The sequence below is a fragment of the Typopeltis vanoorti genome, chromosome 24 (genome assembly GCF_054136105.1).
Source record: "Typopeltis vanoorti isolate ZY-2024b chromosome 24, IOZ_Tvanoo_1.0, whole genome shotgun sequence".
NCBI classification, from domain to species: domain Eukaryota; kingdom Metazoa; phylum Arthropoda; class Arachnida; order Uropygi; family Thelyphonidae; genus Typopeltis; species Typopeltis vanoorti.
The window spans coordinates 18,229,441-18,499,326 of NC_143572.1; the positions used below are offsets into that span (position 1 = coordinate 18,229,441).

The window sequence follows — 269,886 nt, forward strand, 5'->3', positions numbered from 1 at the left end:
TACCACAGGTGATGAATCATTTTTATTTATTTATTTATTTTTATGGATAAATTTAATAAATTTCCAAAGTCAACATATACCATAATAGTATTTAAACCCAATCTACCAGAGTTACACTCAGTTACTAAGCCCAGCATTATTATTAAAATTGCTCTATAAGAATGTTTTCCACATAAGAATCTTATGTGGAAAACACGTATCAATTATTTTTTGAATAAATAGCAGCAAATGCTTTTATTGATGGTGTTTGTAAATTATTTACATATATATACAAATTGGCAAGTCAACGATGTCGATGTACTTTATATTATTTAACAGAGAACAAAGATTCAATTACACTCGAAGCATCTGATTCCCATAATCTCTGAAACTGCTGTCTTTGCATCCTTAAAAGAAAAAATTGCATCATTTTATTACTAATTTTTTTTAAAAAAATTTTTAATTATTACAGTATACTGTTCACAAATTACAACAGTAGGTACAAAAAAAAAAAAAAAATAAAATAAATAAATATTAGTAAATCATAAAATAAAATAAAACCTTCCTGGCTCACCCACAATACAAATGTGCTATAGGTTTACAAAAACGTTTTGTGACGACACACAAAATATGTATAGTGATATCTGTGCTATATCATAACTTTGTTATAATATACAATACTTTAGTAAACATATTAAAATAAAAGTTTATCATACTACAAAGTTGACTACAGTGAATTTTAGGATAAAAGTATTACCAACTAGTGACAATGGCATAGGAAATATCTGATCACTACAAGCCATTGAACTACACATCACAAGTGCTAGATGTACCAGGCATCCAAGTTTTCTATCAGCTCTGAATTAATATTATTATTTTATTTTATTTTTAAGCAAAACTTCTGTGATTTTTACGTTTTCTATTTATTCATTTTGATGATACTGCTGCCAGAATTGCAGTATCTTAGTAGTTTATCATATTAACAACTGTACATTTCAAGAACATTGAAAAACTATTACTGAGTTGAACAACAAGGTAAGAACAAATTGCCAAAAAAGTATTACTAGTTATGCTATGAGCAAGGGCTAGAAAGAAAAGCAAACAGTCTAGAATAGAAATTTTATGCTGTTTACAATTAGAACAGTTTTATCTGAATTGCAGCCAACTCTTACTATAATAAACACCACTATAATGAACTCACTGACTATATAAAACACTATAAAAGGGAGAGTTTATCTCCTGTTGGAACCTGATTTTTCATCTCACAAAAATAAGCAACCAGCGAGAACAACACTTGCAATTTGCAAACTTATTGGCTCATAGCTTTAGTGACTTTGGCGGAAATTCCAAAACCAACCAAACTGAAAACTCCTGCCCAAACATCTTTAAATTAATTTATTCTAGCAATTTTGCACTCTAACAAACTATTTTCCATGGTTCCTATGAGCTTGCTATAGTAAGAGTGAATTGTAGACATGCATAAGTCAGAGCAAATGGGATTGAACATGATGAGATGCATAGATAAGAGGGTGGCTAGTGGACAGATATCAGAGAATAGCATAGTGAGGAGCTGATAAAGAGACAACAGGTGACCATTGGGCTCTGTACTAAGACCACTGAGTTCAATTTGTATATCAATGACACTGAGAATGATTTGAAGAAAATATCCAGTTGTCTGCCAATGATACTCAAAAACCAGGAAGAGTAATATGAGGTCCGACACAAAAAAATCTCTTTTTATTTAACAAATTGAGAAAATCAACTATGATCTTCAAAATAGTTCCCTTCTGAGTTGACACACAGCTGCATACGATGTTGCCAGTGTTCAAAGCAATTCTGCAGATCATTTTCTGAAAGGCTGTTGAGGATCTCCATCGTTTTTGCTTTCACATCTTCTACCGACAAAAAATGGGTTCCTTTGAGTATTGACTTGATCTTTGGGAAGAGGAAGAAGTCAGAGGGAGCCTGGTCTGGCAAATAGGGTGGGTTCTCGAGCACAGTGATGCTGTGATTAGCTAAAAACTATTTCACGCACAAAGCATTGTGGGCTGGTGCATTGTCTTGGTGCAAAATCCAACTGTTTCTCCACAATTCTGGTTGTTTCCTTCTCACATGTTTGCGCACTTTCGTGAAGACTTCAAGGTAATACTGCTAATTTACTGTCTGACCATTGGGAATCCACTGTGCCATTACAATACCCTGGATGTTGAAGAAAAAGAAAACAAGCAACATGGTCTTGAACTTCAAATGACTCATGTGGGTTTTTTTGGTCTTGGAGATGTTGCTGACTTCCACTGCATTGATTGTCTATTGGTTTTCAGATCATATGCAAATATCCAAGTTTCATCACAAGTAATTGCTGAATTCAACAAATCTGGTTCATCCTTAATGCACTGCAAAAGAATCAAACAGTTCCTTGCAATGTTCTTTTTGTTCATCTGACTTCGAAACCATTTTTGCAGAAACCTTTTTCATGTTCAATTCTTCTGTTAAAATGCATCTAACACTTTCCCTGTCCAAATGAACTTTCTCAGCTACAGCTCGAACACCCAACCTTTTGTCTTTTCGAATCACATCTCACCCTTTTTTTAATGTTGTCATCAGTAACTGCTGTGCGTGGGCAGTCTGTGAGATCAACATCTTTCATACTTTCTCTGCCTTCCGAAAATCATTTCTGTCATTCAAAAATGCATGCACGAGACATGCACTCTTCACCGTAAGCCTCAGTCGATAATTGAAAAGTTTCCATCGCGGATTTCTTCAGTTTCACAAGAAACTTGATGTTAACTTGCTGTTCACTCTTGCACTCCAACATTTTCTGCCCAAGGGTAAGAAAACATCTATATTTGAATGTGAGTCCACTTGCACTGAGTAAAGCAATGGTGTTGAGCCTTGTCTCACAGAAAATGCTCTATAACAGCGTTTCTCAACCCTTCTAAGTCCAAGGACCAGTAAAATGCCTAAAACAATTCTACGGACCACTAAGTTACAGAGGCGTGGGGGGTGGGGGGGATAAGCCCCAGGTGACACTTTTTCAGCAGTTAAGAAATCTTGCCATACTGTCTATAAAACAGCAACTGAGTGATGAAATAGACTTCGACAATGTCATCGACGATTTTGCAAACAGAAAAGCAAGAAAAATAACATTTTAGAATGTTGGAATTAAAGTTTTACTTCAAAAATAAACATAGTGTTTTTAATTTATTTCTCTATAAGTCGTTTTGACTTTTTGTAGTTGTTTTTAAAAACCAATGGTAATTACCAACATTTCAGAAAAATTGTGCCATTTATAGCATAATAAATCTAAATGCATATTTTGAATACATATGGGAACATAATTAATTAAATCCAAGTAAACAATTAAAAGTGCATCAAATAAATAATATAATATAATTATGTTACTACTTACTTTTAACTGCTACAGTCGAGTTAACTCGAGCCCAGAAAAAAATGGCGCCCTCAAGTGGACACTCCTTGCAGATTATGCAAATTTTATAAAACACTATTATTGCCATTTTTGTGAGTGAACAAGTGTATATCAAGAATGTATGATGCTGTCCGGACTTCTTACTTGTAAGAATTTTAATTGATTTTGTTTATAAATTTTTTGCAATATTAATTCAGCACATGGGACAATGTCAGTAGAATATAAAATCAGCAGTTAAAGGGTTAATGAGATGGTTGAGCTTGTCGGCCCTTGCAGAGCTGCTGGATATCTGACTCAATATTGGTCAACTTCAGTCGAAGATAGGCACACACTAAGACGAAGTCTGTATTTTGTTTTTATTTGAAGGAGCGATGAAAATCCTTTCTCACAAAGATAAGCTGTAGAAAACTGCATGACAATTTTCAATGCCTCTTCAGATAATTCTGGATATTCACTTTTCACTGAAGGCGAGATCCAAAATTGAGCCAAATCAGGTTCACGGAATTGCATTTTAAGTCCACTGTCACTTGAAAGCTCAATTAACTGTTCTTTTTTTTGATAACGAAAGGTTGTTCTCTTGCCTGCAAGCCTGAAATGGATCGGAACCCACAGAAATTTATTATAAAAGTTATTCGGAAAATATGTTTCAAAATTCCGTTTCAGATTTTTGAGGTGTCACAAACCCTTTCAAGAAACTCAGAATCAATAAAATTATCATTTTCCACTAAAAAAAGATTCCAATGTTGGAAAAGGTGCAAATTGTCTGTCTTTCACATATTTAATCTATAAAACCAGTTTTTTTTCTCTAATGCTTTTATTTTGTTGTATGCATCAAGAACAGTTAAAGAATTTCCCTGAAGGGAGAGATTTAGTTCATTTAATTTAAAAAAAATGTCGGAAAGATAGGATAGTGTTGATAACCATGTTTTGTCAAGAAGGAGTGATGCAAAATCAGAATTACGTTCATTTACAAACAATAAAACTTCGTGCCTTAATTGAAATAGCCTTGTTAGTACTTTACCCCTGGAAAGCCTGCGAATTTCAGAATGAAGCAAAAGTTGTATATATTCACTGCCCATTTCATCACAGAGTACTGAAAATAACCTGTTATTTAACGGTCGAGCTTTAATAAAATTAACTAGCTTTACAGCATTGTATAGCTAGTTAATTGCATTTTTTCACTTTTCACTTTTATAGCATAGTTTTAAATTTTGGTGGCATTCCTTTGGAGGCTAATGCTTCCCTATGTATGGTACCCAATTCATATCCGGACCATAGAAACAACTCCACTATGGCTGCCTGTGAGGCCGCGAGCTCCATCCTAACAGAAGCCTATGCATTTTTCCCACTGGATCCATTTGTGTATTACGTAATTATTGAGAATGTGAAATATTTCTTCTCCAGTTGTTCGGGATGGCAAAGTTCTACAAAACAGAATATCATCATGAATGTTGTTATCATGCACATATCTTATGTAGCATATTAACTGCGCATCATTTGTAACATCTTGTCTATTTTTAACACAAAATAAGGGTTCTTTTTTAACTCTTTTGATTAATTGAAATTCTACGTCAACGTCATTAATTCTGCGACCGACAGTGTCATTATTATTATTATTATTACCCCAAGACCTCATGGAGTCAAAGACTCATCTGGGAGGTCCTTTTTATCACACACACACAGATCATACCGTGCCTTGAACACATTCAAACTCCTTACAGACACCACACTCTCAGGCATTCCAATCATTTACAACTCTGCACAAAAAAAACCTGCCTCTCACTCCCCTACTCACACCCTCTTTATACAGTTTCCAGGGATGACCTCTGGTTCTCTCCCGATCTCCCACTATTTTCTGTAGAACTTCTCCAGCACTGATCCAACTTGTAGGTCTCTATCATATCTCCCTTCTTCCTCCTGTCCACCAGACTCTGCAAATTACATCTTCTCAATCTTTCCTCATACTCGACATTCCAGAGGTCAGAAACTACCTTAGTCAATCGCCTTTGGACCCTTTCCAACATCTCTTCATCCTTCTGAAAACCAGGTGACCAAATCTGGGCACAATAGTCCATGTTTAATGGACTATTGTGCCCAAAAAATAAGTCAATTTCCAAGGAACAAGATTCTCCCTACTTCTACACATGAATGTCCAATCTCCAATGTTATTTGAAAGAGGAATCAAGTCAACATCTTTTAGTAACTTGTTGTTAAACATCGTTTTTACCACATCTTTTATAGCTGGAAGTAGCAAATTTTCCCTGATAGAATGAGCTTTACTTGTTTTTGCTATGCGCAAACTTAAGAGATAGGATGCTTCCAGTGCCTTGCTATTAATGGACCCCATGGCCAAAACTATATCTTTTCCATGATTTAATGTCCCTAAGCATTGCTGAAAAAATTCAGTTGGCTTATTTTTCACATCACAATGTTTAGTTTCTAAATGTCATCGGAGTTTCGCAGGTTTCATGCACTCGTTCAACAACACTTCATAACACAAAACACATTGAGATTTCTGTTCAATTTCATCTCCACACCAAGTAAACCAGAATTCCAAATATGAACTGTTATATTTCCTACTGTATTTTTTCTTTGAACTGCTTGTTTCTTCTACTTTAATAGTAGCAGATTTACTCGCTGTTACAACACGTGTATCAAAATTAAGGTTAGCATCACCTGTTTCATTTGCTCTTTTTTTCAAAGTCCTAGTTTTAAGCCACTTTTCCATTATTAAAAAAATTTCTGAAAATTATATAAATATATAAATACTGGATTAACTCAGGACACACTTTGTCCAAGTATCCCTTAGCACTTCTGAAGATATACTGAGCCTTGGATGAAGGAAGGAAACCTTCAGTAATAAAAATCAATAAACAACAAGCAATTGGTTGAAATGTGGATAACATTTCAACCAATTGTTTCCTTCAAATCTGACAAAACAGCAGAAGGCAGAAGCAATAAAACTATATTGTTGTTCACTTCACCCCTCTTATTATTCTTCATTCTGCTGCTAAATTTGTAGCGGCAGAATGACAAATAATAAAAGAGAGGTGAAGTGAACAACAATATAGTTTTACTGCTTCTGCCTTTGAACATTCTAAGGCTATTTGTTTTTTTTTAAGTCTCCATTTGATTTCAATAATTTTTACTTACTTATTCAATTTTAATTAGTTCTGTTTGGATAATTAAAAAATATATATTTATTTAATTAATTGAAGTCTGCCTGTAAACCATCTGTCTCACCGTCCCGGACCACAGGTTGAGAAACACTGCTCTATAACCATCTCTTTGTCTCTCCCCTTCCACTGTCCAAGCTATACGGTTAGTCTCATTTTTTTTGTGTGTCAAACCTCATAGTTAATAAAGATGATACTGTAGAAAGATCTAAACCAGCGTTTCAAAAGGTATGCCATGAGATTTTGAAAACAAATTAATGGAAAGAAATAATGTAACTTGCGGATTTATTTATTAGTGTCTGGTCTTCCATCCATACCTGAAGCTACCTGATTTATATTTTATGAAACTTACGGTTGGTGAATCGGTTTAAAATTGTATGTTAATTAGCTTTAATCTTTTGATAAGTGCATTCACAAATAACTTCATTTAATTCTCTTATTTCTAAGGTAACTGGTAAGAGTTCATTTATTTATTTATTTTTCATTCAATTAATTTTATTCAATAGTATTCCTTTAACATGGATAAATTTGTAATAAAAAAACAAAAACTTGAAGACAATGAAGAAAGTGAAGTTAGTACGTTAAAAGAAAAGAAAAAAAAAGAAAAGAAAGAAGAAAACGAAGCTAGTTCAGCAGCTGGGGCCATATCTAGTACTGGTTCTTCTAAAACTAAATTAAAAACTAACGTTCGCCATTACGACGAAAATTATTTGTCATTTGACTTTATTTCCAGTCAAGAAGATCTGCCATGTCCTACATGCATAGTTTGTGGCAAAAAATTAGCAAACAACGCTATGGTTCCAAGTAAATTAAAAAGACATTTACAATCTAAACATTCTCACTTGAGCGAAAAACTGGCTGAATATTTTAAAAGACTTAAAAAACTATTCAAACAAAAAGATGGACTAAATTTGTAACTGTCTGAAAAAGCCCAAGAAGCCAGTTACGCAATCGCAGAAATTGTTGCTAAAAAAATGAAATCTCACACAATTGCAGAATCTGTAATTCAGCATACTGTAAAATTGTTAATATCGTGTTTGGAGAGGATTATGAAAAGGAGATTTTAAAAATTCCTATCTCAGATAACACCATTTATCGATGTATTCAGGATTTGGCCAAAGATGTTGAGTTGCAAGTGGTATTATCTCACATTAAAGAAGCAGATGTGTTTGCTATTCAGTTGGACGAATGAACTGACGTAACTGGTAAAGCTCAACTTCTAGCCTTCAGTAGATTTATTTATAAGGAAGATATTATAGAACAGTTTTTATTTTGCCGACCACTCCTGAAACAACGAAAGGCCAAGATATTTTTGATGTTGTTGATAATTATTTTAATTGCCATGACATGTCTTGGGATTCTTGCATCAGTATTTGCACGGATGGTGCCTGCTCAATGTCAGGAAATGTAAAAGAATTTGTTACACTGGCTCAAAATAAGAAACCTAGAATTATTTTTATAGATTGTTTTCTCCACAGAGAAGTACTAGTGTCAAAACCATTGGTACCTGAGCTTAGAAAAGTACAAGACAAGACTATCAAAGTTGTCGATTATATAAAAGCCATGCCATTACAATCGAGATTGTTTGCAGCATTATGCTCCTCAATGGAAGCTTCTTACATGCAGTTGTTAATACATATAGAAGTGAGATGGTTATCTCGTGGATGAGTTTTATCAAGATTTTATGAACTAAAAGAGAAAATTCTAATTTTTTTGACAACTCAACAATCTGAGTTATCATATTTTCTTAGTGATGAGCATTGGTGCAATAAGGTTGCATTTCTTGCTGATTTATTTCAATCTTTAAATACACTTAATAAAAGTATGTAGGGAGACTGTGAAAACATTCTTACTTCCACCAACAAAATTAACGCAGTCAAGGAAAAAACTAATGCTTTGGGAAGAAAGAATCAGAAAAGAAAATGCAGTAAACATGTTTGAACTAACGAAAAAGTGCAAACTGAATGAAAATCTAATAGATCTAATTTTACAAACCTTAAGATTACTAAATACAAATATTATTATTATTATTATTATTCAGGCCTCCAAGGATCAAAAGACTCATCGAGGGAGGTCCTTCCTAAGACAAAGTCTGTCAAGACTCATCGAGGGGAGGTCCCCTCCTGAGAAACACAAAGTCTATCATACCACTCTTTAAACTCACTGACCGTTCTCGCTCCCACCACTCCATCAGGCAATGCATTCTATGGCTCAACCACCCTCCACACAAAGAAACCACTCCTCACCCTCTTGCTCACAATTCCTTTTGTAACTTCCAGGGATGGCCTCTTGTCATCACTCCTTCCCGCTGTTCAACCAAGCGAAAGAACTCCCCAGTGTCAACCCTGTAACCACCTCTCAACAGTTTAAAAGTCTCAATCATATCACCTCTCCTTCTTCTATCCACCAAACTCTGCAGTCCACATTCTCTCAGCTGATCTCATAACTATCCTTGTACAGTCCTGAAACCATCTTTGTCATCCGTCTTTGTATCCTTTCCACAGTTAATTTATCCCCTTCAAATCCTGGGGACCAAATCTGAGAACAATAGTCCAAGTGTGGTCTGATCAGAGACTTAACAACGGAATGATAACCCTCTTATCTCTGCAGGTCAGTGTCCTTCTCATAATAGCAGCAATCCTCTGTGTTACCTTCACCACCTTTGCAATATGTCCCCTAAACTTCAGGTTTCTATCAATCATCAACCCCAGATCTCTTGTCTTCCCTACTTCCTCCAGTATAACTCCTCCCATAGAGTATGCAGCAACCCATCGATGTTTCCCAAACCTCAAGACCTTACATTTTGCTGCATTAAACTGACACCCCCATTCATTTGCCCATCGATCTAGCTTATTTAAATCCTCTTGCAGGGCTACCACATCTGCACTATTACTAATAATCCTTCCCAGCTTCGCATCATCCGCAAACAACTGAATATCCCCCTGCAATCCACTGGCTATGCCATTGATATAAAGGTTAAACAATATAGGTCCTAGTACTGAGCCCTGTGGGACCCCACTTGTAACCCTCTGCCTCGTGGAAACTGCTCCACCATACACAACTCTCTGATACCTATCAGACAGCCAATCCTGAATCCAGTTGACCAATCTGACATCCAGACCCATGTGCTGCAACTTAAATATCAGCTTATCATGTGGCACCCTGTCAAATGCCTTCGCCAAGTCTAAGAAAATTGCAGTATATGCCTTTCCCTCATCTAATGTTCTTGTAACTTTATTATAAAAGGCTAGCATATTGCTAAAACAAGAGCGTCCTTTCACAAATCCATGTTGATTCTCACAGATAACATTACCCTCATCTGCCCAATGCTGTATACGGTCCCTCAGTACTTTCTCCAAGATCTTAACAACTACTGATGACACACAGACTGGCCTATAATTAGACACTTCCAGTCTGTTACCACCCTTATGCAATGGCACTATCTTACCTTCCTTCCATTCCCTGGGCACCTTTGCCAAAGCCAGACTTTCATTGAAAAGCCACGTTAAAGGCACTGTCAATTCCCTAGCACATTCTCTCAAAACTCGTGGTGAAATACCATCCAGTCCCACAGCTTTACTGAAATCCAGAGTACTCAGTATCTGAAACACACTCTCCTCCTGTACCTCCAGACCTCGTACCAGTCCTATCCCTCTAGCATTAAAACTGACTCCTCTAGGATGAAATACTCCAATAAAGTGTTCATTGAACAATTCCACTATGTCCTCTGCATCAGTCACTCTATTCCCATTTTTATCCCACAATATCATTCTTCCACAGTCATTTCTCCTCCTACTGGCCACATAGCTAAAAAATTCCCTAGGATTTTCTTTGGATCTTAGGGCCAATCTCCTCTCATATTCCAGTTTCGCTTTCCTTACCACACTAGTCACTCTTCTGGCCTGTCTTATATTCCTCATGCATCTCTTCACCTGTCTCCTTATATCTCTTCCATAGCCTCTTTTTCACATGCAATTCCTGTTTAATATTGTTTGTCATCCACTTTACTCCAAATTGCGTCCTCTTCTTCACTTGTGGTATGCAACTCACCATTGCTGATAACAAATATTCTTTCACAATTTCCCACGCACTAGTGATATCCCGGCCTTCCAATTCCTCCCTCCATGAAACTTCCCGAAGTTGACGTCTAAGACTATTATAATCACCTGCCTTATAATTCCACATAAGTTCCCGTCTCTTTGATACTCCACACGCTCTCAAAATCATTTGTCTCACTTCCTTCCAAATTCTCCACTCTTAGAGGACATAGGTCATCACTTATCATAAGCAGTACCCCACCACCACACTTTCTCCTCCTATCCTGACAAAAAATGCTATCAGCGACTTCTATTCCTGTTGTTATATCCCCTTCTGTCAACCACGTCTCAGTGATCGCAATAATTTTTGGCCAGGCTGATGCTATCTGTGCCACCAATTCCTCTCCCTTATTCCAGATACTCCTGGCATTAGTATAAAGCATATAAATGCCATTGTTTCTATACCCAGCATTATCCCTTCTAGACTCCACTGGGCTCAGTGTTACCTGACATTGTCTCCCTTCTCCCAAGTATCCATTCCCACAAGAGGCCACCCCTGCTATCATCCTCCCTGGGACACACTGACTCGTTCAGAACAGCAATCTCTCCAGATGCCTACGCCCTTTCTCATTCAAATGTAAACGGTCTCTCGCATACAATTCCTCTCTTTCCTCAAATGCACTCCAAGCATCCACATATACCAGTCCTCTCTTGTCACACATTCTCACTATTATGCCATTCAATATCAAAGCTCTTCTGCTCAGCTCATCATTATCATACCTAGGCAACATGCACACTATTTTTCCTCTCTCTGTCTTCTTCCGTACAGTCTCAAGCAAAAATCTCATATCTCTCGCTGCCCGACTTACATTACCACTGAAGTCATTCGTTCCTACCATCACAATCATCTCATCCACCCTTTCACCTCTCTTAATTACCATAGCCACCCTTTCTATTGTTCCTCCTGGCAAACACTCCTCACGCATCCTATCTTGAACACCACGGATCATTGAGTCACCATACATTATACCTCTTACCATTCCCTCACTCCTATTGTTTCCATTCTCTCCTCTTCTTTCATTCCCATACCTCTCTCTTCTACTGTTTCCATTCTCTCCTCTTCTAGCACTCCCATACATCTCTCTCATTCCCTCTCTCCTACTGTTTCCATTTTCTCCACTTCTAGCACTTCCATATCCCTCTCTCATTCTGTCTCTCCTACTACTGTTTCCGTCCTCTCATCTTCTAGCATTCCCATACCTCTCTCTCGTTCCATCTCTCCTACCGTTTCCATTCTCTTCTCTTCTAGCACTTCCATATCTCTCTCTCATTCCGTCTCTCCTACTGTTTCCATCCTCTCGTCTGCTAGCATTCCCATACCTCTCTCTCATTCCCTCTCTTCTACTGTTTCCATTCTCTCCTCTTCTAGCACCCCCATACCTCTCACTCATACTCCCTAAATTCTCTCTCTCTCTCCTACTCTGATTCGCCTTGCATTTATCTCTTCCATTCTCCTAATCTTATCTTTCATACTTCTGCTCTCATTCACAAGACATTCCACCTCCTCTTTCAACTCATCTATCTCCCTCTGCAGGTCAGTCACTCTTAATCTAAATTCACTCTCCCAAACAAAACCATCTCCTAAACTTTCACAGTCACTCACACCTTCCACACTATCAACTATTATTTTCTCATTCTCTCCTATCACACTACTTGTCTTCCTACATTCATTCCCCGTTCCTGGAGCAACAAAGTCGGATATCGATATATCTAATGTACTTATTTCCTCCAATTGCCTGCTTTTTGCGCACATACTCTCTCCACTCTCTTTAACAAGCCACATATGTAATTCCCGAGACGCATACATGCCGCAAGTACTGCATGCCACAAAGTCCCTTATGATATTGCTAATAATTGAGTTCTTAAATGGCGGAGGACTTGGCATTACGCCACTTGCGACTGCTGCTGAATCCACCATCATTCCTTACTGCCGAGTAGCGTAATCTTTAATAATTATTCAATTAATAAATAAGAGTAAAAAAAAAAAAAGTACAAACATCAGAACATTTAAGTACTAAATATCATCATCATCAAATTCCTGCCATGTACCCTCAAGGGGTGTACAGGATATGATATAGTACTACATGAAAAAAAAATTACATCATTATTAATTTCCTATCTACAATTTTCCTCCAAATCAGTCTGTTACTTGTCAAGACTCCAACATTATCAGATCTTATATTTCTATTGTCTAAAGCATTTTGTACCGTATCAATCCACCTATATCTTGGTCTTCCTCTGGGTCGTTTTGCTGCCAACCTGGCAGAGAACACTTGTTTTGCTAATTATAATTAAATAAAATGAAATATAACTAAATACAGTAACTTAGCTTCGTTTTGTCTTCCACCGTTACGCGTTCGATTCCTACGGTACCAAAATATATTATATCGCGACAGCAACTAACTTCCAAAAAACAACCACTGAAGTACACTCGTATTCAGAGAAACAATTTAGCACTCAAAAACATAGAAAAACGGGGAAAAAAACGGACTATTCACCGATTAAAAATCACTTTCTTCTGCACAGCTCAAATTCCAAATATTGAAAAATATTTTCCTTCACTTGACATATCATCCTTCGATTGGATAAGAGATGCATTTGTCTTAGGCATGTGCAAATTGAGAAATTCAAAGATTAGAGAAGAGGATGAATTAACAGATATAAGAAATGACGGAGGTTTAAAACTAAAACATTCGACAATAGATACCACTTCGTTTTGGTTATCTCTAAGAAGTGAATTTCCCAATATTACCAAAAATGCAATAGAAGTACTTCTTCCATTCTCCACGTCATATTTGTGTGAATCAAGCTTTTCCGCAATGAAGATTATTAAGAACAAAAATAGACTGCAGCTGGAAGCCTTGGAAGATGATTTAAAAGTATGCCTATCTAAAATTTGACCTCATACAAGAGACATTCTGAAACAACATCAAGCTCAGATATTGCATTAAAATTAACTGCAAGTATGTATATTATTTAATACATTTAATATTCATTTGAAAAAATTAATAAAAATTTAAAAAAATAATTTTGAGTATTGTTTTTCTTACTCAAAATGTCAAAAATATAGTTTAAATTTTTTTGGAGCAAAAAGGATAAGTAATTACTATTATTAATAGATTATTAATATCTTGTGTGTGTAAATCAATAAAAATTATGCCTATTTTTTGCCAGATCATCAAAAAAATTAAAAGAATATATTTTTAGTGTGCCACAGAATTTTAATAATTAGTCTAGGTGTGCCATATTATGAAAAAGGTTGAAAATCACCGATCTAAACAGATTGGTGGTTTAGGCAAAGAATAATGGCTGCCAATACAATGTGTCAAAGTAATAAAGTTAATCACTTTAGGATGAAAAAATTACATACTTAGTGCATAGATAGAACTCCACTACAAAAAAAATTGATGAGACTAGGGATTTAGGGATAATGGTGAATGGAGGAATTGAAATTCAAATGACATGTTACAAAATGGACAAAATATCTAAAAGGGACACTTGGATGTTAAGAAACACATCAAAAAAGAAGGAATATGAAAATTATTGGTAGTGGTGCAGAGGATTAGAGACTCCTTTAAAGACAGACTGAAGGTATGTAGGTTACAAAATTAGGCAAAAAGCAGAAAAAAGGCAATTAGTATTGTAAAATCTCAAGTGATAAATTAATATAAATTTATCGAGCTCAATTTTACAGGGGTTTTAGACCTAAATAATGTAAAAAAAAATAATGTAAGATTCCTTTTGTCTGAATAGAAATTTTACTGTATTGAAAATTGTGTTAAATAATTCCTATTAAAATACTGTTACTGTACTTAAAATTAGAGAAAATGGATTAAGTGATATTAACATTGTAAGTAAGCTATAAGAATAGTGTATCAGAAAGTTCGCAACAACTTGCAAACAAATTGATCCCCTAAGGCAATTTCAAAGGCTGGGAGCAAAGAGCATATATAGGGGCAGAAGGGAGAAAGAAAAATATAGGAAGGAGTTTTTTAGGAGCAGATTACGACGACTACTCCCACTGCAACTGCTGGTATGTTGGTTGCCCTTATCGGCTGAGTGGAAGAGAGGAAATAAGGTAATGATGCAGAGTATGTAACTGGAGGCCTGGCACCCACTGTCAGAGCTACGTTGTCGGCGATTCATCTAGAATGTTCCAGAAGGTTTCCAAGGAGCATCTGACAACAGTTGTCCCACTGTATAGCTGACCGCAATTCCCATGAAAGGTTTGATGTCTGGCCAACAAATAAGCCATCAGCAGAGCAAGAGAGATAGAGACATAAATGTCCACGACAAAAACACATCCTGTGTAAAGGAAAGGACACAAGATATCCCGACTGAGGTATAATTCATGAAAGATGACTGTGCATTTACAGAAAGAACTATGAGTAAACAAGTGATATTGTTATTATTTTCCCTGTAACTTAGATAAGTAAGAAAGTATGTAAGTGTTACAAAAGGTTGGTGGTAAAGCTTAGTAATGTGTTGTATAGTAACAGGGTAGAACAAATGTATAAGTTATGCTGGTGTGAGGAGAATTCCTGATGATAGTTATATAAGAAGGAATAGTTATTCTATACTTATAGTAAGGTATGTGTCTTATAATGCTAAGTAAATTGTAAATGTTGAGTGTACGTAAAATGTATATATTTCAATGATTTAGTAGTTTTGTTGAAGTTAGATATGTTGGGAAAGTTAGTTATTCCCCACTGTGTTGTAATATCAACTACTGAGTTAAAATAAAATGTTTTGTTTGAGCAACAATTGATCTCATCATTTGCCAATGCACTATCTCAAATAAATTTCGTACCTGTGTGTGTGTATGTGCTGATTTAGAATAGCCACAAACTTGTTGTATGGTTAGAAGGATTTTAGCCGAGACCTTACCTTTGTTCGTACCCTTATTATTCTTAGATTATATTAATTCTTCCAGGCTTGCACAGTCATTAATAAAAATAAATTTGTCTGGTAGAAGAGGCTGAGAGAATAAGTATACTGCAATCGTTTAGCTAGCGATAGTTAAATATAGAGGCAGCTTAACGTGCGGCAGGAGCAAAGGGCAAGAAAGAAAGGGGGGACAAAACTTTTAGGCAGAAGGGTTTAGAGAACAAAGAAAGTAAGGAAGGTTACAGATTAACGAGAATAGACAAAACTTGGTAGATAGCAAAAGTTTTTACAATGGTGCAGCCCTACAAGAAAGTAGATTTGCAACAAGATTGCAAGTTAGTAAAAAGGAGTAAATGATTAAGTAAAAACCATACATACGAATAACATCAAGATTTTACAATATTACTTCCAAGCCTCCATGGAGTATAATGGCTCATCGCAAGAGAACAAACAATGACTAAAATAACTATCATATTTTGCACTGAATACATTTAATGCTGGGTACGCTCACTTGACCCAGAGGAAGAGTAAGGAAAACAATGCTAGATGACGTGCTGAATGGAGACAGGTACACAACCTTGAGAGAGAAGGCTCAGAACAGAAGAGAGCGGAAGGAAAGTTTTTGCTACTAAGAGAAGAACCTACTCACCAAGCAAAAGAAAACCATTTCACTTCCTTAATTGCTGCTTACAATTTCCATGGATGACCTCTCATTTTCATATCACCGATTATTCTTCTAGGTAACAGTGGCAAAAGTTCCATAGGCATAAAGAATTATGCCTATGGAACTTTAGTTGGGACTTTCTGGGCTTGCTATAGTGAGCAAGTTTGTTATATTGGTGTTTGCTATGGTGAAAATTGACAGTATCATAGTAGTTTTGGCTCCAGTTAGAAATGTTAACAGCATGAGGATAATTGCATGCATACTTTGCTTGCTTACACTTAGATCCAGATTAAAACAAGATTATAATTTCTGGTCAAGTATAATGTACTTAACAGACAAGTGAAAAAACTTCCTATAAATTTCTCTGATTTGGGGTACCTTAATAATATGGTGATACACTATTTTAATATTTGCCTATGGAATATATATGAATCTATTACATTGATTTCAACCTTAGCATCTTCCTGGATCTGACTCCTACTGATAAGACCTCAATAAAATCCAAAACCAGTCTGGATAGCAGTTCTTCCAATAATGTGCAGAATGTGTCAATCCTTGTTGTAAAGATTAAAACAAGAATTCATTGTCAAGTACAGGGTGTCCACAATGGACCTCCCTAGTTTCAATGTCTTGGTGAAATTTTACTACTACTTAAGTATATGGACCATGGTGTCAAAATTGTAAAATGAGAAGGAACACTCACCAAGTTTTTGTCAAAAAAAAAAAAAAAAAAAATCACACACTTCCATGTATGTTCATTTAGTAGTACGCACAATGTCAAGTTGATAGTCTATCTCTAACCAGGTTCTCTGAAGCATGTCAGGGATGATGACATGCAACAGAAATGTGATGTTTCATGTTCTCTAGGATGTCCACTTTAGTTCCACAGACTGTATCCTTCACATATCCCCACAAGAAAAAATCAAGTGGGGCAAGATCCAGCAATTGTCGTGGCCAGGGAATCGGTCCTCCATGTCCGATCCACTACTGAGGGAAGAACCTGTCAAGAGTTGCATGGACCTCCAAATAGAAGTGTAGTGTGGGCACGATCCTGTTGAAAGAGGATGTGCAGTTGCAAGTCTTTGAGTAGTTGAAAGATGAAATTTTCCAGCATGTCAAGGTAAATCATTCCATCTATGTCCGTGTGGTTAGCCTAGTGGCTTTGCACTTCGCAACCATATGCCTGGGGAAGAAGTGTCCTAGGTTCGATTCCCGTCAACGATGTGAGGAGCTCAAGGATCTTCCTCAGCCATAGCCAAGTTAGCCGATCTTGGGCGTGGACAGCAGGGTTTTTCCTGCCAGTTTATCTGGTGTTTTTCATCCCACAAGCAGGCAAACTGGTCCGAGGACACACACAGATTACAGTCTGGAATATTCACCCAGCCATAGGTCTGATTCGTCAGCCTATGCCAGTTCCGGAGCCCGGATAAAATTTGGAGGGGACTAGAACTCCCGTATAAAGGTGGAACGCTGTATCATCACATGGAATTTATTTATTTTATTCCATCTATTGCTTTCCATGAAAAAAAAATGGACCAATGATAGCGTTTCGCATTACACCACACCAGCCCTTAGGACACACAAAGGTCTCTTGAATCCAATCTACCCTCTCTTCCAATATTGGCTGCTTCCCTTCTCCATGTGTTTTGAAATGCTTCCTCTCATTAGGAAATTTTCTTTCCACAAATGGATACTCTTAGGGTTGGGTGTACACCTTTTTGTACACCTGATGAAACTTACACTGCACTGCTTTGATTTCAACTCAACTAAACACCACACAACTTGCACTTTCTCTGCCCCTGACAGCATGTTTAAAACTATGACAGTCCTGTCCAGCAGTGCCAATGATGCAGGAAAAAATTCTGGATGAAACTCGTAGAATCTCTGGAACGTTTGAGCAACCCAAATCTTACATATTTCTGCATTTTGATTTTTTTACCATTCTTTGAAACTAGGGAGGTCTAACGTGGACACCCTGCATAATATAAATGCATTAGGATATTATGCACTCCATTCACTCAATGTAATGAAATAGAGAAAGGGCATAACACTGCATCCTAACCATGCTGGCCTGGTTAACCAAATGGTTAGCATACCCACTCCTCTACAACCAACAGGCTGCAGGTTCAAATCCTGCCATGAGCATGGAAATTTGTGATTGCCTTTATGTGGAAGATGAATTTCATTGCCTAGTGTGACCACCCTGCTTATTGGAGGCATGAATTGGCTTGAAAAAAGTTCAATGTTTGGTCTCCAGGGCAGGGTTTCTGGACTGTGTAAAATTTTTTTAAAAATACAAATATACATAAAAATAGAAAAAAAATCCTTAGCCCACTCAAGGTACAAAATGTACTATAGGTTAGCATATAACCTTCCATTATTATTATTATTATTGTTCCGGGGAACTCCAAGGAGTCGACAGACTCATTGAGGGAGGCCCTAACATCATGTCTGGAACAACTATTCAACATTCACACAGTATCTCTATCATATCTTGCCTTGAACTCATTCACGGTCGTAGCACCCACAACAGACTCTGGAAGCTTATTCCACTCATTCACCACTCTCCAAGTAAAAAACCTAGCTCTAACACATTTGTCAACCACGCTCTTGACCAACTTCCATGCATGGCCCCTAGTCCTCCCACCACCAGTCATATTTTCAAAAATATCTTCTGGATCAATCTTATAAAAATCCTTCAGTAATTTGAATGTCCCAATCATATCACCCCTCCTTCGCCTATCGTCGAATTTCTGCAACCCACAAATCCTCAACCTATTCTCATAAGGTTCATTCCACAGATCTGATATCATCTTGGTCACTCGTCTCTGGACCCTCTCCACTTCCTCCCCATCACGAATAAACCCTGGTGCCCATAACTGGGCACAGAAGTCCAGATGGGTTCTTATCAAGGCTCGATACAGAGGAACAACAACTTGTTTGTCTCTGCATGTTAAAGTATTTTTCATAAGCCAAGTGATTTGGTGAGCTGTTTTAGTCACTTTTGCAATGTGCCCCCTAAACTTCAACTCCCTATCCACCAGCACTCCCAAATCCCTGGCCTCATCAATCTCCTGGAGTACGGTTCCACCAATGCGATATACTGGCGCTATTCTTTTCACCCCAAAGTGCATAACCTTACACTTTGCCACATTAAACTGACATCCATTTTTCCTAGCCCAGTCCTCCAAACTATCCAAATCATCCTGTAAAATTCTAACATCCTGTGCACTCACAATTGCTCTACCCAAATCTGCATCATCAGCAAACAAGTGAACACTTCCTCTCAAATCCTTTCCAATATCATTGATGAACAAATTGAAAAGCAGTGCTCCAAGAACAGAGCCCTGCGGCACTCCACTAGTCACAAGACGTCTTTTTGACTCCACTCCTGAATAAACCACTCTCTGGTATCTCTCCTTCAACCACCCTCCTATCCATCTTACCAACCCTATATCTATCCCCATCTGCTCCAGTTTACTGATTAGGGTTCTATGTGGTATCCTGTCAAAGGCCTTGGCAAGGTCCAGTAGTATCACTGTAAACCCATTACCGCTATCCAGTTCAGCCGTCACTGTGTTATAAAATGTGAGCAAGTTACTGAGGCATGATCTACCCTTCACAAAACCATGTTGTCCCCCCATACAATATCCCATTTTCATCTATCCAATCCTGTATTCTTTTCTTGACCAATTTCTCCAAGACCTTGACAATGATTCCTGATATGCTAATCGGTCGGTAATTCACAACAGCAGTCTTGGAACCACCTTTATGCAGTGGAACTATTTTCCCCTCTTTCCACCTCCTCGGGACTAGCCCAGATCCGAGACTCAAATTAAACAAAATGGTCAATACTGACAATTCTTTAGCTTCTTCTTGTGCACACGAGCTGGTATACCATCCAATCCCACAGATGTATTGACATTTTGGTTATGCAATAGACTACTCACCTCCACTTCATTCACCACAAAATCCCGTATAATCTACTGGTTTGTTCATTTCTGCAATGTCACCACCTGAATGATATATTCTTGCAAAGTGCTCACTCAGTAATCAGCTATCTCAACTGATTCAGTTACCTCCCTACCATCGGCATTCTTTAAAATCATTCTGCCATGTACATTTTTCCTTTTACTTGCTATATATCTAAAAAACTGTTTAGGATTCTCTTTAGCCTGCATGGCCAATGTTCTTTCGTAATCCTTTTTTGCTTTTCTTACCACACTCGTCACCCTTCTGGCCTGCGCTTTATACAGTTCATGTGCCTGCCGGTCACCTTTCTCCTTAAATTCCCTCCATAGTTGTTTCTTTTTTTGCAGCTCAAGCTTAATGGTGTTATTCATCCATTTAACCCCTACTTGATTTATTATTCGGACTCTAGGTATACAGTCAGCCATTGCTTCATGCAAGTACTTCTTAACTACCTCCCATGCACTATCAACTTCTAGTCCTTGCAGTTGTACATGCCATGGCACTGAGCCAATCAAACTCCTAAGCTTGTCATACTTTCCAGCCCGATAATTCCACACATACCCTATCTTAATTGAAAATTCTACACCTTTAGCCACCTCCCAAGTCAAGACCCTATGATCACTCTCACCGATTGGTGGCAATGTGGTCATATTTGTTACAGCCAAATCCTCGGATGTAATTACTAGGTCAAGCACTCTCTGACCCCTAGTATTTTCCATTACATGCTGTCGCAGATAGTTATCCCTTAATAACCGCATAAAATCCAATTCCTTCCTCCCAGTGTCCTCTCCTCACTCCAATCAATGCGACCATAGTTGAAATCTCCCATAATAATCACCCTCCTTCCACTCATTTCTTGTATTTGCTTGTGCATACTGTCACCACCATCTTTTCCATCACCTGGTCTATAGCAGCACCCAATTGTATATTTAGTTCTGCTAGCCACAATATCACACCAAATGGCCTCAAATGTGCTCTTTTCTCTATCTTGCAATTCAACTTCTATTCTCCTTGGCTGTAGCTCATCAGCTATCATCAACAATACTCCTCCCCCCATTTTATTCTCTCTGTCATTCCTGAACACACTATACCCATCACATTCAATCCCACTGGCTATATCATCTACAGTCAGCCATGTTTCACTAATACCAATAACCTGTGGTCTGGAAGTGCCAACCGTGGCCAAAAACTCTTCCTTCTTGTTCCTAATACTCCTAGCATTAGTGTACATGAATTTAAGACCCCCATTAGCCCCAACCCTACCTTGATGCCTTATATTAACTATCCCACTCTGGTTTGTTGTCCTTATTTGCTCTAGCATATTATATTCATTCTTACATTCAACTGCCTCCCTAAGGACTGTATATCTACTCCCCCCCCCCCTTAACAAATCTATTTTCCCTGAATTTGCACATCCACTACATTCAGCAACACTTTCTCAAGTCTTCTTACACCATAACCATTCAAATGCAAGCCATCCATCTTATATAGATCCTTTCGCCCATCAAACTCACTCCACACGTCCACAAATTCCACACCACTCGTCATACATAACCCACGCATAAAGTCATTCGCAATTATGGCCCTCCTTTTAAACATTTCACTGTCATACCGTGGCAAAAGACTAATCATTCTAACTTTCTCACTCTTTTCTTTTGCTACCTCAAACAATTCATTCAGGTCTTCTATCATTTCCATTTTATCTCCTTTCAAATCATTCGTACCTGCCACAACAATCATTTCTTTCACCCTTTCCTTTTGCTCTCTAATGGACTCAGTTACATCCTTTATGGTCGCACCAGGTTGGTACGATTTTGTCAAATCCTCTACTAACACACCTAGTACTAACGAGTCTCCATACAGCACTCTATCCTTCATTTTGTTCATGTTCACATTCATATGCCTATTTTTCCTGTCATACCTTTTATTATTGGTTGGTTCATTCAGTCGACTTTTGTTCATGCACTCTAGCTGCTGTTTTGCCCTTTCTATCGCACCATTCAACAACGCGATCTCACTCAATGCATCTATCTCATCTTTTTTATTCTCTGAGAAACCATTAATACTACCATTCACACTCTCATAATTCTCATGTACAACCTTGCCGTTTCTTGTCATATTGCTATTTTCATCATTCTGAAGTTTGACAAAAATATCACACTCACGATCCAAAATACACTTCAATTCCTCATTCTCCCTACATTTTCTACACACATTCAATCCTTTATTATCATCTATCCACACTCCGACTGCACTCCACAAAGAGTACATTTCACAGCTAGTACACTGGCTCATTTCTTTTATACTGCCGTTTTTTGATAACGATGGCGAACCATCATTACTGGCTGCCATTTTCCTTCGTACAGGTGCCATAATTATTGCAACGTGTTTTATCAAATAATAAGTTATAACACACCAAAAATTCCATTAGGTAGGAACAATATTAAAAAAATGTATGGCATAGGCAATTTTCCACTGCTGCAGGTTACAACAAAACAAGTTTGACTAAGCATTGTTTATGTTACTCAATATCCAGTATGTCTGCCTATACTGAGTTAGTAGTGAGTTTTTTTGAATGGTTAGAAAATAAATTATACTTGACACGGAGGAATTATATCTTGTTTTTATCCAAGCAAATAAGTGCTAACCTAACCTAAACAAAAGCTTGAGCTTGCACATGAAGATAGTAACTTCATAAATAGGCTACTTGTATAAAGAAGCATATAACATCCCACCAGGTTCCTATGTAATCCTGTGGGAAATGCTTTGCATTCATAGCACTAGACTGCAGTAAAAGAAAGACCATATAATTTCTTTAAGAGAAGAGTATTTCTAAGCATTTTATTGACTGGTTCCTGAGTTAGTCACCTTCTGACATGGGCAAGAAGGGCTCCCCTTCCAGAAACTAGGGTTTTTAACCTAACATCTCAAGAAAAATCAACAGTAGAACCCATATTATTATTACAGACAATAATAGAAGTGTTAGAATTTAGAGCCATGAGATGGGTGGCAGAAGTTGCATGCTGTTCTCTCCTGAAAAGTTTTGATTTATTGATGGTTTGAGCTTGCTATCAGAAAATGCATGAAGGATGGAGACTGGATTTTTTTTATTTATTTTTAATTCATAACTTTCCATCAAATTTCCCTAGTATACTAGAATGCAAAATACACTTCCTTTTGGACATCTGCACTATCATGCATTATGGGAAAGATTACTACCAAACTGATTTTAACCTTTATCAGGTCTCATCAGTGGAAACTATGCCTGTGGAGATCATGATAACTAAATCAATGGTAGAAGTCATATTTCCATATACAAGGAAAATTGTGTATTACCATATTATTAAAATGACAGATGAGAGATAGATGTAACAGGTTTGTTCACTCTTAATCAGAGAGTAAATTACAGTTGAAAAGAAATTATATTGTTGTTTTTTTTCTAGCTTGTCCAGCTCTTGTTTACGAGACCTAAACAAAAGTCAAAAGTTTGGGTAGTGACTTTATCCATAATGTATGGCAATATATATGTTCAAAAGGAAGTTTTGTGCATTATACTAGGACAATTTGAAATCAATCTGAAATCAATTTATGGCATATATCAGCTGTGAACTGATAGTGATTTTTCTTCGCAAAATGAAGATAAATTCTGGGTGATTCATTTAAGGATTTGCAGTCATCTGCTTTCTTATACAAGTAGCCTGGTGATAACTTCCCATGTAAAGTAACTTCTTCATGAAGTTACTTCACATGCAAATTTTTGTTTGTTGATGCTTGGGAAAATAACAAAAATAATTTAATTTCTTGTGAAGTATAATTTATTTTGTTGAATTAGACTGTACAACCTAAAATTAATCACCACGAATTTGCCTTTGCTTTGTGAAGAGAAATCAATTCAGGGCTCATTTTATGTTGATTTATCTAAGATTCTCTAATATTACTCTCTTGTGATTAAAATATCCTTTTCACTTTGAAGTGACTTCAAGCTATTTTAGTAGACAATTAGTGTCTACTAGAATGGAATATTCTTGAAAATTTCTTTACAGAAATATGTTTAATAAGTTTATAAAGAAAATATAATATATTAAGCAATTAACATATAATCAAATTATTAGAAAAAAACATTCACTTCTTTTGTTACAGTTATATTTCATTTCAATGAAACAGTATTATTACCTGTTATCTTGGATGCAATTTTCTAGTTCACCTGACTTAAGTTGAGCTTTAATCAACAGATGATTGGCTATACCTGCTAATAGTGCTACATTAATTCCATAACTACTGTCAGCCACTCCCTCTCCCAGTTGATAAAGAAAAGTCAGTGTTTTAGTAGCAAGTGGCCTTTTTGCTTTACTATCTGCATCATCATCATCTGTATAAAAAAAATATACTGAAATATATTATATATATCTATATATATATGTAATTATTTTATTAAACGTGCCTCACTTTTTTAGCCTTTTGTCCAGTAGAGCATATGCATATGAACTAATGAATTTCTTATTTCTTTACATATAATAACTTTTTATTATTAATAATTTATTTGAAATTTCATATTTTATACTACATAAGGAAAAAAGATGCAGAAAGTTTTTCCACTTGTTTACAAAGTATGTTAAACTGACAAGAAATTATATTCTTGTTTTAATCCTTTATCCAAGCAAACATCATTCTCAAACTCTGCATATGTTTGGGTAAAGGAATAAAACAAACATATAATTTGTTCAAGTTTAGTTTACTTGAACTTCCAGATAAACAATAAAGCACTCACTGTGCTATAAAGAAAACAATTACTGTATTTGCCGGAGTATAAAACGCACCCCTTTTTTTGTGCATCTTTTTTAGGAAAAAAAAGATTTTTTTTTAGATCCTCTTCCTGATTCCACCAAGTTATTATCATTTTCTCAGTTGGGACTGGCCCGAAATGCCTCTCTGCAGCCCTGTTTCCATGTTCTTGTATGCAATATTGTAGCAATGTTGTTTTTTCAGCCATAATTTGCCAAGAAATTTAGAGAAAATTTAATGGCAGAAATTTATCACCATTCACAACAACAATTGGAAAGTTTAAACGAACAAGAACATAGCTGTGATCTTCGATGACAGCGCATGCACATCCACTGAACTCTATGTAACTGGAATGCTCTCACACACCGCAAGTAAGCAAGTAAGAAATCGCATAACTTGGAACAGAGAAAATTTCCAGAAATGAAAGTAATAAGAAACTGAGTATCGGTGTATAAGACGCACCCTATTTTTCAGACCTATTTTCAAAGAAAAAAAGTGCATCTTACATGCAGGCAAATATGGTACCTAAAATTGCCAAGGTAAAATCTGCAATGATAGACTACAAGAGAAAGAAAGCTCTGGAAACAGTGAAATGGGATATCTTATGAATAAAGAGAAATCCAGAGCAGATAATTGACTTGAAGAATGGACTCTTTTTCTACCATATTGGAGGAACCCAGGGTCAATATGAAGTAGGATTCTTGATCAAAAATAAATGGAAACCAAACATAATAGAAGGCAAACTCTGAACATGTAGCCACTTTTCCTTCCTTTCATAATTACATGCTGATCAGCATTCATTATAGTAGTGTATGGAGACAACATCATGTTAGAGTAATAACTTTAACTTAATATAAACCAAGATAATTATCCCTGTTTGAAACATGTATTCACAAGAATAATAATTTTATTAGTGCAAATATTTTAGCCTGAAATTAACAAGCGTCATTGGTACATCAGCATGATCAAAGGGTGAAGCTAGAACAAAGGAATATTATTATTTTTTAAAGAGTTTAGCCACACGCTTCATTGATTAAAATAAATTAACTATTAAATAAAAAAAAATTATTTTGGCATATCCATGCCAACATATCACTGATTTGGTCAGCTGTTAAGCACTACTAACATGACCTCTGATGGAAGAAAAAAAAACAGTATATCAGAGTCCTGTTATAGCTACAGCTCACTATCAATTAATTAAATAATTAACTAAAAAAGGCATTAGCGATGGCCAAATTAGAAAGAAATAACTGAAATTATTGTATTTGAAATAATTACCTAGAGTCCTGGAGTAGGGGATTACAGGAGTTTTCTTTTTTCCCACCCAAAAAGGTAGCCCATCCATAGTACTAATATACCTATAGTATATTAGTACTGTGGATGGGCTTTCTATTTATTTATTCGTTTTCTATTTATATTAATTTTTTGTATTTTTTAAATTTATTTTTTACCCAATCTGGAAATCCTGCTCTAGAGACTAAACATGGAAGTTTTTTTTCAAGCCATTCAGGTCTCCAATAAGCAGGATCTCTCACACCAGGCGATGAAATTCAATCTCCCAATCATAAACATTCATGGTATGGATCTCCCAGTCATATTCATGGTATGGATATGACTGGGAGATCAAATTCAAATCCACAGCTTGCACCAACCAGGGTGGCAAAAAACAGAAAATATTTGAAACAGAAGTTACATGGGTTGTGTTATACCCTGATAAGTTGGAACATAAAATATTTCATCTTATCTTTCTATAACAGAGCGAAAACACAATAAGAAACATTATACCATGCTTGCCTCTGAGTATTAAAATAATGCATTGTAAATATATCCAATATTTCATACTATGAGAAACAAATAAGTATGCATTTTGTACCACTCACAAATTAGTTAAATAATAATGGAAGCATATACCTGTAGCAAAGTTTAATAGAGCATTGTGTACTAAAAGATATAGAATGTTAGCACAAGTTCAAGAATGGGAGGGGGGGGGGTGAAGTTCAAAGGTCACAGAGCAGCAACGTGAAGGAGCGGTTCGCCCCAAGCAATCGCGTGCCGTCAGCACGTAGGATACAGTGGAGAGAGCTGGATGCCATGTCGTGAGCCCACGTGAGTGCGTTGGGTGGACATCCCGGAATGCGAGAATCGCCAAGAAAGAAAGGGTGAAAATATAAGGGTCTAGCACACCCCTGAAAAAAAAAAAAGGGTTTTTGTTCCTGTATCTCCTGGTGTTCGTCTCGCAGTGTTGTGAGCAGGTGAAGGATGACACTGCCTCCATTCCGGAGGATTTCGATAGTGGCAGCGGCGGAACTAAACGTAGTATCTCCGTGGAAGGAATAAGCCTGGCCGTCCATAGAAAACCAGATTGGAGCACATGGACATTTCGTCTAAGGAGAGGCAGATTCCAGTAGACCTTTGACGCGACGCAGAACCAAGGATAGATAAATAAATTTTATTTGTATTTTGCTGATTGTGAATGAAAGATTTGTGCCATGTTGTAAAAGCAGAGGAAGGAACATTAATGAAATTAATTAAGACTGAACTGCAGTGATTTAGAGACTGTTACCTTAAAGTTTATTGTCACCTATTGTGATAGAGTTACATAATATGTTCTAGAAGGTTAAGAATATGTTTAAAGTAAGGAATTGCTTTCAATGAAGGGATTGTAAAAGATATAAATACTATCTTGTGTGGTTTGATTGAGCTACTAAAGAAGTTAGAGAGATATTGTGATAATCATGCATGATTAAGGTATTTAAGGGTAAAAATAAGAAATCTTACTTCAGAGATTTACAGTTAATCAGTTTGAGTATACTTATATTATTGTAATGTTCTAGTTCTATCCTGACTGTCAGGAACTCCCTTAAGGTGGGAATTAAGCTTATTGTATTGTGTGTACATATTTATGATATCTAATAAACCTTGCTTTTATACCCAACTAAGACCATCTGTGATTTCTGGAATTCGATGAACCGCTTATAAAAACGTACTACGAACCTAGGCAGAGACTAGAATGAGAATAGATTTTGGCTACATCTGCAAAATTACAAGGTATCGCTTAAGTACTGTCTTGGGATCACCTCTTGATTAATAATATTGTTTAATCTAAAAAAGGCTAAGTGGCGTAGCAAAAAATAAATTTCTTAGTTTTACGAGGGGTCGATCTCAGACAATCTGATACTCTGGTATTGGCTCGATCTTGAGGCAATTCCTTTGTCCCCCAGAGGTACCACATGATACCCGAATGAGAGTTTAATGGGGATTTGACCCAAAGACTAAAGAATAGATATATGAGTAGAAAGTAAGACACAACAGTTCAATGTGTGCCAACCCATATTCTTGAAAGTTTTAGGCCATCATTATTGTTGAGATTTTGGTGTTGATTAGAATTGATTCTTCAAATTTGCATATTTCAGCTTTTTAGTTCTTATTTGGTCACTACTAATGTTATTTTTTTTAATTTAATTTAATTAATTGACAGCTTTTTTTTTTTGTAGCCCTATAAATAATAGGACTCTACCTTTGATGTAGATGTTTTTTGACCCACCAGAGATTAGGCTAGGAGTGTAGTAGTTGCCTAAATTAGTGATACTTTGGCATACTATGTGGATTGTAATGTAGTGTCTTTTCATATGTATATCTACCTCAGATGATGACCTTAATATATAAAAGTTGAAATATTGGGAAATGATTTATATCCTTGATTTATATTATATTAAATTGATTTAATATAAAACCTTGATTTAATTTAATTTAATATTAAATTAAATTAAATATTAAATTAAGACACTTGCTTAATTTAATATTAAAGATATCATATTATAAAATAATAATTGTCTCCATAATTTACCATAATGAGTGTTGCCCTTTGAAAATTAAAATACACAAGGTGAATAGAGATTCAATGACACATTCTCATACAAAACTGAAGTTTATAACGTCTACAAATATAATAGGAACTCCAATAAATGAAGGCATTAATATTCAACAGTGGTTATGGGAGATTTCAATGCCTCGATACATAAGAGGCTTCCGTTTGATGAGGCATCAATTAGACAACATGGCTTTGGACCTTGAAATCTGAAAAGAGAAAAGTTAGTTCAGTTTACGCTAAGTAAATCTATAACAGTGACATATTCTTTCAAGAAGAAAACTAAAAAATAGCATCGATGTGGTGTGCTGCATGACTGAAATAGATTACATACTAGTTAAAAATGCAAAAACTGTCCAGAAGACAGAGATAATAAATAAATTTAATACAGATCACAGATTTGTTAGATGCATCAGTCAAACAAATGGTTCAGGAAAAAAAATTATATCCAAAAGTAACTCGGAAAAATGTTAATGCATATAAAACTAATTTCAACAATGTATACAGAATATATCAGAGGAAAGAGACACCTGCTTACTCTGCAGCCATTTAAAGCCTCAATAAAAATCAATCAATTAAAAGTAAACTAATCATTAACAAGTACTCAAGGATAAAAGACAAGGTTCTCACCAAAAATGCTGAACTATTAAGAACACAAGAATTATTGTTGAAGAGCTGAAATAAAACTCCAAAGAAAGAAAATTGAATATATTGAATTCAACACACTTGTAAAAAGAGATCAAAAAAGGATGTGGAATGCTAACACTACATTAATAAGAGATGCCTTAGGAAATAAAACTAGCTTACAAATAGCAAAAGAGGGGACGTCTACTGGAAAGAGATGAACTAAAAAATGAAAAAAAAAATCCAAAAATAAGAGGGAAAAATCTTAAAAACAGCACATTATTTCCATACAAAGCCGTTTTCTTCAATATTCTGAAGGCACTGAGAATTCCATATGTAAAATGAAAAATGGAGACTCTCCTGTGAAGATGAGATAATTGTCAAACTGCTAAAATCTGGACTAGAAGAACTGTTACCTATTCTGGCAAAACTACAGCAATGATATGATCAGTGAATCCATCTGAGACCAGTGACTAACATCCAAGATATTACACAAGAAAATTGTAAATCAGATATAAACAAATATAGACCAATCAGTCTTATTTCTCATCACTAAAAGTTGTTCATCAAAATTATTCAAAACAGAATTTCAGGCCAACTAGAAGCAATCCAACCATATGAGCAAGCACAATTTAGGGAAAAGTTTTCTACAAAACAGATCACTTGCATACAATAAACCAAATTATTGAAAAATATGATGAAAAGAATATAACAAACTTTTGTACATCACTTTTATCAACTATAATAAAGAATTTGAATCCATAGCCCATGCTCTTTCAGATGATCTAGTGGAACAAGGTATAAATGATAAATATATCAAATTAATCCAAGATATCTATAGCAAAAGTCAAGCAGCTATTTGCCTAGAAAAAAAGGGCAGGTACTTTCCATTGTGTTAAAGAAGGTGACCCAATAGCCCTATACTTGTTAGTATAGGGAAAAAACTAAGGAAAGAAACTAAGCAATCTTTGACTTGCTCATGATATTGCCATCTTCTCATAAGATCCTAGTGAAATGATGGAGATGATAAACGAACTAAACAACACAAGCAAACAGATGGTGGAACTTAAAATGAATTTTACAAAAATAAAAATCATAATAGTTCAAAATTCTTATCTTACTAGATTACATCAGCATTGAATATGTGCCTGGGACAAATAATATCCTTCAACAATAGATAAGACCTAGAAATACAGACCAAAGTAACCAAAGCGTGGAACAATTATAGCCAGTGGATGAAGGGATATTAGAACATCTCTCTTAAAAGGAAGCCACTGGATTTTGTATCGCCTACATTTGAAATGTGGAACTCTGCCATAGCAAAATGAAACATTTGGTTAAATATCATTCCGAGAATTGTCAAGTGTGACAATTCTTGAAAATAAATTGTGAAGACACACAATGAATATACTAAATGAGAGAGTTATGATATGGAACTCCAGCATGTCATCAAAATGATGCAGTGTTAGTATAAAAATTACACTGGGAAAATTACTAGAAAGTAGACTAAAGAGGCTAAATATATTAATCTTCAATGATTAGCACTGACAGAATAAAGAAAAAAAGATTCTAATGCTTAAACTTACCCAGTTTGTTAATGAGAAATGTCATATGATTGTTGATAACATGATTAGGATACAGCTTCTGAAGCTCTGTTATTGGTGGATAGTGGGTAACAAATAATACCAAGCATTTCACCTAAAGCAAAGTAATCAAAGCAGATTATAAATATGAATTTTCATCAATGATCTAGTTCTATTAAACATATGTTTATTAGTATATTAAAAATACATAGTATATTATTATTATTATCTCAGACCTTCAGGGAGTCAAGGACTCATCGAGGGAAGCTGTAAATTACCCAAACCAGCTATCATACCTTCCCTTAAATTCTACACTAGATGCACTCACTACCTGTAAGGGCAAATTATTCCACTCACTCACTGCTCTCTGAGAGAAAAACCTAGCTCTTAATCCTTTCTTAACTGAGAACAACCTTAACTTCCATGGATGCTCCCGTGTTCTCTCCCCGCCTTCCACATAACGAAAAATTTCATCATTTGAAATGCTATAACACCCATTCACAAGTTTATAGACCTCTATCATATCACCCCTCTTTCTCCTTTAACCAGAGTTTGTAATCTAAATACTCATAATCTAAATCCCATAATCCAGATATAATCTTTGTAATTCTTCTTTGCACCCTTTCCACAGCTTTTTTATCCCCTTGGAACCTGGGAGACAAATCTGCACACAGTAATCCAAGTGTGGTCTTATCAAAGCCTTATAAAGAGGCAAAATTACTTCATTATCCTTACATTCAAGGTTCGCTTCAACATAGCAATTATTCTCTGAGTTGTATTTGCAACTTTTGCTATATCACCTTTGAACTTTAAATTCTTATCCACCAATACACCAAGATCCCTTGCCTCTTCAGTTTCTTGTAGCATAACCCTACTAATATAATATGCTGCTGGAACTGTAATCATGCCAAAGTGCATAACTTTACACTTACTAACATTAAACTGACAGCCATTTTCGTTTGCCCAGATTTCCAGTCTATTCAAATCATTTTGTAATTGCTGAATATCAGTAGCATCCCTGATTGCCCTGAATATCTTCACATCATCAGCAAACAATTGCAAATCTGATGATAGACCCTGCTTGATGTCATTAATGTATAGATTGAACAAAAATGGCCCAAGGACTGAACCCCGAGGTACACCATCGGTTACCTTAAATATTACTGTACAGCACTTTTAAAAAAATAATAAATAAATAAATTCTGGTATCTAAGAAAAGTCAACTCTAGATTCTCAATACATCTGTTCATAAAAATCATGTAATATAAAATTAATAAATCCATATAAAATTACCAATTCTGTTTCTTTCTTTAGTGCTCCATTTCTCAACCATTGCCAGGTCAAGTTGCTGTCAGCACTGTCCTCTATGCCATGAAAGTATTTTCCATGCAATGCCTTATTTTTCCATCTTTCAGTTATCACTTTTACTTGGTTGGTTTTGTATTCCAATTTTGTTTCCATGGGTTTAAATAAACCCTCTTTCCTTACATCAATTAGAAATTTTTCCGTTGTTTGCTGCAGATAATCATTCCAATTTCGTTTTTCCTCTTCAATAACTTGCTTTACTTGTAATAATCCTCTACCTCCTTTTTTGCGTGATAGATACAGCCTATCAATGTCATTGCGAGGGTTGAGGGGTATGGTGCAGTGTCATTAATTTTTGAGTTTTTCGGTCTAAATCTTCCACCTCTAGCTGGGTCCATTCAACAATGCCTGCTGAATATCTCAGAATAGGTATATGGTCCAGGTGTTAATTGCTTTTATCAAATTTCCAGCATTAAGAATTGACTTAAGGAGTTTTCTTAGTCATCTTATGTATTCTGCTCTCGTTCTTTCTTTGATCTTATTGTGCAGAATTTCTGATGCTTCTAAGATTCCCAAATATTTGTATCTATCTTCGAATTTTATTGCCTTGATTATTTCACCACTGAGTAGCTCGATTTCGTTCAGATCATCAAACTTTCCTCTTGTTATTCCAGCAATTAAACATTTGTCTAAGCCAAAATCCATCGATATATCTTGACTGAATATGTGCACAGTATTAAGCAATGATCCGAGTTCGTTCTCTATTTTTGCATACAACTTCAGATCGTCCATGTATAAAAGTGAGATATCTTTGCACTTTTTTGAGCAGTTTGATAACCGTGAGCAGTTTTATTTAAAATTCTAGTTAAGGGGATCAATGACAAGATAAACAATAGAGGATATAATGAGTCTCCTTGAAAAATACCCCTTTTTATGTTTACCTCTCCAATTTCTTCTCTATTCAGAACCAATGTTGTTTATCAGTTTTTCATGATGGATTGCAAAAATTTTTGTATGCTTTCGCTAATACCGAATAGTTCTGCGCATTTTAAAATCCAACTATGAGGCACCGAATCAAATGCTTTTTTATAATCTATCCAAGCCGTATGAAAGTTGGTTTTTCTACGTTTGCAATTCTTCAGAAGGGGTTTGAACTGTAGAAGCACTGCATGACTTGTCGATTTTCAGCCATGCTCCACTTTTTCCTAGTAATTACTTTCGAGCTCTGTGGATTTTGCTCCTTTAGCCCATTTGTCACTCGATGTCCAGGAAGCCTAACATCCAGTATAGTCCTTGGTAACCTGGTGACGACCGATGCGATATAGAGTTCTGATTTGTCTTCACCATTTTTAACTGGGGGTGGGCAGGTGCATGAGATGGAAAAATAGGAAAGAATCACCCCTAACCCTCGAATACTCTAATAGCATTGGGGGGAAATAGCAAGATGAAAATAAATACAGAGGGAAAGAAGAGTAGGGACTAGTCTACAGATAATATAACAGAGGTATATTACATGAAGTAAGGCATGGTCCAGCTTCAGATGCCTCGGGTTTGCCGTGCCCATACTCACTAGAGTGAGCCCTTGAGGTATATATCCGGGAGAGGAAAATGCATTATTTTACTACCTCTTGATTTTATTCTATTACAATGATCAGTTTTTCAAATGTGGCAATCACCAGTAAAGTAATGCCCAACCAATAAAAGGTTGTAATCCTTTAGAACATCAGTACTATAGGAGGGCTATATATATATATATATATATATAATCCAATATTTAACTCTTCATCCAATGAAACTGATCTCCAATCTATATATATATATATATATTTAGGTTGGAGATAAATTTCATTTCTTAGTATGAGACCCCCCCCACCTCTAACTGGAGGCCTCAAGTAGTTTGAAACAGTTTGGTTTCTAGAGCAGGGTTTTTGGATTATTAAAAAAAATAAAAAATAAAAAATAAAAAATAAATAAATAAAAAATTATAAACATCCATCCCCTCAGCAGGATATGAATTCAAAGTCTGCTGGTTGGAGAGATCATACACCAACCATTCGCCCAACCAGGTCAGCCATTGCATATGGTTTCTGTTATCAAAAATGATTTCCTTATCACAAAATAACTGAAAATTTCATTTTTATTTTCTCAAATATTTATCTCATTAATATGTTCATGATAGTCTGTGTTTCAGGTGCTTTAAATTTGCTTTACATAAATTGATTAGTTTCTGCACCCAATGACTGCATATGAACAGGTGCACAATTTCTGCAACTAAGAATTTGAAATAGGTTGTTAAGACATTGCTTTAGTTAGCTAATTACAGTAGTTAGTTCATCATCATCAAATTCCTGGCATGTACCATCAAAGGGGGGGGGGGTGTACAAGATATGATAGTACTACATAAAAAATTTACATCATTACTAACTTCCGATCAACGATTTTCCTCCAAATCAGTCTGTTACTTGTCAAGACTCCAACATTATCAGATCTTATATTTCTATCGTCTAAGGCACTTTGTATTGTATCAATCCACCTATATCTTGGTCTTCCTCTGGGTTGTTTTCCTGCCAACCTGGCAGAGAACACTTGTTTTGCTAATCTTTTCTCTCCCATTCTGTTTAAGTGACTATATCACCTGAGATTAGCTCTGCTAACGCATTCCTGGATGCTGGCAATGTCAAGTTCTTTCCTAATTTCCTAATATTAATATGATATTGCCATTGATGCCATCTGTTCACGCCTCTAATCTTTCTCAGGACTCTCATATCTGCGGTCTCTAGTCTTTGGTCAAGTGTTTTACTTCTGACCCAGCTCTCAGTTCCATAAGTTAAAACTGGTTTGAACACCATCTTGTATATGGCTAATTTAGTGTTCCCACTAATTTCTCTCTTATTCCATATGAATTTATTCAATTGACTTCCTACCATACCAACTTTGTTGATTCTGTTGTCTATTTCCATATTTAACTTACCATCATCACTAAAAACCATGCCTAAGTAGCTGAAATGTTTTACTTTTTCCACAGGTTCTCTGTTCACAATGCAGTTGATATTTTCAACAATTCTGCCTATTTTCATTGTCTTTGTTTTGTTATTGCTGACCTTCATACCATATCTATTATAACAATTATTCAATTCAGTCAGGGAATCTTGAAGACTTGTAGTGGATTTATTTAGAAGTATAATATTGTCCGCATAAAGCTGACATTAACATCTCTAATTTTGATATCAGGTTTAATACCACTTTCCTTCATAATGTGATCCATATAGATAATGAATAATAGAGAGGATAATGTACCTTGTTGTCTCACACCAGATTTAACATTAAACCATCTTCCTGTACTTCCTTCAATTCTAACTGCTGACTTAGAACTCCAATAAAGACTAAGTGTTGCTTGATATAATGCCCCATCGACACCAAATATCTGTAGAGTATTGAATAGCTTCTCTCTTGGCACCTTATCATATGCCTTTTCCAGATCGACAAAACTTGAATACACATCTTTGTTATATTCCCATGATTTCTCCACTATTTGTCATAAAATGAAGATCTGATCCTGACAGCCTCTATTTGGCCTGAATCCAGCTTGTTCTTCACCAAGCTTTTCTTTCACAACGTTTCTCAAGTATACTGGCATAAATCTTACCAGGAATACACAGTAGGGAAATACCTCTGTAATTCTCACATTCAGTTTTATTTCCCTTTTTATATATAGGTACTACGAGCTCTACTCCAATCATTGGGAATTCGACCCTCTGTCCAGGCTTTCTGAACTATGCAGTGCAACCAATGCAAGACATTTATATCACCATACTTCAGCATTTCTGGTCGAATATCATCTAATCCTGCTGCCTTTCCACATTTCAAGTCTTTGATGGGCTTTTTCTACTTCAAGTATGGATATGTATTCCTGACTGTATGCCTGTTGAGTGTTTTTTACCACTGTGCTATCACTGCTTGTTTCATTTAGCAATTTTTCGAAGTAATTACTCCATACTTCAAGGATATCTTTTTCCCCCATTTTCATGTCACCTTTATCTTCTCTCTCCTTTTACAGAACTTTTTCCTCCATTCCTAAGCTTTTTCAACAACCTCCACAATATTTTGCTACCTTCTTGATATTTAATTTCTATGTTCTTGCCAAAGTCCACCCATGACTTTTGCTTAGCTAGATTTACAAAGTGTTTAGCTTTTTTACATTTGTCTCTGTATTCTCTAAGAGCACAAGCTGACTTATTTGTCAGGAACTTTTGATATGCTTTCTTCTTTTCCTTCACTGCCTCTTTAACTTTTTGTGTCCACCATGGAGTTCTGATTTTTCTATCCTTGCAGACAACCTCACCACATGCCTCTCTGACTAAATCAATCAGGGTTTTCTTCAAGGCTTGCCACTAAATCTCCAAGGTTTGGTTTCTGTTCTCAAACTCTTTCATTTTTTCTTCAATAATCTTTGTGTATTTTTGTCTGCAGTTCACATCTGACAGCTGCTCAACTTTTATTCACTTTAAAACTTTCTTACATGTCATTCTTTTCAATATGAAATTCAATTTTATCCTGCTCAAGACTAAATAGTGATCACTTCCAATTTGAAATCCTCTGTACACTCTGGTGTCTTGCACCAGGGAGAAAACATCACTATCAACAATAACATAGTCAACGAGACTTTTCTTATTCCTTGCCTCTTCTCTCCATGTGAATTTGTGCACATTTTTATGTTGGAACATGGTGTTAGTAATAAGTAGTCCATGGTCTGAGCAGAAATCCAACAGGTGTTTGCCATTATTATTAGCTTTGCTCTTTTCTCCAAATTTTCCCAAAATATTTTTGTATGTCTAACAATCATTTCCTACTCTGCTATTTAGATCCCCAACAAGAACCAATAGTTAGTTTGATACTGTATTTAGCAGTACAATAAAACTTCCACTTTGTTCTGCTTGTCTATGCAATATATAGTGTCTGTGGGAGGGGAAGGTGTTTTTCACTATACAAGGTCATTTTCATTCTAGTTGCTTCTAATTACACTAATTGCTTTATTTATTTATTTTTTTTTATGATTAAAGGTTATAGGCGTATAGTGCATTAGTACCATGAACACGTTACGGATTTTTTCTATTTTATTAATTTTATAATTTTTTTGTATTTTTTTATTTATTGCTAACCTGTTTTGCTGACAATATTTTTTTATTGACCTGATTGGCCAATTAGTTTGCATATTTGTTCTCCAACTGATAAGTCATAGGTTTGAATCCCACCATGGGCACAGATGTTTGTGACTGTCTTTAGGTGGAAGATGGATTTCGTTACCTGGTGTGAGACCCCTGCCTCACTTATTGGAGGCCTGAAGTGGTGTGAAAAATTTTAAATGTTTGGTCTCTAGAGCAGGACTTCCAGACTATGTAAAAAATAAAATAAAAAAAATATATAAAAAATTCACTATACTGTATTTAGTGATACAATAAAATCTTTACTTTGTTTCATTTGTGTTACAGTATGGTTTCTGTGTTAACAAAGTTCTGGTTTTGGAAAGAATATTCTTAGCAAGTAAAAATCCATTTATTCCTGTAAATTAAAAATGAATCCTTCTATGTTTTACAAGAAAAGCACTGTGTCTGGTGATCTCCAATGAAATATTAGCATATCCACAATTTATTACTATGTAAAAAAAAAGTGTAAACTGATTATAACAATTATTACTGAATAAAAGAAAATTCTTCTCAGAAAACAAAAGAGTAAAATATAAATTAAAAAAAATAGAAATAAATCATATAACAAGCACAACAAATTGTGCAGGATGATTTGCTTTCTTAGCACTCCATCAATGTAAATGTAATTCATGCCATGCCTAGGTGAATCATCAGTAGATATGCTCCCTCCTTATAGTCATTTACTAAGCTAATAATGTATACATGCTCTGTTTGCTATTGACTGATTATTTATATTTCACAAACAGATCTGGTTACCTCTCCTCGTAGTTTTTTTTTTTTACTATGCTATCATAAATGTCCAGAGATTATAAGCTTGTAATTCATTCTGCCATACAAATTAAAATTATTAATTATTTATTTGCTTCTAATGAATTATCTCTGTCCCACACATATTTTTCCCTCCTTTATATGTACCAATCATTCGTGCACGGATTTTGCCTCATTAATGTTCTAATATTTACAACTTTTAGTAATTTAAATACACCAACTATAGGATTCCCCTTAATTACTGGTTTCTAATATATATTATTTGCATGGTTGTATCGCTGGTCCAGTTTTCAAATTTTAATGTGGTTCAAACTCCTGTTGTTAATTTAAAAGTGTCACAAAGTAATTCTTCTTGTCACACTGAAGACAGTGATATATAATTCATCAAAATCGGGCAAGTGAAACCCAAATTTTGAGTGTGCTGAAAATTAAGCAGAGGTCACCATGGTCACTACGAGCATAGAACAAAGGACGTCACCATCTTTACAGTTGTTCAAGGGAAGAAAGGTGAGCCATGAAGTGCAACAAGTGCTTGAAGGAATTATCGTCTGATGGAAGTCATATAACCAGCAGGAAATGCCTTTGGAATCTTCACTTTACATGTTCTGGAATCTCAGAAACAACATGGCAATGCAAATCCAATGCCAAGCGAGAGAAATGGAAATGCCTATACTGCAGAGAGAACAAAGAAACGCCACTACCCGCAATGCAACTGATTATGCCAGAGGCAGAATTGGACGATAAACTTAACAGCCAAAAAAAATACTGGTGTCTCTTATAATTTGAGTTCCATAAATTTATTACTAGAAAAAGGTTTAGAAAATATAAAAGCCAGCTTGGTAGATCTTGTCCAAGAACTATTTGATAAACAGAATAAACAAATAATAAAAAAAAATTAGCAAATATGAAGAGTTTATTAAATTTAATAATTCAAAAGTCGAAGAAGTCTTACAAACGGAAAAAGACATTAAAACCAGCATTAACTGACAGGCAGCACAAATTGATAAAAGACATATCAGAAGTCCGTCAAGAATTTAATTCCCTGATACTACAATAAAAAGTTTTAAACCAACAACAACATAAAGAAGACCTTGTCATAAACTTGTTTATGACAAGTTTATGTCAATTAGGCCATGTAATTGACATCCCCCTACAGCATAATGATATTCAGACCATAAGTCGGATTCCTAGGAAGAACAAAAAACAAGGCTTGCCACGACCCGCACCAGTAATAATCCGTCTGACAAGCAAGGCTACAAGAGACAATCTCATTTTTTTCAGTCTGCTGGCTTTTATGTTAAGGATTTAAATGCATCGCAAGACAATATGCCAATCTTTCTATCTGAGTATTTAACACCTTTCAATCAGAATCTTTTGAACCAAGCAAGAAAAGAAAAAACAGAAAAAAGTATCAATTTTTATGGATCAAAGACAGCAAAATATTCTTGAGAAAGTCACAGACTTCAAAGTCTATACAAATAAAAAGCTCAGAAGATATAGATAGGTTGCCAGAGTGAAACAAAAGACTCCAACTTAGTTCAATATGATCTCAACACAACAAAAATGAATGGGAACCATCAGATAGATGTGATTACACCAGAATACATCAGTAATTGTACTTTCGAATCGCTTTATGCATGGAAACAACACATAGTACAAGCGAGAGGTTTCTCAATCTTGCATATTAACATCAGAAGCATCCAAAAACATTGGTTATTGTTACAGGCTTATCTGAGGAATTCCACTGATATTATGGATATATTGATTCTAACAGAAGTATCCACAACTAACGACAAAGCGAATGCTTTCCAAATTCCAGGCTTTCAACAACATAGATCACGCCGCCAAACAAAAAGAGGGGGTGGAATATTAAAATTTATCAAACAAAAATTAATAGCAAAAGAAATGGCCTATAGGTTTGAGCATGCTGAAACCCTTTGCCTCGAAATCACTAATACCACCAATAGACAGCATCCCATAATATGAAATGCTATTTACAGGCCACCGAACCTAAACATGATAAAATTCTTGCACGAATTTTATCATGTTTAAGTTTGGTGGTATTCATGCCAAGAAATATGCTCAACCAAATACCTAATGATAATTGGCGACATAAACATAAATATTGCAAACGAAAACCAGAACAACACTTTACAATACCTAGACATGCTATCCATGTATAATCTAATATCAACAATAACATCATGTACTAGAGAAGAAATATTCGGAAATACTATCACTGCCTCCTATCTAGATCATATAAACGTCCAAGCACCACCAAACAGTTACACTGCATCAGTCATAAAGTGCAAAGTAGCAGACCATTACTTCACCGCTCTAAACCTGCACACCAAGACAATATCCATGCAATGTCCCACAGAAGTAAAGCGACAGAAAACAATAATAGATGAAGAAATAGTCAACCATGAAATAAGAAACAGACTGGAAACACCTGGCATCAGTTCAGCAGATATCTTATACAACAACATTAAACTCACACTGGAGGAAATATACAAGAAAGCTACAAAGAAATTCAGAATTCATTCAAAAACAACACAAAACCCTTGGATAACACAAAACTTAATCCTAGAAATACATAGAAAGGACGCTTTATGGAAAGAATTAAAGTGATATCCAAATAACACAGCTTTAAAAACTGAATATAAGATAACAAGGAATCGCTTTACAACACAAATCAGAAATACAAAAAGAAGCAACTACAGAGACAAACTAACTTCTGCCCAAAACAACATGAAACAAACCTGGCATCTGATCAATGAGATGTTAGATTGTATTCCCAACACCACCGCCTCCGAAACCATAAAACATAGCTTCATGAAAGACGCAAATCCTATCCAACAACTAGTAAACGACTTTAACCAATACTTTGCAGACTCCATCCAAGAACTGCACAGAAATATTCCCCCAATCACAAAATGTGACCCTCCAAAATGTGACTCTTGGACCACAATCAAAACAGACATTATGGTTCCCAACCATAAAAGAAGCAGAACTTCTCTCTGCAATACATCAAATCAAACCAAACAAAGGCCCAGGAATTGATGGTATAAGCACCTAAAGATATAAAGCAACATGCAACTAGTTTAAGTCCTATCCTACTAAAATTAATAAATAAAATATTTAAAACAGGACAGATACCAAGTATGCTAAAGACCGCCATAATAACACCCATATACAAACATTGAAAAAGAAATTTAATCAGCAATTACAGACCCATAGCAACATTACCAATTATCAATCAAATTATGGAGCGGATCATACTGAAGAAACTCACAGCATACACAGAGACTTTTCACATTATCCCCAAAACACAATATGGTTTTCAGAAAAATAAGGGAACAACATCTCTCTTGGAAGACTTTACAGACGTAATTAATAGCGCCTTAGAAAAAAACAAAATTGCCATGGTAGTCTTTATTGATCTAACTAAAGCATTCGATACACTCACACATCAAACCTTGTTAGAAAAGCCGAGGCATGTTGGAATAGATGGGTCTCTTCACAGGTTGTTTACAAACTACCTTCAAAATAAAAAGCATATTACACGTATCAGGTCAAATCGAAGCAGAGAGCTTCCAGTAACCTGTGGAGTACCACAGGGAGCTGTACTCTACCCAACTCTATTCAACATTTACATGCACAATATCATTCAGCTACCACTCAAAGGTAAGATATTCCAATATGCAGACGATACAGCAATAATATCCATCCATAATAACGCAAGCATAGTCCAAACAAATATGCAACATGACATAAATCTGATCATAGACTGGCTCACGAAAAACTCCATATAACTAAACTCAGAAAAGACAAAATTAATGATATTCAGAAATTCACTGACTCAAACAGTTGATAACAAATATATAACCATCCAACATCCACTTTCCAACATAAAAAACACACAGAACAAAAACCACTACAATCACTCAGGTTGAAACAATACGATCCCTTGGGATTTACTTCGATGCAGATATGAACTGGAATAACCACATAAACCATGTACACAACAAACTCCGAACAATAAGTGGCAAACTCTACAGGTTAAAAAACATAGTTCCCATATGCCTAATGCCAAAATATACTAAGATACGCTATAATGTTTGGACTATGCTTGCGTTATTATGGATGGATATTATTGTTATTATTATTATTATTATGGAGTGCCTCAGGGGTCTGTTTTAGGGCCATTACTATTTAACTTGTATATTAATGATATTGGCGAAGATTTGGATGGAGATATTCAGTTGTTTGCATATGATGCAAAGTTGGGACGAACCATAAAGAGTAGTGAAGATGTTGTGGCCTTGCAAGAAGACTTGAATAAATTGAGTGATTGGGCAAGCAAATGGGGATGTGAGTTCAATGTTGCAAAATGTAAGGTTTTAAAATTTGGAAAACAAAGATGGGATGCAGAATTTATGCTTGGTGAAAATATATTGTTGGAAGTAGAGGAAATAAGAGATCTGGGGGTGATAGTGGATAAGGATCTAAAATTTAGGGGACACATCGCCAAAATTGTGAAGACAACACAAAGACTTCTGGGAATGATGCGGAAGACACTGACATGTAGAAGTAGGGAGATTCTTGTTCCATTGTATAAGGCTTTGATTAGGCCACACATGGATTATTGTGCCCAGATTTGGTCACCTGGTTTTCAGAAGGATGAAGAGAAGTCCTAAAGGGACTAAGGTAGTTTCTGACCTCTGGAATGTCGAGTTTGAGGAAAGACTGAAAAGATGTAATTTGCAGAGTCTAGTGGAGAGAAGGAAGAGGAAAAATATGATAGAGGCCTACAAGTTGGTAAGGGGTTGTTATAGGATCAATGGTGGAGAAGTTCTACAGAGAATAGTGGGAGATCAGGGGAGAACCAGAGGTCATCTCTGGAAACTGTATAAAGAGGGTGTGAGTAGGGGAGTGAGAGGCAGGTTTTTTTTGTGCAGAGTTGTGAGTGATTGGAATGCCTTGCCTGAGAGTGTGGTGTCTGCAAGGAGTTTGAATGTGTTTAAGACACGGTATGATGAGATGTGTGTGAGATAAAAGGACCTCCTAGATGAGTCTTTGACTCCATGAGGTCTTGTTTAATAATAATAATAACAACAACGTATGCTTTCTGTGCACCCTACAAATTAAACAGATTAACGTTGCTACAGTACAAAATGATAAAACTGATCTTTTGGGAACAAAGAGAAAATAACGACCTTATATACATTGCAATGTCAGAACACAAAATACTGACAGCAAAACATTTATGTCACTATGCAGCTTTGCTAAAACATTATTTCGATGCCAACTACAGGACAGTCAGAAATACATACCGTATAACAAGACCTCAGACAACTAATTATATCATATATAAATACAATAATAACTATGGAAAGCACGAAACTTCTATATCCCAGACATGATAAACAAATTACCTTTTGAATACAGAAACCTTACAAACTACAATAGCCTGAAAAGAGCTCTAAGGACATACCATGAACAAGAAACATGCACCCAAAATACCATACAAACTTAACGAAACACAATATATTCGTTCAGGCTTTCAGTTCAGCGACGCATCAATACATTCGAAGTTATTGTGTGTGTGTGTGCACGCGAATTTCTCAATCATAGATTTCGTAGCTTCCCAACACAGCAAAAAAAAACAATAAATAATCTGGTGTCATCTTCAGATAAGCTTACATATAAGCTTTGAGGATGAAAGCAAAGAAATTAGTTCTCATCCAAGATGTATCATATGTAACCAAATGCACATAATGTACGTATCATATGTAAACCAATGTATGTAATGTATATATTATATGTAAACAAATGTATGTAATGTATCATATGTAATGAAATGTATGTAACGTATGTAATAACTGTAACAAAAATATGCAATATAGAGTGATTATATCCATTGATATTGTATATATAGAGTGTAAAATTGCAAAGAAATATCTATAATAATCATCATTATGAATATTATAATAATATACGTTGTAAACAGTTATTGTTATTATTATTATTTAAAAAACTTTACAATTTTGGAGGTTAAATCATTTTCAATCTCTTCTTCGATATCCTCTTTAGCAGAGCAAGTCTTCATGTTCTTGACTTTGATATTTTTGTTAGTGTTTTCGTTTCTTATGCAATTTTTGGGATCATTTTATAGTTGTATTTGATATTGATATATCAGTAATAATATGCAATGAAAATATTAAATACTATAAAAACAAGAAAACCTACATGAACATAGTATAAAAACATGAAAATCTACATTATTATACCATAAAACACTAATTTTCTAAGGATTAAAAAACACAATAAAAACAGACATAAGCACTAAATAACCACTCACAATATAGCCTCAAAATATGGAGATAACAGGATTTTTTTTTTGTTCCAGAAACAAAGTTTTTCATCCTGCGTAAAAGCACGCCAACTAGAAGAACACCACACACACACATACACAATTTAAAGCATAATACACTGATAAAGCTGAAAGCATATGGTAAAACTTCAGTTGCCCTGTATTCATAACAATATTATGTATTAATGCGCACTTTATCCATTCATTATATCTCACTAATGAAAACAATTCATATGCAAATTACTTTGGTAAAATTCACAAGTTTCAATGGGACACCTAGGTGTAGAGGTTGTCAACAGGCTTTCCTCTAACATTTATGGAACCCGGGGCAAGAGTACAAATGGAGGCCTGGATGTCTATATATTTAAAAGTTATAAATCAAACTAGCAAACTATAAAATCAAATTTCTATTATCCTACCTTGACAAATATACTTTTATAATGACAAAAATCAAAACATATGTGCGTGCGTGTGTGCGCACACGTGTGTATTTTTTTTTATGTTGCTCCCACCCATGAAAGTTATTTGCAAACCTATCATGCATTTTTTACCATGAGTGGTCTAAGGATTTTTTTCCCCTATTTTTATCAATTTTATGCATTTTTTTCACATTTTTAATTAATTTTTTACATAGTTTGGAAACCTTGCTTTAGAGACCAAACATGAAACTTTTTCAAGCCACTTAAGGATGCCTCCAATAAGTGGAGTCATGGTCTCACACCAGGTGATGAAATTCATCTCCCACCTAAAGACAATCACAAACATCTATGCCCAAGGCGGGATGCAAACTTGCAGCTTACTGGTTGGAGAGTGGATATGCTAACCTCAGCCAACCAGGTTGACATATGACTGAAAGTCAGCAAAATATCAAAGATAACAGTTTAATTATCATTGTGGATGTCTAGATGTTCTGTTGAAGGGTTGGTAATGTTTGGATGAGTGATAAAATAAAAACATACATAATTTATAAATGATTTATATATATTCGTTCCATAAAATTTATTTTTCCATAAGACTGATAGTGAATATTTCATTTTTTACCTCTTATTTAATAAGTTTTTTTTTGTGTTTGTGATATGCAGACAGTTTAAAGTACGGGGCCTGTGGTAGGTGCCCTTTTTGCCTAGGTCTAAATATGGCACTAGTTGTCAACCATGTGATAATATAATGTTATACACCAAATTGAGTGGTACTAGCTCTTACAATTTAAGAGAAATCTACAGGACAGAATACCAGAAGCATAAGTGGTCCAAACCAAATACTTACGTCTCTTATCATGATAAAGATCCTCCCAAATAAACTATTATGTCAAATTATGAAAAGAGAAAACCGCATACAAAATTTAATGATCTTAGCTCTTTCAGGAGTTCTTAATCAGATAAAGATTTTTACTTTTACTCCATTAAGAAGGTTAAAAGTTTAAAATCCTGTATGACTGAAGCTGAGCTGTTATTGCACCAATTTATAAAAGTGAAAATAAAACTAAATGTGAGAATTATCAAATTTCACTACTGAGTTTTTCAGGTAAGACTAAGAAAAAATGCCAAGGCCAGATTTATTGCTTTACAATAAATAACTGACAAGTGATAGAAATGTAATAAGGATCTCTATTTAAGTATAATAAATTTAGTTTAATCCTTTATCCAAGTGTGAGCAAACAAAGTTTGTGCCTGAAAATATCTTCAGGACTAGGGTAAGGTGGTACAACACTGGGAAACTCATAGCAAAGGTGGACCAAGCTAACATCACTCCTATTTCAGTATCTCCAATAATGCAAAACACATCTCCTTGCGGATATGTATAATGTTATGCATTAAGGGAAGGGCCATTCTCCAGACTAGTTTCGAATGGCTCCCACTGAAGAGACCTTTATTGAGGTCTCTTCAGTGGGAGCCAGGCCCAAAAGTGGAGGCTCCCACTGAAGAAACCCAATAAAGGTCGAAACTAGTCTGGGTAGTGGCCCCTCCCTTAATGCATAACATTATACATATCTGCAAGGAGATGTGTTTTGCATTATGGGTAGGGTTCATATACATCCCATATTTTACGGGATTGTCCCTTATTACGAGTTTGTGTCCTGGCGTCCCAATAAAACTCTTCGGGACGCAGAATTGTCCCGTAATTTGTGGAATTGTGTTTAACATTCTCATTCTTAAACATAAAACATGTAATTGCCAAGAAATCGATATTAGTTATTGATCATAAAATTGTCTTATCAATTGACAATACTGACATGTTGTGAGAATAGTGCAACTAGCGGACGTTGTAATAACTAAGAATGGCTTATTTGATTTGGCATATGACACAGATCTGTTATGAAACGTAATTAGTTTTATTATTTTATATGCCTTTAAAATGCCGAAGAGAAAGTGTGTTCTCACAGAAAAGCTAAGGACTGAATACCCTTTTATTATACCATGTAATTGTGATGGCAAGGTCGACGAGAAAGTGAAATGTACACAATGTAATGCAATACTCAGCATACAACACGGCAGTCGGTCAGACATCATGCAGCACATCGCTACGAAGAGACACAAATTAGCAGAAAATGCAAGTGTAAGTAGTAAAGTGTCAGATTATTTTTCTAAAAAAACAATGAGTGAAATGGAAAGAAATCTTGCAGCTGATGAAGCTACATTTGCATATCATGTATGCATGCACAACCAGAGTTTCAGTTCGATGGACTGCACGTCGAAAATAATCCGGAAACTATATGACAAAAAGTTCACTTGCGGTCACAATCAAGCTATAATTGTGAGTGTATTAGCACCTTATGCAATGGCTGTTTTCAGAACTGAACTTGAGAAAGCTAATTATGTGTCAATAATGATAGACAGTTCTATGGTGCTTTGAAAATAGTTCCAGTTCTAGTTCGATACTTCATACCAGAAGAGGCCATCAAAACTATAGTTCTAGAGTTTTTAGATTTAACATATGAAACTGCAGACCAACTTACAGAATATGTATGGCAACTAGTGACAAAATGGAATATTGAAAAGAAAGTTGTTGCCTTGTCAGCAGATAATACTAATACAAATTTTGGTGGAAGTTCCAGAAGAGGAAAGAACAATGTTTATAAATTGAAATCAAAATTGAATCGTACATTGATAGGAGTTGGTTGTTCATCCCATATCATAAATAATGCTATACAATGTGCAGCTGATACATTGCCCATTGACATTCAAGCTGTCATTGAAAAATTATATCAGCATTTTTATATCTATACTGTTAGAGTGCATACGCACAAAGGTTTTTGTGACTTTTTAAATACTCAGTACAAGACAGTGTTAGGGCACTCAAAAATGCAATGGTTGTCTCTGTACCCTGCTCTCAAAAGGATGAATGAGATGTATGAAGTTCTCAAATCATATGTTCTTTCACTTGATAAACCACCATTGCTTCTAAAAAATTTCTTTAGTAATCCAGTTTCAGAGGTAATAGTCACATTTCTAGAATACCGATCTGAAATGTTTCATGCAAACATTTGTGCAATTGAAGGTGAGAAAGTCACTTTTGCTGAAGCAAAATCCGTTATTGAAAGCCTCTTAGAGAAACTTCAGCAGAGACGAGATAATGATTTTGCAACAAGGAAAGAACAGTCCTTACTGAAGGCATTAGCTGAAGATGGACTCATCACTGAGAAGAATTACAGTAATTATAAAAATTAAAAGTTTTAAAACAATGTGGGATTTAATATCCCCTTAATTTAAATAATGTTTATATCACCGAAATGAAGCTTAATAGCTCTTTATATTTAAGTAACTTAATGGTTGCACCTGTTTGGAAACTCGTATAGCAGAGTATATAAGTTCTTTTCGCTATACACTTTGGTATTAATTTGGTCTAGCTACTCACTGATGAAGCCTCAAAAAAGGCTGAAACCGGTCTGGGTAGTGACCTCCCACCATAATGTAATAACAGCATACATTTCCTAGGAAATGTGTTTTTACATTATGGAAAATACCTAATAATAGTGATCAGAACTTTACTGCCTTTGCTGCGAGTTGTCTGGTATTGTACTACGTACTAGGGTCACTTGCACTAGTGATCGCCGATACTTTATAGTTTACTATATTCGGCATGAAACTCTCTGATTCCAATCTTTACCGTATGGTTTCTTATTCGGTTTTAAAACAATGTGGGATTTAATATCCCCTTAATTTAAATAATATAAAAATTAATTTTATAACACATGTATACAATACATCCAAGAATGGTCTTCTGACACTCTTACTTTTGAAAGTTTGTCTTGAATTTTATTGAAGAATCCAGAAGCCAGTCTCAGTTGGAAAAGTGCAACAACTATTGAAGAGGTCTGCCTAAACACAAAAATCAATGAAACTGAACTGTTTGATGAGGTGATGATCTTGAAAAAGGCAATTACAGAGAAGAAAGAAGAAATTAAAGCAAAAGGAGTAAATGAATTAATAAATTCTAAGAAGATTGTTGAGTACTTCTGCTGCATTCCTGGCACAAATGCTAGTATTGAAAGACTGTTTTCCTGGATGAATTCCTTATGGACAAATGAAAAGAATAGGTTATCTGTAGAAATTGTGAAAGCTATGCTCGTTGTTAAAGTGTTTTTCAATAAGGACTGTGTGGAATTTCATAACTTGGTAAAACATAATCATTCTTTACTTAAGAAAATACACACAGTTAGTATTGTTTAAAGTTCAATTTTAAGATTGCTATAATTAATTAAATTCTTTTCATTTGTCCATAAGGAGTTCATCCAGTATTGAAACTTACTTTTTACTTATTTCTTACTTATTTTCATAAGTAAGAAAAGCAAAAAAATTTTGTTGGTTTATTCAAACCGAAAGTGTCCCGTTTTTTTTTTTCAAAAATATATGAACCCTAATTATGAGAGATACTGAGATAGGAGTGATATTAGCTTGGTCCACCTCTGCTACGAGTTGCCCAGTGTTGTACTATCTTACCCGAGTAATGAAGATATTTTCAGGTGCAAACTTTGTTTGCTCACACTTGGATAAAGGATTAAACTAAATTTATTATAGTCTAACCAAAGTGAAAAATAAACTTTCAACATCTTTCTCTAAATCCAGAGTAATTTAATAAAAAGATGGCACACCTTTTGGCAACTCCTATAGATAAAGATGACCTCGCTATTGCTTCTGCCTGGTATCTCCACTTCTGGGCCTGGCTCTCACTGAAGAGACCTCAATAAAGGTCGAAACTAGTCTGGGTACCCTTCCCTTAATGCATAACATTATACATATCCACAAGGATATGTGTTTTGCATTACGGGAGATACTGAGATAGGAGTGATGTTAGCTTGGTCCACCTTTACTACGAGTTGCCCGGTGTTGTACTACCTTATCCCAGTCCTGAAGATATTTTCAGGCGCAAACTTTGTTTGCTCACACTTGGATAAAGGATTAAACTAAATTTATTATGGTCTAACCAAGTGAAAAATAAACTTCCAAGATCTCTATTTAAGCTTTGCTAGTATTGAAAAAGCATGACATGAAACTGTAAGGGGGGGGGGAAAGGTAATCCAAAACAGATATACTAGATCAGGGGTGTTCAACCTGTCGATCTCTTGTGTATTCCTCTTTACTTACAAATTTAATTAAAACTGAAAACATAATATTTTATTTATCATTATTTTGTATTATTTTTAATTTGCTTTAAGTGTATTGCTATTGTTTATTTATTTTTCGTTAAAATTGTCAAATCAGTAATTTTCTTATAAGTCCAGGTAAATGATTTAATTTGGATCAGTGGAAGTCAAACAGTGAGCCGAGTGAATACGATTATAAACAAAGTGTAAAAACTTGATTGTAGCTTAAATATTCCAAAGCACATTACATGGATTTTTTACTTAGGTTAAGTCCCATGTGAATATTGTAAAAAATAAACTTTGTTTGTCTCGGTATAGTTTGTATTAGAGATGTTTTTGTAAATAATTCTTTTGAAGCTAACTATATATACTGCTTTAATTAGAATATGTTAGAGTGTTAAAAACAAAGGCAATGCTTTTGTCACTGAAGCTGTACATGGCAGCATCAGAAAGATTGTTATTGAAACTTGCATGTATGAGGAAGGCTTGCAGGCTCTAAGTGTAAACATTGCCGAAGTCAGTCAGAAAGAGTTCAAACAACTTTCCGATGGCTGGCAACTTACAATCAAAAGAAAGCGGAGGAGAACAAAAGGCGTGCCAAATTTGAAACTTAAGATGAAAGACTCATACTGATTCTTTGGGGGTTGCCAAACTTCATGCGAGGTCTCAGAAGAGGCCTAATAAAAAGGGACTGAAGCAAGCAGAAAGGGTCCTGGTTCCAGAATTGCTGTCAGAGAGGAGGCCGCCCGGTCCAGAGTCGCCATTAGAGAAACTGCCCGGATCCACGTTGCTTGAGAGAGGAGTTTCCTGCTTCCAGAAAGGAGCTTCTCGGTTCGAGACGTAGCTAGAAAGAGACTACTTCTAGGCTGCAGACAAGGTTTCAAATTGCCGAAAGGAAGAGTTCCAATTGCCGGAGTAAAGTTTCCAGGCCAGGTTAATGTCAGACATTCACCAGTGTTGCATTTTCATTACAATTTGATGAATCAAACGACTTCACTGATATTGCTCAGTTAATGGTATTATTTGCATGTTATTTTATTCGAGTAAAGAAGAACTTTTGAAAATTATACCATTATTGGGAAGGACTAGGGGAAAAGACATTTTTTCGGTATTTGATGAATTTGTGAAACAACACAAACTTCCACTATTTAAACTTGTGTCTATTACTACTGATGGTGCTCCTGCAATGATAAGTAATAAATCAGGCTTCATTTCATTATGTAAAAATGATGACAAATATCCAGATTTTTTTAACGTGCCACTGTATTATTCACCAACAAGTACTGTGTAGTAAAAGATTAAACACAAAAGATGTTTTGGATATTACATTTAAAATTGTAAATTCTGTTCAAGGAAAAGCCTGCAAAGGCGGTTATTTAAATTACAGGCAGATGATAATAGGGAACTTCTGTTGTACAATAATGTTCGCTGGCTCAGCAGAAGTCAATTTTTAGAAAGATTTCTTGTATTAATTAACGATACAAAAATTTTTCTTGATGAAAAAGGAGATATTTATCCACAATTGAGTGATAAAAGATGGTTGTTACACTTATCATTTTTAGTAGATTTCTGTACGAAATTAAGCAATTTAAATTTAGAGTATTTAATAATTTAATATTTAAGTATTTAATAAAAATTTAATTTACATGTTAAGTTCAATAAAAAGTTTCCAACAATACTTACTTTTATTACAGAAAAATATAAATGACTGCGAATTTAGACATCTCCCATATTTATTAAAATTTTTTCAACAAAATCAAGAAATGCTTCGCTATGATTTAAAAGAATTTATTCGTGAAATAGAATTAGTTGAGGAAATTCAAGGTTTAAAGATTTTAATAAAACTGAAATGATTGCATCTTTTATTAATGATCCATTTCAAGAAAACTTGAATATTACAGAAATTTCAAATAAAATTAGTGGGCTGGTTGATATAAACCAAGCTGAAGTAGAACTTGAGATAATAAACATTCAGAATAGTTTACATTTAAAATCAATAAACAATGAAGTCATTTGGAAGTATGCACATGAAAAATTCCCAATATTAACTGACATTGCGCGAAAAATTCTGTCATCTTTCGGATCAACATACTTGTCAGAATCTACTTTTTCAAATATGATCGTCATAAAAAATCAATCAAGAAACCAAATTACAAATGATCATTTGGATAATTGTCTGCGATTGGCCACTTCTTCATATCAACTTGACTATGAAAATATTGCAAGGTCCAAACAATGCCAAATTTCACATTAACTTTTTTTTTTTTTTTTTTTTAATCAACAAACATTTCCTGTAACTTGTGAGTTTGTAATCAATCTGTTGTTTTTTTTCTAACTTTGGTTTTCCAAAATAGAGAAATATTTTATTCCAATATATATATATGTTTTTTTTTTTGTTGTATTAAAATAATTAAAAGTGATAAATAAATTTTTTAAATATACAAATAAAATTTTTAGTTGTGTATTTGTGCGTAATCAGATATCAGGATGGGGGAACGTAATCAATATAAGAGAATAGATCGCCGAATAACTTTTTATAGAAAAGTAGCTTGCATAGTAAAAAAAAGGTTGAACACCACTGTACTATATAATATAGTGGTAAATCAAAGCAACATATAGCCTATAGTTTGTTGGACAGCAGTTAGAACTAAAAGATATTAATATGTTCGCTGCCAACTACGAGTATACTTGTAGTGGGTATATGAGCCACACAAGCCAGCTACGAGTATACTCATATGACGCTTATTGCCGGCAACGAGATTACCCGTTCTGACCTTGAAGAAGTGAAATTGCTTGATGTACGGGAACAAACTATGCCAAAGTAGCGTGGCAGCGAACGTGTTAAATTATATGTAATATAATGGGAAACAGTTGCTCTTCAAACTAGCCAATTTCCACATGATTCAATTTGAAAAGTAACTGTTACCACTATACTTATAGCTTTAGGGATGACTATCACCCCCCAACCCCCCCTCACAAGGTAAACAGTATCTATTCAGCCATACATCAAACTAACATGGTGGAAAACAGAAAATGACAACTGTTTATCCTTTGCGGACTGTTTCATACATCATCTTCCTGAATGTATGTCCTTCTGTTTATATCAAACTTACTTTTATGGGAAAATATATCTTGACTCCTATCCCAGACAAAAATTTGGATTTATTAAAATGTTTGCCTATTGAGCCCACATCATTTGCTCTAATAAAGAACTGTTAATGTATGAATATGATAAAATATGGCCCAAACTCCGTTTAAATGCTTACAATATATCTATTATTAAAAGACTTTTTGTCAAAATGACTCTCCAATGGAAATGAAAATTAGATAACTATTTCTTATATCAAAAGTATTTCTGAGAGTTTGACAAAAATTTAATTTTTCCATTTCTTTCTTTCTTTCCAGATTCAAAAATTTGCTTCCTTTTCACTCCTACTCAACATACAGTGCACTGTGTCTCTTCTTGGTATACAGAGAATTCCATGCTCATGTGGTTCCCAATTACTATGATCATTGTCATTGTAAAGAACATATGGATTGCATATATTTCTGAAAACATGGAATTATGGCTGAAGAAACTTATCATGTCTGTTAACTGTATGTCTTTCTGGCTGGTTTGCCTGTCATACAGATTACATCCATTTCTAAAAGCATGGTAAAATTATGGCTGAAGCAGTCAAGGCAACATGACCAGTGTATTAAATCTATTAACTGATTGTTCCTCTGGCTAGTATTCTTGTTTTATGGTAAGAAAATTCCTGCCACCTCCATGTGAAACCAGCTAACTCACCTCATTAAAAGCCTTATAAAGGTTCTTTACATCTTAAACAGGACTCGGACCTAGTTCTTTCCAACCAAAGGACTTCCTGAAAAATGATAGGTCAGGATTAGGAAACCATGGCATAAACACAAACTGTACATCAAATAGCAAAAAATGGTCCTTCTTTACTGCAGTTTCTTTAGGTCTGCAAGATTATTCAAGGAATCTTGTGAAGATTCCATATGACAGCAGAGAGTGTTCTGATGTATGGAGAAGAATGGACACTGAATGCCAAGCAGAAGAGTCGGTAAAAGCTGTAGAAATGGATGGTCTATGACAAAGTACCGTATTTGCAGGCGTATAGGACACACACCCCTTTTTTGTACACATTTTTAGGAAAAAACTTTATCACTTAATATTATAATGAATTTACAGTATTTAATATAAAGTAATAAGTAGGTCTACTTTCGACAAATACCTAATCTAACTAGGAAAGAGTATCCACCTTTTAATTGTCAAAATCCAGAAATTCATCTCTAGAGCTAAATGAAGAGACACTTGAAACCTCTTCTAAATCAGAATCTGAGTCCTCATACAACAAATTGTCCTCTGTACCATCCAGTGCATTACTAATTCCACATTTTTTAAATGATTTAACCACTGTCTCAGTTTTCACAGCATCCCATGAAGCTTTGATCCACTCACAAACTTGCAAAATGCTAGGCCTCTTCCTTCTTCCTATGGCATAATCTCAAAATCTGAAGACTGCATCCAGCTGTTCCACTTCTCCTTCATAAATCCCTTAAATGGTTTATTAATGTAGACATCTAAAGGCTGAAGCTGACTAATTAGACCTTCTGGAATTACAGCTAACTGAGTTTTCAATTCCTTGAGTTTATTTGTAACATCGTCTGTTCTGTGAGAACGAAACTGATCCCATACTAGCATGGCAGGCTTCTTCAACAGTCCATCAGGGTGCCTAGACCAACTTTTATCTATCCATAACTTCATTCCTCCTCCATCCATCCAGCCTTTTGTGTGAATATGTACAGACACTCCTTTAAGTAGTTTTTCTTTGGGTACCATCTTCCTTTTAAAAATCAATAGTGGTGGCCATTTTGTCCCATCAGCACAGCAGGATAAAACAACTGTGTAGTGAGTTTTTCTGTGCCCCGAAGTTTTAAAAGTAATACTTTTAGTGCCCTTGGAATCTACAGTTTTGTTTGAGGGCACATCAAAAGTCAGCGGAACCTCATCCATGTTTCCTATTTGCGCAAGTTCAAAATTTTTTCATTTCCTTGCATTAATGAAGATTCAACGATGAAATTCAATAATTTTTTCTTCATATTCAGCTGGCATCTTTTGTGATATTTTTGTTTTAGTCTGCATACATAGCTGGTTTCTCTTCATGAATCTTGAACACCATGATATTGATTCAGTAAAGTTGGCAATCCCTCTGTTAGTAGCTATCGCTTTCGCTTGATGAATAATCATTTTTGTAGACACTGAAAGTCCCGCTTTTCTGTGGTCTAAAATCCAAGTATTCAGTTCTGCCTCAAGTTCTGGCCATTTTGCAGTTCTACTTCGTAGGTTATGTTTACTGCGAGTTGCTTTTTTTAAATCCTCTTCCTGATTCTGCCAAGTTCCTATCATTTTCTCAGTTGGGGGTGGTCCAAAATGCCTCTCTACAGCCCTGTTTCCATGTTCTTTAGCATACGCAATCACATGTAGCTTGTATGCAATATTGTAACAATGCCGACGTTTTTCAGCCATAATTTGCCAAGAAATTTAGAGAAAATTTAAAGGCAGAAATTTATCATCGTTCACAACTGTGACAACAATTGGAAAGTTTAAACAAACAGGACACAGCTGTGATCGTCGATGACAGCGCATACGCATTCACTGAACTCTATGTCAGTGTTTCTCAAAGTGTGGTATGCGTACCCCTGGGGATACGTGAAAGGCCTTCAGGGGGTCCGTGGCAATTTTCGGCTATGCATCATTAACGCATAGAATAAAATTCAATGTGTCTGTGAAGTTCGAGATCGTAAAATGTTCCTATTGTATCATTGAATAAAGTACAGAGACATCTGCAGGTTGTGCAATATGTTTCTCAACAAACAATGCAATTAGAGACAACTGGGATAAAAACGGCACTAACTAATGAATCGCATGTCCCCCCCCACCCCCACAGAAAGCGCTGTATGACTCAAGCAAAACCATATGTTGCCAGTGCAATGGTTTTGTTTGAGTGAACGTGTTAAAACGAAGAAATATATAGTGAACGTGTTTCCGATATTATATAAGGAATTCGGTTGAAGAGAATTAGCATTTCAACTCAGCTGTCGGCTTGTCTTTGTCATTTAGTAGCATGATCTTTTGTTAATACCGCACCAATCATATGAACACGGATGTCTGAAGTTTGAGAAACACTGCTATACGTAACTGGAATGCTCTCACACACACACACATCGCAAGGAAGGAATAAAGAAATCGCATAACTCGGAACAGAGACAATTTCCAGAAATGAAAATAATAAAAAGCTGAGTATTGGCATATAACATGCCCTGTTTTTCAGATCTATTTTCAAAGAGTGCGTCTTATATGCTGGCAAATATGGTATGTGTATCTTGCCTTCAGAGAGCTCAGAATGAGACCATCATGGAAAGATGGTCTCATTCTGAGACCATCTTTCCATGATGGTCTCATTTATTGGCTATTTAGACCATTGATGGCCAATGATCTAAATAGCCAATTACCACAAGAAAACTGGCAAAATGCTATGATCGTTCTCATCTTCAAAAAAAGGAAATATCAATGAATTTATTATTATTATTATTATTATTTCGGGCAACTCCAAGGAGTCGAAAGACTCATCGAGGGAAGCTCTAACATCATGTCAAGAACAACTATTCGACATTCACACACTAGCTATCATACCCCGTCTTGAACTCATCCACGGTCATAGCACCCACAACAGACTCTGGCAGCTTATTTCACTCATTCACCACTCACCAAGTAAAAAAACCCAGCTCTAACACCCCTGCTAGCCACATTCTTGCACAGCTTCCATGTATGGCCCTAAGTCTTCCCACCACCAGTTCTATTCTCAAAAATATCTTCTGGATTAATCCTATTGAAACCATTCAATAATTTGAATGTCTCAATCATATCACCCCCTTTTCCACCTATCAACCAATTTTTGCAACCCACAAATCTTCAACCTGTTCTCATAAGGTTCATTCCACAGACCTGCTATCATCTTGGTCACTTGTCTCTGGATCCTCTCCACCTCCTCCCCATCATGAAAAAACCCTGGCACCCATACCTGGGCACAGTAGTTTAGATGGGGTCTTATCAAGGCTCGATAGAGGGGAACAATAACCTGTTTGTCTCTGCCCGTTAAAGTGTTTTTCAGCAACCAAGTGATTTGATGAGCTGATTTAGCCACTTTTGCAATGTGCCCCCCTAAACTTCAACTCCCTATCCACCAACACTTCCAAATCCCTGGTCTCATCAATCTCCTGGAGTACGGTTCCACCAATGTGATATACTGCTGCTAATCTTTTTACTCCAAAATGCATAACCTTACACTTTGCCACATTAAATTGACATCCATTCTCCTTAGCCCAGTCCTCCAAACTATCCAAATCATCCTGCAAAATTTTGACATCCTGTGCAATCACAATAGTTGTACCCAACTTTGCATCATCAGCAAACAAGTGAACACTTCCTCTCAGATCCTTTCCTAAATCGTTAATGGAGAAATTGAAAAGTAGTGGTCCAAGAACCGAACCCTGCGGCACACCACTGGTCACAAGCCGTCGTTTGGACTCCACTCCTGAATAAACCACTCTCTGGTATTTCTCCATCAACGACACTCTTATCCATCTCACCAACCCTATATCCATCCCCATCTGCTCCAGTTTACTGATTAGAGTTCCATGTGGTATCCTGTCAAAGGCCTTGGCAAGGTCCAGTAGAATCACTCTAAACCCATTACTCTTATCCAGTTCAGCCGTCACTGTGTTATAGAACGTGAGCAAGTTACTGAGGCATGATCTACCCTTCACAAAACCATGTTGTCCCCCATTTTCATCTATCCAATCCTGTATTCTTCTCTTGACTAATTTCTCCAAGACCTTGACAATGATTCCTGATATGCTAATTGGTCGGTAATTTACAACAGCAGTCTTGGAACCTCCATTATGCAGTGGAACTATTTTCCCCTCTTTCCACCCTCTCGAGACTAACCCAACCCCTATACTCAAATTAAACAAAATGGTCAAGGGTACTGACAATTCTTTAGCCGCTTCACATACGACATGAGCTGGTATACCATCCAATCCCGCAGATGTATTGACGTTGAGGTTTTGCAATAGACTATTCACCTCCACTTCATTCACCACAATTCCCGTATAATCTATTGGTTCATTCATTTCTGCAATGTCACCACCTGGAAGATATATTCTTGCAAAGTGCTCGCTCAGTAATTCAACTATATCAACTGATACGGTTACCTCCCTACCATCGTCATTCTTTAAAATCATTCTGCTATATACATTTTTTCTTTTACTTGCAACATATCGAAAAAACTGTTTAGAATTCTCTTTAGCCTGCATGGCCAATGTTCTTTCGTAATCTATTTTGCTTTTCTTGCCACACTCGTTACCCTTCTGGCCTGCGCTTTATACCGTTCATGTGCCTGCAAGGTCACCTTTCTCCTTAAATTCCCTCCATAGTTGTTTCTTTTTTTGCAGCTAAAGCTTAATGGTGTTATTCATCCATTTAACCCCTACTTGATTTATTATTCGAACTCTAAGTATGCAGTCAGCCATTGCTTCATGCAAACACTTCTTAACCGCCTCCCATGCACTATCAACTTCTAGCCTTTGCAGTTGTACATGCCATGGCAATGAACCAATCAATTTCCTAAGCTTGTCATACTTACCAGCCCGATAATTCCATATATACCCTGTCTTAATTGTAAATTCCATACCTTTAGTCACCTCCCAAGTCAAGACCCTATGATCACTCTCACCGATTGGTGGCAACGTGGTCATATTCGTTACAGCCAAATTCTCAGATGCAATTACCAGGTCAAGCACTCTCTGACCCCTAGTATTTTCCATTACATGCTGTTGCAGATAGTTATCCCTTAATAACCCATAAATTCCTTCCTCCCATGTGTCCTCTCCTCCTTCCAATCAATGTTACTATAGTTGAAATCTCCCATAATAATTACCCTCCTTCTGCTCATTTCTTCTATTTGCTTATGCATACACTTTCCACCATCTATTCCATCACCTGGTCTATAGCAGCCCCCAACTGTATATTTAGTTCTGCTAGTTTCAATCTCACATCAAATAGCCTCAAATCTCTATCCTGCAGTTCCACTTCTATTCTTCTTGGCTGTAGCTCATCAGTTATCATCAAAAATACTCCTTCCCCCATTTTATTTTTCCTGTCACTCCTGAACACACCATACCCCTCACATTCAATCCCACTAGCTGTGTCATCTTCTGTCAGCCATGTTTCACTAATGCCAATAACCTGTGGTCTGGAAGTGCCAACCAAGGCCAAAAATTCTTCCTTCTTGTTCCTAATACTTCTGCCATTTGTATACATGAATTGCAGAAGCCGATTTGTCCCATTCCTATTTGAATGTCAAAACTATAGAGGCATAAGCCTTTTAAATACCAGATATAAAACATATTAAAGTCTCGTAAAGACTAAATTAAACAAATATTATGAAAATATTTTTTGAAAAGAACAAAACGGTTTCTGTAAAGGCAGATCCGGCACTAATGCCTTTTTCACTCTAAAGCTTCTAATAGAAAAAAAGAAGAGAATTCAATTTAGAGACCCATATATTATTCATGAATTATAAAATGGCTTTTGATAAAGTCAATCATAATAAGCTACTGGAAATTTTAAGAGATGACAACATTCCTAACCAGTTAATTAAAGCAATTTTCAATATATATACAGTTTACTGATTAGAGTTGTGTGTGTGTGTGTGTGTGTGTGTGTGTGTGTGTGTGTGTAACAATAACCAAATTAAAATAAAGACAGGTGCACAAAAATCTGAATCACAGAACATAAATGCAGGTGTCCAACAAGGATGTAGTTCATTGCCACTCCTCTTTAATATTTATATTAATAATATTATAAGAGAGAGGAGGGAAAAACCAGTTTTGACATTCAGATAAATGGATGCACCAACATCAATACAATTTTATTTGCCGATGAACAGGTTCTAACTGAAGATAACAAAGATTCACTACATCGAGCAGCCTTTTCATTAAATGAAATAGCAAAAACATACAACATGGAAATTTCCACTTCCAAAACCAAAGTTCATGGCATTTAAAGGCCGAGGCCCATTTAGATGCAAAATTTGCATCAACAATGATATTATAAAACAGGTTAATGCATTCAAATATCTAGACTAGTACTTATCTTATGAAAGAGAGAAAGACAACATAAAATAACCAATTATATAGGAATAACAAAAACCATTAATCAGATATTCAATTCAAATTTAATAAGAAAACAAGAATAAGAATCCATAACTCAATAGCAAGACCTATCCTAACATATGGTTCAGAAGCCTAGACACTCAAGCAGACAGAAAAAGGACTGATAAGCTCTGAAATGAGATTTCTGTGCAAAACAGCTGGATACAGTAGACTACAATTCAAAAGAAATAGTGATTTCTTAAAGGAACTTGAGGTGATATTTGCCTTAGACTACATCGATCTTTATAGAGAGATTGAGACAACATACAGAAAGAATGAGTGAAGAAAGACTCTCCAGAGAGAATACAGAGATATCAACCTCTAGGGGAAGGAATAGACGATGGTCTTTGAAAAGATGGGAAGAGACTGTAACTGGCCATTAGGCCTATTACTGGAAAGCAAGAATATGTGATGAGTCACCTAGAACGTTGATCTTTACAGTGGTATGGATATGTTCAATGAATGTCACAGGAGAGATGGCCCAGGCGAGCAAAAAACTGGTCACCACCAGGAAGATGGAAGAGAGGACAGCCTTGACTTACATGGCGAGGAGTTGTAGAGGCAATGCATATAAGAGGGTTGCAAGAAGGTTCATGGAATGACTGTTCACAGTGAAAATGCCTTTAAAAGTAAATAACTTGAAGACTTTCTACATTGGCCAAACCTCAACAAGGCTGATTCTATAGCATTTACAGAATGATTTGAATACGTGTGTAGAGGCTTAAGTGCTGTGAGAACATCATGTTGGAGGCTTAATGGATTGTATATAGCACTCAGAAAGGATTAAAAAAAACAGAATTTAATTCTTCTTATATTTCGTCTCAGTCAATGAGACATCTTCAGGGATTACAAAAAAACGAATGTAACATAAAAATAAATAACAAACAATAGTAAGCTCAACCACGTGGGAGACAATAAAGCCCTATCCAGGTGGAGCGCCCTCTAAGGACGGTTGTAGGTGGCCTGGAATGTAAAGTGGGACATCTGGTGATAAGCGTTTCCCAAATCTTAGGAGGCTTAATGCAACCATATTTGTTAAGATTTGGTTGATTCCTTAGAGCTGCTGCTGATTCTAAGAATAGTCTTTCTCTTTTGAATTTACTGTGGTTAAGCATGGTGGTTTTTTTTCCATGAGATCCTGTGGGTTGTATCCAAGACATGGTCAGCCACGCCTAACTGACCATAGTTGTGCTTGTAAATGTATGACTTATGTTCCTCCAGGTGGATAGTAGCCGATTATTTCTGTTAAGAATTAAATTCTGTTTCTAAAACTTTCTGAGTGCTGTATACAATCCATTAAGCTCCAACATAATGATTTGAATAGGCTGGAAATGTGGGCAAATGATGACTGCCATTTCAATGTCAATGAATATAAAGTTATGCACTTTGACATGATGAGATATTTAATGGCATATTATGTTAACTGATTATGACTGCAATGTCAAATTGCAATTTCTTGCAATTACAATGTCAAAACATAATTGCAATGTCAAAATGAACATTGACATGTAAGGATAAGGAAGTCGTTTTGGCTTTTTACAAGACCTTGATATGACTGCACCTAGACTACTGTGTACAGATTTGGTCTCATGGATTAGGAGGGGATAAAAGACCTATCAAAAAGGTGCAGAGAGTTACAAAAATTATATCAGAATTATGGAATGTAGATTGTGAGGATAGATTGAGAGCTTGTGGAATGCAGACCCTGGTAACTAGGAGAAAGAAGGGTGACAGAGGTGTATAAACTTCTGAAAGAGTGTTATAGGCAGTGGTGAGCTATGGAAATTTTAACAAAGGGCTCGCATTGTGGAGGAAAAAAAAAAAAAAGCTGTATTTCACACCAAAACCTTTATTAATACAGCTTGTGTACAAATTCAAATCAAAAAGTATAAGAGGACAATCAACCTCTAAAGGCTATTATTTTTAAACAAATATTTCATGATCTAAACATGAAATATTTGCACACAATTAACCGTGTTAATTTATCTTACATAAGAAAAACATTTTTTAACTATCAAAATATAATAAGAATGAAATCTTTTATAATCTTTTATAAAACATTTGATTGGCTATTGGTTTTACCATCCGATTGGCTACCAGAAGGGAGAAGGTTAATGATAGCACATGCACTTATTTTATTTTCAAACTTGAGCACATTCGTTATAGAGGAGTTGAAACGATAATTCCAAATAATCTATATCAGGCATGGCCAACTTCATTCTATACGAGGGCCAATATATGTTGAGTGGTAGCATCACAGGCCGCACACTTTTAGACAGAACTTACCGGAAATAAAAATAAACTCTGCATTTTTATCAAGGCAATAGTTATATGTATTGAATTACTATATTTGTTAAATCATTTTACTACTGGGAGAACAATATAAAATACTTGATTGATTTAAATATAAGTTGTTAAATCAAATTTAATTATATATTTCTTGTTTTTTTATATGTAACACAACTTAATGAGAACACTGTGGATGTTCATATGCAGCAACAAGTTCATCAAAGTCGATTTTCAATGATGACTAATAGCTAAATAGCTCGAAACTAATAGCTAAATTAATAATACATATAATTTAATATAGTTTTTATCCTGCCGGGGGCCGCACAAAATCACGTTACGGGCAACATGTGGCCTGTGGGCCGGCTTTTGGCCATCATGATCTATACATTAGGCTATACATTAGGCTGATCTATACATTAGGCTGAATAGACTAATTTTTGTTAGGTTACTGTATGAGTTTGTCACTTAACTACTGGCCAAGACATCTATAGACATCAAGGTACGAGTGCATAGATACGAGTGCATATTAAAATTTTAATACCAGTGATATTACATTAAAATATATGATGGATACGAAGCGTATGAGGATGCGTATTTGATCCATAATGGCCGGTAAGGTGGTTTTTAATATGTTTCAAAAAAGAATTTTTTTTTGAAAAAATAAAAAAGTAAACAAGAAGAATAAGGAGCTCACAAATTTAAGAAAAATTTAAGCCCCCATGAGCCCCTTATAACTCACCACTGGTTATAGGATATTGTCAGATGAAATTTTTTTACATGGAAAGTTGGAAGAGAACATGGGGGCATCCATGGAAGTTAAGTTTATGCACAATTAAGAAAGGAGTAACTAGATTTTCTCTCACAGAACAATGAGTGAGTGGAACAGTGTGCTTGTTGAAGTGGTAAGTGAATCTAGTATGAATGAGTTTAAGGGAAGGTATGAGAGCTGGTGTGGGTGATGCATGGCCTCTTTCAGTGAGTCCTTGACTCCCTGGAGATCCAAGATAACAATAATAATAATAATATGTTGGAGGTTGTGCTTTGCATTATGGGATATTAAGGTAAGTATAGTGAAGTCATTAGCCTCTATATATGAGTTGCCCAGTCCTGAAATTACTTCAGGTACAAATATTGTTTGCTTACACTTGGATAAAGGATTAAACATTAAACCAAGAATATAATTTCTTGGCATCTTTAATTTATAATAATAATAATAATAATATTATTATTATTATTATAAATTATAATATTATTATATTATAATAATAATATTATTATTATCATCATCATCATTAAATTTATATTATTAAATAATATCAATTTTTTACATTTGAGAGATGGACAAGATGAAGATGAACAATTTGTTTTTAAAATCTCCTCTTTTTGATTTCTTTGGTTAAAAATCTCTCTACTCCAGTCTATCAAGTTCATTTGCTGTCTCTATTGCTTTCCTGATGCAATCCACAATTTTACATTTCATGTTTTTTTGTATTTCTCCAGTTTAATGTTCCTGATAATTAAGTTAGCTTCATTAGAGAGTATAATATTCAAAACTCCAACTGGCTGTGCTCTTCCCACCACTAATCCAGCAGGAAGAAGATATATCAAGGCATTTGTTAACACCAGTGATCTTTTCATTGTTCACATGCTTACTAGAATAACAGATAACTCTACTCATTCACTAAGCACTCACTCTTGGTCTTGTCCTCTTACATGTACTGTGGTTACTGTTTGTCCTCTAAGCAGTTCAGATCACTATTTACCAGATGCACAGTTCATTAGAAGAGACTAAAGTGCTATATAAAAAAAAGTCATTTTTTATTAGAAAGATTGTATTAAGAGAGAGAACTGAAGTTCTGATTGATCAGCCTAATCTAAATAAGACCGGCTGTATCAGCGTGAGTGTGAGTGTGTAAGGGCTGATGTTACTGAAGTGTCAAATCTTAACTCGCAGGAGACCATTACATAGCCATAGTCTTTTAGGAATGTGGAGAACCAAAAAGGCTTCTGACTTAATGCCCAATCCTCACTTTCTCATGGTGCACCCTATTAATAGAAGCAAAGGGTGTGTCCAGCTTGTGACTCTATGGGGTGAAAATAAAGGGAGATGGAATAGTTTAAGGTTAATGGGTTGCATTTCAATGGTTTGATGTTGGATATTTGGAGAAACTGTTGTTTGCGTAGAGAGTGCAGAGCCAGATAAGGTCAATGTAATTTATAATTCCTGTTTATATTCTAGTCTTTTCTTGAATAAATTATTACTATACTAATTTTTAAACCAGACTAGAGCCATAAAACCCCCAGTCACCCTTATAACAATAATCCCTATAGAGTCTGGTTGGTCAAGTGGTTAGCATATCTACTCTACAACCACCAGACTGTAATTTGAATCCTTTGCCATGATCATGGATGTTCATGATTGTCTTTAAGTGGAAGATGAATTTCAATGTTTGGTGTGAGATCACTGCTCTGCTTATTGGAGACCTGAAGTTCCATGTTTGGTTTCTAGAGCAAGGTTTTCCTGACCGTGTAAACAATAGAATAAAAAATATATATAATTAATAAAAATATAAAATGAATACTTAGCCTACCCATTGTACAAATGTACTATAGGTTTACAAAAATCTTTTGTGGATGGGAGCCACATAAAAAAAAATGACAATATTATTTTATCATTTTAGTTAATTATCCAAATGCTATTCTTTCTCTTAAATATTAAATGAAAGAGTGAACTATAAAAAAAGAAATTAAATTACATTACAGGTTTCTCTGATTAATATGTTTGATATTTGTTTGATACTCTATGTATCTGTATATAAATGTTATTTTTTTTCTTTTTAAGCATTCATATTCACTCATTTATTTTTTACTCTCCCATTTGCTATTGCCACATGGCATACTATTCATGATTCAAAAAAATTTTTTGGATGTACTATTATGCTAAAAGATGCACTAAGCAGATTACACTTAATTTTCAAAAGGCAAAATTACCCCTGATGTAGGTAAAGTTATGGTGTGTGTGTAATCTGGTTGGGGTTGGGTGTTCTTTTTAAGGAGCTGGTAAGGGTTTTTCTGTTGTATCCATTTTATTGGAGTAAAGTGAGTAGAGACTGCTGCTCCAAGTAAGGTAGTGATAGTCTTAATGTCTTAGGTAGCCCCCCCACCCCTAAGCAAGCCTGTACATAAATCATATCTTTACCCTACATTTATCCACACACACATGCCTAGACTGAGCAGGCCACCTAAGATTCACAAACCTAGAGTTCCATAGCATCCCATCATGGATGCCATGAATTGTCCCAAACTGAACTGGCTAACTTGTCCCAAACTATGAACTGGGTAGTGGTAGTCTTAATGTCTTAGGTAGCCCCCCACCTCCTAAGCAAGCCTGTACATAAATCATATCTTTACCCTACATTTATCCACACACACATGCCTAGACTGAGCAGGCCACCTAAAATTCACAAACCTAGAGTTCCATAGCATCCCATCATGGATGCCATAAATTGTCCCAAACTATGAACTGGCCAACTCTTAGCATCCAGACACAACAATATAAAAAAAAAATACTCCACACACTTTAAAGCCACTATATGGAACCTTCAATTAGAGAAGAACGATCACTTAGTGAGCTTCGATGTTCCATTAGACAATAACACTTGGAGGAAGCTAATTTCATTAAATGGTACTTCACAAATCCCAGTTTAAATCAGAGAGAGAACGTTCCTCGAAGCTACAAAAATTCTAAAGAACTTGGTAATTGCATCAGAACTGATGGTATGATCTTGCACAGTTTTTGGTGCACCATCCTATCTACTCTTCAGCATTAATAACAAATTACCACAAAGCAGACCACCATTGCCCTCCATGCACATGACTCTCTTTGTTCTTGAGGTCATTTCATTGTGTCTTCACTGACTGTGTATTGTTAAAGTGCCTCTGCTAATAGTAGTTTGAGCTAGAATAACATAGGTTTATAAATAATTAAATTTTAATCAGTAAATTATTTATTTGCATTCCAGTTTCTATATAATTTTTGTTCTAGAAACTTCAATGTGAATCGCAGTTTATCTCAAAAGACAAATGAGATATCAAAAAATACACATCTTAAGCATTAAATTGGATTGTAGTAAAAAATCGGAAATTGGACAATCTGGAAATAAGCTGTGATTAATCTTATTAATTAATTGTATGTGATTAATTGTAAAACCTTTCACAAGTAAACATTTTATGAATCCACTGAATCAAAATTGCTGCCATAATTAATAGGATGCTATGAAAAATCTAAAAAAAATATTTTCTTTCATTTAAAGGAAAACGTAACCAAATAACTCACTTTCATCAAAATGCAAAATTAACGGGCTTCAATTTAATTTTTAGCTTGATGATTTTATATGGAATAACCTAGTAATTTGCAATGGGCCTTCGGATAAAATGAATAGACCAATAAAAAAAAATGTAACAAAAGGGGGAGTTTTCCCGCCATTTCCTTTTCTACCATCATATTCTAATTCCCTCCCATTCTCTCTCTCTCTCTCTCTCTCTCTGGGTTTCTGATAATTCTCAACATCTTTCTATGCACCTCAACAATGCATGATATTATACATGACTGAAAAAAAAAAAAAGAGGTGTGTACTGTGCATTATGCAAAGAACAACTTGATGTGAAGTCATCTGCTTTCTATACCATAAGCCTGGTCATTATGCTATGTTACATGCAAATTATTGTTCTCATATACATGGATAAAACAAAAATATTATTATTATTATTTCGGGCAGCTCCAAGGAGTTCTTAGACTCATCAAGGGAGGCCTAACATCATGTCAAGAACAACTATTCAACATTCACACAGTATCTATCATACCTCACCTTGAACTCATTTACAGACATGGCACCCACAACAGACTCTGGTAGCTTATTCCACTCATTTACCACACTCCAAGTAAAAAACCTAGCTCTAATGCCCTTGCTAACCACGCTCTTACCAAACTTCCTTTCCTATTCTCAAAAATATCTTCTGAATTAATCTTATAGAAACCATTCTTTAATTTGAATGTCTTCAATCATATCACCCCCTTTTCTGCCTATCAACCAATTTCTGCAGCCCACAAATCTTCAACCTGTTCTCATAAGGTTCATTCCATAGTCCTGCTATTATCTTGGTCACTTGTCTCTGGATCCTCTCCACCTCCTCCCCATTGAGAAGAAACCCTGGTGCCCATATCTGGGCACAGTAGTCTAGATGGGGTCTTATCAAGGCTTGATACAGAGGAACAATAACCTGTTTGTCTCTGCTCGTTAAAGTGTTTTTCAGCAACCAAGTGATTTGATGAGCTGATTTAGCCACTTTTGCAATGTTCCCCCCTAAAATTCAACTTCCTATCCACCAACACTCCCAAATCCCTGGCCTCATCAATCTCCTGGAGTACGGTTCCACCAATGTGATATACTGCTGCTAATCGTTTCACCCCAAAATGCAAAACCTTACATTTTTCCACATTAAATTGACATCCATTCTCTTTAGCCCAGTCCTCCAAAATCATCCTGCAAAATTTTGACATCCTGAGCATTCACTATTGCTCTACCTAACTTTGCATCATCTGCAAACAGATGCACGGTTCCTCTCAGATCCTTTCCTATGTCGTTAATGAACAAATTAAACAGTAATGGTCCAAGAACAGAGCCCTGCGGCACACCACTAGTCACAGGCCATCTTTTAGACTCTACTCCTGAATAAACCACTCTCTGATATCTCTCCATCAACCACCCTCCTATGCATCTCACCAACCCTATATCCATTCTTATATGCTGCAGTTTACTGATTAGAATTCCATGTGGTATCCTATCAAAGACTTTAGCAAGGTCCAGTAGAATCACTGTAAACCCATTACCCTTATTTACTTCAGCCATCACAGTGTTATAGAATGTGAGCAAGTTACTGAGGCATGATCTACCCTTCACAAAACCATGCTGTCCCCCATACAGTATCCCATTTTCATCTATCCAATCTAGTATTTTCCTCTTGACTATTTTCTCTAAGACCTTGACAACAATTCCTGATATACTGATCGGCTAGTAATTTTCAACAGCAGTCTTGGAACCTTCTTTAGGCAGTGGAACTATTTGAAAGATTGATTGGTTCATTGCCATGGCATGTATAACTGTAAGGTACCGATATGTTGATGACATCTTTATCATTTGGAATCACACAAAAGAAGAACTAATGGATTATCTCAACCAAATCAATAGTTTCCACCATACCATCAAATTCACATTAGAAATTGAAAAAGATGAAAAACTTCCATTCCTAGGCATCCTAATAAAGAAACAAACCAATAACAGTATCAACCTGTCTGTGTATAGAAAACATACAAATACTGGACGTTACCTCCATTTCAACTCGTCACATTATATCCCGGAAACTTAGCGTTATCCATATGCTTAAGAAAAGAGCTATACATCACACAACAGACCAAGATGACTTACAAAAAGAATTAACTACAATATCCAGAGAGCTATCCTTAAATGGTTATCCAAAAAGACTCTGCAACAAGATTCTCTTTTCGGATATACCACAAAGACAACGTGATGACACCCAATACATCAGTACTATAACTGTTCCATTTGTCAGCAGCATTTCCAAAAAATTGGCTATCCTTCTAAAACCACACGATATTAGAGTAGCATTCAAGCCGGTCAATACTATTTGGAAATTTTTAAGATCACCGAAAGACCCTCATCCATTCTACAAGTACTCAGGAGTATATAACATACCTTGCTCCTGTGGTGTCTGTTACATTGGTCAGACCTCTAGAAGCTTCAAAACGAGACAGAAAGAACATGTAGGATATGTCAGAAACAACAGACAAGATATTTCAGGCCTTTTTTGCCATTTTGCCTCTACCAACCATCTCATTGAGTGGGACAAGAGTCATATGCCTTATATAGAAGGGAACTACCATTCCAGAACCTTCAAGGAGGCTGCTACGGTCGCCTGTTTAACAAGAAACCTAAATAAGAATCAAGGTCTAATCCTAACGGAAATTTGGAAAGCTTTAATCAGATCACTAAACATCAAAAAAAATGAACTTTCACACCAATTACATTATGTCTCGCAACAAATAAATCATGTTCCCAAGACACGTGCATTGTCTCGCACAATACTAATTTTGTATGAATTAGAACTGTCAGTTAAAAACCTAATCTGTTACCTTCATGTAGCTTACCAATTGTATTCCCTGAAGATGCCGATAGCAAAAATCGGCAAAACATGTAGGAAGATAAATTAAAACTCACTTGACTAACCTTCAAAAAAAAGTGTTATAGTTATTAGAGTAGATGAGGTTGAATATTAGACTAGTGCATTGGATTAGAGAGTGGCTATCTGAGAGGTATCAGCAAATTGTGTATGGGGGAGTAATATCCCGGAAGTCACTAGTGGTGTACCACAGGGGATCTGTTTTAGGACCACTGCAGTTTAACCTGTATGCTAATGCTATTGTGGAGGATTTAAATGGAGATATTCAGTGTTTTACAGATGATGCAAAGTTGAGAAGAACAATGAGGAGTAGAGTAGCTGTTGTAGCCTTACAAGATTTGAATAGACTGAGTGAATGGGCACAGGAGTGGGGATGCTAGTTCAACACTGCAAAATGTAAGGTTTTAAAATTTGGAAAACAAAATTGGGATGCAGAATTTACTCTTGGTGGAGATATATTGTTGGAGGTGGAGGAAATAAGAGATCTCGGAGTGATGTTGGATATGGATCTGAAATTTAGTGGACATATTATCAAGATTGGAGGACAACACAACAAAATTTGGGAATGATGCAGAGGACACTGATTTGTAGAAGTATGGTTCCATTGTATAAGGTTCTGATTAGGCCACATATGGACTACTGTACACAGATTTGGTCACCGGTTTTCAAAAGGATGAAGAGATGCTGGAAAGGATCCAGAGGCAATTGACCAAAATAGTTTCTGATCTATGGAATGTTGAATATGAAGAAAGGTTGAGATGATGCAATTTGCAGTCGTGGATTGGAGGATAAGAAGGATGATATCATAGACATAAAGTTAGTAAGGGATTGTTATAGGATTAACATTGAAGAGGTTTTTCATAAAATGGTAGGAGATTGGGGAAGAACAAGAGGTCATCCCTGGAAGCTGTATGAAGAAGATGGGAGCAAGGGAGTGAGAATCAGATTTTTTGCATGGAGAGTTGTGAATGATTGGAATGCACTGGCTGAGAATCTGCAGAGAATTTGAATGTTTTTAAGGCTCTGAATATGATGATGATGAGCTATGTGCATGACAAAGCCTCCTGCAATGAGGCTTCGACTTCAGGGGGTCTTGGGTATAATAATAATAATAAATGCAGCAATTATAAACAAAATAACATTACCATTATGATTTGGATATGATGAAATACCCTGCATTCACATAACCGACAAATCATATTTTTCTTAATAAAGTATCCCAGAGGGGAATAAAAAGTATTCAAATCTTAATAAAAATTCTCCTTTAAAGTTATGAACATATTCTTGTGTATGATTTCAACATATCATTAGACTGTTTCCTTACCTTTGTAATTAAGTGATCCAAAGAAGCATAAGCAATTCCCATGCCATCATATGTACTTGTACCCCTTCCAAGTTCATCAAGAATTACAAGAGAATTCTGAGTAGCAAGATTCAGGATCTCTGCAGTTTCTTGCATTTCCACTAAGAAAGTACTTCTTTTATGTTGGATGTCATCTGCTGCTCCCATCCTACAAAAGAAAGCAACAAAATATTTTGTTTTTCATGTGCCTGAATTACTAAAACAGATAAGTGAATTAGATTGTGCTAAGTTTATTAAATTCATTTTGAGATTGGCAATTTTCACCTAACTTCAATAACTCCATTGATAATATTCCAATTTCTAAACCAGATAATATTTCTCTTCTTAAACTAACTCTAATCTTTTTTATTTTTTGGCATAATGATATCGACAGTGTCTTCAGAATCTCCCAAAACAAAATAAGACACAGTATTATTATAATTATTACTTGCAGGGAGCTGATAAATACTAATGAAAATAAACATTTAAAATTTCAAACATCAGAGAATTATATACTGACTCACCTAATGTATACTGCATCACATATAGAAATAAATGCAGATTCTGCAGGAACATATGATCCAACATGTGCCAGCACAACTATTAGTGCAACCTGACGAATATAAGAACTTTTGCCTCCCATATTTGGACCAGTTATTATCATACATCGCTTACTAGACTGAAAATTATTAATATTTAGAAGTTTATTTACAGCACACATATGTAAAAATTTTAATCAATGCAAAATTTTAAAATACATTTATTTATTTATTTTTTTGTTTGTATTTGATTAAAAGTTAAAATATCAGCATAACAAATTTCATCATGTTTCTCATCTTCAGATTACTTGTCACCATTAACATATCTTTTTTTATTTGGAAAAAAAAGTGCCATGCTCATGGAAGTCATTGCTGAACCTTGTATATTTTACTACACATGTAAACTGCTTAAAATAAATATAATGTGAGAAAAATTAGAGCATCAGAATGCAGAGCACTTTAAAATATTACTCACAATAAGTTACATGACATCCAACCCTTTCTAGGTTTTGGGAGAGAGTTTTGGAATAACCAGATGCTAAGATATGGGTGGGGTTAACATTTGAATGATCAATATGCAGTAAAACTTAAGTTAACAGACATTGTGCTTATAGGATTTTATTTGATGTTAAATGATGCAGTCTTGACTGGGAGATTGTAAAAAATGAGGAATATTCTGTCAAGAAGTTATATATGTGGAACTACAAAGCAGGATTATGGCAGGCTTAGGAGGAAGCACAAAGCTGTGTCATGGAATAAACCCTGCAAGGGAAGGATATTAGTAGTGTGTGGGAAATAGTATCTGAATATTACACCTTAACCTAAGGTGTAATATTCAGATGATCAGTTTAGTTGATTATCTGAACTCAAACATAAGTGTTGTGGATTTTTTGAGGACAGTGCAATGTCAGGACTGGATGTGTGCTTTGGGAAATGTTGTAAATGTGCATATTGAGAGTGAGTTTGTAGAAAGATCGATAACTTAGAGATTCATAGAAACTAATGTTTCTATGAATAAGAACAATGAACCATAGGTAAGAAAAAAAAATAATGGAAAGAGAATGAAGAGAAGGAGGTTCTGGGTGGCAGAATGGTGAGCAAGAAAGTCCAAGTGGATGTTCTCTCTAAGCAAGGGAGTATGAGTACCAATATGCAAGAGATTGTGAGTGAGGATAAGCAAGTGAGAATAAGCAAATGAATCAATACATAGTTTGTGCAAAAGGAATGATGTAGGATTTGTGGATCTGTGGTCTGTGTTTGATGGAAAGAAGGATTTCTATAATGCTGACAGACTGCATCTAAATGGTTAGATGTCAAGAGAGAGCTTTGTTCACCAAGCATGCTGAAATGCATATTCAGGAAAATTTAAACAATTAGGGTGAATACAGGTGAATATGTGTGAAGGCATCCAAAGAGGCAAGTGAGTGTGAGAATGACCAAAATGCAGAAACTAGTCTCTCAAGCAAAAATATTGAATAGGGTAGTCAATTCGGGAAATAAAGGTGATTGGAGTCTTAAAGGGATGCTGCAATTTATATATATACTAATGCCAGAAGTATCAGGAACAAGGAGAGGGGAAGTTTTTGGCATTGGTTAATGCAACCTCAGCAAAAGTTATGGACATTAGTGAGACTTGGCTAACATTAGATGATGTAGTTACGGGGATAGAATTTGAAGAGTTTAGTATTTTTAGAGGAAGATAGTGAAGATAGGATGGGGGGGGAGGATACTGCTGATAATAGTGGATGAATTGTAGCTAAAAAGAATAGCAGATAGGCAGGAGGGTCTCTGTTCATTTGAAGCAGTCTGATGTGAGATAAAAGCCAGTAAGACAAAATATACAGTTGGTTGTTATTATAGGCCTGGAAGGTTCCAGAGAGAGTTGGAAGATATGCATTTGCAAATTAGTATGAGTGCAGGTCGAGTGACTATTATAGGAGACTTCAACTATGGAGATAAAGACTGGAAGAAAGGAAGAAAGATCATATTGCAGGAAAGAAATGGAATTTATACATTTACTAAGAGATAATTAGAGGCAGCATGTAATGGAGAATACTTTGAGTGAGAGTATTGTGCCTGGTCACAGGATCAGTTACCACATTGCCTCTGATTGAGGAAAATGACCATGCGGTCTTGACTGGGAGATTGTAAAAAATGAGGAATATTCTGTCAAGAAGTTACATATGTGTGGAACTACAAAGCAGCATTATGGCAGGCTTAGGAGGAAGCTCAAAGCTGTGTCATGGAATAAAACCCTGCAAGGGAAGGATATTAGTAGTGTGTGGGAAATAGTTAAGGGACATCTAGAGGAAGCAATATTAAATTGCATACCTAAGGTAAGGAGAGTTAATTAAGTAGGAGTTAGATAGATGAGTAATATCATTAAGCATGAGCTGCAGAAGAAGAAAATGCTGTGGAGGGTATATAAGGAGAAAGGTGACCAGCATGGTAAGGAAGGAAAAATCAGATTACAAGAAAAATCCAGCTAAGCAGGCGGCCTAAGGAAATTCACAAGAGTTCTTTTGTTATGTGACAACTAAGAAGAAGAAGAATGACTATGGAAGAATAACTTTGATGAGTGCTGATGATCATGAGGTGATGGAAGAAGATAAGATAATTGAGTTACAGAGACTGATGTGGGATCAGAGAGGGGATGAATTGGAGGATCTTATGATATTGTAGAATTTCAATGTAAATACAGCTGTGGGATTAGACAGAATATCAGCTTGGGTATTGCAATAATGTGCAAGGGAACTGGCAATGACTTTAACTAGGCTTTTTAATTTGAGGGCAAAATAATTCCCTTGCATAAGGAGATTCTAAGACTGAAATAGCAAATTACAGATCAATCAGTATCTCAGGAGTTGTAAAAGTACTGGAAAATTGGTCAAATGGATGGATAAGAATATGATACTGTATGAGGGACAATATGGTTTTGTTAAGGGTCGGTCATGCCTTAGTAACTAACTTTTTATAATAGTGACAGCTGAGTTGATAAAGTGAATAAAGGAAATAGTTAAACAAAGATTTTACTGGATTTTGAAAAAGGCATTTGACAGAATACTACATGAAACTTCGTTATGCAAATTGGAACAAATGAGGATGGATATGACACTGGCTATGTGGATAAGAGAGTGGTTGCTGGACAGATATCAAAAAGTAGTATACAGAGGAGCAGAATCAAGGTGAAAACTGGTGACTAGTGGTGTGTTGCAGGGTTTAGTGCTAGGACCACCACTGTTTAATTTGTACATAAATGATATAAGAAATAACCTGAAAGGAAATATTCAGTTGTTTGCTGATGATGATGATATTGGTTACTTACCTCTGAATCCTCTCCATCACTTCTTCATCTCCAAGCCCCCTAGGAGAGCTTGCAGGACGATTTAAATAAGATGTCAGTATAGGCAAAAGATAATGGGATTCAATTTGATGTGGAGAAATGTCAAGTTATGCATTTTGGGATTAATACAAGCTGTGTATCACATTAATGGAACTATATTCCAAGAAACAGATGAAGCTAGGGATATAGGGGTGGTGGTGGTACACAGAGAGTTGAAGTTTAGAGGATATACTGGTAAGGTAGCTAATAAGATTACTTGGCTATTGAAGAACCCACAAGAAGATAAGGAAGTTGCTATTCCTCTTTATAAGACCTTAATACATTGCATCCATATCTGGATTCCTGTGCTCCTAGGGATCTTGGAGATGAAGTGGTGGAGAGGATTCAGAGGCAAGTAACCAAGATGATGAGTGGTATGTGGAATGTTCCCTATGAGGACTGATTGAGGATGTATGGACTGGAAGTATGTTGATAGGCAAAAAAGAGGGGATATGATAAAAACATTTAATTTACTTATAGAGTTTTATAGGATTGATGCAGGGGGAAATGTTTCACTTGGCTAGATGGGGCAGAACAAGAAAAGTCATCCCTAGAAGTTGAGTAAAAGTGTGGTTAGTTAGGTTACATGAGGACTAGATTTTTCACTTGGTGAGTTGTTAATGAATGGAATGGATTGCCAGAGTCAGTTGTTAGTGCTGTCTATTAATGGGTTCAAGGAGAGGTACGACAGATTATGAGGATAAATTGGGTCTCCCATGATGAGGCTTTGGACCCCATGGCAGTGCACATAAAATAATAATAATAATTTTATTTTATTATAATTTTTTATTTAACTTTTTGTTTTTAAATTTAAATTTTACTCTTGTACTCTTTCTTTTCCTCAAGTCAGATTTGTGTAAATGGTTAACAAAGCAGTTATGCTATAGCTCATGTGTATTGTGATATAGCTTGTGTTTTAGTTTATATTTGTATTTCTGAAGATCTTGATATAGAGATTGAATGTCAAGGATTATTTTTCTTAATTTTAAGTAAAGCAATTACTCTAACATGTGTTTTTGTCTCCATAATTTATAACAATGTTCGCTGAATACCACTACAATCCTACAACAAATTGAACATGATGTTATTGCCTTCACAGCATATTATTTAAGAAATGTTTTTGCTAGGATGATTGCTGCTGAGGGTGAGAAAACTATCAAGACTTTTGGAAGGATATAAATATCTTGCAGATGTAGCATGGAAATAAAATGGCAGCAATTTGACAAATATGAAGCCTTAAGATTGGGGACAAGATAGTGCTAATAGCCAAAGTGTTAAAGTTGGAGGTTGACAACAAAGATGTTGAGCATTTGTTGAAAGCTGTGGAAGAAGAAGAGCTCTCAAATGAAGACCATTTGGTGTTAAGAGTACAGAAAGTTGCAGAAGCAGAAGAGACGAAAAAGGAAGAAGAGGAAGAAGAAGGTGAGTCAACAAAAAAAGTTTACAGAGAAAAAAACTGGTAAATGCCATTGGTAGATGCCTCTGTTAATAAGGCAGTTCAGTTGTCTGAGGAAATGAATTCCAACATGGAGAGATTTAGCAAAATAGACAGATGATGCAAGCTGTAACTGCTTAATGCAGAGAAATTTTTGCAGAAAAAGAAAGGAAACCTGCAGAGACTAAGTTGGATGCAATGCACAAATTTATAAAGTTCACTCCTACTCTCACTTTGCCCATGAAGATGAGCTTAGATTTTCCACAAGTTATGTATCTGGTGAAATCATCCTCAGAATGCTTTGCAGTTCCTGAATTTGAAGAATTTGTTGTTGATTACTAGTTTTCCCCTCTGCACCTGTCTCTTTTGATGAACTGTCCAATTAATAAGAATCAGCATTGAAGAATTACTTTCACTCCATGTATTTCCAGCTGATCATTTTACCACAGAAGTACTGAACACTCATGTTTCTTTATTTATTATGGTACAGTACTGTACAATAATTTCACTTTCATAATTTGTATATTTCTTTCACTATAAACAAAGGGTAAAATTAGTTAAAATATGTAACCAAGACGTACATATTTTAAAAGTCAGACATGTTACTGTTAAATATCCTTATGGTTCATATAGTGAACCATAAGGTTCAATTATGACTTTTTTAACTTACAATGAGGTCATTAGCATGGTAACCTGTTGTAAGTTGAGAACTGACTGTAAAGCAATTAAGAGAGAATAAGATTCAATTAATTACTATTTGCAGATGATTAATTCAAAAATTCTGACAATTGGAATGTAAAACTACAATGTTTGTAGTTAAACCCATAATAAATTTGTATATTCTCATTAGAAATAATAAAAAGAAGTCATGCAACTGAACCTGCCCTTACATCTAAAGCTGTGTCATTGGAGACATACTGTCCATGATTAGCAATCAATTTTTCTATTACTGGATGTCGGCCATGCTTAATGCAGAGTCTTTGATGTGTACTCTCCATAACTGTAGGCCTGAAATATAAAATGTAAATGCCAAACTATCATCTTTTAATTTTATAAGATGCCAACATATATTAATATTTAAATCATTGAAACAAAAAAAAGTCAATTGTCGCTTTAAAAAAAAATTCTTCAACAAAGATACCAATGATTAAACACAGAATGTTATCCAATAACACATGTGGATAAGGAAGCATAATTTTATTATTATTACTATATAGGCATCTCCATGGAATCCAAACACTGATCGCGGGATGCTCATACTCACCATTATTCACCCAATGTCTACCATACCTTTCCTTAAAATAAGTCACAGACTCATGAATGCCTCTAGCAACCCACTCCATTCATTCTCGTTCGCTCAGAAAAAAATCTAATGGTTACACCTTTGCTAAACACACTCTTGCACAACTTCCATGGATGCCCCCCCCCCTCCAAGCACACACATGTCCTGTACTGAAAAGTTTACTCTGCATCAAATTTATTTGAAATTCCTTTAGTATTTCTATCATATTCTTTTTTTATATCACCTATGAAGCAAATTTTATAATCCTCATTCTTCAACATCTAAGTGTTATTTGAGTAATTTGCTCAATTATGAAATATACCCTCTGAACTTTGTCACCACCACCAACCTCTCAATTTCTTGTAGTCTAGTTCTGCACTGCTTTTTATCCTAAAATACATAAATTAAAATTCTGCTACACCGAAATGACAACCATTATCCTTTCTCAGCACTATCCTTGTGTCCTGCAGGATCTCTATATTGCCTTTATTAACTTCAATCCTCCACAATTTTAAGTTATAACAAATATAAATATTTCCTCTCAAATCACTACCTGTATCATTACTGAACAAAATAAATGGCAGTGCTCTAAGTACAGAGGTTCTTTCTTTTTATTTTTCTGTGTTCTAAGTTTTCTAAGTTCTTTCTTTTTATTTTTCTGTGTAATAACAGAACACAATTTTTAACTAACACAATCCAAAATGACACCTGAGAATTAACCCCCAGATTAATTCGCAGGTGGTGTTTCCAGGTTACAAAATTCCCATTTTGTACTAACAACTACAGATATTTATTTTAATTAATTAATATATATTTATGTAAATAAATACTTGAATATAAAATACAATATTTTGTATTATTCAAGTAACAGATATTAATATATATTTAAAGTGATTTGAAATAAAGATATATTGTTAAATTACATATGTAAATATTATAATAAACATTCAGTAAAACATTATGGAACATACCTGCAATAATTAGCTTGCTTTGCAGTAAGAGAAAGAGAGAAATAACAATCCAGTGTTGCCAGGAGAGATATTGCTTTTTTATACTGGTAGAAATTCTGGTTAAATTCCCTGTTTCAAAAAATGACTGATATATCCACAATTTTTTTTTTCTTGATTTATTCAATTTATTAATTTTACAATCTCTTAGGTCTATTTCATCAAGAATGGAATAACAAAAAAAAAAAAAAAAAACCAGACTTTAGAAACTGTTATTATTATTATTACAAGATTCCCCAATGGAGTCCAAGGACTCATCATGAGATGGCACTCCACACCACCAACTGCACACTACACAATTCACCATCAATACTATCCCATCTACTGCTTACTAATAGTATTGTATGTTAATTGTGTGCACTGTCAGCCAATTTGCTCATATGTGGAAGGAAAAACTTGAGTTTCCAGAATAAAAACTCTGCTACTTGGTATGAGATGAAACTCATCTTAAACTGAAAAAAGTCAATATAAAGATTCCTACATGACAGCAATCGAACTCATGTCTTTTCCAATTTGAAGGGTGCATTGTCCAACTGTTCTTTCTACTACATTACAGACACACACATAAAACTGTTAAATATAAAGAGCACCTTAAAAGCGATGGCTGTCAGAAAAATATTATGATATGACAACAATTAGTTTTTATTCTGAGACTGACAAATCTGAGCATAACTGTTGACCTTGGTGGCCTATTGCCCTTCATATGTCATCTGTGTAAAGTTGAATTACTTGGTTTTTATTGTACTATATCAGCATATAAATCATTTCAGATGTTCCTTTGAAACTTTCTAATATAGCTGTCTTTACGAGATGTAAGACATATTGTCTCCCCTTTATTTTATGGGAGATGAAACCTGAATTATCAAGATCAAACCTGAATTTGGATAGGTGGACATATTATTATTTGTCTATCTATCCAAATTTCTCCCAAATGGTCCACATTACCCAGAACAAAGTCCCAACAGAAACATACAAGGTTCACCACTTAGAACTCACTTCAAATTACTGAATGACAATTAGCAATGAACAGTTTATCTATGATTATACCTGGCAAGAAATTATTAGTAAATTTATCTACAATAATAGATTAGTGTTATATGTAATTAAATATAACTTAACATTTCATTTGCTTACTTTAGAAATGTCAACCACGCATCACTGCAATCTTGACTAAGCTTTTCTCGATGTTGCTGCAATTCTGAAAATAACTTTTCAACTTCTGGTGAACGAAATCGAGAGACCTGTTTTGTTCTAAAAAGTTATATAAAACAAACTTCATATGTTGAATAATCCAATATAAAAGTCACTCCTAGTTTTCTTTAATTATAGGCAATTTATAATGACTTTCTAGCAATTTCAAATTTCTTTCCTATACCCCTACATATTGTTGTTCTAAAATAAAATAATTTATTTTTTTGAGATGCAATTACTAGGTATTGCTTTATTTAATGATATGCATGTGTATTTGGACCTATCACTCTACATTAATATAAAGACACAAATTATAAAATAATACAAACCTGTTCAAATATGTTTTATGGAAATGCAGCACATTTACATTTCGCTGTATCTTCCATAATGCAAATATGCTTTTGTGAATGGTTAAAATTATAGGCAAGGCAACTATGACCAAAAAATCCATACATTATTCTATTATTGTTCCTGGAGGGAAAACATACTGTCACTCCAGTATGTTCAACTCACCTTTAGTTGATATAATTTGATTTGCAATGCAAATACAGGCATACCCTGACTTACAGCACTTCACACTTAAGGACATTTTTGAATTGCCACTTACTCTGAAGTTACATCATTTGCTTCAGCGTTATGGCTCTTTAGTGCCAAGAGGCTACTAAATGATATGTGTTGTCGCTATCATAAGCATGCCATAAGACATGCCTCGTATCACGCGACTTCGTGCTGCTATGTTGCACTTTGTGATTGTGTGAATATTAAACTGTTTTTAGCTGTGATTAAACTTAATATAATGGCAGATAAAAGTGAAAAGAAAAGTTGTAAGGCAATTAAATTAGATTCAAAGATTGAAATGATTAAACTTAGTGATGAAGGTGTATCACAATCTGAGATAGGCTGAAGACTAGACTTTCCTCGTACTACTCAGCCAGCAAAGGTTAGTCGATTGGTAGAGCCTATGCAACTAATGGCTCACACAAAAAAGTTAAGCAAGTTTGAGAGTGGTTAGTAGTTGGAAGGGACTCAATCATTCGATGTTGTTGGCACACTCTCCCTCAATGAGTCTTTGGACTCCCTGGAGGTGTAAAATAATAATAATTACAGAATAATTACTGTTAACACAGTGATTAAAACAAACAAAAAATTCTTGTTGAAGTTAAAAGTGTTACCTCTATGAATAACCTCTATCATTAACCGAATCTCATCAAATCAAAGCATTGTAGCCCACAAATTCATACATTAAGTTTTCATACCATTTCAAACCAGTTCTAGACCTAATTTCCTATATCACATAAGATATAGGAGATTAGGTTTAGAACTGGTTTAAATTATGGCTGTTGCAACTAAGACCATGAGGCCAGTGTATATTGTCTATTAACCACCCAGCAAGATGTTTGTTATACAGAATTAAAAACTGAGTTTTCAGAAGAAAAAAATTTTTCCAGCTCTGTGTAAGGCTAACTCATCTTCAGATTTAAAAGATCTTATAAAGGTTTCTTATTTCATATAGGAATATGAGGAGAAACATGAAGACAGAGTTACTGCAAATTGTCTAAAGTGATACTGTAAATTTCCTATGCAATATCTAGTAACAACAAAACCATGTAAGATAACAAACTGATGCTATATGCAGATATGGTGATCACAAATGTATGGATTTAGGAGCTGCAATAGATATACAGTGAACTATACATAGAGCAGAGAAAAGGTCAGGTTCTTCGATAACAACAACCAACCAATCGGAAAGCTGATGTATACTATACTCTATAGTTTCTGCTTTTAATATATCATGAGATGTTACTGTTTAGTGGCCCCATCTTCTCTGCTCTTAGAGGGTGCCACTGTGCTTACTCTTAGCAGTATATGTTCTTTATCTTTTCTTTCTTTTTTTATGCTTTTATGATTTATCTCATTTATTTTAATTCATTTCTTTTTATGTCATTTAAAATTGTAACAAGTGCATAAATAATAATATATGGAATATACTGAAGTTATGAATGTATGGATGGCAGCAGCATTATGTGAAATTGCAAATGTTGTAAGATATTTAACTGATCATGACACAGTATTATGTAACTATATCTTTAACATTATAAGATATAGATATGAAGTCTTTAGAATGTATATCCTTGAAGTAACACAGATATGAAGTAGTGAATAATCATGTGTATTAATAATCCGTTACCTGGATTAATGTTGGTATCCCCCAAAGTCATGTTCTTTGTAAGCTTCCAAGAAATGCCTCTCATATTAAAATGAAATTAAAAACTGTATTGTACTTATATAAATATATATATATATATATATATATATATATATATATAAGTACAATACACACACATACATATATATATTATGTCACTCCCATTCATAAAAGGTTGTAAACATATAGTACATTAGCATCTTGAGTGGACTAAGGTTCACTCCTCCCATTTTTATGAATTATATATATATATAATTCATAATATATATATATATCCAGAATTCAGTTGGAATATTATGAAAAAGGTATCAGTCATTAAAGCTTTTTCATATATATATTCATTTTTAATATTAACTGACTTAAAACCCGAGAATTATAACAAAATGAGATTTATTTGAAAACACAACATGTTTCATCGAGATTGACTTCATCAGGCGTTAAGAACATAGAAAGATATTAAAAGACACTGAAAATAACATTGAGACACTCTAAAGCTACACAATTATAAAGTTATAATATTCGACTGTGAATTACAGTTATTATGAACTTGAGCTATAGTCCGTGTTAAAGTTCTATTGTTGTACACTTGTGCGTGTGTGGAACCACACGATCTCCAGTATCTGTGGTCTCTCAGCTATAATTTGCCTGAAAGAGTCAGGCAAATTATAGCTGAGATTATTGTTCATATGAAGCGGGTCCAAGGTGATTTCTTTTGACTCCACAATGCGGCGTTCCACCTCATCATGGCAAACGTGTAGGTTTGAAGTTATTGTCCAATTTACTTCATGTTGGCGGCTTTCGTTGTTCGTGTTTATTGAAAACAGGCCATGGCCCAACAGAGCAGTTGCTCTGGTTCTCTTATAAGTAATGTCTCTCTGGTGCTCCTCGAGTAGTAGTAGGATAGATTTCTCCGTTTGCCCATAGTAAGGCTTTCCGCACTCACATGTGACCTTGTATACACCTGGGAATTGTAGAAGGTCGTGAGATTGTTTATAGTTGTTGAAACGTGATCTTATTTTTGGCAGAGTCGAGAAGCACGTTTGTATGTTAAACTTCTTTAGGATTCCACTCAGTTTTTTGGATAGTGTGCTGATATATGGCAAGACGATATGACCTTTGGAGTCGTCCTGTGTCTCTACATTGCTACGTTGATGGTGGGATAATTGGTTGTTAATACTTTTTAAAGAGTAGCCATTGTTTTTAAAGGTCCATTTAAGATGTATCTTAAATGGACCTTGGTGAGTTTAGCATCTAGGAAACAGATGGAACTATTTTCTTCAATCTCCATGGTCAATTTTATAGCCTGATAGAGGCTGTTTAAGTGGTTGAGAAACCTGTGAAGATTCTCAATACCATGCTCCCATATGAGGAATATATCGTCCACATATCTAAGCCAAATTCTTGGTTTTAAACTAAAAGAGGAGATTGCCTTTTGTTCAAAATCCTCGAAAAAAAAGTTGGCTAATACAGGAGAGAGTGGGCTTCCCATAGCTAATCCTTTGACCTGTTTATATAGTTTACCTTCGAATTCAAAATAGCCAGAGTTTACACAGTGAGATAGCAGAGAGAACATTTTATTTGAAATCTTGTTCTTTAAAATATGGAGAACGTCCTGTGTCGGAATGTTGGTAAAGAGTGCTACCACATCAAAGTAATTGTTCACTTATGAAAGCATATCAGAAGACACTCAGGAGCATTGGGATTAATATCAACAAACTTATCTTCTTGAAGAGAAAGTTTTCCTCAATTATTCCAAAGTTCCTACAATTTAAAGAAATCATTACTACAGAAAGAGCGCACCGAATTTACACTAAAGCTAAACTAGATCTTTTAACGGAGAGGATCTGCGATATAAAACGCAATCTATCTTTGCTTTTCATAGAAAAAACATCATCAGAAAACCAATTAGCAGCCTGCTTAGACCTGGATTCTTGGAATTACGTTAAAGATTCAAGTACACACCGTGCATTACGATATCAAAACTTAAACAAACACAAGCTAATCAGAAAGTTCAACTTACTCAAGTCAAAACAAGAAAGATCTACTCTAAATAATTGTCATAGTAGACTTAAAAATTTGGTGATTAACAAATCATCATATGTGCTAAGTCCCGATGAAGAGAAAATTCTCAAAAAAGGTCTAAATTTTGTGTTGGCACCAAAATACATTCCTAAAGAACTACTTTTAACTAAGATGGAGAAAGCAGCTTCGCTACTTCCTACTGCAGACGCGAGTTTACTTCGCATAGAAGCAATTCTTGCAATCAACAACGCAAAACCTCCTTCTGATAATATATCCCCTGGTGAGAGACTTGCAATTAAAAATCTATGGATTAACAAAGATGTCGTCATCTTAAAAGCTGATAAGGGGAATGCAACTGTAGTTCTAGATAAAATAGACTACCGAGAAAAAATCTTAACATTGTTAGAGTCAGATAGTTATTCGGAAATTGAGAGAGATCCAACAAGAGAAATACTCAATAGAACCAATAATCTCCTACAAAAGACCACAGAAATCCCATGAAATACACAGCTTTCCATCCGTTTTTTACACCCACTCATTCCAAGGTTATATGGTCTCCCTAAGGTACACAAAGAAAACTATCCACTGAGACCTATAGTAGACAGCATTGACTCACCCACATACAGGTTATCCAAATATCTGGCATCATCGTTAAAAGCTTATGCGGGAAAATCTTCTTATATTAAAAACTCAACAGATTTTGTCTCTAAAATAAAGGACTTAAAACTAAAATCTTCTGACATCGTGGTGAGCTTTGACGTGGCAGCACTCTTTACCAACATTCCGACACAGGATGTTCTCCATATTTTAAAGAACAAGATTTCAAATAAAATGTTCTCTCTGCTATCTCACTGTGTAAACACTGGCTATTTTGAATTCGAAGGTAAACTATATAAACAGGTCAAAGGATTAGCTATGGGACGCCCACTCTCTCCTGTATTAGCCAACATTTTTTTCAAGGATTTTGAACAAAAGGCAATCTCCTCTTTTAGTTTAAAACCAAGAATTTTGCTTAGATATGTGGACAATATATTTCTCATATGGGAGCATGGTATTGAGAATCTTCACAGGTTTCTCAACCACTTAAACAACCTCCATCAGGATATAAAATTGACCATGGAGAATGAAGAAAATAGTTCCATCTGTTTCCTAGATGTTGAACTCACTAAGACGCCTGAATCAATAAAAGTCTCTATATTTAGAAAGCCAACACACACGGACAGATATCTGCATACGTCCTCACATCACCATCCAGCGCAAAAGTTGGGTATTATATCAACTCTTGCGAATCATGCAAGTTCTGTAGTGTCAGATGAAGAAGAACTAAAAAAAGAACTACAATATCTTAAATGGACCTTTAAAAACAATGGCTACTCTTTAAAAAGTATTAACAACCAATTATCCCACCATCAACGTAGCAATGTAGAGACACAGGACGACTCCAAAGGTCATATCGTCTTGCCATATATCAGCACACTATCCAAAAAGCTGAGTAGAATCCTAAAGAAGTTTAACATACAAACGTGCTTCACGACTCTGCCAAAAATAAGATCATGTTTCAACAACTATAAACAACCTCACAACCTTCTACAATTCCCAGGTGTATACAAGGTCACATGTGAGTGTGGAAAGCCTTACTATGGGCAAACGGAGAAATCTATCCTACTACGTCTCGAGGAGCACCAGAGAGACACTGCTTATAAGAGAACCAGAGCAACTGCTCTGTCAGGCCATGTCCTGTTTTCAATAAACACGAACAACGAAAGCCGCCAACATGAAGTAAATTGGACAATAACTTCAAACCTACACGTTTGCCATGATGAGGTGGAACGCCGCATTGTGGAGTCAAAAGAAATCACCTTGGACCCGCTTCATATGAACAATAATCTCAGATATAATTTGCCTGACTCTTTCAGCTCTACTATCAGATACTGGATATCGAGTGGTTCCACACACGCACAAGTGTACAACAATAGAACTTTAACACGGACTATAGCTCAAGTTCATAATAACTGTAATTCACAGTCGAATATTATAACTTTATAATTGTATAGCTTTAGAGTGTCTCAATGTTATTTTCAGTGTCTTTTAATATCTTTCTATGTTCTTGACACCTGATGAAGTCAATCACGACGAAACATGTTGCATTTTCAAATAAATCTCATTTTGTTATAATTCTCGGGTTTTAAGTCAGTTAATATTAAAAATGAACATATCCTAACCCCAAGTTAATAGTAGTAGTAATATATATATATATATATATATATATATATATTAAACTGTTTTTAGCTTTTACTCTACTATTTTTGTTGTGATTAAACTTAATATAATGGCAGATAAAAGTGAAAAGAAAAGTTGTAAGGCTATTAAATTAGATTCAAAGATTGAAATGATTAAACTTAGTCATGAAGGTGTATCACAATCTGAGATGGGCTGAAGACTAGACTTTCCCCGTTCATACTCACTTGATATCCTTATTTATATTATTATTATGAAATGTAAAGACATTCACTACAGTTTTTAATTTTTAAAATTTTCAGATTTATAATAAATAAATAAAATTAAATTAAAATAAATAAAAAATACAAATATAGATATATAGATATATAAAACACACCCCAACTCACCATTGCCAGAGTTAAAGATCGGTACTATCAACATAAGAAGCCTGAATGGCAAAGAAATGGAGCTAGAATTAGATAAGTACAAGATCCACATAACACGGGTGACTGAAACAAAATAGACAAAAACTGTGGAGATCTTTCTGAGCAATAAATACAAAATGTTATATTCAGGCAATGACAATCAAGGAAAAGAAGGAGTAGCCATCGTATTCAACACAAAATACGAGGCTAATCTTCTTGAATGGCAGGCAGTCTCAAGTAGAGTGATGTGGGGAAATATGAGAATGGGGAACTGGACAATGAGACTTATTTGTGCCTATGGTCCCACAGAAGGTTCTACTAAGGTAGAAATGGAGGAATTTTTTGATGCTTTAGAAAAAGCAATTGACACAATGAAAAAGGAAAAGTTGGTCCTTGTTGGGGATCTGAATAGCATAGTAGGAAATGATTCTCAGACATACAAAAATATTTGGGGAAAATTTGGAGAAAAGAGCAAAGCTAATAATAATGGCAAATACCTGTTGGATTTCTGCACAGGACATGGACTGGTTATTACTAACACCATGTTCCAACATTAAAATGTGCACAAATTCACATGGAGAGACGAGGCAAGAAATAAGAAAAGTCTCATTGACTATGTTATTGTTGATAGTGATGTTTTCTCCCTGGTGCAGGACACCAGAGTGTACAGAGGATTTGAAATTGGAAGTGATCACTATTTAGTCTTGAGCAAGATAAAATTGAATTTCATATTGAAAAGAATAACATGTAAGAAAGTTTTAAAGTGAATAAAAGTTGAGCAACTCTCAGATGCGAACTGTAGACTAAAATACACAAAGTTTATTGAAGAAAAAATTAAAGAGTTTGAGAACAAGAACCAAACCTTGGAGATTCAGTGGCAAGCCTTGAAGAAAACCCTGATTGATTCAGCCAGAGAGTAATGTGGTGAGGTTGTCTGCAAGGATAGAAAAATCAGAACTCCATCGTGGACACAGGAAGTTAAAGAGGCAGTGAAGGAAAAGAAGAAATCATATCAAAAGTTCCTCGCAAATAAGTCAGCTTTTGCTCTTAGAGAATAAAGAGACAAATGTAAGAAAGTGAAACACTGTGTAAAACTAGCTAAACAAAAGTCATGGGAGAACTTTGGCAAGAACATAGAAAATAAATATCAAGAAGGTGGTAAGATATTCTGGAGGTTGTTGAAGAAGTTTAGAAATGGAGGAAAGAGTGCTGTAGAATGAGTTAGAAATGATAAAGGTGACATAAAAACAGGAGAAAAAGATATCCTTGAAGTATGGAGTAATTACTTCGAAAAATTGCTAAATGAAACAAGCAGTGATAGCCCAGCGGTAAAAAACACTCAGCAAGCATACAGTCAGGAATATAAATCCAAACTTGAAGTAGAAAAAGCCATCAAAGGCTTGAAATGTAGAAAGGCAGCAGGAGTCGATGATATTCGACCAGAAATGCTGAAGTATAGTGGTATAAAACTCTTGCAGTGGCTGCACTGCATAGTTCAGGAAGCCTGGACAGAGGGACGAATTCCAGATGATTGGAGTAGAGCTCTAATAGTACTCATATATAAAAAGGAAAATAAAACTGAATGTGAGAATGACAGAGGTATTTTCCTACTGAGTGTTCCTGGCAAGATCTATGCAAGTATATTTGAGAAACGGTTGAGAAGAATTGTGGAAGAAAAGCTTGGTAAAGAACAAGCTGGATTCAGGACAAATAGAGGCTGTCAGGATCAGATCTTCACTTTACGACAAATAGTCAAGAAATCATGGGAATATAACAAAGATCTGTATTTAAGTTTTGTCGATTTGGAAAAGGCATATGACAATGTGCCAAGAGAGAGAAGCTATTCAATACTCTACAGTTATATGGTGTCAATAGGGCATTATATCAAGCAACACTTAGTCTTTATTGGAGTTGTATGTCAGCAGTTAGAATCGAAGGAAATAGAGGAAGATGGTTTAATATTAAATCTGGTGTGAGACAGGGATGTACATTATCCCCTCTGTTAATCATTATTTATATGGATCACGTTATGAAGGAAAGTGGTATTAAACATGATATCAAACTTGGAGATGTTAATGTCAGCTCTTGGCTTTATGAGGACGATATTATACTTCTAAATAAATCCACCACAAGTTTGCAAGATTCGCTGACTAAATTGAATAACTGTTGTAATAGATATGGTATGAAGTTCAGCAATACAAAGACAATGAAAATAGGCAGAATCATTGAAAATATCAACTGCACTGTGAACAGAGAACTTGTGGAACATGTAAAACATTTCAGCTACTTAGTCATGATTTTTAGTGAAGATGGTAAATTAAATATAGAAATAGACAACAGAATCAACAAAGCTGGTATGGTAGGAAGTCAATTGAATAAATTCATATGGAATAAGAGAGAAATTAGTCAGAACACTAAATTAGCTGTATACAAGACAGTGTTCAAACCAGTTTTAACTTATGGATCTGAGAGTAGGGTCAGAAGTAAAACACTTAACCAAAGACTAGAGACCGCAGATATTAGAGTCCTGAGAAAGATTAGAGGCATGAACAGATGGCATCAATGGCAGTATCGTATTAAAAACGAGGATATTAGAAAGAACTTGACATTGTCAGCATCCAGGAATGCGTTAGCAGAGCTAATCTCAGGTGGTATGGTCACTTAAACAGAATGGGTGAGGAAAGATTAGCAAAACAGGTGTTCTTTGCCAGGTTGGCAGGAAAATGACCCAATGGAAGACCAAGATATAGGTGGATTGATATGGTACAAAGTGCCTTAGACGATAGAAATATAAGATCTGATAATGTTGGAGTCTTGACAAGTAACAGACTGATTTGGAGGAAAATTGTAGATAGGAAGTTAGTAATGATGTAATTTTTTTCATGTAGTACTATCATATCCTGTACATCCCTTGAGGGTACATGTCAGGAATTTGATGATGATGATATATATATATATATATATATATACATTTGTATTTTTTATTTATTTTTTCATAATCCAGAAACCCTCCTCTAAAAACCAAATATGAAACGATTTCAAGCAACTTCAGGCCTCCAATAAGAAGATCAGTGGTCTCACACTGGGCAATAAAATTCATCTCCCACATAAAAGCAATTACAAACATTCATGCCCATGACAGATTCAAACGCAGTCTATTGGTTGGAGAGCAAATATGTTAACCATTCAGCCAACCATACCAACAAACAAACATACTAATAATTTTTGTTTACCTAACTGGAATAAGCAAGAAGCTCTTATTCTCACTGCTATAATCAAATTTTATTTACATTTCATAAGAAAATCGAAGAGAAAAGTAAAATGAGAAACAAAATTTTCTGTGGTCTGTATGTGTGCACATGAATGAGACTGAAATACTCTAAATATAGAAATATTGCATTGCCTGTTTTATATGAGATTTTTCATATTCACTTGATATCCTTATTTATATTAATATGAAATGTAAAGACATTCACTATAGTTTTTAGTTTTTTAAATTTTCAGATTTATAATTTTGACTTTTGCATTATTATTATTATTATTATTTGAACTGCCTTCTAAGAAAGAACAATTTTCTTTGTCAGTGAGATCTCAAGTTTGAAATATTTTGATATTTCCAAGGCATTTGATAGCATCTGGCTTCTCAGAAAAATGCAGTGCTACAGTGTGCTTTCCACCCTTCATTACTAGATCACTGGTTTTTTCTTGTGATGATATCCTGTGTGGGTATTATGGTGAATGGTGCTCTCTCTCTCTCTCTTCAGGTTTCTCAACTAATGCAAATATTCCTGGTTCTCTTATGTCACACTTCCTCTTTCTCATATACATAAATGAACCCCCCCTCTCTCTCTCTCTCTCTGACATTAAACCCTACCCATGGTTCTGTCAATAATAGCATTCACCATTCCTCCTACTCAAACAACAAACATCATGATGCTCAAACTTCCCATGTTTCAAAATTTTTACAACCATTGCCCTGAACTCAGATCTCTGTGTCATTCTTTAATGGGATGATGACAGCCTAGTCACTTTCAGTGCCTCCAAAATGCAACCCCACCCCTCACAAAAAGACTTTAGTTCTCCCCACGTTTGATAACACTCAGCTCAAAAGCAGATGTTTCTCTTCGTGGACTGACACTTACCTCTAGCCTATCCTGTCCTAAACATCACTTCTGTTGCATCTTCAGTTTCCAAAAAATTTGGCATTCTTTTTCAAGACATTACTTTTAACCTGTCCAGCTACTAATTCTGTACAAATTTCAAATCTTCCTAACTTTAGATACCTAATTCATGATGCCACATACACTCTCTCTCTCAGAGGCTCCAGTCACTGTCTTACAGACAGATTCCATCTTTTGTCTCTTCTGCAGATGGACATTATTCAGCAGAACTGGCATTCAACATTCCCACCATTTCTGCTAAACCAACAGCAGAAATCAGTGGATCAGCTGCTAGTGAAAATGAAATGCTTCATCACAATAAACCTAATGGACACTAAATGATTAATCATCATGGGTGACTTTAATTATTTGAACATTGATTAGATAGCAGTAAAAGTTCACAAAAAGAATGAAGCCAAATTTAATGAGTTATTGCAAACTTCATTAAGCAGCATATAAGCATATAACAAAAAGAGCTTAAGATCAAAAAGTATTAGAGCTGATTAAAGTGTGAGGGGGGGGGTTTCAGTAAAAAAAAAAGTGACTGTTCTGTCTCTGGTTGGTGACAGTGATCATGCTGTACTAACTTAGAAAGTGGATAAGTTTCTGAACAGAACATTCAGAAAGGACAGTATTTTAACAGAGTAGATCTTGTGGCCTTGCAGAAGAATCTCAACAGACTATGTGAGTGAAACTACAGTTTAATGTTACAAAATGCAAGGTCTTGAAATTTGATAGGCAAGGTTGGAATGCAGATTATACAATTAATGTGGAAATTTTGAAGAAGGTGTAAGAGATGAGAGATCTGGTGTGATGGTGGACAGAGACTTCTAAAAACATCACAACAGATTATGGCAATAATGAGAAGGGCACTGACATGTAGAAGCAAAGAGATTATTGAATAAGGCTTTGATCAGGTACATATGGACCACAGTGTACAGATTTGATCACCTGGTTTTCAAGGAGATGAGAATGTATTAGAGGGTCCAGAGGAGGTTAACTATGCCAGATATGAGAAGAGATTGAAGGAATACAACTTGCAGAGCACTGTGAATGGAAGAAGGATATGATTGAGATGTACAAGTTGATGAGGGATTGTGACCAAATTTATGCAGAAGATATTTTTCATAGGAGAAGGTGACAAGGATAAAGCAAGAAGAAAACTCTTCTATTCCTGAAAGCATTATGAGGAGGATGTGAGCAGAAGAGCAAGAAGAAAGTTCTTTTCGTGGAGAGTAACTTGTGAGTGAAATGCATTGCCTGGAAGAAGTGTAGTGAGTGTGGAAACTGTGAATGGGTTTAAGGTAGAGTTAGATGTTTTTTTTTTTTTTTTTTTTTTTTTTTTTTTTTTTTTTTTTTTTGCATGGGAGAGTTTGGAGTTCCAGCAATGAATCTGCTGACTATGTGGAGGTTAATAATAATAATAATAATAAAAGCAGGATCACATGTCTGAAATTTCAATACAATGTAATATTAAACATCACACTGCCTATATCATAGTGCTTTGCTGCTAATTTGGAGTACATATCATCTATCATAGTCTAACTCCATTAAATTACAATGTTTTATGAAGAAGGACCATAACCTGTTCATGATTAGGCCTTCATTTAATGGATATAGCTGTTGAACTTGATATCTAGCATCTTTCTTTGTTAGTTGCCAGTATATTTGTGTATACACCTGATTTATTTCTTTGGGGATAAACAAAGTTGTTTTGGTAATCTTAGGATTTTGATCAAGAATTTTCTTTTGCCAGGGTTGTGGATGTGACTTTTGTACTTTTACTTTTTGAATTTACATTTTATTAACATTTCAGATATTTTTAAGACTAATTTTGTGTTCAGCTTGTTGCATCTCCATACACCACAAGAATCATACCAAAGTGTGTGAGAGACTAATCAAATCAATAAAAAAATTTTGTTGTAATAATACTGGAATTCAGTTTAATAATGGAGTTTTCTTCTTCCACCATGCCAAAAGAGATGTCTAAAATATTATAAGTTATTGTTGAATATTAGCATTATTATTCCCTCACTAGTAAATAAAACAAAATCTGACACATTTGTACATTGGAAAACAAATTATAATTTCCAATAAAAAAATAAGGTGCATATTCACAAGAAAGATACAACAAATAAAAAAGTTAAAGAAAAATGACTTACGCACTTATCTTCATCCAATTATTAGGTACAACAGTGAGATAATCATTGCGAACTTCAATCAGATACTGAAATAACATTTTTAATATTACTCTGTGAATAAACAAGTATCTATCTAATCAAAAGTCAACTGTCACATGCCATGAATCTCTAATTAATATATAATACTTCACAAGATATTCTACTTTTATCCCGCTATATATATTATATATAGGAAGTTTCTTGATAGGTTGATCTTAGTATTGTATAATCTAAAACACACACACACACATGCACAATCCATAATTTCAATTTCAATATAATATATAATACATGTTTATATATTATATTGAAATCATTAGTGGGAAGCAAGCCCACAAAGACATTGTGCACTTAAAATAAAGGATGATGGAAGTCAATTCTTTTTCCTATATAGCAGTGGTGTTCAACCTTTTTTACTACGCGAGCTACTTTTCTATAAAAAGTTATTTGGCGATCTACTCTCTTATATAGATCACGTTCCCCCAACCTGATATCTGATTAAGCACAAATAAACAACTAAAAATAAACAACTAAAAACTTTATTTGTGTATTTAAAAATGTATTTATCACTTTTAATTATTTTAATACAACAACAAAAAAAAAAAAACATATATATATTGGAATAAAATATTTCTCTATTTAAAACCAAAGTTAGAAAAAACAATATATTGATTACAAACTCACAAGTTACAGGAAATGTTTGTTGATTAAAAAAAAAAAAAGTTCATGTGAAATTTGGCATTGTTTGGCCCTCCCAATATTTTCATAGTCAAGTTGATATGAAGAAGTGGCCAATCGCAGACAATCATCAGAATGATCATTTGTAATTTGGTTTCTTAATTGATTTTTCATGACTGTCATATTTGAAAAAGCGGATTCTGACAAGTATGTCGATCCAAAACACAACAGAATTTTTCGCACAATGTCAGTTAGTATTGGGAATTTTTCATGTGCATACTTCCAAATGACTTCATTGTTTATTGATTTTAAATGTAAACTATTCTGAATATTTATTATCTCAAGTTCTACTTCAGCTTGGTTTATATCAACCAGCCCACTAATTTTATTTGAAATTTCTGTGATGTTCAAGTTTTCTTGAAATGGATTATTGATAAAAGATACAATCATTTCAGTTTTATTAAAATTTTTAAATCTTGAATTTATTTCATCCTCAACTAATTCTATTTCCCAAATAAATTCTTTTAAATCATAGTGAAGCATTTCTTGATTTTATTCAAAAAATTTTAATAAATATGGGAGATGTTTAAATTCGCGGCCATTTATATTTTTCTGTAATAAAAATAAGTATTGCTGAAAAGATTTTATTGAACTTAACATGACAATTAAATTTTTATCTCTACCTTGTAACTCTAAATTTAAATTGCTTAATTTCGTACAGAAATCTACTAAAATTTGTGTCGTGTCACAAATTCATCAAATGCCGAAAAAATGACTTCTCCACTAGTCCTTTCCAATAATGGTATAATTTTCAAAAGTTCTTCTTTACTTGAATAATCTTGAAATATCATGCGAATAAATACCATTAACTGAGCAATATCAGTGAAGTTCTTTGATTCATCAAATTGTAATGAAAACATAACACTGGTGAATGTCTGACATTAATCTGGCCTGGAAACTTTTCTCCGGCAATGGAACTCTTCCTTTCGGCAATTTGAAACCTTATCTGTGGCCTAGAAATAGTCTCTTTCTCTAGTGACGTCTCGAACCGAGAAGCTCCTTTCTGGAAGCGGGAAACTCCTCTCTCAAGCAACGTGGATCCGGGGCAGTCTCTCTCTGATGGCGACTCTGGACTGGGGGGGGGGGGCCTCCTCTCTGACAGCAATCCTGGAACCGGGACCCTTTCTGCTTGCTTCAGTCCCTTTCAGGCTTAAGTTGCTGGCCATCGGAAAGTTGTTTGAACTCTTTTTGACTGACTTCGGAGATGTTTACACTTAGAGCTTGCAAGCCTTTCTCATACATACAAGTTTCAATAACAATCTTTCTGATGCCGACATGCACAGCTTCGTCGACAAAAGCATTGCCCTTTGTTTTTAACACTCTAACATATTCTTATTAAAGCAGTATATATAGTTAGCTTCAAAAGAATTATTTACAAAAACATCTCTAATACAAACTATACTGAGACAAACAAAGTTTATTTTTTTACAATATTCACATGGGACTTAACCTAAGTAAAAAATCGATGTAATGTGCTTTGGAATATTTAATATTTAAGCTACAATTGAGTTTTTACACTTTGCTTATAATCGTATTCACTCGGCTCGCTGTTTGACTTCCACTGATCAAAATTAATTCATTTACCCGGACTTATAAGAAAATTACTGATTTGACAATTTTAGCGAAAAATAAATAAACAATAGCAATACACTTAAAGCAAATTAAAATAATATAAAAAAATGATAAATTAAATATTATGTTTTCAGTTTTAATTAAATTTGTAACTAAGGAGGAATACACAAGAGATCGACCAAAAATCGCTCCGCGATCAACCGTGATCGATGGGTTGAACACCCCTGCTATATAGGAAACAAAATGGTGTTTATAACAATATTTTGTTTGCGTTCTGTGTCTGAAATATAGAAAGATCATGAGTAATGTATTAGACTTGATAAAAATTATAATCTTATTTTTATTTACATTTTATACTAATATAATCAATAACACTAATGTAAACAATAAAAGTGTAATATCAATGCAGACAATAAAAGGTTGCTGTCAGGCTCCTTATAACACAGTTTTTTTTATTTTTATTTTTTTAAGAGCAGTAAGTGTTGCTCTTAGTACCTCCTCATCATCACATTCCTGACATGTACCCTCAAGTGGTGTAGAGGATATGATAGTAATACATGAAAAATTTACATCATTACTAACTTCCTATTTACAATTTCCCTCCAAATCAGTCTGTTACTTATCAAGACTCCAACATTATCAGATCTTATATTTCTATCGTCTAAGGCACTTTGTACCGTATCAATCCACCTATAGCTTGGTCTTTTTCTGGGTCGTTTTCCTGCCAATCTGGCAGAGAACACTTGTTTTGCTATTCTTTCATCACCCATTCTGTTTAAGTGACCATACCACCTGAGATTAGCTCTGCTAACGCATTCTTGGATGCTGACAATGTCAAGTTCTTTCCTAATATCCTCATTTTTAATATGATATTGCCACTGATGCCATCTATTCACACCTCTAATCTTTCTCAAGACTCTCATATCTGCGCTCTCTAGTCTTTGGTCAAATGTTTTATTTCTAACCCAGCTCTCAGATCCATAGGTTAAAACTGGTTTGAACACTGTCTTGTATACAGCTAATTTAGTGTTCCGACTAATTTCTCTCTTATTCCATATGAATTTATTCAATTGACTGCCTACCATACCAGCTTTGTTGATTCTGTTGTCTATTTCCATATTTAATTTACCATCTTCACTAAAAATCATGCCTAAGTAGCGGAAATGTTTTACTTGTTCCACAGGTTCCCCGTTCACAACACAGTTGACATTTTCAAAAATTCTATCTATTTTCATTGTGTTTGTCTTTTTAATGCTGACCTTCATACCATATCTATTACAACAGTTATTCAATTTAGTCAGGGAATCTTGCAAACTTGTAGCGGATTTATTTAGAAGCATAACATCGTCCGCATAAAGCAAAGAGCAGACATTAACATTTCCAATTCTCATATCATGTTTAATACCACTTTCCTTCATAATGTGATCCATATAGATAATGAATAACAGAAAGGATAATGTACATCCTTCTCTGGTGTGAGAGAAGGATAATGTACATCCTTCTCTCACACCAGATTTAACATTAAGCCATCTTTCTGTACTTTCTTCAATTCTAACTGCTGACTTACAACTCAAATAAAGACTAAGTATTGCTTGATATAATGCCCCATTGACATCATATAACTGTAGTGTATTGAATAGCTTCTCTCTCTTGGCACCTTTGTCATATGCTTTTTCCAGATCGACAAAACTTAAATACAGATCTTTGTTATATTCCCATGCTTTCTCGACTATTTGTCATAAAGTGAAGATCTGATCCTGACAGCCTCTATTTGGCCTGAATCCAGCTTGTTCTTCACCAAGCTTTTCTTCCACAATTCTTCTCAACCGTTTCTCAAGTATACTTGCATAGATCTTGCCAGGAACAATCAGTAGGAAAATACCTCTGTAATTCTCACATTCAGTTTTATTTCCCTTTTTATATATGAGTACTATTAGAGCTCTACTCCAATCATCGGGAATTCGTCCCTCTGTCCAGGCTCTCTGAACTATGCAGTGCAGCAAAGTAAGACTTTTATACCACCATACTTTAGCATTTCTGATTGAATATCATCTACTCCTGCTGCTTTTCCACATTTCAAGCCTTTGATGGCTTTTTCTACTTCAAGTATGGATATGTATTCCTGACTGTATGCCTGCTGAGTGTTTTTTACTGCTGGTCTATCACTGCTTGTTTCATTTAGCAATTTTTCAAAGTAATTACTCCGTACTTCAAGGATATCTTTTTCTCCTGTTTTTATGTCACCTTTATCATCGCTAATTCATTCTACAGCACTCTTTCCTCCATTTCTAAGCTTCTTCAACAACCTCTAGAATATCTTATCTTGATATTTATTTTCCATGTTCTTACCAAAGTCCTCCCATGACTTTTGTTTAGCTAGTTGTACACAGTGTTTCACTTTCTTACATTTGTCTCTGTATTCTCAAAGAGCAAAAGCTGACTTATTTGCCAGGAACTTTTGATATGTTCTCTTCTCTTCCTTCAGCGCCTCTTTAACTTCCTGTGTCCACTATGGAGTTCTGATTTTTCTATCCTTGCAGACAACCTCACCACATGCCTCTCTGGCTGAATCAATCAGGGTTTTCTTCAAGGCTTGCCACTGAATCTCCAAGGTTTGGTTCCTGTTCTCAAACTCTTTCATTTTTCCATCAATAATCTTTGTGTATTTTAGTCTACAGTTCCCATCTGAGAGCTGCTCAACTTTTATTCGCTTTAAAACTTTATTACATGTTATTCTTTTCAATATGAAATTCAATTTTATCCTGCTCAAGACTAAATAGTGATCACTTCCAATTTCAAATCCTCTGTACACTCTGGTGTCCTGCACCAGGGAGAAAACATTACCATCAACAGTAACATAGTCAATGAGACATTTCTTATTCCTTGCCTCTTCTCTCCATGTGAATTTGTGCACATTTTTATGTTAGATCGTAAAACACATTTTCTTGAGAGTATATGTTATGCATTATATTGAGAACCACTTCTCAGAGGGGTTTTAAATTTCAATGAAGTCATTTACTGAGCACGTGGATATAGACCTTTTCACTTTTGTGTGCAAAAAATTATTTTTGATAATAAGTTTGTTGACAACACCTCCTCAGGTGTAGCTTCTAATTAATAAGACAAAAATAAAGGATGTTAGTGTTGTTTAGAGTCACATCAAAACAATTAAAGATATGGAATGAGTATTCTATCTGATAATCATGTGTGATTTTGGGTTGTCTATTCTGTGAGGGATTTGAGTTTCTAGAATGAAAAAACCCTGTCATACTGAAGGTTGAAACTGGTCCAAAATGTGGAGTAAGTTAATATATAGTGCATCAGAAGTGCTTTAAATTACAGGATACCTAGATACAGCTTATAAAGTCAATTGTCTCGAGATATCAAAAAGCCTTCATTTATTGTGAGAGTAAACCATGGAAAAAAAATATTATATTCTTATTTATTGTCAAATACAATATTCTGCTCAGTCCAGTTTAGAAAAAAAAACTGCTACTCTAATTAACATGTTTATTTATTTTTTTTTTAATATCTATCCTTGCAAGTGAGATGTCACAAAAAAAATATAATACAACAGTGGCATATTCAGGATTTTCCCAAATCTCATGTGTGGACAAGTGATTTGTGAAAAGAAGGAATCTGCTAATGGGTTTCTTGAATTGATAGTAATCATTGGATTGATAGTCACTGAACAAAATGTTAACAGAAAGGCTATTTTAAAAAACATAAGTAGACAGACTGAAGAAGGAGGATGAACAGTTGATTTAATAAGACTGAAGATGAACTGAGAATGGATGTTGATCAAATGTCACTCAACCCCTTATCCATGCACCTACTTCATATTGATTTCCAGTATCATATTCCTATCAACATAAACCTGAATTCTACCTTTAACCAACTTTTCCAATATGTTAATCAGTTAATCATTCCTGAATAGTGTATGTAATTTGCTACTTCTATCTTGAAGCCTCCTTTATGTAATGAAACCATTTTACCCTTTCCACTTCTGAGACTGAGACTTAAACAACTTAGTCAGAGGCAATGTTAGTTATCTTGCAAATTCTCGTAACATATGTGCCAAAACGACATCCACTCATGCAGTGGATGTCATTTTGTCACTTTTTTTCAATATGCTGAGCACCTTCAGTTCATCTACCTGAATTCTCATATCAGTCTCCATCACATCAGCAACTTCAGTATCACCACCTAGATGAAATGTGGTGATACTGCACTAGATGATATACCCTTGCAAAGTGACTGCTTAGTAACTCAATCAGTTCTTCTGCTTCTAGCAGAAGAACTGATCACTTTCCTATCACTATCATTCTTCCTCTCTAATAGCAAAAAAAACTCTTTAGGATTTTCTTTGGAATGTTTAGTTACTTTTCTCTCATAATACGATTTATTCCTTGTTACTATACTGGTGACCCTTCTCACCAGTATAGTAACAAGCTTTATACTGCTCATGAATATGCTGATCACCTTTTCTTTATATTCCCTCCATTTCCTTGCCACCCCCCCCAGCTCCTTCATTATTTTGCTATTTATCCATTTTACTCATCCATCCATTCATCTGTCATACATTTAGCCTCATCCATTTAACTCCCACTTGGTTCATCTTCCTGACCCTAGGTGTGCAGCCTAATACTGCTTCTATTAAAAAGTCCCTGACCATTTACCATGCACCACCTTTCACCCCGTGTAGTTTCTAATGCCATGGCACTGCTTCAAAACTGCCACCTAAGTTTCTCATAATCACCACCAGCTTGTAGTTCCACATATATCCCTTCCTGACTGAAAATTTCAAATGTTTATCAACTTCCCAGAATACTGCATGGTTATTTTTCCCGATTTACAGCAGAGTGGCTACCTTGGTTATGAATACATCTTCTTATACTAGTGATTTTCAACCGGTGTGCCAAGAGGTCTTTGGGTATGCCGCGAGATTTGTGAAAATAAATTAATTAAAAGAAATAATGTCATAATTTGTGCATTTATTAGTGTCTGGTCTTCCATCTGCACCTGGAGCTCCCTTATTTATTAAATATAAAACTTAAACTTATTAAATATATATATATATATTTTACAAAACTTACAGTTGGTGAATTGGTTTAAAATTGTGTGTTAATTAGCTTTAATCTTTTGATAGCTGTGTTCACAAATAACTTCATTTAATTATCTTATTTTTAAGGTAACTGGTAAGAGTTCTTTTATTTATTTATTTTTTCATTCAGTTAATTTTATTCAATAGTATTCCTTTAACATGGATAAATTTTTAATAAAAAAATGAAAATTTGAAGACAATGAAGTAAGTGAAGCTAGTCGAAAGAAAAAAAAAAAAAAAAGAGAAACAAGAAAGTAAAGCTCATTTTGGCCAGCACATCAGCAGCTGATACCATATCTAGTACTGGTTCTTCTAAAAGTAAATTAAAAACTAACTATTTAAGTCAAGGGATATACATCCCATATTGTTTCATAGTCAAATATGAAACTCAAAGAGTTTCATGCCAAATATAGAAATTATATAAAGTTTGGCGAGTCCAAGTGTAAGCAAATACCTGGATAGTGCAACACCTAACCCATTTGGTAGTGCAACACTGAAGCAACTCATAGTAAGGGTGGAGCAAGCTCCGTTCACTATTCTTGGTATTTACCCATAATGTGAAGCCTTTGGCTCTTCATATAATTAGTAATTAAAAACTAACGTTCGCCATTACAATGAAAATTATTTGTCATTTGGTTTTATTTCCAGTCAAGAAGATCTGCCAAGTCCCACATGCATAGTATGTGGCGAAAAATTAGCAAACAAAGCTATGGTTTCAAGTAAATTAAAAAGATATTTATAATCTAAACATTCTTGAGTGAAAAACAGGCTAAATATTTTAAAAGACTTGTACTGGATAAAACTATTCAAGCAAAAAGATGGACTAAATTTGTAACTGTGTCCGAAAAATCCCAAGAAGCCAGTTATGCAATCGTAGAAATTGTTAATATCATGTTTGGCGAGGAATATTAAAAGGAGATTTTAAAAATTCCTATGTGATAACACCATTTATCGGCATATTCAGGATTTGGCCAAAGATGTTGAGTTGCAAGTGGTGTTTCACATTAAAGAAGCAGATATGTCTACTATTCAGTTGGACAAATCAACTGATGTAACTGGTAAAGCTCAACTTCTAGTCTTCAGTAATTTATTTATAAGGAAGATATTATAGAACAGTTTTTATTTTGTTGACCACTACCTGAAACGACGAAGGGCCAATATATTTTTGATGTTGTTCATAATTACTTTAATTGCCATAACTTGTCTTGGGATTCTTGCATCAGTATTTGCATGCACGGATGGGTGCCTGCTCAATGTCAGGAAATGTAAAATGATTTGTTATGTAAACTCGATGTAGCTTGGAAATACTAAAGCTCTTTACATAGATTTTTACAGAGGTCAAGTCCCATGAGAATGTTACAAAAATAACCTTATTTGTCTATATATATATTTTATGCTAAATATTAATGTAAATAACCCTATGGGAATTGACTGTATTTACTGCTTTAACTAAAATTTCTAGAATGTCAAAAACAAAGGCAATGCTTTGCCATTGGAACTTTTTTTAATAGCTCTATGTAAGGGCATAAGAAAGTTGTTTACGATTTAAGTGTATGGGAAAGTTGTTTATGAGCTCTGCGCATAAACACCATCAAAGTCAGTGTCTAAGAGATCGGCAAAATTTAGACTAGTTTCTGCTGCCCGACAAGATAAGAAAAAGGAGTGCAAGGAGGAGAAGAAAGAACGGGTCAGTCTTCACAGAAGATCAAGAGTCGTGCCGAATTCTTCGGGGGGGGTTACAATCCTTCGTGCAAGGACCCAGAGAAAGTGAAATAAAAAGGGACTGAGCCGGACACCGAGAGCAGGAGTTTTCGTCATCGGCAGTTATCGGAGTCGGCAGTTAGAGGCAGAAATACCTGGAGTAGGATGAAGAGGACCAGAAGTTACGGCGAGCCCATGCCAGAGGAGAAAAATGGGAATGACGAGAGAACAGCCGATATAAATACCCGAGCCAAGTGTCGGTTGATTGTCTTTTTGCTGTGGGAGATCAACCGAAGCCAGTAGCCTCAGAAGCGAACTTCAAGCGCCAAAGAAGTTGCCTGTATGCTGAAATCTTTTTGCCAGAGCTATTCGAGCATTGCAGATTGCAGTCCAAAAGCCTGCCAAAATCCCAACAAAGCAAGACACTCCAGAAGGAAGTCTAAAACCTGAGATGAAAAAAAAAAGGCATGGTGACTTTAGTGCAAGACCTTTGATTGACATTGCGACACAGAGCCTCTGTAAGTTTGTTCCATCCTTTTTTTTTGTACATTTCCTTTTTTAGTCTAGGAGATATGTTATAGATGGACTGATAAGAATTAAGTTAATAGTAATAAGAAGTATCCATAAGAGAGTCATTTGGCATGTTAATAATTGCCTTAAGATTTGTGAAATAACTTGGCATAGTTTGCTAACCTATTTGTGAGTAAATTACAGTTTCAATAATTTGATTTAATAAGCAGAAAAGTAATTGAGTGATGCCTATGAACACTGGAAAATTTAGTTAAGACTGCACCACCAGTATTTCTATATTGGCACAAGACTTAGTAATACGTCTGGTAGATCTCTCTCTCTCTCTCTCTTACTAGCATAAATTCCTTCACTAAGGTTAGCATAAACAGTCGTGGTTCTCAAGTATTTAAACTACACTTTTAATGTAGTTTAAATACCTGAAGGTAGTTTGAATACTGGAGGGGATAAAACTATGGCTTTGAATAATAGACCAATTTGTGTGTCTGGAGTTGTGATTAAAGTGTTAGAAAGGTTAGTGAGAGTAAGATTCAGAGGTGGATTTACAACAAGAGCATTCTCTTTGATGGACAGCATGAGTTTGCCAAAGGAAGATGTTTCAGCAATGAAGATATTTATTATAACAAGGTGACAAATGCATTTGACAAGAGAAAAGTATACATAGTGGTATATTTGATTTTGCAAAGGACTTTGATAGATTGCTACATGATAAGTTAGTGATTAAATTGGACCAGATGGATAGTAGATTAATATGCTAGACTGGTGGCTTCTATAACAGATCCAAATGCCTCTGAGAATGTCGTGTGACTACACGTTTTTCCACACCTTTTTGTGGTTGTCCAGAAAGCCTAGGAGACCACTACAGATCTCAAACAGAGAGATCCATATTGATGTTCACATATTAACTGCCATGCCTTTTAGTGAAGAAGTTGACTGTTAATAATGCCCTCCTCTATTTCAGAAAGACTCAGGAGTGTAGTCAGCTGATTGTTTGATGTCTGACTTTTTTTTTTTTGTTTGTTTGTCTGAATAGGCTAAACTTCTATATCACTAGCTTCGAAGAAATCATGTTTTTTTATCATATTTTAATATCCTCATTCTGACATTTTTATGTTGTAATGTATTTGCAGTCTACGAGTTTTCTCACAAACAACTGACACAATGAAAAAGGAAAAGTTGGTCCTTGTTGAAGATCTAAATAGCAGAGTAAGAAATGACTGTCAGACATATTTTGGGAAAATTTGGAGAAAAGAGCAAAGCTAATAATAATGGCAAATACCTGTTGGATTTGCATCAACAATGCTCCAACATAAAAATATGCACAACTTCACATCGAGAGAAGAGGCAAAGAATAAGAAAATTCTCATTGACTATGTTATTGTTGATAATGATGTTTTTTCACTGGTGCAGAACACTAGAGTGTACATAGGATTTGTAATTGGAAGTGATCACCATTTACTCTTGAGCAGGATAAATTGAATTTCATACTGATAAGAAGAACACATAAGAAAGTTTTAAAATGAATAAAAGTTGAGCAGCTCTCAGATGGGAACTGTAGACTAAAAACACAAACATTATTCAAGAAAGAAATGAAAGAGTTTGAGAACAGGAACCAAACCTTGGAGATTCAGTGGCAAGCCCTGAAGAAAACATTGATTGATTCAGGCAGAGAGGCATGCAGTGAGGTTGTCTTGCAAGGATAGAAAAATCAGAACTCGACGGTGGACATAGGAAGTTAAGGAGGTAGTGAAGGAAAAGAAGAAAGCATATTGAAAGTTCCTGGCAATAAGTCAGCTTGTGCTCTTAGAGAATACAGAGACAAATGTAAGAAAGCTAAACACTATGTAAAACTAGCTAAATAAAAGTCATGGGAAGACTTTGGTAAGGATATAGAAAATAAATATCAGAAGGTGGTGACAAAATATTCTGGAGGCTGTAGAAAAAGCTCTGAAATGGAGGAAAGAGTGCTGTAAAAGAAATTAGAGATGATAAAAGTGACATGAAAACTGGAGAAAAAGATATCTTTGATGTATGGAGTAATTACTTCGAAAAATCGCTAAATGAAACAAGCAATGACAGCATAGTGATAAAAAAAAACACTCATCATATCCATACTTGAAGTAGAAAAAGCAATCAAAAGGCTGAAATATGGAAAGGCAGCAGGAGTAGATGATATTGAACCAAAAATGCTCAGGTATGGAGATATATGGAAGTTCATTATGATAAATATGTTATTGGTAGAGTGAACCTTCCATGATAAGCCTGCTGACTCCATTGAGGGTGTGATAATAATATATGAAATAGGACATTTTCCAATAGAGCAATGTTCAAGGATCAAATTGCAGATGGACCAAAACTGAAATTCAGATATATGTGTGTGCATGTGTGTACACACACACGTTAATAAAGAATCCTTATACTAAATTACTTTAAAACTCCGACAAGCAGTTGAAGAGATGCAATATGCAGCATAAATATGGCGACTATACACTATATATCCATAACATATTCTCCTACTGCTAGAATGTCAAATATTATGACACTATCCTAGCAGCAGTTATAATGATATAGTACCAATGCTCAGGAGAGGTAAAGGAACAGGAAACAAGGAAGATTAACTCTGGATTTGGGTAAAAAAAAAAGTTGTAGGTTTCAGGAAAAGCATATAAAGACTTTGCTTCAAGTGTACAAACAGTTTTACAGAAAATGGTGAATGTAGAAAAGTCACTCAGCAGAAAAGAAACAATATCCATGTAATAGGTATAGATAGATAGAATAAGGGAGGTTCATGACTATAATGTTTTGCTCTTGTTTGAACAGGATTTTTTCAGAACTTTTTATTAGGGAAAATGTTCCAATATGGAAAACAGTATTCTATGACAGAGCAAATTTATAATTTGCAAACAGTTAAAACAGATAATTCTCAATACCGCAAACAAGTAAAAACCAAATAATTAGTTGATTATAGTGGAGAATCTGCTACAGTAAACTTAAATTAGTAATGATGATATGGAACTTGGACTGGACTTTTTGTAATTTGTTACAGTGAGTTAATTCATTATAGTGGTGTTTATTACAGGCAGAATTAACTGTGTGCCCAGCTATTCAGATCTCAGGAAAATGTTTCATTTTGGACAAAATATAAGCTTGTGTATGTAACTATAAAAAAAGTAATAATAAAAAACAAATTTCAGAAATACAATTACAGTTTCCCAAATAATTTCAACTCAAAGATAACTTTTATTTATTTAGTTTATACTATTATTAAGAAATTATTATTATTATTACTATTGCAGTAGTAATATTACATAAAGAAACATAAGATACAGGGTGTTCGGGATAAATTTGACATATTTATAATTAATTATATTTTTCCGTAAGTTACATGTATTAACACACACTTCTCTTCATTTAAAAGTTTGGACCCTTCTTCATTCATATACAAGATGTCAGAAAGGATGGATAGCTGGAACCCACCTGAATCATGGAAGAGAATAACTTGTATCATGATGATTCGTGCCCGCCATCAAAATAAGGATATTACGACTGCTGCCCAATGCTCCCTGAATACAGTAAAAACAATCAGGCATGAACTAGAGACTTGCAATGGTGACTACGAGGATGTAGCAAGAAGAAATATCCCTAGTAGACGATCTGATTGCGTTCGTACAGCAGAATTCCTCGCAAATCTGCAGGAACAGGTGTTGAAGAACCCTGGCATTGGAATTCGGGCTTTGTTCGTGGAGTTGCTAACTGTAGTAAAGCCCTGGATAACAAGGGTAGCCAATGGTAGGCCGTATGTATGGCAGCAGGATTCGGCCCCTTGCCACACCTCTGGGAAAGGTCAAAAATGGTTGTCTGAAAATTTCTACGACTTCACCAGTCCAAATGTTTGGCCTCCAAACTCCCCAGACCTTAACCCCATGGATTATTTTGTATGGGGCGCAGTTGAAAAAGACACCAATCGCACTTCCAGTAATACAAAAGCCCAGTTAATGGATAAAATTAAAACAGTTTTTGCGGCCCTTCCCAGGGAGACTGTAGCATCAGCTTGTTCGAGGTTCCGAAGCAGAATTGAAGCTGTGATCGATGCTAATGGTGGTTATTTTGAGTAAATCTTGTTGATAGTATTGTAATTAACTCTGCCTGTAATGTTTTTTTGTCAATTCATTAAATTTAATAGATACAAAGAAGATTTTCTTTTTCCTTATGAAACTGTCAAATTTATCCCGAACACCCTGTATATATGAACACAGTGGAGATATATTTAATTAACTATAATTAATTAATTATACAAATATTTTGGTTAAAGCAGAATTCTTAAATTATCTTCAATGTAACAGAAATGGAAAATTCAAAAAACAACAACTGTGAGAGAGTTAGGTAAATATAATACTATTAGAAACTGGTATATGTTTGTGTGTGCATTTTTAGCAATAAAAAAACAGTTTAAAAATAATAATAATAAAAAAACCTTAAGAAATACAGTTACTGATAACAGTTTCCAAATTTTTATCACAACCTAAACCTCACTAAGCTTGCAGTTTAGGTTATGGAGAAGGATATCAGCACTTTTTTTTTTAAAGAGACATTCAAATCTGGGGGGGGGGACGTGCAATAATTTAACATCATTTTAGAGGATCCCATGGCTAGTATTCGTAATTCAATATTCGGGAAGGACAGATTTGCAGCATTTGTTTGGATTCAGTATGTGACTGTGTTCAGGAATGGATCATTCTGTCTGAACAAAGTAAAATAACTTGCAGTTACATGGAAATCAACAGACACCATGTAGCAGCCAAGGCTGTACATTATCCTTTCAAGATGGCAAGAAAGGACTGATTTGATTAATAGGCTTAAATGTGAAATTCCTAAAAATATGAAAACATGTTCAGAAGTACCTTTGATATAAGGAGATGGAGATTTTCTATGGGAATCATCTCTTCTTGTATGAGGCAGAAGAAAAAGATGATTTCCTAAATAATGTTTGAGTTGAAGCCATTGAGACAGATAGTTTGTTTGATGTTTTGAAATTTCTTTCTAAAGCACTTCAAATGAAGAATAGACAACATGGGCTCATGATAATAGGTATTTAAATAATACCAAATTTCAGTGATGGATGGTGAGCCCATTTGTGATGAATAAGTCAATCAGAGAAAGATGGTTTGCAGTAGACAGAAGTGGATAAGGAACAATCAATTTTTCTTTTTAAGAGGACATCAAGAGAGGATTTAGTTCCATCTAGTTCTATTTCTAAGGTAAATCTGATTCTGTGATGATGGCTATTTATTTTTTGTAGGAAGACATCTAATTCCCAATGTGATTTATTCCAGACTGCACAAATGTCATCCATGTAACAAAGCCAAACTGAAGATTATGAATCAAAAGTAGTGATTTTTTTCTTCAAGATGTTACAAATAAAATTTTCCAGTTAGGAAAATTGAGGAACTTACTGCAGTTTATTCAATTTGTCTGTAAACCTTTATTTTTTTTCTCAAAAATTAGAAATAACTTGCCATTTTCAATTTAATGGTCAGTTTCAACATTACTTTGCACTTCACCAATATTCCTCTAAATAACAACATAGAACGTTTATTTTCTAAATTTTCATCAGACATTTTGAACCTCTGTCATGGAAAGCTTTACAGAAAAATTGAAGGAATCGAATGGGCTCTACGATTTCCTCAAATCTGGCAAACTTTTATTTGAAACATCTTGAAGAAAAAATAAAAAAATCTCTACTTTTGATTCAAAACATTCACTTTAGCTTCATTAAACAAATGACATTTTTGCAATCAGAAACAAATTGTTCTTTATCCACTTCAATCTCCCCAAAATTGTCTTTTCTAGTTGATATATTCATCACACATTAGCTCACTACCACTACAGAAATTTGGTATTATTAAATGCTAATTATCAAAAGCACATGTTGTCTGTTCTTCATCCAAATCACTTCAGAAAGAAATTTCAACCCTCAAACAAACCACCTCCTCAATGGCTAAAACCAATAAAATTACTGAGAAGATCATTAGCCATAGAATCTCCATCCCTTATATCAGAGGTACTTCTGAACATGGTTCTTATATCCTTAGAAAATTTCATTTTTTGACCACATTATAGATATTAATCAAATCAGCTCTTTATTGCCATCTCCAAATGATAAAGCACAGCCCTGGCTGCTATCTGGAGCCTATTGAATTCCATGCAATTGCATGTTTTACTTTGGTCAGACAGCTGATCTGTTGCCAAATGCATTTCTGAATACCAATCCCATGCTGAATCTGCAAAACACCCAAAATCTGTCCTTGCTGAACATGGAATTACCAATACTAGCCATAAGATCTCCTCTAGAATGATGACAAATCATTGCACAAGTGCTTCCACAAATTTGAATTTTTTTTTTTTTTAAAGAAAAGTGCTGAGGTCTTTCTCCATGCTTAAACTGCAACCTCAATGATGGAATGTCTATGCCCAAAATTTGGAAAGCTGTTATCAATAATTGAATTTCTTAGTTTTATATATATAGTTACCACACACACACCTATATCAGATCCCAATAGTATTATATTTATTTCTCTCTCTCTTGAAGCTAGCTGCATGTGAAAAAGATATCATTTTCCAAGTGAATATACTGTAGGCTTTTGAATTTCCCATTTCTATTCTGTTACAATGATGACAGTTTAAGAAAGTTAAACTCAGATATATTTGTATAATTAACTTCCTTTTATGGATTCAAGAATTACTTCTATACTGAATAATAGCATTATGTAATAACCTTAACACAAAAGATCTTTACTGTTTCTTTTAATTAATGAAAATATATCATTATATGCTACCTCTTGACCAGACACTGTACTGTAGCGAAAGGCAGGGAGGCATAGCTTACGAGCAATGAGTGGCTGCAGATCCTTTAATTTAGCAATAGTTTCTTCTATTTTCATTTTTTGATTTGCAACAATTGGATATGGATTAACATCAACAAAAATATTTGTTTTATCACCTTCCCTGAAAATAAATTTATAAACAAAGGTATTATGATGGCATAAGTTGTATTATCTAGAAACAATTAAAATTTTAAAAAATTATATATATATATAGATACACGAGGGTGATTTGAAAAGTTCTCAGCCTCGACCATAGATGGCAAAACTATTCGAAAGATTTTTTTTCTAAGTTGGTACATCAGTCATAAGCATCCATGTGAAATTGCAAGTCATTCTATCAAGTAGTTTGTCTTATACAGCTGTCTGAAGCAAAAGTGTTGTCTTTTGTCTGTTGAAATGGATAAAACCGAGTATTATGCGGTTATAAAATTCTTTGTAAAAGAAGGTTTAATGCCAAAAGAAATTCATTTGAAATTCATAAAAGTTTATGGGCACGCTTCTCCTTTGTTTTTGACAATTAAGAAATGGGCTGCCAAGTTTAAATGTGGCCATACCAGCCTTGAAGATGATCCACATGAAGGATTTCCAAAAAATTTAACAACACCAGAAATCATTGATTAGTGAACAATATGGTATTGGATGACTGGCGAGTCAAAGTGCATGAAATTGATGAGACTCTAGGTATTTCAAAAGAATGTGTAGGATATATTCTGCATGAAGAACTGCAAATGAAAAAACTTTGTGCAAGATGGATGCTGTGCTTGCTCACAGCAGATCAAAAACGAACTCACATGAAAATCTCTGAACAGTGCTTGGAGTGTTTTAACAAGAATAAAACTGATTTTGTACGTCGATTTATTACTATGGATGAAATTTGGATTCACCATTACACACCAGAATCCAAACAGCAGTCAAAACAGTGAACAAAAGCTGATTGTTCAGTGCCAGCCAAAGAAGACAAAGTCGGTTCATCAGCAGAAAAAGGCATCGATGTTTTGGGATGCTAAAGGCATTTTGTTTATTAATTATCTTGAAAGTAAAACAATAACCGGGGAATACTACTCCGATCTGTTAACCAGACTAGATGAAAAAATTCATGAGAAAAGACCTGGTTTGCAGAAGAAAAAAAATCATCTTTCATCAGGATAATGCACCTGTCCACAAAGGTGTTTGGCAATGGGAAAATTAAGGGATCTGCACTATGAATTGTTGGAACATCCACCCTATTCCCCAGATTTGGCTCCCTCAGACTTCTATCCCTTCCGAAAGCTAAAATTCTTCCTCGCTGGTCAGCGTTTTTCTTTGAATCAAGAGGTGATTGCAATTGCAGAGAGGTATTTTGCAGATCTTACTGAGAACCACTACAGGTACAGATAATAGCACTGTAGCATCACTGGAATAAATGTATTAGTCTTAAGGGAGATTATGTTGAAAAATAAAAATAATTTTGAAATTATAAATTCATTTTTTCATTGTTAGGCCAAAAACTTTTCAGACCACCCACACATATATATATATATATATATATTAAACTGATATGTCAATACATAAATAATTATTAATATGCATATTTTGAAGTGAATTAAATTTGCAGGGCCACATCATTAAATAATTACTTACTTGGCTGCTTTTTCATTCAAGTTTCTAAGGTAGTGATCAATATCAGATAATAATTCTATAATATTCATCAGTAGGGATTTTAATGCAGCTGTCTGAATTTCTGTCTCTATGCTTCTTTGTAGTAAATGCAATTCTCTCTTAACAGATGATAATGATTTTATGAGCATCAAAAAGTCTGCACAACTGCACTAAGAAATAAATAAATAAACACTTCAAGTAATACATGAAAAAAAAAAAAAAGAAAGAAAAAAGAAAAAAATGTTTTCTTTATTTTTAATTATAATATAACTTTGGAGGTTTAACAGCTCAACATGTAAAAGATGCAAATACTTTATTACTAATATGAAAAATTTATATTTATATGGCCCTCAACATGTAAAAGATGCAAATACTTTATAACTAATATAAAAAATTTAAATTTATATGGCCCTTCCCTTAATGCATAACATTATACATATCTGCAAGGAGATGTGTTTTACATTATAGGAGATACTGAGATAGGAGTGATAGTAGCTTGAACCACCTTTGCTATGAGTTGCCCAGTGTTGTACTGCCTTACTCCAGTCCTGAAGATATTTTCAGACGCAAACTTTGTTTGCTCACATTTGGATAAAGGATTAAACTAAATTTATTATAGTCTAATCAAGTGAAAAATAAACTTTCAACTTTATTACTAATGTTTTGCCACCAGTAACTGATGCATTCTGATGTTAAGGCATTTGCTGTATAATCATAAATGCATATTTATGATGTATAATGCATAAATGAATAAAGGATGAAAATAATCAAGTTAGAGTCCTATGGCCGGTACCCTCTGGGTGCAATCGAGTCAGTTATAGTTTTTGGCAGAGGATGGTAGCTTTCCAAATCTTTAGCAGTTTCTTGCAGCCAAATTTATTGTTATTATTTATTATTATTAATTATTATTATTATATGAAAAGGACTAAATTAAGAGTCTTCTATAAAGTATATACTATTTTAGAAAGAGCCTTACACTTCTAAGTAGTAATATGCTTCTTTTATCTATTGTGTTTGTAACAAGCCATTAAGCCTTCAAAGTAATGTGCATAGCACTTAAATCTAAACATTCATTCATTTAATGGTGAATAATTAGACATTTCAAAATCTTAAATTATTTTAAGATTAAAAAAAAAAAGTAAAATTCTTTAGCTTAATGGAAACCCATTTAAACAAAAATTCATCAATAAGCCAAAGTAAAAAAAAAAAAAAAAAAAAAAAAAAAGTGAAAACTGTTTCTTATCCTATTATTGGGATCTCTGAGCTCAGTTGGTACAGATGAGCCCTTTGGTTGGAAAGACTAGGTTTGAATCCTGTCTATAACATGAGGAATATTTATCAAGTCTTTTCAATCAACTGGTGAGTTAAACAGTCTCATATGGAAGCAAAGGATTTTTCCTCCTAGAAACTTGGGTTTTTGTCCCTCAAAAACAGGCAAATCAGCAGTGAGAACACACAGATCTACATGCATAAATACAAGTTCTTAGTAGATGCAACAGAGGAATGGCATGCTGGATTTGCTGTTGTTACACCCTGATAACCAAGAATGTAAAAAATTTCAGTTATCATGGTGTAACAAGAAAATAAAAAAATAAAATCCTATGTAAGTAGCGAATACAAGATATTTAAAGACAGAAAATATGCTTGCATCCAAGAAAATTAATTATAGCAGAAATTGTTTGTTTAACTAAATAATAAAAAAGGGATTCTTATTACAAAAAAAAAAGGATATGGAAAAAAAATAGGTTAAGTAAGACAAAGAAGATTTTAGAGATAAGAATTCGTATGTGAGAGGCTAGTTTAACACTTGAAAAAAGAAGATTAAAATATTCAAGTAAATTCTAAAAAGGGAATTAATTTAGTATAGAGGCTAGCTTAAAACAAATGACGATCGCTCAAGGTCAACTCCCGAAGTGAGACGTCGTCACGTGAGAGTCACGTGCAAGGGACCGTAGCATGTTTTGGGCAATAAAAACACGACTTTAATTGGTGAATGAGATCGACTCCAGTGGGGGGGGGATTGAAGAAGGTGCCGATAGGGGCCATGCAGATAAAAGGGTTAGGAGCTCCTCCCCCACCCCCCAGGCTTTTTTTCCACAGAGTTTCTTCACGAAATTTTCGTATAGGTAACACGGGTTTTCCTGAGTGACGGCGCAGGAGTTATCTCCGTCCGACACAACAAGGAAACAAAGTGTGTGGGAATTCAATCTTGTAATCCTATTGCAAGAGACGAGGAATGCCAAAAAGAAGGACGGAATTGTCTATGTATCTCACCATCTAGTACTTGTATTGAGGGAAAGAAGATTCATACAGAAGTCCGCGCCCATGTGATGAGTTCCATAGTGATAGAATAGAAGATCCTGTGTGTGTCCTTAATTCAAGCACGAAAGGTATAGATCGTGAAAACCAGGGTTCATCCTAGAAAGGTACTGAAAAATCTTGTATCAATTGAAATCGCATATAGCTGCAATCATTGTTGATTACTGGACAGTCGAAGATATACTAGGACTTTAGTACAAATCAGAGTAGAATGAGAGTAAGCTAGTTTATATTATTTGATAAGCATTCATGTGCTAGAGATTTATGTATGCACATGGTATCTCATATGAGAGTGTCTTAAAGGTCAAATGTATGTATGGGTATAGTGAAAGGATAGTTTAACCTATATTGTTTTGTTTTGTAAGTTAGATAAGGTAAACTGAAAATAAACATCAATGTCCATGGTATTATAGCAATATAGAGCATTCTGACTAGTATAAGGTTAAGTAAAGTGTTAATTTGTTCCAGGATTATATGTGTATATTTATATGTATAAAGTCTGTTATGACGGCATGATCGCGAATTCCCATATAGGATTTTGCCCTAATACTTGTATTTTGCTTGTGTAATTTTTGTTCTTAGTATTGAATTGTGTTTTATATAATTGAAATTGAATTGTACCATGTTTGAGATTTTTAATAAACTTTTGTTCACTAATAATACAGTTGTCTGAAATTGCTGCCTAATACACCACTTGAAAAACGTACGAACCTAATCACATGGGAAATTAATGTGTTAAGTTACGAGATAGAGGGTCACGACTGCTTAATACTTTCACGCTCAGATATATTTTTGCATTTTGCTCCTTGTTTTCAAATTATATATCTTAAACTAAATGTCCTGAAAGGTGCAGTATAATATAAATATTAGGGACACTAAGGGGAGAAAAAGCTTAAATATTTGAATTTTGTAATATCCCGTGCATAGTTAAGTTTTGATTAAAGAAAATATAGAGATTCACTTGAAAGGAGAAAAGGAAAAGTTTAATAATCATAAATAGGAACACAACACTGTACTTCTAATTGGGAGACTTTACCCTAAAGGATGGATGAGTTGAAGAAAAATTCTATTATTGACCACAACTAGGCCTGCTGACTTCAGTGAATTTAATAAAAGAGCTAATTTTCTTTGGACAAATCTAACAACAGCTTGAAGACTCGAAAAACTTCCATTACTCTTCAGATATCTGCTGCATTGTCCTCATTGCAAACACTGCTGTCTTTGTGGAAATAAAAGTAACCTTTATTCTTAAGATAGACAGATTTGAATCTGGAGAGCTTGTCCCTATCACAAAAACAGAATAATAAAACTATACCATTACATCTATTGTGGTACTTGTGGTACTAAGGATTTATACATGTTTGAAAATAATATGAGAAATTGACTCTGACAAAAAAAAAAAAAAAAAAAAAAAAAAAAAAAAAACAGAGCTGTAGTTTAAAGACCACACATTTGCAAAATAAACTTCTTTCTTAGTTTCACTCTCTCTCTCTCTACTAATTGCCTTTACTTTTCTGTTGTTGTTGTGCATTTCTTCTTGAGTTATCAGTTAAATGATAAAAGATGATTATTATATCAAAACTGTAATGGAATTGACAGATGAAAACTTGTTTAACAATGGATGTATGATTACATAATACTAACTAGAATTATCATGTTTCAAATTATAATGTGCATTACATTTAAGGTCTGTGTGCTTGATATTCTTGATGACCAGACTTGTTATAGCATAATGCCATGATTTTTGTTGCACTGAGTAGGTGTTCATAGCATTTCTGAAACTTCATTGAATTTTCCTAACAAAGCAGTTATAGTCCACGTATGGAATTTCTGCTTTCAGCCACAGTACAGAATGACCTTCACTAGTAGTATGATAGATTAATCTGGATTTAGGTTTTTCTCTTGTTTACCACATCTTTAACATGTTCTGAAAATGTCCCTCTCTGACTGTCCTAATATACATAAACAATGAATTTTTTTACAAACCCCTGGTTTTTCAAGATATGGATAAGGTTGTTTAGGAGGATGTAAAAATCCTGAGATCTTGTATGGTATGATGAAAACTACTTTTCATGTCATGTTGGAGTATTTCAGAAATTTGGTCCATTGCATGTTGGATATAAGGAAGGATTACTGCACCTTTGTATTCTTGCTATTTGTCATTGTCTGGGGGGGGGGGGAGAATGGAGGAGCTTGTTGATTATCTTGTACCAATATCCATTCCAAGATATGATGTGGGTGTGGTAATTATGTTCTTGAATTCCTCTTCTCTATATTGCAAGAGATATTGTACCTCAGCATTTTAATTATTTCTATTTTTTGTGCTGGTTGGTGGTGAGATGAGACATGTGGTATCTTCTAGTGTGGTCAAGTTTTCTGTATACTATATTTCTAAGAGAACTAAACTTGTTTTCTTTGGAGACCTCTAGAAGTATGTCCAGAAATATTTTCAAGTTCATGAGTGAAATGTATAATTGGATGTAAGTATTTCAGGTGTTTTGTGAATTCTTTTAGTTGTTCCACTGAAGCTAGTCAGAAAAGGAATATATCACCTGATTATGTAACCAAATTTTGGGTTTATGACAGTAATTTTAAATTGCATTTTTCAAATGATTTCATGAAAAAAAAAAAAAAAAAAACTAGCTAGAAGCAGAGACAAAGGTAAGCCCACAGCAAGACTGTTTTTGTTTATACTATTTTTCTTGAAACTAGAAGAATGTGTTTTTATGTAATATCTGAACAGTTGGTGGTAGTGGAAAAAGGCTTTCATGACTTTGTAAACCAGAAAAAGATGTGTTCACAAAGGAGATATTTATAAACAGATTTGTAATATCTAGGCTTACTAAAAGTCCAGTGGTTCTATCATTAATTGTCTTATTTTTTATTATTTTTTTATTTTTCAATGAAATGTGAACTATTATTTTTAAAGGATTGTTTTTCCAATGTATGACGCTACAGCTCTGAAAGACATTTGGAGTGATTAATGGTCAGTGAATTAATAACATCTAATAGGTAACAAAGATATTCAAAGTTATTTCTACTTTTGTATCTTCAGGGGCCAATAAATTCTTTGAACTAACAGAAGTTTGGAAATAAGTCATTTTTTGATTTGATCAAATTATTGGTCTTGCATGTCAACCATCAACATCTATAACTACTGTGGCATTGCCTTTGTATGCTTTTATAACTATGATGCTGCTACTGACACTGTTGTTGCAATGTACTGTAATTTCTGGAAAGCTCTGAATACCATTTTTGAAAGATTCTTGGCTGATCATTTTGTTCATAGTAATATAGCTGCTGTCTAAATACATATTAAGTTTGCTGAGTATTCTAGTAATCTTCCCAATTTCTGATATTCTTTGATAACAAGATATACAAGTAGCTTTTATTACATTATGCAAAATCTTACGATTTCTACATCCCCCTAAATTCCATTACCCATCCCTTAAAAAAACTAGGGTCTATAAAGCCCATTGTTCAAACACCATATATTATGTAGGACAAATCCAGAGACATTCACATGTCCAAATATGTTTAAAGATGTGACAGAAGAAGAAAAAGACATAAATCCAGGTTAGTTTATCATGTGCCAATGAAGCTTGTCCTGTACTATGGAAGAAAAACAGAAATGCCATAGATGGATCATAACATCTACTGTTAAACCAGTTTTCACTGTTGATTAAGCTTTGATACAGTAAAGATCCCTTGTCATTTAACTGTTATCTAAGAGACTCTCCAAAGAAGTGTTTAAAAGGTAATATACAAAATAGTAGAGAAGTGTGAAACCAATGAATTTTTTCTTAGAATTATATGGTCTTTATACTAGAATTTGCAATGATTTCAACCTAACTACAGAAATCTCAAAAAAAAAAAAAAAAAAAAAAAAAAAAGTAAGTTCTTAAATTAAGATAATCAGGTAATACCACACACAAAGCATTAAGTTAATTCCATACCACCATTGGGCATATTTCTAGCCAACCACTGAGAAAAATAAGCACATTATTTAATTCTAGACCCAAACTGAAAACACATTTTCACATATCAATATATTGTAAATTAAAGATGGTTTAATTGGTTTAATCTTTTATTCAAATGTAAGCAAACAAAGTTTGCATGTGAAGTAACTTCACAACTGGTAACTTCACTTGTATATAGAGGTTAATGACTTCACATTACTTGCCTTGGTATCCTATAATGCAAAGTACATATCCTTACAGACATGTATAATGTATTCAAAATTAAGTGGATATTGAATCCAACATTATTTCTTAGCCAAATAAGAAATACTAAGATAGGAAATCTAAGAGTTTCATGCTGAATATGAAACTCTTAGATTTTCATTAGATTTTAGTGAGTCCAAGCATAAGCAAACACCTGGTATTACATACTGGAGCAATTGTAGTAAAGGTGGAGTAAGTTCCGATCACTGTCCTTAGTATTTTCCCGTAATGTAAAACACATCTCCTAGGAGATGTATGCTGTTATACATTATTATGGGAGGAGGTCACTACCCAGACTGGTTTCGACCTTTATTCAGGTCTCATCAGTGAGTAGGTAGACCCAGATGTAAATACTGAGGTTGCAGCAATATGGAGGTTATTTCTTTACTATACGAGTTGCTAAGAGGTGCACCAATAAATAACTGAGATAAAGAGCCAACAGGCTTCACTTCAGCGATGCAAAAATTATTCAAAATGAAGTGGATATTGAATCCAACATTATTTCTTAGCCAAATAAGAAACTCTAAGATAGGAAATCTAAGAGTTTCATGTCAAATATAGAAACTATATAAAGATTCGGCAAGTCCAAGCATAAGCCAACACCTAGTAGTACATGCTTGGGCAACTCATAGTAAAGATGGTGTAAAGCTCCGATCACTGTCCTTAGTATTTCCCCATAATGTAAAACACATCTCCTAGGAGATGTATGCTGTTATACATTATGGGAGGAGGTCTGGGAGTATGGGAGGATGTTATTTGGTATGGTGATAGAATCACCATACCAAATAACATCTTTGTTTTTTTATAATCAACTTTACTTACCAGATTTTTGTTATCATGCACTAACTTACCTTATTCCATGCTTTGTTTTCCATTTTGCTGCTGAACTTTTTTTATTCCAACAAGAGGTCCCAATATATTAACCAAAGCTACTGTGTCCTGTAAATGTGTCTCCCTGTGTCCTCTAAATGCCCCCTCGACTTTCTGTAGTTTCCTCATCATCTGTCTAATAATCTCCTTTGGCTAAGTGATCTCAGAGGTCAAATTATTTTCAATATTCTCTTTAATATCTTCTTTAGTGGAGAAAATCTTGTTGTTCACTACTTCACTGTTCTTGTCAGCATTTCATACTTATTATTAAAATGTTACAATAAAAATATGTTATAAAGACACTAAATACTGTAAAAACACAAAAATCTACTCTAATATACTATAAAACTCTAATTTTCTAAGGAAAAATTACAAATTTTACAAGCACATTAAATTACGCTGACCATCACAATATAACCTCAATATAATGCAGTCATTAAAGTATGTAATGGTTACACCCAGTATTAAATTTTGATTTTCAGCTTATCGCTCTCTCTCTCTCCCAATACCTCTTGAAGAACAGCACAGATATGTGGGAATATTAAAAAAAAGATAGAACCTAATAAAATTAAGGGATAAATTTCGTTTTCAGATATGTTTTGACAAAAGAGAGCAAGAGAGAGAGAGAGAAACTCTGTCACTTCTGCTTAACCTATCTGAGTATTGTTTTAAAAGACTGGGTGATTCCTCTTATCAAGTAGTCTTTCAATGACAAAACTGTAGGGCCATGAAGGCCATCCTGTTTATTTAAGTAACTCATCACAATTATCAATATCCAAAACAAACTTTGTGTATATTTTGCAATTTGCACTAAATGTGATAAATAGCTGAAGCACATTACCCTTTGATACAGAGCTGCACAAAGTCCTTGTTCCAAATCAGGCAATTTGTTCAAAAGATTTTTCAAACTGCTGAAAACAGATGATTCTGAATTGATAATTTCTGTTATTATTTCAAAACGCTCATTGATCTGCCTGAAAATAAAAGCAGTTGTTTACTAAAAAAAAAATTTTTTTTTAAATGCAAATTAAAGCAAACAATGTGAAGCATATAGAACTTCAAATGAAGTTACAATGACATATTATATTCCATGTATCAGATATCATAATATTAAATTACCAGTTTCAATATTTATTATTTTCAAAAAATATCAGAGCGCAGCATCTGTCATAAAAATTTATGCCAAATTGAATAGAATCCTATTCTTATGCTTGGTTTAACATAGAATTCTGAAACATAGTTTTAAATCATGCTCTAGAATGAAATATTTGATCCTATGTTGTGTATTTATTTATTAAGTAATGAGATATTGTGCTCTAGAATAGTGGTTCCCAACCTTTTTTCCACTTGCGTACCCCTTTTAAACCCATTTCCATAAATTGTACCCCTTGATTTTAAAATAGCTGTTTTTAAATACTGGCATTTATTGTTCCACAACTAATGTTTTGTATTTTGTTTACTTTACTTGTTTTTTCTCCCATTACCGATTATTTTTCATGTACCCCCTGAACGGCCCAGCACATACCCACAGGGGTACGGTTACCACCGGTTGGGAACCAATGCTCTAGAATGAATTATTTAAACCTACAGTGTTTATTTATTTATGTATTGGGTTGGCAAATAAGTTCATTCTGTTTATGCCTTAGTACAAGTTTACACTGCTTCACCTGTTGTTATTGTTGAGCTACCGTGCAACGCTATTGTGCAGTTGAAAGGCGACATTTCACACATAACCTTTCAGTGAATTTTCATTCAGCCTACTTCAGTTGCATATGTGTAACATATTAGCAATGGAAGGAAATAATGTACATTACCAGCATATTTTGCTTTTTTATTTCAAAAAAAGGCAAACGAGCTGCAGAGACCCATTAAAAAATATGCAGCATATATGGGGATGGTGCCTTAACAGAACGCGTATGCCAAAAGTGGTTTGCCAAATTCTGTTCTGGAGATTTCGACGTCAGTGATGCGTCCCACACCGGTTGCCCGACCAAAGTTGATTCGAGTGTTGTAAAGGATATCGTCGACAAAAATCCATCACAAACGGTGAAGGAGATTGCTGCAATACTGAATATATCCCATACAAGCGTTGAAAACCATTTGCACAAGCTGGGATATGTTTCAAAATTCAATGTTTGGGTACCACATGAATTGACTGAGGCCAACATGACCGCTCGCATGTCCATCTGTGATTCGCTGCGACATCGCCAAGAAAACGACCCATTTTTGAAGCAGATGATTACGGAAGATGAAAAATGGGTAGTGTAAGATAACATGGTACGTAAAAGATCATGGGGCACAAGAGCAAACTGCCATAAACAACCTCAAAAGCAGGATTGCACCCAAAGAAGATCATGCTCTCTGTGTGTGGTGGGATTATAAAGGTGTTGTCCATTACGTGGTGTTACCATCAGGCAGAACGATTCATTCAACTGTCTATTGCTCACAGTTAACATGACTGGCCCGTGCAATTAGCACAAAACGTCCTGAATTGGCAAATTGGAAAGGAATTGTCTTTCACTATGACAACGGCAGACCCCACACATCATTGACAACTCGGAATAAATTGTTACGTTGGGATGTTTTGCCACATCCTCCGTATTCACCGGACCTGGCATCTTCCGATTACCACTTATTCCGATCGTTGCAGAATTCTCTGAACGGAAAAATCTTCGCTAATGAGGATGCTGTCAAAAGACACCTGGATCAGTTTTTTTGCCAGTAAACCTCAGGAGTTTTATGAACGTGGCATAATGAAGTCGGTGGACAGATGGCAAGAGGTCATTAATAAAGAGGGTCAATATATAACTGACTAGTATGTATTATATATATTAAATAAAATGTGTTTCATTCCACTCTGAAAAACCAAACAAACTTATTTGCCAACCCAATACTAAGTAACAAAATAATCTTAAAATAAAGCTTATTTCATCTTTTGCAAGTTTACAGAAGATAATTCCTCTACCATTCGACCACTAAACAGACTGGTGATGTTCAATACACTGTCTCTTCCAGTATATTCCACTCATTTAGTGCCCATTGGTAGTACTAAAATAGTATGAAATTGATGATTTCTGTCATACGATGATTCCAATGACAAAACTATCAAAGGTGGATATTTAATGAGCATTTTTAACAGTATATATTATGCTGGTTAAAATGATGATGTATATAGGGAAAAAAAAGACAAATGATAGAGGAATTAGAGATGAAAATATTAGGGGTATATTAGTTGACTGGGCCAAATGTTATTAAGGCTGAGGGAATGGACATATCAACATGCATTTTTTGGGAATGTGCAAAACCATCAGCACTACTATTCCTGACCTAGTTGTTTAATGAGTCTTGCAGTGGAACAGTTTCTAAGGAGCAAATAAAAATCAAAATATTACCACTGCATGGTTTTAAGGAAGAATTTTCCAATTATAGACTTGTCTGTATATTGGCAGTGGTAATTAAGATATTGAAGAGGGTAGTTAGGGAGGAAATATATGATTGGGTTCATGAACATAGGATTCTCTATGGTGGTCAGCAAGGATTTGTGAAGGATAGGTCTTGCTTTAGTTATCTAATTACATTTATAACAAGGTGACAAATGTGTTGGATAAGGAAGATTCCATACTCGGTGATATTTTTGGACTTGACAAAGGCATTTTTGAGAGTTGCTAGATGAAAAGTAGCTATACGAGGGTTGTTCGAAAAGTCCGTGCAAAAATTAAAAAAACATTTTTTTGGGACAAACATTTTTTTAGTTTTCAACTTAGTCTGTTTTGAAGTTTATACACTTAGTCCAACAATGCTCGAATTTTTTGATCCCGTCCATACAGTATGATTTGTCCAACTCTTCAGTTGGAATAGGCAGTTGTTTTGGCAACCACCTCATCGTTTGATGAAAATCTCTTTCCTGTCAGCCATTTTTTCATGTTTGGAGAAAGATAGTAGTCCAAGGGAGCCAAATCTAGAGCGTATGTGTGTGTGTGTGGGGGGGGGGGGATGCAAAAGTTCATAGTGTAAAGTGAACAACAATTTTGGGGTGACAATTGCAGAAGAGTGAGCGGGTGCATTGTCGTGGTGAAAATGAATCTTCTTTTTCACCAAGTGTGGTTTTTCTTTTATTTCATTATTTAAATGATCCAGCAAAGATGCATAATACACTCTGGTAATTGTTTTGCCGTTTTCCAAGAAGTCTATGAAGATTATGCCATGATCATCCCAGAAGACGGTGGCCATAACCTTTCCTGATGAAGGAATGGTTTTCGCTTTCTTTGGTGCAGATTCCCCACTTGCAACCCATTGTTTTGACTGTTCCTTGGTCTTAGGCTGGTAGTGATGAATCTGTGTTTCATCTATTTTTACGAAATGATGCAAAAATTCCTCTGGATTCCGTTAAAACAGCCTCAAGCTGTCCATGCAACAGTTCACACGCTGATGCTTTTTGATCCAGTGTGAGCAAACGCTGCGCCCATCTTGCGGATAGTGTAAATCATGTAAAATATTATGCATGCAGTCATTTGAGATGCCCACAGCCTTAGCAATTTCACACGCCTTCACTCTTCTATCATCCATCACCATATCATGGATTTTTTCAATAATTTTTGGAGTAGTGATCTCAACAGGGTGTCCAGAATGTTCAGCGTCACTTATGCTCATATGGCCACTTCGAAAGTTACTAAACCACTTATAAACCATTCTAATCAAGGGTGCAGACACACCATAATGTTTATCAAGCTTAGCTTTGGTTTCCAGAGCCGTTTTGCCTTTCAAAAAGTAATGTTTAATCACTACACAAAATTTTTTCTCATCCATTTTTCACAAATCACAGCACTTGATCGATTCAAATGAATGCCAAACACAGAGTAATAAATCTATCTGACTGAAACTTAGTATGTGTGTGATCCTCCAACAGTTGCCAGCAACTAAAAATAACCTCGATACGTACTGATGGTGCCATCTCTTAGACTTTGCACAGACTTATCAAACAGCCCTCGTACAAGCTGAGGAAGAATGGATAACTGATTGGTTAGATAGACTGGAGAGTGGGTCTGAACAATAGCAGGAAATTGGTGTGGTGTGGGAGATGTTCCAGAGAAGAAAGGTAATCAGTGCTGTGCTGGGCTGTAGGGTTCTGTTCTTAGGCCCTGCTGTTTAACTTATTGTTAACGATCATCTTATCTCTTTTTTTTTATAGTTTAAATCATGTGTCATGTTGCTCTTGGTATATGAAGTTCCTAACTTCTTCTAGCTCTTGTCTGTTGACCATTATTACTTTTTCATCCTCTTCTCTCCAAACATCATTCTTTTCTCAATGTTCATTATATATATATTTCCTTCTTCACTTAACTTCAGCACTGTTCTTTCTAGTTCCTCTTCATCTTTTTCAATGACTATATCATATGCAAATCATAAATTGTTTATTTTCATACCTTGAATTGAAATTCTTCTTATATTATCCTTTATGGCATGAGCCGGCAACCTTTTCAGACTTGCGGGTCACATTCAACTTTTATTTTTAATAATCAGGCCGAAAGTATTTAATTAACAGAAAATAATGAGTGAAAAAAATACTTAAGTTATCAATTTTTATTATATCAATCTTAAAAAACACAGAAATATTTAAAGTATGTAAAGTATGGCATTCTCGTAATGACGCCTGATATTATATTCTTTCATGACAGCAACACTTTTATGACAAATAAGACAAAAGGGGCTTACCCCCATTTTCAATAAAGTACTACTTGCTGTTCCCTTCATCATTAAACCTTCTTCTGTAAAACTCGATTGTAGCTTAAAAATATCAAAGCGCTTTACATCGATTTTTACATAGGTCAAGTTCCATGAGAACTGTAAATAACCTTGTTTGTTTCTATGTATAATTTTGCTAAATATTAATGTGGTTAACCCTATGGGAAGTAAATGTATTTACTGTTTTAACATAAAAAAACAAAGGCAATGATTTGCCATATGTGTGCAGGAAAGTAGTTTTGTGTAAGAGAAAGTGCTTACAAGCTCTGCGCATAACACCTTTATTAGTATCTAAGAGTGCCACTAGGTTTAGAGAAGTTTCCACGATCCAAAAGGAGAAGCAAAGTATCAAAGAGGGCCGCTAGTTTTAGAGACAAGTTTCAGCTGCCTGGCAAAATACGATCAAAAGAATACATGGAGGAGAACAAAGAGCAGGTTGAACTTAAAAGAAGATGAAAGAGTCATGCTGAATTCTTTGGGGTTTACTACCCTTAGTGCAAGGACCCAAGATTGCAAAATAAAAGGGGACTGAGCCGAGCATAAAGGGCTTCCAGTTGTCAGCAAAGAGTCATCAGAAGTCAGAACCAGAGCAGAGGTGAGCTGCAGACCATAAGCGGAGTCCGAACCAGAGCAGTGGTGGCAGAGAAAAGAGGTGAGGCAAGACCCCAGTTACTAAAGAGGAGAGCCGAGATCCAGGTGCCGAGAGAGCAAAAGGTGAAGCGCTGTTACCAAAGAGAGCCAGATCAGTCATCGGCAATAAGTAGCAGAAGTGGCGGCAATTAGAAGCAGAAGTTCCCGAAGTAAGGATCTGGAGGAGAATTTGCCTGTATGCTGGAACCTCTTGTATGTGATATTCGAGTACCGCAGATTGCAGTCCAAAAGCCTGCTAATATCCCAACGTCTGCAAACTCGAGATGAAAGAAAAGCCATAAGGACTTTAGCAAAAATACAGAGCCTCTATAAGTTACGTCCTTTTGTATATTTTCTCTTATAATCTAGGAGATATGATGTATATGGACTGTTAAGAATTAGTTTAATAGTAATAAGAAGTGTCCATAAGAGAGTCAATTGGCATGTTAGAAGTTGATATCGAATTTGTAAAAATAACTTAACAGAGAGTTAGCTAACCTCTTTGCTAGTAAACTAGAAGTTTAATAAGTTGAATTTGTAAGCAGAGAGTAAATAAGTTTTAGAGTTCAAGAGATTATTTAGTGTTGAAGTGAAAGGGTTCTAATTTTGTGCTAAAGATTTTATAGATGGGTAGGGAAAGCAATTTCCCTGTCGTTTGATTCATGTATATTTCATATTAATGCAAATAAATGTGTTTTAATTATTTGTTAAAAGAGTGCTGCCTGATCCTTTATTTTTCAACTGCACTGTTCCTAAATAAATCGGACTTGTGAGCAGGAAACATTTAAGGCAATAAAAGCGCAGTTTAGTTACTTACGAACCATGACTGTTTATGTAAACTTTGTTGAAGGAATTTATGCTAGTAAGAGAGAGAGAGAGATCTACCAGAAGTTTTATTGAGTCTTATGCCGAATATTTGATATACTGATGGTACAGTCTTACAAATAAATTTTTCAGTGTTCATAGGCATACGACTAATAAATACGGAAGGTGGATAAACATAATATGCAGTAGAGTAAGTGAATAAGGTTACGAGAGAAAGCGTGCAGCTAATTAGAATAAAGCTATAAAAGAATTAGAAAAGAGACAACACAATATAAATATATAAGTAAATAACACACATAACATTACACTTCCTTCATCTGTAATTTTACGTTTTCTTGAACTCATTTTTGAAATTTTTTTAACAAATATATATATATATATATATATATATCCTCTGAAAATAATAGTTGATGTTATTGAATTGAATTTAATAAAATTGAATTATATTAAAAGACTGATCAGGGAATACGACTGCAAAAGTGCACCAAAATCTTGGTTGTCGTGGGATGAAGTCACTTTTGTTATCTCCACTCATGATGACTCACACGGTTGATTTGCAAAGTTGCATGGCGATATCACAAAGTATAGGTATAAAATTGTTTCATTTATTATTCATATTATAAAATGTATTATTTAAATAATTCAACATATGGGCCAGATGTCATGTAAGTACTGCCAACCTTTTATGGGCCACCAAAAATGTACATCTGGGTCATGGGCTGCCAGTTGCCGACCCCTGTTTTATGGCATCTATTGTTCTTTCCAAAAGCATGATAAAGAACCTTGGGAATATTGGGTCTCCTTGTCTCATGCCTCTTGTTGTCTGGAACCATCTTCCAATTTCCCCACAGTTTCTCACAGCAGCCTCTGGACTGTCACTAATGTTCAACAAGAGACATATCAGGTGCCTGTAGACTTCATAAGTACAGCCCATTCCACTTTCTGATCTACACTGTCAAATGCTTTCTGAAAGTCAACAAAACAGGTATAAACATTTTTATTTTTATGTAGAGCTTTCTCCACAATTAGCCGTAATATTCATATTTAGTGCAATATGATTCATTATTCATTAGATTCATTCAATTGTTCTGTAGTCTATACAATTATATAAGACCCATTTCTTCTGTTTTCAACAACATTTCACTATTTTCATTTTTTATGGTTCTCTGCTTTGGACTTCATTTCTTGTGGATGTTTCTGATTATCTTATATACAGGATGATCAAAATTAAAGTATCCCTATTTAAGGACTTGTGGAACACCATCTAGTGATCCAAATGCTGCAAAACTTTGCAGGAATATATTATTTCATGTGGAAGTCCGAGGGGGAGAAAAAGTTCAAAAATTCACCAGGGGGTGTTGTAAATAACAAATGCATGAGATTTGCATATCACACAATTAGGCAAGTACCAGGAGGGTTTTAAAAAATGAACAAGATTTCTCCCTTCATTTTGGTTGTTAATGCTGTGTACAGTGTAACTAACCTTGCCCCAATGTGCTTTGCTCATGAAGCTGAACTACCTAAACAATTGCAATGCTGTTGCTCACTCCACGAATGTTGACAAGGTCCACTATCTCCATGTGCTCTGTGATAGATGAATGGTCATTTTTTCAAGAAACAGGATCACTGGGAGTTACACTTGGCAAAGGTCATAAACCAATCAGTTCACAACAAGTGAAGTTGTTATTGCCATTGTGGAGCAGGCCATGAATAACAGTGCTGGATTCTGCAGTGCACATGCTATATCAAGACTCAAGGATGTGCCTTATACAACTATCTGGAAATTCTACAGAAGATTCTGCAATTCTGACAGAGGAGTTGTGCCTGCAAGATTTTGAAAGTTCACTAACATTCACTTTAACATTCCTTGTTTGAGTGAAGATGAATGCTATATGGCTGAGGATGATTTTGTGGGGAGATGGGCTCCCCTGAACAGAGCTGCAAATACCCACAATTGCCAAGTAAGGGCTATGCAAAACCTGCATGCAATCCAGCAAATTTCTTTGCATTCACCCAAAGCTACTGTTTAGTGCAGGTTTACAGCTTTGTCAGTCAGGTTCTGTAACTTACTCAATTACTGCCAAGATATATTGCAATATGATAAATAATTTTGTTATGCTACAGCAGTGCCTGTGCATAAATTCAATCATTTTCATGCAAGAAGAGACCCCTCCACACATCAGTCAATCCATACAGGAGGTTCTTCGAGAACATTTCATGGAAGCCAGATTGATCAGCTGTGTCCACTGCATGGCTACTTAGTTCATCTGTCCCCTCCATGACTTCTGGCTCTGGGAATTTCTCAAAGACAGGGTTTATCAGGATCATCATGATAAACCCTGATTGGCAAGATCACGATAACTTGCCAGCACTGAACAATAGCATGTGCACAACATCAGTCTCAACCAGCTGCATTCTGGTGTTGAATGCACTGTGCAATGGATGCAGTTTGTGGCATACTTGGAAGGGCAGCACACTGAACAGTACAGTCCATGAACATATAACAGAAGTGAATAAAAATGTGTCATTTATTCTTGTGTCGCTTTTCTCTTTCTTACAAACAGAAAAATTACTACATCTACATTCAGTACATCATGTATGATGTACTACACCTCCCTGGTGGTGAATTTTGGAACTACTTTTTTTTTTTCTCAGATATCGCTTCCACATGACACACAACGTATTGTTACAAAGTTTCACAGCATTTGGATCACTGGGTAGCGCTCCACTGTACTTCTCTTGTTCTGTATTAACCATAGTATTTGTTGATATCCTCACTCAAGCCCTTTTCATTTGTCTCTTCTAACCACTTTCTTTATTTCATTGCATCTTGCTCTATACTGCTCTTCCATTTCCAAAGAGATTGCTCTCTCTATATCCTAATTTTTAATGCTCTTTTTTCTTGAATTAGTTTTAATGTCTCCTGTGAGATCCACCTCTTCTTTTACTTTTCTGTCTCAGGGACAATTTGTTCCATTACTTTCTCGAGGTGTAATCATAGAAACAACTCACTTTGTTGTTTCTATCCTCCAGTTCCTTTTCCATAATGGATTTCAGTTCTACACACTTTCTCTGTAATTTTCTTGCTTTCTCTCTGAAACTGAGCCTTCATTTGAGTTTCAACTTGATATTGGTAATCACTAAGCTATAACCCAATTCCATGTTTGCTCCTTAAAATAGTCAACACCTGAAATGATGTGGCCCATCTCTTGCTTATGAGTATCATGTTCTAGCATGATACTATGAGGACAGGTGACCATCATGTATACTAGCTGCAGTCTTTTTAGAATTGTGTGTTGCAAATTACCACGTCATGCTTCAAACCAAATTCAAGCATTCCTTCTCCTCTTTCAATGCTTTTTCCATATCCATATTTGCCCATTATTCTTTCCAATCCTTCATTATCCTTTCCAATCTTCACATTCCAATCTTCTCCAATAATTAGTATATCTCTCTCTTTGGAACTGATTTCAAAGTTATTTCCAAGTTGCTATCACTTCTTCAGTACTTTCTGAATGAGTTTGCTATGGTGAGTGTAACTTGTAAATGCACACACACATCTATATTTACTTTATATATAAAAAATGCTGTATCTTTTTCCACCATATTTAACTATATTTTGAGGGGGTTGATCACAACAAATAGAATTGGAACACAGTGGTTTTTAATCCCAATACTTACTGTATTATAAATTATATCAGCAGGCTGAATTCTTCCCATGTTGAAAAGAAAACATCTTCATATTTCACTGTTAATGAAGCATCCAGTGGAGTCAATTTAGAGAGATTTAAAATTTTCATAAAATTTTGTTATAATTGCACAACAGGAGGTTTCACATGGGCAGGTTAACAAGGAAGAGCTGATAAATTGTAGTTTAAATAGAAAAAGGCAACTTTGCCTTTTTTTTTAATTTTATTTTTATTTGCAACCCTCTGAAGTGAGCTAGTAATTTAAAAAATAAAAAAAAATAAGAAACTATGTTATATATTCTCAATAAAAAATATGAAATTAATATTGCCCGATGTGTTTTTTTGTAGGCTTAAATATGGAGAGTTAAGTGGCATTGTTAAAAACGCATTGCAAGATTTTATTAGTTATCATTATAATAAATTTAGTTTAATCCTTTATCCAAGTGTGAGCAAACAAAGTTTGCGCCTGAAAGTATCTTCAGGACTGGGGTAAGGTGGTACAACACTAGGGCACTCCTTGCAAAGGTGGAGCAAGCTACCAACACTCCTATCCCAGTATCTCCCATAATGCAAAACACATCTCTTTGCAGATATGTCTAATGTTATGCATTAAGGGAAGGGCCACAACCCAGACTAGTTTCGACCTTTATTGAGGTCTCTTCAGTGGGAGTCAGGCCCAAGTGAAGATACCAGGCAGAAGCATTAGCAGGTCATCTCTACCTATAGAAGTTGCCAAATGGTGTGCCACCTTTTTTAATAAATTACTCTGGATCTAGAGAAAGATATTGAAAGTTTATTTTTCACTTGGTTAGAGTATAATAAATTTAGTTTAATCCTTTATCCAAGTGTGAGCAAACAAAGTTTGCGCCTGAAAGCATCTTCAGGATTGGGGTAAGGTGGTACAACACCAGGGCACTCCTTGCAAAGGTGGAGCAAGCTACCAACACTCCTATCTCAGTATCTCCCATAAGGAGATGTGTTTTGTATTATGGGATGTGTTTTGCATTATGGGAGATACTGAGATAGGAGTGACCTGGTGTTGTACCACCTTACCCCAGTCCTGAAGATACTTTCAGGACTGGGGTAAGGTGCAAACTTTGTTTGCTCACACTTGGATAAAGGATTAAACTAAATTTATTATACTCTAACCAAGTGAAAAATAAACTTTCAAAATCTTTCTCTAAATCCAGAGTAATTTATTAAAAAAGATGGCACACTATTTGGCAACTCCTATAGGTAGAGATGACCTGCTACTGCTTCTGCCTGGTATCTCCACTTGGGCCTGGCTCCCACTGACGAGACCTCAAGTTGCCAGTTACCAGACCCCGAGAGAGAGAGAGAGAGAGCTACATGTTCCAGTCCTGCTTCGAACCTGTTCCAGTGGATTCCAGCAACAGTTTAGGAGAACCGAAAAGAGAGCTCTGACTGAAGTCCTGCCTTGGTAAGATTTCTTTGTTCTTTCTGTGGGTTTTTTAGGCCTATACACGGCATTCTGCTATTTTATAGGAATAGACTATCCTTGGAAAGTCTTCTTCCTTTCTTTCTTTATGTAATGTCTTCGGTTTTACCGAGGGTAAGAACCCTCGGGTTTGAAATTGATGCTGATATTGAGAAGAGGACGTTTGCAACGACTATAATTAACTATGTTTGGGCAGACAACATTTCTGGTTTTACCCCTTACGGGGGGGGGGGGGGAGAGGTTTCAAGTTGTATGCACTAACGTTGCAACTAGAGAAAAATTACTGACAGGAGTCGAGCGCCAGGGAAAAGTTTTTCATCCTTTTGTTGTGGGAAGTTTTGCCAAAAGAATAAGAATAGATTGCTTCCCACTAGAATATCTCGAAGAAGACACTGACATCATAACTAAAGTCTTCTCGAAATGGGGAGCCGTGCGTGATATAAAAATTGGCACAGACGCTGACTTCCCTCAATGGAAGTCAGGTGAAGTCACCTTTTCTGTCATGATGAAGGCAGAAATTCCGAATTTCGTCAAGATAGGATTGGCCAGGGTAATGGTCAGCTACACTGGCGTAAAGCGACAATGTTTTAAGTGTGGTGCCCTCACGCATCTCGGGGCTCAGTGCCTGAAAATGAAATGCAGTAACTGCCTGACAACAGGCCATAGATTGGAGAATTGCCAGTCGGCCTGCTTAAAATGTGGAAACACAGACCATAAAGTGGACACCTGTCCAAGTAGAAACCATGCAGAAAGAGTGGGAGGTACTATTACGCCCAACACTGCAACACCGGAAAACAATAGCAGTGGCATGGAGCAGAACGACTTCCCAATCCTGAAGGCTGCACACGAAAGGGCAGCAACAAGGAATCACACTGCCACATTGCAAAATGGAGTAACAGAGAAACCGACAGACAAAACGGTAGAAGCAGCCAGGAGCCAGCCAACGACCAAACCACCGCCACAGAAAATAAACAGAAACAACAGCAGGAAGGTCCTATCACGGTAGTTGAAGAAACAACAGAAGAAGAAACAGCAGAAATGGAAATTCATAGCGAAGAAACCACACAAAAAAGGCCAGGCAGCCCTGAAGAAGGGAATGTGAAAAAACCAAAACCAGGGAGTCTGGGCATAGCTGAACCTGGAAAGGTAACAGCAGAACCCACAAAGTACCCTTATGCAAAAGCCAATGCACCGATACCGCATCTGCTAAAAGACTTCCCCGAGGAGGCAAAGGTTTTACAAAATGGAATAGAAACATTCGGGGATATCCTACTTATCCTCACAGGGAAAAATGGGCCTAAAGTGGTAAGTGCAGAGTGGAGCGATATGTTTGTCGAAGACATAGACAAAATCACTCCAGAACAAATCGAAGAATTTATTGATGCAAAGGATGACGCGGGAGCAGCATTGTACAGAGGCCTAGGAATGCTAAACTACTCCCGCGGAGAAAAGTTAGCAGATCACATCCTCAAAACCCACAACAACAGAAAGCAAGAGGATGTAAGTCTTGCTTAACAGGCGGACAAGTCAGTAGATTCGTCGTATTGAGCTGCCAGACTTGAAGGGGAAAAAAAAAAAAAAAAAAAAAAAAAAAAAAAAAAAAAAAAAAAAAAATTCGCTTTACCTTTCAGATTAGAATTTTTGCTATGAAAAGGTATTTATCTATTCCACAGGAGGGGGTACCCTGAGAACCTGGGCTGCAAAGGCCTACATCGAGGCAGTGCAGCTCCTTGTGGGCTACATCACCCAGACCAGGTGATGACTCTTCCCCCTCTCTTCTGATCATTCAGTTTGAAATTCCGAAATTCACCTAGTTTATTTCTTTGGTTGTGTCTTAGAAATTATTATATGTATGTTTTAATGTTATTTACCAGTTCCTTTTTCATGTGTTGCTTCTTTCATTTGTTTTTCCCCACTTTCCTCAGGCAGTCATCTGAAGAGGTGACTGACTGAGGAAAGCTGAAAAGAACAGATGGAGGAAGATAATGTCGGAGATCTGCTTGGTGCTGGCATTTAAGCCAGGCCAAGTAGATCGACTGAGGCCTCTTTTAACTATCTACTACTATCCACTCTATCTTTCTCCTCCTCTCTCACTATCAAGCTGACTCTTAGCACAACTTTTTTGACTCTAAAGAGGCCAATGATGAAGAGATATGAACTCCCATTCTACCTCAATAAAGGTCGAAACTAGTCTGGGTTGTGGCCCTTCCCTTAATGCATAACATTAGACATATCCGCAAGGAGATGTGTTTTGCATTATGGGAGATACTGAGATAGGAGTGTTGGTAGCTTGCTCCACCTTTGCAAGGAGTGCCCTGGTGTTGTACCACCTTATCCCAGTCCTGAAGATACTTTCGGGCGCAAACTTTGTTTGCTCACACTTGGATAAAGGATTAAACTAAATTCAACATCTTTCTCTAAATCCAGAGTAATTTATTAGAAAAGGTGGCACACCATTTGGCAACTCCTATAGGTAGAGATGACCTGCTAATGCTTCTGCCTGGTATCTCCACTTGGGCCTGGCTCCCACTGAAGAGATCTCAATAAAGGTCGAAACTAGTCTGGGTTGTGGCCCTTCCATTAATGCATAACATTAGACATATCTGCAAGGAGATGTGTTTTGCATTATGGGAGATACTGGGATAGGAGTGTTGGTAGCTTGCTCCACCTTTGCAAGGAGTGTCCTGGTGTTGTACCACCTTATCCCAGTCCTGAAGATACTTTCAGGTGCAAACTTTGTTTGCTCGCACTTGGATAAAGGATTAAACTAAATTTATTATACTCTAACCAAGTGAAAAATAAACTTTCAATTAGTTATCATTGTTTTTAATTGTTTATTTATTTTTACTTATTTTGAAAAATAAGGTCTTTCTTGAAATAAATAAATACATAAATATGAATTATGATAAAAAGAGAATATATGCAACTATCAGTTGTTGAAACTCCACAAAAAAAAATTATCATTATGCTTTAGAAGTGACTGCAAACATTAAGTTTAAGATCAAAGACAGGGTTAGCAAGTAAATAGTTCAGAATATTACACTGAAAATTTATATGTTATATAAATATAAATTATTATATTCATCTTTGCTTGATGAAAGTCAATGTAGTATACTTAAAACAGCTGTAGAATATATGTAACCACAGCACAGATAATTCAATTTATAGACATTCACAAGGACTTGCAATCATAAAACAAAACTTATAACTTACTATAATGCAATTCAAAAGACTAAAAATAAATGATCAATCTTATGTGAAAAATGTTGCTACAGCTATTGTTATTTCATGTTATTTTTGTTAACATAAATAGGCAAAAAATTCATGCTTACTCAATATCAGTCAGTGGTCTTGCTAACCATAATCGTAAAAGTCTGGCACCAAACTTTGTAACAGTATGATTTATAACCCAGAACAGAGTACCATATTCTGTGTTATTCGTAAGATTTTTGAATAGCTCCAGATTTTTTGCTGTTGTAGCACTGAGATGCATTAAGTTAAGAGATGCTGATAATGATGAAAATGAGCTGTAATAGAAAAACAAAAAAACATTATTAAATTAGTAGATAACATGAAACTCACTAATTATCTCTGTAAGATTGCAATAACTGTTATTGCTAGATGAAGCTATAATCTGGTATATTGCAATAACTGTTATAGCTAGATGAAGTTGAATAACACGAAACTCACTAATTATCTCTGTAAGATTGCAATAACTTTTATTGCTAGATGAAGCTATAATCTGGTATATTGCAATAACTGTTATAGCTAGATGAAGTTGAATAACATGAAAAACACTAATTATCTCTGTAAGATTGCAATAACTGTTATCGTTATAATAATTCTGATATAGTTTGAATCCTGAATGGATACTCTGGATACATTTATAATTTCTGTATTAAATGAGGTAAATATATGTATAAGTAAAAAAACAAATTAATATTTAATTGGTAGTCTCTATCTTCAGAGCAGAGCAGCTGTTTCAGGCTTTGTATAAATGATAAAGGAAAAATGGAGTTCTTAATGAACACCATTAGAAATGCTTGATTCTTTGTCTGTACATCTTTTGGCGGAACGACAGTTTAGAGTGGAATAGGAAATATGTTTCTATTCCAGTAAGGATTACTTCAGTGATCTCAATGAAAATGCACCTTCTTCGGTGAGTTTTCATAGATGCTGATTGTGAAGTATGAGCATGGCTTTTAATGATTTAATTTTGATGGAAAAAGTCATATTAATTATGTTGCAGAAATGTTTTAGGGTTCTCAATGTGCTTTCTCAAGTTTAAGTAACCATTAACAAAGAATAAGAGGTTTTTTTTTTTTTTTTAAATCAGTGATATTTAGTCTACAAGCTATTTGACGGTGCTGCACTGGTGAAACCCAAAGCATTCTGTCATTGTGGTGCCTAGTTGCCATGAGTTTCATTTTGTGCAGAAAGCATTACAGACCCTTGCATGTGACCAATATTAAACTGAGAGATAAAATGTTTTGAGCACACTTAAAATACTTAAAGATTGCACTAGAATATTCAGCTCATTACAATCTTCTATGATTTCCTTCACGAAATGCTGTTTTTATATTTGTCTCCAATCATTTCCTTGTTATTTTCCGGTGTGGTGAATGTAAACAAGAAACAAGTCCTTTTTCACTTGTCAAATGTCATTTCTGAATATTTGCTGAGCGACCCAACAAGGCTGGTTTGTTATTGAACACGAGTTGCAATAACATGCATAAAATATTCATTAAGATTGAATTAAGAGAAGTATAATCTTCATCATCATTCTCATAAAAAAGAATATCCCACAGTTAATGGGACAAAGGAACAGGCACACATACACACTTGATAACAATAAAATATGAGAACACAAGTTCAGAGTAACTTATTCTACAGTGTTTCCAAAAGTTGCAATACATAGGAAAAATTAACAAACTCATATTATATTTTATATTTTTAATATTTATATATTTTTTATACTTTCAGATACCCTAAAAGAATGCCGCTGTCAAAAGAAGAGCATATTGAAATAATCCTCATGGCTGGTTTGGGGAGCTGTCACAAGGTTACAATGGACTTTAACAGGAAACATGGCAAGCACATCACACACGATGCTATTGCCAAACTTATTGAGAAGTTCAAGAAAACTGAAAGTGTTGAGGATCAACAGAGAAGCAGATGTCCACAGACATCCACTGACGAAATTAATAACGGAAAACTCACATACAAAGATTATTTAATAGTATAATTTTTGTCTGTGTGTCACAGGCATCTTCAGTACATTTTAAGCTCAAATTAAACAATAACTGACAATTCCAAAAAGCACCACCTAAGTAGCTGGTGTAAGATAACTAAAAAGGTCAATAAATTTCCTAAAAAAAAAAAAAAAAAATGTACACAATAAAAAGTTAGGAAAGATTAGCTAATTTATAAAGTGCTATCTCCCATAAAGGGGATAGAGGTAACCGTCGGATCTGTTTAAGTTAGGAGAATGCAGTAAAGTTTCATATGTTTCTTTATAAAGGCGTTCCATGAGGAACCAACTTTTGTGAAGGACTCTTGTCTTTCTCCAATGAACTCTATGTCTAGTGAAGATGGCATGTTCTGCAAGTCCAGAATTTTCAGGTTTAAAGTATTCAATATAAGAATGCCATCTTCACTAGACATAGAGTTCAATGGAGAAAGACAAGAGTCCTTCACAAAAGTTGGTTCCTCATGGAATGCCTTTATAAAGAAACATGTGAAACTTTACTTCATTCTCCTAACTTAAACAGATCGATCCGATGGCTTACGTCTATCCCCTTTATGGGAGATAGTACTTTATAAATCAGCTAATCTTTCCTAACTTTTTATTGTGTACATTTTTTTTTTTTTTTTGTTAGGAAATTTATTGACCTTTTTAGTTATCTTACACAAGCTACTTAGGTGGCGCTTTTTGGAATTGTCAGTTATTGTTTAATTTGAGCTCAAAATGTACTGAAGATGCCTGTGACACACAGACGAAAATTATACTATTGAATAATCTTTGTACGTGAATTTTCCGTTATTAATTTTGTATCGATATGTCTACTCACTATATACCTCTTTTAAAACTTATCCACCGACGAAGGTGAAACTGTCGATTTGAGGACTACCTGCAAACTGCATTTGCAGGAAGTCCGCAAAAAAATACAACAATTATCTGCAGAAACTGGTATCAGCAGATTGAGTATCCAGCATGTTATGAAAAATGGCATCCATACAAAATGCAAATGTTACACCATCTTAGTGAAGACGACCCAGAAAAGAGGCTTGAATTTTGTGAATGGGCTGCAGAAACTGGGCAAAGATATAAACTTCACAGCCGAGATCCTCTTTACTGATGAAGCCAATTTTTATGTCAATGGAGAAGTCAATCACCAAATCCTACGTTAATGGAGTGATAGCAACCCAAACTGGATGAGTCTGTCAAAAATGTAGTGCTGGAAAAGTGATGGTGTGGTGCAGGATGTGGGGCAACAGAATTGTTGGACCTGCTTTCTTTGACACAAATCTTACTATTGACCTTTATTTAAACATGCTACAGGATAACATAATGCTGTCTCTCTTATATGAAGATGGAGAGTTTCCATCTTATTACCAACATGACAGAGCACCACCTCATTATGGTATCAACGTACGGCAATGGTTGGATCAACAGTTTCCATGTTCGTGGATTGGTCGCTGTGGGATGGCTTGAGAAACCCCCCGATCTTTCCCAACTCGACTTTTACTTGTGGGGCCAGTTAGAAGCTGTGGTGTACGAGGAAAAGATTAGAAACATGGATTATTTAAAGAAACACATTCAAAATGCAATTACTTGCATAACAACAGATATCTTGGAACATGTTCGACATGAGTGAGAGAGAAGACTGTGTGTGTGTGTGTGTGTGTGTAGAAAGAGGTGGCCAATACGTAGAGAATATTTTGTAATGAATATTTTGTAAATAAAGGTACATTCAGCTAAAATTTCCCATTTCCCCTATATGGCGACTTTTGGGACACCCTATAGAATGCTACCTATTTGCAGTTCAACTTCTCCTATCTACTCTCATATTCCATGTTTCTGATGGCTTTTTCTACCTCAAATATTGAAATACATTCTACCATTACCTATTTTATCATTATAATTCCTCATGAATATATTCTATCACTACCATTTCATCACTATCAAAAAGTAATTTCTCTAAACCTCCAAAATATCTTTGTCTTCAATTTGTATGTTACATTTATTGTTTGTTATTCCTTTTACAGTACTTTTTCTTCCATTTCTAAGCTTTTTCAATAGCCTCAAGAACATTTTGCCACCTTCGTGATATTTATTTTTTATATTATTATCAAAGTCTACCCAGACTTTTTTTGTAGCTACTTTGACACATTTTGCTTCTGTATTTTCTAATATAATATTCATTTTTATCCTACTCAAAACTCACTTTCCGTTTCATCAGTATAATGATATCACTATTAAAAATAACAATTTTTTCTATATTCTCTCCATATGAATTCATGTGCATCTTTAAACTGGAACATAAAGCTAGTAATGACCAGCCCACATCCTGAAGAGAAATAAATCTCTCATATTTCTATATGTCGTATATTCATTTTGTATTATGCTATTAAGATCAACAACAAAAACCAGATTTTCCTTTTACTTTTGTCAGTTTTCTCTAAGAACACAACTTGAGGTTTTCTAAGGCTTTATACCTTCTGTGGAACCATAGGCACAAAGCCTCAGACAAACATAAAGTCTGCCATACTACCCCGTTAAACTTGTTCATTGCCTGCCACTTTCATGAAAAAAAAACTTACTTATGTGAATAAACAATGTGGGATAAACTCATAGATTTATTTATAAGTAAATTTAACATGAAACTCAAACATGTGCTTTGCGTTCAAATGGCTAACAGCATAGAAAGAATAGAGAACATACAAGAAGATCTAAAAATGTCTTTTTTTTTCCTATTTTGTTTTTGTTAACAATACTATTGCCAATAAAATAGCTAGGCATATACCATTTGACACATCATATGTGCTGTATATGCTGTTATGTAATACCTGTAGATAGTTACTGACAGAACAGGGGGTCTCGCAAAGTTACACAAACAGTGCAAAGGCTTCCAAATATCATGAAGTATAAGGTCATGGTTTACATATGAAGTAATTTCATGTGCAAAATTTTGTTTGTGTATGTCTAAGTAAACGTAATTCTTGTAGAAAGGCGTATATGCTAGTTAAACATGATAACTAAATACTTAAGGAATTGACAGCATACACTAGAAATATAAATTAAATCGACTTTAATATGTACTTTCCGATATTTCGGCAACGTCATGTTGCCATCTTCATGGGAACTTAAGATAAAGACACGTGCACGCAAGTACTAAATAACAGCAAATGAGAAATGAAACGAGGAAGCTACCATTTTCCTAAAGTCCTGCTGGTGCCCCCTGGCAGGCTATATTAGGTGTTCTTGGCCTTTGGGCTGATATATGTTTCCCAAATTTGGGGCAGTCTCATGCATCCAAATTTGTTGAGGTTTGGCATGTTCCTAAGGGCTGAGGCTGATTCCATGAATAGTCGTTCATATTTGAACTTGCTGCGGTGTATTACTGTGGCTTTCTTCCACCTTATTCTGTGGCGAGTATCCAGAGCATGGTCTGCAAGCCCAGAGTGGCTGTACTGGTGAAATCGGATGTAATCCTTGTGTTCTGAGATTCTGATATTTGCTGTCCAGCCTGTTTGACCAAAGTAGGACAATTTGCAGCTGCAAGGGACCTGGTATACACCAGGTAGGTCTAGGGGAGTAAACGATAAAACAAAAATATAATTTATTGTCAAGTATAATTTACTTTCTGACCCAACAAAAAAAAAAACATGCTACAGGGAACTCACAGTATATAAACATCCATATATTAAAAAAGTGTGTTTTTTCTTTCCATTCTGGTTTCTTTCTTTTAATTTATCATTTGATTTTATATTCCTTAATCTAGCAGATTCCAAACCAAGATTATGGACCTCTACAATATATTAGTGCCATATTGGTGAGCTAGGTTAGATAAATGAAAAATACTCCAGAGATCAAACATGATACTTTTTCAACCAGCTTCTGGCTTCAAATAAGCAAGATGGTGGTCTTACAACAGGCAATAATATTTATTTACTACTAAAGATATTCACAAATATCAGTGCCACAGTAAGATTCAAATCCACAGCCTGTTGGTTGTTTAACTAGAACAGCAATCTTCAAAGTTAATATCAGGTCAATAAAGTTATGACCTGAAATATTTTATTCATAAAGTATTCTTTTATAGCAATCCATATATCAAATGTTAAAAACCACAGCACACTGGTATCATGGGTTGAATAAATAAGAGAAAAAAGGTACCTGTTATGCTTAATGCAATGTAACTAAAAACAAAGTTTGTGCCAGAATATCGATTTACTTGTTACAAGAAACCAGAGAAAAAAGTCATCTGCTGATTAGTAATATTTCAAGATAACAGTTTTAATTTTTAATTAAATTACCTAGCATGTAGCACAGATTCTAAACCAAAATCTTTCAGATAGGTAATTAATGCTGAAAGAGAACAGAGTACTACCGATGGTAAATTCAGCATATTCTGAACACTCCTGGAATGAGATGATGACTGATCTTCTGCAGTTGATTCTCCAGGAAGATTATAGAACTCTGTAACTGTTATAAGTGCATTTGTATACTCAAAGTGATCATTGGATATACGCTCTACACGCATCTCATCGACTGCTGTAGCACTGAAATTAAAAAAAAAAAAAAAAAAAAAAAGAGAGAAATTCTTACTATATAACATTTTTTAATAAATGTTGCTGAACAAAATCCCTGTATGAATATTAAACTTTATATGTATGCAAGAAACTTTGTTTATTTCAGAACAGATTATTTGAAATTTTGAAATAAATGAAATACTGAAAGAAGGAAAAGGTTTTTAAATTTTGTTTAAAAACCTTTTCCATTTATAATTTATCTACAAGCGTAATCAATAGTGATTAATGGACACTACCATAAGCTTACATTAAACAAACTTTGAGAGACAAAAATCTTTCCAAACTAGAATGATTTCTCAACACATAACATTTCATGCTTCCTGTGATATCTATTTGGTACAGTGAATGATAATGGTCTCTGTAGGATCAGATACAACTAGAATTATATCAACTTTATATATAAAGAATCCACAATATCTAGTATAATCAAGTTCAGAAAGTTGCAGTCAGCAAAATATGTTTTTCATTTGGAAAATGACAGTATTCTTTAGAAGACATTAAATAGTAAAATTCTTGGTAAAAGACCAAAAGGAAAAGCTAGAACAAGATGACAGACACTACACCATTAGTCAAGATAGTAACATCATATTATAATGGCCAAACTGGAGAAGTAAAGTTTTAGACAGAGAGGGTTGGAGGCAACAAATCTAACAAATCTAGGAGGCCATGACTCAATTTAAGCTGCAGAGACAAAAGCCAAAAGAAGAAAAAGATGACATCACTTGATGTCATCCTTTTCTTCTGGGCAGGACATAAATAATTATTACTATGCTTGATTTTAAATTATTTTGGTTTTAATATGGGCAAATTTAGTTCATTTAATTTTTTAATGAAAATGATTTAGAGAATTTTTAATTCTCTAAATCATTTGGACTGCTCTGGGACTAAATCACTGGGACTGCTTTGGCAGAAAATCAACTGCCTCAAAAATAAATAAATTTAAAATATCATATTTATTTTTGAGGCAGTTGATTAAGTTGACCCAGTCATATCACACATTCAGTAAAATGATGAAAATAAAGAAACAATAACTGTAATATGTATTTACTAAATGCTATCTTTGAGCTGCAATCACACAATACAGAAATGTCTCATTCTCCCAACACCCTTTATTACACCTGTCATAATAATGTATTATCAATGCTGTGATAATGCATGGTACCACAGCAACAATAATGCAGAAAGAAAATACTAATATTTTCTTTCTGCATTATTGCAATACTAATATTTTTATTGGTTAAAATCAATAAAATAATAACATCACCTATGTGAAAGGAAAAAAACAAAAATATTGCTCTAATTGTATTGTATTACATAAAGGACCAGAAAATATTCCCCTGGCCATTTATGTAAAACTAGCATGTTAATCCACTGCCTATAGTGGCAGATTTAATCCGAAATTACACATCTGACACATAAAATACTGTGCTATATGAAATTTAAAAAAAAAAGTGATAAATTATATTAGATATATGAAATTCTGAGAAAACTCTTCATTATTATTATTAACAGGAAATTATTATTATTTTTTTAAAAGCCATTTATTATTATTATTATTATTTGATTTCCATGGAGTGAAAAAACTCATTGTGGAAGGGCCTGCCGTGTCTATATGCAGTCCTGAAAGTCTACAAGTGCTCCTGGCAATGTGAAGTCGCAACCAATGTGAAGTCAACAACTCTTTCAACAAATGTAAACAGGTAGTAATGTGATGTTAAGACTTTCCAGCATGGCTTGAGAAAATGACTGGCAATATGTATGATCTCTACACAGTCAAAATATTTAGTTTTGGGACAGTTGCTGTCTACGTGATCATACAAGTTGCGATGCAGGCAGTGTCTCTGCACCCTTGGATAGTTCACTATAATGCAATGACAAGAGGCCATCCCTGGAAGTTACGAAAGGAAACTGTGAGCAAGAGGGTGCGGAGTGGTTTCTATGCATGGAGGGTGGTTGAGACATGGAATGCATTGCCTGATGGAGTGGTGAGAGCGAGAACGGTCATGAGTTTAAGGAGTGGTATGATAGACTTTGTGTTTCTTAGGGAGAACCTCCCCTTGATGAGTCTTGATAGACTTTGTGTTTCTTAGGAAAGACCTCTCACGATGAGTCTTTTGACTCCATGGAGGCCTGAATAATAATAATAATAATAATAACTTGAGCTGTACCGATGTTAACAAACTTGGGTATGGGCATGTTCATGTCCATTGTGAAGATGACGTCACCAGAAAAGCTGGGTCTTCATTTGAGGTACCTTTTTATGTTAAGTGATTCTACCACATTTTTAGAATGTCTGGATAAGGATTTCATTGCTGCTTTCTATGTATTCCACTGGAAATCTCTCAATTTTCACTGTTCTTACTTGGCTTCTAGCATTACAGGTATTAACTGTGCTCCTTAGAATATAAAACCATATCACAGTTTATCCCTAATTTTCACATTTTTAATTAGAACTAAATACTTCCCTCCACCATACAGTGTGAAAGAATATATCTTATCAGTCACTACTATCACTTTTAAAATCTTAGCCACCTTTTAAAACCTTATCTCACCTCTTCAGATGCTGAAATTTCAATTCCTAAGAGAAAATGGTATCAATATTAAAATTTAAAAAAAAAAAAAAGGAAAGAAAAGAAAATCCTTTCATCATAAGACAAAAAAAAAAAAAAATCTTGATATAGAAACAGTTCTACACTACCAGCGAATATTGTAGCTGAGCTACTATAAAATTATGGCCATGATATGATTAAAATAAATGCTGTAGTGCAGATTATAAATTGCTCTAACAACAATCTTATGAATGCTTGCTTGAACAGTCACATGCAAATGGGAGAGGGGAACACCATAGCACTAGCAAAATAACATTAAAAATATCAAAATTAAGGATGCAGAAAAAAAATGTAAGTACTTATCTGAAATTTCAAGATCTCATTAGTGGGGGAACTGGACCCAGGAAGATATTAAAGCTAAATCAACACAAAAGTCATATATTTTCCATAGAGAAATAGTCAAATGGTGTATCAACATATTATTAAAATATTCTGGATCTGAGACAGCTGTAGGTTTATAAATTTTTCCACTTGATTACAGTAAATTATACCAGAAGAATCCCATAATGTGCAGTATACTTCTTTTCTGATATGTATATTGCTATGTGCCTCATGGGAAGGGCAGTGCCTTCCTGTGAAGATACCTCATGTGGAAACACTGTTTACGTATATTTGGATAAAAGATTAAAACAGGGATATCATTTCTTGACTAATATAATTTACTTTGTAAGTGTAAAACCTTTCTACTATCACTGATCCAGTGTATTTTAATAATATGGTGATAACACCATTTTACTACTTATATATGGAAAGATGTATGATTTCTGTATTGATTTAACTTTAGTATCTTCTTGGGTCTAGTTTCCAATGATGACACCTCATAAAGGACAAAACCAATCTGGGTAGTGACTTTTCCCATAATGTGAAGTCAACAGCTTCTATATAAAAGTAGTCTAGTTGTGAAGATCCTTCATGTGCAAGCTTTGTTTGCTTATTCTTGGGTAAAGATTAAAAGAGTAATATACTTTCTTGTCTAGTATATTTTGCAGCTGGTATCTCAGAAGTGGTACTTGAGGTAGTGGAGAAGTCAGTAAAAGGCAGAATTCAGGAATGAGTAGATAGGAATATGATACTCTATAGGGAACAAGATGAATCTTTAGAATTGGTTTTTCTTGAACAATTGGTTCATTTTTCATCATTAAGTGACAACTTAGTTGAATAAAAGGCTACACAATGAAACTGCTGGACTTTGCAAAAGCATTCAACAGAATAGTGTATGGAACTCTGTTATATAAACTGAAACAAATGGGAATATGAGCCACCTGACATGGATAACGTAGCATGGACAAATAATCAAGAGTATTATATGGGAGAATCAAATTCAGAAGAAGGCAGATGACTAATAGACAGCTGACAGAGGGAAAAGAGGAGATGTGATAAAAACAGATATGCTATTAAGAAGAGAGATAGAGAATTGTCACAGAAGCCTTCTTCCTCCCCTTCAAAATGCTGAAGTAAGAGAGACAAAAAAGGAGTTCACTCACTAGAAACTGTAAGAGTGTAGGTAACAAGGGTGTGAGGACTAGATTTTTTGTTTGGAGGGTGCTGAATGGGTGGAATGGATTGCCACAGGAAGTAGTGAGTGCTCTATCTTATTCTCATTGAACACATTCAATGAATGAGTTCAATGAGAATAAGATCAGGTAACAATTTACTACCTTTACAGGAGGGGTTTCCAAAAAAAGAAAGGTAACACATTTTTTTTTTCTCAAGGATGTTTAATAACAAGAAGTTGAAATTATACACCAAGAAATAAGTGAACCATGCATTACTTCTCCCCAAAATAGTGCATGTTAAAATTTATTGATATAAATAAATTTATATCTTAATTTATTAAGATTAAATTAAGAATAAGATACAAATCTATTGATGCACTGTTCCAACAATAGACTGGTTTATCAATACCAGTACTGAAGAAATCTGTGCCACACCCAGTAACAAATCATATCACACTGCCTGATGAACTTTCTCATCCACAGTGAAATGCCTTCCAGAAGGGTGTTTCGGGGGGGGGGGGGGGGGCAAATGGAAGTCTGAAGGTGCTAAGTCCAGACTATAAGGGGGGAATGAGGGCAGAGTTTCCCAATGATTACAGTGCAACCACAAACAAGTGGTGTGTAGAGAAGCGTTGACGAGCACCAAAATCATGGCACTTGTCAGGAGCCCTGGTTGTTTGTGTCAAACGTTGGCTTTTACTTTGTAAAACGTAGCACAGCAAAGCTTGGCATTGATTGTTCATCCCTTTGGCAAGATCCATCAATAGAACACCTTGGCAATCCCTGAACACTGAGGCCATGACTTTTCAAGATAGCAGGAACAGTTCTGAATTTTTTGCACACAGGAGATTATAGATGTTTCCAGGTCATGAAGTCTTGTTTGCTTTCTGGGGTAAAGTGATGAACCAATGTTTCATCTCTTGACTAGGCAAGGGAGAAAATCCTCACCTTTTTCACTGTATCATATCAGATTTTATAGATGCACCCTCATGCATGTTGCCTTGTGCTCCTCTGATAATTGCCAGGGCATGCAGTGGGAGCACATACCAAAGACATCATGAACAATTTTGTAAACAGTCGACATATTCAAGTTCACCACTTGTGCAATTTCACACAGTTTAACTTGACAGTCTTCAAGAATGATGCCTTTAATGCACGAAATGTTATCTTCTGTCTTGCTCGATGAAGGTCTGCCTTCCCGATGCTGATCTTCAATGTCACGATGGCCTGCTTTAAATACACTGCACCAAAAACATACCTGCTTCTTTGCAGGTGTGTTTTTGGTGCAGTGTATTTTTGGTGCAACATCACCTTTTTGTCACACACAGCAACAACTTCAGTGAGAGTCACTTGGTGAAGCCCCCTTTTGTTTGCAAAAAATGAATAACTTCACGGACACCTGTTTTGGCTTACACTCGCACAGTAGCCACCATCTTGCAACTGGAAATAGATGTGAGGCAACAGTAGTGCCACAATACAGTGGCAGTCTTTTTGAACATTATTTATGGGACTATCTGTCCACTGTGTTTTATCTCATTTCCTTTCACCATTATTAAGAGGAAAAAATGTGTTACCTTACTTTTCAGAAACCCCTCATAACTACTTTATAAACTCTGATATATGTGTATATTAAAAGTGGAAGTCATCATATTGTACTTACTTACTTTGATAATATGAAATGCTTTATGAGGTTTTCTGTCTCTGATGTGAGAACAGACAGTGGGAGAAGAACTTCAACAGGTTGTAAGCGAGCTAAATAACTTTCCAGTTCTCCTCTTGGGGGTTTATCTTCAAAACAGTCATAGAAAATATCACCTGTTGTTGGTTGAATACACTAATAAAGTAATATGAAGAATATTAATAAGAAATGCATCATAATAAAAAAATAAACATAATTTTTTAAATGTCCACTAACACTTGTCTAATTTTTAACAGTATAATCAATTAGCAAAGACAGAAAAGAAATGTTAAAAAAATTATTTCAGATATTTTATTTTTAGAGGAATGAAATGTTTGTTAAGAATGTGTATTTACAACTTAGGTATTGGTTATACATATGATTTTCGTGGTTAGTAAATCACAACATGACACAATATGTAAAAGATGTACTCAGTATTACCAAAATTTTACCTTTGGTGGTAAGGTATTCTCAGGCTACAGCAATAGCTGTGATCACAATAAAAATAATGAGTAAGGGTAAAAAATATGTAACCCACTGCCCTGGTAACTTCAGTGCATCCTTTGGCCACTGTTTTATGAGTGCCTCTTTGGTACTGTCATGAATATCTGCCCATTAAACGTAGTGATCCAGATTCAAATTTCATCTTGGACACATGGAACCTTTATAAGATTTTTTTTTTTTTTTCATTTGATTTTAATGGCACAAAGACATCAAAGGTCATACTGCACCAGGACACCGGTACATATGGTAATTGGTTGGTAGGACAATCACAACCATCTATGCTCTTGGCAGGATTCAAACATGCCACCTCTTGGCTGGAAAGTGGATACACTAACCACTCAGCAAACCAGGCCAGCTCACCTTTATAAGAGATTTCAATTGAAGGTGAATCAGAGTGTAAGATTCATTTCACAAACCACAATACAAATAATACCCTTCTGTGAAAATATTCAGCACTGAGGCATTTCACACCTAACCTAGCAAATGTGTTCCACCCATTTCCTACATACAATATATAGATACCAGGGATGATCTCTCATTTTTGCCCCCATGCTATGCATCAATCATATCATCACTTGCCTCTGCACTCACTCTATTGTTTTGTATCAACATATCACAGTAACTAGATCTGCATAGATTGTGACCTGATTGATACCATATACAATGGAACTATCACTTTCTTATCCGTGTCAGTGTTCCCGTCTCACTGTGCCAGAAATTTTCAGGATAACTATTACAACTTTCACAATATGTCCCCTGAACTTTAGCTACCTGCCCACAATGCTCCCAGATCCCTTGCCAGCTCCACCTCCTGTAGTGAAGTTCCTCCACTACAATATATCCTGTTCCATCTTCTCTGGCAAAAGTGGACAACTTTACACTTCACAGTACTGAAATGAATGACATTTTTACTCTTTTGTCAAATACCAACCTATTTAAAGGTTGAAGTAATGCAGAAGTCATATTTCCATATATGAGTAGCCTAAAGGTGTCACACCTTATTGTTAAAATACTCTAGATTAGAGAGCGTTGTTGGAAGTTTTTCCACTTGCTTATACTATAAATTAAAGATGATTAAAAGTGTGACACCTTTTGGCTACTCATATATGGAAATATGATTTCTGCATTACTTCAACCTTGGTATCACCTCAGGGTCTGGCACCCACTGATGAGACCTCAATAAAGGTTGAAACCAGTCTGGATAGTGACCCTTTCCATAATGCATACCATTATACATGTCTGTAAGGATATGTGCTTTGCATTATGGGATACTGAGGCAAGTGATGTGAATTCATTAGTCTCTATATATGAGTTACCCTGTCCTAAAAAAACTTCAGGCACACAATTTGTTTACTTACACTTGGATAAAGGATTAAACAAAGAATATAATTTCTTCGCATATTTAATTTATAGTATAACCAAGTGGCAAAAAGTTCCAACAATTAAACAGCAGGTTTAATCATTCCAATATTTTGTTTCTATTATGGAGACATCTTCAGGAATACAATATTAAAATTTGTAATAATACACACAAAACAGTAAGTGGAAGAAATTAGACTATTTAAAACCTTAAGTCCTATGAGGTGTATCCTCTATGGATGTTGCTGGCTAGCAATAGCTGTTGGACAGGAAGCCTAAGAATTAAAGTTAGTTTCTCCGAAATCTTGGGAAGTCAAACACAACTGTATTTATTAAGATTGGACTGTTTTTTTTTTTAATCTGCTTTGGATTCTAAAAAGTCTTTCAAATTTGTATTTGATATGATGAAACATGACAGTTTTATTCCATCTGATCCTCTGCTAGGTATCCCCAAGGAATGGTCAGCTAGACTTAAGTGATCATAGTTATGGAAGTGTTTATATTTTTTATGTTCAACTAAGTGGATGTTAGCAGATGATTCAGTTTCACCACAGTATGATACGTTAAGAACAAACAACCTTTATGGAAGTTTTTTTTTTTCACTTGGCTATGATATTAATTACATATTGGGTTTTATCCTTTATCCAAGTGTAAGCAAACAAAGTTTGTGCATGAAGTACTTTCAGGACTGGGGCAACTCGTGTTAAGGTGGTATAAGTTATCATCACTTGCCTATACGAGTTGCCAAAGGATGCCACATCCTATTATTAAAATTCTCTAAGTTAGAGATAAGTTTATGGAAGTTTTTTTTTTTCTTCACTTGGCTATGCTACTAATTATATATTGGGTTTTATCCTTTATCTAAGTGCTTACACTTAGATAAAGGATACTCTCCAGAGACTAGAAGTCTAAAGGACTTCTCCATTACTTCCACCTTAGTATCACCACCACCTCTGGGTCTGGCTCCCACTGACGAGACCTTAATAAAGGTTGAAACCAGTCTGAGTAGTGGCCCCTTCCCTTAATGCATAGCATTATACATGTCTGCAAGGAGATGTGTTTTGCATTATGGGAGATACTAAGGCAATTGATGAGAACTTATACCACCTTAACACAAGTTACCCCAGTCCTGAAAGTACTTCAGGGGCAAACTTTGTTTGCTTACACTTGGATAAAGGATAAAACCCAATATATAATTAGTAACAAAGAACCTTGTTCATCACAAACCTAACACTAAAGGTTCCTGTTTGGTATAACAGACCATCTGGAAGCTGTATAAGGAGGGTGTGAGAAAGGCAGTAAATAGTGAGGGTGCTTTGAATGAAGAGTGTTGATAAGCAGACTGCATTGCCTGAGAGTGGTGATACAGAAACTGTGAATGGGTTTAAGGTACATGCATGAGAGCATTGATCTTCCTTCCATCCATCCATCCATTACTCACACACACATATACATATAGAAATTCCCAATTAAAAAAAAAAAAAAAAAATCTGCATGATCACTGCATCATGTCCAAAACATAGACATCTCACAAATATTCCAGGGCTGCATCAATGATTACTGAACAGAGTTCTGGTTTATGGAACAGAGTGTTAATGTTTTTGGAACTAATCTGTTTGTTGGAAGTTTTATCCCACTTGGTTAGAATATAATAAATTTAGTTTAATCCTTTATCCAAGTGTAAGCAAACAAAGTTTGCTCCTGAAGTATCTTTGGGACTGAGGCAACTATTGAGGCAACCAGACCCAGAGGTGGTGAGATAACTTGGTCCACCTTTACATGGTAAAGGTGGACCAAGCTCTCATCACTACTTGTCTTAGTATGTCCCATAATGCAAAGCACATCTCCTTGCAGACATGTATAATGCTATGCATTAAGGAAAGGGCCACTATCCAGACTGGTTTCAACCTTTATTGAGGTCTTGTCAGTGACTGATAAGTAGTGATGAGAGCTTGGTCCACCTTTACCACGAGTTGCCTCAGTCCTGAAGATACTTCAGGAGCAAACTTTGTTTGCTTACACTCGGATAAAGGATTAAACTAAATTTATTATATTCTAACCAAGTGGGGGATAACTTCCAACATCTTTCTTTAAATCTAGAGTAATTTAATAATAAGGTGAGATACCTTTTGGCAACTCATATAAGTAAATATGAGTTCTCCATTGCGTCCAACTTAGTATCACCACCTCTGGGTTTGGCTCTCACTGACGAGACCTCAATAAAGGTCAAAACCGGTCTGGGTAGTGGCCCTTCGATTAATGAATAGCATTATACATGATTGCAAGGAGATGTATTGTGCATTATGGGAGATACTAAGACAAGTAGTAATGAGAGCTTGGCCCATCTCTACCACGAGTTGCCTCAATCCTGAAGATACTTCAGGTGCAAACTTTGTTTGCTTACACTTGGATAAAGGATTAAACTTAACTAATCTGTTTATTATAGACTGAAAGTGTCCAGTACTCAATTTCCATTATAAATAGAATGCTTGAATAGTGCTAACTTTAAAAATCTTTTCGTCGTATACTGATGCAATTCTGTTGTGCAGACTTGCTTAGTAGTTGTATGCGAAGTTAGGGAACATATTTGGTATCAAGCACAATGATATATTCCAACAGCGACTTATGGATGTGAGACTTGGAACCTAAAGAAGTCAGATAAGAAATGGATATCTGCTTTTGAGATGTGGTGTTACAGAAGGCTGTTGAGGATATCATATACTGAAAGGCGTACAAATGAATAGGTGTTAGAAAAGATCAGTAGAACTTTAAGGCTCCTTAAGGATACTGACAGAAGAAAATTAAAATATTTTGGATACATAGATAGGATGGAAGGAGGACTTCTCAGAACAGTAATAGAAGGTAAAATTCCTGGAAAAAGAGGCAGGGGTAGACCATCAATGAGATGGATGGATGGCATTTGTGTGTGTGTGTGTGTGGAGTGACTGATCTTCAGAGAGTTGAGGCCACCAGAAAAGCAAACAACAGGACTACATGGCGAGGCCTGGTGTGGAACATCACCGAGCATCAGAGTGACCATACAGCATCTGTAGATGCTCAGTGAACATAGTAGTAGTAGTACAATGATATGTCATGTATTTTTTTTTTGATAAATATAACAGAAATGTTTGCCTAATATGAAAATTAAATAATTTATATGAATAAAACTTACTATTATTCCAATATTGACTGCATCTTTTTTGCTTTTAATAGAGTTCTCATAGATACACATTAAATAACCAGCTGAGAAATGACCAGTGATTTCTTCATTATTTCCATTTTCTAATGTCGTCCCAGATAATGGATTTACATGTAGCATTGGTTAAGGATAGATAACATTCTTAGAGCATTTTTTACCTTATAATTTTAACTGATAATAATGGAGAATCGTCTTAAATAGTACACTTCCATTCAGTTCACTTAAATAATTCTAAGACTCAGCAAAAGCATCAACGCTTATATATATTTACTGAATTAAACCATAAAACCTTAATTGACTACTTTAATGGTATTAAAGTTTCCTAGTAATCTTCTCACCATTACCTCTTGCTGGCACAAAACACTATTTTTTCCAATAAGTGTGGAAAAAAATCTACAGTTTAATTACATCTTTAAAAACTAAAATCTAAAAAATAAATATCAGGAAGGTAATAAAATATTTTCCAGGCTATTGAAAAAGCTCAGAATTGGAAAAAGAGTACTGTAAAAGGAATCAAAGATAATAAAGGTGACATGAAAACTGAAGATAAAGATCAGAATTGGGAATAGATATAACGAAAGTAGAAAAATCTATCAAAAACGTGAAATATAGAAAGGCAGCTGGGGTAGATGATATACCTGATCAGAAATGCTCAAAGATGGAGGTATAAAAGGTATAAAAATTTTAAACTAGCTACAATGCATAATTCATAGATATGATCAGAGGGTCTAATTCCAGATGAATGGAGCAGAGCTCACATAATACCTATTTATAAAAGGGAAATAAAAGTGAATATGTGAATTTACAGAGGAATTTCTCTACTAAGTGTTCCTGTAAAATTTATGCAAATATACCCAAGAAAAGGTTAAGAAAACATTGTGGAAAAGAAGCTGAGAAGAACAAGCTGGGTTCAGGCATCAAATAGATGTTGTCAGGATCAGATTATCATTTTAAGACAATTCACTAAGAAATTATGGGAAGATAACAAAACCGTATTTCAAGTTTTGTAGAAATGGGAAAGACATATGACAAGGAATTAAGAGAAAAGCTGTTAAAAACAGTACAGGTATATGGTGTAAATCAGTTACCAGTTGTTTACTGAAATAATATGTGGTAGACAATACTATTTTTTAAATAATAGTTTCATGTATGTAAAGGAAACTAGAATTTATTAAATACTCCTATATATTTTGTTCAAATAACACATCATTTAAGAAGCACAAGAACTGGCTACAAAAATTTAAAATATACACACAAAAATGAGTCACAGCATGTGCATACCTCCATGTGATTTAGTTACAGATGAGCGAGCAGGAGGAAACACTATTAAAGTTCCAGAGAAACAGGTATAGTTATGTAATTTTAAAAAATTATAAATAATTAATTGCAATTACTTCCCAAAACTCAGAGATAGGTATACAGTCTGTTCGATTAAGATTAGGATGGGTGACAGATGATTAAAGAAATAGACAATCAAATTTAAACATATTGTAGTGAATCTCCCATTCAAACCTATTGTGGTGTAATTGATTCTAGTGAACTCTGTGTCTAATGTCGATCATCGGAAGCAGGGCCTGAACTCTCTGATTCCAAAATCTTATATTTGGATTCTGTCTCAGCAGAATGGCCAATCTGTCCAAAGCGGCAAAATTGACAGGAACAGGGTATCTATTAAACACTAGGCAAGGACAGAGGTGATAATTAATCCTTAACTGGTGGTAGGAAAGAAAATAACTTCCAGGCTAGTTTAAAAGTGGTGTATACAGGTTATATTTGCGGAGAATCCTTGCTATTTGTTCAGAAGTCCCTTTAACATCAGATTGTATGGCAGAAGGATGATAATTATTTTGATTATTTTCTGTATCATGGTTTCATTATATCCATTAAGTGATAGAGTGAGCTATAGTTAATTCTCCTAATAGAAGAAAGTCATAAGAAGAAGCTGTGCATGTTTGGTGCATGAGGATTTTGATAACTCTTTTTTTTGAAGGATGCTGATGTGAAGTTGTGTGGATACCAGCCAGTGAAGGATGGCTTCCGCAAACAGAAAATTCAATATTATCAATAAAGTTACAAAGTATTAGAGTATCCAGAAAATCCAGTTAATGACACAAATAAACTCACTGTCCAGTTTCCCATCTGATATTTGCCCACATCTCTCTACTTGATATTGCCTGCCATTCAAAAAGATTATCCTTGTATTTAGTGTTGAATACTATAACCACTCCTTCTTTTCCCTGATTGTTATTGCCTGAATTTTGTATTTTGTATTTGTTGCTTAGAAAGATCCCACCTGTTTTTGTCTTTTGTTTCAGTCAGACCAATTATCTTGATTTGGCACTTATCCAATTCTTCTGTCAGTTTCATTTCTTTTCTATTGATGCTTCTTATGTTGATAGTACCAATCCTGAACTCTGCTGATGTTGAATTAGGATGGATGTGTTCTGAGATTTGTTCCAGTAACTCACTTTGTGCTGCTGTTCACCTGGTTCCCTGGTAAAAACAATGTGGCCTTGTTTAACCAGGCAAAGCCCCAGCTGACATGAAATTCTGTCATGTTGTACTATCATTTTGCATTATAGATTAAGCCAATAAGAATAAAATTTGGGCAGCTAAATCCCAAGTTGTCAGCCTATCTTCAGTTGTTCAGTATCTAGTTAGATACCTAATAGGATGCACCACAAGAAGGTGAGGATTGAACATTAAGTCAGAATCCCTAGTCGGCTCTCCACATTCCTTAAAAAGCTACATGGAGGTCTCCTCTCTGTTATACAACCATAAACACCACACTTTTTTTTTTTTTGCTTCTTTACTTAATAATTCTGTTTCTATGGCTATTTCTATGTTTCTACTCCAATATTATCAGAGTTTAATCACATGATACCACCATTTTACTTACTGAAAATTTGAAAGGCCTAGTTTATAACAAACGCCTAGTTTGTTGATAAATAGTTTTATTCCATAGGAAAAAGTTGGATTTTAAACAATGATGGAACAGAGAAGTGATGTACGCGTTCTTCTTTTTTTTTATAAAAATGCAATTGTATTCGGTTCATTTACAGTTTTAGTGTAACAGTTTAAACACCTAGTTTATTTTTTCCAGCATTTTTTCTGACATAATATGATGTTTTCAGAGGTAACATTACTCAGGCTCAGACCGAACATCTCTGGGAGAGTAAAGCTCTAAAACATTACCCACTTCAGTCAATCACTTCTCAGGATTCCAATATTGCCATATTCTACCTTTCTTTCGCCCCCCCCCCCCCCCCAAAAAAAAACCCATCTCCAGCTGCATCAACCTATCCAACCAAGATCTGTTCATGCTTTGGGTCTCCCCAACATTCCATCACTAACCACTTGTTCTGCCCCAGACTAGCTTTGCCCACATATTCCCAAATGCAAAGTGATGTCCTCCCCCTCCTCAACATCCTTATTTTCAATCTGATTCTGACATTGAACCCATCTGTTCCCATCGCCAATTCCCTTCAGAATCTTGTAGTCTCTAGTGCCTGATCAACCTCCACCTCCAACCCAACTCCCAGATTCAAAGTTAAAACTGGTCCAAACACTAAACACAGCTAATGCCCAATTAATCTCATCCTTATTCTAAGTAATTTGAAATTAACATAATATTCCTCCTCCCCCCATTTTTTTTTCATTATCAAAACTATTCAAAATTATACTGTCTCTCTGGGTTTCATGGAATTAAATAAAATATTGAATATTTTATTTGACTACTCAGAATTGCTATTTCAACAGGGCCATTTTAACAGCAAATTTCATTGTCTTTATCATTCATCAAATTCCTGATATGTACCCTCAACAAGTGTACAGTATATTATAATAATACTACACAAAATAGTTACATCATTACTAACTTCCTATTGACAATTTTCCATCAAAATAATGTATTATCTGTCAAGACACTCCAATATTATCAGAGTCAATTTAGAGTGAAATTATGTCTACAGTATGCAAGCAGATCTTCAGTTCAACTGTCAAAATTAAGAATGATCTTATATTGCTATATGCAAAAGTCAAGAAAGCTATTGCTATGACTATGTGTCATTTTCTTACTTGTTAGTTTTACACTAAAACTTAGATTCTTCTGAAGTATTACTGTATACAAATTTATGCTATCTTAAAAATCTCAAAATTAATAATGAAAATTATTTCAATTTTATTTTATATGGGTTTCAAAATAATACCATATCTAAAATTATAAGCATAAAGACTAGCATTTATCATCATTATTACCAGATATGTACCCTCAAGAGGTGCAGGATACTTATATATAGTCCAGCTTAATTAAATTTACATCATCATTAACTTCCTACCAAAAATTCTCTTCCTAATTAATGTGTTACGTGTCTCCAATTTTGTCAGATCTTATATTTTGGCTTTTTAAGATGATGAAATTCATCTACCACTAGATACAAAATTAGTTTAATAACATTTATAATACCACCATTTTACTTACTGAAAATTTGAAAGGCCTAGTTTACAAAAAAACACCTAGTTTATTTTTTCCAGCATTTTATCTAACAATAATATGATAATGTTTTCAGAGTTAACATTACACCCCAGGACTAGACTGAATATCTCTGGAAGAATAAAGCTCTGAAACATTACCTACTTTAGATACTGGACAAAACTAACAGTAATGATGTATGAGGCCTCTGAGTAACCCGATGAATAATCTTGCTGTCACTATTCTTATTAAGATATTTGGTTAGCAAGGCTTATTCAATATAGGGCTACACCAACATTACTAACCAACAAGATTGATAAGTTGGCTAAGTGTTGACAATTTTACTTATTATTTTTTTAAAAAAAAAGATACATTACAGAGACATACTTGAAAACACTTGAAATGAAAGAAGAATCTTCTGTACCAAAAATGCTTTTAGTAATTTAGACTTTAAAAATAGTACGAAAATTCAGAAAAATAATGTGAAAGGTGAAGAAGCAAAAATGTATGAAGGGATTCAAATATCTATACAAACAAAATTCTCAATATTCATTTTTTTTAGAAAACCAATTATTACTCATGCATCAGTTATTGAAGAAGTTAAACAAAAATTATCATAAAAGCATTAAATGAATGAATGAACAAAGCAGGTACATAAATTCTGCCAGATAATGTATTTTCAGGATATCCTCTCCAATGAGTGTAGATTTTGTATACAAAGCCTGAAGCTTTCTTTTAAAAACGGAACACTTAGTATCACTTGCTGCCTTCAGTGCAGAGGTTTCAGTCTGCTTGACAACACCAACTTTATAACCTTTTGCAACAAGGCGCTTTAGATGAACATGAAGTCTATGAACAGGAATACTGGCACTCAAAAAATTATGATCAGGATAGCATCCAATACTTAGTTCACGAGAAGCAATCTACAAAAAAAAAAAGAAGAAAATTATATGTCAATTTTAGTTATTAGAAAACAGCAGTATTAATTCAATATTAATTAACTTTGAGCTACAAATTTCTCTTTAAATCACAAAAGAAAGATTATATAACTTGGCTTACTATACTTTGAATGCAATACAAATAAGTAATAATGAATACAAAAATTTAGAAATGCTTATAAATTATGTATTATTTCTAATTATATAACATTCTACATTTTGACCTTCATAATAGGGTAATATTCAGCAGTATTTATATACTAAATTAATCATGATATTATTAAGAAAACTGAGAACACAATTCTAAATTAATACTGGTTACATATATTGTGATCCCTCCTGCTAAGGGACAACGAGTTTTCAAATTAATGTTATTCCTTCTTATATAGATTTGACTACATCTAGATTGTGCACAGATCTGCTGCCTGAGTTTCTTGGTGATGTGGAAAAAGTGGACGGAATTCAGAAGTGAGACCAAAATGGTCATTGGTGTGTGGAGTGCTCTATGAGGACGAACTGAAAATTTGTGGATTACAAAGTTTAAGTTGACAGATAGAAAAAGCAGGAACATGGTAGAAACACAAGTTACTAAATGAGTTTATAGAATAGGTGTTAAAGAAAATGTTCAGTACTTGACTTGATTGAAGAGAACAAGGGCAAACCCTGGAGATTGTGTAAGAGGGTAGTTAGAAACTAACCAGATTTTTGGCATAGACAGTGGTGAATGAGTGGAATGGGCTGCTAGAGGTACTTGTTGGTGAATTAGCTTAAAGAGAGATAAAGACAGGCATTGTTATTAGTATGAGTCTCCCATGATGAGACTTTGGACTCCATGAAGATGCCTGTGCAATAATAATAATAACACAATAATTCCAAGTTCTTTTTAAATTTATTTTAAATAACATTATTAGACAATGATGAGTTAAATGTTACAAAAAGATAAAAAGTTATACTTTAAGTTATATTTCAACTATCTGAGCTCTCATGCTTCACTGAGGTGAACTTATATTGCCAGCGGTTCACTTCAGGGTATTTACTATAGTATTTGGTGCTGATGTAGAATTGTGAGCATTATAACACTTCTTTGTTAACAACATTAGAAGTTTTTCATCATCCTTGACAAAAATAATTAAATTCTCAGGACAGGACTGCTAACTCAAGAACATGCTACATATAACTACCTGTGTCTGAAACATTCACCTATGCTAAGTGGTAATGCTGCTGGCCATTAGCAGTATGATGACTTGGAGAGTATTTGGCTGGCATATATTAGGTCTTCTCATATGATGCTGATGCTACAGCTGAGGGATCTACCACAGTATGAAATGAAGCTCAGGCTAGATTGTGATCATACTGTGGTAGATCCCTCAGGCTATGGGATTCATTCCTTCTTGCTCACAGTATCTATCTGATAATGGTTACTTCAACATGATAGTGCACTATGTCACAAGGCAGAGATCATTCTGGAATGGTTTCAGAAGCAGGAGGGTGATTTTTAGTTGGTGGTCAATAAATCTGTAATAATCATTGATGGATGATATGGAAGAAGCTATTTGCATCTGGGATCTAGCACAGTATGAAGTAAAGCTCACTAGTTTGTGATAACATCTACATGGACAGCAACAATACTTTAAGCTATCTCCTAGCATCCTTGTCCTGAAAAGTGCAGGTTCTTCCAAAAGCTAAAGGGTTATACTTCCTCTTATCAGATATTTTCTAATAAAACTGGATAATGACTCTGTTTATTAGGTGCTGCATGGCAATTTTTATTTCTATACTGCACCAATGTAAAATAAGTCAACCTGTAATAATACAGATTGAATTATTTTAGCTTAATTTCTTGAAAGTTTAAGGTTTTTTTTTTTTTTTTTTTTTTTTTTTTTTTGCAGGAGAAAAGATTCTGAAGGAGTGGAAAGAAAGCAAAATAGTGCCACCACATAAGTATGGTTCTAGAACAGAAGTTTTCACTTATAGCTCATTCTGTATATCAGCAGTTATAATTAAGATATTAGAGAGGTTGGTTAGTAATAGAATACAGAGGATTTTCCATGAAAGGTGCATTTGTTTGTGAATAAAAGTAGATCACTAAAGCAAGACCTACTGAGAGCTCTAGCAATCTACTGTTACTTTATGATTTTATGATGAAAAAGCAATGAATGTCTTGGGTAAGGAAAACTAATATAGAGTGATATTCTTAGACTTTGCAAAGGCATTGATGGATTACACACAACAAGTTAGTCATGTAGCAGTCTATAAAGTGTGACATGTACAAGCTGGAGAGGATGGGGACAGAAAATAGATTAATTACAAATACACTCACCCATGGTGAGCAGATTTTGCCAGCTAGCGAGCAGCTGTAGACTGGACAAAATGGAATATTTTTATGTCATAAAAAATAACTTTCTAAACACATTATTTTAATTTTAACTATATTTAAGTTTTTTAACTTAAATATAGAAGTTTATTAGAGCAAATGAAAAAAGAATGCCACTATAAACAACTTCTTCTTCCCTGATGAATATGGCATATTACCATTATGAGTGCACAGTGTTCTTGTCTGCCATGACGAAAAAATTATGCTGGAATGCTCTTTGATGGTTGGTAATGTAGATGTGCTTATATGATTACCTACCTCTACAGCATCCTTCATTTTACAAATTATATGCAGTCCTGGAAAAGAAAGGTAACCTGTGATGTGCTATAGAGTTCTTTTCTTGCCTCTACTGTTTAATGTATTTATTAAATTTATTAATGATATTTCATGGATTGATAGAGGATCTTCAGTTGTTCGCTAATGATGCAAAGTTGGGGAAAGTAATAAGGAGTGATGCTGACGTTGACTTCATTCAAAAAGATTTAAATTAAACTGCGATTCTATCCCTCTCAGCTTGGAGCAATGGGTAGGATTGCTATGTTAATATTAATAAGTGCAAAATTTTGCACTTTGGAGTTTACAGGTAAAAGCTGTGTGCTGTGCAGAACTCTACTTCAGGAGGTGGACAAGCTATACTGCATATTGCAAAACTATACAGCACACTGCTGCTGCCACTGTGATAAAGAGCAGACTGATAAGTAAGGATAAGGAGGTGATTGTAGCGCTGTATAAAACATTGGTCAGATCATACACAGACAACTGTGTTCAAATTTGGTCACCTTGTTTCCATTTGTGATGATAGGAACTCTGGAGGATCCAGTGATAGTCATTAAAAGTAATATCAGAACACTGAAATGTTGGTTATGGAGAAAAGTTGAGTAAATATAAATTGCCAAGTTTAGTGGGGTTTCTTTTATTTATTTATTTTTATCAGCCCCACAAATAAGAGGTCCCAAGACCTATGACATGACACTGTTGTGTACAAGGAAGTGATTAAAAGGAAGAAAGGAATTTGGTTATGCAAAGAGAAGTGAATTATGTGATTAGTAAAGCTATGAGGATGCAAAAAAGATAAGGTGAAAGGACTGACTGTTTTGGCAGGCACAGTAACTTGAAAGGTGAAAAATATCCTATGAGAGAGAATATGAAAGAGTTACTGGAAGAACAGAAAAAAAGCGAGTGAGAGAGAGAAAAAAAATTTTAAGTCTCTTGCCAAAGTATGACAGAAGTGAGTTGAGGAGGGCAATGATTGCAACTGAGTCTATAGGTAGTGCAAAAGAAACAACGTTGTTTGTAAACCTATGGACTAAATATGAATGGAAGAACTTAAATAATACTTATGACTGCACTTAACGTTGTCCCAGAAAGCAAAAAGAGAACTTAGAGCTACTCTGGAAGAGGAAGGGACATGTTGAGTGTGTGCAAGCACCCATTAGTATAAGAATGACCAATAAAATGCAGAATCTAGTCTCTTAAATGACAAAATGTGGCAAGAAAGTAGGTTTTGGGCCTAACTGGATATTGCAGTTTTTATATACTGATGACAGACATATCAGGAATAGAGGGAGAAGTTTTTGGCTGGCATTGGTTGATGCAACCTAGCCAAGTTATAGGAATTAGTGAGAATTGGTTGATAGAAGATGATGTAGTTACAGGAATAGCATATGAACTGCAACCCAAAAAGAGTAGGAGGTGATTAGGAAGACAGAGAGATGATGAAGACAATTCATTTGAGCAACCTGGTGTGAAACAGAGACCAACAAGATAAAATATATAGTAGGTTGCTGCTATAGAACAGGAAATGCAAGGGAAAATATGAAAGATGTGCATCAGCAAATTAGCACAATGAATGCAGGCCAAATTCTTATTATAGAGAATTTCAATTACAGTGTCACATAGCAAGAAGGAAAGAATTTATTCACCTACAAAAAGAGATTATTACTTGAAATGCCATGTGATGAAGGGGGCTTGGAATTTGAGAGTGCTGGATCTGGTTACAGGATCAGAAGATCTATCCATAACCATGATAGCAAGATTGCCTTCACTTGGAGAATCACCATGCTTGACTTAGTTGCCAAACATGTAAAAGTATAAGGCAGGTGATAATGAGATAATGACAAGTTTAGGAGGTAGCTTGAAGCAGTGCCAAGGCATAAGAATCTGCACAGAAAGGATGTCAGTAGTGAATAATCAAGGAGTATCTGAAAGAGGCAATATAAGAATGTATACCCAGATCAGAAAGGTAAATGAGGTAGGAGTTAAAAGTAGTATCATTAAGCAAGAGCTGCAAAAAAAAAAGAGGAAAATGTTGTGAAGAGTATATAAGGAGAAAAGTGATCAGCAAGTGTACTAACTGTAATAAATTTAGTTTAATCCTTTATCCAAGTGTAAGCAAACAAAATTTGCACCTGAAAATATCTTCAGGACTGAGGTAAGGTGGTACATCCCTTGGCAACTCGGAGCAAAGGTGGACCAAGCTCTCATCACTCCTTGTCTCAGTATCTCCCACTTCCAACATCTTTATCTAAATCCAGAGTAATTTAATAATAATAGGTAAACATGACCTCTCCATTGCTTCTGCCTTAGTATCACCACTCTGGGTCTGCCTCCCACTGACGAGACCTCAATAAAGGTTGAAACCGGTCTGGGAGTGGCCCTTCCCTTAATGCATAGCAGTATACATGTCCGCAAGGAGATGTGCTTTGCATTATGGGACAAGAGTGATGAGAGCTTGGTCCACCTTTGCTCCAAGTTGCCAAGGGATGTACCACCTTACCTCAGTCCTGAAGATATTTTCAGGTGCAAACAAAGTTTGCATCTGAAATATCTTCAGGCACTTGGATAAAAGATTACATTAAATTTATTATAGTCTAACCAAGTGCAAAATAAACTTCCAACATCTTCCAATGTACTAACTGTAATAATGTCATCTGGGCAGTCAGTCAAAAAAAAAATTTTTTATCTTACTTTGTATAGCTACAGTGAAATTTTTAACTCTTTTCATGAATTTGATTTTAAAAATTAATTTAAAATATTTCACCATAAAGAATGAAGTATGTTTTTATCACTGTTTTTTGGGAGGAGGGGCTGAAGGATTTTGAGGTAAGAGAAGGGAATGAACATTTGTAAACAATTGGTAAACATTTTGATAGTAAATATTCTGTATTAATCCTCTACTATTCATGCTACAATACTCCTTGATGTGTTGGCTATTCTTTACACCATCCCTCTCATATTTAAAAGATGAAAAAGTAGCTCATATGGTTCAGTGACAGTTAGGTGATAGTCAACAAGCCAAGAGGATATTTGGGATACAGACAGCTAGATGACAGGGTTTACCCATGAGACAAACTAGTCAGGTAAAATTTTTAAAAGACTTTTCTTACACATAGCAATAAAATATGATTAAAAAAAAAAACTATAAACTCTCCAAGTAAAGTCCAAATTTCAGAAGACTATTTATTACATATAAAATAAAATTCTTCCAATGAAAGAAGATAAATTATTATAAAATGTACAGTTCTTGCACACCAAATAAAATATTATATGATAAAAAGAATGTTATGTAATTATAAAATGTCCAGGTTAGGTCCAAGTTTAAAAAGTATTAATAACACATAAAATGATATAAACATGATTATGCAGATGGAACAAAACTCTTTATGTAGAGTAGAAGCTAATTGTTGCATTTGAATTCTTGATAACATGCAACCCATTCTTTATTCATTAATTTCTTGCCGCAATCTTCTTGAACAGACTCGTCCTTGTTTCTGTAACCAGTTTTAACCTGAGGTATAACACCCTCTATATCATGCTGTTCCTTCCATCCTTTCGACAACCACAGTTCAAATGTTTCCACAACATTGCTAAAAGGTACAAAAGCAGTCCTATGGAACTCAACATTCATTGCTTTACTGAACTGTCATTTTGATTGTATTGTCTTTGAATCTCAGCTTGAACTTTCTGGTATATTGAATGTCAAAAATGATAGGACTGTCCAGATGATAGGCAATGTATTGGAAGGAGTATCTGTATTTGACTATTGCCCATCTGTTTTGTCACCCATTTGTCTTATCACCTAGTTTCTTACCACTCAGTTGTCTATAAACTGTTCATAAGCATAAGGTTTGTTCTGAAATAAAATGCTTACTGGATCAGATTTTATTAGTGTTCTCTGAGGCCAGATCCCAAAACTAGCACATACATATATGAGTAGTAGAAGTCTAATAAATTGCAGTACTTAAGCAAACCTCTTCCTAGACATTAAAGTTAGAAGAGGGCTAGAAATTGACACAGATCACTAGTTAGTACAGGCAAAACTAAGATTTCCACCAAACTGGCTACAAAAAAATACAAAAAAATAAACAAACTAGAGAAACAAAATCTAATTACAAAGTAAGACTATGATTCAAGTATAAGAAATTTATACAAACAGAGGATTAATAACTACTTAGAAAAAATACAAGAAAATGAAGACATTGAGAAAGAATGGAATAATATAAAAGAAATTATCGCACCAGCAGTATATGAAAGTCTAGGAACACACAAAAAATATCATAAAAATAAAAAATCACATATATGGAACAATGAAATAAAAACAAAAAACTGGCTTTTAAAAGATGGTTAAGTAGCAAAAAACAAGAAGATGAAATTGAATGCAAAAAAAAAAAAGACGAGCAATAGCCAAATGAGAAAGCAGAAAGAGACCCAGAAAAAGCTGGGAAAAATTTGTATCATATCTAGAAAATGACATATACAAAAAATAAGATCCAGTGCATACAAAATACTAAAACATGAATGCAGATATAAAAGAAACTGCAAATATAAATTGTGAAAATAGATATAAAAGAATTCTTGGATTACTTTACAGATCTTTGGACGGATAATACTGGCTTCAAAAATAATTACACCAGAAACTTACAAAATACCTTAAATGATATGATAACAATGAAAGATTTAAAGGACAACCTAAATAAAATAAAAAAATGGCAAATCAGCAGAAGATGGGATAAACTCTGAACTGTATAAATTTCCTGGAAAAAAATTTTATCAAAGATTACTAAAATTTTTAAATAAAACATATACAAATGGACAAATACCAATAGAATGGAATACAAGCATAGTAATACCTATATTTAAAAAAGGGGATAAAACAAACCCTGCTAACTACAGAGGTATTAGTTTATTGAATACATGCTACAAAATATATAGCAGAATACTTAATGAAAAACTAAAAATATATAGTGAAAAAATATTATTAGAATGTCAAAATGGATTTAGAAAAGGATGCTCTACAATGGATGCAACTTTCTGTTTAAAACTACTTATAGAGAAAAGAAGAGAATTTAATTTGCAAAATCATCTTTTGTTTATAGATTATGAAAAAGCATTTGACAAAGTAAAAAGATATATACTGTTTGATATATTACAAAGAATAAATATATCTAATATTTTACTACATGCAATATTGAATATATACAAAGATAATGAAATAAAAATAAATGAAAAGTTATCTAAAAAACAATCTATAAACCAAGGAGTAAGACAAGGATGCCCTCTGTCGTCAACACTTTTTATTTAAATTAATGAAATATTAATACAGTGGAACACCTTAAACAATCAAGGTATAGAAATTTCCTGGAATAACAAAATAAATATGGTATTATTTGCAGATGATCAGGTAATAATATCAGATAAGGAAGGCAATATATAATTTAAACATTATAGCAGAACAGTTTGGAATGAAAATTTCCATAGATAAAACTAAAACAATGGCATTTTGTGGACAAACTCCAGTTAGAAGCAAAATAGTTATTAATAATAAAATAATAGAAACAGATAAATACTTTTAGTTATCTTGGGTGTGAAATATTATATGAAGAAGAAAAAGACATAAAATTAAAAACTTCAAAATTTTTACAGATTATAGGCCTGATAAATAGAATACTCAAACCCAAATATAGTACAAAAAGAAACACACTTGAAAATATACAATACTTTAGCAGTGCCCACATTATTATATGGCAGCGAAATTTGAGAAATAAACAAGATAAGCAAAGAATAAAAACAAGTGAAATAAGATTTATGAGAAGAACTGCAAAATACACATTATTAGATCAAAAAAAGGAATGAAGACATTTTAAAAGAACTAAAAACAAAATCAATAGAAGAAAAACTAAACAATTATAAACAAAAATGGATTGAACATGTAAACCAAATGGCCAACGCCCAATGTCCTAAACAAATACTAAAATAATAAGTCAATTGGAAAGAAAACGCAGGGTAGACCTGAAAAAAAAGGATATTGGATGGATAATGAGACCGGAACAGACACCAAGATGGTCTATATCCGTAATTAGTGTTATGATGACGACGACTTATTTTTCAATGTAATGTAATGTATGTATGATTATTATTATTAATGCTTTATAATGTATATATAACCTATGGCACTTACTTCAGCATCCTCTCCAAAAAGCCTATATTTGTAGCCACATTCTATAAATAGGATAGCATCTGAATACTGATCTTTTAGCTCCAAAACTTGCTGTTCTAATGGGGTATACCTAAAAAATTCAATTTTATCATTTTAAAATGTCATGAAATACCAAAGTTATTATTTTTTCTCTTTGTGTGTGTGTGTGTGTAAACATTGTGATCAGTGCAGGAAAAAAAAAAAAAAAAAAATGCACACCCAGGTAAAATTTAATTAGTTATTAGAAGTCATACTCTCTGCAATGGTACGCCATACCCTCCTTTATTAAAAATACAAGAATATCATATTTAACACAACTGGCCTGTCAGTGAGTTATGACATCTGTTCCATTTTTATATGTCAACCAAAAGGCTTGTTCTTTCCATCATTCATTCACTCATTCAGAATTTTGTGCTTGCCTGAGGACATGTTCAAGAATTGCATTGCAATTAATGGGCTGTCCCTTCAATTATTACAAACTCACAATTTTTACTTGCTCACTCATTTTATTCACTTTGTAGAAGCAACTATTTCATATCCTCTGGCATGTTACACCTGTAACATGCTAGATCATTAAAATAATAATTTCTTTAGGATTTCGTTTGGACTCATCAGTACAACTATGCAAGTGTAATAATGGTCATTTCTCAGCATTTGATTTTAGGCAAGTTTTGTAAAATGTATAAGTATCTATTAGATTCATTTTGTTCATATGTGCTTACTGTAATGTTTTCGGTATTTGAAAACATTACAGTGTTTTCAGTATTTGAAAACATTACAAAAATATGTTGAGCCATCTTGATTTTCATTATGTCATTCAGACCATCTGTGCGCACAAAATTTTGACAAGATTCCGTTCTAAGTTTGGGTAGATTAGAGATTTATATAATGTTAGTATTTGAGTTGGGCTGTTTGGAATTATGACCTCAATAGCTACGGTTATGAGAACAGTGTGTTTATGCCTCTTAACTGCAAGTGTTCTTTGGCCAGTCTGCCTATTTGACAGAAAGAAAAACCTGATTTCTGGGATAAAAAGTCCTTATAAATGTTCTTCACATTTAGAAGAGATTCAAATTCAGGTCTTTCCAACTATATGATATTGGCATTACCAAATGCACTATGAAGTCTCATAAGCATTAGGAATTATACAGGAGAGTAGTGGTGTTTGGAAGAAGACATGGAATTAGACGTAATGTATTGACAAGAAAATGCTAGAGTCAGCCCGAAAGAAATCTGATCACGATTGGAGATCTGAATAACATCAAGAGTAAGGTGAAGTAAGATCTTTCATGCAAGAAATAAAACAATAACTATTTTGATAGCATTAAAAGTTGCAAGATCATTCTAGCTAGAATGAAAAATAATAAGGGGTTTCACTATTTTAGGCTTGGTTTTAGTTTTTGATGGCATATAGGCAGCTATAACACACCAAGTCAATGGTTAAAAACATATAAAAATAGCAAAAAAAGAGAAAATTTATTATTAACATCTGACCTCTATGTAGTCAGAGGCTCATTATGGGAGGTACACATTATTGCACACAATGCTCATCCAACATTGCCTTAAAATGATTCAATGTATCTACATTCACAACATACTCAGGCAATGCATTCCACTCACCAACCACTCTCCATGCAAAAAACCTGCTTCTCACTCCTCTGCTCAGACCCATTTTATACAGTATCCAGCGATGGCCTCTTGTTCTACACACTCCCCCCTTTCATTCTATGAAAAATCTCTTCCATGTCAACCCAATAACAACCCCTGACTAGCTTATATGTCTCAATCATATCCTCCCCCTCCCTCCTATTTGCAGGCTTTTGCAATTTACATTCTCTCAATCTGACCTTGTACTCCACATTCCAAAGACCTTTGACAACCTTTGTGAATCTTCTCTGGACCCTTTCCAGCATATCTTTGTCACCATGAAAACCTGGCAACCAGATCTATGTACAATAATCCATATGAGGCCTGATCAAGAACTTATACAATGGCATCATAACCTCTTTATTGCTGCATTTCAGGTTCCTCTGCATCCATGAGTATCCGCAGAGGGGGTGGGGGGAAAACGGGCACTTGTCCCCCACGGATCTACTTGTGAAAAAAAAAAAAAAAAATTAAATAATCAAATAAAAATTTATTGAGGTAATTATTTGTCTCCAAGATTTGCCCCCCCCCCAGAAAAGTTTCTGCAGAAGCCCATGTCTGCATCATTGCCATTATCTGATGTGATGTCTTCACAACTTGTTCAATATGGCCCCTGGATTTTTTCAGGTCCTTGTCCACTACCATTCCCAGATCTCTAATTTCCTCTACCTCCTTTAAAGTTTCCCCACTAAGTGTATAATTTGCATCACATTGATGCTTACCAAATTTCTAAACCTTACACTTTGTAACATTGAGCCAACAATTTTACTTACCTGCCCATTCATGAAATCTATTCAAGTCCTGCAAGGCCATAACATCTGCTTGACTCAGAATTGCTCTCCCCAATTTTGCATCATCTGCAAACAGTTGCATATCACTAGTTTAACCCATCCCAATATCATTAATATACAAATTGAACAACAATGGTACCAAAACTGACCCCCTGCAGTACACATTCCTCTTATGGGATACTGCACCCTCATAACTTTCTGATACCTATCTGACAGCCAGTCACTGATTCAACTCAAAAGTCTGTTATCCAATCCCATTTGTTTCAATTTATTTAATAATTTGTCATGTGGGAATCTATCAAAAGTGTTTGCAAAATCCAAGTACACCACTGTATATGCATCTCCCCTGTCCAAGGTATCTGTCACCTTGTTATAGTACACAAGTTAGCAAAAACCAATGCTGATAGCCAAAAGAATACTGCTATTTTCAACTCAATTCTGTATCCTACTTCTTACCAATCTCTCTCTCTCTCTAGTACCTTCAGTGCATCTCCAGATATTCACAGCCTTTATGAAGTGAAATAATTTTACCTTCTTTCCACTCCCTTGGAACCTGCACTGAATATCTGCACTGTTATAAGACTCTTATTAAACAAGCATGCCAATGCTACTGCCATCTAATCCTATCGCCTTATTGACATCCTATCCTATCCTATCCCTCTAGTCAGTCCTAGGACAGGTTGAGTCCCCTCCTAATGAGGGGGTTACTGGCATATTAATGCAGCTGGTTTGCCACTCCTCTGCTGCATCCCTAAGGGCAATATTCATGACTGTAATTCATGTGTGTTCATGGGGCTGGTTTTCCTGCTTGCGGAATGAAAAACCCCAGATAAACTGGGGGATAAACCTTGCTGTCCATGCCCAAGACCGGCTCATTGACATCAAGGTTATTTATTTCTTCAAATACCTACTGCTCATTCACAATTAAGCCATCCTCTCCTATGTCCTCTACACTTAAGTTCCTCATGATTCCACCCTGATCAAGATGAAACACCCTTACAAGCTGATCACTAAATACCTCAACAATGTCTTCTGCAGTAGTTATCATTCTACCATTTTTATCCATTAACATCATTTTGCCATGATCATTCTTCCTTCTACTCACCACATATCTAAAAAATTCTCTAGGGCTTTTCTTTGCTTGATTTTCCAATTTCTGCTCATACTGCATTTCTGTTTTCCTTATTAACTGAGTCACTCGCCTGGCTTGTTCTGTATATTCTTCATGAAAGTGATTATTACCGTTATTCATATTGTACTGTCTCCAAGGAGCCTTCTTCTTCCACATTTCATGCTTAATCTCCTCATTCATCCATTTCTTACCTACCACATTCAGCCTTTTTGGCCTTCAGAATACATTCACACACTGATGCTGTTATGTATTTCTTTGTAAGTTCCCAGGTAGCATTTACTTGCTTACTGCTCAAGTCCTCATTCCATGCTATAGCTCCAAGCTGGCTCCTATGCTTATCATAATCATCAGCTTTGTACTTCCACATATATCCTTTCCTCACAAAAGTCTGCATATGGCTAGCCACAGCACAGGTGATCACTTCATGATCACTCTCACCAACTGGAGGAAAGTGTGAAACCCCACTCACAGTTGCATTCTCTGATGATATGATTAGATCTAAAACTTTGATCCTTGCAGACCCTCCTTTACATGCTGCCTGAGATAGTTATCTCTCAAGAACTCAAGAAATTCATTCTCCTTATTCCTAAATGCTATTTCCTCATTCCAATCTATACTGACATAATTAAAATCACCCATAATAATTACCCTTCCTTTGTTCACTAGTCCAAGTTGTTTATACATTTCTTCATCACCACCCTCCACATTCCCTGACCTATAGCAACATCCAACTAAATATGTCTTCATGTCAAATTCCACACTGCAAACACTACATTGCCTCATAACCAGTGCTCCTATTTCCCTCTTTCATATCTACCTTATGTGGACTTGATTCCCCTGCTATCATCAGCAGCACAGCACTCTCCCCCACCTCCCTTCTTGCCCTTTCAATCCTCGCAAAAAATACTGTATCCTTCCATTTCTATTCCCATTACAATATCATCTTCATTCAACCATGTTTCACTTATTCCAATGATATGGGGGTAAATAAACTCAATCACTGAAACCATTTCATCTCCCTTATTTCTGATACTTCTGGCATTTATAAACAAACAGTTCATTTTTAGGTCTATAACCAGCCCTATCCAAGCAACTGTTTCGTTGTGATTTCCCCACCACACTTGCCCTGCCCAATCACCTTTATCCCACTTACCACATATATCCACTCAGTCTCAACTTCCCCACCCACATTGCAATATATTCCATTTCTATACACACATTTACTGCTACTTTCAACATCCACTCTCCCTATGTCAAATCTCCTTGTCCACCCGGGCTCCACCAGTTTCCCTTCCTCTTGCGTTCCCGTTGTCTGTTCTTCTCTCACACTACCACCATTTCCACTGCCAAGCACTTCTGTCTCTTCAATACCACTCTTCTGTTCTTTTACTTCATCTCTTACTTTTGATCTCTTGCACGCAGCACACACTGTACTTCCATCTAGCAACCCTTTCTCCAGTAAACTCACTCCAAAGCCATTTAAATGCACCCAACATGCTTGTATAATTCCATTCTTCTCTCAAACACATGCCATACATCCATAAACTGTATACATCCATAAACTCCAAAATATATCCCGGAAAGCACATAACTCGTCATATAGTTCTATTGCAGTTACGTTTTTATTGTCGTAAATGTTTTCGTAAATCTTCGTTATTAATTTGTAGTAATCTATACAAGAAATTGAAATTATCATAATGTTTTTAGTTGTTCAAAACGTTCTATTAACGAACACACTGCAACGTCTAGAAGTGTATAAAACACATTCACTCTAAATTTATCTTCTGGCGATTGCGGGGTTTCGTCATGATGCTCATAGTCAAATTGTCGTGTCTTCTTTCATCGTCAGACTTCCGTACCAGTTTTAAATTCTTGTTCTCCATCCACCTCTTCACTCAGTTCTTTTGCCGTTTTTAGAATTTCTTTAAAAATTTGTATCTGATCGATACTCTTGTAAGAATATTTTTAAGTTTTTGATAGATTGTAAAGCAAGTGTAATGTTCATATTTTTGTCTTGAAGCATTTTACTCACAGGTTTATTCTGTTAAGTAAATCATGGCAAGTTATAAGAGAGCAAATAAATTTGTAGTCCTTTATTTTAGCACATAATGTTTGTGCTTCATGCTGAGTATCTTTATTAAAATTTTCATTATTTAAAATTTCAAGGAGTGCATCGTAAATTTCTCCTAACTGATATCGTAGAGGGCGGATTGCATTAATTTTGCTTTCCCATCGCGTTTTTGATGGCTGTTTCAATGTTAAATTTTTTACGTACTTTAAAAGGATTGCCCAATGTTTGTAAGAGAATGACTAATTGTATCTGCATTCACTTTGGCTGCATCGTTAATGATTAAATTTAGAGTATGAGCAGCACATGGCACGTAAAAAGCTCGAGGATTTTTGTTCAAAAGGAAATTTTGGAGCCCACATTTTTTTCCCTTTCATATTTGCCATACTGTCATACCCTTGACCTCGCATGTCTTCAATGGAGATGTTCCATTTTTCCAGTTGTTCCATTATTGTTGCACATAAACCACGTCCTGTGGAATCTGATATATCTACAAAACATAAAAAGTTTTTCCTGATCTTGACAATTTCATTGTCACAGGAAAGAAAGCGAATAATAATGGTCATTTGTTCTGTTTTATTTGCATCAGGTGTACAATCTAAAATTATGGAATAATATTTAGATTTTCGAATTGATAATAAAATTGTATCCCTGATTGCATTACTTAAAGTTTCCAATATTTCATTTTGTCTGTCTTTACTCAAATAGTGTACGCTATTGTTACGATGTAGGGCCCTTTCAACATGATTTTTCCATAACGGGACCAAACTTCGCAAACAGTTCGACTAATTTTAAAATATTGCCGTTATTCCTTTCATATAATTTATCAGATGATCTGCGAAAAGCTAAATTTTGGCCACCAAGGAATTTTATAATTTCAATCAAGCGTTCTAAAACACTTGTCCAATGTTTCTTTCCATTTCATACATGCTTTGAGTCTGGCAATCAATAGTAGTTTTGATTATTAAATTTTTATCAAGTTCCTTCCATTTTAAGAAATTTTTCATGCGAGGTAAACTAGTCTCATGTCTATGCAAAGTTGTACTTACATTTCTCCAATCGTTATGACCTTCTACAAGACTACTTGATTCGGTAGGTGCAAAAAGTTTACAACAAAAGCAAAAACAGAATTTAAAGTTTCGGAATAAATGAGCTATGTTCTTGGCACCAGCTCCCTGTTTTCCATTTTTCTATTATAATACGTGTCGCCAAATTTACGACCATATCTCTGGGATATATTGTTTTTCTTTTGAACACGTCCCATTTCAATTAAAACAACTCATAATTTTTCATCAATATTTCCCCATTCACCTGGATCTTCTAAATTTACAGAGACTAACAATGTGTTAGTTTCGTGGTCAACTACAACTAAATTTTCTCCTAACTGTTTTTCACTTAAATCCTGCGTCTTATTATCTTGCTCAACAGTTGTAATAGTACTTTCATTCAAACTGGATGATGTGCATGGTTTGTCAACTCTGATTTCTGATGATCGAATTGTTACAATCTGCATCAGAATATTTTAATATTTTAACAAATTTATTAAGAGCCCCAGTTTGTTTCTTAATAACTGCTTCTTTCGCAGCATGACGCTTACGATTTTGTGCACAGAATAACTTTTTTTTAAATTTTTGATTCCATTTCTATTTTATACCCACAAGAAATTATTACACAACACGACACAGAGACGAAATAATAGTCCGCACTGCGCTGCTGTCAGTAGCCTACTGAGATGCGTACCATATGACTGGCTAACTAGCAACAAATGTTTTGTACGATAATTCATTTCTGCACATAAAAACCATTCACTGTTTCACTTTAGATAGACTGCAGTAGACACAACGTTCTGCAGGCAAGTTTAGCCTGCTCTCGCTGCAAAATTGTAAATAGCCGGCTGATTAAAGAGGCGGCAATATACAATTTTTTTAAATTTTTATTCGGTATATCCGGCCTTATTTATTTAAATATTCATCATTCTAAGAATTTTTTGTTTTTATGATAAAAAGTTTGTTTCTTAAAAATGAACTTATGAACCATGTCCCAGCGGCAGCGCCCCCTTCATAGCGGTGCCCACATGCACCACATGCCCACTTCCGCCGGCCCTGGGAGTAATTACTCTGAAAAACTGTTAAATGAGTAGCAGAACAGTGATAGGAAATAATCAAGAAGAATGCAATCAGAAATATATATCAATATTTAAGGTAAAAAAAAATGAAATGAAATGGAAAGGTGCCTGAACTGATGTCAAGTGATATCAGAAATGCTCAGTTACGTAATAATTCAGGATTGGTCAGCAAATTGAATGAATGAAGGTTGGATGAGTGAATAGAGCTTAGTTCTCGTCTATGAAAAGGGAAATAAAACTGAATGCAAGAATCACAGATGAATTTCTCTACAAAGTGTTCTAAGTAAGCCCACTTTGAAAATAGCCTAAGAATAATTGAAGAGAAACTTGGAGAAGAACATGCTGGATTCAGGGCAAGTAGAAATTGTCAGGATCAGATTTCTGCATTAAGACAAATAATCAAGAAATTACAGGAATATAACAAGGATCTGTATTTATAGATCTGGAAAGGGCATATGATAAGATGTCTAAAACATGAAATAGATATAGCATAATTAGAGCATTATGCAGAGCAATATATAGCCTACACATAACTCGTAAATCAGCATGAAAGAAGTTGAAGAAGATATAAGAAAATGTTTGATAAAATCAGGTGTGACAAGGATACATGCCATCTCCACTGTTATTTATAATCTATGAGGGCTGTTCAATAAGTAATAAGACTAATTTTACTGTCGCGAAACCACTCATCACAATATTAATTTCTGTGGAATAAAGAAATGTTGCTGTCTGTATTAACAAAAGAGGTTGATAGATGGTGTATATATATGGGCTGATGTGCCAGAGTGTCACGTGACTAAACACAAGCTTGTTTCGGCGCGTCTGAGAGCCGTGACCAGTTGTCGAAATGGAAGCATCCTTGGAACAGCGTTATGCGATTAAATTTTGTGTGCATTTGCAAAAATCGGCATCGGACACTTTTAACATGATACACAAAGCTTTCCACGATGAAGCAATGTCAAGGACAAGTGTTTTTTGCTGGCATAAAACTTTTAAGGAAGGAAGGCAAAATGTGGAAGATCTTGAACGTGAGGGAAGACTTTCAACGTCCATCACAGAGACAATGATCAACACAGCAGCGATTATCATCAAGGAGGATCACAGAATTACAGTACGCCAGCTGCATGTTGTCCTGAATATTTCTGTGGGAAGTGTTCACTCAATCATGGCTGAACATTTGGAACTGAAACATGTCTGCGCCCGATGGATTCCCAAACTCTTGACACCGGAGCAAATCCAGCATTGAGTGGATGTGTGCACAGAATGGAAAGAAAGACTGGAACAAGATGGCGACAACTTCTTAAAACACATCATTACAGCAGATGAAGCTTGGTTGTATCACTATGACCCTACAATGAAACAACAAAGCAGTAAATGGAAGCATCTGTCTTCGCCTACCCCCAAGAAAGCAAAAACTGTAAAATCGGTGGTAAGTTATGACCATAATGTTTTTTGACTAAGAAGGCATTGTTTACCAACACGCTATAGAAACTGGGAATACTGTAAATGGCTCATACCATGCAGATGTTTTACGGACAATGGTACAGCACGTCAAAAGGAAGCGTCCATTGCTGAAGAATGGCTTCTTATTGCCACGATAATGCAAGGCCACATATTGCTGGTTGTGTAGTGGATGTTTTGCAGAAGAACAACACAGATATCCTACCACACCCTCCATACAGTCCTGATCTCGCACCGTGCGATTTCTGGCTGTTTCCTCAGCTCAAGAAACCACTAAGAGGCTGCCATTTCAAAAGCAATAAAGCATGTGTAAAAGCAGCGGAGGCGGTTTTGAAAGAACTTTCAAAAAACAGACTTTTACATGTGTTTAAGAAGTGGACGCAACGTTGGGACAAATGCATCATGTCTCACGGTAGTTACTTCAAAAAAGACCATGTAAATGATGACGATTAAAGGTAATCTGTTTTCCGTATAAATATAGTCTTATAACTTATTGAACAGCCTCCATATGTGTATCACAAAATGAAAGAAAGAGGCATTAAATCTGATATTAAAATTGTAAATAATCAACTCAGTTCTTTACTTTAGGCAGACTGTGCTATACTCCTAACTAAACTTAGTATGTTAGTAATAATGTAAATGTTTCATGTAGTACTATCATATCCTGTACACATATCCTGATGATGATGATGACAATTCATCATCATCAAATTCCTGACAAGTACCCTCAAGGGGTGTACAGGATATGATAGTACTATATGAAATATTTACACCATTACTAACTTCCTATCTACAATTTTCCTCCAAATCAGTCTATTACTTGTCAAGACTCCGATATTATCATTATCAGATCTTATATTTCTATCGTCTAAAGCACATTGTACTGTATCAATCCACCTATATCTTGGTCTTCCTCTGGGTCGTTTTCCTGCCAACCTGGCAGAGAACACTTGTTTTGCTAATCTTTCTTCGCCAATTCTGTTTAAGTGACCATACCACCTCAGATTAGCTCTGCTAACGCATTCCTGGATGCTGACAATGTCAAGTTCTTTCCTAATATCCTCGTTTTTAATATGATATTGCCATTGATGCCATCTGTTCACGCCTCTAATCTTTCTCAGGACTCTCATATCTGCGGTCTCTAGTCTTTGGTCAAGTGTTTTACTTCTGACCCAGCTCTAAGATCCATAAGTTAAAACTAGTTTGAACACTGTCTTGTATACAGCTAATTTAGTATTCCGACTAATTTCTCTCTTATTCCATATGAATTTATTCAATTGACTTCCTACCATACCAGCTATGTTGATTCTGTTGTCTATTTCCATGTTTAATTTACCATCTTCACTAAAAATCGTGCCTAAGTAGCTGAAATGTTTTACTTGTTCCACAGGTTCTCCGTTCACAACACAGTTGACATTTTCAACAATTCTACCTATTTTCATTGTCTTTGTCATGCTGATCTTCATACCATATCTATTACAACAGTTATTCAATTCAGTCAGGGAATCTTGCAAACTTGTAGCGGATTTATTCAGAAGTATAACATCGTCCGCATAAAGCAAAGAGCTGACATTAACATCTCCAATTCTGATATCATGTTTAATACCACTTTCCTTCATAATGTGATCCATATAGATGAATGAATTGTATCTAAGAGGTACTGCAAACTCTGATGTCAGTATAGTATTGGTTAGTTGTTTTTTTCTTTGTTTCTTTGTTCAATAATTTCTAGATTGCAACTGAAAATAAATAAACCATCATGTATTATATTTGCAGTTTTTTTTTTTTTTTTTTAAGTTTTATCGCATTTCAGCACATACTAGTAATGAATGTATCTCTCTGATACATGCGACCTAAGCTGCAATTTTTTAGACCGCAACCTCCGCAGGGTTAAAATGTCTTCTAGACATTTTAAATGTTTAGAGGACACATCGAACATTTCAGTCTTCTCAAACCTGACAAATAAAGATTAATTTTGAAGAAAACTGCTAAGAGGAAGTCAGTAATAATGCAAACTTAATCACGTAGTACTATCACAGCATTGTATATATTCCTTGATGGCACATCATACAATACAAATAGGCATTAATACAAACATTAATATTATACACCACCACTTACAATAAAACCTGATTCTGAAATGAACCCCTAACTAGTAACCTCCATGACTACAGCCTATCTCAACTATCCCAACTACACCTTATTATTATTATTATTATATGACACCTCCAGGGAGTCCAATGACTCGTCGAGGGAAAATGTGCCAACAGCATCGAACGACTGAACCCCTTCCAAATACTAACTGCACTCAAACTTGCTTAACTTTTTTGTGAGCCATTAGTAGCACAGGCTCTACCAATCGACCAACCTTTGCTGCATGATGCATTCCACAAAAAGGGAGGAATGTGTGCTTTTGTCACATCAGATATCCTTTGCCAAAGGCTATCCAACCTGGAATTCTTGCTTTTCAATTTGCTTTGGCTCAAGATTTGCTGCTTTACCACTTACTACTCTCCTAATTCTGACAACTATGCTACTTTTTTTTGACTACTTATCTCTAAAAGTTTAGAGATGTAGTCAAAGTAGTATTTTATATAATCTAATTATCCAAATTGCAAGATTGTCTTCCTAGGAGACTTTAATATCAATAACACAAACTGGCATCCCTTTTCTAACTTCACAGATTAAGCAGGAATGGAAGCCAAATAATTTGCCATCAGTTATGATTTGTCACAAATTCACCTACCAACTAGAATACCAGACAATCTCATCATTCTTACAAATTATTGGACTTCTTCATAACCAATTCTCCCTTCAAATAAACTGTGGATATCTTTTCTCCTCTTGGTAACTCTGAGCATAATCTAATTCAAGTATCCTTTTCTATAGACAATCCTCATCATTCTTAAAACATAATGAACATCATTCTTCTTCAGCCAATATCAGTTTTGTATTGTATGGCACTACAATGATGCCAACAGGTCTGCTGGGAAGACAGCTGCAGACCACACTAGAAACTCTTATTTTTATCATCTGTGTAGATCAGGATAAAGTCAAGATAAGTCAGATAAGTGTAGATAAGTCAAGAGTGGAAGAGGACAGAGAGGTGTACAGAGAGAGAGAGCAAAAGCCAAGAGAGTTGTGGCACAGGCAAAGGCCATGGTATATCAAGATCTGTATGATCAATTAGAAACAAAGGAAGGACAGAGAAAAATTTACCAACTAGCAAAATGTAGAAATAACGCAGCAAAGGACATCTTACATGTGTGGCAGGTAAAAGATGCTGATGGAAGATATTATGGAGGGATGTGGACATAAGAAACAGATGGAGAATATACTTTGAGGGACTTTTGAATGAGGCAAATGCAAGGACTCACAGAGAAGATGGGCAGCCTTCTGAGGGGATGGTGCAGAACATCAGTAGAGTGGAAGTGACGGAGGCCATGAAGAGAATGAGGAATGGAAAATCGGTGTGCCCCGACAGAATTCCAGTGGAGGCATGGAAGGCACTGGGGGAAGAGAGAATTGACCTGCTGTGGGACCTGTTAATGAAAGTTTGCCAACAGAAAAATATACCCGAGGAAAGGAGGGAGAGTACTCTTGTCCCCATGTACAAGGGTAAAGGGGATGTACAAGACTGTAAGAATTACAGAGGAATAAAGTTGATGTCCCACACAATGAAAATCCTAGAAAGGGTTCTTGATGGAAGATTGAGGAAGGAGGTGGAGATTGCAAAGGAACAATTTGGCTTCATGCTTGGTAGATCAACAGATGCTATCTTTGGGTTACAGCAGATGATGGAAAAGTTTCGAGAGAAACAAAGGGAGCTACATCTGGCATTTATTGATCTGGAGAAAGCATACAATAGAGTGCCAAGGCAAGAAATCTGGAGGTGTCTGAGGGAGAAGAAGGTACCAGAGAAATATGTCAGGTTGGTGCGGGAGATGTACAGAAATGTGAAGACAAGAGTTCGGACCTATCTGGGACAGATAGAAAGTTTTCAAGTAACAGTTGGCTTGCATCAAGGATTTCACATTAAGTCCGTTTCTGTTTAATATTGTGATGGAGGTGGTGAGAGAAGATGCACCTTGGACAATGTTGTATGCAGATGACATCTTGCTGTGTGCAGATTCAAGAGAAGAAGTGGGAACTAAACTGGAAAGATAGAGAAAAGTACTGGAAGAGAGAGGTATGAGACTGAGCAGAAGTAAGACAGAGTATATGTGTTGCACAGTGGGAGGTGGCCAGGAGACAGATCTGGAGGAAATGTCATCAGGAAGGTGAGAGACTTTAGATAGTTAGTTCAACAGTGGAAGAAGATGGAGGGGCTGAGAAGGAAGTGGGATACAGGATACAAGCAGGTTGGAGGAACTGGAGGAAGATGGCAGAGTCTTATCGGCACCCTCTTATAGCACCCTCTTATGCGATAAGAGGGTGCCGATCAATCTGAAAGGCAAAATCCATAGGACAGTAGTGAGGCCAGCTATGACGTATGCTATGGAAACTGTGGCCCTGAGGAAAAATAACATCAGCAGGATGTAAGTAGCAGAGATGAGAATGCTTAGGTGGATGTGCGGTGTGACCAGAAAGGATCGTCTGAGAAATGACTATGTGAGGGGAACAGTGAAAGTTATGAACTTAGGAGCGAAGATACAGGAGGCAAGGTTGAGATGGTTTGGTCATGTGATGAGGAGGGAGGACGAATATGTGGGAGGAAGGGTCATGCAGATGGATGTGGAAGGAAGGAGGAAGCATGGGCAGCCAAAGAAGAGATGGAGAGAGATGGTAGAAGAGGACTTGAGGATGAAGAACTTGAATGTGATGACAGCCCAAGACAGGAGGATGTGGAGGAGACTCATCATCAACAGTGACCCCACTTAAGTGGGAGAAGCTGCAGAAGAAAAAGAAGAAGTGTAGATCAGGATAAAATCAGTGTATTCTATTCTGTATATTTTAAAGAAATGCCATCAGACTGTGGGCGAGGTAGAGTGTTTCCCTAGACTGCACAGAGAGAAACTTCATGTTAGGATGTACACATACCAAGGCAGAAAGTTGTTTTCATGCATGCACACAGTATTGTCTACCATGATGACTAGAACTCATGGTAACTGTTAAATATGTAGACCAAAGAGGCAGTTGGATGTGTGACACACAAGCTTTCCCAAAATGTAGAAAAAATACTTGTCTATGACAGATGTCCTGGGAAGAATTTTATTTTGAAAGCAATTTACAATGACAGCTGGCTTGTGATGTTGAAATGACAGCAATAGTTCATTCCCTTCAATTTACAGACAAGGAATAGGTGATGTTCAAAATGCACAAGTTGCAGTTCTGATAATCTGATAATGAATATGACCCTATCACTGGAGAGTGCTGTTTTTAGCAGATGCACAGACCTGCAATTCATAATTCAGTTTTGAGTAGATAAATGCACAGTAAATATAAAACAAAGAACATTAGTCTGCATCCTCAAGAGATGGAAGACATGATGCAAAAGATGCTTGATGCTTTTTTGGCGCATCCCTCAACTTTTTTTTTTTTAATCAAATACAAATCCCAAGTACTTTGCCTTTGCAACTGGAGTTGTTATAAATAGGTGTCTTAGTTTTAGTTCTGGATCAAGATGAAGGCTACATTTTCAGGAAAAGTACACACAAACGGTCTCTTGTGTTGAGAACTTAAAACTTCTTGAAAAGTGTCCAGATAGAAAGACTGTCAAAGGCTATCTATTTTTTTCACAGAAAGATAGCTGCTTATGGATGTTTTCTGTTAATGAGTTAACTCTGATAACAAACAACATGGCATTAAACAAGAAACCTTGCAGGACTCCCTCTTCTTGGAGGATAAGGGGGAAAGAGAATGGATTCTACTGAAATTTAGAAAGTTTAATATGATAAAATGTCATCGAACATCAAATGAGAGAGGCGCCTCTGATACCAAAGTTATGTAGGTCTTTTAGTGTAGAAAATCCCAAGCCTGAATCATATGCTTCTCCACCTTACAGAAAATTAAGTGATTATTGAATAAGAATTAACCCTACCACTGATATCTTGCACAAGCAGTCAAGACCACCAGATCTCTCGCTCTCTCTCTTCTCAGACTGATTCTTACTCATAGCCTTCCTCCTAGAGTAATTCACATCACTTCTAGAACATCCTCAGCTTCCAAAATAAATAAATAAATAACCTGCCATCTTTTTTGCTCAAGACTAAATATTTACTCTGTACATATCTCAAATGTGACCAACCACAGAAATGCTGTTCTCAATTTGGGGTGAAACACTTAATACCTCTCTAAAAATTCTTGATGCTGTTCAGAAGAGGGTGGTTCAGTTGATTAGCAATACTCCCCTCACCAACACTCTTTGGCCACTCTCTCATAGGCAATCAGTTTCTGCAATGTATGTCTCATCTACAGATATTTCCATGAGTACTGTTCAGCAGAACTGGCATCCATTATATCCACCCCCATTTATGCTATACCTACAGTGACACATGAGCAACAGCTATCCCAACATCCTTTTACAGTTGAATTGCTGATTCACTAAAACTTGAAGGTAAGATTATCAAGATCAAAGCAGGTAATCAAAAAGAATATCAACAAATTACTTTGCTCTTGATCCCAGCAGCTGATAAGTTACTGGACAATAATTTCTTGGAATTTTTTGGATTCTTACTCGGCTTTGGAAAGATAACAGTAATTGTCATTTGGTTCCACAGCACTTGATCTTCTTTCTTGTATGGCCTGTTGTACACAGTTCCAGTCTATTTGAAGTAGACTGGAACTGTATACCAAAAAAGATCCAAACAAAAGTGGATATTTTTCTGATTTTGCTTTTTAGGACCAGGAATTTTATTTTATTTTATTATTATTATTTTGGAGATTGGAGGAGATGTCACTGATGGTTTGGCAAAGCCTTTCTCCCCAAGAGCATCTGCAAATGCTTTGGTTTAGCAAATTTTTTATTTTATTTTTTTATGTTGAGCCCATACATGAGAGGTTGGTTGATCAATCTATAGTACGTTAGTACCGTATATGGGTAGTGAGCTGGGAAAGGAGGAACTTGTTCCACAATACAGCAGTTGCAGGGATGAAGGAAGAGGAAAAGAAACTTGTTCTGTTTGTTTCAAGGTGCACTGCGAAGGGATGTTCACCAGCAGCTGCATGTGTTCTAACGAGCTTAGTAGTAAGTGGGAGAATTATTCATGTTATTTAGGATGAGCATTTCCCATGGAAATATTTGTAGAATATACATATTGCGGAAACCAAACATCTGTGCGAGAGTGGGGGTGAGTTGGTAAGAGATGGATCATTAATAAGTCTAACTACTCTCCTCTGTATTGAGTCAAGCATTTTGAGGGAGCTTTTAGGGGCCTCACCCCATATGTGAGAGTAGTATTCAATAGCTGGATGGATTTGTGATTTGTATAAAGTTAAGTTATTAAGGGGTGAAGTAATGGCTTGAGTAAAAGAGAAATCCCAGTTTTTTAGAAGATGAGGATACAATTGTTGTGATCAGTTTGTGCCAGGAGAGTCTTGATGTAAGGGTAATTCCAAGAAAAGAAATCTCAAATTGTCTGGAAATTTGGGTGTTGTCAAAAATAATACTGGGAGAAAATGGTTCTTTTTTTATCAGACAAAACTGAGTTTTATTAGCATTGAAATTGACAAGGTTATCTGAACCCCACTGGAGATTCTCGCAAGCAGAATTATTCGCAAATTATTATAATTGTTAATATCGCTGTTAGTAGATGTGGGACAAATGTCTCCGAGCATCTGTTCCTTCTTTTTTACGGCGAGGAAACATTCCTGAAGATTCGTGATTTTCTTCTTATAGGCAGTCTCTTTTTATTCTTGTTTCACCCCCAGCCTAAACTGGTGAAATACTGCCCAGTCGAGGTGAGGTTTATCATCATTAGAGACATTCAGACTGTTGGCAATTATCAGTAACCTATTATAGTACTCAGTCACATTCTCCTTTTCCTTTTGAGCACATCTACGCAATTTCTATATGTTAGGGCCTAAACTTCTTATTTTAGAGAACTGGGAAATTAAGGTTTCTTTAAACTTCAAATATTCCAAGGTATCCTTCAAAATGAGGGATGAATACAGGAAGCTTTTGGCCTTTCCGACCAGTTTACTCCTTAGCAAGATAAAAAGTTGGAAGTCTGTCCATCTACCAACTTTCTCAGTTCTTCGACGAAGCTAAAAAAAAATAAGAAGCGTCAGTTTCTTCTCCAGAAAATTGTGGAATAACTTGTTGAGGATTAATAGTTCTAAAGAACTCTACGTCATCCATGCCTATACTAGTAGGTTGACTCATACTTGTGAATTAAATCTCAAAATTTTCAAAAAAAAATTTAAAAAAAAAAAAAAAACTTTTCAATTTTATAACTGCCTGATTCTGTAACAAAACTTGTTCACTTTAATTCACAATTTTGACGTGAATTAATTACGTGAATTAAGTCATGTCGTGTGTAATTAAAGTGAGCAAGTTTTGTTACAGAATCAGGCAGTTATAAAATTGAAAAGTTTTTTTTTTTTTGAATTTTTTTTTTTAACTTTGGGTTCTGCTACGTATTAATCCCCTGGTTATTATGTGGTTCTGCGCCCACCACCTTTTTCCGTCATTGCATTAAGGCGGGAAACCCCCATACATATTTGACATTCATGACTGTAATCACCCTAGGTCATAAGTTAATAAGATAATCCGTCTGGAAATATCTTTGTCTAGAACAGGGGTGGGGAAACCCTCGCCTGTGAGACTATTCCAATTTGCCCATTTGCTGATGTACTCGTATGTACATGTAAATAAAATTTTATAATAATTTAAATTTATTATAATTAAATTTATTTAAATTTAAATAATTAAATATACAAAACTAAAAATAGCTATATTACATATAATATGATCATCATACGTCTGGTAAGATATATATTGCACACTACATACACTATATATATATATAAGAGTTAAAATTTACCAGTCGCCCGCAGAAGTTTTTAAATTAGTAATTTTCGCCCTTGATACTAAAACGGTTCTCCACCCCTGATCTAGAACGTTCTTGTGACACAAATTAATTCACATTTAACTTTCTTTGTTCTTTTACAATAACTTTTGGCAGTAATATTATTTAGAAATTTACAAAACTTTATTTCCATATTACTAAATATAGCAAATTTTGCTAATTAAACACAAGTATATCGACTGGAATTTCGTTTACCAGTAAAATCGGTATATAAGGTAATTTTATATAAAATTCCTTCTATACATGATTTTACAAGGGCAGTGGTGGTGGTTGATGTTCTGTAGGTCAGGGTGTGTTTTGTAGAGTAAGGTTTATCAAATGTAAGGGAGGAGTGCAATGTGCTGTCATCTGCAAAACTGTGTATTGGGTTGGAGGTCAACTGAAGTAGGTCACTGATATATAGCAGAAAGAAGGTTGGTGAGAGAACAGAACCTTGTGGAACCCTGGCATTAGTGGAATGGTGAGAGGATAAGGAACCATCCACCACTCCACACATTATGCGTCCTGACAGAAAGCTGGCATTCCAATTACAGAAGCCCTAACCAAACGATGGTAGTTTGCTAAATACGCCTTTCTGCCAGACCCAGTCAAACGCTTTGGTGATATCAAGTGCAACCACTTGAAATTCGCCAAACTTCTTCATGGCATTTGTCCAGAGATGGTGACATATGTGAGTAGATCTCCTGTTGATTTGCAGCAACAGAATCCATACTAGTGGTCATTTATTAGTTGAGTGTCTTCAAGGTAGTGTAGGAGTTGGGAATTGATTTTTTCCATTGCTTTAGACAGGACTGAGGTGAGCGAGATAGAGCAGTAGTTGGACGGCAGTGACTTGTCACCCTTCTTGGGAATGGATTGAATATAGGCCAGTTTCCACTGGGATAGATACCAGTGGAGTAAGAGAGTACATACAGGCAACATAGGTTAGGAGTCAGTTCTGGTGCACAAACTTTCAGGACAATTGGAGGAATACCATCAGGGACAGAAGACTTTTTTGTGTCCAATTTGAGCAGTATTTTTCTGATCTCTTTCTGGAAAAAGGATACAGGAGGCATTGTATGTTGGGCATCTGGAATGGTTGAGGGGAATTTACCATTGTCAGTTATGCATGCATTGGGAGCAAAGTGTGAAGCCAGGAGAGTAGCTTTTTCTGTGGGTGATGATGCAATAGAGCCATCTGGTTATGATAGGGGTGGGAATAGTAGTAGGCAGAAGTTACAACCAATTGCTTTGGCAAGAGACCAAAACCAAAAGGCTTGACTGCTGTTTGGACAGGCTGCTGGTTTCCTGCATTTTGCTCTTTTAAATTTTGGAAACAATCAATGCTTCCAAAATTCTTGATTTGAGCCAGGGATGGCATGCTTGGTTTTTCATTTGCACAGCCATGGCACATCTTTTGGAGAACCAGAGCTTAGTTAAAGAATGGCAGTTCAGAGTAGGGTGGGGAATGTATGTGTCCACGTGAGTGAGGATTACTTTGATGATAAGTTCGGTGCATATGTTTGAGTTGGAAGGCCAGAAGCAATAGTCCAACGATGGGAATGAGGCATAGAAGTCACAGAGACTGTCCCACTTGGCACTGTCATAATGCCAAACTGCTCTTGTATGGGAGTAGCTGTGTAAGCATTGTTGCATGGGAGAAGAAATGAGCACTAAATTGTGGTCGGAATTACCTACGGAGCCCACTAACATTCACTCTGTATTTGGAAGGGTTGTTGGTGAGGAAGATATCTACGGTGTTTGGAGAGTGGTTTGGATTATCTGGTTGGTATTCTGGTTGGCATCTGAACAAGTTGTGTAAGGTCGTTAGTGATGGCAAATGTTTCAGCTTCTCTGACTGCAAGATCTGTACAACTGGAGGAGGAAAGCCAGTTGGTTTTGTGGACATTGAAATCTCCTAGGAGGATTATTTCACTGTTGGGAAAGTGGGACTGGAGAAAATCAATTTTTAAGGAGAGGAAATTAGAGTTCAGAGTGGTTGGTTGCATTAGGGGAACGATAGAGACAGCAAATGAATTTTATGGAGTGGGGAAAGATTTCAACCAAAGAAGGTCAAAGTTGGGTGATTCTAGGTTGGGTACTGTCTGGCAAGGTATGTAAGAGCAGATGTATATGCAGATGCCACACTCGGGTCAAAAGGAGTTAAAGAGTGTAGTTTGGAAGGCAGAGATGAATAGTGCTTGGCAGGGCCGCATTTACTTTTGGAGGCCCGAGGCACAACATCATTATGAGGCCCTCAAAAATAAGCATTTTTTGTTTATTGAAAATAAAAGTCAACATTTCCATAATAACTAATTTTAATAACACAATACAACATTGGTATACATATATTTGCATTTTAAAAAAAAGTATAAAAATAAATCAGTTCAAATTTAAATAAAAAAATTAATAACTAAAAGTTTTTTTCTGGCTTTGGTTTTAGCAAATATATCTATAATGTCATCATAATTGATCGAGTCTATTACATCTGATTCAATGCATAATAACGACAGGTCACTTGTTTTATTTTGGGCAAGTTGCTTCTTAAATAATTTTTTATTCGTTTCAACACTGAAAATGAGCATTTAACACTTGCATTTGAAATAGGCATTGTCAAAAATATTTTTAAAATTGTTTCTACGTTCAGAAAAGTAGACCTTAACCCATCATTTATAAATTTATACATAATTTTAATTGAAGAATTTTCTTCCTTTATCATTATTAAAAATTGCTTAACTTCATCAGTAAATTTTTCTGGATCAATATCAGTCCCATAAGTTTGTAAAATTTTATCAATACTAGTCTTGTACTAGTCTAGTTAATTTCCAAAATTAGCTTATCGCAAATAACATTAAAAGTGTTCACAGTGAAATTTTCTTTCCCAGGTAATATAATCTCATTGTTCGATTGTGAAACGTCGTCACTCATTTTTTTTCCCGTTTTTTTTAATTCTTTCCTTTTCATCATTAAATTTTGTCTCATCTGTTAATAAATTCGCTTCTTCATTTACAGCAGCAAAACTATTTCTTATATCTAAAATAAAACAAACTAAAGAGTGTAACAAATTATTAGCTAAAAACAAATCCATATCGGGATCTTGTAGAGATTTACTAGTAGCATCTATTCGTTGTAAAATTTCTGGTTTGTCAAAATGTTCAGCCAATGATGAGCTCTCTAATTTAGAAATAGGTTTTTCATGAGGAGAAATGGATAGTTCAAGTAATGCGTCTTTAATTTGTTTATATCCACGTTTCAAAGCCAATATAGCATCAGCTCTTGCGGACCACCTCGTTTCACTTAGTCTTTTAACTGTTAAAGATTTTTTTTTCTAAATGTTAAAGGAGTATACCCCATCTTCTTGTTGAAGATGAAAAGTAATTATATACATTTTGAATAAAACAAAAATATTGCTCTGCTTCCGGACAAGATTCCGTGGCATAGTTACCAATTAAATTTAAGGAATGACTAGAGTACGGTATATAATGTACAGAGGGACTACATTTTTTCAACCTAGCTTGTAAACCTGCATATATACCTTTCATATTGGCAGCGTTATCATAGCTTTGCCCTCTGCACATTTTTATATCCAAAGATAATTCTTCTAATTTTTTTAATACTACCTCTTCTAAATATAAGGAATTATGTTGTGTAATTCTGATGAACCCGATAAATGTTTCTCTAATGTCAGAATTTGTGGCAACACACCTAAATATCATAGCTAGTTGGTTGTTATGGGCAATGGCTGGCGCTGAATCGAGTATTATTACAAAATAAGCAGCTTCCTTAATTTCTGATATTAATATTTCTCTTGTTTTTTAAGCTATGAATTCATCACAAGTATGGTAAGAAAGATCATTTGATCTGCCAGAACCACAGTTGGCATACATTTTCATGTGATGTTTTAAAAAAATCATCAAATTCACTTAAATAATATAAACACGATAAATAATTTCCGCAAGAATCAGAAAAAAATCATTTGTATTTCCTCTAAATGCTAGCCCTAGTTTACTCAGTAACTTAATGGTAGCTATTATTCTTTTTAAAACCCCTCTCCAATAATTTTCTTCAGATTGTATTTGTTTGTCAATTCAGAATCAATTCGACTATTTACAGAAAACTTGATTTTCTTTTGCGTTATGTGCACATCGCTCGTATATGCTCAGTAGAATGCTCTTGATCACATAACGTTCGTGTTATATTTCTCCAGTCATTAAACCCTTCATTAAGCTATTATTTGACTTAGAAAACAATTTACAAACAAAGCAGTACACTGCTTTGCTGGTTTCTGAAAAAACTAGCCGCTCTCATTTCTCCTTTGTTCCATTTGCTTTTTTACAGTACAAATGTGATATATTTACATTTCTGACATATATTCTATTGCATTCTGTGTATTCTTTTTTTAAATTTTCGATTTTACCAACATTCTGGGGCATATTTATTAAAATATGTTCGATAAACTGTTCATTAATAGTAAGTGGCCACTATATGCTATATCAGTAGGATAAGAGATAGCTTGCTTGCTGGTAAGTACAGACTCCGATTGAAAATTTTCTTCAGAATTCTCTTGATTTGTTTCATTTACTTCTTTCTCTCCTATGTTTTCCACATCATTTTGATGTTCTTCATTTTCACTCTCATCTCCACCTGATAATGATACCAATGTTTTGTTTTCATTCCGAGAACTGTGAAGTACAACTTCAGTTCTACGAAATTCTTCATTTTCAGAACAAGAAAGACAAAAATGTCCCCTTTTATTTAGCTGTTTTTCATTTTCTCTAAGTCGTTTTCATTTACTAGCTCCTGATTCAAATTTTCTTGGCATCATTATGTGTATTAATCTATCAAAAGTGAAATAAATATTTATTAAATCCAAAATAAACATATAAATAAAATAAACAATTACGTTAAAAGCTTAAAAAATACAAAAATAGAAACAGTGGTATTTTGGTTTTGTTAAAATAACGAGTAACAGTAAAATAAGAATAATAATTAATTGAATAATATATTCTTACAGACTGCGACAACTACTTTAACCATATAATTAGGTATATACTGTATATGCTTGTATACAGTATACTGCTTTACAAGTACTAGCCAAATAACGGTAACTAAATTATCAGCTTAATTACCGTTTTTTTTTTTTTTTGAATTTTCTTTACTGTTCTATGATATCTGACCCTTTTTGGTGCACAATTTATTTATTATCTCTTCCCAAAAATATAAACGAATTTCACATGTATACAATAAATATTAATATTAAAAAAAATTGGTAATATTAAACTAGCAATTTTGTAAGTCATTTTTTAGAAATAAATGACTAACTTATATTGATGGATTATAAATAATTATGCAACTTCTACGATACTTTATATTTAATATTAAATTTTCTAAATAGTTTAAAATCTTTTAATGTAATTCTAAATATATATATTATTTACACTTTTAAATATTCCATGTAATTGAATCATAATTAAAATAAAGAAAGATGTAATTAAAATCTTTCTGTGAAAGATTTCAGTTGCAGTGTTGATTATTGATTTTGAGAACGTTGATTTTGTTTGACAAGCTTCGTTGACAAGCATCATAGTTGCTACAAAAATTCTGAATACCGAAAAAATTATTAAAAGGTATGGTAATAATTTAGTATAAGGATAAAAGTTTTTTTTTTTTTTTTTTAAAAAAAGAATTTAAATGCAATCAATTTAAGCTTGCTAATCAAAGTAAAAATTGGAACTTCATGAACTGTCAAATTCAGATATTCTCACTAAAAATAAAAATTTTGAATTTACGGTAATAAAAATTATAGCAAAAATCATGATATTTATGGAATTACAACATTTATTCAACTCCAGCTTTGATTTTTTTAAGTTGCAGTAATAAGCATAATAATTCCAGCTTTAGTTAAAACGTAGAGGCAATAAATAGTAATGATAACTTGCTATGCTCACTAACATCCACTTTTTTAGTCGACATTTTACCCTAAAATGACTAGAATCTTGATGCACAAAAAAATGAACTGAAAAATCAATTTAATTTATAAATAATAAACTTGAAATTCAAATGCTCTATTTAGGTGATATAGAAACTGCTCTTACCCAACTAATTAATACAAATAGCAGCAGCACACACAAAAACCTCTGTTGTCTCTGGAATGTGTTTCAAAATTATCGCAAAAACTTTCTTTAACTCAAAAACATATTTACTCCAAGATGAAAAGCCAAACGGCTATTTTTTTTCTGGCGAGGTTGATATAAGTTAAGGAGATAAAAATCCCTTATTGTTTTTCAGCCAGTAAGCGAAACTAAGATCGAACACTACGATCTGTAACGTTTCATGCCGACGAACTGTCAGCGTATCCAAGCGCAAGTGACCACTTGGTAGTTTTTTTTTACATTATGAGAAAATATCAAGAACAGTGAGGAAGCTTGCTTCACCTTTGCAACGAGTTGCCGTGGTGTGTCACTACCAAGTGGTCACTTACGCTGACAGTTCGTCGGCATGAAACGTTACAGATCGTAGTGTTCGATCTTAGTTTCGCTTACTGGCTGAAAAACAATAAGGGATTTTTATCTCCTTAACTTACATATTTACTCTATTTACAATTTTCACTTATTAAACTTCTAGTATACTTGCAAAGAGGTTAGCTAACTCTCTATTAAGTTACTTTTACAAACTGTATATCAACTTCAAATATGCCAATAGATTCTCTTAATGACACTTCTCGTTACTGTTAATCTAAATCTTGTCCAACTAAAACACATTATAAGAGGAATTGTACAAAGGTATATAACTTACAAAAGCTCTGTATCACACATTCAGTCAAAGGTCTTGCACAAAAAGTTCTAAGGCAATTCTCTCATCTCAGATCTTGAGCTTCCTTCAGGAAATCTGGCTTCAGAAATATCTCATCAGGAAAATAGAGGACTGTAAACTGCGCCCTGCAGTACTCATATACAGGTCTGGCAAAAAAGTTATTCTCCCATGGCGAAAAGAAACACTTCCGAGCGAAGGTGCTTCGGGTAATTTGTCTCGCCTTTTCTCCTCTGCTTGGGCTTGCCAAAAATGCCTGACGACTGCCTCCTTTTTCTGCCACCTCCACTAACTCGAATTGCCGCCAACTGTCAACCGGGAATCCTCTCTGGCCTGGAAGCTTTTCTCTGACGATTAAAACATCTCCTTTCGGCAACTCGAAGCCTTCTCTTAAGACCGAAACTGGGAAGCTCCTCTCTGGCAACGTCTGGAAACAGGAAGCCCTCTCTCTAGCGACTTCAGGATCCAGGAAGCCCTATATCCTTGGCTCTGTTCCCTTTTATTATGCCTTTTCTGAGACCTCGCACGAAGTTTGTAACACCCAAAGAATTCAGCATGATTCTTTCATCTTAAGTTTCAAGTTCAGCCCGCTCTTTGTTCTCTTCATGTGCTTTCTTTTGATTGTAAGTTGCCAACCATCGGAAAGTTGTTTGAACCTTTCTGACTGACTTCGAAGGTGTTTATGTGCAGAGCTTGTAAGCCTTTCTCATACACACAAAATTTAATAAACAACCTTTCTAATACCGCCATGCAGATCTATTACATACAGCTCCAGCGAAAAATATTGCCTTTGTTTTTAACACTCTAACATATTCTTATTAAAGAAGTATATACAGTTAATTTCCAAAGGGCTATTTACAAAAATATCTAATACAAAATATACAGAGACAAACAAGGTTATTTTTTACAACATTCTTATGGGACTTGACCTAAGTAAAAAATCGATGTAATGTGCTTTGGAATATTTAAGCTACAATCGAGTTTTTACAATACTGATAAGAACAATAGTCTAAAAGTCCAGGTAGTCCAGCGAAAACCATCTGTGACAAAATGAAACTAGTTTATTTATTTAAAAACACAAAAATACAAATTTATTAAGTATATCTTTATAGAGTTCATAATTAAAAGGACTCTAATAATAATAATAGATTTCTACAGATGTGTCTCATCTTGTTTTGGCATTATCAAAATGATCAAGTTATTCTGAAGCATTATGAATTTTGCTATTTTATTATTATGCCACTAATATTTCTTCAAATGCGGCACTTTTTTACAACAAAACTGGCTAAGTTATGTTGAATATATCTGTTCGCAAATATACTCAAAATCCCTTTGACCTAATAAAAAGGCAGAATGCTGATGAAACTTCATCAGCATTCTATCTGTTAAAATGAAATCCCCCCCCCCACACACACACCCTACCGTTAACGGATTATTATTATTATTATTATTATTATTCCTGATACCTCCAAGGAGTCCGAAGACTCATTGTAGTTATGTGCACTGTATTTCTTGGATTAACCCTTTTTTGCTGACCAATTTACTTATTGTCTCTTCCCAAATAAAAACGAATTTCACATGTGCAAAAATATATAATCAAAATGTTTGTTTGCATTGTAAATATTATGTCAAATATTTATATTTTTTAAATAACATTTATTGAAATAAATATTACATTTTGCTTCCTTTCCTTGCAAAATAAGATTATATGGGTCGCACATTTCAATTTTAGGAACGATTTTTTATTTTTTTATTTTTTTTTTATGAACAACAAATGGTGTTAAACTGCATTACTCGGGGTTTCCGATTGCGAGTCTTTTTAATTTATATGCAATGGTATTTTATCAGAGATTCTACACCTTTGTCTTTTGCTTAACACTGCAACAGTACAATTATTTTGGAAAAATAATGAATTCAAACAAAAAGAAAGTGCACACATGTTACTAGCAGTATTTGTGTGTGTGTGGTGATAATTTTGGGATGGGGGAGTTAGCCATTAAAGGCGAATTAATTCTGTTATGAAAATTTTGGAAATAAAATTTCATTTTGACACATGCACCTACACATGTTTCAAAGATAAACTGTAGGGAAAATATCGCTACTTCAAAACTGCCGCATAATATCGAAAATAGCCGAAAATATGTACATAACAGTTGACTTCATAACTGTCGTTTATTTTGATTTGCAGTGAGTGATTAGGGGGGAAACCAAGAAAGTTGAAATGCAAAAACCAACAGATTACGTTATAAAAATTATGCATTACATGATATGATTCCAGATTTAAGTATGATAACTAACCTTCGAACTAAGATTATGAATAAAAAAGAAGAAAACTTAATTTGGAACAGATGGAAGCTGTATTCATTTTTAGATTCAGATTTTCATGAATTTATAAAATAATTGTTTGACAAAAATAATTATCTTCAATCAAGTTCTTGGAGAATTTTAAAATGTATTGGCGATTAAAATAATTAGCAAAAAAACTGATAGTGACATTGATCTTCCAAAGTGATACAATATGAAGTGAAGAAAGTATGAAAGGATTTCTTATTTTGCACTGGCATTAAAAACTATAATTATATGATAAAAACAAGCAGCAAAATGAATATAACTCATAGGTATTTAGTCTGATATAACTTAGATTCCGGTTACTGAGCAAAAGTTCTGTTGCTGTAGGCCACAGAACGTAGCTACTACGTACGCCAGGTAATGTAGTTAAGTGTTCTTTTCAGCATGAAGGATTATTTCCCCTTCTAATGGACATGGTCAAACTGCACTTCTTAATCATGTTCTTTCAACAGGTGGACAGAATATTATCCAGGTCTGGTGGACATGTATATACGTCCAGAAAAGAAATGGTATGCTTACATACATGAATTTTATGGAATACAGAGTTCCTGTTAGTTTTATATTCTAAGGAAAGAACAATGTATTTCAAATGGAAGCAGGAACCCTCACAAATTTTTCAGCAGCCTCTAGTTTTTATATTATGAATTTAATATTTAAAAATAAGTATTTTATTTTGCAACTATAACTGTTTTTTTTATTGTTCTTTGTGAGGAGTAAGGTTTTAAAATGAGGCCCCCCTAGAGAGTGAGGTCCCCATCTTGCGCCTAATGGTAAATGTGGCCCTGGTGCTTGGGGAGGCGAGATTTGAGTTTCTGCCAGAAAGAGTAGGTAAGATTTGGTAGAATGAAGATGGGAATGGACACTATTAAAGTTGGAGTATAGGCCATGGATGTTGGTGAAGTGGGTATGCAAGGTTCTGTGATGCAGCATTTCCTATGCAGTGCCTGCATACTTGACTCCATGGTGGCTACTAGAGTTGTCACTTGATTTTTGAACTAATTTAACTTGTTTGTAGTCGATGATCCAATTGTTGTCTCCATTTTGGTGTTTTTCTTCAAGTTGTCTTCGAAGATAGTGTCCTTGTTTCCTCTAGGCAAATGTTAGGTCTGGTCAAGTCACATATGCATGCCTGGAGGCAAGTGCCTTTGACCTTGTTGATTGCAGCTATTAATTTAGATGTGCTTGTCGGCATGTCACAAGTCACTTTTACGAGGTTTGCATTCTTCTGCTAATTAGATTATGTCTTCTTTTAGTGATTTTCCATTTGAGAGCTCAAAATAATAGTACTGAATTTATGTACCATTGATGTGATTAGATTGTGGAGTTCATTCGCAAGCAAGGGTGAACTCGCATTGCAGTGCTGATTGTCAATTAGTTCAAGCTTAGCTTCCCAGTGCTCGTATTTTGGAGGGAAAAGTTTCGTTCATAGCACTGATGTGCTGTTTGAGGTTTTCAACTCGTTTGCCTAAGTTCAGGAGCTATTTTACAGAAGGGAGGCACAGCAAACAGAAAAAGGGCTGGTTGAGGTTGATAAATAGCTTGTGTACCTATTCATCTATTTTTGCACAGGAAGCATGTAGCCAGTGGCAACAGAACTTGCACAATATATCCCTTTTTTTGTAAGTGACATCAATTTTACAGCTGTGGAACTTTGATTGTCAACGATTGATGGCACTGTGCTAGCAAGACATGGGGTGCTTGTTCGTCATTGGTTTTTGTTGTCACCATCTTTGCTTTGTACAGTAGGCGGACATTTACACGTGGCTGATTTTTAACTGGAAAGGCTGATTTAATGCACGATAAGTACTTACAGGTTATGCAGAAGTAATTGGCTCCTTAGTATCCACTGTTAAGATTTCTGTTTAATGATTTATTTGAATGAAAAATACTTACAATAATGGTAAAATGCAGGAGCACAAGTTTAGAGTAGCTTATTCACAGATTCCTCCTGGTGGAATGATTGTACATCCAATGAGCTCCAGGACCAAGAGAGAAAGACAGGTGATATATCTGCCCTTCATTTATCATATTTTGTGATCATCTGACATCAAATATGATCAACATTGCAAAACATCAACGTCCAACTTAATAGCCCAACCTCAAAGAGGTCTTTGTATTCAATGATCAGGTTATAAAGGGCATAAACTGCATCCAAAAGTCTGGTTGGTTCTGCCAGTAGACATATCATGCTCGAGCACATTTGAAAACAATTAAGGTTCTTATAGTGAGGTATCCATGAAAGATACTTCAGCTTATTTTGAGCTTTCATTGATATGCATTTTGCATTCCACCATGGTTGGAAAAAGATGGAATGGGTATTGCAAATGTTAACAGCATATAATATAGCTCATTTTATATACTCTCTATAATACAATTCTCCAACTGTTTCACCAATAGGATAGCAACTGTTGCAGAATTAAATTCTGCTAGGGATGTGAATGTGGTATGAGGTTGTCCACATAAAAAAAAAAGTGAACACATGGGAAAATGAGTGCCCCCCCTATAGATGTTTTCTGCTTCCTACTTAAGCAGTACAAGGAACAGATTGTTAAATCAATGGCAGTAAATGTTCAGGTCATGTGGAAGAAGGTGTTGCATCTTTAAAAGGAAAAGGTTATTGTTGTTAAGCATGAAATACACAACACTCCCTCTGATGTTCATGTGCACATTGTCCCACAGAATGTTATGGCCATTTTGATCTCCCATAAGAAAGATGGAGGATGGTGAATGCAATGTAAGATTATCAAGATCATCTTGGGAAACATCTGCACTAGGTGGTAAAATATATGTGGCATATTGTAATGAGAAGTCCTACTTAAAGGTAGATAGTAAATGCTTTTAAGTTGGTGCTAAGTGGGGTCTGTTGGAATGGGATATGATTGCCACAAACATGGCAATTCTTCTATGGGATATACATTCTCCTATTCTGTTCATATGGATGATAATGACATATTACCATAATGTAGGATCCTCACCAGGTTTCAAATGTCTCTTACAAGCACAAGCCAATATGCTTCCATTTAGTAATGTATTATTTATTCAGGTCCTGTGGATGTTGCATTTTATCAGATTAATCCAGAGGATATTATAAAAAGAGTAGAAGGTGAGAGAGGAAGAACCAGAGGTCATTCCTGGAAGTTATATAAAAGTGTGGTGTAAAAGGGGTGTGAGGAGTAGATTTTTTACATGGAGAATTGAATGGAATGCATTACCAGAATGTGTTGTTAATGCAAGGATTGTTTAGAATTTTAAGATTCTATATGATAAATATGTTGTCAGTTGAATGAACCTCCCACAATGAGTCTGTCGACTCCATAGAGCAGTGCTTCCCAAACTTCTGGATGTCAGGGCCCCCTTTGCAAAAATTAAAATATTTCACGGCCCCCTCTCGAAAAAAAATCGTAATAGAGAGATATATTATTATAATATTTATTGTATTTATATTAATACAAAACATACACAGTGAATATTGCAAAAATCAAATGCATATATTACATTTTTTGCTTCTTACCGTTTGGTTCCGAAGACGATGCAGGCTGTTCTGGTAAAGTATGAAATACTGTCATTTTTTTTTAGTCTGTTTCTGCTTCTTCTGATTGTTCGCGGGAATTTTTTTTTTTATCGGCCACTTATACATCTCAGGGTTAAATTTTTAATGTAGAATAGATCAAATAATATCACCACTTACCGATACTGGCACACCACAGACTGATAACATGAAATTAGTGAATATTACCTGAATAAGGGAATCCCTGGACCAGGAACATTTTTCTCTTTTGTGACTTTTCTCCCTTTACAGTAATTAAGCCTAACGCGAAACAGACAGCAAAGGCAGGTTATTAAAACGTGCATATGATTGGTGCGGTATTAACAAAAAATCGCGCAACTGAAAGATAAAAGCATAGCTGACAATTGAGTTGAAATGCTAACTCTCTTCAACCGAATTCCATATGTGAAACTGCCATAACATTCATTATATATATATATATATATATATATGGGAATAAATTTTTAACTTGGGTATATTGTATATTAGGATAACCAAGCAATTTTATATGCTTGGTTATCCTAATATATATATATATATATATATATATATATATATATATATTACTTAGTTTTAATACTTTTACGAATTTTAACACGTTCGGTTGAATTTTATTGCTGCCTTGGGAAATCGAACTCACACACATCTAATTAATAACAATAGTTTTCAGTTAAATGCTTCTGATTGTTCGCGGGAATTTTTTTTTTATTTTTTATCAGCCACTTATCCATCTCAGGGTTAAATATTTTAACGTAGAATAGATCAAATAATATCACCACTTACCAATACTGGCACACCACAGACTGATAACATGACATTAGTGAATATTACCTGAATAAGGGAATCCCCGGACCAGGAAAATTTTTCTCTTTTGTGACTTTTCTCCCTTTCAGATAATTAAGCCTAACGCGAAACAGACATTCACTGGCATAATAAAAGTACTTGTTTTTATTGCCTCTGCAGTATAGTGGCTGTTAGGGAGGGCGTGTTGTTTACCACTGCAAGGAGTTACTATCTCCCCACATGAACTTGTTTAAGCATTTTTCCTTTGTGTGAAGTTTATGCGAAACTTTTATTGGTAACAGAAAACTAGCTTGGATGACAGTGATAATATAAAACGAGTTTTTATATGTATATAAAGTCAATATCAACAGTCCCTGATTACGAATGCGTGATGAAAGGGACAGGAAGATTTGGAGCTTCCCTGGAGAGCATTCGAAGTAAATACAATTAACCACTGCTTTGAAATGAAACATATGAATAAGCAATATTTACTAATATTCATTAAGCGCCGAAACGCAGGAAGCAAAATTTGTGAACTAACACCAACGTGTGAATTTTTCCATTAAAATATAAAAATAACAAAAAAGAAATAATAAATAATAAAAGTTAAATACGTTTCTTTTAAAATAAAAAAAATCTACTTAGTCTTAAAACATTTTAAATTTGTTTTCATTATTTCACGCCTCCCCACAACAAAACCTATGGCCCCCAAGGGGGCCATGGCCCACAGTTTGGGAAGCGCTGCCATAGAGGGTGTAATAATAATAATAATAATAATAATATGTGGCAGTTTATGTTTTAGGAATCAATCTGTTAATCAGTTTATTTTCCAAATTAAATCAGCACATGAAACTTGTTTATTCAATAAGTTTCATGTACTATAGAGCACACAAAACTTGTTGAATAAACAATTTTTAGTGTTTTCTCCTTGTGATTCATACTGTAAATAATACCACAGACAATTCCATCATCCTACCTCCACTTCCATTCTGCAAATCTCCTCAGTATTTATTTGTTAAGAATAGATACACCACATACAGAAAATATCTCTAATACACCAAACGCTGCATATTACATCTTTAGTCTGTAGTTGTAGTTAATATTTCATGGACCTAATAGTATTTTAGCCACTCATTTCTAGACCACTTCCAAATACCATCTTCACACCTTCCTCATAAAATCCAGTGAACCATATTTGTGAATCGCCATTCAGATGTGGGCCAATCAAAACCTAATACAACAAATAACTATTTTTTTGTCTCTAGTTGTCAATGTCTTTCTCCTTATTTTATCATCAATGTCATCAATAACCGGTGTAAGATAGATATGACAGTATTACATAATTCAGTTTACATCATTACTAGTGCTTCCTATCAACAATTTTATTCTAAATTAATTTGCTCCTTACTTTAGTAGTAAGTTTTTGCAATATATCTCTTTGAACTTTAATCCACATATCACACACCTTGACTTCCTGGAGAGCAGACTTCACCAAAGAGTACACTAGCTTCTAGACCTTCAATTCAGAGGAAAAAAAATCAAATTTGCATCCATACTTATGTGCTTGAATTTCCAGTCTATTCAAATCAACTTGACAAAACAATAATTTTAGCATCATTCTTTATAATGCTCCTCAATTTTACACCACTAGTAAAACCAAGTAATTCACAACAAACACACACACACACACACGCACAAAACTCCCTTCACATCATTATCATATTATTACCATACTATATGACAAGTATATTCTTGATCCAAGAATGGAATCTTGTTATATCTCTATTCATTATCTGCTTTTTCTGAAGACTGGCTTCCCATAACACAACTCTCTGATATCTATCAGACAGCTGGTATCTATTCAAATTATTAATCATTTTGCAGACATCTACCAATGATACCTACTTAATGTGGGTGACAGACAGAAAGGAAATGATATGAAATGATGAAATGAAAGGAAATGATATGATAGAAACATATTAAGGGATTTTACATAACAAACTTAGAAGAAATTTGGTGAGTGGGGAATGAGGAGAATGAGTTGCCTGAGGTAGTTATGAGTGAACTGTCAGTGAACAAGTTAAGGGCAGTATGATAAGTATTATGTGATGGTTAGCATAGGCCTTTATAAAGTGAGTATTCTGAAATGTGCTGACAAGGCACCACTGTTATGATCTTATGTAGTTAACCCTGATAATTATTCTAATCATTTCACAAAATGAACAACAATAAGTTATTTTTTTTAATGAATTTAGAATGTTGTGACAGATTATAAATAATACCTAATTTTGTCTTTAGAATTTACTGTGCAGAGCTGTCTAGAAGATGATGTGGATTTAAATTTTGCACACTGTTTTTTTGCTTCTATAAATTCTGAACAATCAGATTCATTTCTGATATCTGAGTCTGTAACATCCACTTGATGATGATTTTTTGATCTGGTAGCAGCATCAGTTCCTCCTGTATGATCTACTAATTCCTGAGAATTTAATGCTTCTCTCTGCTGGTGTAATATTTCAGTCTTCTCACTATTAACAGTCTGTATATCACTTATACAGAGAGAATAATCTTGTAACCTAGTAAGTGTTGACTCTGCTATATTTCTGGATGTATGTGATGAAGCTACAACAAAATCACTGCTTCCATAATCAGTGCTGAACTTTTCTGAACCTTCCTTTCCCTAAAAGAATAAAAATATTTATTTAAGAAACTTTATTTGTAGAAACATAAATATATACAGAAAATAAATATGTTTTGTACAGTTATTTTAGTTAGCTCAAATCTCTTAATTATGGTAGAATACTTACTTTAACCATTCAAGCAACTCTGATTATCAGGATTTAACAGATAAAGGAACAAATTCAAAGAATACTCTGAACTTGTTCCTATTAAAAAAGCTTTAAATAAAGACCCCTCCCCCCCCAAAAAAAAAAAATCACTGGAATTCCTGATATTCTCTGAGTTCAAGCATAAAGGTTAACAGGACAAATATATGCTCACTGACAAGTGAGAAAAAAAAAAAAGAAATAAAGACAATGAGAGCAGTTTTCAACCCTATGCTTGTGGGAACAAATACGTCCACTGTCAATTATTAAATAAGGAAAAAATAAAATTAAACCTGGAACATATAGACCCGCTGTTAAGCTATGCTTTGTTAATGATGTGTTCTCTATTTAGCTGCATGGCCTGGATGCTCTCAACATATTTTTAACACATCTATACAATCAACAGCGCAGGATCCAGTTCACCTTAGAAAAAGAAAATGACAACAGTCTCCCCTTCCTAGACACTTTAATCACATGCCAGCCTGATGGATTCCTGGCATTCTCTGTTTACAGAAAAGTTACACACAAACAGTCCCCCCTCCCCATTCCTCGCAACAGTATGTGATTATTAAAACTCTATATAAAACAGAGCTAAATTAATTATTCAGATAACAGCGCCAACTCCATGAAACTTGACAACATTCACAAAACCTTCTTAGCCAATGATTATAGTTCCTACCATATCCAAAAAATATTACACACCAAACCCACACACACTCCCTCCACCTCTCCAGAACAAAGACTACACCAAAGCTATCACTATTCCATATATTCAAGTCACATCTGAAAAACTAACAAAAATCTTAAAACAATAAAACTGTCCAACCACTTACAGACCACATAAAAAATTAGCATTCCTTATCTGCTCCAACAAAGACCAGCTACAGTCCCTAGTAATTGTAAACTATCCTACTATGGCCAAACAGGCAGGACAGCCAACATCAGAATTGCAGAACATAAGGACTATATTTCTTCTACTACAACCACTCAGGACTTGCTGATCATGCTTTGAACACCCACATATATCATATATATATATATATATATATATATCACAGAAAATATAAACAGAAAAGACTTTTCCTTGACCACCTTGCTTATTGGAGGTCTGACAATAACAAATAATGTAGAAAAGTTCCATGTTTGGTCTCTAGAGCAGGGTTTCTGGGCTATGTAAAAATACAATAATAATGATAATATATATATATAAATTGATAAAAAAATATCCTTAGTTGACCCAGGGTACAAAATGTACTGTAGGTTTGCAAATCATCTTTGATGGTTGGGAGCGACATATAAAAATAATAATAATAAATAAAAAAATTTGGTTGCATGAAACTGCTTCAAATTTGGAAAGTTGTCATCCTCCATACTGCATTCCACCAGCCAAGGATGCCTAATTTAGCCCACTAGGAGGTGCTATTTAGGACTTTAGGCCTACTCTCGGCCAACATGCTTCAGCTTCATTACTTAGTGTACCACATATCTTATTATATTTTGTTCCCTGATGATGGCAATTTAACTTTGCTGAATTATTGGAAGTATTTATTTTAGTTAATATTATCTATGTTGTAATTTCCTTAAAAAAATCCAGTTATGAATAGCCAATGTATAAGCCTTATTACCATTCTTACTTTTCTGATCCTGATGTGATGAATTAAATGCTTCATATTAGGATTTTTACAGTTATTTAACTCAAAATGTTCTATTCTACATTAATTGTTATAACAACTCTGTGATTTAATTGTCTGCACTAAAGATGAACATATAAACAGATTAAACTTATAAAAATAAAGGTTTTATAAGTTTAATGTGTTTATATCAAATCTACAATTATTTCTAACATCAGCACAAAGCAAAAAAATAAAAAAAAATCATACTGCTATATTTTCAGGATCAATACTAGACAAATGATTTCCTGTAATTGCATTGTGACAGAGATAAAGAATCTCCACCCAGTGGAAAGTCCTTATGAAATACAACTACATAAATGAAAAAATATATCATTTTACACTAATGCTTCTTTCAGGAAGGAATGATAATATTGCATGAATTATTTCCATAACATGTAACATACACTCTACATTATATCATGCTATTTGCTAATAATAATCTTATTGTTAACAGATTGCCTATTCATCCAACTGATTGATATTTCTTTCCTTCAAGTTAATCTGTTCAATTAAGGATCTATTCTGGATAAGAGTAATGGGTTTTCAGTGATTCTACTGGACCTTGCCAAGGCCTTTGATAGAATCAGTAAACCAGATGGGGATGGATAGAGGGTTAGTGAGATGGATGAGGGTGGTTGATGGAAAGATACCAGAGAGTGGTTTATTCAGGAGTGGAGTCCAAAAGACAGCTTGTGACTAGTGGTGTGCCACAGGGTTCTGTTCTTGGACCACCACTTTTCAATTTGTTCATTAACGATATAGGAAAGGATCTGAGAGGAAGTGTTCACTTGTTTGCTGATGATGCAAAGTTGGGTAGAGCAATTGTGAGTGCACAGGATATCAAAATATCAAAATGATTTGGATAGTTTGGAGGACTGGGCTAAGAAAAATGGATGTCAATTTAATGTGGCAAAGTGTAAGGTTATGCATTTTGGAGTGAAAAGATTAGCAGCAGTATATCACATTGGTGGAACCGTGCTCCGGGAGATTGATGAGGCCAGGGATTTGGGAGTGTTGGTGGATAGGGAGTTGAAGTTTAGGGGACACAATGCAAAAGTGGCTAAAACAGCTCATCAAATCATTTGGTTACTGAAAGATACTTTAACAAGCAGAGACAAACAAGTTATTGTTCCTCTATATCGAGCCCTGATAAGACCCCATCTGGACTATTGTGCCCAGATATGGGTGCCAGGGTTTCTTCTTGATGGGGAGGAGGTGGAGAGGATCCAAAGACGAGTGACCAAGATGGTGGCAGGTCTGTGGAATGAACCTTATGAGAACAGTATGAAGATTTGTGGGTTGCAAAAATTGGATGATAGGCGGAAAAGGGGGTGATATGATTGAGACATTCAAATTACTGAAGGGTTTCTATAAGATTAATCCAGAAGATATTTTTGAGAATAGGGCTGGTAGTGAGAGGACTAGGGGCCATACATGGAAGTTGGGCAAAAATGTGGTTAACAGGGGCGTTAGAACTAGGTTCTTTACTTGGAGAGTGGTAAATGAGTGGAATAAGCTGCCAGAATCTGTTGTGGGTGCTATGACCGTGAATGAGTTTAAGGCGAGGTATGATAGATACTGTGTGAAAGACGAATAGTTGTTCTTGACATGATGTAGGGCCTCCCTCGATGAGTCTGTCGACTCCTTGGAGTTGCCTGTAATAATAATAATAATAATATTCTTGGCATGAGTACCACTGTATATAATAAAACTATTATACAGAAATGTGCTGTGCTCTCCATCAATCATCCCCAGTCTCCACTTACTTGATAGATAATGCACATATTCTTATTCTGAAATCTCATCTCTTTATCCCTTTATAAAAATGTTTAGATTTAATTCTTAAAGTAACACAAAATGTCTAAGATTATTATTATACTTGACAAGAAATGATGTTCAATCTTTACACAAATATAAGCAGAGTTTGCATGTGAAGTAGCTTCATGTCTGGTATCCCATAATGCAAAGCACACTTCCTTTCAGACAAGTACACTGCTATGTCCCAAGGAAAGGGTCACTACCTAGACCGGTTTCTAATTTCCTCAACAATGTAGGAGTACCGAGTACCCAAGGGGCTCCAACTTTTTCCCAGACTCTTTCTCCTGTTCATAAATAACCTTCTATCACTATCTCAAATCCTATCCACAGTTCTGTTCATGACAACACACTCCATTCTTATTTTTTCATTCGACAAAACTGGTAATGTCCATATAATTCAAGCTACAAGGCAAGATCTTCCATATAAGATGTATACTTAATGAGAAAGTCACGAAACCATATTCTCCAGATGTGAAGATAAAGAATGTTAGTGAAGCTTTGCAGCTTTGTAAGCTTGTAGAGGAAAGGAAAAAATGAGTTAATTGCTTTTGGTAGGCACAATTGATTTGAAAAGTGAGAAATATGCAATGAGAGAATATATAAAAGTTGTAAGAAGAAGCAAAAAATGAAGAGTAAGAAAGTAAGGACTACAAGTCTGCTGCCTTGGCATGAGAGGACAGAACTGAGAAGACAGGCAATGATTGCCAATGAGTCAATGAGAAATTGTGCAAGAGGAATGATGTGCAATTTATAGATGTGTGGAGTGAATTTGGTAGATGTAATGGTTTTTAAGTTAGTTACTTGGAGAAAGTGTTGTTCAGTGAGAGGTTGGAAGTGCAAAACCAGGGAAACTAGCATATATATAGCCGCTCCTAAGAGAAATGCATGTGAGTGCAAGAATGACTGAGCGGAAATAACCACTCTGGGATGGGTAAGTATGAGTGCAGGAATGATTGTGAAGATCTGGGAGCAGTTTCCCAGGTTTCGAATCTGAATGGGCAGGTAATGACATTATGTAAGGGTAACTGTGGACCCAAAGGAATGTTGAAATGATGTCCATGAATGGCCAAAGTATTAGAAATAAAGGAGAGTAGTTTCTGGCATTGGTCAGCTCAACTTGGAACAAAAATTATTGGCATCAGTGAGAACTGGTTGTCAGAGAATGATGTAGTTACAGGGATAGAATGTAATGGATATTGTATTTTCAGAGAAATAGGCAGGAAGAGGGGTATTATTAATGATAGCTGAAGAACTTCAACCAACAAAAATAGAAATTAAGGAAGACTGTAAACCTGAATGAAGTAGTTTATTTGAGGTTGTCTGGTGTGAGATAGAGGCCAACAGGACAAAATCTATTGTTGGTTGCTGCTATAGACCTGGGGGTCCAGAAGAAGAACATGTGGATGACATGCAGATTAGCACAATGAGTGCAAACCAAGCAACTATCATGGGAGACTTCAACTATGGTGATATAGATTAGGAGGAGGAAAGGGCAGATGGCAAAATGGAAATGGAATTTATACTATGTTATAATTTTTTTTTACAGCATGTTATCAAAGTGATCAGGGATTTAAGAGTGTTGGATCTGGTAATAGCATCAGGAGATCTATCTATAACTGCAATAGCAACTCTACCTCTGATCAGGGAAAGGGACCACGCAGTCTTGTCCTGGAACGTTATGCAACATGTGGAAATTCCAGTCAAGAAAGGGTTTATGTAGAACTACAAAGCTGGTGATTATGACAAACTTAGGAGGCAAATTGGAGCAGTGCCGTGGTATAAAAAACTACATGGAATGAATGTCATTAGTACATGGGAAATGATCAAGGATTGTTTGAGCAAAGCAGTATCAGGAGGATAAACCAAATAGGGATTCAGTGGATGATTAGCAATAAAAAGCAGGAGCTGCAAAAAAAAAAAAAAAAGAAAGCATTGAAGGAATCTAAAACTTAAAACTATCTAGTTACTCTTCTTGCCTGTGCTTTATACTGCTCATGGGCATGCTTATCACCTTGTTTATATTGTGGAAGGAATATAAACAACAAGGTGATCAACATGCCCATGAGCAGTAAAAAGCATTGGTAAGAAGGGTAACTAGTATGGAAAGGAAAGTAAAATCAGATTATGAGAGAAAATTAGCTAAGTAGGCCAAAGTAAATCCAAAAAAGTTTTTTTGCTACATAGCAATTAAGAGAGAGAATAAATAAGGAAAGGTAACTATACTCAGTGCTAATAGGTAGGAAAGTGACAAGTAGAAGAAAGTTCACAGTCACTAAGTGATCACTTTGCATGGGTATATCATCCAGGTAGCAAATTTGCAGTTACTGAGGTTACAGAGACTGATATGAGCATAGAAGTAGATGAACTTGATGTTTTCAGTTGAGGAAACCAAGAATATAATTTCTTGACATCTTTAATTTATAGTATAATATATACTATAAATTAAACCAAGTTAAAAAAATTTTTCAACATCTATCTCTAATCCAGAGTATTTTAGTAATAAGGTGTCACCTTTTGACTACTTGTGTTTGGAAATATGACTACTGCATTACTTCGACCTTCGTATCACTTTTGTGTCTGGCTCCCACTGATGAGATGTTAATAAAGGCGAAAACCGGTCTGGGTATTGGCCTTTCCCATAATGCATAGCATTATACATGTCCATAATGGTATGTGAATTGCATTATGGGATACTAAGAAAGTGATATGAAGTCATTGGTCTCTATATACAAGTAGCCCGGTCGTGAAGTGACATGTGCAAACTTTGTTTGCTTACACTTGGATATAGGATGAAACCAAGAATGTAATTTCTTGACATCTTTAATTTATTGTGCTTTTACTTGTTTATTAATTTCTCTATAATTTAGTCTATTTGCATTACTTTGATGGTGCTCCAGCATCTTTCTACATTCTTCTCTTTCAGCAATTAATTGTATCGCCTCACTGTTCAAATAATTCTGCTTTTGTTCTCTCAAAGCCGGACTGGTTGGCTGAGTGGTGTACTGGTGGTGGTGGTGGTCGACGGTAGATGGCATTGGTGTAGATGATGAAGGTAGTTGCGGTTGGTGGAATGGTGGAAACGAGAGTTGTAGATTAGGTGTCCTCCCTCGATGAGTCTTTGGGCTTCCAGGAGGTGTTGTGTAATAATAATAATAATAATAAAACCCTTAAACAGAATGATTAGTTTCATGTACAGCTTTCTTAATGACCCATTTTCTACATCAGAATCTTCTCTAGCTCTTTCATAATACCTGAGCAACTCATCCTGGTAAATTCTAGCAGTATCAGTACGTCCCCAATGCTTCAATGTTAAAAGAGACAGTGATAGGCCATGCATTACATTTTTATAGCTTCAAATGTAATGTGCTCTTAACAAGGTAGTGGTCATATCCTATTTCTGCACCTTTGTATGTCCTAGTATTCTACATTGCCCATTTACTATTAATTAGAACATAATCATGCTCTTGTGGATACCATCAGGTGAGACCCAAGTGCACTTGTAAATATCCTTATGACTGAAACAGGTGTTGGTTATTCTCAGTCTGCTTGGTGTACATAACTAGAGAAGTCTCTTACCATTGTTGTTTCAATTACCAATTCCAAACTCTTGCCCAATAACTGAAATCAGTTCCAAACTTGTGTTCAAATTCTCTAAAATAACTATTATATATCACCTTTCTTAAAACTATCTAGGATGTCTTGTAGCTGTTTAAAGAAACACTCTTTCTCTCCATCTTCAAACTCCTCAGTATGAGCATAGCAACTAACTAATTCAGATTTTTAATCCTAGTTTCATATTTAGTAGTTAGGAGCTTTGCATTAATACAGTGTGTGCAAGAAGAACATTACTAGCATTTCTATTAAGTAACAGTCCTACACCTTGTGGATGTTCTCTGTCCTCACATCCAGAGTATACGAATGAGTACTACACTTCTGAATGTCACCTTTTCCTATGTCTTACTTCTCGAAGAGCAAAAATTTCCAACTTGTACCCTGAAATTCTTCAGTGAGGACATCAAGCAAAAAGTCTTGATTCAGTGTCCATATGCTCCAGTTTCTATGGAAAGGAAAGTTTTACCAGGTTTACTGAAGAATGATTTTTTGTTTATTTCAGGGCCCAGCAAAATCATCCTCTAAATTGCAAGCATGGAGAAATTACCTATTTTCCAACCCCCTTTAGTTTAAGCCACATAAACCAATTGTCAATGACACACAAGTAGTATTTTTTCTATGCATTATTATGGGAAGGTTCACTACCCAGACTGGTTTTGACCTTTACTAAGGTTTCATCAGTGGAAGCCAGACCTAGGAAGATACTTTGAATTAATGAAGAGGCCATATATATTACATATACAAGTAGTAAAATGTATCGCGTTATTAAAATACTTGTGTATATTATATTCACAAGAATTATATTCTTGTTTTATTCCTTAATCAAGTGTAAAGAAACAAAGCTTACACATGAAGTATCTTCACGACTAGTCTAATTGTATATGGAGATTGTTGACTTCACATCCATTGCCTTAATATCCCATAATGCAAAGCCTTTGGACTTGTCTGTCAAGTATAATATACTGTATAACCAAGTGAAAAAACTCCTACAACTTTTTTGGATTGCGTATTTTAATAATAAGGTGTACACTGTTTTACTACTTGTATATGGAACATAAATTATTTCTACATTGGTTCAACCTTATTGTCTTCATGGGTCTGGTTCTCACAAATCAGATCTCAATAATAAGTCTGTATAGTGATCCTTAAAACTGAAGTCAACAGCTGTTGTTTGCTTATATTTTGGGCAAGGGATTAAATTAAATCAGAAATTAGATTCAATTCAATTCAGTTAAATCAGAATATCATTTGTTGTAGAGCATAATAAATTTCATAAGCAAGTTTTTTAAAAAAAAATTTTTATGCAAGAGGTTGAAAAACCTATAAACAAACTAATTCTATTAAAGCAGTACATGCAAATGGAGTACCTCATCTACCACTTGTTATCTAGAACAAGAGGTAGATGAGATAAAAGAGAAAGGGAGGAAGTAGGTTTCGTATGTTTGCAGTTGCAATGAAAAGGCATAATGGAAAGCTGCTGCTCTTATTTTAACAGGCTCAACATAAAGTGGAGGAATAATGGTTGTCAGTTCAGTGTAGAGATCATGGAAGTACCTGTAGAATGGATGCAATGTTTCCCATGCCATATCCGTACATACACACACTCACATTGGGTTATGCACTTAATCTCTAGTAGTTAATTATGAGTTACTTCTAGAAGGTTGTCTGAATGGACCTGTAGGTTTGAATGCCACTGTTTGTAAGAAATTATACAAATATTGGAAAAGAAAAATTAAGACCAGAGGAATCATCACAGATTTATTTTCAATACCTTAGTTTTCTGCGGAGATCGTTTACGCCTTAAAAGCGGCGCCTGACATTCCTCAGTTGATTTATTAAAAAACTTGGAAATGCTTTGTTGCTCAAATGATGCATGATCATTAGTTTTAAGTTTATGTTTAGATCGAGACTTGAAGCTCTTTGCTAAGCTCGGCGAAGATTCATTTGTCTCTGTCTTTCCTGTGTCATTTTTGCATTTGCGCTTTAACTTTGTTAAATTAACTTTCGACATAACTGTTTATATTTGAATTGCACGGATGTTAATATAAAAAATGTATGTACATGTTACTTTCTTTCAAAAATTTAAAAATATATCACACTACATAAACACAAGCACCTAATCAAATCCCCATTCTTTCACAAAACACGTGTGAAACACAGCATGACAATTCTGCCACCACTGGCATTATTTTATTTTATTTGATAATTTAAAATAATAATAATAATAATAATAATTGTTAATAGGAGATATTTTTGAGCAAAATACTTACTACAAAAAAAAAATACTTCATATAATCTTCAGTAAAACTGAACACCTATTATTAATAATAATAATAATAATAATAATAGTGAGAATTTTAATTTTTTCTTTAAAATAAATGTAGATAGGATTTCTGTTTATCTTTTTCTTTAGTAAGGTTCTTTGCTGCAAGTACCAATTTATTATTATTATTATTATTATTATTATTATTATTATTATTATTATTATTATTATTATCACAAGCTACTTCATTTTTTCCACTTTTCTGTCTTGAGCTCTTCCTGTACAGTTCAGTCAGAATTCTCATTTCAGCAAAGTCGTTTTTGGTGTTATCCTCCCAACGTTCCCTCCGTCTTCCTCCAAGTCGTTTTCCATTAGGCCTCGTCTTGAACGCTTGTTTAACCATCCCTTTCCTCGCAATTCTTTCCACATCTCCAAGCCACCTCAATCTGCAAGCTGTGATTTCATGAGATAGAAGTGGTTCTGTTGTATTATCTCTTACAGGACCAAAGATATTCTGAGGATTTTCAAAGATTTGCGAAGTGTTTGCATTATAGTCTGTTATGCTCCACATTTCTGCTCTATATAAACCAACAGGTCTAATGACTGACTTGTATATTTCTAGTTTAACTCTGCTTGATAGAATTCTGGAAATTAATAAATGATAAAATGCAGTGAAGGCATATATTCTAATTATATTATCTCGATTAATCAGTGATCTAAGATATTTGAAGAAAGTGTTATTTTGACTTGAGCCTGTGTAACTCAGTAGAAGTGGCGTTTGCACTCCACGAAGCTTGACCGCTTGAAGGAAGACCGAGGTTCAAATCTAGTCACCGACTAGAGGAACATTTTCTAAGCTTTTCTTCGACAGGTTCCCGAGTTTGTCGATCTGTGACATGGGAAAGAGGGGTTTTTCTCCCCTGAACTCTTTTCGTCCCGTACACTCTAGAAAATTGACCGCAGAACCCACATTATCTCAGACAATAAATATATAGGGTTAGGATGAGGACATGAAATGGTGGTTGTCAGCCGCCTCTCTTCACTGGATGCCAGATAATGTTAGTGATTGTCTAGGGTCAACTGTCTCAAATTGGCCTTCCGTGGAGATTGCACTTCCCCCTCAGTTTCCAAAAAAGTTAGATATGGCCAAAACGGTTAGTAGTGTCATTTTGAAATTTCAAGTTATAGAATATAAGCTGGTCATTTCACCTTCATTGTTATTTTTGCATACTAAACATTGTTTTATCCTGGGTGATTTGTAATCCTAGTTTTTTCAGCACATGTCTTCAGTATTCTAAATGTTATTCTAATGTCTTCAGCATTTTCTCCAACTAGGCATATACACCCTCTGTCCAAAAAGAAACCGAACTTTTAGTTGCGCCACCTGTTGTATCTTTTTGTTGTCGAAAGCGGCAACCTTCATTAGTGTTGTGCCAACTGTTTATGACATTTGTTTCATTACAAGTCGAGTTATAGTGCCAAGAGTAACAGTGTGTTTTGACGAACGGTCGGAAAATGAGTTTCAAACAGAGAGCTGCGATTGACTATTTTGTTAAACTTGGTAAACGTTTTTCAGAAACGCATCAAAAAGCATACGGTGATGAATGCTTATTCCGTGTTCAACTTTACGAGTGATTTAAGCGATTTCAAAGTGGTCGTGAGAAGCTTGAGGACGACGAAAAGCCGGGCCGTTCAAAAACTGGACTGAGCAAAGTTAACATCCAAAACGTGCGTGATTTCATCAAAAAAAACCCGAAATCGTCCGTGAGACGATTGAAGATGAATTGGGGATTCCAAAATCAACTGTGCACAACATTTTGACCGAGAGTTTGGGCCTTCGTAAATTGAACTCGCAATTTGTTCCGCCCAAGTTGACCAACGACCAAAAATGTATCGAATTGAAACACTGAAAGGACCTCATTAAAACCGCTCGTAAGGACTCAAACTTCCTTGAAATGATAGTTACTGGTGACGAAACGTGGTGTTTTGAGTATGAGCACGAAACAAAACGCCAGAGTGCTGAGTGGAGACCACCAGAAAAGGGGCACCCCAAAAAAAAGTTGCTTGGGGGGAAGTCAAAAATAAAGACAATACTGATTTGTTTCTACGATTCCAAGGGCATTATCCACAAAGAACTCGTTCAGCCTGGCCAATCGGTGAACGGTGAGTTTTATCTCGAAGTTTTGAAGAGATTGATATCGAGAATTCGTCGCGTACGGCATGAATATTGTGACGGCCAACCGTTCGTCAAAACACACTGTCACTCTTGGCACTATAACTCGGCTTCTAATGAAACAAATATCATAAACAGTTGACACCACACTAATGAAGGTTGCTGCTTTTGACAACAAACCATACAACAGGTGGCGCCATTAGTTTCTTCTATTTTCGAAGCGTTCGGTTTCTTTTTGGACAGAGGGTATATATCATCTACATATCCTAATATTACTGTTCTATTTGTATTTTTACAGATTTTTGAATACATTCTTCTAAAGCTAAGTTATATAGGATCGATAAAAGAGCATCTCCTTTGATCTTGTCTTTATTATTAGTGTTATTATTATTATTATTATTATTATTATTATTATTATTATTATTATTATACCCAGGGAATCAAAGAGTCCAGAATCTAGGGATTAGATGCACTCATTACTTCAAAAAGCAAACTGTTCCAATCACTCACAGTTCTGTGAAAGAAAAATGAAGCTCTCATCCCTTTCTAAAACGGTACACAAAACTTAATTTCCACGAATTCCTCCTTGTCCTCTCTCTGCCTTCCATATAATGAAAATATCATGAACTGATATTCTATGATGTCCTCTCAGAAGTTTATAAACTTCAGATATCACCCCTATTTCTCCTTTCTACCAATGTTTGCAGCAAGGAGAAATAGGGGTGATATGAGAAGTAATAGCGGCAATATCTCAATCCTCGTAATCTACATTCCATAATCTCGATATTATCTTTATAACTCTTCTTTGCATCCTTTCCATAGCTTGTTTATTTCTTTGCAACTCAAGGAAAGATCAAATCTGTGCAGAGTAGTCCTGGTGGGGTTATATCATGGCCTTCTGATTAGTATTTACAATTTTTACCTGGTAACCATTGAACTTTAACTCTTTATCTATCATAACTCCAAGATCTCTAGCCTCGTCAGTACTCCAAGCATAATTTCAAATATTTCATGGCTAGACCTCCCAATGAAGCTTGTTCCCAATTCGAATCCACGTGTTGATTAGAGGAATTTTTCCGATCGGATTTTTCTGAAAGGAAGTTATCTGTATTATTAGGGAAAAACATATTTTTTAAGTGATAGATATCATTCAATGGAATATTGGTGAATAGTGAGGTGATGTCAGAGCTTGATTGAGTTATCTGTATTATTAACAATTAGATTTCTAATAAGGATTTTAAAACGGATAGTTTTTATGCATGATGTGGTATGACCAGCAAAGGGGTAAGATATTTTGATAACTATTTGGATAATTTATAGCAGGGGGAATCAATAAACACTACTGATTCTCCTGCTATAAAAAGAAAACAGGAAGAAACTTTTTATTACCATTTTTAATTTTTTTATTTGAGATTTAGTTGGATCATATTCCAAATGTCTGTAAGTGGAGCGACATCTAAGAATGGTATCCATTTTTCATTTGTATCCAGTGGCATTAAGGATAATAGTGGGACTGGTATCTTTGCACAGCTGCTTGAGGCCACGGAGTTTGTAGGGTGATAGATTTCTTTTAGAAGGTAAAGATCTAAAAAGAATATTGGCGAGGTCAAGCCAGATGCCGTTAGCTACTTCCGGAGCCAAGTTACTGGTTTCGCATTTAATGTTGCACATGAAATTTAGTTGCAATACTTGTTCCAGTGCAACGACAGTATTATGAGCTTAACCTATGATCGCTAACGGCATCTTTTTTAAGCCTTTTTGATGATAGGTTAACTAAGATATGAAGAGGTTGAACTTGGGGAACGAGTTTAGAATCAAAAAACTGTTGTACTTTTTTATGTTTATTTTTTTATTTTTAATACATATTTCTTTGCAGGTAGAGGCTTCTGAAATGTCAAAGTCCAAGAGAATGGTAAAGAGTTCAGGATTGAAAATATCTAAGAGCTCAGACTGTAACGAGCATTAGTAGCAGCCATTTATTCCAGTAGCATATAAAACTGGCACTCTTGTAGATACGGATGTCTAATTTTATTTGAACTTGATTTTTTATTTTAAGCAGCTGAGTACTATTCCCGTATCCAAGATGTTTTAAGAAAGGCCAGCCAATTTTCTAGAGGATTGAAGTTTAAGCTTACCATAATGTCGTACCTTATATGCTAAATGTTCACCCTGAATAATCCGTATCTCTGTTAAGACTAAAGTTCAGGAAGGAACTCATGTTAGAGACTTAATGGAATTAAACAGCACTGAAAGCATTCTTCCACTATTTCGCTCAGTCACAAAGACATCTTCAGGGAGCACAATATAAGACTTATAACACACCCACAAACGCAACAAAATATTTACTGCTTATTTTGACATCAGAATGACACGAATTACATATGGTCATTACCACCCTGAGCTCCACTTTAATTCTAAGTATTCTGGATGCAATTATTGTCTTTTACTGATTAATATTGTTTGTTTAATTAAATGTATATCCTTCAGGAGATATCCATGTTTAGTTATGTATATTCTTCCTCATCAAGACGATGTACTTATTATTAAATTTCTAGATGCAGCCAAATTAATCAAACTCTGCCAATGCCTTTGATTCCCTAAGAGGGTAGGGAAGGCCGTCTTAGCCTTATCTAACTTTTTGGAGACTGAGGGGAAAATTCAATCTCCATAGCCAATCAGAGATACCTAGCCCAGGATTATCACTAATTATAAATGACTTCCGATAAAGAGAGGCAAGAAAACAAGTGCAGCAATCTTGTGGTCCCTAACTGCATATGGGTTAGGGACCACCACAAAATATTGATGGTTATATGGTCTATTTGTTGAGTTTACGTGACAAAAATCGCTAGTTTCCGGGAGAAAAAAAAACTGCTTGCCCATGCTTGACTAACTCAGGAACCGGTCGAAGAAAATGTTAGAAAATCCTCCTCCAATAGGTTACTAGACTCAAACTCAGAATGGCTTTCTTTGGGCGGCTTAGCGCTATGGATGCAAACCCCACTTCCACTGGCTGCACTAAACAATCTTTCTCCATTAATATTCCTTTCTTTATGAAAGATGGATGCAAACCCCACTTCCACTGGGCTGCACTAAACAATCTTTCTCCATTAATATTCCTTTCTTTATGAAAGATTGGACTTCCAGTGATTTTTCGTATATTCTTCTTTTTTAAATTTTTCAAATGAAATCTAATGGGATAATTATATTCTTTCGTGTAGTTATTTCTAGGATTAATTCCAGTTTTTGATATTCATCTTTTGGTTCCTCTCCTACAGCTAATGTGAGTGCACGTGAATTAATAATAGTTAGCTTGAACCATTTTGCTTGTTAGCTTTCATTTTCTTCCATTATGGGCTTCAAATTCAATCACAGATGACTATAATTTTTTCCTAAATATTGAAACATGTCCAAAATCATGTTTATCATAGTTATTTCCACTACAAAAGTAAAAATTTGTCTTTCTTCAAATTGTTTTCCTCTAATCCATCTTGTCTCTTGTATTGCTACTATACCCATTTATATTTGTTTAAATCTAGATAAGGTTTTCGCGTTCCATAATCCTATTTGAAATCCATTATTTCAAGGTAATCCATTATGTCGATATCCATTTACTGGCACTTATTTGTTGGCTAGTAATTTTTTACAGATAGGGTATAGTACAGGCTGTAGCAATGCTACAGACTATTTACTTCACATGATCATAGAAATGATAAGTGTCCCACTACGACAAAGTAGAGGCACCATCGAACGGGGAATTCTTCTTTATATATTTTATGAAATCAGACTCAAAAAAAAAATAAAAAATAACAATAGCATGTCATAGAAGGGAGTCATGGTGAATAACTATTCGATCTGATGAAAGCATAATTCTTTTAATGTTGAAACTCTCATCTGAGGACGGGAAAGCTTCGATTAAAAAAGGAACCACATGACAACTAGCACTGATAATCTTAGTATGTACACAAAGTGCTCCTTGTCTGAGAAAATTGAAGGCTAGAGGTATTGCTGATGGAAGGAAGAAGAGTAAGGCAGCATAAACTTCAGGTTTGAGGGAAGGTTTGATGTGTTTTTATCCTTCTCGGTAGTATCGTTATTAGCTGGTCAGCCCTTACCTTATGCAATACGAGAAAATTACATATATTTGTTATTATCTCGTCCTGTTTATGCATCTCATAAATCTTTAGTGATGACGAAAATGTAGACCAAGTTCCAAAACAAAAATTGCCGTTACGGTAAGAATTAACAACTTCTATTTTGGGGATTAAAAAAAGCCATAGGCAACATTTTATTTTATACTTATAGCAGAAATAAGGAAAATATCTCATGCCTTTGGAAAAATTAGACCAAATATAGACAAGGAGTTTTAATTGCTAGATGTTAGTGTTCATGGAATCTAAGTAAATTATTATTGTGTTAATCTGGAAGTATGTCGCTTCTAACATCTCGTCTCACTGGGGAAAAAATGCAAACGGGCGGATTTAATTACGAGTATTCCATGCATCAGAATTAGCCACTTAAACTCAGTAAGAACCCCAAAGAATGTAGGTATTGTTAGAGTCAAGAGATGAATGTATAAATAAAATATAAATGACACCTTTATTTTCAATGGATGTAGGCAGAAATTCTGTACCCATAATCAACTGTTTTTGAAAAGTCGTGTGGTGAAGAGCTGGACTTACATGCAGTATCACTGACAACTGGGCTGAAAGCTACAACTGAATCCAGACATTCAGGTGAGAAGTTACGGCAAAAAATGTCTCCATCTCTTAGTCCTAAGCCACATCAGATGTGTGAGTGTGTGTGTGTGATATTTATAGGAGCCTGCGCAGCTCAGTGGATGTGGCGTTTGCACACTACGACCCTTGATCGCAAAAAAAAAGACTTGTTTTCGAATCTAGTCGGCGAAATTTTTCTGAGTCTTTTTTCGACCGATTCCCGAGTTAGTCGATCTCTGTCACATGCAAGCAGATTTTTTCTCCCAGAAAGTCAGGTTTCTGTCTCGTAAACTCAAGAAAACCGACCGTAGCACCCACATTATTTCAGACAGTAACATATCCTGTTAGGGTTAAGTACCAAGAGATGACAGCACTTGTTTGCTGTTTTCTTCATTGGTGGCCGTTTACAATTAGTGATTAGTCATGGGCAAGCTATCACTGATTGGCTACCAGTGGAGATTGAACTGCTCACTCAGTCTCCAAAAGCTACACAGGGTTAAAAGGCCTCGCCTACTTCCTATAAGGGAATAAAAGGCATTAGCTGATATATATATATATATATATATATATATATATATATATATATATATATATATATATATATATATATATATATCAGCTAATGCCTAGTAGCATATATATATATATATGCTACTAGATTTGAACTTAAATCTAACTTCGAACGACCCAGTACAGAGGATGGAAACGCCACACACCCACACATATATAATGTTTGAGGAGGTGTGAGTTCCATAATCTTTTTTTTTTTTTTTTTTTTTGAGATGCGATATTAAAAATCCATGAAGGAAAGAAAGGAAAACCTTACTTTCTGAAGATGACGAACTTGACCGACTGAAAAGAGGCCTGAATAGTTTTTGTAGTTCAAACTCTACTTCATTTACACAGTGATATGCAGACACTTCAAAACTAGATGATGAAATTTAAAAAAAAAAAAAAAAAAAAGAGAGGTATATGTACTTCTCATTGTTTGGATTTTTAGAACGATGACCAGTCTACATATAAGAAAACTCGTTAATTTCTATTATTTCATGAAAATATGGTTGCTATGAACATATATAATTTAGTCGGTATCGAAAATTATATATGGTCAAAAAGGTTTTCATTTCGATCTGGTATAGGACAACAAATCTTATAAAAGCCTTCGGAAAACCCAGCAGCAAAACACATGCATATGTTGACACAGGCGACATTGCGGATAGCAACGACAGCCATATTATAGTGTGAATATGTTTATTCAGTTAAGTTACTTGACAGTGAAAAGGCATAAGGGAAATTAGATATGAGAGTGAATGTTTTATAAGGGGGGGGAGTGAACGTCACTAATTAAATGATATTCTGATTACTGCTTTCAAATGACCAAACTATGTTTATTATTACCTAGAAGTTTAATCCAGTTCAATTTTCACACATAAGTAAACAACTCACCTACAAATCAATACGAGAGTATAATAGCCTCTACCTGCAGTAAAATTTGCACAACTATGAAATGCGTTACTTTTTTCACTAAGCTAAAATTATAACCCAAAATACCAATGTTGTCAGAAAATTTGAAAATGGCAGCAAGCAATATACGGATACCATGAAATTCAAATAATGCTGATCAAGAAGTATAATATGATTCAGAGAAGAATTTAAAAATATAACTTACAAAAATAATATCTTTGTAGCATTTACTGATCGATCCCTCTTAAGCGAAGTTTTCAGGGGAAAAAATGCACAGGGTGACAGCGCCACTATCACCGTGTGATACTTTGTTATAAGTTGATCAATTAATTAATTAGAATTTTACGCTTTACTGTTAACTAAAATCCCTTCGTCAATATTTTTGAACGAATTTCAAACTTCTACACGTAGGTGTATTTTAGCAAGAATTTTCAGATTCTTCATTTATTCGAATACTTCCCGAATTTAAGGTCTAAAATGATCTAAAGGCAATTGTGCTTTTACAGCCTCTATCTTTGGGTACAATATGATATTTTTGTTTTTCATTTAAAACACAAAATTCACATGCATTAAATAACTACCAGTGTTTTGGTTCTCTCCAAATAATAGCAAAATCCATAGACTAGAATTTTCTTTGGATTCAATTTGCATTGTTTTGGAATAGATTAGAGTGAGTTATTTGAAAATAAGACTGAAGCAACTAATGCTCTGAGGAAGTATATGGTCTTTTTATTTCGCGTATTTTATCACCACTTTTTTCTCTCGTTATCACCAAATTAGTTAGTTAGTAGTGACACTTGCTGGGTGGAAATATCTTGAATTGGAATCCCTCTTACAACGCGATAACTTATAAAATGTCATTTTTTAATTGAAGGCAAGTTAGACACACACACACACACATATGAAGATGACTCTGTTTTTCATATCGTACAACAGCCAGCTCTAAGACGAATATACACTTTTAATATAGATAATACCTCCGCATTCTTAATTGCTTCGATTATAACTCAAATAAAATCAAAAGATTTGCATGATGAAATTTCCGCCTCTGCGGGAGACCAACTATCTCTCATATTCACATGAAAAGCCTTAATAAATATATATTCATGTTCTAGAAAGGTTGCGGACCCAGTTCTTCTAACCGAAGGGAAAAAAGAAGCATCCATACAACAAAATCCATTGAGTCAAACTAATTTTTCAAGGTATGTATCAATAATAAGTCCACTTTTTGTGCACCATTTCATGCTCAAATAAATTAAAATATGCACATCTTTTAATTATACAAACTCTATAAACTAATAAAAGCAGTCTATTCTTTTAAATGTGAAATAATATAAATGAAGAAACAAGAGCTTCGAAGATATTGGTACAAGTCTGAACTCTAGAATTCTAGCTGACTGGCCAATTTTTCAACAATATTCAATACAAGACAGTTTCAAATATGTTCTAACGATGCCTCTGTCGACTTTTAAGCTACTTATACTACTTCATGCCTTGAGAATTATTACTGCAATTACAAAATATGTGAAATATATCAACCTCACGATATACCAGCTCCTAACATACCATGTTTTCCCTTTTTCTATTCCTTTCCTTGTATATTTAATGGTTCGCTTTAATTATGGAAAAAGTTCATTAACTGAACAAAAATAAAGAATATTTGCAAAGAATCAGAATTACAATAATTTATTATCAGTCCACTACAGAATCGTCTCCACCAGTACACTACTTAATCCACTGTTCTACATCTTACGAGATCTACTGCTCACTCACTGTATTTTGTCTGTTAATTGCATGTTTCTCTGACCTATTTGACTCTCTGCGGGATGAAAAATCAGAATTAACAGAAGAAAACACTAATACCCGTAGTACCTCCAAATGAGATCTGCTAACTCATCTTAAATTTTAAATGATCCATACAAAGATTCCTCTTGTCAAGACGAGAATAATCTTATTCTAGAATTAGATCTTTTATTATTATTATTATTATTATTATTATTATTATTATTATTATTATTATTATTATTATTATTGTTCTGGGCAACTCCAAGGAATCGACAGACTCATCGAGGGAGGCCCTAATATCATGTCAAGAACAACTATTCGGCATTCACACAGTATCTATCATACCTTGCCTTGAACTCGTTCACGGTCGTAGCACCCACAACAGACTCTGGAAGCTTATTCCACTCATTCACCACTCTCCAAGTAAAAAACCTAGCTCTAACACCCTTGTCAACCATGCTCTTGCCCAGCTTCCATTCATGGCCCTTAGTCCTCCCACCACCAGTCATATTTTCAAAAATATCTTCTGGATCAATCTTATAGAAACTCTTCAGTAATTTGAATGTCTCAATCATATCACCCCTCCTTCGCCTATCGACCAATTTCTGCAACTCACAAATCTTCAACCTATTCTCATAAGGTTCATTCCACAAACCTGCTATCATCTTGGTCACTCGTCTCTGGATCCTCTCCACCTCCTCCCCATCACGAAGAAACCCTGGTGCCCATAACTGGGCACAGTAGTCCAGATGGGGTCTTATCAAGGCTCGATACAGAGCAACAACAACTTGTTTGTCTCTGCATGTTAAAGTATTTTTCAGAAGCCAAGTGATTTGGTGAGCTGTTTTAGTCACTTTTGCAATGTGCTCCCTAAACTTCAATTCCCTATCCACCAACACTCCCAAATCCCTGGCCTCATCAATCTCCTGGAGTACGGTTCCACCAATGCGATATACTGCTGCTATTCTTTTCACCCCAAAGTGCATAACCTTACACTTTGGCACATTAAATTGACATCCATTTTTCCTAGCCCAGTCCTCCAAACTATCCAAATCATCAAAAGTTTGACATCCTGTACACCCATAATTGCTCTACCCAACTTTGCATCATCAGCAAACAAGTGAACACTTCTTAAATCCTTTCCTATATCATTGATGAACAAATCGAAAAGCAGTGGTCCAAGAACAGAGCCCTGTGGCACTCGACTAGTCACAAGCCGTCTTTTAGATTCCACTCCTTTTAGTCCCCCATACAATATCCCATTTTCATCTATGCAATCCTGTATTATTTTCTTGACTAATTTCTCTAGGACCTAGACAATGATTCCTGATATGCTAATCGGTCGGTAATTTACAACAGCAGTCTTGGAACCACCTTTATGCAGTGGAACTATTTTCCCCTCTTTCCACCTCCTCGGGTCTAACCCAGACCCGAGACTCAAATTAAACAAAATGGTCAAGGGTACTGACAATTCTTTAGCTGCTTCTCGTACAACACGAGCTGGTATACCATCCACTCCCACAGATGTATTGACATTGAGGTTATGCAATAGCCTACTCACCTCACTTCATTCACCACAATTCCCGTATAATCTACTGGTACATTCGTTTTCTGCAATGTCACCACCTGGATGATATATTCTTGCAAAGTGCTCACTCAGTAACTCGACTATATCAACTGATTCAGTTACCTCCCTACCATCGTCATTCTTTAAAATCATTCTGCCATGTCCGTTTTTCCTACACATCTAAAAAACTGTTTAGGATTCTCTTTAGCCAGCATGGCCAATGTTCTTTCGTAATTCTTTTTTGCTTTTCTTACCACACTCGTTACCCTTCTGGCCTGCGCTTTATACCGTTCGTGTGCCTGCTGGTCACCTTTCTCCTTAAATTCCCTCCATAGTTGTTTCTTTTTTTGCAGCTCAAGCTTAATGGTGTTATTCATCCATTTAACCCCTAGTTGATTTATTATTCGGACTCTAGGTATATAGTCTTTTCCAGTGGCAAAGATATTGTAAGTCGTTCTTCCACCTCTGGTTTAGGTCCTTAATATTCTTATGGAACTTGACCTCCTCACCTTCTGATTATGAAAAATGCTAGCTTTCCTTGATTTTTCTTTGCTGAGCATATCAGCATCTATCATTCCCAACCAGTTCAGATGGAATTAAATCGTATGAATACACCTAAACAATTTAATCTTAATTAGACTTCATCTACCTTCTTTTTAATATTTTTCCATCTTATTCATCTGTGACTTCTTACTAACCGTAAATCACATTCACTTTTTCAAATTGCTGATATATTTCGTTGTCTTATTCGCATAAACAGTACACTGACGAAGACGTGGCCATATTTGCTCTTGGCTGGAAGTGCGTAGCATCAAATCATGTCATGATTCTTAATAAACTTTATAAGATCTTTTAAATAGAATGTCATTTCGATGTTCTTATAGTGAAATGGGAGGATTTTATCTCTTGACAAATAGTTTTTCAATCCACAAAAGAAATAGACTGCATGAGTACACACATAGTTACTCTTAGTTGTTTCAGCTATAATTCCAACTAATCCGACAAACTTGTCTCATCCTTTTTAGATGTACAATCTTGCAGCATTCACACAAAATTTCAACAATCGTTTAATAATAATAATAATAATAATAATAATAATAATAATAATAATAATAATAATAATAAGATAATCTAACCATATATTCAACCGACTAAAATGTAGCCTTCTCTTGGTTCTCCTTCAACCAGCAGTCTATCAATCTGCCTCTTTCCACATTTGTTTTCTTTTCTTTTCTTTTGCTGGCTTCCTATAAAACTTGAAAATAACTGTCCAGTTACTAACGATATTAAGCATATCATCTTCCATTTACATTAACCTCCACACATCTTACCCATAAGACTTTCACATCTACATGTAGTCCAATATTCAGAAATATTTTTCACCTATATTTCACATATACTGTATATAGGGTGGTTGAAGGACAGATATCAAAGAATATTTTATGGAGGGGCTGAGTACAGGAGAAGGCAGGTGACTAGTGGTGTACTTTAGGGCTCGGACCTTGGTACTCTGTTGTTTAATTTGTACATTAATGACACTGGAAATAAGGAAATATCTGATTGCTGATGATGCTAAATTGGGAAGAGCGATAGTCAATTCAAATGATGTAGATATCTTGCATGATGGCTCGCAGTGTGAGCTAACGTAAATGGCTGTCAATTTAACGTTGCTGAGTGAAAAATGATGCACTTCGGGAGGATGAGATCACATGCTGTGTACTATATTAATGTAATTGAACTGCAAGAAGTCAATGAGACAAGGGATTTGGGGGAGGTTACTGTGGACAGAGAACTTACGTTTAGAGGACATATTGCAAAGGTTGCCAAAACATCACATCAAATTACACCGTTGTTGAAGGCCACACTGAAAAGCAGGGATATGGAAGTGATTGTTCCACTTTATAAGGCATTGATAAGACTACATTTGGACTAGTGCACACAGATCTGGTCAATTGGATTAGTTGGTGATGAAGAACTGGTGGAGAGAATCCAGTGGCTAGTTACAAAGTTTTTGCAGATCTGTGGAATATTTCCTATGAGGAAAGAATGAAGGTTTGTGGGCTCCAAAAACTAGCTGATAGACGTAGGAGAGGGAATATGATAGAGGGATATAAATTATTAAAGGAGTTTTATAAGATTGATACTGATGACCTTTTCTGAACAGTGCAGGAGATTGCTTAAGAGTGTGGTTAACAAGGGTGTTAAGACTAGAATTTTGCTTGGAGGTTGGTGAATGTGTGGAAGGCGTTACCAAACGTGGTTGTGAATGCTTCATATTGAATTTAAGGGGAGGTATGATAGGTATTGTGTGAATAATGGTTAGTGTGTCAATGTAGGGTCTTCTGTGATGAGTCTTCTGCCTCCACGGAGACACCGGCATAATAATAATAATAATATTAATAATACTACTACTAATAATAATATAGTGCATATTGCTTTTTTCTGAACAACCACTCAGAGATCTGGGATCTCTCTGTCTCCCTCTCTCTCTCTCTCTCTCTCTCTCTCTCTCTCTCTCTCTCTCTCTCTCTCTCTCTCTCTCTCTCTCTCCCTCTCTAAATCTTAATCTATAGTTCTTTTCTATTCCTGAATTTCTCCTAAATATACCGGCCACTGAATTAGAAACTTTTGTTTAATACCGTATTGGACTTCATTTAGCCTGAATTATAACATGTATACGATTTTGCATAGATTCCACAACGTGACATTTATGTGTACAGCATACCAGGCGTTAACCACAATCCTTTAACTTGCACAGATTTGACAGAAGAGGACTTTGCTCCTGGATCTGTTTTATCTGACATGTCCCATACATTCTCAATAGAGTTCAGATGCTGTCTGTGGTGGCCAGGAAAGAGGGTGGAAGTTGCTGTCATACTTGCTGAACCACTGCTGACCAATTCATGTGCGGTGGACAGTAGCATTCTCATCTATGAAACAACTGTCACCTGCTGGATTAAAAGTCATCATGTCATTAATGCAGGTTGGACTTGATTGTCAACAATGTTCAGATATTCCTTAGAGAGCACCTGACCTTCCAGCATTATCAGGTGACCTGTTCTGTAACAACAGAACATGATCCATACCATGACACCACCTCCTGAATCTTGAGTTGTGTCTACAAGGCAAGCTGGGTTCATTGCTTCATGTGGCCTCAGCAAGCTCTCTGCCTACCGTCGATACAGAACAAATTGTACCGTGACTCGTCGGACCACATGACTTTTTTCCAGTTTTCAGTCAAAATGTTCCTGACAACCCTATAGACGAACTTTTCAGTTCTTGGCATAAATCAGCGTTTTCCGTATAGGCATGCGACTTCCTGTACCGATCCTCTCTAATTTCCTGCACACAGTTTGGTTATGGGTCGGGAACAGACTTCATAAAATGCTGTGGTCAACTGCTGCACACAGGAAGTCTGTTTGCAGGCCTTCTCAGACGATGGTGATCTCGGTCCTCACAGACTATCTTAGCACCAATGTTGCGCCTCTTAGACAAGCAATAGGGATTATTTTTTCACTGATTAACACCCTGGAAATATCACCTTTTGAGAAACTAGTGAGTTCTGCAGTTTTCAAACTTGGCTCTAACCAGACAGGAGCCTAGAATAAGCCCTTTATCAAACTGGAAATGATCCTTTGTTTTTCCGATTGTGATCAACACTATCGGCGATTACCGATCAGCAGTATTCTTAGTTGGCTAGAACATGTGGTGAAGCATGTGACCAAGTATTTTGCATATGCGCAGCGTAAGTGACGTTTACATATCCCTGCATGAAAGTTTATAAATCAGCAGCTGGTATGTGTAGTTATTTCACGCTTGTCTTCATCTATAGTCCAGCAATCCTCAATTCTCTTCAGAAGAGACCAAGTTAATCGATTGATCTTCTTTTCCTTGATTCATCTTATCAAAAGAAAGATCAAATAAAAAAAAATCAGCTAACGCATTTTATTCCCTTAATATCCTATTTAATTTTTGGAGACTGAGTGGGCAGTTCAGTTTCCACCGGTAGCCAATCAGAGATAGCTGGCCCACGTCTATCACTAAGCATAGCAGCCATCGATGAAGAGGCTGGCAAACAAGTGCCATCTCTTGGTACCTAACCCTAACAAGATATGTTACTGTCTGAAGTAATGTGGGTACTCCAGTCGATTTTCTTGAGTTTACGGGATAAAAAAACCCGAGTTTCTGGGAGGAAAAACCCGCTTGCCCATGCCAGAGATCGACTAACTCGGGAATCGGTCGAAGAAAGCCTTAGAAAAAGTTCCTCTCGTCGGCGACTAGACTTGAACTTAAGTCTGACTTCGAGCGACCAAGCGCAGAGGACGCAAGTGCCACTTCCACTGTGATACAGTGGAAGTGGCACTTGCCACAAGGCCTCTTCTCAAAAAACTTTATTATTGGTGCTTTTATGGGCATTATTCACCGAACTGAGTCCGTAATCTTTTCAAATTCTGTAAACCTATAAAAATTAAAGCTCATCAGGTCACTCTATGTATTTTCCCTTATATCTTAATACTCATGGAATCAATTTTATTTCACTGATTTCCAGAAAAGCTTAATATTCATGCTATGCAGGGTTTAGAATTTTTGGTTTTTATTTTTAAGAATTACAATTTAAATAGAAGCAAAAACTGCTACGGTTTATCTTAGGTTATAATTTATCAAGCAGACAATCATATGTTGTACGCTCCTCTATGAATCAGTACAAACTTTTGATCATCCTTAAGTTTTATTATTTTCCACATTTCTTCAGAAAATCTTCCGGAAACATAGAAACCTTTTATGTATGTTGTTTATTTTGTTAACTACATTTTGTTGTTGTTGTTTTCTTTTTTAAGAAAAATCGGAGTGCAGTGAAAGATTGAGACAAGCAAGATTTTATTTTAACAAAATTTGAAATGCGAAGTTGGAGCACAGTTTCTTATTAATTCCTAAGAAAATCAGGCTTTATAGTTTTCATTGTTTATACAGAGGTGCTTTCGAGTTGCTGTCTTGCTACAGATCGAGTCCGCAGTTTTTTAATAAATTCAAAGAATGGTTCAAAGGTCCAGCACAATGCAGAGAGAATGCTTATTGCTCCTAGAACTCTGAAGAGATTATCATAAGAACCTATAGTGTCTCGGAAATGACCTGAAATTAGAATAATAATAATAATAATTCCATTTAAATGTTAATATAAATAGCTGCTATCTCTCTCTCTCTCTCCCCACCGTATGAACATAAATTCTAATGGCCATAAAATTCCTGTGATTGTATTCGAAATCCTAACCAGTGAACTGAAAAGAGAGAGCGCAAAAGGCTTCATTTACGCGATGCCAAATTATTCGAATTAAGTGGATATTGAATCCAACATTATTTCAAAGCCGAATAGAGAAACTACAACAGTTTCATGACGAATATAGACACTATAAAAGTTTCAGCGGATCCAAGCGTATGCAAACCTTTCATGACACGGACAACTCGTAGTAAAGCTGGAGTAAGCACTAATCACTATCCTCAGTAACCGGTTTCGACCTCAATAAAGGTTAAAACCGGTCTGGGTAGTGCACCCCCCATAATGTATAACATCATACATGTTCGCTAGGAGATGTGATTTACATTATGGGAAATACTAAGGATTCTGATCAGAGCTTGCTCCACCTTCACTACGAGTTGCCTCTGTCATGAAAGGTTTGCTTATGCTTGGATTCGCCGAAACTCTTGTAGTTTCTCTATTCGGCTTTGAAATAATGTTGGATTCAATATCCAGTAAATTTGAATAATCCTAACCGGTGTTATTATATGATATCTTGTAAATTCTATAGTTTGTTTTTTTCTCAGTTGAGAGGTTAAAATCAAACATTGCTAGTAAAGGAAAGTTCTGTTTACTTGGATCAAAGATCGACTAACTCAGGAATCAGCTGAAAAAGGTTGTTTCTTCTTTTTTTCTACAAATGCAGAGTTTAGTAGAAAACTCTGGATTTGTAGAAAATCTTGGGGCAGGTATCTATGACTGGATTGAACTTTTCCTTCAGTCTCCAAAAGTTACCGCTAAAAATGGCCTCATAATTCTTATAGAGAATAAATCCATTATCAGATTTAATATTTATTTATTATTCACGACATAATTTTGCCGTTTTTTGTTAAATTACCATGGAAAATATGATAATGGCAATCCACCAAACTGGATGGATTGCCCACTTCATTTAAATACCAGATTTCAGTCTTGTATCTGTTATTCCAATTAAATACCAAAAGTGGTCTTCCTCTTGGAAATGACAGAGTAGGACCAATAATCAGAGGAAGGCAGAAGTGCTTCAAAGATAACCCCATGGCAAATATGACGAAATGTCATTTGACATAAACAACTGGGAATCTCTAGTCCTAGATCTATTGTGAAGTAAAACGGCCTTTAAAATCGGGATTTTTTTGCGATCATGTGGCGTTTCACACGAAATGAAAACAATAATAAGAAAAGAGCATTAAATCACATGGGAAATTGTTTCTCCACCATTAATGTTTCATAGAATCCATGTTACCATGCAGATCATGCATCAGCCCAATTAGCCATCTCTGTACTCAGCTCTTTAGAAAACAAACATACTCGTTTGCGAATTATTGCTGCTGATATTCGCTTGAACTTACCAAATTGTAAATCTCGGATTACTTCATATGTAGTCATTATAAAGACATATGAAAACGATCTCAGACAAGCAAGACATTGCGTTACACAACATCAGTGTAATGACGCTGTTTGCTATCATGGCAATCTCGCACACAAGTTTGCACTGTTTAGAATCCTCTAGCAAAATTTTGTTTCTAAAATAGTCTGAATGGTGTTTTAATTAATTGGATTAATTTTAAAAAAATTCCATAAAAATTTCAAGTATTAAATTTCTTCAAAATGTATCTAGCCAGATTAGAATTTACTGTATGGATACATAAGTAAGGACAAAACGAATAAATTTCTTTCACTTGTTCTGATTATGCCAAAGAAACTAAGGTTATGGTGGTTATAACTTTGTAAATGGTGCATGTTAGCCAATTTATATGTTATGTAGGATGTAAAAACTAAACATGTGGACAGCGAAAAATACTGCTGTCTGCATATGAGAGGCTGAATAGTTCTGTTCAAAATACTTTATAATGGCTTCTCTCTTAATGCAACAGAAATCAAGCCCATGTCTTTCAAACCAAAATTTGCCATCACGAGGCAGCACTAGCTAATAAGTGATTATGTATTTTGTCAAGCATACCTAAAAACTTAAATATTATTCAATTTTATCCTCTAAGGCCAGTTTTACGCTGTGGAAATGAGGTTTGCATCCATAGCGATAGCATTCCCCAAGAAAGAGTGTTCTACGTTCCCTCTTAATATTTCCATTAAGAGGGAAATATTCCCAGCCTTCTGTTCGACTATTTCAAGAGTAGGTCGATTTCTGGCAGGGGCATGTAGGGTTTTTGTCTCACTGAAAGTCAGTTTTTTAATTCTGCAACTGAAGAAAATCAATCGTAGAACCCATGCTATTTCGGACAATAATATACGGCATTGGTGACACTTTTGTCCGTACTAGATGCTTCACTATGATGCTTTGCAACATTAGCGATGGTTTCGGGGCAGCTATCTCTGTTGGCTAGGGATGTTTGACTTGCCTGTTTGCCAAACGTTAGATAAGGCTAAAATGGCTTTGGCTACTCTATTTGAGAAATAAAAGGCGTTATAGTCGATTTCTTTATTCTATATAGCAATTCAACTTATTTTTATTCAGAACTCACTAACTCCTTTCTTGTTTCCCAAAGTGAATACGGGTAACACCTCAGACCTCATCAGTTGGCAGATGATTTCCATCTTTTAGCTGTGTCGATGATTTTTGAGAACTCAGAAGAAAGTATAGTAGAAAAAGTGCAGACATCTCCTGATCCTAAATCCTAATATTTAGATTTATGATTTTATAAAATAGTGTGTGTTGTCAGGTCAATTTTCCTGATTTGCAGAATTAAAAATCCTAGTTATTGTGAGTAAAAAACCTACGTACTTGTGCTAAAGATCGACAAACTAGTTGAAGAAACAACTAGAAACGTGTACTTACTTTGGCGACTAGAATCGACCCTGTAACATTCCTTCTATTGGCAGTCTAGTATTATGGAACAAGAAATTTCCCAAGGTTTTAGCAATTTACTTTTGAAGTAAAAATATACCACCAAAACTTGGGATATTCATAAATTTTTTGTCGTTCTTGTTCATAATAAAATTATCTAGGATTATAGGATTAGTACCCATCACGGAGATAAATATCTCTTATAATCATTTTTTTTTTCAAACCTAAAAAAAAAAACAATATACATTAATGAATGCTAACATTTGATTAAATATAATGGTTTGCATGCGTACTTACCGATAAAAGCAGGCCTCAAGAATGTGATTAAACCGTAAATAAAATAAGAGACTCCAATAGACATGCCAAGATTGTCTGCTCCAAGAAAATCGGCAGCTACGATATGAATTGGAGACACTGTGCTTCCAATAATTAACCCTAAAATGAGAGTCATGCCAACAAGTCCGAAGAAGGTAGTCCAATGTGGAGTGATAAACAAGGCAAAGCCAAACATTAAAAGATTTATAATGACAAGAAATTTTCTTGTAATGAACTGGCGATCGGTGATCCACCCGGAACACAGACGACCCGCAACATCGGCTGCAGAGAAGGCCGATATAATAACAATCGACTTGCTTTCTTCAGTTCCACAATCAATGGCATAGTCCACGATGACAGTTATGTAAGTGTAATGACAAGTGAAGAAACTGCATTGCGTGATGTACAATAAATAGCATACTGGACGGCCCAAAACGGGATATCCTGTTTTGCGTATAAATATACAAAATCTATTAAATATTGTTTTTTTGCAAAACAAGGCTTGAGGCACTGTGCTGGTTGACTGAGTTGTGATCTCATGGATGCATTCGCTATCACAATTTAATGTTCCGTTGATTTCTGAGGAATTCAATGGGTCGCGTTCTTCGTTAGATTTGGCGATGTTATGACATTCGCTTGATTCCGAAAAAGGTTTGGTTTTGCCATTTAAATTTACTTCAGTTAATAATCGTTCATCTGATTCAACAGTCTGCTTTTCATCGTTATTCCGATTTTCTTCTTTATGGCATTTGTTCCATGGTGGAGGTTTCAGCAAGGCACTAGCAACAATTGCGTGCATTGATATCGCTCCCAGGAGTAGAAAACTTCCATTAAGGCTGTATTTTTCTGACATGTATTCCATCAAATAGGGAAAAACAAAAGCACCTAAACTAGCACCAGAAACTGTGATTCCAGCAGCGGTTGACCGATGAATCACAAAATACTGGTTCACAGTTAAGAAGAGAAGTGGAATAATCAGACCTCCTCCAAATGCTGAAAGACAAAAAAGTACATTAGATAAGCAGTGAACATGTATCTTTTTTTTTAAATAAAAATTATATCTTACAGAGCAATTTTTATAGATAGATAATGAAAAATATACATTCATTTTCCAACTGCTCAGAAAAGGGTTTAATTTTAGAAAGTATTGCCTAATTTGTAAATTCTTCACTGCAGTGTGGTATCACCTGATGGGGTGAAGATTACTACACCAATCTGCTTCCTTTGATACGAATACAAAATAGAATAATTAGAGCTATGCGTATTCAACTAATGACCTGTTTGCTATTCATAATATTTTGCCATTACAGAAGCTCAGTCTTTATTGTTGTATGTTATTATGTAAGAGATAACATTGTAAATTGTTCTGCATATAATGTAGACTATGGTTTATGTTGTGGCCGGAACTTGCTAGTAGTTTCCAAGGCGAACAAAAAATTTTTTCACGAACCTTTTGCGTACTTAGGCAACAAGCAACTACAATAAACTGCCTAGTGAAATAAGGTCTCTAACATCAGGATACACTTTTAGAAAAAGATCGACAGACTACCTTATGGGTCTAAATAATGTTGACTTTTATTTTAAATGCATATTATAGAAAATTATTCATTATGTCCTAATTAATTTTTTAGTGACTACATCGCCTACATTTGTCTTTTTATAGTAACCAGTATGGCTAAGGCCGTTACTTACACCCACTGTGCAGTTCCTTCTAATATATTTCTGTATCCTAAGTCTTTTCTTTAACTCTCATTCTGTATATTACCACTTGGAAAATAATTGTAGAATTTTTTTTTTCATATATAGTATTACTTTTTACCATCCATTATTATCACTTGTATTGCTCTAAAAACTTTAATAAATTTAATTTAATCCTTTATCCAAGTGTAAGCAAACAAAATTTGAGCCTGAAGTATCTTCAGGACTGATGCAACTTGTGGTAAAGGTGGACCAAGCTCTCATCACTCCTTGTTTTACTATCTCCCATAATGCAAAGCATATCTCCTTGCAGACATGTATAATGCTATGCATTATGGGAAGGGTCACTACCTAGAATGGTTTCGACCTTTATTGAGGTCTCGTCAGTAGGAGCCAGACCCAGAGGTGGTGATAGGTGATACTAAGGCAGAAACAATGGAGAAGTCATATTTACCTATACGAGTTGCCAAAAGGTGTACCACCTTATTATTAAATTACTCTGGATTTAAAGAAAGATTTTGGAAGTTTTTTTTCCACCTGGTTAGACTATAATAAATTTAGTTTAATCCTTTATCCAAGTGTAAGCAATAATAAGGTGAGGCACCTTTTGGCAACTCTTATAGGTAAATATGACTTCTCCATTGTTTCTGCCTTAGTATACCACCTCTGGGTCTGACTCCCACTGACGAGATCTCAATAAAGGTCGAAACCGGTCTGGGTAGTGACCCTTCCCATAATGCATAGCATTATACATGTCTGCAAGGAGATGTGCTTTGCATTATGGGAGATACTAAGACAAGGAGCGATGAGAAGTTGGTCCACCTTTACCACGAGTTGCCTCAGTCCTGACGATATTTCAGGCACACACTTGGATAAAGGTTTAAACTAAATGAATTATAGTCTAACCAAGCGAAAAAAACTTCCAACAAAGTTCTAAATACTTGTTGCATCTATTGTATACGTATTGTATTTTCATTTGTACTACTTCCTCAGTGTTAAAAAATTTCAATTAAAAAAAGCTTAAAGTAATGACACTCACCATAAATAATACCTAGACATACTGTGATGTTATTAATAGAATTAGCAAAGAAACAAAGTGCAATCCCTGCCGACGCTATGGAAGTCCCAATTAGAAGGATCATCCTCACTGAGATCCAGTGGCTCAAAAAACCACCAAGAGGTCCTGAAGTGATGGATGTAATAATCAAGTTAGTAAGCAATAAAATAATTCAAAATAGCAATGCAATTTAAATATTTTAAATGGATGACATCTGTGCATATACATATTTTATTATGTCTATATTTTATTGTGGTGTTAATATATTCAAAGTAGCATATTCACCATAGAATAATCAAGTATGTTTCAAATTCATTTATAAACCGCTATAAATAATAAATACATAAACCCTTTAATGCCTTTTACACCCAAAGAAGGTGGAGCTCCTTTAGATCTAACTTTTAGAAATCTGCAGAGACCCAAGCTCCGTTCATAACTACCAACGATAGCTGAGCTCATGACTGCCGATGATTTTAAAGATATCGCGAAGAGAGTGCAGTAGTTAATTGCCACTATCTCGCGATCTTAACTCCGGATAGATATATTATGGTCTGAAATAATGAGACATATGGAAGATTTTTTCTTAAGTAAAGGATTATAAACCTGAATTTCTGGAAGGAAAAGATCTCACTACGGCTACACCGGGCACTAAATGGGGAAAAAGATAAAAAATATACCTAACTTTTTGAAGACCAGTGGGACAGCTAGTCTACTGGCTTCCCACCAGTCTTGGTGTCGTTTCCTGCTCAAGTTACTATTTGACTTCTGCAACTCCCGATATGATATAAGTTATAAATTTGTCCGGCCTTATTGTAATTGTTTTCACGTTTCGGTCAGTGCATCAAAATCCGCCCTAAAATGCTCGATGCTATTCAGAAGAAGGCATTCCCCTTAATAGATGAACTTAATAGATGGTCTATTTGTACCTTATGGTATTTTCATGAGCGCTGCTCTGTCGAATTAGCTGCCATAGATGGTGGTTTCTTTGCGAATTGATATAACAAGTTCAGAGTTCAAGTCATTGATGAAAACATTTGCGGAAATCGAATATTTGGAACTCGTTATGCACAGTTTGTGACTTTATTTTTTAATTTAACAAATCAATAAACCATAAAGGCATTTTATTAACTTTATTTATGTATGTTGTGGAAAAAAATTCACATACTTGTTACCTAATAAACTCCTTAAAATTTCTTTTGTGCAAAAATGTTCTTTTCCTGTTGGTTAAGTTGCATCTACTGATTAGTTACAGGTTAATAGATTCATAGACAGTAATATTTTAAACCCATTAATATTTTAAACAATAACCTGCATCCAGCGGGCCAAGTGGTTAACATATCCACTCTGCAAACAACAGGTTGCCGCTTTGAATCTCATCATGGACATTGTTTGTGATTGTCTATAGGTGGGTGATGAATTGTATTATGAGCCCATCCCCCTTTTTTGGAGGCCTCAAGCGACTTGAGAAAAAAGTTTCATGTTGGGTCTCCCGTGAGATTTATAGATATAAATGATAAAAAATTAAAAATAATCCTTAGCCTGCTTATAGTTCTAATGTATGTAGGCTTACAGCCTTCACTCAGTTTCAGATTCCATATCCTGAAGTCGCTAAAAAGTTGCACTATAGTGACATCCACCGTTGCTTATATATATGTGTGTGTGTGTGTGTGCACTATGTTGACAAAAGTATTTGGTCATCTTACATGCCATGCAAATTTTGAATCCTACCACATGCAAATATTATATCGGGGAGTGTCTGCGTAAGTCTGGTGATAAACGTTTTTCTGTCCGTGGTATTGCAGTATAATGACATCCACCGTTGCTTATGTCATTCATAGATGGGAAGTTGATTGTGTTACCACAGCAGAAAAATGCCTTGGAAGACCACCGACACTCACTGACCGAGATCGACGAGCTCTGCCTCGGAATGTTCAAGCATCCCGCACGTTATCAGCGGCGGATCTCGCAATCAACCTGGAAAATGCTGCAAGGAGATCTGTTGGCACTAGAACTATCATGTCTTAGGTTACCACGGAAAGCTGCTGCGAACAAGCCACACATCAAACGCCATCCCCCACGTCAAACAACGTTTAGACTGGTGTCTTTTACACTGTTCCTAGATCAGATGATTAGAAAAGGGGCTTGTGGACCGACGAATGAAGCTTCCAAATGTTTTACTCTGATGATCGTGTGTGGATTTGAAGATTACCTGGGGGACTGCATCATTCCAGCTGTCAAGTATGGTGCAGGCTAGGTAATGGTGTGGGTGCTTCAGTTGGATGGGACTTGGTCCAGTGGCGCACCCAGGAAAGAGGACAAGGGGTCCTGGCCCCCCAAAAGAAGAAGGAAATAAACACTAGAAAATTTTCCAAAAATCAGTTCCTAATTAAAATTCATTTTTTTATTTATGTTGTGTCTTCTATTTCTATACTACTTATCATGTATTGGCGATGATTGCAGATGCTCAGTCATAGCTCGTATGCAATACGTAGTGGGTATTCGTAAATCGTCTACTCAACTCGCCCCCCTCCCCCAAGATTAAATCCTGAGTGCACCACTGGCTTAGTCCATTGGTGGATGTGCCCATAACCATGACGTCTGATGGCTACTTTGACATTCTGGATAACTTCTGCTTCTGACACTGTGGAAGTACTTCGGCAATGAATGACTTTGCATGTTTCAGCATAACCATGCTCAATGCCATACACTGCGTGTTCGAGACGTGGTTTTCACAAAAGAACGTTGAATTTTGGACTGTCCAGATCAAAGTCTATACCTCAATCCCACCGAACATCTTTGGGAATAATTAAAACGCGGAATTCGTTCCAGACCACCGGCTCTGTCATCGACATCAGCAATGGTGTAGTTTTGGGCAAGGTTGAAAGTCCCGATGGGTAGTTGCTGTCATTCAGGTCAAAGGCGGTTCCACTCTGTATTAGATGTACTAGAAATGTAATCAAAACGTTTTTTTTTTTTTTTTTACTATAACTAGGTGTCTAAATCAGTAAACACACAGGGATACAGTCATGAATATCGCCCTTAGGGGATGCAGCAGAGTGGCGAACCGGCTGCATTAATACGCCAATAACCCCTTATTAAGAGGGGACTCAACCCGTCCTAGACTGATGAGAGGGATAGGAGGTGTCCAAATATTTTCTCGGCCGTTTTAATCTCGACTGAATTATTCAGGCACGTATCCTTTCTTCCCTAAATCACACAAACTGATCTTAGCACTCTCTCTCTCTCACACACACACACACACACAGCAATGACAGATATAACCCTTGGCATGTGATGATATACGCATCCCTAGTAACTTTAATTTTCCAGGTTCGCAAATATTCTTCTTCAATTCATCCGTCCCTTAGAATGGGTACAGTCCCATAATCAAGGATTAGGGCGAATTAAGAGGAATTAAGGGACCCTAAGAGGAAATATTTATAAGTGTAGATCACTGTGTTTGGCTGGTTTGCTTGTTTTGAGTGACGAAAAAAGCCGAGTTTCCTGGCGGAAAATCCCCGAACTCCGTATGAGACCGAATAACTCACCATTTGACTGAAAAGACCTAATTGCAGTTCCTTATAGACGGAATTCGAACCTGTGTCTTTCTAACTAAAAGACTCGTCTTTACCAACTGAGCTACGGAGAGCGGACGGTATTTTTTTCAGAAACGGAGAGGTTAAGCACTGATTTTTCTTGATAAATGAAGTCAGGAGTCCAAGTATTCATCGCGGGAGGGTACTCAACCCCCTGTCTACACTACTTAATCCTCCATCATTTATTCAGAATGTTATTACTGTCCACTAATTTCTCAAAAAAGTTTACAAAAGGTTATATTTATTTATTTATTACTTTCTTTGTAATATCAAAAGATGCTGTTTTCAATTTTCAAAGTAAAAGCGAAAATCAACGAATGCCCGCGGTGTTTTTGTTTGATTTCATTGACGCAATCCATTTCCTTCATGTCCAAATACAATTAAGTATATAATAGTTAAAGATGCATCGCTTTAACATTTTATCCTGAATAAAACTGGAATGCTGGAATACGCTTTTATTCTTTTCAATAATAAAACTCAGAATGCTATTTCTTGTATTATTAAACTTCCAATTAAAGTTCAAATACGATAAATACTGATTGGTTTATTGCCTGATTCTTTCTCTCATTATAAACAATTCTGTCATCATTTAATCTACTCTTTATGAACTTCTGAAAAGCTTTACTTTTTTGACTTAAATGCCTTGTCCTTCAATCCACCATTGTGTTTCTTATTCGTTTCTGCTTTCACTTCTTCAATACACGCCGCTTCTGCTGTTCCTACCTGTACATTTCGAAATCTATCCCATTCCTCATCCATATTATCTGTAACCAACTCACGGGCTTTGTACGTGACCTGAGATTCAAGTTCTTGCTTTATTGCACATACAAATACAGCTTCATCTTTCTATCTTTTTTTCTTGCCACTTTTATTTTCCAAACACTTCTTATATAAGTTCTCCATCTAAGGCAAAAGAAGATGACAAAACTTGAACGTCCATGACCTCCATGGTCCATGCTTTATTAGTGATTAAATATCTCTTATTCATTTTTCTTACTATCTCTTGTATACGAATGAACTTAAATCACTAAATCGCTTTTGTATTTTTTCAAACACATTATAGTTTTTGGTTTAAAATAGTGTTTCCCAACGTTTTTTGGATCATGCCCCGCCTCATCGCCTCAAAGATTTTGATGCCCCCTTTGCATAATAGTCAGCCAAGTTCTGAAAAAGTATAATATAAATATGTACTTTAAATAAAAAAAAAAGGTTAAACTGTTTTTAATTTGACTTTCTTCAACGAATATAAATTTTATATTACACTTTGTATATTATAAAACATAAATCGAACTGAACTCAGGAAAATAAAGTCCAAGTTAATGCGATCCTTGAGCTTGATGTCTGCTGAAAAGAGTTTTCATTTGAGGTACTAATTTAGTCATTTTCAATCTCAAATCCCCATGGTTTGTGATATCCAGATGATTTCTTTCTTTCAGTAGCGAGTCATTTACAGCACTGAAGCTACATTCAACTAAATATAACGGCGGGAAGGTCAACTGTATTTTTTTTTTTTTTTTTTTTTTTGCAAAACTAGTTGAATATCGGTATTTCGTTTCTGTCTCCTCAGAAAGCCATGCCATTTATTCCTTTTATGTTCTTGAATAAAGTTCTAAGACACTCATCATCTTGCTTTTCTGAGAGTTCTTGTATTTATGTTGACTGCTGTACTAGTGATGTCAGCTTTTTTTCTCGGAAAGTCTGAGTTGCAACATCGACAGTTTATCGCCGACAATGGCGAGTTTTTTGAATATATCGGTGATGAGGTGAGGAATGTAATGTCATTTTCTAATTGCTCCCGAAAATATTACAATTTTCCCCCTGTGGGGCGTATGCCCCATGTTGGGAAACACTGGTTTAAAACTAATACAAGTTAGGGTTTCATTGATTCTGATTTTTTTTTTTTTTTTTGTCAATCTCTCCCACTCTTTGACTCATATCATAGTTTGAGCTGGCATTGAAGTTTTTCGACCGGATGCCCTTCCTGACATCAACCCTCGCATTTATCCGGGCTTGGGACCGGCACTTATTGAGGCTAGCTTGCCTCCTTCGGTGGCTGCATAAGATGAAATGACTTCGCAAGATAGGAAAGACTCATCCCTAGCCCTCGAATACTCTAATAGCATTAAGGGGGGGGGAAGGAGCAAGGAGAGGAGAAAGAAGAAAGAAAGAAGAGGAGGGACCAGTCTACAGAATAATATAACAGATATATATATGACATGAAGTAAGGCATGGTCCAGCATCTGGTACCTCGGGTTTGCCATGCCTGTACTCACTAAAGTGCAGGCATGGCAAACATTTTGCCTTTCAGATTTGAAAGGCAAAATCTATAGGACAGTAGTGAGGCCAGCTATGACATATGCTATAGAAACTGTGGCCCTGAGGAAAAATAACATCAGCAGGATGGAAGTAGCAGAGATGAGAATGCTTAGGTGGATGTGCGGTGTGACCAGAAAGGATCGTCTGAGAAATGACTATGTGAGAGGAACAGTGAAAGTTACGAACTTAGGAGCGAAAATACAGGAGGCAAGGTTGAGATGGTTTGGTCATGTGATGAGGAGGGAGGACGAATATGTGGGAGGAAGGGTCATGCAGATGGATGTGCACGGAAGGCGGAAGCGTGGGCGGCCAAAGAAGAGATGGAGGGAGCTGGTAGAAGAGGACTTGAGGATGAAGAACTTGGATGTGGTGACAGCCCAAGACAGGAAGGTGTGGAGGAGACTCATTATCAACAGTGACCCCACTTAAGTGGGAGAAGCTACAGAAGAAGAAGATGTCAATCTCTCCCACGAAACATTGCAAACGTAGAACATATTATTAATACTTCGGTTCATCCACGATATCAATGAATTGATGGTCATTCACATCTGTTTATTTAATTAATTTTAATGCATTTAGCCAGGTGTGGTGGTGTAGAAACAGTAAATTGCTCACTATATGATAGATATCTGGTAATTAGTTTACGAAATTCACAACGCATATAAAGTATATTAATTAAAGGCAACTTTAATGAATAACTTCTACTGTATATTTCGGCAACGTCACGTTGCCATCTTCAGGAACATAAAAATACGGTATGTGGACGCAGGCACTAAAGGCAAATGAGGAAGAAGGCAAGAAACTGATATTGTTCCTAAAGTCCTAATGGTGCCCTCTGGTGGGCTAATTTTGTTTTCTTGGCCGTTGGGCTGAAGTTCTCATAATGTAAGTCTCCCCCAAATTTGGGGTAGTTTCATGCACCCAAATTTGTTGAGGTTTGGAACGTTTTCCAAATACCCTTCATATGCGTTGTTAATTCCGTAAACTAATTACCAGTTATGTATGACCAACGTATAAGCCTTGCTACTAGAATAATGATAGATATCTTGTTTTCAAACCATATGGATAATAATAAAGAATGAGTAGTTAATATATGCCAGCAATTTGTAACGCCGGATAAACAAATCAATCTCAAATAAACATTACGCAAGTAAAACCGTACATTTAGAATATTGAAACATTGCCAGAATTACAGAGTCATTATGTATTTTATTTTATTGTTTGTCTGCTTCACTCAATAAAACTAGCGTCTTTAAGTATATCCCGCCTGTTGCATGCAGCCTGAGATAAAGCAATTGCTTTAAAAGCAATCTTGGGTAAACCCGATAGACTGAAATGATTTATCTAATATCAAAAACTATTTTTTAAAATAATTAATATTAAATATGATTTATAGTCGCATTTTAAAGTTTCTATTATCGAGTTTTCAACTATTTATTTTAAAAAAAGGAGAATAAAAACTCAGTATGCATTACTGCTGGCATAGAAGAATACAACCTTCGGACAAGAGTTGGTATTGAACTATTTAAAACACACTGGTCCTGAAAAATTTTTATCAGCGCTTTTGATTAAAGGTGTCACTGACTTGACGTCCGTGCGGTTAGCCTAGGAACTAGGAACGAAGGCTGTGCGCTTCGCAACCATATGACTGGGGAAGGAGTGTCCCAGGTTCGATTCCCGTCGAAGACGTGAGGAATTTGAGGATCTGCAATAGCCAAGTTAGCCCGTCTTGGGTGCGGGCAGTAGGGTTTTTCCGCCAGTTTTTCTGTCGTTTTTCATCCCGCAAGCAGGCAAACCGGCCCCGTGAACACACGCGGATCTACAGCCATAAATACTTAACCCCCCCATGAGGGGCTCAACTCTCCCCAATAAGGACGGGGGAGAAAAAGGGAGGAAACTCCATACGAATAAATAAATAAAATAAAAATGACTTGACAGCGGTTCGAATTGATGGTTCTTATCAAAGTCTGCAGAAACTCAGAATGTCACCAAATTTGAACGATAGAGAGTTCTGTTTTCTTTTGGTGTATGCGATCCTGTCTGTTGCACCATCTGTCATTACTCCTTTGATTTCGAGTGGATTGATTCTTGACTGTTAAAACAAAATCGGAAACTCAACTACAAATTAGATTCGTTTCTCATCATATCATATATAAAATTTATTATTTTATTTATTAACCATTTAAGTCATTATGAGATTAAATCATAAGTGTTCAGATCCTTTTATAAAAGGAAAGAAAAAAAAACGATAGTGACCAGTTCAGCAGAGCATGATCTATGAAAGTACCTGTAGAAGAGATCTGTTAGCTGAAAGGTAGATCGAGAACTATTAGTGCAAATTTGGGTTCATTACATTGCGTGAGCAAGATCTATGACTGGATTAATTTGGGATTTATAGATAAATAGATATACATTTGAAAAGTAATGCCTTAAGTTTTTTTTTTCTTTTACAAAAAAAACAAAAGCTGTAGCTGATGTGCGTTTTGCCAGAAAAGGCTGAAGATGGTTCGTGTAATATCTTGGGAGAAATTAACCATGACTGAGTGTTGGTGTGGCATCGAAGTTTACAAGCTTGTCCTAGCTCTACTGCCGAATAGCAAGGAGATTAGAGTTAAAAGCATTAGTTATGATTGATCTTGTGGCTTCTAGTAGTTGGGCCTAACAAAGTTTGTAAAATGAACAAGAATAAATTTGTATTATTTTCCGCCTAATAAAATAAATCAATAAGGGACAAAGTAATTCAACGCTTTCGATTTTTTTTTATTTCACATTTAGTTAATTAGATTTCATACATAATGGCGGCCTTTTATTGGAACAAAATTGTTAGATTTTTAAAAACGAAACGTATCAGATATCTATTATAATTTATAGAGCCATCTCAATTTTTGTTCAAACCAAAATTGAAGAAGACTTGTAGTAGAGTTACTTTTTTTTTTTTTTTTTTTTAGGTTTCGAGTCCTGTGTTTTCGAGTAAGGTGTTTCGAGTCAGGTGTTTTCAATCGAATGGTGAGTTAGCAGTTCGCATACAAAGGTGGAAATAAAATTTTTCTATCGGAAACTGGTTTTAGTCCCTCCAAACAGGCAAACTGGCTACATAAACACGAGAAGGCAGAAGAGGATTGTCGGTTGCATTAATTCACCGTAACCTATATTTAAGGGACTCTACGCTTCACCCTAGAGGAGGGATAGGTTGAAGAACAGGATTTGATAGTTGGTATTTCAGATGATTTGATTTTTGGGATTTGATTTAAACACAAAACTTAAACTAGATTTTCAACTTTTGGTTAAATCAAACAAATGTTATTGGAAAAATTTGACAAATAATTCTGAAATGATATAAAATTCAGCTCAGTGGAAGTAACATGTGCCGGTAAGGGGTTTTTTCCTCCCAGAAACTCGGAGTTTTCGTCCCTAAGACTCAAGAAAATTGAGTCTTAGGGACTTAAGGTTAGGGACCACGAGATGGTGGCACTTGTCAGTGGCTTCTCTTCACCAGATGTAAGGTATAATTAGTAATAGTCTTGGGCTAGCAATCTCTGATTGGCTGCCAGTGGAGATTGAATTGCTCCCTCAGTCTCCAAAAGTTAGATAGAAATAAAACGGCCTCGCCTAGTCCCTAAAGGGAAATAAATGTTACAAATGACAATAATAAGATATATGTGGTGCATAAATAATAATAAATGACGTCTTTGTACTCCTCAGCGCTAAATTGCCCGAAGATAGACTTAAGTTCAAGTCTAATCACCGACTAGAGGTGACTAGACTTGAAGCCTTCTAAGCCTTTTTTCGACTGGTATTTCTGGCACCGGCAATCGGGTTTTTCCTCCTGGAAAATCGGGTTTTTCGTCCCGTAAACTCAAGAAAATCGAACCGTAGAACCCACACTATTTCAGACATTAAAAATATTGTATTAGGGACCATGAGATGACAGCACTTGTTGAGCAGTCTCTTCACTGAGGGCTGCTTAAATTAGTGATAGCAATGGTCTAGCTATCTCTGATTGGCTACCAGTGGAGGTTGACCTGCCCACTAAGTCTCTAAAAGTTAGATAAGGATAAAACAGCTTTGCCTACTCCCTATACAGGAATAAAAGGCATCAGCTGATTATTATTATTTTGCCTTTTTTTTTTTTTTGGTAATAGTATTTTTGAATATATACAAAAATAAAAATACAAAAATATATATGTAAATAAGAATGCAATATATATATATATACACACACAAAAATACTACTGAAAAAGCACTTTTGTGATTATTTGAGATAATTTGCATATCTAGTTGTTAAGATTTCATAAACCAGCTTTTTCTAATTAAATGTTTGTAAATAGCCTCAATTTAGGATAATTTTCATAATGGTAAAATCTTGTTCACCTCTAGAATCAAACTAGATAATGGTAATGGTTTTGGTTTAATTATTCTGTTATCAATACATAGCATATTTTTTATGCATGTTGGAAGAAGTCATAGTGTCTATTAATTTTATTTGTTCCGTCTGTTAGCACGCATATGGGAAGTTCTGACTGGACAAATTTTATTCATATTTCATATCTGTAATGAAATTTGTTGCGCGATCTCAGGTTTAGCTTAAATCGGTGCGGTTTTATTGGCAAAATTTAGCAGAATGAATTTATTTATAATTTATTTATAATCTCATTCAGAGGAGTAGGGTTTTTTTCCAGAAACTCGGGCTTTTATCCTACATACAGACCAATCGGCCAGGAGAACACACACAATTTGTAGATAAAAATACTGGCGGTGATGATAGGGGAAAGTACATGTCGTTAATTTATTGCTGTGATTGGTCTGATGGAATTGACGATTACATTGATTTCGAAGGTAACTTAACTTACCGATTAGACACATCACCGTGTCGCAGAGCGTCATTGGCCACGCTGCCTCTTCACGTGAAACTCCATAAGTACGAATGATCTCCACATATATGACTGCGGTTGATCGAATCACTCCAAACATACAGAAGAAAACTACGCTCGTAGCCACTGATATAACCCAACACCACTTTGTGTCCGGACCACTGGGATATAAGAATGATTCTTTACTCATGATAACCCTGCAGAATGAGAAAGCACTAATTAGTCCACATTACATAAGTAATTTCAAACAACTACGAACAAAATGGACTGGATTCGACTCTTAGGCTCAGTTACTAAGTTCATCACTGTAAATGATTTTAAAAACTTCTGGAGACAGTACGCCAGACAATTAACATACTCTTGCCAATCAACAGTCATCTCTTGATCCTAAACCCAAAAAGTGGGACCTCCAGGGCTGCGTCAAGAGACCCATCCCTGGAGGTCCCACTCTCACATGCACAGCTCATCATACCTTGACTTAAATGCATTCACTATCCCTACACTCACCACACTCTCAAGCAATGCATTTCAATCATCCACCACTCTCTATGCAAAAAATCTACTCCTCATCCCCCCCCCCCTTTGCTCACTCTCACCTTATACAGCTTTCCAGGGATGGTCTCTCGTTCTCTCCCTATCTCCAGATATTCTATGAAGAATCTCATCCACGCTAATCTGGTAATTACCCTTTACAACGTATAGGTCTCGATCATGTCTTCTGTTTTCCTTCTATCCACTAGGCTCTGTAAGTTGCATTTTCTCAATCTGTTCTCATATTCCGTATTCCAGAGACCACAAACCAAATTATTCAAGCGTCTTTGAAACCTCTCCAACACCTCGCCATCCTTCTTGAAAACCTGTTGACCAAATCAGTGCACAGTAATCCATATGCAGCCTGATCAAAGCCTTGTACAAGGGAATCAAAACATACTTCTATGCGTCAGTGTTCTCTGCATCATTCCCATAATCGACTGTGTTGTCCTCACAATTTTAGCAAAATATCCACTAAATTTCAAGTCCTTATTCACCATCACCCCTAGATCTTTCATCTCAACCACATCCTCTAAAATACGTGTATTTCCACCACTCCTATAATCTGCAATCTATCTTTGCTCTCCAAAATTTAAAACCTTACATTGAAATGACATCCCCTACACGCTCGCCCATTCAGACAGTCTGGTCAAGTCATCTTGCAAGGCTACAATACCTACTCTCCCCAAGTTTGCATCATCTGCAAAAAAACTGTATATCACCATGTACGCCCTTTCCGGTCATTTACATCCAAATTAAACAACAATGTCCCCAAAACAGACTCTTGGGGCGCACCACTAGTGACTTTCCTCCTCTGGGATATCGCTCCTCCAGACAGCCAATCTCCAATCCAACGAATTAATCTACTATCCAATCACATCTGTTAATATTTCTTTATTAGTTTATCATGTGGCAATTTATTGAAAGTTTTTACAAAATCTAAATATAATACTATATATGCGTATCCCTTGTCCAATGTGTTCATTATTTTGTTATAAGTAAGCAGATTGCTAAAACACAATCTTTCTTTAGAAATCCAATGCTGTCTATTAAGAGAAATCTGCTGCTGTCAATCTAGCCCTGCTAATATTGATGTAATTGTTAACATCTAATGTTAAACTAAAGCACCACCAAACGACCATCAGTAATATGACAATGATAACATCATCAAGTACAGCGGGCTGTTTAAGTTAACTTGATTGGTTATGGTAGTGTGGCATGAGAGCCTGAACTGAAATCATACATAATTAATAAATGGTGTGCGTGCATGAGGGCAAATGTTGTCATAGAATTATACAGTGTTTGGAAAGCAGTCAACGAATACTATAGTGTGAGGAACAAACAGCCATGGCACTTGCTTTAATAAGATGTAGGACTGCCTTTCGCTGCGATGATTACGAAGTACAGCGGAATGTTTGGGTTAACATGATTGGTTATCGCTGTGTGGAGTGACAGCCTGAACTCTTTTCAGCCAACAATAAAAACAGGAATTTCAAAATTATTTTTATTTTTCAACATAATCTCCCTTAAGACTAATACATTTATTCCAGCGATGTTCAAGCGCCGTTATCCCGTCCATGTAGACGGACGAGATAACGTCTTACTAAGAGTTATTGCAGATCTTACTGAGACGTTATCCCGTCTCAGTAAGATCTGCAAAATACCCTTCTACAGCTGCAATCACTTCTTGATTCGAAGAAAAACGCTGACCACTGAGGAAGAGTTTTAGTTTTGGGAAGAGATAGAAGTCAAAGGGAGCCAAATCTGGGGAAATAGGGTGGATGTTCCAACAATTTATAGTGCAGATCCCCTAATTTTCCTATTGCCAAAACACCTCTGTGGGCAGGTGCATTGTCCTGAAGAAAGATGATTTTTTCTTTCTGCAAACCGGGTCTTTTCTCACGAATTTTTTCGTCCGGTCTGGTTAAAAGATCGGAATAATATTCCCCAGTTTATTGTTTTACCCTTTTCAAGATAATTAATAAATAAAATGCCTTTAGCATCCCAAAACACCGATGCTATGAACTTTCCTGCTGATGGAACCGACTTTGTTTTCTTTGGCGCTGAACAACGGGCTTCTGTCCACTGTTTTGACTGCTGTTTGGATTCTGGTGTGTAACGGTGAATCCAAGTCTCATTCCAGTAATAAATCGACGCACAAATTCAGTTTTATTCTTGTTAAAACGCTCCAAGCACTGTTCAGAGAGTTTCATACGAGTGCGTTTTTTTGATCTGCTGTGAGCAAGCGCGGCACCCATCTTGCGCAAAGCTTTTTCATATGCAATTCCTAATGTAAAAAAAATACCCTGCACGTTCTTTTGAAATGCCTATAGTCTCAGCAATTTCACGCACTTTGACTCGCCGGTTATCCAATACCATATCATGCACTTGATCAATGATTTCTATTGTTGTTACACTTTTTGGACGTCCTTCATTCACGTGGATTATCTTCAAGGCTGGTACGGTCACGTTTAAACTCCGCAGCCCATTTCGTAATTGTCGAAAACGAAGGAGAAGAGTGCCCATAAATTTTTATGAACTTCGAATGAATTTCTTTTATCGTTAAACCTTCTTTTACGGAGAATTGTATAACCGTACGATACTCGATTTTATCCATTTCAAGGCATACAAACAACACTTTTGCTTCCGACAGCTGTATAAAACAAACTACTTGATAGAATGACTTGCAATTTCACATGGATGCTTATGACAGATGTACCAACTTAAAAAAAAAATCTTGCTGATAGTGTTGCTATCTATGGTCGAGGCCGAGAACTTTTCAGGCCACCCTCGTGTGTGTGTGTGTGTGTGTGTGTGTGTGTGTGTGTGTGTGTGTGTGTGTGTGTGTGTGTGTGTGTGTGTGTGTGTGTGTGTGTGTGTGTGTGTGTGTGTGTGTGTGTGTGTGTGTGTGTGTGTGTGTGTGTGTGTGTGTGTGTGTGTGTGTGTGTGTGTGTGTGTGTGTGTGTGTGTGTGTAATGTATACGTATCTTAGCGGATATATAGTATACATATAGTTAAAGTAGTGTAATAGTAAAATACTATTGAACTGGCAACCATCATTCCTCCACTTTCTGTTGGACATTTAAAAGAAGAGTAGAAGCTGTCTAACAGGAGCGAAAATCCATGCTTGCTACGCAAGCTCATTACTTGAGAAAAAAATTAATATTTATTTGTTAATAAATGCATGCATTTATAGGCATTCCATTTAGGCTTTTATTTTTGTAGACAGAGGACGTCTTAAGCTTGCGCGGCAATAAATGAGCTTTGCGTTGTGTATCGAAGGCCGATGCTTGCTTGTCTAGTCAAAGCTACCTTGGCTTGCTCGGTTGTAGGAGCTTGCAGGTCTTCGCTGCAGCAATGTGATTTCATGCTTGCGCATAGCCATTTCAAGTCGTCTCACTCAGTTGCTTAAACACAGGCCATACGCAGTCAACGTAGCTCTAGCCAGTGAGCTTCAGCCACTCTTTACAAGTGTGCGTGTTGCTTGGGAAAATTAAGTTACAACCAACTTTTTATGACGATGTTATTGACCAGTTCATAAAGAAGAACTGTAGGGTAGAATTTTTATTCAAGTAGCTAAATTGAAAAAGATAGAATATCATTGGTAAAATAAATGTTGTATTTGTATGATTAAAGGTACATAAATTTCTAAATATATAGTTTTAAATGGTCAGTAATTCATTATTCCGCTAATCAGACTCCAATTACACCTCTCACTCCCTGAATGATAACAAGAACAAGCGTGAATTTCAAGACCAGCATTCGCCTCTGCTGTCTAACATTCCTTTTCAGTGCAACTGCAAGCACACCGAACTTGCTTTTCATCTTTGTCTTTTATTCCATCTACGGTTGTTCTTTTGGACTAGTCTTCCACATGAAGTATTCCCAAACAGCTACAACCTGCAACTATTAAAAAAAAATAATAAATAAATAAACTTTTATCTCAATCCTCACCTGCTTTGCTGTTAGGTTCCATGACTGCTTGTGTATGGGCCAAATAAAAATCTTCCCGCGAAATAACCAAGTTGTCTACTAACAACTTCATTTGGCAAACCACAATGAGCTTTAAACATTCGAAGGCGAAGTAACCCGATGAGTCGTGCAAGAAATAAAAGTTTTCAAACAGCTCTCTGAAATTAGTGTTTAGCCACAACCGTAGTAGTATATAGATTTAAGAATACTGTATCTTGTTAATGATATCGTTCCATAAAGGCTTGGCAAAACAGACATAATAAATTCTGCATTTGCATATTCAAAAATAGTGCAAAAAAAGTTTTTATTTTAATTCCAATCCATTAAGTACTGAGTGCGATTATTTTCCTCGGATCTCCATGAGTTCCAAGTTTCCAAGTGTTTATACAGTAGCCACATCTACATCTAAACTCTTAGTCTGCTGCATGTATAAGTATACACGCAGAAGACAACTTTTCCTTGTTATTTTATGCAATCTTATTGCATACAAATAGCAGTGGTGGCTCGTGGCTTGAAATCGTGGGAGTGCTACAACTTTCGAAATATACGTACACACTGTAAGTACAGTGTAAACGTGTTTGGATAAAATATCAAAATTACGTTAAAATTTTTTAAAAAAAATTAAACCTGAAAAAATATTGTTTATTATCGATAAAATTATACAGTTTAGAATAATTCAAAATTACTTAAAAATAAAATCCATTATCATAACCCCAATAATGTTCTAAAATAAAAACTATAACAAATGTTATGTCTTTAAATGTAATGTCCAAATATTTAAAGAGACGGAGAAAACACGATAAGGCCTGGAACCTTGATTTGTACCGAAAATTTTGTTTTTTGATGAAGCAAAGGGATTTTTTTTTTTTATATGTTAGATGTTAGGTGTCTTCTGGAGGTATTTTCGCAGGCAATGTGCTGTACTAGCCTGCCATTCCCGTATTTCAGTCTGTAAAATAGATGAGTAACTTGATCAACATCCGTTCATTGTCCACCTTCAAAAACCTACAAAACCAAATTGTCGTTCTCCTCTTTCATTCTATCTCTCTATCTCTAGAAGTACCATCCTTACACTGTTTCCCCCCCCTAAGGACTAGAACTCCAGTTGTCGAAGAAATAAATCAACGGCTTTATCTCCTTTCTTTTAATAAGCGTGTGTGTGTGTGTCCTTCACAAAGATTTGAAACAAGGATTGGGAGATTTGAAGCGAAGATTCCTTGTATTTTTGAAAAGAAATCCTTGTTGTTTTTTTTTTTTTTAAATATTGTACTTTCAAGCTTTCTACAATTTCCTATTACTCAATAGTGTCTTAGGAATCTCATGTATTATCGCATGACACATATCAGAATCTTGAATGAATGCTGAAGCCAAGTAGGACATGGAAAAAATCCCCTTCGCTTGCCCAGTTCCACATCATCCTCACCGATGTACCATTCACTGATCAGTGACTTTCTCCGGATTACTCGGGATAGGGAACAAGTCACACCATGACTGCAAATGACAGGATATTTTGAGATCATGTTTGGGTTTGCTCGAGAGTAGCAGAGATTACAGATTCTTTAATAATGCATACATTTTGGCCTTTAAAAAAGTTATTTATTGTATAAATATTTTTACGGTCCACTTGTCGCATCCTTTGTCACAGAATATTGTTAATGTAACTTCATTTATTTATGCGGTTTATTGTCCTCCCTGATTTAATAACAAATTTGTAATGTTCAAATGATTTCTAGAGTTTGTAACTGTGAGAATGGAGGTATATGCACCTTGATATTTCTGAGGATAACTATTTATACTTTTTTATTCGTTGATGGCAGTAGTTTTTTTTGTTTGTTTGTTTGTTTCCAGTTCCACTATGAATTTGATGTTTGGATGCTGATAGATGAGCTGATTTCGACAAATGAATCGACAAAGAAATGTCATCATGAGTTTCTCATAGTTTACTTTATTATTTCCTCTGCTAATTATTCATATAAAAGATGAAAAAGAACAAATCTATTGAACTTCTCCTGTTAATGAGTTTTAAATCTAAGCGGCAAAAAATTCTAAATCCATTAACGAAAACTGATATAAAGGAACACTAAACAAATAAAGAAAGCTCAAATCAAAAATAATAACAAGAAAAAGAATCTGATACGAAACCACAAGTGACCAACAAACCCAAGTTTCGCTATGTGGGTAATTTCGCGGGAAAAAAAAAAAAAAAAATTCTCAAAGCGGAAGAATAGTTATTAAATTTATTAATTTAAATTTATTTCAATTTTAATCATTTTTAAAAGTTAAATTTTGCTTTTTAAATTATGTACACTTTCATCGACAATTTTTGTATCGTAAAATTACATTCGAATTTTTACATTTTTAACTTCTTCATTTCAAATTATTTTAAAAACATAAATTTAATCTAATATAAAATTTTATATTTTTCGACTCTCCCCCGAGTTAAACAACTTTCTTCTTCAAGTAGATGATTATCTAAATAATATCATACGAAATGCTCTCTGAAGAACCGGCATACTTCTTGGTTTGATCAACGGCGTTTCACTCACATTCATATATGGCATCGAGGTCGCCAGGGAACAAAATGACATGTCATCAACAGCTTGTCAAATATTACCAAGAAATATTGATGAGCAGACGTGTATCTTCTTAATGATTACGCGAAGTAGGCTAATTGTAAGTAAAAATGGTTCGCTTATAATGATCATGATTAAATGTTGTAGAACGAGGGGGGATTGTAAACTGCCTCTTGATAGAGAAATCAGATGGCAATAATCACACACATCACACGAAGGTCCACTTTTACCTTAATAAGACTTTAATAGTTGACTAAAAGATGCTGCTCTTTCTTAACATGTATATAAAAAAGTATATACCATATAATTGATACATGTATTACATAGCGCATGATTACGCTAATACGTGCTCATCTCCCAGAGTAAGGTGATCTATAAATAAAATCCATCACTTCCGGTAGGACAGCCTTTCCACTTCCGGTTCTCTTCACTTGGTTCTAGGAATGCCACAAATCAAAAGTGGGACGACATCGTGACAAACAGACTACTACTTGAGACCTTCGGGGGGAGGGAATTTAAAAAAAAAGATTTGTTATTTAGAAATAGGAAATGTGAAATCAGATTTACTCTTTCCATTGCTAGCGAAAACGTGAGTAAACTGACAAGAAAATTAATGAATGCAAGTGCTGACCTCTATACGGAAAGAAGAATCGAAGCAATGTTTTATTCCTTCAATGTAGAGTCCAATGAACACAACTTCCCTGGAGGCATTTTTCATTCCAAATTTGATCGATTCAAATAACATCCTCTCTCTGTTGACGTGCTGATTTTGGATACATATTCGAACAATTATTTGGCTGTGAGTGACGTCAAAATTCACCGAAATGCATCGCTAATATAACATTTAATAATGTCCTTGGAACTTTATTGTGTTCCTTCTCCCCCCCCCCCCCCATCGTATGCCACTACACACATCACCTCCCAACCAGAAAATCCTTCCTACTGTGCCAGAGCGCTACTGACAGAGGAATGCAGTGTGGATGAAATTCTCCCGTTTCCTCAGCGAATGCCCTTTCCGGGAATAGGGCGAGTATTGTGAACCATTAATTTCCCATGACTGTAAAGATAACGCAACACACGCCCTTCCTGTCTTAATACTACTCAATTAGACGAAGAAAAAGTAAGCAATCACAAAGACTCTTCACTTGTCTTCATTCTTGGTATGCACAAGTACGTCCAGGAAAACAACGCATTTAAAGACAAGGCCCTATCCTATTCCTATGAAAGTACAGTATATAGTCATATCCACTACGACGAAGGGGTATGAGGATATGTTTGATCAGATAGTGTAGATGTTTGTAGGTCTTCGGGTAGTAGATGGTTTTCATCGCCTAGTAAGCCACCTCCCTACCTACTGATGGCTTGAAAAGTTTCATGGCGTGAAAGTGGAACAAGAAATAATCCATTGATATATCATTGATGTGCAAAATAAACAACAGAGGATCAAGTGTTGACCCCCGTAGTACAACACTAGGCACTTGTCTTCCGCTGGACTCAACTTCTTCATTAATCATTCGCTCTGATATCTGCCCATCAGCTGCCCTTTGAGGGACAAAAATCCCGAATTTCCGGTAGTTGAAAAACATTCTTGGCGTCATAGGTGATATTCGAAACCAGGTCTTTCCAACTAAAGGGCTCGTCTAAATCAATTCTGGTACTGAAGCTCCAATTATAAAATTAAGCACTGTAGTATAATTTGCGAGAAAACAGAAAAAATAATAATCGGACTTTGCTGTGTTCTTCCTTTATTAAATTAGCTCTTATCATTAAAGTACTTTTGTTTCTAGTTTTGGTTACTTACTGTCATATACTAAATTAGGATAATCTGTGAATAGTTGAATGTTAAGCTAGTGAAAATAAATTTGAGATAAAAAGTGATTCAATTTTTATGTGTGTAGATTTCACTGACTTACTAAGTCAAGTCAGTTAGCTAGTGACGAAGGTTCGAGTCACCATACTTTGATCAGCTGCTTAATTATTGTATGGCTAAGTTGAATATTCATGTGTGAAGAGTTGGTCTCGTTGAACTAGAATGGTAAGTTAGTCTGGGAGTCTCAAATCTCAAGATACTAGCATTTGCTACTTTTCTGATAGGGTATTATTGAGCACTGCAATAATTATATTTTTATTAGAATAGTACCCAACTTCTGAGGAAAATTTCAATGTGTTTATGTATACAAAATAATTATAACATAAATAATCAAGTTAAAGTGAACTTATGTTTTATTTTCAAATCTAGTTTTTGAAATCTGGCTCAAGCCTGAAATTCGTGAAAGGATAAAAATGTTTGTGTGTAAACGTTTTTCAAATTTATTTTTTATTTATTTCGACAATGCCTACTTATGAAAACGAAAACTTATAAATGATGTAAACTATTGTAAAACATAAGTTTATTTTTTTTCTCAGAGAAAAAAAAAATGCTTTGAATGGACAACAAAAGCAGTTCGTTGCGGATGCAAACCACAGGATGAACATCCCCTGTCTTACTGTACATGTTTCTCTTCCAACAAGCAGAGAAAGAGACAGAGAGAATATCTTGAACAGGAATATTCACTAAAAATTTTCCTTTTGGAAACTGGATTTCTAATACGCTGATACGAAGAAAACTTTTGCTATATGGCTACATTTCAATTTGTTATGATGACTATAAAATATTTAGTATATAGACTATACAAACGACTACCGTAAGTAATTCTATACCTTGCCGTGGTCAGTTTAAAATAAATGAAGTAAACGTGAATAGATCACATTTAACTAGAGTGCTTTAACAAGAAAAATAAAAAAGTAAAAATCCGATAAGCATCTAGCAGTTTCACTAGATTATTTATTCAACTGCACGCAACTGAACATATGACGTAGAAGTGACCAATAACATTTTTAATGCCTCATCGCGCGCATTTATCGCAATATGCAGTTCAAGACTGATATATCGCCATTCACTATAAATAAAAACTTTTTCATTTGACGATCAGTAGTTTCTTTGTCTGTTATGAACATCCAAACGCAATTAGAATTACTTTTAAATGCATTTTAATTGCAGAATGAATGTTCTAAATCTTAGAACCTCAAATTTAATAAAAAAAAAAAAAAAATGTGATTTTTCCCAGCATGCCTTGAAGATCTGTTATGTATTTTGGAATGAATAGATCGTTTGGTTTATTTTACAAGTTTCACCTGTCGGCTTTTTATTTGCATGATTTCAAGAAAATTAAAATAAATTAATTAATTAATCACAACTAGAATGGTTACAAGTGTTTTTGAAAATATCCAAATCGAAAAATTGAACTTTAGAGTGCTTATATGATATTTTACAGATATTGATATTGATATCTTATATGATATGATATATTTAAACATGATATACAGACAAATCGGCCCTTCAGAACACACGCAATTTATAGACAAAAAATACTAGTTGTGGTAGTGGTGGAGGTGGGCGGTAGATGGCGTTGATGGAGATGATTCATAGTAGAGGTTCGGTGTAGTGGTTGAGACAGTTGTAGGTGTCCTCCCGCGATGAGTCTTCGGACTCCTTGGAGGTGTCACGAATAATAATAATAATAATAATAATAATAATAATAATAATAATAATAATAATAATAATAATAATAATTTTATATTCCAAAATAGTAACAGTTAAACCGAAACTTTTCAAGGTCAGTTTAAAAGTAGTAAATAAGATGTGAAAATCTCAGTTGAAATATTACGTGCATGTGTGTATATGTGTATATATATATATATATATATATATATATATATTAGGAGAATTCATTTTTACTCGGTAGGAATATTATAAAATAAGTTTAATGACTATTACCGTGAGAAAAGATGGCAAGATATATTTAACAAGATACTACTAGTTTACTAGTTTCGTTACAAGAACATCATCAGGTATCATACTCAAAGAAATATATAAAAAATTACAGAGACTTAAAATTGTATTAACAGAACAAGTGAAAAACAGTAGCATGTTTGAAAAAATGCAAGTATGAGTTCCATACAAACGAATACTACGCGCTGTCGCGAGTGCGCCAGTCCTGAACAGAAGCAACGTGTGCGTCCGAGAGATTGTAACTCAGGCTGTTGTTGATATGAGAGGAATCTAGAGAAATTTCTCTTGATTCAACAATCTTTCTTTCGAGTTCATCGTAGCACACATGGATATTAGCAGTTTGAGTCCAGTTTACAATGTGCTGGCGGCCTTCGTCTGAGTTAGCAGAAAAGAGAACGTGGCTAGAGAGAGCGCTAGCTCTAGTCCTATTATAGGAGATATCTCTACGGTGTTCATCCAAACGTAGAAGGATGGATTTGGCAGTCTGTCCATAATAAGGCTTTCCGCAATCACACAAAATCTTGTAGACTCCTGGAAACTGAGTAGGAAGATGTTCCAGGAGTCTACAAGATTTTGTGTGATTGCGGAAAGCCTTATTATGGACAGACTGCCAAATCCATCCTTCTACGTTTGGATGAACACCGTAGAGATATCTCCTATAATAGGACTAGAGCTAGCGCTCTCTCTAGCCACGTTCTCTTTTCTGCTAACTCAGACGAAGGCCGCCAGCACATTGTAAACTGGACTCAAACTGCTAATATCCATGTGTGCTACGATGAACTCGAAAGAAAGATTGTTGAATCAAGAGAAATTTCTCTAGATTCCTCTCATATCAACAACAGCCTGAGTTACAATCTCTCGGACGCACACGTTGCTTCTGTTCAGTACTGGCGCACTCGCGACAGCGCGTAGTATTCGTTTGTATGGAACTCATACTTGCATTTTTTCAAACATGCTACTGTTTTTCACTTGTTCTGTTAATACAATTTTAAGTCTCTGTAATTTTTTATATATTTCTTTGAGTATGATACCTGATGATGTTCTTGTAACGAAACTAGTAAACTAGTAGTATCTTGTTAAATATATCTTGCCATCTTTTCTCTCGGTAATAGTCATTAAACTTATTATATATATATATATATATATATATATATATATTATTATTATTATTATTATTATTATATTATATTATTGATATTATATATACATCATTTGATATTTTATATACAGAATTTGATAAAAATGTTAGTTTAAAATAAATATTATCATCTATTACTTTGAATGAAATATCAGCTCATTATCCGTATTACAGCTCCACATACCTTAGGTATCCAATCCAGTTCGAGGAGTCTTTGCAAGTTCGATATGAAATAAGGTTAGTATTTTATCATTTGAGAAACATGACTAATTTTGACGCATTTTAATAAGAATTAAGAACTGATTGGAAAAGCTATTATTTTATCTTGCTTTTGGTTCTTTCGCACACCTGAGGAATGCTTGTGTACTTTAACAGTAGACGTCATGAACAGCTGGAAGTACGATCTATACTTTCCTAGCAACGTCAGTTACGTCATGCCAACGTTGGTAACTCAGAATAAATTATTGATATTATAAACATGGTATCCATCTTAGGTACTGTTTTTTTTTTTTTTTTCATACTTGTATTGATTTTTAAAAAGAAGTTGCCTGGTAATGATTTCATACAAAATAAAAGCAACTTCAAAATTATATGTATTATATTTAAATACATATTATTCATTTCTACATTTTGCAATCGCATATTTCTCATCTAACATTGAAACAATGAATTGGGATTACAACTTCCTGTTAGTATACATAAATGTAAGGGTATTTTATTTTCATATTGTAATTCATAAAAATACATTCATTAAAATGAACTCAGTGTTTACTTTTTGATTATATGAGTAATTTTATTTATTTGTAGTTATGATTTCTCCAATAACAACAGTATATTATTATTATTAATATTATTAATAATAATAATATACTATATATATTAATAATAATAATAATAATAATAATTTTTTTACATTTTTTTACATTTTATTATGTCTCAGTATAAGTTACATACAATAATAATATTTACAGTATTTACAATAAGGATTATACAGAATTTTTTTTTTTTTTTTTTTATGTCTCAGATGAATTGCATACATAGTTGCTGTAGTAATTATATGTATATAATATTTATAACGCATTACAAGTGTGTATAACAGATACTTGCAAGTTAGTAATTTTCTTCCTCGAAGCTTAGCAGAGCTTATCTGAGGAAGATAGTAGATGACAGAGGGTGGTGGTTTCATGGTTGTGTTCCTATAGTGGTCACAAGCCAGGTGTTGATTTTACTGTTTGTTGGTACGTGTTTGAAAGACTTTGACTGCTATTACCGTTTAACTTTTTTTCTTTTTTTTTTTTTGTTCAAATAGGGTTGGATTTAGACATGGTGTGTTTGTTTCTTTGTGTTCTTGTAGTGGTAGTTTCTTGAGAGGGGGGGTTGTCATGGTTTGTGTGTGTGTGTATGTGTGGTGGGGGAGAGAGAAACAGGAATTGCTCTAATTTTCATTCTCGCTATAATATTTATATAGTGCCTGTTTCAGCTCTCTGTATGTTCCTAGGTTTCTGTTGTCGAACGGCAGTTTGTTTATCATGTCAGGTACGTAGAAGTTTCGGGTGGCTTTGCCGTAATGATTGTTGTACTTATATGTTGTAGTTTGTTGATTGTGGTCTTGTTATTTGATATGTTGTTCTGGTTACTCTATATGTTGGGCTGTAGTAGTGTTTTAACATGACTGTGTAGTGGCGTAAGTGTTTCACCTTAAATATTTTGTGTTTTGTCCATGCTTCCTGCATAAGAGTGGGTTGTTCCCAGAATATCAGTTTTATCATTTTATCTTGCAACCATTGTAGCCTGTTAAGTCTGTAGTAGTCTGCGCAGAATGCGTATGATGTGATTGCATATCTTAAAATGTTTTCACATAATGCTTTATAGATTAGAATTTTTATGTGGGCTGGGGCAATGTCTTTTAATCTGTATAGTTTGCTTGCTATTATCCTAAGCTTGGTATGTAGGTAGTTTGTATGGCTATTCCAACTTTGGTCTGCATCGAAGTGAAGTCCAAGGTAGCGTGTTGTTTTCACCTGTGTGATGGTTGTGATTTTAGGTTCTGCACTTTGTGTATAGGAGGATGAATGTTCGATAGTGAGATATTTAGTTTCTATGGGCAGGGTATGGGGGTTTTTGAATATCATTAGCTTTGTTTTTCCAGGGTTTATATATATGCCGTTTTCGGTTAACCAGTTAGTGATTTGATTGATGTCGTGTTGCATATTTTTGTAAGCGATTTTTGCAGTGTTGTGAATGGATACTATGGCAGTGTCGTCTGCATACTGGAAGATTTTACTTTTTAGGGGGAGTTGGCTTATGTCGTGTGTGTATATGTTAAATAGAATGGGAGATAGGACAGCTCCTTGCGGTACTCCACAGGTTACATGTACCTCTTTGCTGTGTGCTGATCCTATACGTGTGATGTGCTTTCTGTTTTTCGTGTATGCTTTAAACCACTGGAGTAGACGACCTCCAATTCCGATATGGGTAAGTTTCGTTAACAAGGTTTTATGTGTTAGTGTGTCAAATGCTTTTGTTAGGTCTATGAATACCACTAATGTTATTCTGTTTTTATCCAATGCAGCGTTTATTAGATCTGTGAAGTCTTCCAGGAGTGTTGCTGTTCCTGTATTTTTTTGAAAGCCATATTGTGTTTTGGGTATGATTTGAAATTTTTCAACGTATGTGGAGAGTTTCTGATGTACGATGCGCTCCATGATTTGGTTGATTACAGGCAGCGTGGCGATAGGTCTGTAATTACTTATTATGTTTCTTTTTCCCTGTTTATGTATGGGTGTGATTAGTGCAGTCTTCAGTGTTTCAGGTATGTGTCCCGTTTCGAAGATTTTATTTAACAGTTTTTGTATAACTGGAAGTAGGTCGGATGAGTGTTTCTTGATGTCTTTTGGTCTGATTCCGTCTATCCCCGGTCCTTTGTTAGGATTAATTTGTTGAATTGCCAGTGATAGTTCTTCTGTTGTTACTGTGGGGAACCACATCGACTGGGTTGCTCTTGGACCTAGTGGAGAATGTTCGTATGTGTGAGGAAAGGTTGTTTCTTGTAGCTTTTGGACAGAGTTCACGAAGTGCTGATTAAAGTTGTTTGCCAGCTGTTTAAGGGATTTGGGGTCGCAGGCAAAGCTTTGTTTTATTGTTTCTGTGCCAGTGGTTCTATGTATATTGTCCTGCATTTCATTAATCAGGTGCCAGGTTTCCTTTATGTCATTCTGTGCTGTTGTTAATTTGTTGCTGTAATAGTTTCTTTTTGCCGTTCGAATCTGGGTTGTTAGGAGATTCCGTTTTCTTTTGTATTCAGCTTTTAAAGCGATATTGTTCGGTGACTTCTTAAGTTGTTTCCATAGGGCATCTTTTCTTTGTATGTCTGTTAGTATGTTGTCTGTTATCCATGGATTTTGTTTCGTTTGGGGGCGTATTTTTATTTTTGTTAATGCTTTGTTGTATATTTTGTTAAATGCAAGTTTAAGATTATTATATACAGCTTCAGCACAGTCTAAAGATGCTATCTGCATCCAGTCTGTTTTTCTGATTTCATCGTTCACTATTGCTTCGTTTACAATGCTATGATACTGTTTTGTAGTCTCAGTGATTTTTATTGGTTCTGGTTCAGTGTGTAACTGCAATGCTGTGAAATAATGGTCTGCTAGTTTGCATGTTATGACGGCTGATGTGTGGCTGTTTGGAGGGGCCCTTATATTTATATGATCAATGCAGGTTGAGGTTCTTGTGTTTCCGATTATCTCTTCTCGTGTATACGACTGTATGGATGGGGTTATGTTATATGCCGATAATAGGTCTAGGTATTGTTCTGTGTTGTTATTTATGTTCCTAATGTTTATATTAATGTCTCCTATTATTATCAAGTATTTTGAGGTGCCTACTTTCGTGGCTGAAAGCCATCTGTTTAGTTCTTCTAGGAATTTTGTGGTGCTTAAGTTGGGTGGTCTGTATATTGCGTTTAATATCAGGGAGTTTTCTTGTTTGATGTTTTTAATTTCGATGCATATGTTTTCTGCGTATTCTAATTTATAGTTTATTTCTGTTACTTCTAGTTTATGTTTGGTAAATATTATTATACCACCACCTCGTTTTGTTTGTCTGCAGTGTTTGTGTTGTTGGAAGTGTGGCATTTGGTAGGAGGATGCCTCTTCGTTTGTCGTAGATACTTCAGTCAGTATTAAAATGTCTATTTCGTCTATATCTTCCTTCAGATAAGCTTGCAGGGTCAGCCAGTATTTTTGAATGCTTCTGATGTTGATGTGGAGAATACATAGTCCTTTTTTGGGGATTGTCAGTTGTTTCCATTCTGATATTGATTTCAGAATGTGGCAATTATCATGTTCCGGGGTGATTACGTCTGCTTGATGGTGTGCATTCATGTTGGTTGGAGTGCTGGTCCTTCTTTACGAGTTGTCAATATTCCTTTCAATGTGACAGCCTGTTGAGGTCATCTACGGATTTTATTTCGATTGGTTTTGAGTCTTGTGTCTTTCTAAGGAATATTTTGCTGTCTCTTATCCATATAAACTGGTAATTGTTTTCTGTTTTTACTTTCCTTGCTTGGTAGAATATTTTCTGATAGTGTGGAGTAAGGTATTCAGACAAATATATTGGGGTGTTGTCGTGGTCTCCTTTCAGATCCTTTACTACTGGATTTTTAATCCTGCTAGCTTTTATAAGTGTAGTTTTTGTTAGGCTGTTGGTGAGTCGCACTACGACGGGAGAAGGACGGGTATTATTTTCTCTTTTCCTTTTTTGTGGTAACCGATGCACTGACTGGATGTCTCTTGGTTCTATGGGGGAGCCGATTTTTTGGCTTAGTTGTATTACAGTGTCTCTTAGAGGTTCCGTAGCTATTTCTGGGAGACCATTTATGAGGAGGTCGTTTTTGTGCTGCTGTTGGTTTGAGAGCTCGTACTGTTGCTTTAGAGAGTTTAGTTCTTGCCGTAGGTCCGTTGTCTCTTTAATTAAATTATGCTGCCTTTCAGTTAGCTCTTTGACGCAGTTTTTAATTTCTCTAACGGTCTGTAACATATCTTCTATCGAGTTATTATTAAATTTAATAAATGCCTCGTATTGGTTAAATTTTTCTGTAATTTGTGCGGTATGTTTTTTAAATAGTTCTCCAACAAAATCGATTAAACAGTCTTTTAGGTTTTGTAATCTATTTTCAATAATAATAATAATAATAATAATAATAATAATAATATACAAATATTATAATAAAATTATTATTAATAATACAGTATTATTATTATTATTATTATTATTAACATTCCAAGTTATTGTGTGTGTGTGTGTGTGTGTGTGTGTGTGTGTGTGTGTGTGTGTGTGTGTGTGTGTGTGTGTGTGTGTGTGTGTGTGTGTGTGTGTGTGTGTGTGTGTGTGTGTGTGTGTGTGTGTGTGTGTGTGCGTGCGTGCGTGCGTGCGTGCGTGCGTGCGTGCGTGCGTGCGTGCGTGCGTGCGTGCGTGCGTGCGTGCGTGCGTGCGTGTGTGCGTGCGTGCGAGTGCGCGGTCGCGAATTTCTCAATCATAGATTTCGTAACTTCCCAAACAAAACAAAACAAAACAAAAAAACAATACATAATAACCAACCGGTGTCATCCTCGGATAAGCTTACATATAAGCTTCGAGGATGAAAGCAAAGAAATTAGTTCTCATCCAAGATGTATCATATGTAACCAAATGTATGTAATGTACGTATCACATGAAAACCAATGTATGTAATGTATGTATTATATGTAAACCAATGTAAGTAATGTAAATATCACATGTAAACAAATGTAAGTTATATATCATATGTAAACAAATGTATGTAATGTATATAATAACGGTAACAAAAGTATGCAATGTATAAAAAAAAATTCTTTTAAATGTAAATCATGAGTTTACACTGTATGTTTGTGAGAATAAGGAAATATAATATTTAGATTGCATATGTGTAAATACTGTTGTATAATCACACCATTTTCAAACTTGAAAAAAAAAATAGTAAACTACAACATGTAATATTATACAACTTATGTAAATCTGAACAATATAATTGTGAATTATTATTATTAATTGATTGCTATATATAAAAAAAAACTGTTATCATCATTACTATTTAAATCTCATTATGTGTAGCACAAAGTGCTACACATAATGAGAACCTTGTAAAATAATATACTGAATAGATGATCATTGTACATATGTAAATATTTGAAAGAACAATAAAAAAAAATATTATTATTATTATTTTAAAATATTATTAACTTGCAAATATTTGTTATTCACAATTGTAATGCATTATAAATATTATATATATATATATATATATATATATATACATGTATATATAATTATTATTGTATCTGTAATTTATCTGAGACATAATCATCATCATCATCATCATCATCATACGTATCAAGGATTTAGGCCTAGTATGGCCTGTTCCGGCCTTAGAAGTCATCGTTGAATCGTTTAAGAGGACGTCCTGGTTTTCTTTTCCCTAATGGCTTGTCTTTAAGGCTTGTTTTGGTAATCTTTCTGTTTTCATTCTTTGAACGTGTTCCATCCATCTATGTTTATATTTTTTAATTTTTTCAATTACTGGTTCTTGGTTTAATTCTTTCATAATATCTTCATTTCTTTTGTGATCAAATAGGGTATACTTTGCAGTTTTTCTCATAAACTTCATTTCTGCTGTTGTTAATCTTTGTTTGTCTTTTTGTTTTATTGTCCAGATTTCGCTTCCATACATTAAGACCGGTAGGGCTAATGTATTGTATACTTTTAGCCTGGTTTGTTTTTGAACTAGGTTTGGTTTAAATATAGAGTTAATTACTCCTATTATTTTTAAATATTTTGCAATTTTTATGTTTATATCTTTTTCATTTTCATAAGTGACCATACATCCTAGGTAGTTAAATGGATTCACCTGTTCTAAGATCTTGTTATCTAATACTATTTTAGTTCTTGCTGGATCTTGTCCTTTAAAGGCCATAGTTTTTGGTTTTTCCTTTGATATTATCGTACCATAATCTTTGGATATCTCATTTAGATTTAAAATAGCTTTCTGTAAGTTATCTTCAGAATTTGTAATTATTATTTGGTCGTCTGCAAAGAGGAGAGTGTTTAAGTTAACTGTAGGTGAAAGTTTAATTCCTTGATGTAAATTTTTACTCCATTTTATTATTATTTCATTTAAGTAGATATTAAAAAGAGTTGCTGAGAGGGGACATCCCTGTCGGACCCCTTGGTTTATCTCTCTTGTATATGATAGCTCATGATTTAATCTTATTTGTATTTGATTATTTTCATATATACTTGTGACAGCTTTTAGGATATTATTTGGTATTTGTCTTTCTTTTAATATGTTAAATAATATGTTTCTTTGAACTTTGTCAAATGCTTTTTCAAAGTCAATAAATGCAATATGTATTTATTGACTATCACATAAATGCAATATATATTTCATATCACATACATATCACATAAATGCAATATGTATTTCTAAATTATATTCTCTTCTTTTCTCTATTATTAATTTTAGGCAGAAGGCTGGGTCTATACATGATCGTCCTTTTCTAAATCCATTTTGTACCTCAAGAATAAAGTTTTCGGAATATTTCATTAGTTTGTTATTTAAGATTCTGCTATATATTTTGTAACATGAATTTAGTATACTGATACCTCTATAGTTTTTAGGGTCATCTCTATTACCTTTCTTAAAGATAGGAATCACAATTGCTTTTTTCCATTCTATTGGGGGGATACCAGTTGAGTAAATTTTATTTAAAAATAATAAGCGTCTTCCTTTGAATCTTGTTCCTGCGTATTTATATAGTTCTGAACCTAGCTTATCTTCTCCAGGTGATTTTCCGTTTCTTGTTTCTTTCAGGCTGATTTCTAATTCTTCTTCAGTTATTTCCTTTTCATTTTCGTTAATTGTTTGCCAGTTGTCTTTTTTAAAATATTTGTCTGTCCACAGTTCTGTGTAGTAATTTAGAAATTCTTCTAATTTCAATTCAGTGTTTAATTTTATGTTTTCTTTGGTATCTGCATTTAGGTGTTTCAAAATCTTATATACATTGGGTCTTATTTTATATAAATCATGTTCTAAATTAGAAACAAATTTGTTCCATGATTCTCTATGTCTTTTTCTGACTTCTCTTTTAGCTATGGCTCTTATTCTTTTATATTCTATTTCGTCTTCTAATCTTTTACTGCTTAACCATTTGTGATAGACTTCTTTTTTCTTTTTGATTATTTACGAGACATAATAATAATAATGTTAAAATAATAAAAAAAATAGTTTTTCTTATTTACATCGTAATCCTCCATTCTAATAAACGTACGTGTACCACTCATTCGTTTCACATCGTTGGAGAACATGTGTAACTGTCGACATCATAATACTACCAATCAAATCACGGATGACATTCAAATATGCAAGTATAACCTTTCATATATCAATTTAATTGAGCCTCCATAACTCAGTCGGTATAGACCAGTATTTCCGAACATTTTTTGGATCATGCCCTACCTCAACGCCTCAAAGATTTTGATGTCCCCCCCCCCTCGCCGACAATGGTGAGTGTTTTGAGTATATCAGTGACGAATGCGACATCACTTTTTAATTTTCCCCCTGTGGGGCGTACGCCCCACTTTGAGAATCACTGATATAGACGAAACTCTTTGGTCGGAAAGACCTGGGTTCGATTCCCGTCAGTGGCGTGAGGAACCTTTATCTGGTCTCTTTCTAAAGGTGAGTTTTAGTTTCAACAGAAACACAGGTGAGGGATTACGAAACTAATCTGTCAAAAACACATGCTGAGAAGGGTGATCAAAACATTACAAGTGAAGCGAGACACAAAGAAATTTTTGAGCACCAACTAACATATTTGCACAGCGAAATTATTTGCTTTTTTTCTGGCAAAATAAATAATTAAAGTAATTAATGAAATAAACATAATAATGATTATATAAGAATTTATCTTCCATCCCTCTTCACTTACTAAGAAACTTGTTTGCGATCTGATAACCAACCTCTGTATGTGCAGCAGTTTTCCAAGCGACCTTGCCCTTCTTACTGAATAGGAATTCTCTTTTCTTCATTCTATATTCATTTATACTCAGATCACACTACCAATAACATCGCAATTTACAGAAGAATATCCCTTAATATATTTTTGAACATATCTTTAGACTTTGTTGCTATGTCACAGATATAAACTATTTTATGCAATTACGAGTGGGGATGAAAAGTTCTGACAAACACTTAAAACAAAAATGATATTAAAACAACTGATATAACCACGAAAGAACATATCTTAAAACCTTTTATCCCCCTCCCCCCATGTTTCATCAAATTGTAATAATTTGTTATTTTTCTTTTAGGCTATTTAAGAAGAGTTGTTTTAATATCATTTGTGTTCTAGGTGTTTACCAGAACTTTTCAGTTTCCCCACCCCCTTGTATAGGCTATGTTCCAAAAATTATCAGGAGGCTACCAGTTGAATACAGCATGATGGTATACAAACCACGTGGAACAGTAAAGTAGAAGGACACCCATATGTGCAAGATCATTGTGACTGTACATAATACCGGAAATAGGAAGTATTTTAAAGTTAACCGACTTCTAGAACAAACCGCCAGTGAACCCCTCTTTGACGCAGCAAAAGATGCTTATCACACTTTCATTTTGCTTGTTCAGCTCTCCGTTTTCCGTTTACTGGCGGTTCATAGTATGTTAACTATGGCAAATAAGCATATGCACTTGCTATTAAAAGTGCGGATGGATTATTTGTCATTTTAAAATAAAAATGAAAAAGTGAAATGAACTTAAGGACATCATGTGACTGATGATGTCATTTAAAATCACTGATAGTCTTGGATCAGCTATATGTAATTGGCTAAGGTGGAGATTGACTGTCCGTCAGTCTCGAAAAGTTAGATGGAGCTAAAACGGACTCGCCAACAGAAGATATGGCGGCACTTCAAAACGAATTTATGACCCCTGAGAGTATGAGGAGGGTCAGCTGATATGAATTTGGTGAGGTGGAGAGGAGGGGGAGGAAAGAGAGAATGATGTATTCGTTTCTCCCGGATACAGCCGTTCGTGTGGGAGGGAGAGGGGACGTATTGGAGTGAAGTGATGAGCGAGGTATGTGTTCCTTCTTTCATAGGCATTTCCCCAATCGTGTGTGGGGGAATGGGTATATTTTTATATCCCTTACCTACAGGTGGATTCCCTGGCGAGTGCGTCTATTTTTATGGGATGGTGGTGTAGATTTGTATATGCACAATGTTTTTTATGTGGTGGGTAGAATAGTTGGGTTACCAGTTTACACAGTATTGCTTTTTTACGTTTTTGTTTGCACAGATCTTGGATAGATGTATACTTTAGAGCTTTTTCTGTCAGTCATCGTAACCAATTTATTATTATTATTTTAATCTTTTTGCCATGCCCTTGTACAACTTATAGGGATGGCTCCTAGTCCTCTTCCTTTCTGCTTGTTCTTCCTCATATCCGTCCACTAAATATCTCTCAATAGCTTAAGTGTCTCGGTCATATCACCCTCATCACCCTCTTTGTCTTCTGTCTACCCAACCTATTTTTGCAGATAACGTTCCACAATCTTGAACTCATTCTTGCAAACTGCCTTGCTTTTCTCTCTCTCTCTCTCTCCCAAGTCACTTCGTCCTAGTACCAGACATGAGTACAATAGTCTAGATGTGATCAGATCATGGCCTTTAACTCCTACCATTTTTCTTTACTGATCAGTGTTTTTCTTTACCAGCATTGCAATATGTTTCTTCAACTTCAAATATATAGCCACCATCATCCCCCCCCCATCCCAAATAAAATAAGATTATTTATTTAAAAAAAGTTAATGCTTAAAAATATACAGTATATTGGTGACGGGTCAGTGAATTTAGAGATCGTGTACAGTTGGTGATTTTTATATGTTTTATTATGTTTTTCTCTTCGAACATTAGTGTTTTATAGTATATTAGTGTAGATTTTCGCGTTTTTAGTGAATTTATTGTTTCTTAACATATTTTTATTAATATATTTCAATAATAAATATAGTTTAAAATGCGCCAAAAACGAAGAAGAAACGTGATGCTAAGAGCAGTGAAGTCGAGAAGAAAATGGCTTCACCCACTAAGGAGGTTATTGAAAATGAATTAATCTCCAAAATAGCAAAATTAAAGCAAATTATCAGAGAGACGATGCAGGAATTTTTTTATTAAAAATTTCGTTTACAATGCTATGATACTGTTTTGTAGTCTCAGTGATTTTTATGGGTTCTGGTTCAGCGTGTAACTGCAATGCTGTGAAATAATGGTCTGCTAGTTTGCATGTTATGACGGCTGCTGTGTGGCTGTTTGGAGGGGCCCTTATATTTATATGATCAATGCAGGTTGTGGTTGTTGTGTTTCCGACTATCTCTTCTCGTGTATACGACTGTATGGATGGGGTTATGTTATATGCCGATAATAGGTCTAGGTATTGTTCTGTGTTGTTATTTATGTTCCTAATGTTTATATTAATGTCTCCTATTATTATCAAGTATTTTGAGGTGCCTACTTTCGTGGCTGAAAGCCATCTGTTTAGTTCTTCTAGGAATTTTGTGGTGCTTAAGTTGGGTGGTCTGTATAATGCGTTTAAAGTCAGGGAGTTTTCTTGTTTGATGTTTTTAATTTCGATGCATATGTTTTCTGCGTATTCTAATTTATAGTTTATTTCTGTTACTTCTAGTTTATGTTTGGTAAATATTATTATACCACCGCCTCGTTTTGTTTGTCTGCAGTGTTTGTGTTGTTGGAAGTGTGGCATTTGGTAGGAGGATGCCTCTTCGTTTGTCGTAGATACTTCAGTCAGTATTAAAATATCTATTTCATCTATATCTTCCTTCAGATAAGCTTGCAGGGTCAGCCAGTATTTTTGAATGCTTCTGATGTTGATGTGGAGAATAGATAGTCCTTTTTTGGGGATTGTCAGTTGTTTCCATTCTGATATTGATTTCAGAATGTGGCAATTATCATGTTCCGGGGTGATTACGTCTGCTTGATGGTGTGCATTCATGTTGGTTGAGGTGCTGGTCCTTCTTTACGAGTTGTCAATATTCCTTTCAATGTGACAGCCTGTTGAAGTCATCTACGGATTTTATTTCGATTGGTTTTGAGTCTTGTGTCTTTCTAAGGAATATTTTGCTGTCTCTTATCCATATAAACTGGTAATTGTTTTCTGTTTTTACTTTCCTTGCTTGGTAGAATATTTTCTGATAGTGTGGAGTAAGGTATTCAGACAAGTATATTGGGGTGTTGTCGTGGTCTCCTTTCAGATCCTTTACTACTGGATTTTTAATCCTGCTAGCTTTTATAAGTGTAGTTTTTGTTAGGCTGTTGGTGAGTATTTTAAGCATATCCTATGCATAGAATATTAATGTTTTGGAAACTAACAAATAAAATCAATCTTTCTTAGGTCCATAATAGTTAACACGATTATTATTATTATTATTATTATTATTATTATTATTATTATTATTATTATTATTATTACAGTATTTCATGACATCTCTAAGGAGTCCAAAGGTAGCTGCTGTAGAGTAGGAGCCCTCATCGAGGGAGGACACCTACTCTATAGCTCTCCGTCTCTACCACTTTCATCCTTCACCATCATGTACACCAACGCGACATACTGCCTACCACCACTAGTATTTTTGCGTCTGTAATTTGCGTGTGTATTGAAGGCCGATTTGTCTGTATGCGAGATGAAAAAACCCGAGTTCCCGAGAGAAAAAAACCCTGTTACCTCCGTATGAGATCGGCTAACTCACTTTCAATTGAAAGAAGCTCATATAAAGATTCCTCTCGTCACGACCAATCGAACTTAGGTCTTTTCCAATTGAAGGGCGCAACGTACCGTCGTTGCGCTACGGAGGCACTTTTGAAGAAACTCTCCTGAATTATCCACGTGAGGGAAGAGTATTACTGAAGTGAGAAAATATTCCTTATATAAGAAACTTTATGGCGCAAGAAAAGGCATACTTACCTTGTGGTACGGTCCGTTAAACTTTTGTTGACCACATTTCTACTTCCTTATAAGCTGCTATGATTCTTCAACCAGTTTATGACGTAGTTAATCTTAATGAAGTTTTGTTAGTCATTTCTTCCATTGACAAAACAAAAGAAACTAGGACAACATTTGTTTGTATTTCGAAGTATCCGACGTACATACCGTTTACTTGCTGGACGGCATTATATTATAGCGCGTGGAAAAAGAAACTGCTTTTTTTACGCTCTACTGATTTGCTTTGTGCCAGTCATTTAGCAGTTTTATTATTATCATTGATGTGCATCATTAATATTCCTTGCGTCTACTTTTTCTGCAAAGCCTTCAAGCTAAACTTTAATGCTTTTATAGGTTCAATAAGTTTAGTCGCCATTTTGAGCTTTGCATTTTTCAATTGTAAATTAATATCAATAGTTGTTAAATAATATAATTAACTACTCTCTAATTCATTCTTTTTATCATTGATTTTGTAATGGTTAATTTGTATATAATTCATTTTTTATTAAACATGCTTTACTGATTTACTTTGTGCCAGTCATTGAGCAACTGTGCATTGAAAAAACTTCCTACCCGCATATATATATATATATATATATATATATATATATATATATATATATATATATATATGCGGGTAGGAAGTTTTTTACCTTGGGTATATATTATGTTAAAGATAAGCTAGGTTTCTTAATCCTTTTTCCCAAATAAGCAAACAGACAAGTAAGTCAAGTTTACGGTTGCACGTAGTGCAACATTAGGCAACTCGTGGTAAAAGTGGAGAAAGATCTGATCACTTTCCTTAGAATTTTCCCCTAATGCAAAGCACATTTCCTTGCGGAAAAATGTATGATGCTATGCATTAAGGT

The 269,886-nt window shown here is 35.1% G+C and overlaps 2 protein-coding genes across 2 annotated transcripts; both read right to left on the bottom strand.

Moving 5' to 3' along the window:
• Positions 1 to 219: 219 nt before the first annotated feature.
• LOC150092964 (DNA mismatch repair protein Msh3-like) lies at positions 220 to 210,117 on the bottom strand. The gene is made up of 20 exons (XM_090414114.1): positions 209,776 to 210,117; positions 200,359 to 200,756; positions 166,338 to 166,446; positions 157,223 to 157,491; positions 152,071 to 152,218; positions 147,022 to 147,191; positions 140,977 to 141,222; positions 134,769 to 134,963; positions 119,933 to 120,065; positions 111,662 to 111,849; positions 109,994 to 110,162; positions 93,497 to 93,561; positions 80,245 to 80,361; positions 79,075 to 79,182; positions 77,712 to 77,829; positions 71,990 to 72,144; positions 71,448 to 71,634; positions 31,063 to 31,174; positions 24,376 to 24,571; positions 220 to 386 (listed from the first exon to the last, which is right to left on the bottom strand). The coding sequence occupies exons 1-20, from the start codon at positions 210,013 to 210,015 to the stop codon at positions 308 to 310; spliced, it is 3,402 nt and encodes a 1,133-aa protein (XP_090270240.1). The 5' UTR covers positions 210,016 to 210,117; the 3' UTR covers positions 220 to 307.
• A 16,817-nt stretch (positions 210,118 to 226,934) lies between these two features.
• Positions 226,935 to 244,092, bottom strand: LOC150092965 (monocarboxylate transporter 9-like). The gene is made up of 3 exons (XM_090414115.1): positions 243,882 to 244,092; positions 230,347 to 231,357; positions 226,935 to 227,101 (listed from the first exon to the last, which is right to left on the bottom strand). The coding sequence occupies exons 1-3, from the start codon at positions 244,090 to 244,092 to the stop codon at positions 226,935 to 226,937; spliced, it is 1,389 nt and encodes a 462-aa protein (XP_090270241.1).
• Positions 244,093 to 269,886: the final 25,794 nt, after the last annotated feature.

Excerpts from the sequence above, each read along its gene's own strand:
- LOC150092964 (XM_090414114.1), bottom strand. The coding sequence starts at position 210,015 with ATGTCGAAAGTTAATTTAACAAAGTTAAAGCGCAAATGCAAAAATGAC. Across the intron at positions 77,830-79,074 it reads AAGCAAGCTAATTATTGCAG|GCCTACAGTTATGGAGAGTA; the intron begins GTATGTTCCATA and ends TTTATATTTCAG. Across the intron at positions 72,145-77,711 it reads CCAATGACACAGCTTTAGAT|TCTAGTAAGCGATGTATGAT; the intron begins GTAAGGGCAGGT and ends AATAATTTTCAG.
- LOC150092965 (XM_090414115.1), bottom strand. The coding sequence starts at position 244,092 with ATGAGTAAAGAATCATTCTTATATCCCAGTGGTCCGGACACAAAGTGG. Across the intron at positions 231,358-243,881 it reads CACGGTGATGTGTCTAATCG|CATTTGGAGGAGGTCTGATT; the intron begins GTAAGTTAAGTT and ends TTTGTCTTTCAG. Across the intron at positions 227,102-230,346 it reads CTTGAGGCCTGCTTTTATCG|GTCATTTCCGAGACACTATA; the intron begins GTAAGTACGCAT and ends TTCTAATTTCAG.